The sequence below is a fragment of the Clytia hemisphaerica genome, unplaced genomic scaffold (assembly GCF_902728285.1).
Source record: "Clytia hemisphaerica strain Z4C2 unplaced genomic scaffold, Clytia hemisphaerica genome assembly, whole genome shotgun sequence".
Taxonomy (NCBI): domain Eukaryota; kingdom Metazoa; phylum Cnidaria; class Hydrozoa; order Leptothecata; family Clytiidae; genus Clytia; species Clytia hemisphaerica.
In genome coordinates, this window is record NW_027103890.1 from 463,433 (window position 1) to 692,333 (window position 228,901).

Sequence of the window (228,901 nt, forward strand, 5' to 3'; positions counted from 1 at the left end):
AATTATAAATACGCCCCTGTCTCACAGCCCCTGGGAACCCTTTTCCCACAGTAGGGATAAAATTTTTTATTGAAATCTCAATGGGGATAAGAATTCTCTTGTTTCAAGGTTTACAAATCCAGTGGGGTTAGTTTTGGTGTGATTTTTTATATTGAATTTCGAATGGGGATGAAATGAAAGTCAATTTCTTAGTGGGGCTGAAATTCAAGGGTGTTTTTTCCACCGGGGAGGAAATTCTTGGAAAATTTTCCAGTGGTACTAGGGCTCCAGTGGATCTGTGACACACGGGTGTGTAAATATTTCGAGTGAGAATGAAAACTTCAGTTTTGGTTAGTTCGAAAAAGTTTCTCTTCCAATTCACGCAGTGTTACAACTTTGATTTCTGTCTACGGTCTCCACTTGCGCGCACTTTTTCGAACAAAGTATCCACGCTATTGGTCAAAAATGAAGCAGCTCCATTGGTGCGATCTGACGTAACGGTTGTAACTCCCCTAGTCTTCTCCACGAATGGAGCAATGGGAAAAGAATGCATGGTATTCTACAAACGTTTAGCGGGATTAATCGCAGACAAACGGGACTGTAATGTTAACGAGATTACACGTGCAATTCGCACAAAACTTTGTTTTTCGCTCCTTCGCGCAACAATACGGTGCGTGCGAGGCTCGCGATCGCGAAAGGTTATCTTAGATAACCTTGAGAGTTTGAAATTGTGCGAGCAGAATCTGTGATTGTAAATATTTTATATAAGGGAAAAAAAATATAACAATATATATAAGTAGAAAATTACAGTACGGGTAACGACCCAGGAAATTCTAATTGTACATATAAAACCCTTTTGTGTTTACGTTTTATTTTTATTATAATGTAGTGTAGTTTTTGTTAATAATATTCAGTTGCTAAAGGTTAAAAAAAAAAATATCTAATACAAAAAAAAAAAAAAAAAAAAAAACGGTTGAAAAAGTTGAAATGTGTTCAACTTTACTTTTGAGCGCGCGCTACGTTTTTATGACGTAATCTTTTTTTCGAGCAAAAAGGATTGAAGCCAAAAGGTGCAAACGCAGCGCGCCCAAGTGGAGATCGGCCTTTAAGGAAAAGTTGGTCGGCTCTTCTAGAACGAAACACCTGCTAATGCATGGAGAATGATATAAGATCCAAGGGGAAATTCGTCAACATGTCCATGGGTCTATGTATCCAGGGTTTGATGTTATTGGGTGTTAGCTGAGAAAATTTACGTTCCCCTTCTCCAATTTATTCTCTTCCGTGATTGCAACACTGTATGTCAGAATCTGTGATTTTGATTTTGTTGTTGATTTCAATTGCCAGATTATCAATTTGAGTATTTCTGAAATATGCGGTAGAAAATTAGTTTGCAAGTTTATTGACTATTGTCTTTGATTGGGCTGACCTTTCTTGTTCCTTGGTTGAAATTGTCATAAACTTTGATATTTTGGGCTCCATTTTGGTAGAAGGCGTGTCCACGACCGTTGTTGAAATATGTTGAATCTGTCTTTCCTTCATCATTACTATTTTTGTACGCAAAAGCACCGTCGTCGTATATGACGTAGTGGTTGCCTTGTTTGTTGGTTCCCTTTGTAACGACTTCTCTTGGCATCCTCGATTATGGTTTGTGGGTCCTAGAATATAAAAAACAACAACTGATTCAAATTTCGTCTCAAAAATCTTGCTCGATGAGAGCTTGATGAGAGAAAACCCAATATCCAAAAAGCCACTACTCTAAGGGTCTAAGTATAATTACACTTACTGTCAAGCCAATACACATTTTTTTTAAGAAACTAGTTTTACCAAGCAAGAAATCAGCCTTTTGAGCCTTTAAATGTTTCTTACATGTTAAACTTTGTGAAGAGCTTAAAGGACACATGTCGATAATACAATAGTCCCAATAGTCTAATAGACTAATCTACGGTACTTTCCTATCTTGTATATTGATTTTCTGACTTTCTCAAGTGTTTCCACAGATATTTGTGAGTGTTTCTAAGTCTTCTAACTGTTATGATGTAAGTATTTTTCTGGAACTTTGTCTTGATTCTCAAAAAAAAAAAATCGAATTAAAAAATGCTATTTTCTCATTCTCAGCCTGTTTCCTTCAATACCCCTTCAATATTGTAATGGGCGTGACCATGGCTCCTTCAGACAGAAGTGTTATGATATTTTCGCTTACCTTTTGTAGAATTTTCTCTTCTTTCAACTTATTCAGTGAGCTTCTTCAACTTATAACTGATACAGTTTAACAACATTTTATTACACTCTGCTTTTTATAGAGAATTTTCGTGTCTCTGGGTATTCCCTACAGGTATTTCCTTTAAAGGGAATTTTTACATATACCGTGATAGGGAATTCCCCTGTCCATTAAAAACATACACACATATAAACGAAATTTTTAAGTCTAAATTATTTTTTCATACCATACCATTTTTTGGTGTTTGAAGAGAAACGAAAAAAAATAAATAAAAAAGATAAACAAAACAAGCCAATTGCACAAACAAAGGTTTTCGATGTCAAAATTATTATTTTCTTATCTTCGAAACGAAAATAACTTTATTTATTTCCTTATTCTCCAAAATAAAAGACTGATAAGGCCTTAAAGGAATAAAAGGGAGTAAAAAACAAGAGACACAATGTGTATAACGCGAGACAGGTTCCACATTTTATTATGATAGTAATGGGTCGAACCGAAAGGCTGGCTCTCTCTAAAATAATACAATTATTTTCTAGGTACAACAATTAAAGAAAAACCTTTCCTTAAACTAAATAAAATAATCAAAAACTACTTCGACTCCGTCTTATTACTTTACCTCTGCTGAAAAAACCACGAGAAAAGGATTTATCCGATCCTGACGCAAATTTTTATCTATCTTTTATCTAACCAAAACTCGAAAATCCGATATCCCCCGGACAAAAACTTTCAAACCCCGGTGGTCAAAATTGGGTGCCCAGACTGTCTCTGAAAACTGAGCTGTTTGAAAGAAACCGTAAGGACTGAAAAATTCGAGAGAAGGTAAAGGATACCCACATCCTTCAATCACATGTATATTCAATAGAATATATCTGAAAATCGATGCACCCTGGCATATGTAAAATGCACCCAGGCATGTATAGACACAATCAATATGTACGTAAATAAACATCTTTTCACAAAAATTCCACATAATTATTTTGAGATTAAATTTGTGCTAAAATTCTGGATGGAAATCATGAACTCAGAGGGTTGCTAATTAGAGAAGCTACTAGTTAGAGAGAGTTTCGATCGACTTGTGAATAACTGTAATCTGTTAACCCTTTTGAATACCACGCGCCAGTCCAAAAAGATTTAATTTACGGAACGCAAATTAACCGAATACGATATTTTTCCGAAAGCGTAAATAAATTCATTTATTCCCTCTGCATCTGCTTTAGGAGGGAATTTCCCTTTAATCAGTCCATAAAGAATTGCTGATAACAATGATGTAATGGTATGTTCTGGAACGTTCTTCCAGATAATTTTCTCTCTTCTTGTGACTATGGAATATTGGACATGGTTTTCTGTTTGTTTTTCTCAAAAAAGGGACTGGATCTAGTCGGATCTAGTGGCATGTATTTGCTACCATTTCAAGCAAAGTATGGTTTTCATATACTTTATGCAGGCGAATAAATCACTTTTGATTGATTGGTGGTCTCCTTTTGGCACTTCCACTTCCTCTGAATTTAAACTTTGAGGCAGAAATGTAATTTTAGTTCCAAATGTTCATTCAAAAGTCCAAAACTCTCAAATTGATCATTTCTCATGTTTGTAAAAACGTTAAGTCTAAAAAAGTAAGAATATGTTAAGAATATTTCACTCTCAATTTTGGCAATTTCTTAAGAATACTTGAACCTCATCCAATACACTATTCTTATAAGATAACGCGTTAAATAACGCGTGTATTAATTATGGCAATGTTACTTCAATGGAATCGAAATAATAGACAAATCTTTTTGTTATGATTCTCTATCACTGACTAATTTTAAAAAGCGTTGATGACATTTCTGAGTTGTGTTTTCAACGACGGGAAAAAAATCAATTTTGAACTTATTCCAAGATCTTGGATTGTCGTCATGGTTACTTTTCTCTGCGTTGATGCGCTGAATAGAATCTGGATTGGTCGGCACAGGTCGATATATGATTTCGGCCTGTGCTTTTCACGGTACCAATCTGGCATTTGTGTAAAAATCAGGCGGGCTGCGCTAGGCTGCGCAACTTTGGTAGGATTTGTTGGCTTCAAATTCTACCAAGGAGATTTGCCTCTAGCTCTTCGGACTTATACTTCATTGACTATACACGTCTGCTGGAACGTATGCTGGACTTGTATACACGTCTGCCGGGCTTAAAAGGTTAAAGCTTCAATTTTTCTTGTTTTCGGGGCTTTAAACCTAATAGTTTTTGACCCAACAAGCTATTGTCTATTTCATGATGATAAAATGTTTATCAAAATCATAATGCATTCCTTAAATATGATATCAATAAAGACCAAATCATAAAAAACAAGACGACTTAAAGTCGAAAATTTCGCCTAAAGTTTAAACTGCATGAGAAAAAACAAGAAGTAGAGATGAAAGCTAATCTGAAGTCTACTTTACATCGACCCTTGATGAAACTATTTGATATGAGCAACGAGGCTCAAGATCTCTAAAAAGATAAGATCAATTTACGAAATGGTTGTTTAATTCTTAAGAACTAATAACTGAAGGGCATATCACCATCTATAAAGAGTTATTAATTTGATTCTTTATAGAAAAAAAAACCTTACCAGGGAAAATTTCGTCGGGGAAAAGTGAAGAAATTTTGGCCAAGTGACGAATATTTTTCCCCGACGAGAATTTAGCCCGGCCTTAACGCCTTTACCAACTACCAGCAAGTGACGAATATTTTTCCCCGACGAAGTTTTCCCCGATAATGTAAATATGTTCATATGTGCGCCATCCCTTGATTACTTTGTAAGAACTAATTACCGAAAGGTATATCACCTTCTATCAAGAGTTATTGATTTGATTCTTATAAAGTATATGCTTATAAGAAAAATAAATATGCTCATATTGTGTGCCATCCCTTGTTTACCTTGTAAGAACTAATTACCGAAGGGTATATCACCATCTATCAAGAGTTATTGATTTGATTCTTATAAAGTATATGCTTATAAGAAAAATAAATATGCTCATATTGCCTGCCATCTCTTGTTTACTTTGTAAGAACTAATTACCGAAAGGTATACCACCGTTTATCAAGAGTTATTGATTTGATTCTTATAAAGTATATGCTTATAAGAAAAATAAATATGTTTATATTGTGCGCCATCCCTTGTTTACTTTGTAAGAACTAATTACCGAAGGGTATATCACCGTCTATCAAGAGTTATTGATTTGATTCTTATAAAGTATATGCTTATAAAAAATAAATATGCTTATATTGTGCGCCATCCCTTGTTTACTTTACTTTGTAAGAACTAATTACCGAAGGGTATATCACCGTCTATCAAGAGTTGTTGATTTGATTCTTATAAAGTATATATGCTTTAAGAAAAATAAATATGATCATATTGTGCGCCATCCCTTATTTACTTTGTAAGAACTAATTACCGAAAGGTATATCACAGTCTATCAAGAGTTGTTGATTTGATTCTTATAAAGTATATGCTTATAAGAAAAATAAATATGATCATATTGTGTGTCATCCCTTGTTTACTTTGTAAGAACTAATTACCGAAAGGTATATCACAGTCTATCAAGAGTTGTTGATTTGATTCTTATAAAGTATATGCTTATAAGAAAAATAAATGTGCTCATATTGCCTGCCATCTCTTGTTTACTTTGTAAGAACTAATTACCGAAGGGTATATCACCGTTTATCAAGAGTTATTGATTTGATTCTTATAAAGTATATGCTTATAAGAAAAATAAATATGCTCATATTGTGCGCCATCCCTTATTTACTTAGTAAGAACTAATTACCGAAAGGTATATCACAGTCTATCAAGAGTTATTGATTTGATTCTTATAAAGTATATGCTTATAAGAAAAATAAATATGATCATATTGTGTGCCATCCCTTGTTTACTTTGTAAGAACTAATTACCGAAAGGTATATCACAGTCTATCAAAAGTTGTTGATTTGGTTCTTATAAAGTATATGCTTATAAGAAAAATAAATATGCTCATATTTCCTGCCATCTCTTGTTTACTTTGTAAGAACTAATTACCGAAAGGTATATCACCATCTATCAAGAGTTATTGACTTGATTCTTATAAAGTATATGCTTATAAGAAAAATAAATATGCTCATATTGTGCAAGAGTTATTGATTTGATTCTTATAATATAAAGTATATGCTTATAAGAAAATAAAGAAAAAATCCAAACTGTGAAGCTATAAGATATATGACGTAATCCAAAGAAAACCCGCGAAAATCGTCCGTGGTTATACGAGCGTATAATTTGTAAATTAGATTTAGTGAGTTCGTCCACCGTATCGAGTACTTTCGTTTTCTAATTTTTTTTCCGATGACACCGCCGCGAAAGACGATTGTAATACTTTCGCTAAGCGAAATTAATAAATGCATCGTCATTGTTTTGTTAGTAATAAATAGGGAATTCCCCTGTCCATTTCTAAAAACATACACACGTAAACAAAACAAGGCCAGTAACCTGCTCAAACAAAGCTTTTCAATGTCAAAATGGGAATTCCCCCATAACCAGTGCATAAAAAGTTGCTGATAACAATGATGTTCTGGAACGTTTTTCCAGATAGTTCTTTAAACAATAACTTTGTTTATTTTCCCGGCCAAGGAGATGGAGGGAGGGGAGGTCTTAGTTAAAGCGCCCTCCCCCGTTGCTTGCATAAATTAGATAAAAAGTACTGCCGATGTAACAAATTCTGGAACTTTCTCGAGCAGATAATTGTTTCAATAAAGATTTTGTTGTTATAAGCAGCGAGATTTTGAACCTTGCTCCATAATTTCCTGAACTCGAACAAATTTTGGTGTCCCTATGCACGTGTTCGAGTTATAGAGAGTATTTTGAAGAGGCAAATGCTCAATGATTTAGGAGGTGCAAACGCGTTACGCGTACAACATCAAAAATGCAACACTTTCAGTCAGTATTATTAGCTCCTGAAGCTTTTGTAATGTATCGGTTACCGTGAAACTAGGCGACAGTTGCAATGTTTAAAAACCAGAAGCCTTTTGAGGCTCATTGCTATCAAACCTGGTCTATTTTGCCAAAAGTGATTCTAAATATCATCATAACAATATATAATGGCTGTCATGTGGTTCCTGCCATTATTTTGATGCATATAAGATGTAATCAAGACGTTGTTATAAGGCAAGAATTACGGGACCGATCGACCGTTGTCGGTAGCGTAGAAGAAGCGATGCAATTCAACATAAACCCAGACTTTTCCTATTCTTTAGTGTTCCTTTGAGGTATATGAGGTGTAGAAAACACTCTTGTATTGAAATTATTCATTTTCCATGCTCCAACCTGAAGAAAAAGTAAAAAATACTGTCAGTTCGGGTCGAGTCCGATGGTTTGTTGAGGTAAGTGGACAAAATGATAAATAAATGGAATTTTTTATGCTAAAAACAAAACAAAATATATGAGATTTACTTATATATTTGGCTATTATAAAAACAATGTATTCATGGAGAAAAGTAGCCTGGGAATCCAAGCTCATAATCTTAGAAAAAAACAAAAAATACCTAACCTCACAAAGTTCTAAGATTATAGAGCTTGGTGCAGGCATAGTCCGTATAAAAAAACCTGGTCTGAAGCTTATTGTTTTAACTTTTTGTTAGCTTTTTCTTTTGTTAATATCAAAAGATAAAAGTCGATTTGCTCAGTTTTTGATCACGTTACCAAGTATTCCTCTTGGGATTGGTTTAAGATTTAATCACATGATCAAAAAGCGAGCAAAACAAACTAATTTTTCAAACGCAAGTTCAAGTCAGAAAAAATGAAAAGAAACAAAAAGCTTCCAGACTGGGTTTTTTTATACGGACTATGATATGATGTTAGTAATAAAAGCGGGTATAAATTTGAGGCTTGGGACGCGTTGGTGCAATGCAACATGCATCATCAAAATATGGCTGAAGTCGTGGAAGCGTTTTGCTACGGTATAAATGCATGCTTTTATATACACGCTTTTTTTATAAGAATGGTGTAAATCCATTTCATCATGGATATTTTTAACTTTTTATGGAAAATCATCCTAAAATATTCCGAGGGGCAAATCACTAAAATAAATCTCGTACACAATTTTATAAATCAAAAATAAATCAAAAATAAATCATAAATCAAAAATAAATCAAAAATAAATCATAAATCAAAAATAAATCATAAATCATAAATAAATCATAAATAAATCAAGAGTGATTTGCCCCTCGAAATATTCTTACAGCATTCTTATGTTAGGATCCTAATTCAGACTAGATTTAATATTTAGTACATACGTCTCAAGCATAAAATTGCATTTTTGTGAAAGGAGTGAGCCTTACTTGGGGGTAATTAAAACAATTTATAATTGAAAATGCTCTAAAAATGGCATTCTTAGCTTTAGTATCCAAATTCCATGATGGTGATATTCTTAGCATATTCTTAATTTTTTGGCCATTTTCATCATGGACGACATTCTTATAAAGTGTATTCTTATAAAAAAAGCGTGTAGGACATTGTGCAAATATGCCGTAATTATTTCACTTTTTACACACCCATGTATCGGTGACTGGTGAGATCCACCTTGATGGATAACCCGGTAACAAAAATATTCAGAAATTGCCTAATTTTAAGGTAGGATAATAAGTTAACCGGGTTAAAATTAATTGAAATTCAAAGTTTTATGGCCTCCCCCGGCCTATAATCGCAGTAATTAGGACAGCCCGGTCTAAATTGAAAGAATAAACATTTTAATGAATTCTAGGAAAACCAGACTCCCTAGTGCTTGAAAGGGAATTTTTTCTCTACCTGTTGAAAAGAGTTTAAAAAATTTCGCCCCAGAGTGAGATCTCACCGGGTCACTGAGACAGGGGTGTGTTTACTTTTGGGACTCTTGGGTCAGACCAGAGAATCAACCAACTCCTGCGGTTATTGCTGGGAGAAACAATAATGATGAAAGCCAATACTGAATAATAAGGCGCTCTCTGGTTGAAAAATCGGCAAAGAGCTAAATCACTCGAGAAATGGGGTACGACTCTTTTGGTCTTTTTTACCTTTTTTTTGAGAGGGTGTATAAGAGTTTTTGAGAGATTTACCCCTTATACTCGACATTGATGCGTAAGGATTTGATGCTTGTTAAATTGCTTGTTAAATACATCCTCTGTCTTTGTCACCAGGAGGTGGGAATCCCTTATAGAGTAGTGCATATCTGCGCGTGGTAAAGGTACATTTACACCTTGAAAATCGACCACACGGAAAGGGATCTCTGTTTTGAGCTGTATCATTAAATGATGTCTTTCAAGTCAACTTTTAATCACAAAGATTAATTCAAATCGAATTTTGATAAAAAATGTGTTTATAATTTGTGTAGGACTAATATAACGTTGGAGCTTGTTTTGTTTTGAAAGGATCTTATCTTTTACTTCCCACCATGTTGAAAACGAATTAATAATCATCCTGAATAGAGAGTTATATCAGCCTACACGTTTTTTTTATAAGGATGGAGAAATTTCGGCTAAATTTCAAAATGGTCTAAATCCGTTTGTGATATGATTTAGTTTTCTCACTAAAGTAAAGAAGTACTCATAAGGGAATCCAACCCAAGATGTCGTTATTTCCCAAAATTAAATTTCCCTTTTTTCTTGGAAATTTATAAAAAAGGCTCAATTTGTTCTTAAATTGTTCGCTCTAAACTTCAGGTTCGTGTTCTTATGAAATTGTTCACTTAATAAAAGAAAGCATTAATTTGTTGGTTCTTAGAAAAAATTGATTTGGAAACCTTTAAGAAAGACTTTTTATCAATTTATTCTATTAACTCATGACTTTAAAATGAGGTATGACTTATATAAAAAAAGAGATAAATTTAAAGTAATAGACCTATTTGCACTGTGTGTAAGGTATTAAGATTTATATTGTTGGATAACAGACAACGTTCTTGGAAACTTGTAATATAAAAATCAGTAGCTGGAGACTCGGGCACATTTTCATTCAAAATATTTTGATTGGATTCTTCAAAAGGATTGGGAACGAAACTTACGTTGTGATTGTTTATAAAAGATATTTTTCAGGTTAGTACACGTTTTTTTTATAAGAACGTCCAAAAATTTTGAAGTCTTAGGATGTTCTTAACTTTTTGAATTTTAAGCCTAAAAATTTTCTCAACATGTTCTTTTTTTTACCATTTTACCATTTTGTGAGCATTTCTGTCCATTATTTTCTGTAACCTAAGATAGGGCCTTATGAATGTTTTCTGCACACCACGCTGAAGCTCTAAAGGGATGTGTGAAAACATAACAATCTGACGAATATGCTTTCTTTGAAATTTTGCCATTCCAAAAGTAAATTTAAAGAAAAACAACAATGTTTTTAAAATTGAGCAAAAGCTTTTGCTCAATTTTAAAAACATTGTTGTTTTTCTTTAAATTGACGAATATGCAATCTTGAAATCGTAAGGACCACGTTTGTCTAAAAGGACTAGGAACAACAACAAAGTTGCGTGATTGTGTTTTTTATGAATAGGGCGCCGTATCAGTTTTTGACCTTCCGGCGCACAACAAGATTCTTCTTGTAGATTTTTCCGCGGGAGGACTATTTTCCTCGGGAGGTTTACCGTGCGCGTAAGAAAATTATGAACAGCTGTTATCAGGTTAATTTACTAAAGATATTGGTGATTGCCAAAGTTTGCAAAGCCTTAAATTGTTTTTAACTTTGTTCTTAACATGTTTGCCATCGTAATTTCGAAATGTTTATGTCATGTTTCTTAGCATTACATTATAGACTTTATAAAAGCACTTGTTTCAAAATAACTGAATTGTTTCTCTTGCTTGTAAAAGCACCAATAGTACAAATGCACCGAATCTAAAAATAGTAACAAATCTGCAGAAATTTATTCGTTTGTATGACTTGCGATCCCAACGTGTGAGATGCGGAGCACTATTGTATCAAAAGACAGAAAATACAAAGAAGAATCATACTTGAAGAACGAAATCAAGAAATGCCAAATCTGCCGTAGGGTTGAGCAATTTGCCGAAGGCTACGGCAAATTGAACGGTGTTAATGATCATTTTTGAGTAATTCATTTTTTGCTTGTACTGTACTTTGTGACTTCTCACTTCTTGAAAAATTTTAATCTAACATGGGATTGATTGTACAGGGTGATATATATGGTGGCCGAGGAAGGCAGTAACGAATTTCTTTTTTTCAGTTTACTAATTTCTTTTTTCGTTTCATTTTATTTTTATTTTTGTTTTTATTTTTTTTATATAATATTTTTTTTATTTTCAATCTTTTTTTTTTATTGTTAGACTTTTATTTTTCTCATAATGATTGATATTTTCGCTGACATTTCGAAAAATGTGTTACTGCCTTCCTCGGCCACCATAGATATATGGGTATTTCCACTGTATTTTGCCTATCGAAAATACAAGAATATTCGAGTTATAGAGGTTTGTGTTTTGCACTATACAAATATTTAGACCATTTCTTTCATGTTTCCAGGAAGGTTTGTTCCATACCCTCAACACAATCTCCAAAATGTTTTCGAATGAGGCCGATGATGAATTCTTATATTGGTTCAGTCGGATTGTTTACCCGTTTTTCTCGATCGGGATAATCGGAAATCTCTTGATCATCATTTATCACATGCATCAGAATTGGGGAGATTTACGGAAAATGAGCTCGTATAATTTCTTTATCATGCAGCTAGCGTTCGCCGATCTCGTTGTTTGTGTAACCACCCCAGCTATGAGGTATGAAGAGCAAAAGCCTGTTTTCCAGGCTGGTCATTTTACGTGTAAATACATCAGACCGAGTACCCTGCTTGTGGCCCCAATGGCGTCGTGTTGGATTTTGGTCGGCCTGTCTTATTTCCGATATTTGGTCCTGCGTCATAATTTTAATGGAAAGATCTCGAAAATTCACATTACGATTGTTTGTTTTGCGTTTTGGTTCTTATCAGCTGTTTATTATTACATGGCTTTCGACTCGAATGGTATAAATGAAAATGACCAGTGTGATTATGGTAAAATTTACAAAAACATGGATGCCATGCTGGTATTCGTGTTTGTCTTCGAGAGATTCTTGGATTGTTTCTTACCGACCATACTAATGACCATCTGTTTCCGCTCGATTCGTAATCATATAATGGAACATGCCGCTGTGGCGATTATCCCCGTCCAAATGAGAATGCGACGTTTACGGGCCGTGCAGACCTTAAAATGGTTGATTATTTGTTACGTGTTTTTTGTGTTCCCTGGCCGTACGCTTGTCACGATTTTCCGATTGATGAATCATTTCAAAGTGGGTTTCCATGGTGAAAAAGATGAGTTGATTTTGGATGTTGTTTATCACTGTATGTTATTTTGCATCAATCTCAACAACATGGTCAATGTGTTCATCTTTCTCCGAATGGATAACCAGTTCCGTCAATTCTTATCAACGCCTTTTGTTCGGTTTGGTCTCTTCCTCCGCTGCAACGTCGCCGTGCCGGTTGGTAACGCTTTCAATTGTTGTGTTGGTGGCGCACAACCTGAAGAACCGGAAGCTCCATTGGATGTCATTGTCAATCAGAATCATGAGTAAAAAACTCGAACTCGTGCTTAAGTATTTAAAAAAGATGGAAAGATATTCCAACTCTTATTTTAAAACTTGAATTTTGATTCGGTGAAGGGATATTTAACCGAGATTCATAGACTGGAGTCGCGGTTTGAATTATGTGTTTTATGATAATGCAATGACTGTTATGTCGTAAATGTAGGCTGCTTAACCCTTTAAGTGCCGATGTCGTATATATACGACATGGGCTATATAGGAGGGCGAAGCCCTCCTGTAATGCCCAGTTTGAGTTAGGAATCGTTATTTTTGGTCGAACTCGTAGGAATTAGATTGTCCTTTATGGTCAAGCAAAAAAAAATTCAAAAATGAGTCTTTCCAGCGAGATTTTAAGCAAAAAAGTCAAAAAAATGCAAAAAATTGACAAAAATTCACTTTTTTGAGATTCTGACCGTTTTTTGACTATTTTTGGTCAACGAGTGATCCAAGAACCTCCAAATTTGGCCCTGTTTTACTTTATTCTGTCTTCTAGTGAATTGATTTGAAGTTTTACCACTGGGCACCTTTCCATCAGTTCAGTCAGGTCCACGCAGCGGGCCTGACTGCTTTAATTCCCCTAACGTATCCCCCCCCTTGGCCGCCGCCCACCACGCCCTTCCTCAATCGGGCGGCGCCGAAGGCGCCCAAAAGAAAGAGGAGACTCTAAGCTATCCAACGAGCTATATACGAGCTTCTAATTCTTTCTAGATCAGGAGATATAAGCCCTTAAAGTTTGAACTAGCGATTTTAAAAAAAAAACTTAGAAAAAAAGACCCTGGCACTCAAAGGGTTAAACTACCTACGGTTTTGTAAAGGTCTGTGATTAATGTTAGTTTCAATAGCGGCCTTACTATACCCTACTTTTTCTTAAATTAAGATGCTAGATTCGCATATTGGATTCTTTTCTAGGTAAAATATTGCTATGTTGAAAAATTTATAATAAACAGAAAAAGAACTGCAGCCTCGGTTTAATTTCTCGACGCCTGTCGACACCCATTTTAGGAATCCCAAAACGTTAAATATTGGCAGAATTTATTTAGGCTTATGATGCATAGTCAAAGAAACAAAAGTACACGCTTTTTTTTATAAGAATAATGTACTTGACTGAGGGTTAAGTATTCTTAACGTATCCTTATTATTTCAGAGAAGAATTTCCTTTCTAGGCAGCTTATGTGAGTAATATACGTATACATACACAAACGAAAGTACACTATATCTCTCTAGATTTTATTCATATTGACTGATTAAAAATCATCCTAGAGGATATTCTTGCGATTTGGCCAATTTTCACCCTGATATTCTTATAAAAAAAGCGTGGTATGTCAAATATAATAATAGAGGTTTACGAGAAACCCTCGAATAAGACTGGGTTCCAATTAGGATTTCATTTCACGAAAAAGAAGACGATCTTTTAGGCAGTAAAGCACAATAAGGACTGAGAATTCAAACGTGTACCTAGTGCCTTAGTTTTTTTCTGATGCTGCTCACGAGTTGACGAGCTGTACCACGTCTATAGAATAGGTAGGCTGTAGAGGGGATGCCTCTGATATGTTTTAATATAGGGAATGTATATCGTGTAAAAAATCCGAGAAAAAAAGTCCGAGAGTTACCCCAATTTTGGGGTAATCTGTTTTAATGTTCTTTAAAAGCTTCAGAAATCCAATGATTGTATTAACCTCTAATCAAGCTAATCAAAACTCAAAAACACAAAGACGGGTGTAACTCTCGAACGGGAATTTCATACACGATACGCATCCCCTATATCAAACCATATAAGAGGGGATGCGTAAGTCGCTCTGATGCGTACTATAGCTGGGAAACAAAATCTAACAAAACTTTTGTGTATATGTAGGATATTTATGTTTGAAAAATGTTCAAAATTAAATGCTGATGATAAAAAGGATGCTGGTAAATTCTAGCACCTAAAAACGCCACTTTCTTATTGTAAAAATCAACTGAAAATGCATAAACTATCTATAATATATTCTCTAATAAAAATCTAAATGATAGAATGAAAATTGATTTGTTTAAAAATTGACATTGATTTTAATTTCGCTAAGGTCTCGTAATCTGAAAATTGTCAAGGCCTTGTCCATGAAATGTTTTTTTACCAAAATTCGAACATAAACCGCCCGGGCGGTGAGATGATTTGCTACCATGAAAAATGTATTTACAAAATAATTCTATCGATAAAATGTGTCTAACTACCATATACTTTTAATCAAAGATAAAAATTCAAAAAAAATAAAGTTTTTTTCCAATAAATGCGAATAGCAACGATAAAAATAACACAAATGTATCCATTGAGATTGTGCTTCATAAAATCCAAAAAGTTCCAACACCACAAGCGTTTGAGCGCCGCGTTCAGTTGTTTCTGATAAAAAGTTACCAATTCTCTAAAAAGTTCATCTGAAATTTCTGCGTCATATAAATACTCTTCTTCTAAAAACGTCCCATAAAAATTATTCACGTCAAAAAATCCATACGTTTCATACTAAAAGTGTAATCCGTCTTCATCGTAGAAAAGTTCCGTCATGCCGTTAAATTACGTTTGACAGATGTCGATATTTTACGGTATTGACCGAACTAGTAGTAGTATGTAGATTAAAAATCATAGCAAATCCCATCCCCTTCTTCAAGAAAACTTTTTGTTTTTTTACCTTCCCTAATGAAGGATGTCTTGACTCAAATAAATCTCTAGACCATAAAAATATAAGTCGATGTTTTCGTCACATCGAGGCTTTTTCCAATTTAGATCATTTTCATCATCGATTCTTCGAAGCCTGGAGGTGGAGAATCAGTGGGTAGACTACCTGACTTCAAACCTGATTCTATTCGACATCCGAGGCGGACTTCTTTCAACCGCTGTAAAACGTCAGCGTAAAATGGGATATCTCGTTTGCGTATAAACTCCAGATACTCACATTCCCGCATGGTCAATCGGCCGTAGATACGTCTCGCCATGTTGCCGTGCTTCACCATGAAAGCGAAAGTGATCAAATGATCGATGAGAAGAATAACAAACCCACCGATCGATACAACAATACCAATGATAAGCGTGAACCATAAGATGATGAGAGCGTACTGTGTCAACACATTCTGTGACATTTCGCACACAAATTTATGTTTGTTGGCGTGGTCGCGGAGGACGTCAGACGACGAGGAGTAGACTTCACAATACCCAAATGGAGGCAGAACTTCGTGTCCAGGCCTCGGGTGATCACGCATACCCATGTAATCATACTGGATATGGTTTTCAAGACGGTTCCATTCGATCCACTTGTTACCTACACCATTGATTGAAAAAGTGAATCATCAAAATTAAAAGATCTTTTAAAGAAATTGATACAAACTCTATAGTTTGTTCTTATAAAAAAACGTGAAGTAGTGACGTAGGAGATGAAGATCTACACACAAAACTGAGAAAGCAATTTCAAATAAAGGTTGTTAACCATACATACCATATGATGTGAATTTGCCATACAACAAAGCATTGGTTCCATAAAAAGCCACAAGATTGACCACCATGTAGAGGACCTTGATCAAGTAATTAAACAACACTCGGAACCAATGGTAACGCACCGGGTTCGTTTTCCGGTCGAAATACGTCCGAACGATGGTTTCCGGTGTCGCTTCTCCCTTTTTGACGGATTTCTTTAAACTGATGATGTCACTGTTTCCGTACATGTGCAAGACATAAGGGAGGTAATAGACGATGGCCAAGGCAGCAAGGTAGAACGGGAACCATTGATACTAAGGAGATAAAAAATGTTCGGGATGTGGAGATTTTTAAAGGATGGCGGACCGAACAATTTTTCCCCAAGGGAAATTTTTCCCAGTAAATTTCAACAATTTAGGATTTAAAAACTCAAAACATCCAAATTAAAGCCATGCAACTGTTTTTATGATTCTAATAACACTCACGAAATTATCACTGATATTCAGCCTGGATTCACAAGAATAAAATTACTCGGTATACAATTTTTTTCTTATTCAGGCTTTAACAGAGACATGGGTAACTTGTAGTAACGAGGGTGGGTGAGAGGGTGGTATAATAGAGAGAAGCTCGAATTGGGACAGGCGTGACTCTGTTAATGAAGGAAATAAAAATATGGAGTTAAAATGGAGACAGGGATGACTTCTTTCACGAGGGAGTACGAATGTGGTGTGTAAGATCCTGAAAATGCAACAATATGGCGGAAATCAACGAAAATTCTAACAAGGAAATTCAACAAAATTATGGATATTGCACACCCAATAACTGTTTAACAAACACCATCATAGCAGATAATGACACCTTACAATGTAGGAGATGTGATAGACTTGTCCATTATGCCTGCTCTGAGCTACCGGCTTATCAGATTCAGATTTGTCTGCAATATAAAAGCCGGCGCTTCGAATGTGTAAATTGTGTTAAAATAACGCCACTCTTACATGAGAGGATTAAAACAAGCAGACAAAAAGCTCGCAGTCACATCACAACAAAAGAAGCAGATAAAGATGAACATCAAGGATCGAAATTAGGTTTCAACGAGAGAATAACCTCTTTAGAAAGGAAAGTCGAGAAGCTAATGGATGAAAAAGACGTCAACAAAGAACGGAACAACAAACGATCTGAAGCACAGCTCAACAATACAGAAACAAAAAAACAATCATATGCAGAAGTCACCAAAGAAGATCTACAAAAACAAGAGGTGACCATAAAAAGTTTCATTTCATAAAATCAGTGAACGAAGAGGAGCGTTGGCTCAAATCAACCAAGTGCAACATCATGGTGCATGATTTAGGTGAAAACAAGCACGAAAACGAAGAACAGCAACAAGTTGGCGACAAAGATTTTATAGAAAGAATACTGAAAGCACAAATGGGTTTCGATGTGACGATAATCAAGGTAGAACGCATAGGTGCTCGTAAAGATGAAATGTATACAAATGAACGATGGAGACCATTAAAAGTTACTCTCGAGAGTGAAGAAGAAAGGATTAGAATACTTGCATCAGCCCACAAACTAGATAAAGATGATTTTAGAGTGTCAGACGATTTTTCAAGGAAAGAACGCGAGATAATAAAGCAATGGCATCATAAAGCAAAAGAAAAAACATCGAAAGAAAAAGACAAGAGTCATATATGGAAAGTGAGAGGTAGTCCTAGGACTAAACTCTATTTAAAGAAATTTACGACGGAAATAATATCATGATTGTAAGAAGAGTGGGTCAGAGGCCCAGTAGCTGTAAAACTCTATAATAGAATTGACAAACTAATGGAATGATAAGATCCATAAATTGTAAAGATGTAAGATTGTTTCATAGAGGTCAATAGACCTGAGAAATACACTTCTATAAATTAAATTAAGAAGGGGGGTCTACCGGGTAAAATTTGCGTTGGATTTCATTAATATTTGCGGATGAAAAGGTCTTAAATTAGAATTTTATTTGATTACGAAGAAATCAATATATAAGTGTTAATTTCTTCCAACATATTTTATAAGTATAAAAACAGAAAATAAAGTTTTAGGAAACTGAAAAGCTTTTGGCACCTGGCTTGCATAGCTTCAAAGGGAGTACAACAAAAGGCCACGTCTTGATTTTAGTCCCAATATTTATAATGTTTTATGATAATACAAAAATTTTCGTGGTTTAAAAAACATAAATTTTTGATAAAATAAAATCTCTTTCTTTTATGTAACAGTTATAAATCTTTTAATTCGTAGTTGTGATAAAATTCATGAAACAAGACAGTGTTTTAAAACAAAGATAGTTTTCGTTTTTGAAGGCGTTAGTTATATCGCTCATCGAGTTTCTGTTTAGGGCATCTGTTTTGAAAAAGGGGTCTTTTTAGCAGGTACAAGTTTTGATAATCCTCCAAAAATTTGTAAATTTCTCACTCATTGCCCATCCCTTATGAAGAAGGTTAAACAGTCCATCATCTAAGAGAATGGTCCAAGCGTCAAAACAACGTCTTTCTAGCTCACTTAACACCCAAATAACGTTAGACGATTAATCCAATATGGTACCATCCATATAATATTTACACCGTGAAGGGCGGAGAGAGGGTTAAGCAAAAGCCTACGTACCATCCATATAATATTTACACCGTGAAGGGCGGAGAGAGGGTTAAGCAAAAGCCTACGTCAAGGGGGAGGGGATGTCCAATATTTTTACTACATGCAGGATGACCGCCATTGAATATAATCTTACCTGTAAAAAAAAAGTCTTTGTTAGAGGTTTACATTTTGAATCCCGTTCCTTTTTACCATAAACACCTTTTCGTTCAGTAGGACATAACTCGCCGTTTTTGAGCATACCATCGTGCGACATGTCCTTGGGAATTCCTAAGGTATGAAAATGATATCAGAAATGATGTAACGATTAAGAAAATGGATGATGGAGTTTCTGGGACTTGCCAACTACCGATTTTTTTACGTTTTCCAAAATCTCACTTACGGTGGTAAAAAAAGGTTTTCTGTCTAGTAGGCTTCTGCTTATCATCTAACGAAAAAAGTTTCTCGGAAATTCCTGTGTACAAATAACAACATAAAGTTAAAACTATATCGTATGAATGACGTGATTGAAAGACCTTACTAACAAACTGAATTAAAGAAAGATTCGAATAGTAGAGGTTCGAATTAGAGAGAGCTTTGTTGTGTTTCTCATTTAGTAACAAAATCCACCACTGATATCCCACAGTTAAGGCTGGATATGGATATATCTTATAAATCCGGCAAAACTGACACGTAAAATCTAATCTTACCATAATATGCAACATCATCGACGCGTTCCTTCAACTCTTCGTAAATGTAAACACCTTGAATCCAACACGTTTGTGAAACAAAATTTCCATCTAAGCCACCGTCGTTGATACAATTAATCGTATCCTAAGGTTGACATGGAAAGAGAATTCATTAGAATCCGAATTCAAGATTCAATATGATGCCATCGTTGATTGAACTCCGTTATTTTTCCCCAGGCCTGAAATATTTGTTTGATCGGCAATGAAAAAAGATCTACTTTATCGGCCCTTATTGGCCTTATTTTTGGGCTCGTGGCGTAAAATTAGGGTTGGCGTAAAAAGGGCCGATAAGGTAACCCATTTTCCAGGGACATGAGACCTCCCTAACATGATATTTCTTAGATAGTGATTTGTGTGGTGGTATGTGGTATTTAAAATGAATAAAAACTCACCTTGAACCAATTGACACTCATAATCACCGAACATACCATTAAAATTTTAACGACCAGAATTCGATTGTATTGATCAGAGTAATTATCGGTGCGACTTTTTATATTGATCGACAACAAGGAGATCAAGTCTTTGGCAAACATCTTGATATCTTTTGTTGGTTTTGTTGGTTAGCAACCAGTGCTACCTTGCCGATAATATCAAAAGTATACTTTACCTAAAGAGAAGAGGAATAAGGTTACTTTAACGAATGAAGGAGTCGGCTTATTTTAACGAATGAATAAGTCGGCTTATTTATAGAATATTCTAAGGTTATTTTTATTGATTTTAAAGCCTCGAAGAAGTTAGAAAGGGTTTTCACATAAAATTCCGAAAAATATACCGCGTGAAAAGAAAGAGGGCGCTAGATTCAATCCACCGATCCTTTGAGGCTTCACATTTTCTGAGATGCAGAGAACTTTGACAGAGCAGTGAAACTAAAACTCCGATATATTTTGTAAACTTAACGACCTGTCATTGATACAAATGATTTATACCTCGTTCAGCCAAAGGCTCCAAATTCCTGAAAATTTCACAAGCAGGACAAAAAAACTCACAGAACTGCAACTGAAAAACCGCAGATTTTGCAGACCGTTACTTTCGAGGCCCGGAAAATCCGAGTTACAAAAACTCGAGTTACAAAAACCCGAGTTACAAAAACCCGAGTTACGACGAATGTGACGTCATAAGTCTCAAATTATGACGTCATAAGGGAACTTCTTAACTCGAAAAAGTTTTTTACTGTTGTTTTGTAACTCGAAATATTTTTTAAAAATTTTGTTTTAGAGTTACATAACTCGAAAATAAATTTTAAATTTCATTTTTCGAGTTACGTAACTCTAAAACGAAATTTTTAAAAAATATTTCGAGTTATGTTGAAGCGCAACCAAGTTGGCCAAAAATTCTAAAAAGCGCTCTTTTTCTTTTAGTTTACGAATGGGGTTTTTGATCTATAAAACTAAAAGAAGAGAGGAAGGTAATAAAACTGAAAGGGGACAGTAAACAATCTTCTATTTTGATGGGAATTTCTGAAGGTTTTGTTGGGTGAAGTAGGCTTAAAATCTTACAATCTATATTTCAAATTCATTGTCATTTCGCTAAAAACTAAAAACTTCGGTAGAACTTGTAGTTTCTTTAGGTTTTTCACACATTTTTTAAGAACAACCCATACGAGGGGCTCCCCCAGGGGCTGGCGTGACGCGTGAATGACACTTTTTTCTGTCGTGAATACGTGAATTGGACTTTTTCAACGCGTGAATACGTGAATTGAGATATCCGCGTGAACGTGAAAATAAGATTTTACCAGCGTGAATTCGTGAATCGAGATTTTGAGCGTGAACGTGAAAAGCAAATTATTGTCTAAAATAAAACTCAATAAACCTAAATATGTAAAATTTTCTTGCTCGCTTCGCTCGCATAATCCTTCATATCATATTGACCTATTGTCATTGTAAAGTTATTCAAAATAATCAAAAATTGAAACACAAACAAATATTTTTCCTTATTTTTCTAAGGGCGCATTTTGTGATGCAAATATTGCATCCAGCGAGAGTGTTTTGAGCCAAAACAAAATTTTCTTCGTCGGCGCTAATGATGGTCGTCTTTCTGTAATCGCTTACATTGTTACTAAATACAGTACACAAAATGATACCGCATGAACTTGGAGACAGTGAAGGGTATTTGATTCTTCAATAATTTACAAAAGTAGGTAGATAGTTCTAAAAAATTTTATATGATTGCATCATCGAACATTCAGAAAAAAACTCTTGTGACGCTGCACCGTGTAAGGCAGGTACGTCACTCGCCGTACCAGATTTGTACCAGTAAATGGTCAGTGTTGAAAATAATCAAAGATTCTGAATGAATTGTTTGACCAAACAAGGCATATTAGGGTAACATTAGTGTGTTAAGGCCGTTTTCTCAGCAATGAAAGAGTGAAAATTGTCAAAAAATTTTCGCGCTCGCTTCGCTCGCTTTTTCCTTTCCACAGCTTTTCTTCAATGAGACAGGGGGTCAAACTTTGGAATTTCCGTCCTCTGGTTGTACCACCTCTTTGAAGCTCGCGACTTTCCAGACCATGAATTTGGGCCAAACCTCGATTTGAATTTATTCTCAAAATAAAATATATTTAGGGCCTGCGACGAAGAAAATTCGGCGGGAAACCTTAAAGCTAAGGCTTAACTTTGCACTTACCTCCCTTAAAAAGCAAATTCAGGCAGGGTTTATACCACCGTACGCCAGAGAGGTAGTTTTTTGTAACTTTGGCGTGATAGACGTGATAGACAGACCTTAAACATTGCCCTATGAAAGCTCCAATAATTGTAAGAGGTCTTAGGTCGACGCTGTCGAGAATAAGGTCAAAAAACTGCAGAAAACTTTATGTTGGCCATAAAAAGGTCAAATTTAGCCCAATAAGGTCACAATCGTTTAACAAAAGAATTAAAAGCAAAATCAGCGCGTGAACGTGAAAATAGTTTTTTTCGCGCGTGAATACGTGAATTGGCAAAAAATTTTGCGTGAATACGTGAATTGAGGGTCGACTGGGGGGGCCTCATACGAGAACAGAAGGTTTCGAGGGCTAAAATTATAACAATAAGCTAAGAACATTTCTTGACATTCTAAGGCCTAAAGGCCGGTCTCCACTTGCGCGCGCTTCGATCGCGCTTTTTCGAGCAAAGCTTCCGCGCTATTGGTCAAAAGAAAAATGAAGCAACTCCATTGGCGCGAACTGACGTAACGGTTGAAAAAAGTTGAAATGTGTTCAACTTTTTTTTCAAGCGTGCGCTACATTTTTATGACGTAATCTTTTTTCCAAGCAAAAAGGATTGAAGCCCAATAGTGCGATCGTAGCGCGCGCAAGTGGAAACCGGCCTTTATGGACTCGAAAACACCTAATTTCTTAGAAAATTACAGAAAATACTCACCTAATGCTAATAGTAAAATAGGAACATTTTAAGAAAATTTTAAGGCTCAACTAAAAAAGCTAAAGACCCGAAGGCTTCGAATTTTTAGATGTTCTTATAAAAAAACACAACACATATTTCGTTGAAAAGATTCTCGATTGCACAATGTACAAAATAATATAATGAATTGTAATCGTTAAAATAATTGCTTAAAATATTCTTCTGATTGTTCAAAATCATGTTTATGACGTCTGTACTTTTATTTTATTATAATTATTGTTTTATAAATTAGATCTTTTTTTATTGACGCTGTTTCTATCATTTCCGCTTTAAAATAAGTTTCTATTCTAATCGGATCTATTGATTCTTCTCGAAAGAAATGGTGTATATTTATTAATAATATGAATTCTAGAATTTTTGGCCGACTTGGTTTCACCTGAAGATAACTCGAAAGTTAAAATAATGTACTACAATTTCAAGTTACGTAACTCGAAAAATGAAATTTAAAATTTATTTTCGAGTTACGTAACTCTAAAACAAAATTTAGAAAAAATATTTCGAGTTACAAAACAACAGTAAAAAACTTTTTCGAGTTAAGAAGTTCCCTTATGACGTCACATTCGTCGTAACTCGGGTTTTTGTAACTCGGGTTTTTGTAACTCGAGTTTTTGTAACTCGGGTTTTCCGGGCCTCGTTACTTTCTGCTTCTTTAAATCAGGCAAACCGTTAGAAAATTCATAATTTATATTTTACTATTGAAATGATTCGACTGAAATCTGAAAAGATGCCTTGCCTTTTTGAATTGAGGTATTTCGCTCAATGAACAAAGAGATTTTGCAATTTTTTGAAATACACCTTTTCGAAGAACATTATAAAAAACCACGAAAGCAAAAGTAGACGATTTTTTATTAGAACATCCTAATTTGTGCTGAGCCTGAATATGTGCTTATTTTTTGACAATTTTGAGCCTGAATAAAATGTTCTTGTTGGTGTTGGTGTTCTTGAAATTGAATCACTCAAATATACAGATCTTACAGAATGATCTTGGGTTGCACCTTTTTTATAAGAACAAACTACACGCTTTTTTATAAGAATGGTGTTTTATTATAACTTTTTTGGGAAAATCATCCTAAAATATTCTTGGGGTACTTTCTTAGTCTTTGGTCAGGGTCAATTTCAACCAAAATTTAAAAAGAAATACACACCTTAAGGAGAAGATGGCATTTTTATGAACATTTTGAGCCTTACTGAGGAAAACTGGCAATTTACAGTTAGAATTAGTCTGAAATTGGCATTCTTAGATTTTGTTGCTTAATTCCATGATGGTGATATTCTTACGATATTCCTAATTTTTTTCGGCTATTTTCATCATGGACATTCTTATAAAGTGTATTCTTATTAAAAAAGCGTATATATAAGAACATCAGGCGATGGTCAAAATGTTATGAGCAAGTAAAGAACATTTAAGGCTTTGCTGACTCTAAAACAAAAATACTCACAAAATGGTGAAAATAAGAACATGTTAAGAGCATTTTCAGGCTTCCAAAATTTGGATGTTCTTATGAAAAAAACGTGTACCATAAAGATTGTCCCTCAAGTCGAACAAATCTTCAAATTTAATTACTGCAATCACAAAAGTTTCAAACGGAATTCAAGGCTGGCCATGTTTCTATAATTTTCTTATTCTTCCCCCAAATTTTTTCACCCTAAACGTTCTTATAAACTGTGTTCTAATGAAAAAGTTGATTGATTGATTCTTATATGATCTTACCCACTTCAACAAGATGTTAAATACTTTAATTGTTTAAAATTATTTGAAAAACAGCAGTTTCTATATGCTAATAAATAGCTCCGTAGATGCACACATAAGGATTTTGGCGGGAAAATAAGACAACAATTTGTTGCCAATGTTTTGCTATTGCAGATTTCAAGTCTTTTTTATAAGAACAAACACTTCAGACTTCAAAAACACGAAAATTGTATAAAAAACTACAGTATCCAAACCTAAAACAAATTTAAGTAAGGTTTGAGGCGTTGCTCAAGGAATAAACAAAGATCAAAAAGCCAAAAAAGGCTCCAAAATTCGCAAAATTAATTTGAGACTCAAAGTGTTGAAAAGTAATTCTTATAAAGTGACGAAAACGAAGAAATCAAACCCATGGTGGGTCAAAGTCAAAGCTCAATTCCCCCGTGGATTGTCAAAAAAGATCTTTTCGCTATGTAACTGCTAAGAGAAAAGCGTAAAATTTTAGCAAGATTTTGCACATAGTTTTGTTTCAAGCGTTTCAAGAAATTATAGAAAAAAACAGACAAAGAATTGAAAATCTCAAACTAAGCCAAATATCCACCATCATAATAAGTCCCAGGAGTAAAGCAAAAACTAAAGTTCCAACATCAAACAAATTTCAACCATTTCACCCACAGACACACTCAACTCTCATGTGCTTGTAAAAATTTGCCAATGGAAGCAAATAGAAACTAAAAATTTTGGACGCACACAGGAAAAACTCCAAAAGGAATTATAACAAAAAGGGTTTTATTTTCCCAAAAGGATTTCCCTTTTCGCTGTAATATCAATAGATCTTTTTGTTATTCCACATGTGCTCTCATAAAATTTTATCAATACAGCTTTTATACTTTTTATCAACACAACCGGCCAATAAACCCTCGTATAATTTCATTTTACGAGTTTCTCTCTTTCGTTCATTCATAATGAAAGTAAATTTCATGCCTCACTAATTTCGAACAAAACAAAAAGAACATTTTTTAATCAGTTTTCGCGCGCCAATTTCATTTTCATTTTATAAATGGTGCGCTTTCTCTCTCATCGGCGCTCTCTCATTAAAGTTTTATTGCATCAGAATGAATGAATGAGGCCAGTGAAGTGTCAACAAAAGCCTTTTTAATTGATTTCAACAATAGGAACAATAGAATCTTTTATGTCTGGGATTGTGGGAAAATATTCGATGAATTTGTTTGAAATTTTTTTTCTTTTTCTTCTTTTTCTTCCTTTCTACCTTTGAGTATGATAGACAGAAAGAAGAGCAGAAACTGCGGTAATTCTTGCATCAGACTCGACTGAAAGCTGAAGGTTGTCAGAACACAGATTTCTGTAAAGTTTAAAGGGCTAGATGTCGTGCTTTAAGCTTTTTCAAGCAAAAAAAAGTGAATATCGCAAAAAATATTGCTGCTATTGTTTTCGAAAACCCGCGAAGCTTCTTATTGGTCAAGCGCTGAAATTCTATTGTAATGTCACGTGACTCAGGACCTCGGAACACTTTTCAGCCAGAGCACGACATCTAGCTTTTGGGCTTTATAAATCCATGTTCTGAATGCAGACCTCTACAAAACCGCTGGTAATATAAGAAGCACGAGTTCGTTAGAGGATGCAAGCAGCTTAGGCTGAAGGTAAAGGGTCGAGAGGGTTTGGCACTAATCCATGGCGGTTACTTTGCTGCTGAGAAAAAATTTAGGAACTATATCTTTCAGTTCATCGAAAATGATTCACCAATTCGCGATTTTGCGCTTTTTTTATGAGAATGATTTTAAAAACAATTTTATAAAAGCTAATAAAACTCAAAAATACAATAAGCATGAACCGTTTAAGAGCAAAGTTGAGCCTGGAATGGCTTGGCCAAAAAAATATAAGAACAACTCAGTCAGACAGCAAAGAACATTCCAAGAATATTCAAAGGCCGTTCTAAGGCGTTTGATTATAATCTTCTCTAATCTATCTACTTCAAGTGAATGTTTAATTTTTTTATCGCCGCGATAAAACTGACCTAAAATAACCCAAAAACAGGCAATATAGATCCCATTAGGGGAGGGGGCTGTATTTTTTGGTTCAATCAGAAGATATGAAAAACCTAACCTACCTAGGGCCTAAATAGATAATAAAGTCTAAAACTAAATAGATAGTAAAATCAGCGAAGTTCATCCAAAAATCATCCACTTAAGATTATCTTTCCTTCGAGATAATCCTTTTCCCTTCGAAAAAATATTTAGAATTATTCTGACTGATAAAACTGTGACAGAATTAATTCAAAGCAAATCGATACTAAATATTGAAAACCTTTAAAACACCGGTAACGTATTTCCTGTAATTTCGAGGTTGGTTGACTAGATCCATCCGAGCGCCGAAGGGGCTAGATTCGAAATTCTTGGATGGGAAACAAAGCCACTTATTTCCAATCCAAAACACGTGATCTGCGGGGTCTTCGTACAAACGGAAGGTTGAAAATAAAACCAATCGCCAGATTTCGAAAATTATACCACTTGCACTTAAAAATAAAGAAAGACCTATATTCAATCTAGGCTTCTGCTCATCCTCTAGCAAAAATAGTTGTTATAGGAAGTATATCTAGGTCTGCGATTCAATCCGTTATTCTAAATGTGGCGCAAATCTTAAAAGGCTTCACATTTACTTACTTCGGAAAGGTTGGAGATTCCTCTCTAGTCCTTTTGGGGCCTTTAAACTCAACGGGTCCATTTCCCAAATTTACAAAAATATAACACAGCCGACTCTATGTATGTATTAAAACCTAAAATACTGAAAATTTGCCAAGGAATCGAGATGAATGCTTTCCTCTCTGATGCAACCAACCAAATATAAATTGAGTAATGCCAATTTCTTCTTCAAACCTCTCTCATCTTCAATTTGCAATTCGCAAACAGTACGTGAAAACAATAATGGTTTCCACGAGTTCTAATTTACTTGACACCATGGAGATTTTTCATGCTGATAATTTCTTATTTAATCAAACGGCTTGACGACCAATCTTGTACAGACTACGGTACTGTATTACTAAGTAGAAAGTCCATGTTTATTCAGGGTTTAGCCCCTATTATCAAATAAGGAAGCCACAGGCCGTCCTCGAGGCTGTCAATATTTCAAAAATCAAAATACAAGAACAAAAAATGCTCAAAGTAAGTGAAAATTAGTTTCTGATCCAGGCTCATGACAAACATTTCTCCATTCACCAAAGGAACTAGTCTGCGAAGTTTAAAAGAAGCTTAAATTTTCAGTTTTTATTAGGAAAGTCATATTTTTTTTAACGAAGGTATTTGATTTTACTACATACTACAAATACGAATTTATATACATTATTTTTGTTTATAATAAAGTTGAAATAAAATCTATATACATTTCTTTTAGAAGAACTATTAAAGATAAGTAGATAATTAGGCCAACTGTGACTAAACCTTACATAGTGCTTGCCTGTCTTCTTAAAAGCCTAAAAATGTATGGGTTACGTTTAAGCGTAAACCCACCCGCTCAAACTTTACAATCAATCTGATTGGTCAAATTAAAAAAAACAAACCAATCAGCGCTCAAGGGAAGCGAGAGAAGTTTTAGAAAATATTCGAATTAAAAGGACAAATTTGATTGGGGCTTAAACTTTGTAACGTTTAAAAGCACTTTTTTTAGTCCAAGGGTTGTGTGCGAAAAAGCACAATGATATGAAATAAATTATCTCTGTTATAATATCTATAAGTAATGCAATCTATTAATTATAAAGTCAATTTATTGTTAAAGTGTCCGGCATTTTCTGAATGTCTTATTTTCGGACGCTTTAAGTAAAATCCATTTGCTTTAAGTGTGCAATCTTTTTTTTCTGTCATGACTGTGGAAACCAAGTCAGTTTAACAAGAGAGAATCTCTTGAGGTTGGTTTCCACCTGCTAGCTAAAATAAGTGCACACTTAAAGCGAATCGACTACAAAATAAAACCTCGTCCCCAGTGTATTTTCAACCCTGGAAGGCGTGTTCGTGTTTGTGTTAGACACTACTCTAATCTCCATCAAAAAGCACTATTAAAGCCTTTTATACACCAGCAAGAAGCGAAGGGTAAAACACTAAAAAATTTTGTTTCGAACTATCCCAAACATCCGATTGACCGGCTTCTTTCAAGATTGATTTTTCAGTTTACGTTTGAAACGTTTATTCATAATTCAGCATTGCTTGCTCTCTATGTAAAACAATAGCGGCAAACAAAAAAAAGAAAGATTTTAAAATTTCGCAATAATTTTCATTTTTGATCACGTGATAATGAGCATGATACACGCTATGCAGCAAATGAAAAAAACGCTTTTTCGGACAAAAAAACTTCGGACACCCATGAATATAAAATTGTCCGTAAAATTATCTAGTATTTAAAAAAATAATTTCACGGTGGCAAAAAAATCTTTCATATACGTAAAAGGTTAGAAAATATCATTTTTCAAAAAACAAATTTGAGCTTTCTGCAATAAAAATATAAACAAAAAGTTCTTCTGTTAGGGGCAACAAATTTTTAAATTTCTCTATAACTATTCACAATATACAAATCCACAAAAATATTAACGAGAAAAAGAAAAGGAAATTATACGAGAAAACTCGAAAGGAAGGTTTCCGAATTCTTGGAAAGACACCCGTAACTACGGTAAACTATAAAGCTAGTGGCAACGCCTATTACCACCCCTTTTACGCCCGGTGTTTTTCGAGTGTTTCTGTATAAGAAAGTAAGTCATGAATACATGTTTTTACGTAAGAACATAAGGCTTCGAGGTCAGCAAATTAAGAACATTTTGTAGACTCGACACATGCATTAGATAACAATTCTGACTCATAAAATGCTGAAAAAATCAGCTCTTTAAGAAGCCTTGACGCTGTAAAAAAACATGTAACATGAGTTTAAAAAACTTTTAAAAAAGCAACGAAGGATAAATGAAGGAAGGAAGATTAAATTTGAACGAGAGAAAAGAATAAAATATAAAAAGGTCATTATCCAAAACCACCCAATACTACCTCGTTCCACCAGATACAAGATATGACGTCACAAGCGTTGATAGCCAACAAAGAATTACTAAACTCAACAAGTGTTTTGTACCCATCTTCAACATATTGGCTGAAGAAGGTGAATGAAATTCGACAGTCTGTAAATCTGACGCTTTCAACAACGACAGATAGTAATTAGTCTGTGTAATAGGACTACTGTTGTTTATATATTTGTGAAAACGCTGCGCTTCCGTTCGACACGCTGTTATTTGGTCACGTGTTGGCTTTTGTGAATCGACCAATAGCATGACGAGGAGATCGTTCTCTACAGTAAGGTGACCGTGTACTTGACACTCCGCCTGTAATGAAAGAAAAAAAGTGTTGAAAGTCAGGTTAGGATACAAGCTTCAAAGAAACCCAAGACCAAAGGAGTCACTTTTGAGAGAAATATATACTATTTATACCACTATTAGGATAATTTTAAACCATATTAGCCTCACGCCGCGGTTGGTTATATTGCGTCAACTGACTATAACTTCTTATAAATCCAGACACACAATCTTATTCAGAACCTTCCTGAAAGGGCTGCAGTTAACTGCATCACCGAACAATTTTGTTCTGACATTGTTTGCGATTCATTGGAAAGGTAAACATCTCACTTACCACTTTAAGTTGTTCTCTTAGCCGCTTCACCAATTCTTTAACTGTAATAGGTTCCAGGCTAATGTATTGCTTATGTTTCTCTAGATCTTGTTTGCTGTACAACAGTCGCAACATCGAACCACATTTCGGACAGCATGAACCGGGCGGTGTAAACAAATCACAATTATCACCAATAATTGGTTCACACTGGACGTTCCTACAACGTTCTTTGGACGAAGTGGTTGCTGATGTCCGGATGTTTTCCGGTATACATGAACCACGGTAATCGACACCTGTTCCGGACTCGAAAGCCTCACATTCGTTTTGGTATGTAACACTATCAAAACCACACACTTTTCCCTGCACAAAGAAAATAGAATAATAATCATTTTGATAGATTTTCCTTAGAAAGTACATCAAATCTAAGATCTTCGCATGCCTGTTTTCAACTAGACTAGAGTCTACTCCTGGCTGAACTTTAATTTTTTATGACGCTGAGTTCAGTGAAGTAGACTAGAAGCATTAGGTCGCCATTTTGGAAAAAAAATATTTGAAATCCAAATAACAAAAAAGCTACTCGAAGTTGAAAAATATAATTAAGAATGAGAAACAAATATCAATAACAGATTTTGAATCACTTATTTTCAAATAAAAACATTGCTTCGTTCTTTTTTTACCTGGCAAAAACAACGAAAATCTGGCGGACTGTTTTACTGTCTCTTAATATTTTACAGGCTCTTAACATTTACTTCTCTTCTTGGGAAATACATGAAACTATTCCTTTAAACGTACTTTGAAATCCATCAAATCATTTTCCTTTGAAAATACATAAAAGTACTCCTTTTGATATTTTGATATCATCTGTCAAAGGGATTTTCCTTCAAAAATACATAAAAGTACTCCTTTTGATATTTTGATATCATCTGTCGAAGGGCTAATCTAATTTTCCCTGGGGGAAATATGAAATTTAACTTCAAAATTAAAAAAAGACAAATGATAGATAACACCGTACCTTATTTGAGAATTTTCCGCAAGTAGGATTGGAATTCATGTATCTCAGAACTGTAGTGCTTGGTGAAGAACATTCATATTGTTGACAACTGGTCCATGGCGCCAGACACACGCGTCGAAAGGGGACACAAACTTTGCCAGGATCACAAGAATTCAAATCACAAGGATGAATAGACCGGCAATCCCCAACGCTGAGATTGATATCGCTGATATTTGAACATTTTGCCAGACAAGCGTTCGGGTAGGTCATAACATTTAAAGCACAGACCGGTTTGTAAACATCGTGGCAGTTGCAAGGTGACGAATCTGTAAATAGATCGAAAACAGATTGAGGCTTTTCATATTTTGTTGAGTTACGTAATTTAACTATGGAAGCAAACATTCGAATCTGTAGAGGCGACTCCTTACGCAAATCGAACGTTTGTTTGATTCTATAACGGTGGAAACTATATAACTTATAACCTTCATCTAAAGAGTATACTCTCGGGTACCTAATAGCCGCCCCCCGCTAATTAATTTTTCGAAAATTTTCCACCCAGGACATTCTTATTCCAACCCCCCCCCCCCGCTTGATAATTTTTGGGAAAATGTTTTTGAAAGTTCCCTCTTTTGTCCTAATTCTGTTGTATTAGCCCCCTTTTCAAAAATTTCTACCCAGGACATTTTTATTCCAGCACTCCCGCTTATTAATTTTTGAGATTTTTTCCAACCCCCACCCCGCTTATTCCAATCCCCCCGGCCGGCTATTAGGTACCCGAGAGTAGATATCTAACTTGCAAGAAACGTCAAAAAACGTCTATTTAAAACATTGTATGAACGTTAAAAAACATCGTTTGCCTGTTGGATAAAATCACCGTATCTATCACTTGGAGTAAAAGGACATGTTAGTGAAGAAGTGATGGGTAACTAGCACATACTTTGTACGAAGAAACTTGAACCGTGATGTCTGCGATGACGACCTGAAAGAAGAGTATTGAAAAGATTATATTAACGACACCAAGAAAGGGTTTCGTTTGAGACATAACTACATCTATCCATTACCCTTAAGACCTCTAATGTCAAGAAAAAAGCACCAAAGATGTCAAAATTTGCTTTTACTCCCTTTGACAAGACATTGAAACGTCAAGATAAAGAAAATTTAATTTTCACAAAAACAATACAGTTGACGATCCTTGATTCGACGTTCTACTATTCTACACACTCTATTATTCGATGAAAATCCAATCCGCCTTGAAAGTCAAATTAGAGAGCATCAACTGTATCTAGAGATTTCGGAGACAACATTTAGACGTAGTCAGCTGGCAAACAACGTTGTTTCGACGTTCATCCAACGTTATATGGACGTTGTGAACATTAGATAAACGTTGAAACAACGTTGAATGTCAGCTGGGAGAACACACACAGTTTCTTACCCGTGGCAGTACTTTCTTCTACGAATTCCAGTCCACAATTTTTCTTGGTGCATTCGAACGTGCCATCAATACACGTGCACGTATTGCATTGTTCATGGAATGTGTCTCCGTCTCCTATGAGTAAAATCGGGAAAACTGTGATTACTATTTGAGAAAAATGATCGAAAATCGTGAAACCAAACCAAAGTCATTATCGGGGAAGATGAAAGAAGAATAGGGTAAACTGGAATCATTATCCGGAAAAATAAAAGATCACGAATGTCCAAATCGTTGTCGGGGAAATGTGATATATCACCCGAGAAAATGAGACAATTATCGGGATAACTTTATGAGATGTTCAAAGTTCTAATCAAACCACTCTTTATGAAGCATTTGAAATAATTGTACTTACTGTATGTCATTTTACCACGCGTACAACTTCGTTTCTGATTACAAAGGAATTTCTTGCAATTTTTGAAAACTGTGTTTGTTGACTTCTCGTTATGTTCATTTGCATACTGACATTCGCAAACTTGGTAACAATCACTTTCTCCATCTCGCAGTTTGGCCATCTCACCAAGCGGTATGATCAACTTACTGTTCACATTGACTGGACAACCTAAAAATGAACAAGTCCAATTTAAAGTAGCATGCTAGACGGTTAGTTCATACATAGGAAAAGTAAAGGGACAAATTTTAGTTGATATCCCGTAATAATTACCATACTATCATATAACACCCATATTACTGTATTCCATGTATCATAAATGCACTTATTATTAACGATTCCAGTTAAAATATAAAGATAGATGTCCAAGTCTGTAACTAAAAGTTTGTGTAGAGTTTTCAAAGTCAAAGCTACTCTTGTTATTAAGCTTAAGTTTACATGGTTAAAAAAAAGGATTTTTACCTTTGACGCATTTATATTTTGGGCATGGATAGATAGAGTTTTCATCTTCTTTCAAACATTCTTGATTAATTAAACAAACTTCATCTTCGCCGCACGGGTCGTTACGGCACGGTAACGTCACATCTTCTCTCGGCTTAACGCGCCTTAATAGAGCCGTTGACGGGGTCTGTCTTACGGCGTATTTACGTAACGGGATGCAATTTGATTGGTTATTATTTGGTAAGATGTTGGCGCAAATATCTTGAACTGTGTTCGGAGCGTAATCGGAAATATCGTGATTCAAACATTCCGTCAGTAGGATTTCACAGTCATGTCTGAAATTGGATTGAAAATGAGGTTATCATTTTACAAGTAAGATTTTCTGATTATTTAAGAATTTTCAAAGATTTTAATCATGGTGAAAGAGATTATGTTATTTGGGCAAAATCAAAATTTGACACCTATTTTGCTGCTTTTCTTTGATTTTCTTAATTGTATTATGCTCCTACATTAAGCATTCTTAAATTGATTTTCTACTGTAAAGTTTATAGCACTACTTTAATGCTGTTTTAATATTAATAATAAAGTTGTATTATTACCCCATCAGAAAATTAGCCAGAAGTCAAACACTAATGAGGATGGAAATTTCTACTAGTTAATTACCACATTGTTAACACGTCTATGTAAAGTTAAAAACCTTTTTTTGTCAAAATCTCACCTGCACACTTGTATCTGAGAATGTCTGTGATCGCATGGTTTGGTTGCCAGGAGACAAGCCATTGCTTTAAACATCTCTGGTTGACAGGTCGAAATATCTTTGAACACAAGCTTGTAACCAAAGACTTTCACAACTCCGTCTGACCAGAATTTATGCAACTTCCGGGCGGTCAAATCACCGGACTGGTCTCCACGCCGGAACAAAGACATAGGATGTTCGTTCAGGTTAGTGCAAAAGGTCATTGGCTCTTTAACGCCGATTTCGCATGGCTCGAAAACTATGTATTAAATGAGAAGAGTAAATTTAGTTTAAGGATCCTGAATTATTTAGAACTACAGATTAGAAAATTGATAGAAGAATTTAAGAATTTAGTTGAGAACAACCTATATTTAGTTTGATAATTCGAACAAATTCTTTACTTTTGTGTCAACAATAGCTTAAATCTCTGGGTAAAATCCGAACATGATTTCATATCAAATGAAAAGTATTTCGAATATAATCTTACCATCAGTCATACAGTTGGACAACGCTACTTCTTTTGGACTTTGTATACAAGAAAGATACATGGTGCCCCATAACGACAACATGAGTTTAGGATCAGCCATCGTTTCTTGGCACCACTTACGACAATCGGGAGACACAGCACGATCGCAACATTGTTGTTTGAACGATTGGTAAGCTGAATGAACAAGAAAAAATCACCGATATTAGTATTTATAAAACTAATTCTACGAAGTAGTTCAGTGCAGTACCGTAAGGAATATTTTGATATTAGGGGAATGATTTTTCCTGTTTAATTAATTTATTAACTCTTTTACTTTTGAAGTGGCCCTGCGGGAGACAATAGACTGAGTTGTCTAGAAAACCTCAGTCGTTAATCATGGCCAGCCATACAAAATATTAGTCTTTATTATTGTTAGTTATTTTCACCTGGTTTACGGATTGTTGTTCGTCCACGGTTTGGTACATCTTCGATCCTCTGTGTTTGTGTGTTAGCATCCAATAAACACCTGTACAATGGTGACTACGAGAAAAGAGAATATTGAAATATCTTAGCCATCAATTTTCTTCGAGAAACCTGTCAACTATGAGAAAAGAGAATATTGAAATATCTTAGCCATTAATTTTCTTCGAGAAACCTGTCAACTATGAGAAAAGAGAATATTGAAATATCTTAGCCATTAATTTTCTTCGAGAAACCTGTCAACTATGAGAAAAGAGAATATTGAAATATCTTATCATTTCTACCGGTCAAATACAGTCGAATCCCAATAAGTAATATTTTAACCAAAGGGACCAATGAAAGGTACTAATTATCTGTAGTATCGAGATTCAACTGAAATACGATACGATGCAGTTTAAACTTTTTGAAACTTCGGGGTATTCGTTTAGCAAGGTAATTGAAAAAACAGGGCTGGGGTTGTTCTGGATATGAATCTTACGTTAACGTGTAGTTCACCACAATCATCTGTTAGTTGTTTGAATGCTGTTTTGAAATCTTTGTCCAAATTACCTAATACCTAAAGATGACGAAAAATAAGCATTTTCATAAATTATCCGATCATTCTTCAACTCAACATAAATATATAATTATGAATGTTTCATTTAGCTAAGGATTCAACAGGTCTTCTTTGGGAGTCCTAGAGGCACCCGGCCTGGGAACCTTTAACTAAATATAGCATTCCCATTTATATCTGGAGGGTTTCGTGTTTGGACTCATACAATCAAAAGTTCATTTCTTTATCCCGTCAATTTTGAGATAAGACCTTACCAAAATATGTTCCACTACATCCCTCACTCCGCCCCGATAATGTGATGAAGATATTGAGCTTTATGTAAACCCAGGAGGCAGAAAATTCCGATCAAAGATGGCGGATATAGCTTAGTTTATTAAGGTCAGCGGTGGGAAAACAAAATACTCACCCTATTACACGAATTATGGCATCGTTTATTATGGCTATGATTGCAACAGTTGTTAACATTCTGAATGGCACGATCAAAGTTGGAGTTGGTTAAAGCGCATTTGAACTGTTTTGATCGACGTCCACATTTCTTTTGAAAAATCTGTTTCAACTGAAGGACATTGTTCGAACGTACGTTCTTGAAATACTATAGATAAAAAAACGAGTTGAAATTAATTAATGATGTTAGTTTTCGTTCACAGATTCTAACCTTTGCGGGTTCTGGCAGGATACATAGTTTCGATAACGCCAACTCTCGCAATATTTTTCGAATTATTAGAGACTTGCTCGGCAATGTTTATTGAAAAGCCCAGACTTATCTGATATTCTGATGGCGTATTGGCGGCCGCCCACGCTAAAGCTCTGAAGGAGCGGACCAATATACCATCGGCGACCTATAGTCATCGTTTGATGTACCGCATCACACTCGTGTCTAACTGTCCTTACACTTTTTGCTGCACCCGACTGAATTTAGCATGAAAATCTCTGCTGCCTGAGAAACCTTACAGAAAAAAAGAAAAATGGTAACCCAAAGGTTCCAGACGTTAAAATTTTCCCGACCTTCAGAGCTTTAGCGTGTCGGAAGAAAATTTCTACATCGAGTACCAGACAGCATGTTCGAATTAAGGAGACATTCGATTTAAGGAGGTTCCACTGTTAGGTGATATTTGAAATTAAGGTTTTGGAATATAACTAGAGTCTAAAAGAAATTCATGTGACTATACAGATGCGGTAAAGAGTATTATTTGTTTGTATGACAGTTTTTTATGTCAAAATTTGGGAGAAAATTACGGCTTATTTTCCCTGATACATAATCTCCCTACATTACAGAGGCATTACTCAATTACTCAAAATATTCTGAGGGGCCACCATGGTTGGCCCCGAAGGGAGAAAATTTTGAAGATCAGGTACTCGAGACCCTAAAATACAAGTTATTCTGTTGTTAAAAGGTGTCTGAAAAATAAAATTCTCTGAGTTTGAAATTTCCCTATAAACCTATATTTTCAGGTTTTCCAGGGTCTGTCAAAGCTCTGTGTATATAATTTATAAGATATTAGTAGAGACTAAGGAGGCACAACCATGGTTTGCGCCGACGGGAGAAAATGTCGATGTTTTTCACCACCATTTAGCTAAAAGACACTTTGTTTTGAGTTTGACAAATTTCTTTCTAAAAAGTACTTTTTCAAACCACTCTGATGAGCTGTGAAAGCCACTAATCTACTTCCCTCATTTAGCTCAATGCTACAAACCAAAAGGGCAAGGCAATGATGCCCAAATAATGTTAGTATGACATGTACATATATCAAATAAAATAAATTCTGAGTTGTCGGCCGTCAGGCCGAAAAATTTTTGAAATCTTGAAACGTAAAACTATGAAATTAGACTTCCTACATTTTCTCTTGAGTTGCCCAAAAGATTTGGAACCCCCCCTAAACCCTCAAAAAAAATTTGAACCCCCTTCCTAAACCCTCGAAAAAATTTTGGAACCCCCCCCCCTAGAATCCTCCACCCCCCCTAGTAGATACTTTCTGACCACTCCCTTATTCAACATAGAAATTCTAGAAGATTATTCTCAGGGGTATGCACAAGGAAGGGGAAAAGAGTTTCATCAATATCCAGTGACATACCTGCATACACGAGTGTTTACATTCTTTTGTAGACCCGCTACAGCATTTCCGTGCAGCTATTAAAAAAGCAACAGAATCAATGGGTTATAAATGATTGTCAATTAGATTCAGATTTTCTTCAAGTGTCCGAACCATAAGATGAAACGATTCTATTTTCGAAAAAGATGAAAATTTTGCTTCGGGGAGAATTTTTCAAATATTCTAACACGGTATGGACACGGTATGGACAGCGCCTGAAATAACGATGGGTCGGAATAAATGTCCGACCGTTATTTCGAGCCCCGTAACGGAAATATAATTTCAAAAATCCACTAAAATCAAAAGTTATACCAACAAATGGCAGACAACGGCGTTTCAACACATTCGCTGAGCTGAGCTTTATATGGGCGTTGTTTTGACAATACATGGGCGTTGTATAGGCAGGCAGCTGAGAAAGAGGAAGAACATACCGTGAACTTTTTTGATACAGCTTGTGAATTTCGGTTCTCTGTTCGCATTACATCTTTCATTTTTCAACAATTTGGAGATCTTCTTAGTCGTCAAACACTCCACTTCGCATGAAGTATGTATGGCTTCTTTGCAACATGTTCCATGGTATTTCCGCTTCTTTTTCCGGAAATCTAAAACGAGAACGGAACGGAAATTTATACATTTGATCCATGACAACGCATATCGAGTTACCTCAATTAATGGATCCAACACATTTTTCCGGTTAGAGTTTTACACGCACAGAAAAGAAAATTATTTGTGTCATACAGTATTTTGCCTAAACTATCACTTCAAATAATCTGGCTAAAAAACGGAGTCTTGTTTTCGGCTATATTCCACGACAAAAGTTTTTCCAATTTTCGTTACATTCGAAGAGATTATCTACTACTTTTGGCTACTTTGTACTGTTACGACCTTATGAAAAATAAGTTGCGTGATCTGTAGGGTATACCTTTTCAACAATACCTGTTGTTAAATTAATCCCATAGCATGATGGGTAATCAAAACATATCACAACACAGTAAAAACAACACACTAAAACCATAATTAACCTGAATTAAGTCTAATTCAAGAGAAGATGATATAGTTTACCCCTTTCAGATTTTAAAATCAGTTTACCCCTATCGGATTATAGAGAGTAAGCCAATTAGATTTGGGAGATGATTGATTGCGAGGTACTTATAATCAATGCGAAAATTTTGCAGCCCCTATTGCAATTATATCTGCACTTGAGTTTTCTTTATTTGAAAGCAGTTAAGCAAAACCCCTGACTCTTGACGTCAATTCAGAATTTAATAAGATTGGTAGGATGAGTATAATTGTATGTACAATGACAAAAATAATGATTTTCAAAATTATAATTTAATGTTCTACCCATTTCCTGTACGCCAGCTGACTGGTCGCAGCGTGGAGACTTTTTGTAGGAATAATCACGGATCTTCTTCAGACAGAGCTTACAGATGAGTTGCTAGCGAGCAAAATCAGTATTTATCTTTCGACCCCATGATCTTGATCGGGATTAAAAAGAAGTTTTTTAATAAGAACAAAAGTTATAAGAACACAAGGCTTCGATGTCCAAAATATTAAGAGCAAGTTAAGAACTAAGATTTAAGGCTTCATGAACTCTAAACGACCAAATTTCATAGAAATTGCAGAAAGATTCCCACAAAATGGGGATTATTTTTGGGTGTTCTTATAAAAAACGTGTATCCACTTTATATTTAAAGAATATTTAGCTGTACCCAATAAAAGGACTGGCATATAACATCATAACAACGTCCTTTTGACGTCTCTAACGAACGTTAGACGAACGTTGAAAGAACGTTGCGTGCCAGTTGGGACTAGGCACACACTCAACTTTAACGGCACTAAATCCATTAAAAGTCAAATGTCGCTTTGAGAAAATAAATTGTATTTCGAGCCCCGATCAATCTTTAAATTTGGATACTTTAAATCGTTGCTATGTAAAATAGTCGAACGTGCGCAACGCACTGGGCTCAACTTCAGTGGCTTCAAATCATTCATAGGCCCAATTGTAGAACCCCAGATATTCACCCAAGGAACAAGTGTGCAAAATTTCAGCCAAATCGAACAATTTTTGAAGTCTCCAGGCTGCCCCAAAGATTTAGCCTCGTTTTGGCGAAAAACTCGTGCCTAGGCCCCAAAAATCAAAATTTTCAAAAAAAGAAAAAACTCCCCCAGATATTCACCCAAGGAACAAGTGTGCAAAATTTCAGCCAAAGCCAAGCATTTTTGAAGTCTCCAGGCTGCCCTAAAGTTTTAGCCTCGTTTTGGCGAAAAACTCGTCCCTAGACCCCAAAAATCAAAATTTTCAAAAAAAGAAAAAAACACCCCCAGATATTCACCCAAGGAACAAGTGTGCAAAATTTCAGCCAAATCCAAGCATTTTTGAAGTCTACAGGCTGCCCTAAAGTTTTTGTGACAGACAGACAGACAGACAGACAGACAGACAGACACACACACACAGACAGACATTGTCAGATTGTAGCTCAACTGAAGTTGAGAAAAGCACGAAAACTTGAAACGAGATTTCTTCACTTAAATCAACCAATCGAGACATTTAATTGAGGCCAATCATCGGAAAGTAGATTGATTTGTTTTGACCATCATGCAGTAATGAAACCACATTTGTTTAATAGTTAGTTGTGGTTTATTGTGAATTATCATTTATTTCCACACGACACTAAATGATGGTTTTACTAATTGAATTCTTTTAGAGTTGGGGAAAATATAGATGAATACAATTTTCCTCAAAAATGACGAATGCAAGGCAAATCTTATTTCAAATTGTAGCCTTTTTTTTAAACGTTGACGAAAATATTTCCAAATTTCATAATTCTTGAAAAATCAAAAAGCAAGTTTGCTTTTTTCCAAAATATGATTCAACATTCTAATATTTCTGAACATATAATTTTTTTAACGTAAGTTAGTTGTCAGCTTTATACTGATGAGGTGACAAAGTTAAAATGGAAACTAATTCAAGCGAATTAACGTCACTCATATTACTAAAAAGACAGTTGAGTGAGAACTAGAGAAGCATTCGGTCAAGGCGCCAAAATAAAGAACCCGATAAGATAAAACTACTGACCACTGAGAGGGAGGGAGTTGAGTGGTAGCAGTATCCGTGGGTACTACAGTTGAAGAATGCCGGTAATGTGTGGACCGGCCAACATTAGGGAGACTAAATTTTGGTGAAACGGTAACGACACTTAAGAAAGGTGACATAAACTTAACCGGACCGTTCGTCATACTAGGTACCGGTTTTTGGCTACCCCCCTCCTCCCGGAGTACCGACCTTCAAACTGATATATACAATGTATTATAATTTGATTTTGGAAATTTTGATTGAAAAGCCCAACGCAGTATGCAAGATATTTTGAAATATGAATACCAATGGAATTGATGAACAAAATTGAATAAATCGATTAAGGACACCCATCACATAAATCATTAACATGATGATAACGTTCCGTTTTGCACTTCATCAAGCGAACAGATAGATAGAATTCTCCCTCTCTCTCTTTCATGGAATTCTAATTCTTGTCATGCAATCACTTTTTAAGAGAAGGGGTCAAGGATGAGAGGTGTTGTGCTAATATTAAACAATTAACCCACAATTTCGGCACCACTTTTGGACTTTTAAGTGCTCAGGTGAATTGAAAGGGTTAACTGAATTTGTAAGAAAATAATGGATAAATTTTGCCGGCCGATCTTTTTAAGATTTTCCACCGGCAAAATCTCTATAATACAATAATTTCGCCAATTTTATTTTGACCCGTTTTTTTATTTGTATAATCGTGTTTCAAGATATTGTGTCGGCCTACGAAATTGTCCTTTCCAAAGCTTTCTTCTACTTTTAGAAAAAGTATGTTTCACAAATTCTATAAGATGTTATGCTATAAGGCGAGATCAGCACCGGAAATTCAGGTTTCTAATTGGAGAATTCTCTACAAAAACGTTCCTATGGAAAATTGAGCGAACCTATATACAGAAAGTTTAGTGAACCTTTTTTAAGCAGAAAGTTATGTATTATGAGATTCGTGTAGACAGATCACGAAAGGAAAAAGGGGGAGTGGTGTAAAGTATACACGAAAATGATCATGCAGATGATTAGAGAAGTGTTTTGTTACCATTTTGGTCGAGAGACACTTATCAAAAGTGGTGACAGATCCGATATGAGTTGTCTGCCTAGCTGACACCTAAAACGTTCATCTGGCGTTACATGGACGTTGTGAATGTTTGATGGACGTTGACACAACCTCATGTACCATATATATCTGAGGTAATGGAATTTCTTTCGAAAATAGACTTCACTAAAGAATAGTAACACCAAAGGCTTGACGTATTTGGATCAAAACGATCAGCTCCTTTTTTATAAGAAGCAGAAAATATTCACTCGACAGTTCTTATTAACCATATTGTTACTTTTCTTACTTTTTGGTTGATTTAAGGGAGATGGTTTAAATCAGCATTTCTTAGGTTTTCCAAAATGGTAAAGTTTTAAGATTGGTTAAAGTTGAGCATCGTGTTCTTTAACAGCTTCCTATACCAAAAAAGTGTATCTTAACCCCCTCGTGCATTTTGTAAGAAAAATTAGAAAAATTTATTTTTCAAAAGGTTCAATTTTGCTCAAAGGAATGACTATTGACTGGAGTACTACATAACTTCTCGACGTATATTTTCTAATATTTTTCATGGGTGCACGTTAGAGGAGTAAACCTTGCAAATAAAAATCTGTAAATTCCAACCCCTTTATTCATCCATAAAACTTATGATTGATTGATAAGAGAAAGAATTTTCAACTTCTTAAGTTGATGGTCGAAAAAAGATTTCTCGTTGTGAGCCCTCCCATATTGTAAAGATTAATTTGCCCCAATGGACACTCCTCTTTTTAAATATTTGATATCAAATTTTTGTCTCTATTGACGATCTTTTTTTGCCTTTTTCGCCTTTTCGAGAATATTTTAGGGTCGGAACATCATTAGTATCAAAATTGTGAATATAAATATGTTTTTAATTACCTTCTTGTTTAGACTGGTCTAGAGGGAAATTCCGGAAAAATATCAAATGACCCTGCTATATGTAGTGTCTTATCCGGAGAAAAATTTTCATTTAAATAAATTGAGATTTCCCGCATTTATAATTTTACGGTATCGGGTTCAAAAATAGTTCCCGTTTCAAAAATTCCGGATTTGGCACTTCAAAAACTTAAGCAGATGTAAACAGATAAACAAACACAAAACATGAAGGTTGATTCTACACTCAAACATACGAAGAGAAAAGAGGATTTCAAGGCTATACGTTGAAACAACATCTTTAAGATGTTTAGCCGGTGAACTTCAAAGAGACCAAAAATAACAAGAAAGGTATGTCAAGTTTTAAAACCACACTTTTGGAGATGGATAAGGACTTCTTTATAGAAGGTGAGTATTATTAACCTTCAATGGAGTGACGCATAAACCTGAAGAAACCTCAAAGGAGGAGTCTCAAGTGTAAGAATTCATATACTTGATAGCTTATCTCAGACGCTTCTCCGTAGAGACACTTATCAAAGGTGACACACAATCTGTAAGGAAAGATACGGAGAAAAATTAGGAAAGCGAACATTCTTTTTTATATTGAATTCTTATCTATTCGACCACAACGAAGTGAGAAAACCACCGACATAGTATAGCTACTTGACATACTTGAAAAACTTAAAAACACTCCGTTCAAAGTGTATATCCACCTTTAAAGAAAGCCTTGAATCATAGTATACACTCTTAGCATTTTCAAGTGCGTCATTAGGGTTGGGATACACTGGCACAAAACAAGATTGCAAAATAGCAAATGATTTCGTTGTATAGTGAAAAAACTCCTCTATTCTATCATATAAGAATCTTTCTTTTTATCTCTCTTCACTTTCGACCTATGTACATCATTACAATTTATACGTGACATTTTCTTATCTCCAAAACATATTTTCTGATTTCGTAATAACCACTTATAGGCAACACTTAGGTCTTATAGAAGGTAGTTTCCAAGCCCCCCTAACAAGACGTTAAGTTTGATATGAAAAACTTAGACCTACATTGATGAATTATCCGATCTTAATTAAACTCATTCAGAAACGTAAGAGCCACGATTATTATAAAGTACAGAATTTGCACTTACCTTTCATGAGAGCGGATTTATCCAAGCATTTCCAAAATTCAGCCTAAAAATTTAGCAAAGTAAAAAACAAACCCAATGATATTAAAATTATTTTTTCAAAAAACTAACGTCAACGAAATCAAGTTCAATCTCCCATTTTCCCGAGAGAAATCCGTAACGGGCGCCTTCCTTCCCTATTGCATAATTTCTTTGTACTTCTTTGGATTTTTTAATACAGTACCGCCTAATTATATATAGATCCCATAGTTAAGAATCGCCCTTGAAGTTTATTTTGTTGAAAAAATTACTTCATTTTTGGAGAATTGGACAATAGTTGCGACCACACCCATGGACAACAACAATACTTAAAAGACAGCTTCTAGATTCTTTTTGATTTGAAAACATACCTCTGGTTGAGTACATTGTTGAGCAATTTCCATTAATTGATTCTTGACATATTGTTGAGTGAATTTCTCCTTGCTTTCTCGGTTATTTGGAACGGTCAGCTGTGTTGAAAAAAAACAACGAAAAATCAGCATGATTATTGCCAGGACCCTCTGAATTGTACCTCCTCGAAAGTAGAACTATTTGAATTATAAGTGACCCTGTATAACATTCTTGTTGTTATACCTTCTAATAAATGAGCTGGCAGTTTTTAGGTCAAGATCGTCAATAAATATAATTCTGTATACAAACTCATGTACTCCTCAACTCTAAGAGAAACTTTGAGTTTGGCGATGTGGTACGGTTTCGAATTATGTTATGACCAACATAAGTTCTTTGATAAACTGTTCGATGAAAATGAAAAACTCAAATTTCGAGGAGTAGAGAATGTCATTAAAATCCAAGGTCATCAAAATAATTAAGTCTCATTAAAATTTAAAATCTGTTGGTCAAATAGTGATTAATAATATACTAAATAAAGGGGATGTAAAAGGGTATCAGACTACTTCAAAGATGAAAGCTAATATTTACATAAAGTGCAGTAAAAAAGTATTATTTTTCATCATTTAAAAAGTAAAATGAGGCGACAAACTGGCAACAGGTTTTGATACAGTGAGGCTAAATATTGATAGAATCAACATTGACATATCAACTCATTTTTTTTTGAATGTTGATAGAGATCGCGAAACAGAAAAGTGGTATAGTCACAGTTAAGACGCAGTTGATTACGTAGGATGAGGTCTCTTTCTCATACCTATGTCTACCATTTTTAGGCACGAGATTTCAAAGGGATATTTCTTCTACTGCATATCCAACGTTAGAGGTTTTAGTTTTACACAAGTGTTCCTGTTTCATATCAGACACATACACGCTTTTTTTTTATAAGAATGGTGTAAATCCATTTCATCATGGATATTCTTAACTTTTTTGGGAAAATCATCCTAAAATATTCTTACAGCATATTCTTAGGTTAGGGTCCTAATTCAGACTATATTTAACATTTAGTACATACTTCTCAAGCATAAGATGGCATTTTTGTGAAAGGAGTGAGCCTTACTTGGGGGTAATTGAATATTTATAATTGAAAATGCTCTAAAAATGATATTCTTAGCTTGAGTAGCCAAATTCCATGATGGTGATATTCTTAGCATATTCTTAATTTTTTGGCCATTTTCATCATGAACATTCTTATAAAGTGTATTCTTATAAAAAAAAAGCGTGTATTTCATATCACGACAGTGTCTTCTCATTGTTATATTACGCTGATATAAGCAAAATAATGTTATTTTTTTTCCTTTTCCGACCAATCTTGCTCCACACACGTGTCAATTCAAAGTGAAAAGCTTGTAAATTAAAATTGATGAGTAAGCAAACGTTATCACTCTTATTTAAACACAAAATCTTTAATTACGAACCTTTCTTATTTAGCAGTAGAAGTTACAAAAAATAATCTTTCAAAAAAAAATTTCATTCCCCTCAAAACGTCTTGCAACCAAGGACTCGATCTTAGAGAGCATGTATAAGCTTTCTCGAAAGATTGGCACTAGGTTGTTACTACAAACAAGGCTCTCATAAAATTGACATTAAAATTTCGTACCTAGGATCTAAGGAGCAAAAATACAAATATGAATGAGGAAGACGTATTTGTTGGAACGCTCTTAGTGGCTTAGGACGTTTCACAAACCTCCAGTTGGCCTAAGCTTACTCATTCTTAAATACACTTTTTATAACAACAAACTATATAAAAACATAAGGCTTCGATGGCGAAAATGTTAAGAACAAGTTAAAACCATTTTAAGGCTTTGCGGACCTTAAAACACCCGATTTTAAAAGGAAAATGGACAAAAATATTTAAAATAAGAACATGCTAAGAACATTTTTTAGACTTAAAACCCAAAAAGTTAAAAACATGTCAAGGCTTCAAAAGTTTTGGATGTTCTTATAAAAAAACGTGCAAAAACAAAGGCCATAATACTTCCAGGGTTACACATTTTTTTATAAAAACATCCGAAAATTTTTGAAGCCTTCGGATGTTCTTAACTTTTTGAGTTTTAAGCCTGATAATTCGTTATATGGACGTTGAAAAGAAATTTTATACCTTTCTACAAGCTCGGCGACATCCATCTGACTTTATCACGTGATAGCATTGATTCAATCCTAAAGTTAAAAGAAAGAAGAAAATGAAGAATCTTTCAGTACTGAAGAACCAGGAAACAGAAATACTGTAAACAACGTCGGAAAGTCCATGAGTTCTCTTTCAGCCCTTATAAACTTACTTTCATGGTAATAATTCTTTTGACTCGCATTTAACAAAATTTAAGGTTAAATACTCTCTCACATTGAGGCATCAGTAACATCAAAACAAAATGCCAACTATATCATTTATAGCCATAATGACTGAATTTGACGTACAGCTTAGTATAGTGCAGACACATCATTCATTATAAAGCATAATATACGAAAGCAATCACTGTACATAGACTTCAGAATTTTCAATTCACAGGCATATTACAATACCCTACAGACAGAAACATAAATCAAAATTCACACATATAGATTATACCCTAACTAACAAATGAGGTCATAACAAAATGCTCATTTACACCGAGTTGTTAAATAAAGTGAGTTGTAACACAGCCTCTCTCTATGATCATACCTGATTTATGAGGTATCTACTTAATATGTGTGTGACTACTTTTAGTAAAAGGTATCTTATGATTCTCTTTTTTAATTCTTAATCCTTTAGTTTATTAGTTTGTAATGTATATGTAGAAAGAACATCCCGTTTGAAAAATGAAGTATAGAGAGATCTAGGAAGAGGAGTAGGACTCACGCTGAGGTGCTATTTATTAAGACTAAATCCTATAAAAATTGAACTAAAAGTATAACTAACTTTGTTTCAATTTAGGGGCTTATATGATTACACCCCCCTCTCACAGACCCGGTAGGATTTAGCAGCGAGGATTTGCTTATCTGGTTATTTTCAGCAGGGACAAAAATTAGAGAATAAATTTCCACTGGGGACGATATTTTTACCAATTTTTCCAGTGGGTTTGTGAGAAGCGGGTGTATGATTGTTAAAAGTATAGTAATAGGATAATAACTGTGTGGAGACTTACCTAGTTGGTTTGCTTGAACCAGCAACATCAAACTTGTCACCAATAACACAAGTTCTAACATTTTCATTATCTAGTGCGAAATAAAAACAATATTTCTCTCAAAATAATATGTTTGAAGGAAAACAGTCTAAAAAATCAAATACAATGCTCAAGTAATAAATAATGATGAGCAAAAATCTCAATCCCAAATACTTTTTAAAAAAATCTAAAAATCAAATTTCTCCCACCATCAAAAAAAGTTTAAAAAAAAACACACAGAATATTTCTCGTCGTGTTACAGTATACCCCTCACAAACTACAAAAGAGCAGAAAAAAAAATTGAAACAAAAAAACACTGTAAAATAAACGATGTAGATAAAAGACAAGAGAAAAGATAGAAAGTTTGACGAGTGAAATTTGTTAAACAAACCAACCAGGCTGTATAAAGTACACACTGCAAATACTGGAAAAAAATCCTCTCAGCTTACAGAGACCATATACTGCGATCAGAATACACACACCAAGCAAAAAGTGAGATAGAGAGTGAAAAAAGTTTGGTGTATTTACTATCGTTGAGTTTTTCTTGTATGTACAGGTTACTTAACTATATGTTTAGCATACATAAATCTTCTTCAGAAGAATACTATGGAAACTCATACATTTCGTAAGTGCCAACTCGACTAACCTTTAAAAAACAGATAGAAACAGTACATAGCCTAAGGACTACAAAAAAGCTGAGCTGAATACGTATTAAAACTTCGTAAATTTTGATATAGGTCAATATAGGCGGATAGCGTATGTATACTTTTGAAGATTCATTCACCAAAGTGATTAACAACTTCAAAGATTACTCTTTTACGTAAAGAAGCCGGGGGTGAAAGGAATCTCGGAAATATTTCTTGAGCTACTATGAGGTAAAATATTAGTTTTATTTTAGTTAAAATTTTAAGAAAACAAGTTTAGGTTGCACTATATATACCAACACAGATTAATTTACTTGCCGAGCAGAACACACCACAAAAACGTTTTCGACGTAAATAAAAAAACAAACTACATGACGAGAAAAACAACAGTTAAATATTAAAACAGAAATTTGGTTCTCCCCTTTTCATATACTTTCAACAAAACACATAATGCCAAACCACTTAACTTATTTTGTTGACATTTCAATCGCAAAGAAGTTACAGAAGTCACCTCTCCCCTGTTCATTGTAGGAAAGAGTGTCATGCGAGAATCCTAAGTGAAGGGAGAGGGAAATTTTTTAATAGATGACATTTTAGATAGTATCACTTTTCCTGACTATTTTGTATTATATAAAACATCAAGTCACACAAAACCAATTTTTCGATTTCGATAACATTTACCTTTTAGATGGTAATATCAGATAAAAATGCGAAAAAAATCAGCATTTTGAGATTAATTAAAACGAATCAAATAAAAAAAAACTGATTTCTACCCGTTTTCTGATATTGATATAGTTGAAGAATACCCAGCGGGGTTTGATGGGTAATTAAAACTGAAACAAATTGTTCAAATTATTTGAAATTCTTGAAACAACCTTATGTTGAGTTTATTCAAAGTTACTCGCCGAGAGAGGATCAAAATATTTCGAACTATATAATTCGATCTGCTCAATTTTTCAAAGTGACGAAAAAGCAAACGAAAAAAAAAAGCTTGCAGGCCACATCGGACACATGTTACTTCGACGTTTTTCTTCAAATCTATGATTAGGGGACACAAACAAACACTACAAAGACCCCCGGGGGGTACTAAGGTAAAATGGGTTACGGTGATGCGCCGCTGGTCCGGGTACCTTTTTTAACCTCCAGGTAGGTCGTCCCAGGTAGGGTCGCAAAAACACCAAAATAGAAAAATCAGTCCCTCGTAGGGTGCCTTTTTCGGAAGATTTGGGGAAAAAGTAGAAAATTTGAGAAAATTTTGAAATTTCAATCTCATTCAGGGTCACTTTCTTCGCAAATTTCGGTAAAATTTTTGATAGAACGAGCCCAACGTAGGGTCCATTTTTCGAACCTCAGCGGAGCACCCCCGTCGGTCGGCAAGGGTAGCACCCCCCAGGAGGAAGGGACCAAAAGTTCGACGTCCACGTCGTTATGTTCGTTTAACGTTACGTGAACATTATGAACGTTAGGTGGCTGTTGTGAGGCAATACACCGCCATTTATCCCTTCGAACCATTCTCAATTAATCGAGCTCTCCATAGCTCAATTTGCGAATTTGCGCAACCTACATTCATATCCGCGGAGTGCTCAATTTAAAAAAGAAACGTGTACAAACATCAGAACCTCTTAAACTCGAACACGCTTCTCAACTGGAACCAATTTCCTAATATAATCCTCATAACACAAAACTCCAAAAATCGAACAACCTTTGTATTAACGCACATAGCTCAGTCACAGAAATTTCTGACTAGAGCAAAAGAAACGAAGCTAAAATGATTGATGGGCTAAGCATAGTCACACACAAAAAAGAACACACACTCAAAAATGTATAAGCCCCTATTAAAGACAATACCTTATAACTTTTATAGCCATATGATCCGTCATAAAAAGACAAAAGAAATAAAATGTTACGAATTTTATAATATCACAATATTATAATATAAAAGCTATTATGACATAAAACCAGCGTAGAAAAGTATAATTTGAAAACCAAAACTTAGCGTAATATAGCGTCATGTAGTATTTCTTGAAACACACGAAACAGTGAGAATTATGTTTCGCATTTTTTTTTACTTTTCAGTTTCACCAAACAACAGACCATATGATGACAAAACAACCAACACGCAAATTACAACTCAATTAAATCAATATCATACACACACAATGTTGAAAACAATGAAAAACTCTGATTTCGAGAAGATTGCTTTTTTAGATTGCGAATTTTGACGAAGGAAAGTAGAGACTGCTCGTATCACTTTAATAAGCCTCATATTAAAAACAATAGATATTTAATAGCGATATATTATCAAAAATACCGATTCATTTCGATCTCGGGTAAATTAATGCGTGTCCAAATTTTCGTTAATTTTTCGGACCCATCATCACCCCTCCTAGCATAATAAATTATACCTTTAAAGAAGCACACTACGATGTAGAACATGAAAATCGGTGTTACTTAAATTTAGGTTTTGCCAATTTTGCGAAAAACCGCAAAAACCAAAAAATGCTGACGTCAGCAAAACTTGTTTTTTAAATAACTCCAGTTTGGCTAATGGTATAAATATGAAATTTGGACCAAAGTTGCATATCAGTAATAAAAACATTTTTAGATAATCATTTTTTTCAAATTTTGCTGACGTCAGCAGAAATCAGCAAAATACGAAAATTCGCAATAAAGTGCAGACATCAGCAAAAATTCAAAAACTTTTTTTTTCAAAATGATCTTTTTAATAATGTGCAACTTTGGTCCAAATTTCATGTTTATACCATTAGCCAAACTGAAGTTATTTAAAAAACAAGTTTTGCTGACGTCAGCATTTTTTGGTTTTTGCGGTTTTTCGCAAAATTGGCAAAACCTAAATTTAAGTAACACCGATTTTCATGTTCTACATCGTAATGCGCTTCTTTAAAGGTATAATTTATTATGCTAGGAGGGGTGATGATGGGTCCGAAGAATTAACGAAAATTTGGACACGCATTAATTTACCCGAGATTAGCCTTCTGTTTGTGAGTGAATTGTTCAACAAATAGTATCGCTTATCGCTTCATTTTGATCTGAGATATCATTCCTGAGTATCATTTAATCCAAACGAAGCAATTTTTGGCTAGCATGACTACATCAACTGAACCAAACGTCACTAATTCATGTCCATGAGATTGGGTTCGTTTTCCGTCAAAATCTACACGTTTTTTCTTTTATTAGAACCCAGTTTATAAGAACATTGAGGCTGAAATTCGTCGACAAATTAAGAACATCGTAAGAAAGTGCCCAGCCTCAGTTTGGAAACAAATGACAAGAAACTACAATTTTTTCCTCTTTTCAAGCAGTTTTAAACAAACTTAAAGTCTATTCACGATAAGTGTGCACTCTTTTTTCATTTACCTATAACTTTTGAAGGAATTCTTTAATCTTTATAAATTTGGTATCATTGGAAAGATATTAGTGAGTGGAACAATTTGAAATAGAAAAAACTTTAAAAAGATTATAAAAATGAAGATGAAAATGAAGAAGAAAAAAATGAAGATCTTGTAGAAAAGTGCTATAACTATCATTTTCACTGAAATGAATCCTTAATCATCGAACGTCATTACTGTGAAAAAAATTCTCAAAAATAATCATTCAGTCAAAAGATATCAAACAAAGTTATAAACTGATTGACGTCTAAAAACGCTGTTTTCTGCACTTTTTTGCTGTTTTTTGGGGTCAATCACTTACTAACTTTGTATCATAACTTTATATTGAATAAATATTTTAATGAAATTTCTTCACAGTGATGATCTCCTAAGATCAAAGAATCTCTCCAGTGAAAATGAATGTTATAGCACTTTTCTACAAGATCTTCATTTTTTTCTTCTTCATTTTCATCTTCATTTTTAGAATTTTTTAAAGATTTTTTTATTTAAAATTGTTCCACTTACTAATATCTTTCCAATGATACCAAATTTATAAAGATTAAAGAATTCCTTCAAAAGTTATAGGTAAAAGAAAAAAGAGTGCACACTTATCGTGAATAGACTTTAGGAATGGATTTTCTAAATCGGGAGTCAAATATTGTCCAAATTTTACCAATTTTATATGCTCTTTATTTTGCATGATATTGTCGATTTAGAGTAGTCTGAAAATTTAAGAACGCATCTAAGAACAAAATTGCTCAAAAAATAAGCACATCCAGGCTCAGCCAAATTTTAGGTGTTCTAATAAAAAAAAACGTGTATAATAAAAACAACACATTTTGCCAAATTTCACCAGGCATATCCTTAAATATCTACAATATAGTAAATATCTTGGAAGGAAGATCTACTGAGTATATCTACTAACCTTCTCTAAACTATATAGTCCACACTTCTCGTAAGTATACCATCTTTCTTCTGACGTATTTCACATACCAAAACGAAACTCCCCACAAAAACCATCTCCCTCCCTCAACTCGACTCGATCAACCACGACTGTTGTAATCTCTCTCACATGAGCAAATAAATCTTATAAAAGTTTTATTATTATTTTTCGATCCATCAGAGAGGGACTTTTTGAGGTAGAAAAAATATAAGGAAGAAAATCTTAAACTTATTTGCTTGATTTTTAAAAGAATTTTTTGTATTGATTTTTTACCAAAAGGCACATGTATACAGTCCATCAGGAGATGTTGGTCTTTACTATATAATCAGAGAAAACGCCAAATAACAAAAGCCAAATTGAAATTTAAACACTGCAAATCATACAAAAAAAGATATCCAAAAGAAAGAGAAAGAGAGAGGGGGGAAAGATCGCCAACAAAGGAGAATATTATAAACTCCAAGGCCATCTGTGATGTTTATACAATACAAATCCCTAGCCTATATTTGTTGGAAATCTATAAACTATATTGGATAAATAAGCTTCACGTTAACTATTGAAATCTGACCATATTTAATTTCCTGGCTTTTGAAACCAAAACTTGTCTCTGTACTTTACATGCAGTATATTGATGATGGATGGATAGTACGAAAGGTTGCACCAGCTTGGCGTGGAGCAGCAGTGAAGTACCATTTAAAGCTTATTACTCATAACCGAGTATTTTGTAAACAAGTTTGAAAATAGTGAAAATATTTATATATTTTCAGGTCGAGACAAATAACCTTTCATATGATTACTAAGGGGATACACGGATGAATGGATGGTTTCACAATATCATGTATAACACCCCTGTGTCACAGACCCACTGAGACCCCAGCTATACCGGAAAATTTGGCCAAAATTTCGTCCCCGGTACTAAAAATACCCCAAAATTTCAGCTCCACTGGGAAATTGACTTTGATTACATCCCCCCATCCAAATTTCATTGTAAAAATTTGCACTCCAAAACCATCCCCACTGGATTTTTTAACCTTGGAACAATAAAATTTCTATCCCCATTGGTATTTCAATAGGGATTAATTAATATCCCCACTGAAGAAAAAGGTTCCACCGGGGCTGCGAGACAGGGGTGTTTTATACGACGTACAGTGAGCTCTAATATCTGTTACGAACACATTGGAAGAGTTTCGAAAGCTTTCAGGAATGTCAAAGGCCTCAAAGATACCACTACATTGCTGTACACTCAATAAAAATCTCTCTTTCTAGTTTGAAGGGTTAATGTTTTGAGATATTTGGTAAAGATGGCAAACTTTTGCAAAGAGAACCGCTTTCAACGAAACTATACTGAAGAGGGGTTGGTCTATTGTACTCTTTGAAAATGTAAACAAACGCGGTCAGGTCAGGACGAGTGGTGAACGAGAAAGAGATGCTCCACCAAACAAAGCTTTATGATGGGTATACCCTGATCACACCCAAGTGTAAAACTGTAAAGAATACCAGGTCTTTTAAAAATGAAAATAGAAGATCAAATGCTATACATTTAATTAAAGCCAAAGTTAAAAACCTAAGCTAGAAAACTGCAATAAAGAAAATCTACTTTCACTACAGTATTATACATTTAACATTGAAGTCATAGAGAACAGATCATCAGAGAACGTCACGTCAGATCGAGTGTAATTGATGACAGGGGTGCCCGAGTTAGTAGTTGAGAGATTCTGCAATTTTTTACAGAAAAAGATCGTCCCGTTAATGAAATAACTTGACGGCTTACGCTCTCACTGTCCCTGTAACCTGTAAAAGAATAAATAATGAAAATTCGGTTCGGTCGCTGCCTTTTAACCCCCCCCCCGGTGGGAAGTGAAGGCCCTGAAGGCCCAACTAAGACAGGGTGTATCTTTCAAAAAAAGTATATAAAAACTTCATTTTCCACATTTCCACCTTTCATCCTTTCAATTAAAGAACTCAATTCAACTATGATGGAAGAAGGGAGAAAACAGAAACAACTAAAAACACACACACAAAAATACGATATTTTTTCTTGATCACCTCCAACGAGGCGGTGCTTAGCTAGATTAACGAACGTTCATGCATGTTTTTTCAATCACCAACTCTGGGAACAATTTTGATGTACTCTTTCCGTTCACTCAATAGAAAATTTTGTGTTAAACAAAAAAAAATTGGAGAGAAATTATTTTTATGAATGTATAACGAATCATTCATAAAAATGTTAAAATCTACACCAAACTTGGCTCCAAGGACCATGGAAAATTTCAAAAATATCCATGAAATTATACTAAAAAATCCCAACAGTCTAAATAAACTCTTTCCACCCTTCTCATTCTTGAGTAATAAATTTATAAGAAGAATTATAATGAATGAAACTGGATCATCCGGAATTTAAGAGGTTTAAAAGTAAAATCACAAAAGTTAAATGAGAGATGAGAAACAGTGATAAACTTGATTACTACATGCTTTTCAAACGAAACTGTATTACAACAATTCAGTCTCTTCAATCTTTGACAGGTGTAGCTCAAACAAGACCCTCCCACTTTGTAGGACATCTCTCGTAAAATTGATTAACATTTTGTTAAATTTGATTAAAACTTTGTTGAACTTTCTACACTTCCAAACTGATGACAACCCTGTCTCGCAGCCTCAGTGGGGCGTGAGCTACACCAAAATGCAATAGTTTTAAAAGAAAACTTGAAAATAGTATACTTTAATGGGATTAATTTTCGCGGGGATTAAGTTTCGCGGATTTGGTTGTCATCCGTGAACATTTTTTGAATTAAATGTAAAAGGACCACTTTTAACTCGTTTACCGCCATCAAAGAAGCGCTAATAATATGTATTTCACAACCAACATGCTTGGTTTGGCAGTAAAATAGCAAAAGTGGCACAAATCCGTGAAAATATTTTCTTACGATAGAATCATCTGCGAAATAAAATCCCCGCGAAATCTTAAAATTTTGCAGACGAGCTCAACCGCGAAAAATTAATCCCATTTGATGCGATGCAATAGATGCCTGGTCTGGTAGAAAAGAAAAGAAATTCTTTCGTTTGAAAAGACTCGTTCCCAGGCACCAAAAAAGAAAAAAACACACGAAATATTCCACCAAGGATGAAGTGTGGACTCAAATTAAAACAAGAAGCCCGTTGGGCGTGAAGGCCCAGCGAAAAGCAACGTGTTGAAAACGAGCGTGTGAAATAGCAAATGTATGACCCTGTTGACATGGATCAAAGTGAGGACAGGAAAAATCTTTTCAAAATCACCGCGGTACTTCTCATTGGTTAGACGCTTGAAATTTTATTGAATGGTCTCCTAACCAACCGGGTCTACAGGCGCAGGTTCAACCAGTTGAATACTCTCTGGTACCTAATAGCTAGGGGGTTTGGAATAAGCGGGGGGAGGTTGGAAAAAATCTCAAAACTTAATAAGCGGGGGGTTGGAATAAAAATGTCCTAGGTGGAAAATTTCCATAAATTATGCGCGCCCATAGAAAAATATCTAAAAAAACCGCAAAAATATAGTGAGTGGGCGCTTTTTAACCAATTAGGTGCACTCACATGCAGGGAGAAATATCCCTGTAGGCATGTTAGTTGGATCAGACCGTAAACCAGAAAAATGATCTTTAAAAAACTAAACGGTGAAAGAGTTTGAAAAATCAAGCGACCGACCGTTTAATGCGACAGATCCAGAAATGTATTTAATATGCGTAGAATCATGAAAAAAGTCCCAATCTTGTTCAAATTTACACACAAGCTGCATTTTAGTCTCCATTAACATAATTTCAAAATCAGCTTACTTGAAATAATTTTGTATCGAGTTTGAAAAATCAAGCCACCAATCGTCAAACGAGACAGATCCAGAAATAACCATTTTCACCCGCCGTAGCATCATGGAAAAAGTTCCAATCTTGTTCCAATTTAAACATGAGCTCCATTTTAGTGTCCATTACCAAATTCCAAAATCAGTTTACTTTAAACAATTATGTGCTGAGTTTGAAAATCATACCGTGAAGTCGGTTAACTTTGCATCAGTGGAGGCAAACATGCATAACCCTCAAATGAATGACCAATAAAAGACAATAAAAGCAGCTCTATTCTACCATTTTTGTTTTGATTTAACTTTGTATTTTAATGACCAGACAGGTCATTCATTTGAGGGTATGCATGTTTGCCTCCACTGATGCAAGTTACCCGACTTCATGGTACCACGTCCCATTGTCACTGACCGTTGTTTTGTTAACAGCGACAGATCCAGAAGTGACTGTTTTCTTGTGTGGCATCAAGAAAAATGTTCCAATCTTATTCAATTTTACACATCAGCTGCATTTCAGTTTATTTTTTTCTATATCAGAAGCCATTAATAGCTATTTCCTAAAAATAAAGTCTTTTTGAAAACAAGTCAAGAAACTAAAAATGAAAGTGATTTTAAGGTAGAATTTTCACTCAAAAAACTTTATGAAAACTTGAGCAAAGACTATAAGATATGGCAGAATGTTGAAAAAGGTTTATAAAGAAAAATCAATACAAAATTTCTTTGGTTTGAAAGTCTCTTGACCACTACATAAAGCAAAGAAAATGTTCAAGAAAGTATGAATCAACCTCCTCGCTTCGACCGCCATCTTGTTTCGTTTAGAAAATTGCTTTGAAGGAGCGCGGAATCAGAAAATATATCTTTTATAGCCAGTATCCGACTTTAGCAAGCTTTTCCCTCTCCAGACGGCAAAATTAAAAAGTGTGGTACTGGTTTTAAGCGCCGTTTCTACCAAAACGGACGGACAGACACACGTACACACGAACAGAACGTTGCAAATGAAAGGCCCACTCGCTTAGCGCTGGGCCAATAACCCTGATATAATACATCCCCTTCTCACAAACCCGGTGGAACCCCTCCCACTGGAAAATTTCGTAGGGTAGTTCCAAGATTTCTGCATCTAACCGACCATCTAAGATAACCTCTAGTACCTTCGTTTTAAATTGACGTCAAAATCAGGTACTGGCTAAGTAAAAGTTTACATTTTAGTATAGAAGGGGGTAGGAGTGAGCTGTCAATCAAAAATTGTTTATTAATAACAGATTTATAAAATCAATTTAAGAGCTAGAGAGTAGGAAGTCCAACTTGTATTTTTAAAGCTCATCAATTTATTCATAAGTGTTCGTTTTTCTCGCAAATTCATAAATTTCCAATCAGATTGTTTTTGGAGTGTAGGGAGTATGAGCGCTTTCTATTTGATAGAGTAGAGTATAGGTGGAGAGCAAAACCGGCTCAAGTCAAGGATCATTTTAAAAAGCTTCAAGGGCACTTGAGCTGAGGTTTGTTATTTTGAAGCCAAAAATATACTTAGACAAAAACCATGAGGTACTATTGTTCATACCTCAAAAGTCCCTCAAAGAGGTATAAATCCATAGGTTTGTCTCCTAAAGGTTCTTAAAATCACTAATCGAGAATCTTAAAAGATCTCCTTCCTCAGTTACCTCCTATCATACGAGGCCCTGTGGCCTAATGGATAAGGCGCCAGCCTCCGGAGCTGGAGATTGTGGGTTCAAGTCCCATCAGGGTCGTTTGAAAAATTCTCCTTTTTCTTTTTTCCAAGTTTTCGTCACAACACCATAGTGAACTCAGAAATAGAAAAGAAAAAGGTTTTGCCACATAATTAGGACATGGTCTGTCACGGAAATAGAAGAATGTTTGTTATGGAGCGATCTGAGGATTTAACATTGGTAATTCATGGTCTATATCTAGTTCAATATAACGGTCCTACAAGCACCACCAACTCAGGTTTTCGAAATCTACATACCTTGTTTACATAGCATAGGAAAAAGTGCGACAATATACTGAAAATTACTGCAAGAGTAGAAAAAACACATTAAATCCTTAGATTGCTCCACACGAAATGATATTTTCCCGGGGGGTGGGGGGTACTTAGGCAAATGGAAGGTTATGTGCCGCCCTCAAGGGTACCTTTTTTGGACTTCCAAAGTCCCGCTAAGGGTCGGAAAAATAGAAAAAATTCAACTTTTTACCCCCTGAAAGATCGAAATTTGGTCAAAATTGGTCAAATTTGTCCCGCTAAGGGTCGTAAAATTCCCAAAATTTTCCTTTGTTTTCTCCTTTTTAGTCCCGGTAAGGGTCCAAAGTTCGAAAGTCGGGCGGCACCCCCCGTCAACAGGCTACTTAAAGAACGTAAATTTAGGTATTTTAGGATTCGTATGTAAAGAATATCAAAATTTCAACAAATGTCCCTTTACCTTCATCTGTGCCGATAAGGCGATTGTTTCTTCTCCCCATCGATCAAGATTTCTCAGGTTCATCTCAAGTTGTTTTTTTTGTTACATTATGTGTCAATATTCTGAAACAAGATGAAAATGTAGAATGGAAGGTCCTTATTATCTGACCTCTGACAAATCAAGACAAATTAAAAGATACCTGAATTCGCAAATTCAAGCGAGGGTCATAAGTCATAAACTACATCTCAACTTTCTGATCTAAAGCTTATAGCCTAGCCCATAAAACTGTGTCACAAACAGTAGGTTTAATCCCAAGAAAGGATAACGACACTGCTTTTCGCAAGGCAGTTGAACAAAATATAAGCTAAGCTAAAATAGGTTATGGTGATAAAAGCATGAAATTTGGAACAGATGATCCTTAGAGGGTCTAAAACTAAATTTTAACCAGTAACACTTAATTATGTCAGTCATCTGGCCACCTCTCAGGTGACGTCATCAGGTGGCTGGGCAAAATATTATTTTTTTGAAAATATTCAAAATCTGATGATTCCAGCGGAAAGAGCATGAAATGCTGACGAAAATCGAGGTATAAAACATGCCTTGAAAATCTTCCTATCAAAAGTTATGGAGGCTGAAAGTTTTTTGATGACGTCATCACAAGCCTTTCTATGCAAAACTTAAATTCAATTCCTCAATTTTCATCAGCATTTCATGCTCTTTCCGCTGGAACCATCAGATTTTGAATATTTTCAAAAAAATAATCTTTTGCCCAGCCACCTGAGAGGTGGCCAGATGACTGACATAATTAAGTGTTACTGTTTAAAATTAAGTTTTAAACCCTCTAATGATCATCTGTGCCAAATTTCATGCTTATATCACCATCTGAAGCATTCTTACCCTTTTATGTGCTAACAGACCTCACCTGCTTCTAGTTTAGCAAAGAAAGTCCTAAAAGCAAACTTTTGAAAGCAGTCTTGTTCTGTACCTAACCATAACTTCTACACATCCATAAAAATATACCACCCTGTGAAAACCGCATTTAAATACTCTGGAATCGATTAAATCGAGTAACTCCGGGGCCTTTTTCTCACACCTACATTATTACTCTTAGAAAAGCCTAATATCTAATTACGTCAATACACATAGATGGTTTCAGTATAAATTTGGGATAACTATTTTTAAAGTCTAAAAAACCGTAAAAACCTTGTAAAAGTATTTAAAATTGTCATTAATAACAAAACAAGGCAAAAATGTTTGGCGGAGATTAGGGTCATATAGCACATAATCTCAAACCATCTTAGCATTCTAAAATTCGTAGTTCTAAAATTCGTAGTTTGACAAGGTAATTAAAATACTCAAAAAGGGAAAAAATAGAAATTATTGCAAATTTTCTTTTTTGTTATTTTTATTTAGTGACACCTTTTTAAATCATGCTGTGCGAGCACAACAACCAGGCGCCCTTGACGACACATAAACCTGTAAATTTCAGAAAGTAATAAGTTTAAAAAATTGAAAATCCAGTGGTAAAATTTATAATTTCCTTATAATATTTTATTTAAATAGTAGCTGGCTTGGACATGGAGAGATCTTCAGACTAGCTTATAACGCGAAATGAAAACTGAACAACGAGAAATGACTTACGCTATACAATTTGAAACCAATGAAGGGAAAGCAAAATGGAAATTCTAAAAATGTTTTTTAGAGGGATTGATAGGCATTAGTTTAGAGCCATAAAGTGTCTATTACTTTAAACAATAAATAAATTTAATTTCACGAGACTTAGCAATTCAGCAGACAGGCCGAGCCATTTCTTTGCCAACAGCATAATAACATTGAACCAAAAGCTGAGCGAAACTGCAAACCCGATGAAAATATACTCCAGTGCCATCATCTGCATCAACCATGTAGAAGACTTTGGAGAACCATCCATCGTTGTAAACATCTTTGGGAATCCTCTGGACTTGCTTTGTTCAACCTCTGATCTCCACACAATGACATCTGAACCACCATCATCACAGCAATGAGTGTTGCACTTATTGCAATAAGGTCATTTCTTCTTGAGATCAGCTTTGACTTTTTCTTTCAACGTCTTCTTATAACTGAAGATGTCACCTTTCCATTTTTTGACAGTTCCTTTCTCACAAACCCAAATCTCTTTTGCAACCTACAAAGTTAGATTAAGACACGATTACGATATCTAAGTAAAAAGATTCCGTTGAGAACGGACCGAGTCCGAAACATGTCGGGAAAAATCAAAATATAATATCCGCTTTCTTTTTCACCTTTCAACATAAGTAAAAAGTTCTATAATCAACTAAACAAAAAATCAAAACAAACAAAATTAAGAAAATTACAGTGACGAAGACAAAATGGACATTAAGACTGTAGAAAAGCCTGCTCAAAATCATTTCATGGTGGTAGAGACTTCGTACTTATACTTCGTACAAAATGGTATTTGATGCCACTACTTGATGGTCAGTAATACATAGAAGGGTCAAGGGTAAGTGTCGAGCAATCCAGAGAGAACGAGAGGCGCCCTCTACTACCTTCGGGTGGATAGCTATCGAAAGAGGAAGCTTTAGGTCAACTCCGACTGCGATCGCAGATTTACTCACCAATCTAGAGTCGGGAAAATTACGGAAACATTTCATCTCAAACTCAAGAAAATACGGTAGGTGCACCTTCCTTCTCCAGGTTTTATGAGAAATAAAATATCATACTGAACTTACTTGCATAATGAGTCGGAAGTCGTGGCTCACTTGAACCATGCCGCCGTCAAATTCGTTGATCGCTTCGGCAAGGGCGTCGATGGTTTCGATATCCAAATGATTGGTAGGTTCGTCAAGTAACAGCATATGTGGGTTTTGGAAGGATAACCATGCGAAAATGACACGACTTCTTTGTCCGTCTGATAGTTGGCCGATAGGACAAGTCTATATTTTTAAGTAAAACAAAGGTGTTTTAAATTAAAACAAAAACTGCAACATCCTCCGAGAATACACAAGGAAAAGCTTCCCTGCAGAACATTTTCCTTCCAAAATACACAGAAATCTTTAAAGACTGACAACATTTTCCTTCAAAAATACAAGGGATAGGAGATTTTAACATAAGGTCTTTATACTGTACCTGTTGTTTTCCAGTCAGTCCATAACGACCAAGAAATTTTCTCATCTTTTCTACGTCTTTTTCTTTAGGGAAAGTTTTCAACATCCAGTCCAGACTTGAGCAGTCCATTTCCAAAATTTCGTGGAGATGCTAACATAGAATGACAGAGAGAGAGAGAGGGCAATGTAAGAGTAATAGATCATTGTTCAATATAGAATATTCTTTTGGGAAGAAAAACTCATTCCCATTTTCAAAATGTAACTGATATGTAGAGATGAACATAATATTTTAGGGACCTTATGTAGACGAAAATTCGTTTAGACGGAAGAAAACAAATAATACCAGGAAAAACAAAATCTAAAGTCTACCTGGTGGAATCGACCAAATTTCAGATGTTGATGTGTTCTAACAATCCCATCGGTAGGGGTGAGCTCACCGCACAACAATTTCAATAAAGTACTTTTTCCAGCTCCATTAGGGCCAACTAACGCAATACGAGTATCCAAGTCCATACCGAAATCCAAGTCTTTGTAAATCAATGGCTAAAAGAACAATTACATTAGTAAGACTACATAAACTACTGAGATGAAATTCTAAAGACATTCTAAAATAAAGTCTAAAGACATAATGGTTGTAATACAGTGCTCGTAATCATATTAAAAGTGTTTAAGAGCAATATATTGTTTTCTTGCTTTATAGAATTCAAAAAGATTTTTGGGTTTTAAAGTTTACGGAAAGGAAATTCCTTTTCTATTTGGAATGTTGTCGGCCAAGTTAGTTAGTTAGAATTGTGATCGGAATTCACCATGCATACTACAAAAACAATTCAACAGAAAAACTTACCCTGTCTTCTCGGTAACCGAAACTGATATGATTGACCGCAAGCACTGGAGGTGGTAATTTTCCACAATCAGGGAAGTAGAAATTGATACTCTAGCAGGAGAAAAAAATTATTCCCGTAAAAATACACGAGTAGAACAACATGGTTTTACATAAATACGTTGAAAAGCTATTTTCTTTAGAAATAGTAAACTTTCCAAGTACAGGATGCAAACTTTCCTTCATATGCTTGGTGGTGTTAATAGACAATGAACGAGCCGGATTTATTTTATGTAAATAGTTATCTCTGCCTTCCAAATTTTGCCTTAAAAAATTCATAGTGAGTGAAACAGGGGGGGGGGGCAGCCCCTTAGAAAACAAGAACTATTTCTTACAAAAGACTTTTACCTTACAAATACACAAAAGATTTTCGTCAAAAAAATACTTTACGAAACTAAAGTTCCTACCTACGTAAAATAACATTATTTCCTTCAAAAATACAGAAAAACTTTCCTCAGAAAAAAACAAAGGAAAATTTTTCCCGCAATAGCATTTCCGTTTGAAAACAAACAGAAATCTCTCTAAAAAACAGTTTTTTCCTTTCAATACAAATAATAAAACATACCCTTTCGGTTTCGACTTTCTGAGTGAGTCCACCTTCAACCATCTTTGCCAGTGTTTTTTCTTTACTTTGAGCTTGTCGAGCCAATTTGGCACTTCCGTGACCGAAACGGGCAATGTAGTCCTGAAAAAACCAAAAGACTATTGGATGGCTGCAACTTTTGTTTGTTATGCAGTTAGCAAGAGAGCGCACGTCTCAAAAATCAAACCTCCTTTCTCTTTTTGGGTAATATCCGGTATTATTATCCGACGCGCGTAAATAGCGACATTTGATTGGCTTCTTTACTGTCCAATATTTTCGAATATCTAGCTTCTATGGGGGCTACATATTTCAAAAATTGACGTCACACAACGAGTTCAATAACAATTCAGCATCTTCTTTTTGACGTTACGTCACAAAATAAAAATAAAACTTATGAATAAAATACTACCAAGAAATCAGATTTACGAGCATATAAATTGGAATTATGTTAGAAAACGAGAAATATTTTAGCAATGAACGGATAATAAACCATTTATTTGGACGCAGTCTCATCCAATGTGAAAAATATTGGGCTACGAGAAAAGATACCGAACTCGGCGAAGCCTCGTCCAATATCTATTCTCGCACGCCCAAAATTTTTGCATATTGGATTCGACTTTGTCCAACAACTGCTTAATATAAAGAATTCCCAAAAGTTATTACGCGCAAAATACCCAATCAAAATACAGAAAACTGTCCTGACGACCAAACGTGTCGTTGAAGCCATCGTCATCTTAAAAATCAGATTCAGCAAACGGAAGCACGCTAAGTTTAGAAACTATTTTAATGAAAGGGGCAAAGTAGAGAGTTGTTCAATATTTTAATGAAAGGGTTTTAATATAATACCTTCATGTGAGCAATTTCATCTTGTTCCCTCTTGTATGCTTTCATTTGATTCTCTTCCAATTCAGATTTGGTGATGCAGTATTGGTCAAAGTTACCCTATGGAAAGTAAAAACACATCATTTAATTTAGATCTTAGATCTTCCAACGGTGAAAGAAATTCAAAATCAACACTGACAACCATCCTTAAAAATACCACACCTCCCTTGTTATACATATTCTGGTCATCATGAAGTTGGCCAAAAATACGAAAGAAGTTATTACACGCAAAATAAATGATTTCCTAGAATCCTAAAAAAATCAAAATATAGAAAACTCTGCAAGGTCTGTCCAGACGACAAGTTTATTTTATATTGAAATTTGAAAATATTTCCTTCTTGTCAGTATGTAAGTGGATGATGGGAGAGATATTTCCTGTTCTTATATACCAGTAGTGTTTTTTACTTACTGTATAGGTGATAAGTTTCTTTTGTGCCATAGTGATAATATTTGAGCAAACACCGTTCAAGAAATCTTGAGAGTGTGAAACAAGAACCAAAATACGTTTGTATGTTTTCAATTCCTCTTCAAGCCACACACAGGCCTCCAAATCTAAATGGTTAGTCGGTTCGTCGAGCAATAAGATAGATGGTTTCACAAACAGTGCACGAGCAAGGGACACCCTCATTCTCGTACCACCAGAAAAATCCCTGGTTTTGGTTGCTTGCATGATAGGTGTGAACCCAAGACCGTGTAAAAGTCGACATGCAGTAGCCTCAGCAGTGCCAGCTTCCAATTCGTCCAATCTCTCGTAAATGTCCATCAATCTGGGAAAGAAAGAAATTTGATATCATTGCTATTACTGATAAGGAAGAGAAGCAATGGATTTGTGATGCAGATCAATGTTGTCGATCAGCTATGATGATCTACATACCAAACACAATTCTAACCTAAGTTCGTGAGGTCATTCAAAACCCTAAAATTTTTAAACTTTTGTAATTTGAATAAATCTTATGGTCCTTTGGACAACACAATTACAGTTAAACTGTAACAAAAGATTAGAAGATCATAAAGTTGAAAATACCTGTCATGAGCCATTTCGTCATCAGAACGACTTGCCAGTTCGTCAGCTTCTTCTTCCAACAATTTACGTTCCTCGTCCACTTCCATGACACATTCCAAAGCTGTCTTGTCCGATGGTTCCACTTCGTTTTGTAAATGGAAGATGTCAAAATGTCTTGGAATCGGTAACTCTCTGCTTGCTAGAGCTTCCATCAAAGTAGATTTACCTTGAAAAACGAAGTAATGAAGAGGAAATTCAAAGAAAAACTGCTCTGACAGTGAGACACTTTTTAAAACCTAATATCTGTTCACAATTAGCGTGCAATAGTTTCTAAATAATAGACTAAACAGATTGACCACTTTTTCTTAAAATTTTAAAAAAGTGCCATTTACTAAAATTTAATTTTTACAGGATGCAAGGATTGAGAAAAAAACAAAATGCAAAAATTGTCTGAAATACAAGAACCACAGATCAAGATGCACAAAAATTGGAAAGTAAAAAATGATTGAATGAAGACATACCACATCCATTAGGTCCAAGTAAACCATATCTTCGGCCAGAGTTCAATTCACATGATGCATCAGTCAATAATTCAGCACCATGATAACGTAATGAGATGGTTGACAAATGAAGATCTCTTGACTCAGGGTGGGAAGCCAAAACACCAGAAACAGATAAATTGGATAGTTTGATTTTGGCAAACTTGTTATCTAGGGATCCATTGGGAGCATTTCCATTGGGAGCATTTCCATTGGTTTGTTCGGTACCGTTGGTCTTGGCTGCTGGTTTAGCTTTGCCTTGGTTCTTTTTCTTTTCTTTGCGTTTCTTTGCTGCTTCTGAGGGCATTGTTGACACTGTCTAGTTCTTAAATCGTAAGAAAAAATTCAAAATCAGATTGATATTTAATATTTTACCCTAAATTGACTTGAGATTTTCACCACTGATAGATGTTGACCATCCCAGACTGGGTGTAAAATTTCGTTTTGGTCACATGTGTGAGTATTATTTAGACCAGACTGTAAAAAAAGGCTGAATTTTTCAGCCAAGTCAATAACATTGACATTAACATTGTAAACCTGATGAAGACCTCAACTAAGGAGGTCGAAATATTGTTTAAAATAAAATTTACATGAAGAATGACCATTTGAACATACATAAATGAAAGTCAATAACATCTTTCGATCCTGAGATAAAGAAATCTAGAGATGATTTAAGAAAAAAGTGCAATTCTTTGTTTCAATCAGTTGGCAAAAAATTGACCGTGTGCCCTAAAAATAAAGGAGTTACAAGATTTCACAAGTGAAAAAAATCAAGCTGGTCCCATTTTCTGGAATTTTCAATGAACGATGACGTCATGTTGTTGATGCCTAAATTTTGATCCAAGATGGCAACTCAAGTTTTTTTGGAAGTGGTACCCGCAAAAAAAGCCATTGCAGTGTTAAAAATTAACATCTCACCGCGCATCAATCATCATCACCTTTTTAGTTCAGTGCCTTTTTTATCATTTTTGGCATCCCCTCACATTTTTCACAGTTTTTCAGTTTTTCTCACGTTTTCTGCATTTTTCAGTGTTTTTCTGTGTTCACCATTTTGGATTCTATTTTGTTTATTTATGTTAATTTATTCAAAATATGAATTTTTCCAATTTTTTGTTTTCGTCAGTAATTTATACATTTTTATCATTTATCCACTTTGCTATGACCTAGAATTTATATCATTCTGTAAATTACACATTTTCTAGAATTTGCTACTTAAGCAAGGACTTTCATTTTCACATCAGTTCAACAAGAGATTTCATGAAATAAACTTCAAGACTTAGTCAACTTATAAACTTTTCTCTTATCAACATGAGTTTTGTTTATTAATCTTGTCACACCACTGCCTGGATTATTTCAGCCATTTAGTTTTTCTTTTCTTTCTTGATGCTTTTGCATCATGAGGCATTAAGATTAGGCTAGGACTACGTAGCTTCAGCCAGGTTTCTAGCTCCCCCAACAAAGCAAGGTCCCTCAACAAAGTAAGGTCCCCCCAACAAAGTAAGGTCCCCCCAACAAAGTAAGGTCCCCCCAACAATTTAGCTGTCATGATATAAAAAGCGCTTAGTCAACAAGATGAGCTAAAAACAAAAACATTAATCTACCACCCCCGTAGAAAGAAGTCAATAAAAAATATATGCGAGTACAGTACTGATAAATGAAAGCTAAATTTTACTTGTATTAATATTTATGTTTACAAATCTTTTGCTTTTTATATTTGATTTAATAGTAAGATAAGATATCTTTTGAAATTAGCTGGACAGCTCCCAGAGTCTCAGTCAGATCATCTAGGTCCCCCCAAATATTTTGCCTCCAGGCTCTTTAAAGGCCAAAATTTTTCTTAGCCCCCCCCCCAAAGCAAAAGTAAGGTAGGGGTTGAAGCTATGGACTAGTTTAGTTTATTTCAAGTACTACTATTCAATCAATTAATCTACTAATATTCAAATTTATATATTCAAGCAGGCTTATATTTTAGACTTTAGTTTATACTTTAGACCAGGGGGGGGGGTCGGTAGTAAAATCTCAGTCACATAATGACTAGTAGTAAACGTCTACGGTAGTGGTGTGACGAAAAATCGAAAGAATATTTTACTACCCAGGGTAGTTAAATACTAAAATCTATGTGTTAAATGTGGAAAAAAATTTACTACCTGCGTAGTTAAAAAACTGGTAAAATTAGCAAATTTTAGCTATTTTTGTAATTCTTTTAATTTTTTGGATGACTTTTCTGAAAAAATCTGGAAATTTTTATAATTTGAAAAAATTTTCTGTTGGAAAGTTGTTTGCTGCAAACAAAAAATTCTCGAAATTTTTTGTCAATATAAAAAAGACTTTAATTCTAAGGGCAAAACATTAATTTTTGTGCTAAGTGAAAAATGTGTCACAGAAATAATCATTTTTTAGCCGAAAAGCAACCAAAAAATAGGTGGTCTCCATGAAAAATTGTCCCAAAAAATTTTACTACCAGGGTAGTAAAATACCTATTCCAAGAGTCTGGGTGGTGGTATGTAAAAATTCGTAAAAATCGTTTTACTACTCATATATATGTCTGAGATTTTACTACCGACCCCCCCCCTGTTTAGACTTTTGACCGATATCTTAGTATTTTTCAATCTCAATTTTCAGTTTGAACATCATCATTTCACCACATGTTACAAACACTTGTGACTGCGCCTCCAATTTATTCATCTCCACTCCTAAATCCTTACAGAGTGCAGCAACCCGGGCTAATAACCACTATACCATAGCACCCACTTCCAAATCTATCAATATAACATTGAAATAGAAAGCTTGAAACAAAATTTGTTATTTTTTAATTACCAAGCGGTTTGATTTTTTGCTCTTGATTACACACTTGAGTAAATTGCTGTGATTGGTCAAAAATGTATAATGTGTAAAATGGATCATATGACATGAGGTCCTGCATGTTCTGGCAATATTATCTGGAAAAAGCTAATCTGGTAGATGTCTTCTCATCTGTAGATCCTTTTCGATTTCTTGTTTTCAAGGTTGGCATGGATCAAATTTGTTCATCTTTGGTTCAAATTTTAGGAAATCTCTCAATGTTTTCTCACTGGTAAATTTCATAAAGAGCATCAGGTTATTTTTCATAAATCCCTTAGGGATTTTTACCACAATGCTTACAAGTTAAGTAAATGATGAAACACTTTCTTAGCATTAATCTTTCATATTCAGTGGGACAATAATGTGTCAACAAAGGGTTCATTATCCACAGACCGTAACAAACAATACAGGGCTAAAAACATTTAAGGAGCCTTGTTTTCTTGTCAGGGGTTTCAAGTGATACGTAAATACTTGCAATTTTTCCTCAAAATAACATAAATTCCAGGCAAAATAAACTCAAAAAACTGTCACAGTCAACCTTAAGGCATTTTTAGACCTGATTCCTGCGATATAACCTAATTTTATGTCAAAATAAGTACTTGGTGTCATAGAGGGTCTTTTCACAGCAACAATAGTACGAAATTTCTCTCATACAAAATTTGGTTATTTTTGAGTATAGAGTTTTGAAGTACCATCAATTGCGGTTACTTTCATAAGCCAGGGGTAACAATCATCAACTCCAAATCACAGACCATCCAAAGCTGCAAAAATTGTTAACTGAGTGACGCAAGTAGTTGCAATTAACGCTACCATTTTAGAATTACTTTTTTTGCAAGCGAGTATTTTTGTAGGGTGGTCAGGCCAAAATTTTCCCCTCAAATTTTGAAAACCAAACTAATTTTATTTGAAAGTCCTTACCTTTGTGAGAAAAATGAGGGGTCATTTGTTAAAATTGGTTAAGTAGTTCAAAGTCCTATTTAAAACCACAAAAAACCACCTTTTCAAAGAATCGCCTCCTTACACCACGCCAGCAAGAAATAATTTTCGGAAGCACCAAAATCACGCCAAAAATGGCGGATGAAATCTAGTCTTCCGTGTGGCAGGGAGTGAGGAGTTTTGCTGGCGCGGTCTGAAAATCGGCCCAATGACTTTAGCCTATTACTAATGAGCTGGAAATGATAGCTAAAAACAAATTTTACCAATGAAAAGCTGAAACCCTTAGCTTTCCAACGATATATGGTAGTCCTGATAAAAATTTCAGGAAAGTGCCGAAAAATCAAAATTTCTTCTTTTTTCTCGATTTAAAGACGGCCCGTAGATTATCGAAAAGGCTACCACGTGACAAACTTAAGTACTATCTTTCCCGTGTTTTATAAAAAAAACCGCGAGTCTATAACTAATCCAGCTCAATAGCGATAGCCATTTGAAAAATGGTGGTCAAGGTAGACGGGGGTGCCACAAATTCCAAGTCGCCATTTTTTCACCTTGATGTCTAATAAATGGTATATCTTTTTATTGAAGGTAGGTAATGGGATGGGTTTTTTTCTTTGTTTTCTCTGATAAATTCTGAGTATTTCAAAAAAAGAATGAACAAGTTTGGAGTTGTTAAGGATAAGTTATGATGGATGGAATGTTCTAATTTTGATTTTCGACTTGTTCCACGCAAAAAATCCTGACGAGTGCGCACCCTAATTTTTGGCAAGAAACTTGTCCAAACCAACTTGCACGAGAATAAAGTCACATTGTTGATCAAAATAAATCATCCTGGATGTAGTAATTCAAATAATCTATACGTGGCACAAATTTAGATGCTACTGGTTGGTTTGCAGACATGTAATCTCAAATTTATTATCAATATGGGATTTAATAAAACATATACAATCCAAATGAAGTTTGTTTTGATGACCAGAAAATGTTGTGGTTTGCAAGTCATGAAAGTTGCCCTTCACTTACAGTATAAAAATAACCTTGTTGACAGTAATATATATACAAATAATTCACCGTAGCATATTAAGACCTTGCCGTAACTTCCAGTATGGATTCCACGAAATCTTGCGCCGAAGATATTTTTCCGTGCAGCAAGCCTCACGCCAAGCAAATTTCTTTTGTACCAACATTCAATTTTTCAATAAGGGTGCAAGATGGGAAAAGAGGCGCATGCGCCAATATAATTAATAAATTGACGTGAGCGCAAGCGAGCAAAAGCAAATTTAGCCAAATGGAAGCTAAAAATCGATGGATTATGGAGTCATTCACGCCGAGCTGGAATTATTACTATACGCCAACTGAAAATCAAACAATCTTTGTAAGTACCCTTACGCCAATGCGCCAAAAACGTTTCAGTTGTACGCCGAAGAACTTCGGCGTTAGTTACACGAAATCCATACTGGCGTAACTTCCTAACTGAAGTGCACTTTATAGTTTTGATTCCCATTGAAGAATCATATTCTGGTTTTCATGTTATAAGATGCTGTTTTAGAACTTTAGAGCTAGCCTGATTGATTTTTAGAAAGATTTCTACCAGTGGGATTCATACCCACTAAATGTTCCGATGACCAGAGACCCAAAGCTCTAACACTGATTCCATGCCAAGTCAAGAGAGTGCTTTTGATGGCTATTTATACTGTACAGCTGAAAGCTTGCCTAAATACCAAACAATCTTCAGTGAATCAGTGAAAAAATAATGTACCATTTTTTCTGAATACTAGACAGAAAAAATGACAAAGTACTGAAGTACTCTGTCATCAAAAAAACTTGACCCCCCCCTCAGGCTTATCATGTTTATATAACCTTCTCAAGTTTGGCAGAAAATATACAAAAAGTCGAAATGAAGGCCAGGGTTAACGAGAGAAAATAAACTATAAATAGGCAAAACTTCTTACATTTAGATGAGTTTGAAGTTGGGTTTTCTTCTCCCAATAGATCCCTTGACCACTCCGGCAAAATGAAGGAAGCGTGTTTTCGATAAAAATTTTACGGCAGCGCAATATTCTTTTTTACCATTAAATTTACGGACTCATCAAATATGATTTATTGTCAAGGCAAAAGAGCAAAATATGGCACTATATCTGGTCTGTAAATTTAAAATCGAATACCGAAGCTGGCGCTTCAAATCAAAATTCAAGATGGCGGGTGAGTTTCTGTCAAAATTTCAGGGTACTTACTTTTTCGTGATACTTCGTTTTTGATTTTGATTGTACTTTACGGTACTCATCCAATTCGTGGAATCCGATGATTGACCATTACTGATATACTGTTGGAATCAGCTCTCCTGAAGTTGAAATAATTAGGAAGCAGTGGTTCGTCTGGCAGTAGCCATTCCAGGTTTGTGCTTGTTTTTTATTTGACACTCATGAAAATCTTCAATTTTAGGTCCCACTTTGACAAGCAATTGTTCTTTTTGTAGTTGAGCTATAAGATTAATTATTTTTGAGTAATTTAGAGCTTTCTTTTAGCTTTCCAACCATATATAATATGCAGGTGTAATATTCTTCTACGCTACAAATTTGAGGGCACGTAGGCAGTTGGGCACGTAAAATTTTGGATGGCACATAGGCACGTAAGCACGTCAAGGCAAGATAGCGCGTAGACACGTCAGGCACGTAGGGCACGAAGGCTTGTCAAAAAGATGAGGGCACGTGGGTGCGTAGGGCACGTCATTTAGCAGACTCACAAACAAGATACAAGTTTTGATTTTTTATTGTTTGAAGTTAGTTTTTGAAGGAAAAAAAATCATCTTTAAAATGGCAATAAAATTTATTGGGTCGGCAGGTTTCGAGGTAGGGTCGGTCGAGTGACGGCAAACCAACAATTTTTTAAGTCGACAGCCTAAGCTAACCTGATAACAGATGTTCGTAATTTTCTTACGCGCACGGTAAACCTCTGAAGGCGTTTGAAAATTATACATCTGAGGAAAATAGTCCTCCCGCGGAAATTGTACAACAAGAATCTTGTTGTGCGCCGGAAAGTTAATAACTGATACAACGCCCTATTCATAAACACAATCACGCAACTTTGTTGTCATTCCTAGTCCTTTTAGACGAACGCGGTTCTTACGATTTCGAGATTGCATATTCGTCAGATTGTTATGTTTTCACCCATCCCTTTAGAGCTTCAGCGTGGTGGGCAGAAAACAACCACAATCTGATCTCAGGTTAGCCTAAGCGGTTCCGGAGATATTGAGATTTTGGTTCCGCTAAAATAGCACCTTTTTAGACATTTGAGGTTGAAAATTTAGCCCCGAAATGGCATATAAAATGGCACCGAAATATACAATTTTGGATGGTTTTCCAATTTCAAAATCCAATAAAACAAATCCAGATATCTTCATTTTGACTGCAGACTTAAATTCTTTTTGTAATGGCTTGCTAACACTTCAAGGGAGAAATGAAAAGACATTTTTTTGAAAAAGAAGACATTGCATTGCAAAAAACAATAAAAACGTTATAAAGCGGAAGTTAAAATTGCTGAACCTATCTTTGTAATCAAAGCGCTGTGGAGGAAAAATTCCCCATGGCATATAAATAACTGGTTTTAGGCTAAAGAACACAGTCAGAAATAAAAGGGGGGGGGTTGTGACATTTCTACCTTCTGTCATATCTGATACCATATCTGGGGTAAAGACTTGGTGTAAGAAGTTACATATAGCTAGAAGTTACATACATTCCACCTCAATCTGGTGGAATACCATATCATATCAAAACTTTGAAGAACTCATATGATAGAAATTTCTCGTTGTTTTAGAAGAAACGCGAATTTAAGAGATTACTTCAATCCTGAGTAATACTCAGGATCAGGATATATGATGTGGTTAAATTGAGGTTACCCAAATGAGGTTACCTCATTCTAATGCTTATGCTCAAAATTTAAATATGCCTCAAGTAGGCCTCATTCTAAGCAAAAACTAATTTGGATTTCTTATAAGCTGTATTTTTGGGGCTAAATTGAGGTTACCAATTCACAGTTTTCATAAACCCCCTTATCATCTAATTGGCTTAAAAAAAAGTGGATATTTTGTTGGCAATTGGTTTGATAAAGGTAATAGAAGCTAAATTCATCATGAAAATTATGACTGATAAACAAAAAGGTTGTATATTTAAGGTTACCCTTGTAGAAAAGCACCATTTTCACTGTAATCCTGTGTTAAGCTAAAGCTTATAAGGCTATTAATCAAAGATCAATATTATTTTTTTGCATGACTATTAACATCAAATTGTAAACTAAATCACATCTCAAGATAGATTATTAGAAGTAAAAGAAATCAGAACCTTTAAAATTCAAATTTTGATGGGTTTTTGAGGTTACTACAATCCACTGAAAAGTAACCTCAAAAATCACACCAAATCTTCAATATTTTTCACCTTTTTTTTACCAAGTGTTGCCATGTCAGTATAGAGTATGCTCTCAAGTTTTTAGAGGTTAAAATAGTTTTTACTAAAAGGTGTGGTGTTTCAAAGGTTACCCTATAAAATCTTCCGAAAAATTTATGACAATACCGTGCTAAGACATTGACCCTGGGTGTAAAATTTCAAAGATAATATGTTCAAGAAAAAAATATAAGGGCACGTCAAATTCGAGGGTACGGCATTATTTGAGGGCACGGCATTATTTGAGGGCACGTCGAATTCATGGGCACGTCAAAATTTGAGGGCACATCAAAATTTGAGAGCATGTCAAAATTTGAGGGAACGTCAAAATTTGGGAGCACGTCTTAATTTGAGGGCATGTCAAGCACGCAAGCACGTCAGGCACCTCAAATTTCGGAGGGCACGTAGACACGTTAGCACGTAAGACGCACGAGCACGAAGGCACGTTAGGCACGTAGGGCACGAAGGCACGTCAAAAAAATGAGGGCACGTGGGCACGTAGGTCACGTCATTTAGCAGACTCCTTGTTTGTCTCAAGCATAAGAATCGTAAATTCCCTGCTAGCACTTCTGTTTTTTATTCAAAATTACCTAAATGTAAACAAACAGTTAACCCTTCCATGGACGAAAATTTCATAAATCGGCAAAATAAAAAAAATTCCAACCGACCGACCCACCTCCAAAATCTAGGGTCGGGTGATGGCAAACCAACAATTTTGTAAGCCCAGCCTTATCTATCATTAGGAGGTGTACTGTATGACCCCTCGTTTTTTTTCTTTTTTGAAGCTCTACAAGATGAACTAGGTTTGATTGCCACCAGAATAGTTTCAATTTGACCCTGGAATGGCTATCTGGAAGTGTATTCAGGAATTGGTCAAAATGTTGTACGTGATGTTGTTTAAGAGTTTGTTTGGTACATTTTGTAAGGTTTCGAAGGGATTTTGGCAGAGCGTTAAAAAGTCTTGGTCCTTCCTGTGAGAGACAATCCCTCCAAATATTTTTATGTTTGACATTAACAGCTCTTTTAAATTACATTTTCTACACAGTCTCTGGTTTGTCATTTGTGTAGGAATGCACGCCGCCTGCATCATCGCTGTAATTGAAGTTTGGAGTGATCTTCTAGTATGCACCATGTGTAGATTATTCTGTACCTTTCTCTTCTTCTTTCAAGACTGTATATTTTCAGTTGACTCAATTTTTCCCAATAATTCAACTGGTTCAACAAGGAAATCCCGTTCAAAAATGATTTTTGCAGCAGCTCCAATTGTTGGATGAGGCATCGCTTTTAGTTGGGAGCAATAGTCAAGGTGTGGAATAGCAAGTGACTTCCAAAGGGTTAGTATTACATCAGTGTCCCGTGATTTGAAGGTTCGGAATATCCATGAGCTGATGGCTTTGACTTTGCTGATTTGATTTTGGATGTGTTGACTGTAGCTCATATCCACATCCAAAGTGACTCCAAGGTCTTTGACTTGGTTTTTGGTTTCAATTTGGTCCTGGGTATCAGAATAATAAACTAAATTTGGTTTCAGCTCTTCATTTTTCCCATAACACATTATGTTCGAGTTTCAGTCCATTGAGTTGCATGTTATTGATCTCTGACCATTTGTATACTCTATCGAGGTCACTTTGAAGAAGCTGAACATCATCTTGACTGGACACTTCTTTTAGCAGTCTTGTATCGTCCGCAAATGAGGACAGCACTGTATAATAAATATCTTCATCAATATCCTGAATCATCACAAGAAACAGGAGCGGACCCAATACGGAGCCTTGGGGCACGGCACCCCAGATAAAACATCTGCACTTTTGGAAAGCCTTGTGTTGACTGAGACTCTCTGTGTTCTCTTAGTCATGGCTCGCCCTCCCCCCACTTATTTGGGGGGGGTGTAAATCTAAAATTGGCCTAAAAGTGGGTGGGAGCTGTCTCATTTTTTAAATTCAGGGGGGCCTAAAAAGTGGGGGGACCTGAAGGGCTGCACTAAAGTTCTGGGGGCTAACTACACTAATTAAGAAATTATAAAACGATTTTATTGTTTGGTTTTAATGTTCTGTTTTTAAATATTCTACCGTTTTATTTTTATCTGCCTGCGAGAGGGGGTGGTACACAGAATTCAACTAGGACCTGAAGATTACTGAAAAGTGGGGGGACCTAAAACTTAGGGGGGACCTAAATTTGTTGGGGGGACCTAGAACCCCATTCGGAGCCATGTTAGTTAATCCAACAGATAAGTTTTCCACAAATGCCATTTCTTTCAAGTTTATGCAGAAGTATTGAGTGGTCAACCCGATCGAATGCTTTACTGAAGTCAAGGTAGATAACATCTACGTTGTCGCCATTTTCGATATGATGAATCAATCGTTCAGTGTGGGCAAGTAATTGGCTAAGGCAGGATCTTCCTGACCTAAATCCGTGTTGGTTAGTATTATATAGGTTGTTTATTTCCAGGTGGTCTTGCATGTTTTTTCTTACAATTTTTTCAAAAACTTTGGTTACATGTGATGTAAGAGCAACAGGGCGGTAGTTTTCTGGTAATCCTTGATTTCCTTTTTTAAATATTGGGGTGATGTAACTTGTTTTAAGTATCTTTAGGGTGAATCCTTTATCGAGGATATTCTGCCATATCAGCTTGAGTGGTTTTACAAGCTGTGACTTGCTTTTAAGGAGAAACATAGCTGGAAAGCCATCTGGACCAGCAGCTGAGTTAGGAGAGAGGGTTTGTATTTCTCTAATGAAATCTTCCTCTGTGAAGTCAACATAATCAAGTTTCTCGGTCACTTGTGAAGGGCTGAGATTGGGGTTGTTATATTGGGGTTTTGGTGGTGTGAATACAGATGTATATTGGTCTTGAAGTATATTGGCCATCTGAAGATTGTTGTCTGTTAGCTTATTTGTAGTAGGATCCAATAACGGTCCAACTTTAGGTTTGGTTTGAGAAAATCTTTTTGCATAAGAGTAGAAGAACTTGGGGTTCACTTTGATTTTTGAGATTGCATCTAGCTATTGATTGTGCCTTTCGTTTGTATAGCTGGTTTGCAATTTTAGCTCAATATCGATCCGTTTTGACTTTGTGTCCTTGTTGGGCTTTCTTTTCTTCAGTTTCTTTCTTTTTCGCATAAGAATACGACGATTGCGTGGAACAATCTTTTTCTTTAATGGCTTTCGAAGTGGAATGCTGTTTGTGGTGATAACGCCAATGCATTTCTTGATGAATACATTATATTGCTCATCAGGGTTAGAGTCAGAAGTTTTTAAAATATTGTCCCAATCAATATCATCCAAAGTTTTATTGAATTTTTCCCAATCTATTTTTTCACTGTAAAAGTTGAATTTGTCAAAATCATTAAGAGTGATCTATTACAGCTCACTGTAGGTATATACTGTTGATTTGATAGTGTATGTGGAATATTAAAATCATCGCAAATGTAAAGGGCAGGACAGCAACCATTGATTGTTTCAATCTTTGATAATATTGATGTTATCAGCTATTGATATTATCTGTGAATTCTGGTGCGTCTGATTTGTGGTTTGGGTTTGTTGGCTGTCTGTACAAAATGCCAATTATAATGTTGAGATCTTTTGAGTAAAGAAGAAGTCCTTCATTAACACCATTTGAAAATTCAAGTAGGGGCTTGAACAAAGGAGAGATGTCATCCCTCAGGTAGAAGGCAACACCACCACTGTATCGACCTTGTTTGGCTTTTACAAGATCACGGTCCTTTCTATGTAGAGTTTAGCCTTCGATTTCCAGTTCTCCAGCTTTGTGGTTAGATGATAGGCAAGTTTCTGTAAATCCGATAAAAAGGTGATTTTCAATTGTGAAAATATCTATTATATAAGGAACACAAGATGGTGCAGTTTGAGGACATAGACCTTGTATGATTGTTCAAGAAAGCAAAGTTCGTCAGTGCAGGTGAGCTGCTGGTTGGTGTATTGGGGGAAGGTTTTCCTGTATAGATGTTTGTTGTGTAGCCTGGACATTTCTTGTGTTTGGTGGAACGTTTTGGAGAGAAGGATGTGTTGTGGTGGTTTGAGACTTTCGTTGATGAACGAGATCATTTGTAGACAAAAGTTGTGCAGGACTTTGAGAAAATCCAAGGAATCATTTGTTTCACCTTGTTTCTTTGTTTGAGGTTCTGGTCTTTTTTGCGTTCCTTTGAGTTTGACATGAGAAAAAGTGCAATGGGTGTTGAAGCATGTACCGCTTTTGATTGAAGAGGAGCACATTCTTTGGTGGAATTCGGAGCAATTAGTTCCAGCATTACACCCCCTTGGGCCCTTGTTTCCATATTTCATGAGTTTGGTGCAAGCTTTTGGGTGGTTGTTTTTACCTCGAATACGGTGCTTGCATTTACCTTTAACATAAAATCGGCAGGTTGAGGGTGTTTTCAGTGTCTGGTTTGGATCTTTAGATTTGTCAGAGGCTTGAGGGGCCCCTGCAGATTCTGATGTGAGCTTTGTATTGTTCTCAAGTTCTCTAAGAAATATTTTTTTCATGAAATCTGTTCTTCCTAGATCAGCATCATCAAGGTCTCTGATTGATTTTGGATCGTTGTTGAGAATTGAGCAGTCCCTTGGAATTGCAAGGAGGGACCTTCGCCGTTGCCGTTGAGAGGGTAATGAAGTGGCTGAAGAGAGGTCAGCAATACTTTTGGTAGGTGAGGGTGCATGTGTTTGTTTAGGAGAGATCATGACAATTGTGGTGTCAGGTGTGATTGTTTGCGAAAGTGTTTTGGAGTTGCTTTTGACATTAGGGATCTTCTCAAAAATAAATTCGCTTAAATAATCGAATTTAAGCGAAAAATTCGCTTAAATAATCGAAGTACTTCGATTATTTAACAATCGAAATTCGATTATTTAGTCACCTCAGTTCGATTATTTAGTCCCCTCAGTTCGATTATTTAATCCCCTCGGTTCGACTATTTGATCTTATGATTCGATTAATTAATCCTTTTGATTCCAAAATATAATCGAATTTTTTCCAAAAGATAGTCGAATATCGGTTATTTTTTCTTACGTAGATCGAAAACAGCGCAAACAAGCCTTTGTCTACTGTGGATTTGAAAGACAGAAGAAAAAATATTTTCAAAAAGCCGTAGTCAAATCAACCAATGACTGCATAATTCTTCTTACCTTTAAGGATTTTTGATCTACCAAGGGGCATCATAAATTATGAAATGATGGAATAATCCTTTTGTGAATAACATTATCGCATCATCTTTAAGTTTCTTAATGTTTGGATAACAATTACACGATCTCTCCACGATAAAGTACTTCTATCTTTTTCTATCTTTTTAATTTCCACACACTTTCCTCTGTGATCAACCTCTCAACACAGTTGCTTCTTATGTCTTTGTTATTGTTTTCGATTCGAAAATAGCACTCCATCGCTGTGTTCATGTTCAAATCAAAAAGGGCAAAACAAAAAAAAGATAAAAGGATAAAAGGGAGAGCACTCACAAGATCAAGAATACGTCATTACGTCATATAAAAGCAGGAAGAAAACAATCTTTTGCTCTTTTGTTCTGTTCGCAAACGTCAATCATGGCATTTTGATTGGTCAATGCAACATTTTTTTCTTACAAGTTACGTCATGCTCTATTATTCTGTTTGCAAAAATGGATTCGAATTTTACATCCAGGTTTTTTTTAATGGCTAGATAAGAGATCGAATCATCGCGCAGAATTATTGATGTTGTTGCACTTTTTCTCATCTAAAAAATGAAGTCGTTGCATTGTTTTTCGCGCGAGTTCTATTTTTTGCCAATCAAATTGCGTCACGCATTCGAAAGATTCGAAAATGTTGCAATCAAAACATTGAATTCATTTGTGAGTTTGGTTTTGAGAAGAAAACATTTTCTAAAAATTAAACCTAAAATATTGTGATTTTATTCATTTTTTGTATTTTTGAAAAGACTTTTAAACAGAAAGTTATAAAATTTATTACATTGAGATATGGTTGTAAGAGGTATGTATGTATGGAAATGGAATGCTTTGTTTGCTTCAGTTTTCACTACAGACTTTCCTCCCTTCGAAATTCAGTTTTCGATGGGATCCTTTATTTATCTAAACTTTGTTTTTATTAATGGTGATTCATTTTTGGATATCAAAAACTCCCAAGGATAACCAGTAAGTTTTATTTATTTTGGAGGTGAAAAATGCTAAAGAGAATGAGTAGATATGTGTCGGTGATTTGTAAAATAAAGGGATTTCTTTTTCGAAATTGCGCTTCCATTGAAACGTGAAGTTAAAATTGACGTTGAAAAAAGATATAACTTCAAGGCAAAAATATCGATGAAAATTGGATTACAACCTGTACTTTTTTATATATCATTTTTTAGCATTTTTTATCCTCTTCACTTGCGATGGGTGGGAAAATTGTCCAAAACAAACAGCCGAGTTTAACCGAAAACCATTTTACCGAAATTCGGTATTTTTGAGAGGATCCCTAAGATATAAGCGAAAAAGGATTAATTAATCGAATACAAGGATTAAATAATCGAATAAAGGAGATTAAATAATCGAATATAGGAGATTAAATAGTCGAACCTATTCGACTAAACGACGGCAGCTATTCGATTAAATAGTCGAATCATTAATCAAACTTAATAATCGAAAATCGATTATATTTTTGAGAAGATCCCTTATTGACGCTGGTTTTTGAAGCTTTGGTTCTTTTGTGTGGAAAGTGGATTGTATTTTCCTGACACTGTTGACAAAGGTAAATCATACCAGGTATTTGATATATCATATCTCTCATTACTTCATCTGAATCAATCAAGTTCATGCTCTTTAATAATTTTAGATATCATGGTTGGTGGACTCCTTGTCCGCAAGAGCCGCATTTTAGGAGTGAGCTCTCATGTATTTTAATTCTGTATGACTGGTTGCATAATTGTTTGGCATATATCTGGAAAATAGCTCTGTATAACCACACATAATTTTTCAATTGCTTTGTCTTTGTTCATAATATTGATGGTTTTCGAGAGGAAATTCAATGTTTCCATAATGGGATCCTTTCGGCATGATTTCAATAACTTACTAACTTCAGCAGAAGTTGCCAACGGGGTACTAGTTGAACGATTAGTTGGAAGACAAAAACAGATAAATTCAAGATAAATGATACCTGATCAGCTGCACATGGGAAACCATTCACTGTCATGTGCAGCTGCTCCTTAGGATTTAGCAAAATGCCTGGGTGACCAGCCACAGGACCCTTTGGATATGATAACGGAAAGGTTGGACGTGGTAGAAGTATATAAAAAACAAAGTTATACCTCAATTGTCCAGGGCTAACCTGGTGTGTGAAAGCTTGTGGTCTTCAGTCTTTAAAACAAGCATAAGTTGGTTGCGTTATCAGTTATATCCAATGATAATCAAGGTGATATCTCGTTTTATTAATTGTTTTGTTTTTTCTTCTTGTTCTTTTTTTTTTTTTTTCCTTAGACTCAAATTCGGAGTTATTGGTGTTTCTTTTTATTTGTATTTAGATTGTTTCCTCTGCTCTTTTAGTCTCATCACCTTACTTTATAAAGAAATCAAAGTTTCTTGAATCAGATTCTTCACTTAGTCAACCTTTCTTTGCCAACACTCAACAGCACCAGGGGTATAGACTCTTTTGTAAAAAGAAATATTAAAGTCAGCGAACCATTTACATTTCACTAGCCTGGGAATCTAAGCTCATAATCTTAGAAAAAACAAAAAATACCTCACCTCACAAAGTTCTAAGATTATAGAGCTTGGTGCAGTTAGATTAGTCTGACACAGAATGTTATAAACAGTCTGTGTGCGAACCCTTGTCGACAGACCTTTTAAACTTTGGAAACCCAGGTAAACACATAATCAACTTACCATAAAAACTCTTTCACAAGCTCTAAAGACTTTCAAAACTACTAAAAAGCACATCAAAACATCAGCCACGTGTATTTAGACTTCCAGCCAACAGCCATTTTGTTTGGAACAGGGCTCAAAATAATGATATTTAGCTGGTCGGACACATTTCCAATCAAAAATTGATATTTGGGTCGGACATGTCCAAAGGCTTTTAAAGTAAAATGGGTTGGACATTCGTCTTTTAACTTAAAAGCAAGTTTCTGTACGTAGCTAGTAGCTAGTAGTGGAATGTTTGGTTTGTTTTGAGGACTTTGATCTTGTTTGAGCAGATTCTGAAGCTTTAATTTAAAGAAGCAGAGATGGTCCTTTGTACCTTGAGTGGTCCTAAATCCGACAGCCCTGCCTAAATTCGACCCCCCAAATAACTGCTATGAAAAAAAATTCTATGTTTACAAACATTCCCTCTCCAAGTTGAACAATAAACTATGTAAGAACTCTCGAAACAAAACATCTAACAAGATTACTATAATGTCAAGATGTCAATTAATTTGATCGAAAAAGTGTGAGTTGTAAAAATAATTACGTCTATTATTCTGAATTTGTCGCTCGTGTTTAAAACGTTAACAATTTTGTAACAAAAAATTATGTTTTGTATAAGACGCAATAATTGTTATTTGGTTTAGCTGGTTCAGTGTATCAAATCTCTCAGTTTAGTTGACACTTTGGTATCTTCATTGCGTCACAGCGAATGATTTTGTTTTTATTTTAGTTTGTATCTTTGAAAGACCCCATCGGATTTAGGCAGGGCTGTCGGATTTAGGACTACTCACGGTATCTTCTTCGCTGGTTTTACTGTTTTGGCTTTGGTGATTGAGCAATCAGGAGGCTCTGACTGAAAATCAATATCGTTTTTATTGGACTGTTTCTGGTTTTCCATGATCAGATTTATTGCGTATATTTGCTAGATTTTTCTGTGAATGATAAAGGTAAAGCATGAACCTGAATGAGTTAGTAAGTAAAATGAGTGAAAAATGTTCCACCGGGGCACTGAGACAGGGGTGTAAATGATAAATTTCCTTACAAGGAAAATCAAACAAATGATCGCAATTTATTTGAGTGAAAAGGAAATTAAAGCAGGTGCCTATTTTGTTTTTGTGAGCTTACATAAGAATAAACCAAAAGTGTGTGGAGTCACTTCAATTTTTTTCTTTCTAAACAATTTTCTTTTAAACCAGACGTGATCAATCGAACTTGTTAGTTGATTAATTTTTTTAATCAAACTTTAATCGTTCGATGGAGTTCGATTAGTTTGATTGTTCGATTGGTTCGACAAGTTCGATTGATTGGGTCTGGTTTAAAAGGTGTTATCCTGTTAAATGGTAATTCAGTTTTGTGTTTACCGACTTTTTTCATCTTTCCGCATTTTTCTATTAACAATTATGAGTAATCTTTACTTGACAGACTGCACTTACTTCCAAATCTATATACTTCAAGTCTAATACAAGCTTCTGATAGAATTTCACATTGATCACGAAAAAGCTAAACAAATGCCAATTAATGGTCACAAGCCCATGCCTTTTACTTGAAGCATGCTTTCATTTGTTGAGAAAAAGCATCACACAACAGGCCTGGCCATGAATGGCGTGCAAAAGCACGCGCACGCGCTGGCACACGCGTAAAATGATTTACGAGTGCGAAAATAACACGCCTAAAAAGGTTAAAAAAACTCCAAGGCGTGCGATTTAAGCACGCCTAAAACACTCTTTGAAAATAATAGCATGCGCTTAATAAAAATTATTTCAACAAAGCAAGTAAACTATAAATAGCTTATATTTGCTTCTCTCTTGTGATCCCCTTTTTCGGGCCCCAGACTTTCCACAAATCTCTCTTCTCTTTTATAGTTTTTCTTTCACTTTTGACGTCATAGGTTTTTATCATACAGATTCGTGAAAGGCTTCTCTTTTCTCTTTTATTTGATGGTTTTTCTTTTACTTTTGACGTCATAGCCTTTTATACAGATTATGTCTGATCTTTCTTTGTGTATACAAGAAAGAAAAATATTTTACTTTGTGTTTACACAAGCTTTGCATAATAAATTAGTTAAAGAGTGGTTGGAGACTAGAGTATTTTTACATGAACTCGTTATTATATTTATAACATCCCTGTCTCAGTGATTCGGTCCCAGCGTTGTTTTAACGTTCATCTACAGTAATGTTCTATGGACGTTATGAACATTAGATGGACGTTGATACAACGTTGTGTGCCAGCTGAAAATTGTTCAATCGTTATAATAAAGAGAATAAGTTGTTAGTTAGCATTAGCCTGAGAGACTCCATACCATGAGTAGACCCCTTCTGAGATATAGATCTGATCAATTTCTTATCCTAATTAGTAAATATTAATAGCACGCCATAAAAGTTTTAGGCGTGCTATTATTGCACGCCATAATATAAGTTAAGATTTTAGGCGTGCGATCTTAGCACATTTATCTCATGGCCAGGCCTGACACAAAATGAACATCTAACACTAATGATTGCAACTTTGAGAGTTTTTGTGTGTAAATAAAGAAGTTACTAATTCTATGTAATTTAGAATTTCTTTTGGAAATTTCACAACGCATCTGACAAATTTTTTGAAGGCACCGAAAGTAATTGGGTCGGACATGATGTCCGACTGGAATCGATTTGGGTTGGACATTTCAGCAATTGGATCGGACAATGTCCGATGTCCGACCGTTATTTCGAGACCTGTTCGAAATGAAGCTATGTTTATCAAATTATCAAAATACTGCTAAGTAATACGCCGAAAGTTGGCCAATCAGGCCGAACCTGCATTGTTCTCACTGTTTATTGTTTTAAAGCATTTTAAAAGTACATATAATTTGAAGAAGTAATTAACAATTTACTCACACATACACGCTGCTCATATCTTGACACCCTTTTTTGTTTTATGTTGTTTTTCTTTTTTTTCCAGCATGTGCAATTGATTGACATGTCAAAGTTACCAAGTGTCGATAACAGATCTCACAATTTTCCGCGGAAGAACGGACATTTTTTATATCTGTATTCACATGCTTGTGCAAATGCGCAAAGATTTGTTCCTTTTGTTGCGATGTGAAAGACTACCTGGTGAGAGTAGCGTATTTACATCATTTGCCATCTATGATTTGCGGTTATGTTAATTAAATGACTTTGGAGGTTTGGTGAAATGGTGGCCAAATTGCTGTCCCATGTTTTGTCAGATAGTCCCAAGTTAGAGCTGTTGACTGTAAGACACCTTAAAGTATAATGTCAGGTACTCCAAATGCAAAAAATTAGGCTCCCTAAATGCAAAAAATCAGATGCTCTGAATGTAAAAAATCAGGCCTTATGGGCATAATACCAGGTGCCCTAAATTTTATAAACCAGGCACCCTTCCTCAGGCCAAAAAAAAAAAGTCTTGTTTCCGGAAATGCGGGTGAGGAAAAAAAAACTCACCCGGTCGCCTGCAAAATTTTTTTTATTTTACATTTTTTTGATTTTGGAGGGGGGGAGAGAAATTAAGAAAGAACAAGAATGTGTGATTTGTTTTATTTCCTTTCCTTTCCTTTCCTTTTCATTTCTCTTGTTGTTTTTAATAACAACTACGTTAATAACAATTCCCTACTGACACATTATTTATACTTTTTAATCTTGCTAAAATATTAAAAAATATAGTATGAGAACTGTAAATTTTGCGAACATACATAACACGTATAATAAGAACATCAATCAAAGAGACAGTACCCCCAACAAGAGTACTTTGCTAAAGTTTTCAACTCTTTTTCCAAATACAGTAACCTAAATCAAATGCGAGGAGTTTTAACCTTCACTCCTTCATGCTTTCACTCTCTTCCTCTTTTATCAAAATATCTGCGATCAAACGTCTTTGTGAAATATAAACAAAAAGTATTTTTTTAAACACAAAGAAAATAAAATAAAAAATAAAAATCTATTGACGTCACAAAAATTAAAAAAAAATCTACTTTTGTCTTTTCTTTATATACATGTTGTTTTACTCTTTTACAGAAAAGAGGTCTTTCATTGATGAACAGGAACTTCCGTTTTCGTTTAGTTGTTTGAAATCTTTAGTTAAAAAAATTTTTTTCATCAACTCCAACCCAAAAAAATTTTTTTTTTAGCGGCCGGGTGACTCTAAAAAAATAGTTCACCCGGTCGATTTCCGGAAACAAAACTTTTTCTTTTTTGGCCTCAATTCCAGAAGGAGTGCACGATAATATATAATTCAAATCATTTTATGATTGCTTGGAAAACTTTGAAATGATTAGCCAGAAATTGAAAAAATACTATCTTCATATAGTACAATCTTACAATTGGGAACACAACCTTAGAGTTCGCAGTTTTTAGCCAAAACAAAGAATGAATACCCAGCAACTTTTGTGTTCGCTTTTCTGCTGTAAATCTAACCTTAAAAATATTTTTCGTTTCTGGTCAACCAGGTGACGAAAAAAGGATCACCCGGTTGGTCGCAAAAAAAATTTATTTGCTAAATTTTGAAACTCGAATTTAGGGAGCACTTGGGAAGGACTCAGAGTTTCTTAAAGTTACAAGAAAGCTGGTGGGTCAACCATAAAATTAGAGCAGACAAGAGATGCAACTTTAAAGTTTGGATTTTGGTGCCCCTAAAAGTAAAAATATCAGCCCAGGTTGAACAGCACCACCTTCAGAATACAAAATGTCAAAGAAATTTTGCATGCAAATTCTCCATAAATTTAAGAGGGGTCAAAACTTTCCCCACAGCATAGATTTTTAACATAATTTAAGATATTTGTAACCTATCAACTCTGCCCCAGTTCTATTACCCAACACTCAGCTCCCCTACCTAGCTAGCCCCCAGTATTTAAAAAGAAATACAGCCCCAGAACAAGCATAAATCATTTAGCCCCCCAGGGAGGGGGGGTGCATTCTATGATTTTAAAGACAAGACCCTGCAATGGGGAAGTAATGTAACACCTTTTCAAATTTAAAGGAAATATTTCTTCAGTTTTTTAAGATGATTGGACACTTTGGAATAAGTTATTAACTGTATTTAAAAATGGATTTTCACAGTTATAACTTGCAGCAGGGACAAAAAAGGTTGTAACATTTTCGAAAAATTTGAATTAAATAGCAGTTTTGTGCTTTAGAAAATAAAGATGGAAAATGAAGGAGATAAAAATCAACTGAAGAACTGTGTTATAGTTACCATTTTCATGACTGTAATTCTTTGATCTTAGAATATCACATCTGTGAAAAATTATTCAAAAGTTCCAGGGGTCCCAGAAAAAAGTCTTCAAAGTGAACAGGCATCTAAATAAGGGATAGAAAGTGCATCGCATTTTTTTGATTAGCATGATTTTGTATCCTAAAATGGATCAATTCTCAATTTTTAGCTTGTAAGTAATCTAAAAACGCATCGCAAATTGTGAAATGCGATACGCTAATTCGATCACTGGTGAACTTTCTCGAGTTCTATCAACTGTTAAAGAATCAAGGCTATTAAATCATCATAAAGATCTTAATTTATCTATTTCTTAACAATCAAAGTTTCTTCATTCTCTCCATGGCTGATAATATTCAATTCAAAGAGAAGGACTTTTTTCTGGGACACCCGGTATTTATTCTATCGAGTTTATCACTGATTGACTTTACGAGCCATAAAAAACAACAAAAAGGAGCTAATTTTATAAAGTCAACCAGAAGTTTTTAAATTGTATTTTTTGAATAAATGAATATTTTTTGAATTTTTTTTCACAGTGATAACCCTCTAAGATTGAAGATTTTTTAATTTGAAAATTAAGATGAAATTCTACTTTTTTTTGGGATCTACCTTGATCTCATTAATTTCTTGATCTCCAAAAGTATATTGGTTCTTCTTACAAGAAATTTTAATATTTTATGTATAATGTATATAAAATTCTACGATTCAAACTGATATGATACGAAGTGGACAGCTAAGTCAGTAATGGAAGCTTAGTGGGTTGGTTTGGTTTGCTACATAGTATTGAAATAGTAAATCAATAGGCAACCTAATATAGAAGACGCTGAAAGATAGGTTCGTCGGATAAGATGATATAGATAAAAAAAATCACATAGGTCGAATTGTGTAGGTTGTCAAAGTCTTAGTTTTGCAATGAAATAGTAAATATTAAATATTGGGGAGAAAAACTACTAATATAAGAATATTTTAATATATTCTTAGGAGATCAAACTGAGAAGAAAAATCGGATGTAGAATAGACTAGACGTAATAGCTCAACATCGAATTAACATCAAAACTAAAATCATTCAGTTAAATTTGTAGATATTGTGATGGCAAAATTGTAGAGAATGGCTGCGGTCAAATTGAATAAAGGTTTTGTTCCATTTTGGAATATAAAATGCTAGAACAATGTTTTGGATAAAATAAATAAATCTTAACATAAATTAACATGGCTGGAACCCCCCCCCCCTGGCCTGGGGGGGGGCTAAAAAGTCAAGCAGCAATTGGTACCTGATTTTAGCCTGTGGCTAGGGGCGGGGACTAACCATGTTAGGGGTCACCTGAACTTTTTCAGATGGACCTGGGGTCTAGATTCTATGTTTGGTGATTGAATTATAAGCAGCCTACCAGACGATAGGTTGGCGCTTTCTCATCTTATATTTTAATCTAAGCAATGCTCAAAAACTGACAATTTGGTATCTAATATATATTATCTGCAGTGCCGTAGCAACTGGGGGGGGGGCAAGGGGGGCTATGCCCCCAATAATTTTTTAAAAAATGGTTATTTTGCAAAATGCAAAGTTTTTCCTTTTTAATTTGTCATAATTGTCATATAAGTGCATGTTTTGAGTGCATTTTCAAGCAATCTAGAGCTGAAATTTTCAAAATTTCCCCCCTCCGGACAAACCCGTCGGCCCTTGTGGTGTCACTAAACTTCAGCCCCCCTAATATAAAAATGCTTCCTACGGCACTGATCTGTAAAAATTCTTTAATCCTGTTGCCTTTACTTTAAAGATAAAAAATCTGTCTGGCAAGGGATTTGCACCCTGAATTACAAAACCTTAATAATCTGGCATGAACCTTCAGTACTTAGCTTATCTCTTATTTCTTAGGGCATTTTATTCTATATAGCAATAAGCTAAAGTTGCTGCTGTATTTGTTTGATTGTTTGAAAAGGATTTTCGAAAAGATTTGATGTGTCATTGGCTTAGGGGTCACCTAAAATATTTGGCAACCAGGGGTTACCTAAATCTTAGGGGTCAACTGAATTCTTAGGGGGCACCTAAAACCTGCTGCCAAGCCATGATTAAATATATACGCTAGAATCGCTGGTGGGCTAGAAAACACAGGAAGAGTGAGTCCAAATATAAAGCAAGTGGTTGAAAATAAATGACCTTAGAAAATAGACTAGGCTGCAAATGCTAAAGACTACACGTAAGTATCAGATACTAAATCGCCTGTGTTGGTTAAGTTTGTGACTCAAGGTTTGTGAATTGAATTAGCTTAGAGATTTGGCTAACGCCCTATCAAAATAAAAATTCCAGCATTTATCAGCAAAGCTTTCCTCTTTGTCAATTCGTTTGATACTTTGGCAAGTTGTTGAAGGATTTTGCGGCCCCTCATGTGCAAGGTGCCAGTTAGACGAGATGTTTCCTCAATATGTCATGTGCGACCAAATTACCATTACCTTTAATTTTAACCTTTTTACGTTTGTCCGTTTGTCTGTTACCATTTTTTCTCAGGGCTGGCCCATTATATTTTTCTGATTTTTTGCATAGTGATGCAAAATGACAGTACCCAAAAAGTGACCAAGTCTGGTTTTTGGAAAAAAAATGTTGGGCAAAGTTGCAAAAACTGCCTAAAAATGGGGTTTTTTGGACTGAAATTGCTTCTTTTGTTTTTTCTGATTTTTTACATAAAGATAAAGGGCAAGGTTCTCTAAAAAGTGGCTGAAACCGTGTTTTCTGGAATTTTTTTTTGACTGTAAAAATCGGATTTTCCTATTTGGGGAAATTCCCTTTCGTCATTTTTAGGGAAAATGAGAATTTCTCCGATTGACTTGGTATTTTTTTTTCTGATGTTTTGCACAATGATGTAAATGGTATGTATTGTTTAAAATCTGATGGAGCCTGATTTTTGAAATAAAAGATTTTTGGGCAAATTTGGGACAAAAACTGCCTACAAAAGTGTTTTTTTGCTTTGTTTGATTTTTTACACAGTAATGCGAAATTTTGTAATCCTTGAAAATGTAAGACTTCAAGATTTTCAAAAGGAAAAGGGCCAAATTTTGGATTTGTGGAAGATTTATCTTTAAAGAGCTATAGTTATCTTTACATCAGTGTTGCAACTTTTTCGTCTGTAGACGGATATCCGTCCAGTTGAGATACAAATATATCATTTCTGTCTTGCCGGTAAGAGGGTTTTTGGTTCAAATGACCATCTAATCCTAAGGCTTCCGTCCATATTCACAAAACCTAGTTGCAACATGTTACATACATGAAAGAAAGGATTGTTTTTGTTTGTGCCCAAAACTTAGCCTTTAAAACATTTGAAAGCCAGTGTGAAACAAGCTTCATCTTGTTTTTCAAGCCTATGTATCTTTATGCTATGATGTTATTATTTCTTTTTCGTTTCGTTTCATTTTCATCTTCATTCAGAATGTTTCCGACTATCTTCCTCAGGTATTGCTTGCTTCTTCTTCATTGCTTGTTTCTTCTTCATTGTTTATCATCATTTTTTATTTTTAAATATCCTATTCCACTCATTTCATTTTTTATTCTTAAAGATCTTATTCCACTCCTTATTATCTTTTTAACATAAGTGCAAAATCAACAACATTTCATTTGAATTATATATACCCTTTTTTGTCTGCGCTGCAGAATACATTGAGACAGGCTATAAGATTTTTTTCTCTTTTTGGATGCCTCACATGTTTTTTCCACCTCTTTTTCTTCATCAAAACATTCTAAAGTATTCTTATGGGGAGCAGAATTTTGTAAGACTGAGAAATTATTTTGCTAGCACCCCCTGAAAAGGGGAGGGGTTGAGAAATTTACTGAATTCAAAAGAAAGGGGGGGGGCTTGTAAAAAAATTTCAAATAAAAGGGGTGGCTTGGGCAATTAGAATTTTTTAGGGAGGCTTGGAAGGTTTGGGAATTGGAAAAACCCACTCATTCTGTTTCTACAATTATTGATGGAGTTGTTTTTATTTTACATATTTTCAATAGGATCAGTTACACATATTCGACTTTTCATATTTATTGTATCTGTTGTGTTAAAAAGTTATTCCTGCAATCAGATTCATTCTTAATTTTGATAACCTTTTGAATATACTTAGAGATTGTAAGAGTTTTTGTGTAAAATATCAAAAAAGAGGGGCTGGCACAGGGGGTCGAATTAAAGAAGTGGGTTGAGGAATTTTCATTCTCAAGAGAGGTAAAAGATGGGGTGCCATTTTTAAGGGGGACTTGATACCCCTCTGTCTACTATGTTTGCATCGTAAGATCTAGCTCATTCATGGGAAAGGTTTTAAAACTATAGAAACACATTTTGAGTTGTTATCTTTTTTTAAGAAGAGCTCTTTTCAGACATCGTAAGATCAAGAATATGAAGGTGTGTTTGTAAAATGGATTTCAACATAATGATATCAATTAGATCACTTTAATGAGAAATTGCCTGCCTCTCTTTCACATGGATAATAATTATTTTTTTGTCCTCTGTGTACCTCTTGAGTTGGCAATGATCAAAACAAATAGATTTCTATTTAAAATGTAACCATGGCTTTTATCATTTACGTTTGATTGGGTCACTTTAAAAAATCATAGTATGATTGCAGGCTTTATGCAGCATTAGTCTGCTAAATCTGAAATGTTTTCTAAGATGATTCTTTAATTTGTTTTTGTTACTTTCTCTTGAGTTGGATTATCCCAGTCCTATTTGTTTAATGGAATTTCAGAAGTGTTATAGTAAATCCACTAAAGATTGGTATATATCTGTAGTTCACTTTTAACGCAACACATGTTTGTAGTAGGTTGTATGTAGTGAGTTCTTTGTGGTAAAGCTACTACATACATTCATTCTGGTCTATGTTTTTAAAAAAATTACATTACGTAGTAACTACGTCATTAAAGATTACATTTATTCAGCATAATTTTATGACGTAGCTTCAAAATCATGTGGTATTACTAACTACAATTTTTTATAATATTTTGATAACATTTATTACGAATCAATGGAAAACCCATAACTTTTTTTAAAGGAGTTTTCCTTGTGTTGTCTGTCGTGTATCCTTTCTTTTATGATTGACTTTTGTCATTTATCTTGACTTTTTTTATTGCAGATGGTAGAAGATAAATCTGCTAGAGTTTAATTTTAAATCTCTCTGCTTGACATTGGATATCAACTACTTTTTATCTATTTCATAAAATACCTTCAACTTTTTCTCTCTCTAAATTAGATTGCTTCTCAATGAGGAAATTACTCGATAATTTGTCTTTTAATTGCATATGTACAGTAGCAGACAAGATTGCTCAAGTTTGCATATTATAACAGATAGAGGTAGGGTAGATAGATCATTTAAAAAAGACACTTCACTTGAAATTTGTGTTATAAATAATTGAACGATTTATTTTATTCTTTTTTAACACTTTCAGGAGCTTTTTGGTCTGTTATTGTAATTAGATTTTTATTGTTTTATCACATACTTGTTTTTTTGTTTTCTTTCACCTGCAAAGGCTGGAACTTGGGGCTAGCTGTTTTTATAAGGCTCTTTCTGATTTGCATGTCAGTAATTTCTCATTATGCATGTTTTTCTTTCAGGAAATTATATACCTTGAAAAAGACTTCAAAAAACTTATTTTGAGTTATTTGACAGTTATTTGGAAATCTTGTTGAGTATTTTTTTCCAATTAGATCTAGAATGTCCTTCACATGAGAAGGACAGCCCAAATGTTACCAAGAAGTATAATGAACTTTCACTGTACGAAGGAATGTACTGCTTTAGTTAGATATAATTAGTGGATAAAAAGAATTCATCTTTGGTTTTCTCTTGAAAACACTCAAACCTAAATGGAAAGATTTCGTTTCTCGTGATATTGAAGAACACCATTTTCAAGTGCAGGATCCGTCGATTCGTTACCATTTTCAATGTTTTTACATAAAATTATATTCCTGTTGACCTCAAATAATTTTTTTATTATCTGGAAAATTAACCAAGTTTATACAAATACATGAGAAATTTGAATGTCCCAGGCAACATTTGCATTCAAATGTGATTTTTATTTGAAATTCATGTCTAAAACCAACATCAAAATAAATTCTTAATCAAATGTTGAAATACAGATTGAACCATTGAATATGAATTTTTCAAAGAATCAGAAAGAATACATACATTGGATCATGAATCTGAGTTTGCAAATCTAATTCATTTCTATTGATTGAAGGCTTTATTTTCATACAACTTGTACCTTGAATATTGAACCGTCTGCCTGCTTTTGGGATATGTTTGACAGTTTTGAAGAAACATCTTATGCATAAAATGTAATTTTTGCAAAGCATATTATGGTTTACATAAGTCTACAGTCTATCCTAGGTTGATCAAAGGGGACAGTTTATTAAAATTCTTATTTACTAAAAACAGTGAAAATGAAGATTCTGTGTTTGATAACTCAACTAATATTAATCATAATGGAAGAGTTTTGTTTTCGTTTCATATTTTTTTCATCTTGTCTGCCTGTCTGAAAACTGTGAAATTATTTCACTTTGTCTTATACTGTGAAATGAAAACTTTTTATTGAAGAACAGAAAAGAGAAATTTGTTGAATTCTTTATTATTTTTAAAACACTGACACACTGTCCAGCTCCAGATGAGGGTTTTTTATATACAAACTTTTTAAGGGAAGATTATATTATATGTGTAGAGTTTTATAGACTTGTTATAGTTCATCTTCAGTTTTGAATTGTAATCTTGTTTGTCCTCTCTCTTTCTTTTCTTGGGCCCTTCTGATCTTACATTTCAATTTCGTTCTATTGCTCACAAGGCTTCACAGATGTTATTATTTTCTTTTGGAATTTTTTCATTCTGGATAAAGTTACTGTTATCTGTTTTGTTGTTAATATTATTTCTAGCTTCAAGTGTAGAAAGGTCATTCAGCTTTTGATATTATAAGGTCTAGTGGAGAACTCTTTTCAGTTGGTCTACTCCTGCAATACTGACTCGAAGTTGGAGAGAACCAAAACATTGATTTTCAAGTGATGAAACTTTTCATTTTTGAATCTTTTACAATTGGGCTATATTGTCAGAATGTCTATCTGTCCGTGAGTCTGATTTATTTACAAAACTCTGGGGCAACCTGGAAAATGGTATAGTATGGGTTTGATGATCTGAGAATTACTTCTGCACGTAATTTGTCCGAAAGAAAAGCACAAAAGAAACTGCTATACATTCGGTCTGTCTCTGTGTACCATAATTATAACGTTTGTTGCTGTTTTCCATGTTTTTCAGTGAAAGTAAAAGAAGGATAACCATCCATGTCTGTTGCAAGTGAATATTAAAGATTGAACGATAAAAAAAAGAAATAAAAATGGGAGCAGATGATCCGTTAGAACCCTTTGTTGATATTATTCGAACACAAGATACGCAGAAGCGGATCAAGTTAGCAGCACAGATCAAACCAGTTTTAACATCTTTACACAATTATAAAGGTATTGCAGGAAACTACATTATTGATGGTTTGGTGGCTTGGATCAGTTCTGGAAACTTCAAGGTATATTTATTTTTCTCTTTAAAGCCTTATTAAGAGTCAAAAGCAACTAAGTATGATTTTGAATTATGATACAAATATAGCTTTTCTTTAAATCTACTTGTGTGAAAGGGACGCATACCCATTCGCATTGCAATCGAAATTCTATCAGATTTGACTTTCTTATCATTATCATCTGTCATTTCATAGGTTTCACAAATGGGTTTGGAGCTTGTTGGTATTTTAGCATACAACATGAACGTTAATTTTAAACCACAAGTACCCTCAGGTAATATTTTTGAACATTTTTTGTAGATTCGATTTTCTTTAACTTTGAATGTAGGTTTTGCGTTCGAAGAACAATGAAAAACTTTTTCTTGTGTGATTTTGCAACAAATTGCAAGTGTACTGCGATTGAATGGCCAAGCTCTTCAATTTTTTACTGCTTTTCTTTCATTGAAATTACTTTTGAATTTCAGTCATACCTCCAGTAGTCGATCGTCTTGGTGATGCCAAAAAGATTGTAAGTTTTTTATTGGATGTCAACCTTTATAATTTCTCAGATCTTCCTCATCCTAATAAACTAATAAAGCTTTAGACCACGTTCATCACACGCTACAGTTCTATTTTCATTCTATTGGTTAAATTCAATTTTTACGTCACTTCTAACCAATAGAATGGTTTCATTTCGTTTCGGAGCAAAAAAGAATTGTTATGTGCGAGCATGGTCTTAAAATATACACATTTTAGTTTAATTTTAAATTTGGCATATAATTATGATGATCATGATTGACTTGTTTTTTTGTAGGTTCGTGAGCAAGCCCTTGAATTATTGAGTATTTTGATGGACCCTGTCTCAAGCCCTCAGGTATCAACTTTATTTTCGTTAATACATTAAAGTAGGGTGTAAACTGGAACCATGAAAAAATACTTTTTTTGGATTTTCAAAATTGTCACAATTTTTTATCAAAATTTATCATATTGTTAGACTTCTTGCGCAATTTTTAGGTCCATACGTCAAAAATCCACTGTTTGCCCCAGGGGTATCTGATTCGCGGTAGTAGCAAAAAACGGCAAAAATGGCATTTTTTGTCCATTTTAAGACTATAAAAGGCCAGGAAATGGTCAAAATGGTTTCTAAATGGTGTCTTGTACTAATATTCAACACAAAAAGACAAAATAACCCCAGCGAGATCGCTCAATGTTTCAATTTCAGGCTAAAAAGGCCGATTTTCTCGGATTCTGGGTAGCAAAATGTATGAAAGCAGCATTTTTGAGGACCCACAACTTTTAAACTTTTTAAGGTACACACTTGAAATTTTCAGCAATGAAACACTTCAGAGAAAGCTCCAAGAAAAATCAAACTTGAGTTTTCAAATATTTCCTATAAATCCATAATGGCGCCCTAGAAATTGAGTTTTCATGCTAAATGCCAATATTTCAAGCTAAAACTTGGTTTTCTTGGGCTAAAATCTAAAAAATGATTTGAAATGGTGTTCTGAAATCTTTGAATCTTGGAAGTATTCTGAAAATACTCTGGGAGAACCAAAATGGTTTGGGTCAGAAATTTGCCTAAGTCTGCCATTATTGTATTGCATTTCCCACTAAAATGCGATTTTTAGAGTTAAAGTCTCATTTTCTCAGGCTAGAATCTCAAAAATGGTTTCAGATAGGGTCCTGAAATCTTTTGGTGTTGAAAGTATTCTGGAAATACTATGGGAAAACCAAAATGGTTTTGGTCAGAAATTTGCCAAAGTCTGCCATTATGGAATCGCATTTCCCACTAAAACGCAATATTTAGAGCTAAACTCTAATTTTCTCAGGCTAAAATCTCAAAAGTGGTTTCAAATAGGGTCCTGAAATCTTTTGGTGTTGAAAGTATTCTGGAAATACTCTGGGAAAACCAAAATGGTTTTGGTCAGAAATTTGCCAAAGTCTGCCATTATTGAATTGTATTTCATTCTAAACACAATGTTTTGAGTAAGCTTGAGTGTTCTTCCTAAAGAAATGAAATTCATAATGGCAGACTTTGGCATATATATGACCATTGTGAACCACTATGATTTTCCTTGAGTGTTCCCAGAATACTTTCAACACCAAAAGATTTCAGGACCCTATTTGAAACCATTTTTGAGATTTTAGCCTGAGAAAATTAGACTTTAACTCTTAAATATCACGTTTTAGTACGAAATGCAATACCATATTGGCAGACTTCGGCAAATTTCAAACCCAAACCATTTTGGCTCTCCCAGAGTATATCCAGAATACTTTCAACACCAAAAGATTTCAGGACCCTATTTGAAACCATTTTTGAGATTTTAGCCTGAGAAAATCAGACTTTAACTCTAAATATTGCGTTTTAGTGGGAAATGCAATACCATAATGGCAGACTTGGGCAAATTTCAAACCCAAACCATTTTGGTTCTCCCAGAGTATATCCAGAATACTTTCAACACCAAAAGATTTCAGGACCCTATTTGAAACCATTTTTGAGATTTTAGCCTGAGAAAATCAGACTTTAACTCTAAATATTGCGTTTTAGTGGGAAATGCAATACCATAATGGCAGACTTTGGCAAATTTCTGACCCAAACCATTTTAATTCTCGCAGAGTTTTTCCTGAATACTTTCAACACCCAAAGATTTCAGGACACCATTTGAAACCATTTTTGAGATTTTAGCCAGAGAAAACCAAGTTTTAGCTTGAAATGTTGGCATTTAGCATGAAAACTCAATTTCTAGGGCGCCATTATGGATTTATAGGAAATATTTGAAAACTCAAGTTTGATTTTTCCTGGAGCTTTCTCTGAAGTGTTTCATTGCTGAAAATTTCAAGTGTGTACCTTAAAAAGTTTAAAAGTTGTGGGTCCTCAAAAATGCTGCTTTCATGCATTTTGCTACCCAGAATCCGAGAAAATCGGCCTTTTTAGCCTAAAATTGAAACATTGAGCGATCTCGCTGGGGTTATTTTGTCTTTTTGTGTTGAATATTAGTACAAGACACCTTTTAGAAACCATTTTGACCATTTCCTGACCTTTAATAGTCTTAAAATGGACAAAAAATGCCATTTTTGCCGTTTTTTGCTACTACCGCGAATCAGATACCCCTGGGGCAAACAGTGGATTTTTGACTTATTGACCTCAGAATTGCGCAAAAAGTCTTACAATATAATAAATTTTGATAAATAATTGTGACAATTTTGAAACTCTAAAATTCAAAATTCAGTTTACACCCTACAAAGGTCGTTCATTCTTTGACCTTCCATGGTTTTCAATGTAATTAAATAGTCTGCAATTATGTGCAACTAGTTCCCAATTACTTTTTAAAAGACTTTTTTTAGGCAGACTACCATCTAACTACGATCTTTAGTGTATTCACATTATTAATCTTTTCATATTTTGTTTCAGTTTGTGTTTGACAATTTGAATCAATATTACAACCACAAAAATTGGAGAGTACGAGAAGTGCTCATGATCTGTTTAGCATCCACCATTCAAAGGTACACAGAACCAGATGAAATTAATCGACTCATAATAAATACTGATGATTTAGCAGTCAAGCTTTAAAGGGGAATGGTAATATCTGAAAATCCAAGGAGAAGGGTCAGAAATATTCCTCAAAAAGGAACCCTGTTTAGTTTAAGAATGTATACTTATCCATTTTTTTGTACTTTCAAAAGGAAAATTTGCCTGCTATGTAACCCATTCCTATTTTTGAGGCAGTTTAGCGCAGTATGTTTAATTACATTATTCTATAATCTTTACATTCCACTCGCCTTAACTTTGCCACCATTGCATTAGTAATGAAATACTGAATTCTGCAACGCAATATTTCATGTCACTCACTCCAGTAACTCGAATCTCCTTTCTTTAGATTCAGTGCAACAAGTCTACAGATCAGCAAAATCACACCTGAGCTAGTGAAATTATTACAGGATCCAACGGGTCAGGTTCGAGATACAGCCTTTACAACGGTCATCGAGATTTACAAACATGTGGGTGATCGATTTCGTCACGATCTTGCAAGAAGGAACATTCCCGAATCGAAGTAAGCTTGGTTCTTTATTTTGATAACTTTATGCACAGGAATTTCTACTGATTTTTATACTCAGCGATTGAGTATAATAAGTATATTATAAGGCGACTGCAATCTCAGCGGTAAGTAACTAGCTGAGCGTAGTGTGGAAACATCCTCCACATCGCCCGATGATGGGAGAAGAATCTCTCGAAACGTAGCCAAACGTAAATCTCGTGATCCAAGCCACGATAAACTTCCAATATGAATATCTCTGGGTCGATAAACGTAAACTTGTTTAGATTAGCTGAGCGTAGGCGCTCCACTTCAGCATTCGACCTCCTAGGTCTAGCCCGAATAGAAAAAGGGGATAGACTCCTTCAACCTAAGCTTCACTGGCAACTACCAGATGAAAACACTCACTATCATGGCTGATTCGCTTAATAGCACGACAAACAATAGTTGTAACAGTTTATGTTTCGACTTTAAGGCAGAATGGAAAATTTTTAAAAGTTGCACACTTTCAAAGTTTTCAGGATGTCATGTCCACAAATTTGGATGTTAAAAAGAAAAAATAATTAAAGTTTGTTTGAAATGCAATACCCTTTCCAAGTTTGTGCCAAAGCCATTAATAACACAGTAATGTTTGACATAGGTTAACCTATAATTTTTGGAAAGAATTGATTTTAATTTCAAATTGAATGTGGAAATCTCTTCGCTATATCGCAATCAAATAATTATTATTGAGAAAAAAGGAGGTCACATTTTTTTGCAGATTTAATGATACATTGATTAATAACAGGTCTCATTGTTTGAAAAAGGTACACACCCAACAGCTGTAAAGCAGGTCAGGAGATAAAATCATCGAGCTATTCAAAATTTGTCAAGGTCCACATGCTTGGTCTAAGTGTCTTTATGGATGTGATTTGACTTTTGAAGAATATTATTGTCAACAAATCTTTTCGTCAAGAGGTAGTTATCTGTATCAAGAGGCATATTATCAAGAGTTCCTGTTTTAATATCCTGCTTATTTGCCCTTTTGACTTAGAAGTGATATGAATGAGCTCGTGGATCAAATTACCCTCATGTTGTTAGAGACTGAAAGAGTTTATTTTGAGAAAGACAGTTACATTGATTTTCCTCATCATTGAGTTTTTGTCTCATTTTTTGATGGTCGTGACCGTGCTTCATCTTTCAGTTTAAAGGCCATTTGATTTTCCTCTTTATGTAGGAAAGAAATTCAATTTTTTATTTTGTATTAAGTCCTTAAAACTGTTTGCTACAGTCAGGTGAAAGTCTTGTTCTGCAATATATATAGTTAGTTGGTTGACCTGTTCCTAAAAATCTTGCTTTGGTGGCTCTTCTTTGTATCATTAAATCTTTTTTGTTTATATTCGTATATTTAAACCTTTATCGTGCACGAAGCTGAGACCTATTTGAAGTGCAGTTAATCTTTAAAAGACTTTACGAAAGCTTAACACCATCTGAGTAAGTCTTGGAGTGGCTATACGTTACCATAGAGTTTCTAAGGCATTTCGAAATCAAATAAAAGAAAAAAGACTAGACAAATAGATTCTAGATGTATGTCTGTATTTCAATTCTGATTTGTGAATACAATAATTGACCTCTATGGCTTAAACATTAAACATGTAAAACTGGTGTGGTTGTTTGGTATCTAAGGGATGGAGTGAATGGAGATGAATGCTGATCTCTGCTCTAAAAGGAAATATAATGATTACTTTATGTAACATTATCAGGTCCTTCTTGTCTATTCAACCCGTCAAATAATGAATTGAACTATAAGGACGACTTGATGTTTATTTGCGATGAGCAAATGTTTGGGTAGTACGAACACAACTTCCCATCACCCCTTTCGTTTCACAAAGCAAAAAAGAAACTCCTTGTCTCCTATATCCCGTTCTATGTGTTTCATTATTATCAAATGTCATGTTTGTTTTTTTTCATTTGGATGAGTGGTTAGTTTAGTTGGGTAGTTGTTAAGTTTATTTGGCGTACAGCTCGACAAAAAGTTCAGAGGGATTATGTTTTATGGTTTATTTTGTCTGCTTATGTGCTTGTGATACTCGCCTTTAGTACGATTAAACTTGGTGTATTTTGTTTTTGATGGATGATAAATTTGGAGTTGATGAGTTTTTTGCTTTTGAATAATTGTGACTCCTCAAGCGATTTCAAGTTATACCGTGTGAGACCAGTCCGATTTCCAAGTACTTTAAATCACTTGGGGAGTCGCAATTTTGATTCGGCTATCACTATTTCATTTTAAAATTTCATAACTATGTAATTCGGAGTTTCACGCAATAGTTATCCAGTCATCGAAAGTGAGCTCTAGTTTAGACGGCCGACTTTCTTCCCTGCCTATTCTAATTGTTAGAGTAGTCAGAAAGAGGGCATAAAGTTGGTAGTTAAAATCTTTGCTTGGAAAAGACTGAAAGAAGTCATTGTATTGACGTCAAAAGAGGGCAATGCATTGACTTTAGCCAGCCCACTTTAATTCACAATTAGAATAGGCAGGGCAAAAAGTGGGCCGTCTAAACTAGAGCTGAGCTACGTTTGAAAAATCGTTCAATTGAAGCATGGTCCTGCGTTGAAAAGTAAGATTGTCTTGTTTGTTATTCTATTTGAGTGTCAGTAATGGTATTACAAGGTACTGAAGATTTATTTGTGTACGAAGTTGATAAATGGAACTGATATAATATGGATAATCGTTTGTTTTTGTACGGTTTTATGAGGAGGATTTATACGCGATGTTGTTGGATTACTGCCAAAGCTCATTGCAAAAATGTAACAGTTATCGTAAATAGTTGGTTATTTGTTGCTGTATAAAGATGGTTGATGGTTCAGTTTTGCATAAATTGATTTCAGCATTGGGAATGAAATGTTTATTTCGGTTTTGCTTTGCATTGATGTAGCTTTTGATTAATGGCAGACTTCTATTATTCGAATCTTTCCATCATTTATAGAAATTCTCAGTTATGCTTTCATTATAAAAGAATCCACATAGAGTACGCTCTTTGTTTCGAATCTCTGACATTTACTCGAGTGATTCGTTTACAGTTGAAAAGATATTTGCAAGTGGAACACATATCTCATTTTCTTGAGAGCTTTGATTTCACCATCAAATAAAACTTTAAAACGGGCAAGCCTTTAAGATAAACCGTCAATCAGAAGTTTTCAAAAATGAATCTGAAAACAGCAGCTGTCAATAACTAAATTGAGTTTCCAACATCCAAAAGTCAGAAATGCAGACGACTTTCTTCAAGTGTCAACCATCGAATAGAAATGTTTTGATGTTTTATTATGACACGAAGTGTATATTATCACCTGCTTAAATTTCGTGTGCTGAACTCTAGTTACTCGTCACCTATTCGAGACTTTTTAAGAACTATGATTGTCTTAAGAATATTCATGTTACTGTCAATTGTTTTGTAGACTCTTTTTGGCTCCAGTCTTAGAAAACAAGGCCCGGTTTTGATTTAAGGGAGATATATGTTTGAGGGGCATAAATATCTATCTTCTTCTGTTCAGTTGGTTGTCTTTATTAAAGACCGTGAATCCCTAACTTTGACCACCGCCTCTTTGCTTATGACAAAAGATTCATAGTGTTATAAATCGTCTCTTTAATATTTCACAATAAAAGTGTAGAAAAAACGAAAGGGGTTTTAAATTTAAAAGCGTTTAGTGATACTACTATTTTCTTCGTTTGGTGAATTTATGATTTTGAAACCTTTTCGTCCACCACTTTAGTTAATGCTGCAATTTCTTTTACTTTCGCAGAGGCATTGATTTGAAAGTGTGATTTTGACTTTCGTCCAATATTGTTTATTTTGGAGAAGTACATGAACAAGTCTTCGCGTTGTGATTTACGTTATACTTCTTACGAATCTTCTTCCTCGTTTAATTTCAATTTTTCGAATTATAAGGGTTACTTATAGGATTTTTCTTTTCGTTTGCAGCTGAAAGTCGTTACAATTTTAATACGACAACATGTACTTGATGCGTGATAGTTATTGAGTGAAAGTCTTTGTATACTTTGTCTTTTATCGTGACAGTTCAAGCATTTTTCTGTTTACGTTGGAGTGGTTTCACTGTATAACTTGGCTCGCGTTTCCCTTGGATGTCGCTAAGCTTTTTTTCTTCCTAGTTCTATACGCGGCTATATCGAATCAAGAGTTTGAAATCTGATTAAGATTTTATTAGATTTCTCTGATGGCTTTTTCTTACTTGCTTTAACTTTCTCTTTTAATAGCCAATTAAATGGAAAGTCGAGAAATTTTGTTAGAAGCCATGTGTACAGGTTAAAGATGATGTCAAGTTTTATTATTGCGATGAAGGTTTCATTCAGAAAGTCAATTTGAATTTTATGGTCGTTTGGATTGAGATGTTGTCATTAAAACTTTTGGAATCGTTGTTTAGCACAATTTAATATTATCAGCCATTGGCGATACATAGCTGATTAAAGATTCTTACATTGGGTGACCACCCTCCTCCGTCTGGACAGAGAAGCAAAAAATATTGGAAAGCTATTCTGTTTAGTTAAACGGAAGAATATACTTAAGTGTATCTTGCTAGATCCTTTTGTGTTTTTCTTTTCAGTGTAATGCAGGTTATAGATAATTGATAATATTAAATAACAATATAGTAAATTTTATTGGTTTGGCTTGCTATAAAGATGATGTGCCATGATATATACGATTACTTGGAGCCTGAACCCACATGGCCCGAAGGCTTTACCGATGTATCAAACATGTAATACCTTTTATTCACTTTGTATTCCTTTCTTGTTAGGTTTTTTTGTGTGCCGTTCGTCTCGTGGCCTACTACGCTATTTCGATGAATTTTGTCCATTTAACATTTTAAGCTCGGACAAGAGCCCAAAGAAAGTATCATTTTGACAGACTCAGTTTGTAGCTTATACGAGTAAAATGTTTTCCTTGGTCTTAAAGTTGAATGCACTAGTACATCGCGTAACCGTACGGAATTGTCAATCTGAGGATAATTATATTTGACACTAGATTTTTCTTTTCTGACCTGAGTTAATGAACAGGATCGATAATAATGCTCTCTCGCTCAATCAGCTCAGCATTTTGAATGTAATTAGATTGATGACCTATCACTCTGCTAGCAACACACCTCGTGATTAGAGGTTACCAAGCAAAGTCGTTCGAAAAAAAAAAGAATTAATTTCCCTGAACGGTATAAAAATCTCTTATTAAAAACAAAAACCAAAACCAATTTTGTTTCATCGGAAAAATTCTTGACATGTATTTGCTGAAAAATGTAATGATTTCGAGAAATGTGTTCTGGTAAATGACTGTGTCGTGTTAATGGCGCTCTTGTATTGAGAACTTTATTATTATCTATCGGATTAGCACGACCATGCCAGAAACAGGATAATCTTTGCTTTAAAGATAATTAGTGAAAACTACTATATTATATTATGCATCGAAGTGATCATTCATGGCCAAGGTTTTTAACAATATAAGATTTTTATACGATAGGGCTAGAATGAGATTACTAAGCATGTTGTAATAGCAATGGTTTGCTTCTTGCTCTAGTATCACTCACTAGATTCACTATTTTAGCTTTTTCAGACTATGTTCGATTGAAGCAGGCTGGATCGGCCAGCGAACAAAAAGTCACGTGATTTTTTCAACAATCTGATTTGTCAATTAGCCCCCTTCATATGGAAAAGCGTGAAAGCTGATCCCGGGCCACTAATACCTCATACTTCAATGACTTATTTTCTTTCCCATCTTTCTACAGATTGAACAATATCTTCGACAAGTTTGACCAACTACAGCGTTCTGGGAATATGGTGGCACAAGACAGTAAGTGAAAACATTTCATTTCTCCAGATTTTTGTATCATCCATATTAAAAGCTTTTGAATCGTCCTACAGTTTTGTTTTGATTTCACCAAAATTGGTATGATGGTTCTCAGAAAAGGATTTTCGAGGTTTATGCTTTCGAAAATGGTTTAGATTTTCGGAAAAAGTACTATCAACGGTTTAAAACATCAATCATGGTGTATCAAGGCATAAACAAAAGAGATGAACTAAGAATCTCCTCAGTTAGGGACGTGTGCCAACTCTTAAATTTACCTATTGAAACTTTTCCATAGCAGGATGATCGTTTTTCTTACTACGGGAATAATGTAGTAAAGTCTAGAATACAACCAAGAGCGCGAGTTATATGGAGAGTGCAAAAACTAACTAAATGTTTAAAGTCGTGGCCGGGTTTGATAATAATATTATTGCTAACAAACGAACAAACAAATTTTAGTATACATCGATTCCTTCAACGTCTGCCAGTAGTCTCCATATTCAGCTTCGATGACGAAAAATTAAAGTGGTATTTGGGTACTTTTCAATAAGGTTTTGACTTCCTATGACAGGAAGTTAAATATCGCATGTCAAAAGCTCACCAGTATAGCTATTGGCTTGAAAAGCTGTGAGGTATTTTTAGCCCCTTGTACAGACGTAGGTTTATTTTGGTTATAAATATAGGATTTCGTTTTATATTAAGTTCTTTTGGTTTATTTTTAATCGCCTTTTCTTGTCTTGAATGCATATCTGTAATCTTTGAGAGAACGATTTTGTAGGTCGTATTTTGGCTTTTGTGATGAAACGTAGTCTCCGTAGGTTGGTTGTGGATAGTTGTTAGGTTGTCTGGAAATCAAGGTCTTTAATTTTTAATTGTTTTAACTGTTCTTTTTTCAACAGGATCAGCTTTTATAGTAAAAATCTAATCAAAGGGTTCCAGTTCTTTTAAGGCTTTTTTTAAAGAAAGTATTGCGCTACTGAACGTAACGTTTATTGAACGTTCATTAGACGTTCGGGATTTGGTAGCCAGGAACAGACGGGAGATTGAATGCACTTTTTTTTTGCTGCAATTCTGTTAACCTAGGAAAAAGTAGTTTGACTTTATCAATAGATATTATTTGGCTAGGATGTCATATTGGTAAAATACTGGATTCGAATGCCTTCAACTTATTTGCATTCGCATGATATTTCGGTTTTTGTTAAGCTTTAAAAAATGCCCCTTCTCCCACTGTGTAGTCCTTGCTAAAATAAATACTTTGTCAATGTGCAACTTGTAAGGTCGAAGTACGATTAAGAAAGCTTAAAAGATTGGACAGCCCGGTTCAAAACCCGATTATAATTCACAATCTGTCTCCTCAATGGTTCAATCCTGATCTTTAATGCTATTCTGTTTTCTAAGAGGATTTTCGTACAAAATTCAGAAAAATCTGAATTTCTTTTACATCATTGTATGTGAGAAGTGATGGTATGGTATTGCATTATGCGACAAGTTGTTCTTTTTTACAGAATGCTGTACACAGTTCAGTATGTAACTGATTGTTTTTGGTTTGTCACCAATTACCTACTGTGATGATGTTTGATTTATTATTTATGTGCCTGTAATAGTGTGTTTTGATTTTTCAATGATGCTTCCCTCTCTGCAGCTTTTGGATGTTGTTGTTTCTTTTTGTATGTTTGTAATGTCTGGACATCCATTTTACTGATTTTAGAATGTTTGGTTTTAACATGAATGCTGGAAATTTTTTCTTTGATTTTGGTCATCTTACGTTTTGCCGTGATTCAAGAATGGTAGATTTTGCTGGTGCGGGGTGATGTCTTGAAATCTTGGATTTTACATTTTGATAAAGATTTTGTTGTGGTATTTGTATCTATGTTTATCATCAGCTTTTGATTTTAATACTAAGCATCAGTATTTAACTTGCGATCACTTTTATTTTGTTCAACTGCTGATCAGAAAAGTCAACTTCGTGCTCGTGTAAAGTCAACATAAAAGTGTTACATCAAAACAACTTATAGCGCCCCCTCTTTATGTTTCTCTCCTCACATCTTACTTGAAGGCATTATAAAGTTTTTGATTTAGAGAAAGCTGAACTGAAAAACAAGTAATTGACTGACAGAACTGGCTGACTATTTAATGGGTACACTATAACTATGGGTTTCTATGTAATAGTAAACTCTTTCTAATTCGAACCTCTACTACTATTCGAATCTTTCTGTAATTCGAATCGAACTCAAGTATTGATGCTGCAGCTGGAAAGACGTATATAAATTACTCTCTGTAATCCGAATCTTTCTATAATTTGAAGAAATTTAGTCTCGTTGAAGATTGAATTAGAGAGAGAGAGTCAACGAAGCTTATAATCCTTATATGCGCGTAATGGTTAGTGACCTGTATGGGGTTTGTTTTTAAAATCTCCAGACTCAAAATAAACTTTGGTTACCATTCCCCATTTAGTGAATGGCTGCCATAGTTCCGTTTGTCTCGTTAGCTTGTTACAGCTTGTTACCATGGCGATGGTTAATCTCGTTTATTCAAGCTATTATTATTTTACATCGTTTATCGTGGAGATCGAGATTATGTGACCTTGGAATTATTTATAATTTTTATAATACAATAATGACCGGTTTGTGAGGGCTGTACTGAGAAATATTGCCCGAGGTCAAGTAACGACCGAGCTTGCGAGGTTGTTGCGTTGACCGAGGGAATGCAATATATAAATTGCTTAAAATACTTAGAGCTAGGAAATAGAATTCAAAGTTTTATATGGGCAACTCTGTGCAGTGTAGGCCCGTTGTCATGCGTTGTCAGAACCATTTGCATTGCGCAAAAACTCGTGTAGCTCGCTTCGAAAAAGTAACTTGCTGCTTGCTTAGCTTTAGCTAACTACTTTTTATGACAAATTCCAGGGGTTTTGCTTCGTTTTTTTATGCGCTGGCGAAAATTAGCTTCGACGAATCCTAGATTTCAGGCCGGCGAGTTCGATGCTTTATATCATATTGCTTTCACTTGAGCCCCTTATTTGTCTGACATTGCATTATCCCAGTACCCGCGTGATCTAGTGTGATCTTAGTAAGTTTTATACGAGAGATCTTTAAATTCCATTAAATTTGAATTAAAATTGAATTACTAGAGGTTATGCAATTCATTAGATTTACAAACCTAAAGAGAAATGAAACAGGCTACCCCAAATTTGGGGTAACTCTGGAGAATTTTATACACGATTAAACATCCCCTATGCGTGCAGGGTTACTTTTTGTTTGACGGGTTATTGGATCCATCTCATACAAAACAAACACGAGATAAAATGTCTATCATGTTTGATTCTCCACCAAATGTATGTTTATCATCAGGCTCAATATTATTTGTTTTGTCTTCAGAATATGTTTCACTGAGTTTAGGATTGAATGTTTTTCAAACTGTTTATTGATGAGAGGATAAACAGTTTTTAAAGCCAAGGAGGTTTGGGAACAAGTAAAATAGAAAGTCAACCTTGTTGTAGGCCATTGTAGCTAGTGGTTTTTACTTCCACTTCTCTCAAGAAGTTGGAGCATTTCCGCATTCGAATAGTTGAGAATTGCACCTTTAAAGCACTTTTAGAGCATTGAAAAATATTTTTATTGAAACTTTGTATCATAATTTCCATTGCTTTTTGATGTTGACGGCGAAAAATGAAGCCAGTTTCAAGGATACCTCGATTGATGGTGTACGACCATTATGATAGTAAGTTGCACTAGATCTTTTTGTTTTGGTGTCGATTTCTAACCTCTCCTACCAGCTATCTCCCAATTTATATCTGAGACACTTCACATGGCCCCCTTCCCACTGTCAGCGTTATTGGCTATTTCCGGGCTCCGGAGGACGGATTTATATCTTGCAAGAATGTTTAAAATTCTTCTGTCTAAGGATGCATTTGTTGGAATTGAGGTTGAGGCTTTCCCTTTTTCCAAAAGGGGTTGCGCGCGTTTCAGAACTCTTCCGTCCCTCCACTCTGTTTGCATAGCAAAGACATGCGGGAGGCAGGAGTGACAAAAACAAGCCGTAAATGTCAAAAAAGTTGCAAAGAGATTACTTACTCGGTGATTTGGACTGTAGCAAAAGTATATTTCTGTTGTGCGTTGTGCTTTTTTTCTCAAAAAATCTCCATCGGGAAGTTTTTCTCCACAACAAAAGAAAAGGAGGAGGAATAAACAAACATCAAAATATTTTTCTCTTCAAGAGAGAATCCTACATCATTAAATTTTCACACATCTTTTTATGATTTATATCCTGACCACCTGGGGTTCAGGAAATATTGCCATCATTACGGCACCCTCCTTTATTTTACTGACTTTATGAGTACATATCAAGTTACTCAATACTCATCTCTTAGTTCTGGCCTCCTGGTAGGTCACCCTTTTTAATCATCATCTATTATTCATTACCTTACGCCATTATTTACGCGCTTAATAAGATACCCCCTACGTGTACATTAAAGGTATCAGAAAGATTTAATGATTCTTTGCTTGCTTTTAATGATATGCAATTAATTGGTACACATATTTTTTCTCTCTCGTTAATTATTCTCATCTCTGCTGCTGTTGCTGTTTGTTCTGATGTTGTGTTGCGTACAGAGGGTTGGTTTTTTGTTTTTGATAGCTAATCGTCTGAACAGCACAGATGGCTCACAAATTTCTTTTCGTACATTATGTTGTTGATGGTGTTGTCGAATGATTTTGTATAGTTTTTATGGCATTTCCTTTAAATCATTTTTAGACCATACCCCGTGTCCGAAAATTGATCATTTAGTCCAAGCTGTCCGGAATATGTTTCCATTGCGTGCCTTATTTTTTATGAAATTGTTTGGTCGATCTCTTGCCAGACTCTCAGCTGGTCACAGTGATTTCTATCATTCAATCGTTTTGAAGTTATCTAGTTATCGTGAGCTTTCGGAAAGAATATTCGTCCAAATTAGAAAGAGCTGACCCTTCTCCTTCGTATTGTGTTTTTTGATGAAACGGGAGGAGAATCTTCTACGTACAGGGTGACTTGAATAAGCCAAGAAACGAAGTTGAGTTAGACAAAACATGATTTCTCACGGAGATCTCGTATCCGTTTCCGTTTTCTTTCCGTTGATCACGTTGTTACGTCGTTTCTCCTTATCGTAAACAACTTAACGCATCGCAGGTGCTACGTCACAAGAAAATCTTGTATATAAATTTCCTCATCTCCGAGGAGCCTATTGACATTTCACATCAAGCTTTAAAGTAAGTCTGTTATCCATCTTGTTCCCTTTACAACGCGACTCGGTCATGCAGGGTTGTATTTTTATTTTTCGAGTACAGTAGTTACTTTATGTTTTATGTCGTGTGTCGTATTCGGTATAATACATGCACGTTTGGTGTATGCACCTTTTTATGTTGTATAGAAAACCTTGGTGGTGTATATGTTATCTTTCTAGTTTTTGATGAGATGTTAATGATATTAAACGTGTTTTTTGATTTGGTGGGTTTGATTTTTATGGTGGTCAACTTCTATCATTTAATGCGGAACACGAGAGTTTCTTTGCCTCTCATGATTGACAATTTCATCAATTAAATCACAACAAACGTGACTTTGATAAAATCTAAGTTGTTTAAAAGTATGGTGGGTGAGATTTTTATGGATAAGAAAATTGATACAGTGTGTAACTGAACCACTTTACTTTGCGCCTTCTTTTTTCGTAGCATTCTCAGCACGGATCATTTTTGTTTATTTCCGTCTCCGATGACACTAGTTCATGCTTGCTCCCTTGGTCATCTCCCAGTGTCTTGGTGAAATCACAGTTTCTGTTTGATCACTGTGGTGGTTCTTGTTTAAAAATGAAATGATCATTAAATCGAGTTTGTTTATCTCGTACACAATAGAGTGGATAGAATTAGGTACATTTCTGATAAACCCTTTAGAGCAGACCGTGGTATGTGTAGAATGGATGATTTTTTGTGAGATTAGCGATGAACGGGACAATGTTTAAGTAGTAGAAAGATGGGTTTGCATTCTACACTCTTCAAAACAACAACATTATGGCTCGTTCATGTTGTTCTATTTGTTATTTCAACGGAACAGGAGGGACCACTTCACTTCACTTCACTTCAAACAAATTCTACTTTGACATATTGCTTGTCACATAAAAGTGGTTCTCTTTAAGAGATATGTTTATTTTCGACACAGACCGTGCTTGATTTAAATGCGGTATTCGTCCTCTTTTTACATCCGGTTTGTCATAATCGGCAAACAACGTTCAAACAAATCTACGCCCTTGACGTTCAAACCTAAGCTGCCTCGTGATTTTTAAAGCACTATACTACCAGTGGCTTTTTAGAGGTCTTCGATTCAGACTACACGTTTTTTTAACTGTATCTAATGTCATTCAAATAACATTAAACGAACTTTAGAATAATGTGTGTGGTCTGTCATTTTGGGATAAATGAAATTTCATTTTCCCACTGGTTTCTTTAAGATTTAACTCAACAATTTCTTCAATATTGAAGAGTTGGCTGAGGGCCGATGATCAAAAGATTAACATATCCACCATGAAAGATCTCTGTTGCAATAACAATTCAAATGTGTTATATGTTACAAAATTCCACATCTTCTAGTCATGATGCATAATAATTTCATGTTATGATTGACTTAGAAAACGGGGCAAAAGGTATTAATCCCCCGGATTTTCATTACTCCTTTTATCGTAGAGGTATTTTGATAGTCATGTTACTATACTAAAAATATGATTTAAAACAAAATGCAATTTTAAAGTGTTCAGACAATGCAAGAAAGAGATTGTTTCGGAAACCCTTGACCATAAGTAATATGGTGTTTTGATGAAGGCATTAAATGAATTCTTTTTGAGCCGATAACTTTTTCTTTAACTTTCGCATATTGGATGGAATTTTGATCAGAAAATTGTATTAAATGTGTGATTGTTTTTAACGCTGCTGTTGATGTTGATGAATATTGGTGTTTTCTTAATCTTGATTGATTTTTTTTACTCTTTGCTACTTTCGTGTAGTACGGCGTATGTGGTTGTCTGTTTAGAGTAGGCTTGAAAAGTACGTAGGTTTTAGGTTGGGTTCGTGTAAGTTATATACACGGATAGAGAGGCAAGATTTTGGTACTGGCATGGGGCTTTGTTACTGTATTACTGCTTAAGGGATAGCAATTAACTTCAGCAGAAAATTGTTTTATGCAGCGCATCCAATCCTTTTCTATCTTTTTCTCATCCCTAACGAAAAATGTCGTTTGGATAAAAAGGCGGTTTTCGACATTAGCCCGACTTAAACGGCATTATTTGTTCTTTGAAACCCATGAGCATTTAGATTTCGTTTTAGTTAGAAATCCTAAAATTTGCCAAATCAATTGCTGCAAGTCAAATGGGCCTTTGAATACTATAATCGAGCAGGGGGGGTTGTTTGTTGTCAATTTTGAAATATGGGGCTGATATGACGATAATTCTTCATTTTAAGACCTCTCGCCCCCTCATTATCGACTTTGTTCAGAAGAATTTATGGTTAAATAATTTTTGCTAAATGTCTAAATTAGGTGTATTCATGGCCTTCGGTAGCTTTATTTAAAGTCTTTATTAGGTATTAGTCCATACGTCTTTGAAGATATTATACTCAACTAATGTTTTTGATATGAACTTGTTTGTGGTCGAAATTATGGTTGAATATAGATATCTCATTAGCTTGGATGATAATTATATTTAATGATAGTGCTCACATGAATATAATCGCTGGTTTGGTGTGTACAATATTTTGTGTATTGATCGATGATGCAAGCTTCCAATTTGCTGGTGCTTCTGGCTTGCGGAGTATTCCTTTGACTGTGTGTTTTCTCGGTGGCTCCTGGCTTCTATGTCTCCTGCAGTATTGTTGTTGGTGTGTTGGCTGGTCTAGACTGTTCAATTTTTTCAACTCGTTTTATCTTTTGACAATGTAATATTAACGTATCCATGAGTTATGCATTCTGTGTTTTTAACAGTAGGGTTCGCCGTCCAAAATCCTAACTGACTGACTTTTTCGTCGGTGCGTTCAGAAATGCTTCAGCCGCCCACTGCCCTCTTCGCCGAATATATTTGCAGACTGGCTTTAGGGTGTTTTAGATACCCTAATTTTGATATAATAGTATTACGATAGACTCCTCATAAAGTTAGGTCTTTGTTGAAGTAATATTGTTCCGACCTTTTTCCTCTATTCTTCCATACCAAAATTACTTTTAAAAAAGGGGGAAAATTTGTACGTCAGGTAGATAGTCATGACGTGATGATTGAACCTTAATACACATAATTGATGTTATGTTGTGCGCGAATTAAGGACTGGATTAATCTGAACCTCTAATCACCCTTTTGTGTGAAGATATTTAATGATTCTCTTCCACTGTACATCAAAAATAAAAGGAGACTTTAATTTCATTTCGTAGAACAGTAATTAGTATTCAGTTTTTCTCGCATAATCTTTTGAAGCGGTTCTGTCTCGCCTTTAGTATTTTGTTGTGTTGATTATAAAGTGTGCAAGGTTTCGATTCACAAGTAACAAGGATCTGGGTACGAAAATGGTTTTGAAAACACTTCGGAGAGTGAATCTGCTGAGCCTTTTCAGCATCAAGGAGGAAGAAGGTACCTTTCATCTTTCGTTATTTTGTTTCAAGCTTTTAAAAGACCAGTCTCCACAAGCAATTGCACTTTTCAAACCTTCTATCGAACTAGGTTCTACCAAAAAAGGTTTTTGTAATGTCTAGCACATATCTCCTACCATTTGTTTAAACACACGAGCACAAATTTTGAGAAATTCTTTCGTTGATTCTGCTCTGTCAGCAATCTTTATCATGAAATGAATATTTTTCGTTTTAAACGTTTAAAGAAAGAAGAAATCTCATGAGCGGATACTCGATTTAGAAACACGGATATTCCACTCCAGCATTCCACTGTAATTATCGACCGCATGCATATTTCCGGCCTCTCTTGTTGCAAACTAGTAAGAAGATTGGTTTTGATATATTTTGTTTTACCTATGCATGTAATGCATGTAATTATAAATTGAACAGAGAAAGAAAAAGTAATGTTGATGAAATCAAACTAATTTTCCTGCATGTTTACGTTGGTATAATTTTGTAAAAAAGGTCCTTTGGGGTGAAGCGGTGAAATTACATGTTGCAATTTATGGCATCTTGTGAGATCGGGAGCGAGTTTTCGTTTGCCGAATTCTCTTTTTGTTTGCGTGACCAGTTTTTTGGAGTAGAAATGAAATTGTTGAGAACGATATTTTGACAGCATTTGCTCAATCATTGTATATCTCGTAACTGAGGTTGGACTTCTAACTTTACTAAGTACTTACTGTGTAAATTCTTCGGACATAACTAACTTCTTTTTTCTCCGTTTCCATGTAACTTTGGATGAATTCAGGGCGTAACCAATTTGCAGTCTCACACTTTATAGATCTTGTTTAGGTTGCTAACGGAATCGATTTATTAGTAAAAACAGGTCACATAACTTTTTCTTTTCTTGATAAGAAGCTAATGAAATTTTCTATTTATATGTTAATCCCATCTAGAAACAAAACGTTAAGCTATTTTGTTTTGATTCGCACCTTGTGTTCTCTGTTCTTGGCTAATCTCTTCCGAGGTCACGCTAGACACAATAGTTTTGTGTATCCTAACTTTTGACCTTTGTCTGACAACTATTTTGTACCCTTCGACTATGCACTTGAACACCCACAATTTTAAAAGCCTTGGGCTGTTCTTATTTTTTTGAGTTTTAAACCTAAAAATGTTCTTAACATGTTCTTATTTTTGCAATTTTTTTGAGTATTTTTGTTAATTTTCTTAAGAAATTAGGTGTTCTAGAGTCTGCAAAGCCTTAAAATGTTGTTAACTTGTTCTTAACATTTTGGCCATCAAAGCCTCATGTTCTTATATAGTTTGTTCTTATAAAAAACGTGTACAGGGAGTTTGTTTCTATTTTATGTGGTTTTCACATGCACGTTGTTTTGACGTTGTGTGCCATTTATTTCTAAATTTAGAACTTTAAAGACTTTTAAAGCCTTCGGATGTTCTTAACTTTTTGAGTTTTAGGGCTGAAAATGTCCTTAACATGCTCTTATTTGCAAAGCATGAAAATGTTGAAAATTTTCTTCCCTCGGCTCTATTTTAATGTCTTTATGTCTCGAATTCATATTGTATGCAGATAAAATTGACATTTTATCTGGGTTATAGGGTCCACTGACCTATAGCAATTTTGATTTTTTTTCATGGATACTAACTGAACAGCAAGAAGCTCTTCTTTGCTTCAAAATGGGCGTTTTGCTTCATTTGACCTAGAAAAATTATTCATAAATAATACGTATTTTCTACCTTGTCATATCAGGTAGTTGTTAATTTTCGCTAACATCATATCTACATTGTTTGTTTCATATTTGGCCCATGTTAGATTTTGCTTTTTCGTGTTTTTCACATTTAATAACTCATTCTTTCCCCTTTTCCTACATACTAAAAGCTTATAGAAAATTTGAAACTTAATTCAAGAACATTTAACAGAAGAAAAAGAAGATATAAAATTATAACAAGGGAACACTATACAAGACACTGGAGACGAAAATGCGGTCAGAAACACTGCATCGAAAAACTTATTTAAACAATAACAACGGACTATCACAGTCTAAACGTAGCACTAGCCTGTCATCTGCTGATTTTCTAAACAACAATGTTGCACCGTGTTCACAGGCTACAAAGCGTAGCTCTAGCCTGTCTTCGGATACACTTGATACATTGATACCAGTCCACTTACTGGCTAATGGTACAGAGCCTGATGTGAAGAGGAGCTCTAGCCTGACTTCCCTTTGCGCAATGTTTACAGAGTGGGACGGGGAAGAATTTTTAGAGAAATTCTATTCACAATTACTCGAAATTGAAGGTAGAGTTTGTTCTGTTCTTTTTGTATAGATAGACAGAAATTATGAAAGTGAACTGGGTTCGAGTTTGACTGAGGACGAACGACTCAAAAGGCGCCTGGAATCTAGTCCTCTTTCAGCATTTAGGGTTGATAAGCATTCATCGTCAAATGCGTATTATTAGGGTTTCGTTGACTTTACGATCATCCTTTCAATACAAATCGAATTTTTCATCAAAATGTAAACCATCACGAAAGCATACTAACCTCATTGGAACAATCACCTGAGAACCTCATCCTTTTTTATGTTGCTGTAACCAAATTGTTCGAAAGCATAAATTGCCATTTTTCATCATAAACTGTGATAACGAGTCACTAAATGATTCCTATTTCAGTCCCAGCATGACCTAAGTTTGTCCAAGCTGTGATGCGTATATAAAATCCCCTTAAAAATCTTTTCTTTTTTTCAAAGTTTTAATCGATAATCGATTTTTTTCCTTTTCATTTCTAGCTGAGGCTGATGGCGCAGTCCCTACCCCAATCAGGAAAAAGGTACATTTTTATATTATATCCCTCTTTTATAAAGCTCAAATACTTTGAAGCCTATTTTTTTCATACATTGAACTCAAAAATCAAAAACTGGAATGGTAAATAAGTTAAAGTATTTGATCTCACACGAATTTTTCTCCTACTATACTTCACAATTTTGAGTGACAGAAAAATCTGCAACTATGTCTCAAAAGCTTGCAAAAACATATAAAGATCTGTATAAAAAATCCATTCCAGTCTAGAAGTTTTGAGTTCCGTGATACTTATTTAGTCATGATTTATTTATAGTCTTTCGTTTATCAGTTTTTACCCCCTCCTTATAATTTGATCCTCGTGTTATGATGTTTTTCAACTGGGACCCAATTTCTATCCAGCTTGGGAGAGTTGTCCTAAACAAGAACTTATTGAGAAAAAAAAGTAATGAAAAGCTTTTTTAAAAGCTCTTGTCATATGCAGAAACAGATTGTAAAATGTATTTTGACTCCTAAACTTAGAGTTGGAGACTTTCTTTAGAGGAGAATTTTCCGGCTGTTTGAATCTCTCTTTCTCACGACGGCTCAGAAACTCTGGTCTCACGATGAAATTACACGATGAAAAACAGACGTTCGTTCCCATGCTAATCTTGGAAGGGAACTCTAACGGGCGAGATTCTTTTCATTTTATCTCCAGACCAGCGAACAGACTCTCCTATGAGATGAAAAAATAAAGAATTATTGAAAAGATAAATTATAGAAATGTCCAACCAATCTTTTCAACCAGTTTTTCGGATGAGCACAAATAAAAAAGAGGAAAATTTTGGACCAAAAAATAGTAATTACGTTGGTTTTTTCTATTAGATAAGGCTTGAAGCTTTTGAATAATATATTTTTGAAGATTGTTTTTTTTTTTACGATTCGTAATGTGCAGGGGATTGATCAACTTCTATGTGTACGAATTAAAAAATTACGTTCTTGTCTAGGTTTCCCCAATTTGTATAATTTAGATTGCGTCTAGTATGAAGTCATATTTTTATATCACCAGGCTATGTTTTTGTTTTTGTTTGGGATTTAGAATTCGAGCATACTATCTCTAAGAATAGGCGATGATTGATCAGTACCATGGAGTTCTCTTTTACGCTTAAAAATCGACGGCTATTAATTTTTGAGCGTCTTCTGGCAGTTTGGTTGAACTTTCGATAAAGTTTTGTTTTAGACGAAGAGTTTTTCAACACCATCTTTATTGTCTGAGTAGTCAGTTTTCACATAAATGTGAATAGAAGCTTGAACATCTCAAGTAAAAATCTGGTCTGACATTGGACTTGAAGGCAGATAAATCTCTCAAAGGTATAAAAAGTTCAGCCATTTGCTTAAGTCTAGTCACGAGTATGATTTTGACTCTCTGTCTCGCACGAAACAATACATGATGTCAGATGACAGTTTGATGAAATGACAGTAAGCCGATAGATTTCTTATTATGAGGATATGAGTAGACATACTTAATGGGGTTTTTAAACAGACACGAATTTCGACGAAAGAAAGTTTTCTGTTATTTGCTGCTTAATGAGTGTGCTTTTTTTACTTGTAAACAAATTTACAGTCTACTGTATATAATAAAATTCGATTTTGGTCGCATTATAGCAGATAGTTATCGAATTTTGGGTAATTCGATTAATAGATAAGAGGTTCGAACCTGTTTATCGGAAAGCAAACTCGGACCCAAACCCTATGTTGTTTTTGGTCGATAAGGGTTTCTTATAATTTGTCATGATTAGGTAAACAAAGAGTAAACAGGAAGTTTTGTTAAGGTTGTGGTACAATAGAGAAAGAACAGGATTACATTGTCAATTGTATAAAAACACGGAAATTTATCAAACAAGGGTTGTTACAACCAGGCACAATTTCATGTTTTGAGAGAGTACACTCTTTTTTATAAGAACAATTTTCTAAATCGTCAAGAAATTCATGGACAATACTGAGTCTGGAATCTCTGAATTTCAAGCGATTCAAGGGTAAAAGTTGTGAAGATCAGGTTTTAAAGGCGAAAATACCTGAATTTTGTCGCAATACACGTTTTTTTTTATAAGGAACCTTAACTTTGCTCTGAGCCTGGACTTCCTTATTTTTACAGAGAATTTCAGTCTCAAAAGTTCCTTATCGAGTTCCTTACTACATAGGAAATTTTTAACTTTTTGCCCCTTGAAAGATGAAAATTTGGTCAAGTAAGTCCCAAATAAGGTACATTATTTTCAAATTCACTTATTCTCAGCCTGAGCAGTTCCTTAACAATTCCTTATTTTTTGAACCATTTTCAGCCTCGAGTTCCTTATAAACATGTTCCTTATAAAAAAAAACGTGTACAACAGAGACTCAAAGTATCAAAAAATAAGAACAGCCGACATGTTCTTATAAAAAAACGAATTATAGAAGAGGTTAAATGAAGTCCAAGTTCTAGTTTGTTTGCAATGACATCAAATATTATGTTTCAAAATACTGAAGCTAGATCATCAAGTTTTATAAAAGTGTTTTATTATCAGGACTTTAAACTCTTCAGGATTTTAAATATTGTTAATGTCATGTTCTTTGGGGTTGTAAAAGCATAGCAGGAGGGTTTTCCACATTTGTGGGAATAATTTTGCACGTTCGTTATATTTTGATAAAATTGACGAAAATTTGTGAACTAATTAAAGAAGTATAACTTGCGAATGAAAAGTCAAAGTATCTCGAAGTGTTTTATTTAAATCTACTGCTACTTTCGTTCAGTTAACTAGTTAAGCTCTCGTTACATTGCATTGGTTTAGATTTGATTATTATGCTAGAAAGTTTTATGAAGGTCGAACTAATATTGTATATACATACAAAAAAAAGTTTCAACCTTTAGAACATGCAAAGTCATGTACACACATTTGTTATGAAATTTTATGTTATTTGCAAACCTATGTATTTAATATGGTAACAACATCATTATTGTGATGAGGGGTAGAAAAGAAAAACTTTGAATTTATATTATTTAATGAATACACGGATGATTTTGTAGTATAGTTCTATTTACGTGCTAGGTATTTTTGTAACAATCTGTTGGACTGAAGGGGGCTATACCAGGAGAAAGAGAGATTCAAAGTTTCAAAAACAAAGCCGATCGGATACTGAATGAAAACCCTACATCAATTTTTCAAAATTGAAAAATAAATGCTTTAGAAAAATTAAATTGTAAAAAAATTCTTCTTGATAAATTGTGGTTGACAAATTGACCATGACAAAAAGCAAACCTCCCAAGCCAAAGAAAAGTAAGTATAACGTTTTTTGTTTGATTATTTCATTTTTACAGTCTGCTAAAGGTGGCGCGAATGTCCGTCGGAGTACCAGCTTTTCTGCTGGCGATAAGAAGAAACGACAGCTCTCCGTTGAAAGGAGTCTCAGCTCCTCAGGTATTTTGTGTTTGGTTTATTGTTGGTGTGAAAAGAGGATAAAATAAAATGGCTGAAAATTTTTGAATTAGTATCATCTAACATTACAAAAATGATTTTTTCACAATTTGCTACACTGTTCTGTACTTACCACACCACTAAGCACTTATACTTATTTCGAGCACCCTGTAGTTTGGGTTTCGTTTTTTTAATGTTTGATTTGAAAACTATCGAACATTAGAATGTCTTTCGCTTTTTCCTTACTTTCCTGGCTCCGAAAACCCATTTGGGTTTTGAGCTTCCCCGGAAGTTGTTAAAGGCCTTAGAAACCTCTCACGCTAATTATTTGCTTATTCCAATAAACAATTTTTTTATTTTCTCTTTGTTACAGGTGGTTCATCAGCTGCAGCTTCAGGAGCAGTGGACGAAACGGATTTCACTTCCTTATGGGAAGAGGTCACCGACGCCAGGGTAAGATTTGGAATGCTTGGTTCGTTTAGAGCTTTTCGGCGCATGCTCATAGTGATAGTAAGAGGTCACCGACGCCAGGGTAAGATTTGGAATGCTTGGTTTTTTAAAGCTTTTCGGCGCATGCTCATAGTGGTAGTAAAATTCATACATAGCGACCATTGCTATCTCTAAGGTATCGGGCACACTTGCCCCGGAATTTCGAACCATAATGCATTTTGCTAATTGCGTCACGTTTTCATAAACGTTTATAATACTTTTCCAACTGAACCGAATCGGTTTATTCGGTATTCGGTTCGAATCGAGAAGTAGACATTTAAACGTTACACGGGGCAGCGATGGAATTTCCTAAGTACTTTTTACAGTAAAGATTTTTAGTTCTGTTCCCCTTTAACCATACTTTCTCCTGCTTTTCATTTTCAGGTTTTCTCTCCGAAAGAGTACATGACTGAATTTGACAGAATTCGACTGATTCTTGAAAACGGAAATAACGACTGGGAGAAACGGGTGGAGGCTGTAAGTTAGGGTCTCTTCATCAGATCAAAATGTTTTCATTTTGTCGAAACCATTCTTGGAAATTTTCTAATACTCCTTTGACTAGACTATGAATTAATTATCTGGTCCGCTCGTCGTAATACTTGACACTATGTAATTTTGACTATTATGTCTATTTTAAGGTATTTACCAACCACAAGTTTTTCCCATTTGTCTCAATTATAATCATCCAAGTCCAAAAAGAGGCTTTCAAGATATACCTTTTCATAACCTTTTTCTTTCCTTCAGTTAAAAGAACTTCGTACCTACGTGAAAATCCACACAACCATCGATAACTCTATCAAAGTTTTGAAAAATCTTGAGGATGCTCTCAAAACATCGGTGAGTTATATGGCCTTATAGGGAAGAAATATTTTCTCCGAGACAACAACACATCCAAGATTTTAAAAATAAGTTTTGAAAAATGTCACAAAGAAATAAATGAAATAATTATTGGGTATGGTATTTCTGGGTGTATATTATGTTTCATTGTGATGATAATATAAAAGACCAGACCTTTTATTGTAAACGACTAACAAATTGACTCAAAAAATCATATAAAGCAGTCAGCCAAACCTTATTGTCACTTGATTTGTCATTCTTCTTGTCAGTAAAATGTCATATCAGTCGGTCAGTAGTACGATTGTCTAATAATATTTCTTTATTTTATTTTCAGGTCAAAGACTTACGTTCTGCTGTTGTTCGTGAAGTCTGTGTTACAATCAGGTACTTTTTATTCAATTATGAATTCCGAGGGGGGAATATTGTTATATACTGGTTGCAATATTCCGGAACACCAGATCCCAAAACATGTCAAAATTACTTGATCTGAAAGGACATAATTTTCTATAGAAAGATAATTTATGCGTATTGACCGATACGCATAAATTATCCGGTAAATACACCAAAGTTTTATAAGGAGAAATAATTGTTCTGTTTTTCTTTTTCTTTATAGTTACATGTCATCAATCCTGCGAAACAAATTCGATTATCTGGCGGAAAATTTGTTCCCACAATTAATTATATTGATCCCGAACAGCGTAAAAGTCATGTCCAGTTCTGCTCATGCTACTATTCGTCTGATCATTAAGGTATACTTCTTGTCTTAAGATAACTCCATAATTTTGTAAAATTTAAAAGGATCTATCACGTTTTGTAAAAAAAGCCATTGGTTGTAAACAACGGCAGTTAATGAATTGGTCAACAGAGAGAAGATAAAATGAAATCCTTTTCCACATAGACATCTTTTTCGTGGTTTCTTACCTCTACGTTTGGGATGTCTGTTTCAATAGCATTTTGGATTTAGACAGGGTTTACACATAACTCATCTACAGCTCCCAAACCAGATTTCGAATTTGACTAATTCATGATATGCACCACTGCAATGTCTTCTGACATTACATCATGGAACCAATAGCTCATTGGTTGTAAGTGACGTAAAACCAGTCAATACGTCACTTTGAACTAATCAGCTATTGGGTGGAATGGAAGACATTGCAATGGTGCATATCACGAATCCAGGGTTGAGCTTGCTCTAAATTACTTTTTTTCATATTATTCTAGCATACACATTCACCACGCCTAGTACCAATTATCATCTCCAACTTATTGACATCCAAGTCCCGCGATATTCGAAGGTACCCATTTGTTTTGTTTCTTTGACATGTTTTTAAAAATATTTATTTTTATGATATAGAAATGAGGCGCACCTTTTATGCTGACAATACAGAATCAAGAATAGACTTTCTCAAAACGGTAGATGCGTTAAACGGTGTCCTATAAAAGCTCATTTCCTTATAGCATTTGCGATTTGAAAACCTGGCGATAGCACTGTTCAACAACCTATCTCAATCTACATGAATTTTTGGTTTTCTTATTATAGGACAGTTTTGTCAATTTTTCGACTATTTTACTTTTTAGAAAATGTGGCGAGTACCTTGCTTTATTCTTGGAGACTTGGGATACATCAGCGCTCAAAAAGTAAGTTTATGTGTTAACATTGTTTCGTTTACGAATAAATTGCAGTTAAGGTCAAGTTTTTGATCATTTGTTTACGAATAATTGAAGAAGTTTTTGATTATTTGTTTGCAAAATTGAAGAATTTTTTGAATTTTTCCAAAGTTCTCATTTTCTTTATCTTCTTTTTCTTTATCTTCATTTATTTTATCTTCTTTTATTCATTTCAGTCATGTCAGTTTGATCGAAGAAGGTTTACGCAAAGGTATTTCGGACGCTGATTCCGAAGCACGTGCAGCTGTCCGAAGGGCGTTCTGGAATTTTGCCGACCATTACAAATCACGAGCGGACAGGTCAGTACTGATGTATATATTCTTACTTGTAAAAAAAACTTTTGAGTCTCGTTGAGAAAGAAATCCTTTTCCATCAGTTTCATCTTAAACTCATCGAATAGCATTGGGTCCTATTAGCTGGTGACTAAATCATTGACAAGCTTTAAAGCTCACAAAACTTAACTAAACAATTTTGTTATGAGTCTCCTTCTGGTAGATCAATTCGTTACTTAGGTAGTTAACTTTACTTAGGTAGTTAAATATATTAAATCTATGTAGAAGTAGAGCTTACATTCTCTCAAAATATCTTTCCTATATTTTATAGTTTGATGCAAACGTTCGACTCCAGCAAACAGAAATTGTTGAACAGCGATCGTAACCTGTTGACAGCGGGCGGAGGTGGAGGCGGTGGTGGTGGAAGCACCAAAAATGGAGGATTTGCACGCCCAACAATGCCTGGTAGAAGCAAATCAAACCTTGCCAAACGATCTGGAAGCTCAAGTTCCTCCAATGGGTAAGTTGTGTTTGTATCTTGTATATTTCACGTACTTAGGTGTTTAGGTGTTTTATGCAGGTTGAAGGTATTCAACTTTAAGGGATACTAATTTTGGTGAGGTAGAATGATTTCTTTAATTTGTTTTGACGAATTTGACAATTGTCGCCTAATTCTAAGAGGGTAAGTGTTTCTCATCAGCGAGTTTTATTTTTTGAAAGCTTCATTTTCAACACAGAGGACAAAGGTTACTTCATTGTATAATACAATAAATAATTGAACCACAGACTTTGTTTATTTCAAAATATTAGATTAGATATACTTAAGCTTGTATAATTTATCTTTAGCTTAAATTCTGGTGGCCATTTTTGTTACTTTTCGGATATCCTGAATTAAAAGGGGAATTCTAATATCAAAAAAGGCTATTTTATTGAGACATGTTTTAAGATCGACATTCTCTTTGACAAGTAGGAAAAAATATAGATCCCGAGGAAAGTTGATTTTCAAAATATTTTTGTTACTGAATCGAACGAAACAAAATAAACGGTCGCCATTATTAATAATCCCCCATTAACTATGTCTCATTTGATCTTTCGATTTTAGTACAGTTTACCTTCTCTCTTCAAAGTGTTGTTTTTTACTCTCTCGTGAAAAAATAAGACCTTAGGATAAGAAGAGGTGTTTCAGTTATTCTGATATTTTCATCTTGTGACTCGTGTTTTGTTTCTCCTTTTTTTAGACTCAAAGGACCTTCAAGGGGAGGTAAGATTATATTTCATTCTTTGAAGATTTATAACATTATCATGGAGTGGGTTGTTGGTTTTTAATTGGTCAACGGGCTTTGATTAAAATTTTGATCATTTTGAACACCCCTGTCTCTTCGAGCCGATGGCCAGTAGGGTTTAAATTCATTGAGAATTATGGAAATCAGTGAAAATCGTTGTATCGTTGAACTTAAATTAACGTTGAGCATGTCCGCTGAGTAGGGAGCCCCATCGGGGGTGGATCATCGGTCAATGAAGCGTAAAGATTTGGTAAGCTGTCAGTTTTTTGCATCCCCTAATCACATTGCTCACTAGAAAATCCTTTCCAATTTTCAGACGTTTTCTCGACACCTTCAATCGGGCAACGATCAGCCAGTCAGCTGGAAGCACGACGTCCCACACCGTCTATGACACCACGTCAAAAATCGTACGACGACCTCAAAAGACATCAAGTGAAATCACGCACGTTACCACGGGAACGCGTATCCAGAACGCCGCAAAGATCTGCCGCCTCACAACGTAAGAGTCTAATCTTAAGTTTTAAGTGTTTCTGTGGATGGGCAAAGACTTTAAAAAGAGAGTAACTCCCTCAACTCCAACATCACATTCATCAAGTGTTTCTGTGATGTGATTTCTTCCCAATCCATGATATGCACCATTGCAATGTCTTCCACGGACCCAACAGCTGATTGGTTGTAAGTGACGTAAAATCAGTCAATACGTCACTTCCAACCAATCAGCTGTTGGGTCCGTAGAAGACATTGCAATGGTGCATATTATGAATTGTCATAATAACATATGCAACAAAGGTCATAGAGGCTGGTTGTTGGTGGTTGGTTCCCTTAGTGTCGATAATTTGAAGATCAGAATTAAAATTATTTTTTTAAACTTTTAGTTGTACTCTCTGTACCCAGGAGCAAGTTTAATTCATCAGCCATTGTCTTGGTTATGGAAAAAGCTTCTTCTCCAGATCTTAAGTGAACATGATTTGCAATCCAAAGTGTTCGGGATGATAAATGACTCTAAATTTCTCCCGTTTTAAAGAAGTTTTACAAAGTGTTGCAATCCTTTGAACTTCTTCACATATTATATTCGGGTTTTGATTGAGTAGGTTTGTGGAATTCAACGATTCGAGATTTTAATTGAATGAATGAATCGGGCTATTCATAGAATTCAACTTTCGGCACCTTTAGCTCTTCTACCCCGTATAGTGACAAAACTATTTGCGCCACATCTTTCGACGATTTGACCTTCTCTTTTGGATGGTCTTTCCACTCTCTGAGTTAATTTGTTTTCGAAATTTTGTTATGAAAACACGTGTTTAATTCAACATGCTTTGAGCTCTTGGCTTATCTCCAGAAATAAAAACCGTTTACATTTTTCTCTCGACTTTTGTTGTAATTATCTGACAGACTTATCTTATCGCCTTTATATACAGTGTTATACAGTCTAATTTCTTGCGTAAAAATTGCTCTCCAAACATTCATTAAATGAGAGAGAATTGTGTATATGATTATTTGATGTCTGAACTACAACAACATTGATTCTGGTCATATAACATGTCGGTTTAGGTCCAGTTTACACTCAAGAGAATGATGAATTCTCTCCCAAACCAATGTTGATTTGTTGACATTTTCCTGGAGGTTGGAGAGAATCATAATAAAACAGCAGTTTAATTTTACTCGAACATTCTCTTTTCACCGAGCTCCAAGTTGATGAGCAGTGATGTCTTGTATGAGAAATTGTGGTGAAAATGAAGGAGACATTCTGTCTATGGTCTCATCTGAAAAATATGAAAAATTCAAAAAGATGTTGTTTTGTACGAGTGAGAAAGGTCTGTTCCGTTCCAAATGGAAAATAATATCTTTCTCTTTAGCAGGAAAGCAATCTTTTAATCACTTGTTGATTTTCACTGAAAATGAGATGTTGCTGGTTTTCGCGAAAGGAGGCTTTCAAGCTTCACAGGCTTTAGTGGAGCTCTCATATTAGCACTTATTTGTGTCTTTATAAATATATAGAATGAGGAAAACTTTGAATGATTTCTAAATATTTTAAAGAATTTCATTGCATGTAATCTTGTAGGAAAGTCAATGAAAGTTATAACAGCACCCTACGGTTTTGATGTCTTTAAATTATAAGTTTCTTGTTTTGATGTAGTAGAAAACCTAAAAGTCTGATCATTATGGAATCTTATATGACCATCTGTCATGGAATTCTGTAACTCTCCTAGCGAATACGCCACTGTTTATACATTAACCTCTATATCTATTCTTTTCTTCTACGTAGCATCCAGTCGAACGTCGTCACCCAAACGTATGGTCGGTATGCCTACGTACTCACGTGAACGTTCGGAAGATTACATGAAGACGTACAGCGTCAACAAAACACGTATCCCTACGCCGCAATCTGCGTAAGTGTGAAATAGCGTTATAAGTGTTTTTCGAAATTTGCTGATTCTAAAATCTTATTTTCTCTTCCCCGTCAATAAGAAAATCTAGCGATGCTTTCGAAATTTCAAAGAAAGTAGATAATTTTCGACCTCGACTTTGCGGAAAATAGTACGCTCGTTTTCTTGCTTATTTTACTGCATTTATGTAAAAGAATCTTCAAATAATGTGAGGTGGGCAAAACCTTCTAATCGCAGTTCCCAAATCTTTCTAATTAAAAATGTTCTTTTCTTCATTTCTGTAGACGTACATCATCTCGTCACGGCTCAAGGTCAGCATCGCGTTCCAACTCGAGACAATCAAGTCGTGACCCGTCTCCAACGCGCCCCGAAATACCTGGACAGAACAGTACTCGATCAAGGAACGGTCAAGACTTCACGGAAGACGCCATTTGGGATGCACTTGTAAGTTCATTCTTGCGATATAAGTTTGGGTGTCCACTCAATTCCGAGTTTTCCCCTCCAATTCTGTCTTACCATTCAAACAAAAACCGAAATTCAACGCTTTAGCTAACTTATTTTTGACCTTTTTATAAACATAACCATGAGCCGATATCAAGTAACGCGATTAATAGCGACTTGACTAGACTTTAGTGGTTGATTCCAACAATTTTGAGGTTTTTCGACCTTTTCTTGTACCAATTCTTCCTTTTTGGATAAAAATGATCAAATTTTCGTTCTGCTGGAACAAATTGCAGTGATTGCTAATTGACTTAACATTCCACATTCTTCCACCACCATTTCATGCAGAAAAAGACGAAGCCACAAGGACGAGACCGATACAATTCACACGGTTCCATCAACGGTATCGGAAGTGATGAAAGCGACAATTCAAGCATCTCTTCACGTGAATCAAACAAACATAGACATATCTCACACGTAAGTTGGTTTCAGAATTGTTTTCTTTTTTCCTGATTTAACTCTTTAATTGAAAAACCTGGTTTCTACTGAGCACACTGTACGCTATATTTCTGCTTACTTCTACTGGATATGTTGTGAGGGATCTGGATTGGAATACAAGCATTGGATGAATTACAATTGGAATTCACACCACCTATATAGTACTCTTGAAATTCTCCTTTTTTGTCGCGAAACTGGATCCATTGTTAGTGGTTTTATCGACATGTATTTACTACGTCGAATTGGATTCAAAAAACATCATATCAAATGAAATGAGAATTTGTTTTTTGACATCGCAACGACAAACTTTATTGGGCTTACAAACAAGATAACAATTGCAATACCAAACTTGAAATCTTATTTTCTGGAATAAAATATTCCTAAACCACCAGGACCTTTGTATTGGTCGTATTGTCTTGAATCGATGAAGTTGTATAAATCACAGATTCAATGAGCTGTCTTCTCTACCAGCCCTCATCTGATTTTGATTTACGAGTTCCAATTTTTCCAAACATGATGTTCAGTAGTAAAGCATAGACAGTGCTATCGTTCGCCCATTGATTTTTATCTCAGATTCCAATCAGACTTCCTTCAAAACACTGTGGGTTGTCTCTTTTTTTGCTGTCTCTATACATAAATTGCTTTATAACCTTTATTCTTGAGACTGCTTAGAGAGGAGAACTTAGAAAAAATGTTGCCGTCATGTTCAGAATTAGATTATATATTATTAGCACTTCAATGTTGATAAAGGAGGCGCTATGTGGCTACAAATTGAAAATAATATCGAATCCTAGTTTAAAGAGACGAGAGAAAAACTATCGTATTTTGACTTAGTTTTCAGTTTCAATTTTTTTAGAAGGAAGATTTGATTGATTATATTGTAGAAGATTAACGATTTTTTGAAAGAGATTTCTTGAAGGGATTATGATGAATTGAGATACTATATATTGTTGTGTCGCCTACAGAGAATATTTTTTGTGAAATCTCAGTACTTTTTGCTTGGGTTGGTTTGTATTTAGCAGACCTTTGCTTGAGAGGAGTTCATTGGTAGTGTTAAGTTGGATTATTCCTTAAAATTTGTGTAATTTTAAGCTACGCATGTCTCTATTATATCTAATATTTGGAAATTTGGTGGCTTTGTTCTCCATAATTATCTTGGAAGCATGTTCATCAATCTGCAAAGAGTAAAAAGAAATAATTAAATGTGAAATAATTACCAAGATGGCTAAATTTTGTAAAATTAATTTTCATTCCACTTTTCTTTTTACATTTTCTTAATTGGAAAACATTTGCAGTCCCACGAGAGTTTAAAATTTAATTGGAGTCGAAATAATTGGGAGATTTCATTTCGCTGAAATTGTTTGAACAATTTCATTCAATATAATGAATACTGTACTTAGTTGAGAGTAGTTGTGATATTTATCAAGCTTGCGAGTAAATGGCAAGAAAAACTATAGTGGAGATTTTTCGTGAGAATTTTTCATTTCTCGCTCTTGTCATGTCTTTTAACACTTGGGTTCTATGTTGTTAGAAATTGTGTTGGTTTTGCTTTTTAAATTTGTACTGCCTTCTACTCTTCATATCATGCTTATATACAGTATCTCGAGTTGATGATTTTCTTATCTTGCCTTGTTGTGTTGTTTTTTGTACGCTTCAGTGTTAAATTGAACTAGGTTAGTTTTATTTCGTCATGACACAGATATCTAAATTCATTAATCTTATCAAATAAACTTTTCATTGTTACGGGAATCTTTTACTTTTCGGAAGAAAACCTTTTCAAGCGCTCAAGTCGTTAACAATCCCCCCTTCCTGCCATCAAGCTTTTTTTCTTTTAAATTATATCCTTCTGACCTTTCCATTGCTTCTTAGTATGAAATTCAACCTTAATCCTACAGGGTTTCTTAAATTTTACTTTCAATAAGAAAATTGATTTTGAGCTCATCTTACGTTCTTTCATGCTGTCCCTAATTGAAAAATCCTCGAAAAACGTTCTCCCTTTTCTATACACGCTACTGTTATTTTTTTGAGCCTCTTTTATAGGATCTTCTTTTAGCCTGGGGTCCTTTTTTTCTATTTTATGTGAATTAATCCAGTCTAGAGGTTTATTTTAGGTTTGGCTCTACACTAAGATTTCAAATTTATGAGGTTCTCCTGGGTTCTCAACTGTTGGTGTTATCCAGTATTTATAAGAAAACTTAAGCATAGTAAGTAATAACATGAGAAAGTCAGACGTAGATTTTGAAATTTACGCCAGCTTCGCGGTAATATTCTCCCTGAAAATGAAGTTAGGAACCGAAAGGTTAGTAGTACCGATCCATGTAGGATTTCGGCATGTTGAAAAAAAGTTGAGATTACAATTTAGAAGATTTTTGATCAAAAGTGTTCTTAAAAGAAATGTTCAAGAGACCGAGGTTGCACTAACGAGCTCATAAATAATATATTAGAATTATCAGAGTTGTAGAGAGAAAAGAAGAAAAACTAAGATAAGAATAACAGAAGAAGAATATTTTTTCTTGAAATAAAACATGAATATGAAGCAAGGGAAAGGGAAGAGGTTTGAAGAAACCGAAAAGTAGAGTTCTACGTAAATATTCGACAGATTATATCATCAGAAAACTTCGGTAGAGAGAATCGATCTGTAGCTTGAGAGAGAGAGCATAACAAATTTATTTGGGCTCGCTCCTTTTCATATGCATAAATTTTTGAAGTTTTTCTATATTTAGTTCTGCTGACTGAACTTTTTAAGTACATTACATTCGTAATTTTCACACATCGCGTATCTTCTATATCTTTCAACGACTTTGAAATCTCACATTATTTCAGTGCTAAAATAAATTTATGAAGAAGAACTCCTCTCTTGACCATTAGCTGGAGATGTTTTGAGAAACTTGATATTTAACCTGGTTATATCTAAAAAAATCCTCGTTGTTTGTTTTGCTTGATATACTACAGTTCTCTGGCTTTCAAAGAATACTGACTGTCTGAATTTGATAATTTAATATGAAATGTATCCTGTAATTTATCAAGACGTAGAAGGAAAATCGCAGCCAAAACCAAATAAAATTGATTGAGATTTAAAAGTAGATGTTGTGGCTTTGAAACCACCGAGAATTGCCATCATGTTGTATTACTTAGACATGGTACCTGTCCCTGCTAACATTCAAGCATACATTCAGACTGGAAACTCGCCAAATCTGTCTTACTCTGCTAGCCATGATTCTAGTCACAAAGGAGCTCCTAAAGAGCGATGCTCCTCAGCTACTTTCACGCGAGAACACAAATATCAAACGAGATCGCCCGACCATAAAGACAAATACAATACTCCGAACACTGAAGTGAAAAGTAGGCGAAGCAAAACTATAAGTCATTTAAAGACTAAAATTCCAAAAATCCTGAAATCAAAACATAAAAGTGAAAGTTGGGAGCATGACGGGAATAATAACAACAATTTTGAGAGTTACTATGACGATTTTGGGTCACGTGACTGCAAAACGTTTCAAAACAACCATTCTCGCTATTCATCGCTCGACTCTGAAACGTCTTCAAATTTTTCCGAACTTTCATTCGACTATTCGTCCTCTCTGAACTCATCAATGAACTCGAGTCACTATCTCTCACCAAGAAGCGATACCAACAATCACACTACCAGCACCGCAAAACAAGAAAGGCGTTGTCGTTCCGCCATTTCGTTCACAAGCCGATTACACCCTGACACGCGCCCATCAGAAACTACCGAACGCCCTACGATACGTCGTGAGAAGTCTGGTATACCAGTTGCTAACAAATATCGATCCAAATCTCTCGAACGTCGCCCTCACAAAACAGTAGAAAGGGAGCGTCCAAAATCGACGATAGAGCACCAGCGCTCGCGGTCGCCTGGTATACCGATACGAACTAATGGTAACCGGGGGAGACGCCCTCGTAACCATAGTGACTTGAACGATGACGTATTTGTGTCATCGTCTTGTCCGAAAACGAGTTATGGTCGCATGTCACGTTTGCACGATTCTAACACGTTTCGTGTCACAAACTCGAATGAGTGTTTTGAAAGGACTACTTCTTCTTCATCACCTTCTACGAGAAACTGTTACAGTGCTAATGGCTATACTTCAAAACGACCTCATTCGTCATGCTCGGGTTCTTCGGGTGGATTTAATAGGTCGTTTGAAAAAGAAACTCACACACAGGTAGAGAGGATGTTTTGGTCGAAAGTTTATACAATTTTCTTGGTTTCTTCTTGTTTTCTAACCTTTTTTATGAAATTGAGAACACATTACTCTGCCTACCCTAACGCCACAAGGGCGTATGGCTCGAGTTTAGCGTCGAGTGAAGTTAAATGTCTTCATATTAAACTGTCTTAGACATTCTAACCCAGTGACTAGAAATTGACCATGTGAAAGTCAAACCTGATCCTTATTCACGCAATTCATTAGGGTCAAAGGTAAATGCCTTCTCAACTGTTCTTTTAAGAAAAATGAAACAAAAACTCAATTTTCACATTCCCTTTTTCTTCATTAAACAGGACTTTCACGAGATTTTACACATGCTGCAACAAGACGCTTCAAACACCAAACGAGACGGGCTCACCTCGTTTCAAGGCCTCTTACAATCAAGCATGAGGTACCTTAACACCGAAGAAGCTGTTCGCGTCAAAGAAACATTCAACAGATATTTTGCTGAACCAAACTCCAAAGTAAATGACCTTTTTCAGAGTTTTCGAAATTTTCTTTACTCGTACTTTCTATGATTCCAATTTCAAAATTTGGAACAAAACATAGTCATGTATATGCCATGCTTGATGAAACAAAAAAATTATCATCTTCTTAAGGAATCTCTGAGTTTGAGGTATGAATTCTGCATTATAGGTAGATCAAACTTAAACTCGCTCCTAAATCCTGAACTACTATTAAGACTGAAACATTATCAGTATTATAACAAACATTTTTGTCTCTTGTGTTTTTTAGATCTACAGTTCATTCCTGGACGTCTTGAGTGAGTTTCTGGTGCAATACAAAAACGACTTGCAAGACTGGTTGTTCATCCTCTTGACTCGATTACTTCAGCGTCTGTCTACTGATATCCTACAGTCATCACAAACGAAAATTGCACGCGTCCTCGATGTCGTTAGGTTTGTAGTTTTTCAAATCTCCTTCTCATTTCTGTCTTCTTTTTTTGTCTTGAATCTCATTTTGATGATAATCATTTCACTCTTCTCTAGAAAATCTCTTTTTTCAGGTTCGATTACAAGGCCCAAGCATATTTTGCTCCCCCGACTTCTTATATTATCTGAACTAATGGAACCTGTCCATGTATAATTTTCAATCCTTTTAATAACCCAAGCAAAATGTTGTAGAACTTCCTGCAATGATGTAAACACAATTTTAATCAAAACTTGGCATCCATTCTTTCTCAACAGGGACAGCTATCCGTACGACCATCAATTCCAGATCATCACCAAATACATCACAGACAAGACACAAACACCATCGCTCAATATGAAACTCTCCTTACTCCAATACACGCGCGGTCTCATCGCGCTTATGGATGCAAACGATTTCACAAACTCAGCGGTTACGCGGCTAGCCATCACTCGCGTCATAACGTGGATGTCGGAACCAAAGAGCGCGGACGTCCGTAAAGAATCGGCGAACGTGATTGTAGCACTGTTTCAATTGAACCCCTCAGAGTTTAGCATGGTTTTATCAAGCCTTCCCAACTCTATTCAGGTACGATTTGACAGAATCAATGATATTGTTTAAGAAGTCAATTATTCCAATCTCCTATGATTAAAATGGTTTATGATATATACTTGAACAATTATTGATAGTTTTACCTGTTCTATTCATGAACTTTAACAGTAGAGCTCCCTATTCAAACGAGATAAATAACAAAAGTATTTGATTGTTCGTTTTAACAGGAAGGGGCTACACGTGCTATCAATATTGAAATCAAAAATCCGAACGGTACTGGTTCAGTCAGTACTCCACCCTACGCCTCAACCAATCACATGAGAGCTCAAAGCCAAACGGTCCCATCTAAACAAGAACACATGGAAAAACCTATTTACCGTACTGCTTCTCCCGCCAAGCACGCGTCGAGGATACAAATGCGCGACGAGTACGCCACCGGCTCACCTGTGACTCGAACTCCACTTTCCACAAACAGTCGCCAAGATACGTACGGCGAATCGGCGTCAACGCACGAGCGTTTGCCGATCGCTAATAAACTCTCGTACTCCAGTCCTCAAGAGTCGGCCGTACCGAACCACGTTAAAGCGACACCGGAAACCCCGTACGCATACAACACGCACTACAACTCTGAGAATTCGCCGATGTGGCTTTCCACGACGAAAGATATGTCGCAATACAACCCGAAATCGTACGAAGACAGTTTGATCGAGTCAACGAGGAACTTATCGTTTACTTCGCCCGTTAATCGGATAGCGGACGGTGCGGAACAACCCGATGAAACAGGTATAGTTTTTACCACAGATATCACATTTCTTTACACACTAGATATGCTATCTGTATCCCGGTGGTTCTAAAACTGGAAGTTTTTCAGTCAAGTAGTTAGGGATTAGTACTTTATCTGTGTTAAACTCCTAGCTGACTGTGTGAAATTGTTTTCAAAAGAGCTAACTAGTTTGCTTGAGAAAAATCAAGTTTGATTACTTTTTTAACAAAACGATAAATGAAACCATTCAATATTATTTCTTCTCCATAGATGACGGTTTAAACAGCTCCATGAACCTGTTAAACGAGATCTCCACCATTCTGTCACAACACCACCGAGGTATCGATTCTGAAGACATCAAAAGTGCACTGATTGAACTGTTGAAAACCATGCGATCGGCCACCAATAACCCAATGCTTGGACAAAAATTACAAGGACTGTTACCTTCAGTTATGGTCATGTTGAAACACAGCGAGGTTAGATAGATAACAATGTTCAATCTCAGTCATAATGTATTGTTTGTATCCCCGATCATCTTTTAGATATGGCTAAAAACTTGAATATATTGAATACTATACTTCAATCTCGGTGATGTAGTGGAAATGTAGAACATTCGTCTACAGTCACCGTGCCCATTTTCGTGGGTTCGAACCTGACCGGTTCTTTCCAAGGACATCGACTACTAGATTTGGTATCTTACTAAAATTTCCAAGTTTTTGGCCCAATAATAGTCCTTTGCTCCAAACTCTAAAATCACCAGTTTTATTATTAAATTTTCTATACCTTTCGAATTTCAGGCTACTGTACGTTGCTTAGCAATCCGATGTTTGCGTGAGATTTGCCAATCACACCCTAACATTTATCGAAGTGATTTACAATCGTTCTTGATGCCCCTCCTAGAAACTGAATCCGATAACACAAAAGAGGTAACCCGATTTTCCCCGATTTCGATAAGAGTTCTTTTACATTTGCTTACCATTTTAATTTTTGATTCGAATTACGGAGAGACTTTTATAGTTTAAAGATTTGAATCACTAAGATTCGTGCAGATAGTGTAGTCATAAACAATCATCTCGACGTTAGATATCTTTCTTTGCACCATGGTCACAAGTAATGAAAACTCAAAATCAAGTTTCAACAAAACATAAAGAATTCTTGTTTTTCAATGCAGCTCTCTGCAAGAAATTGTAAAAAAAAAATCTGACTAACTTCTTTCATTTTCCACGTAGGTGTCAAAGACTGCAGAGGAGTGTTGCAATTTGATCAGTCAAACGATCCCAGCTGATGAACTGTTGCCTATCATTGCTCCTGTCTGTGGAAGTTCCAATTTCCCTACGAATTCATCTGCTATCAAAATGCTCAATATGGTTAGTGTGCTCTCATCTGTTTGTCCTCCTAAGTTTTATTTGAAGTGGATGTTGTCAATAGAGGGTTGTTCGTTAACTTCTTTGGTTGGTTGTTATATCGTGTTTATACTTTTGGTATAAGGTTTTTTTTATTTGACCTTTATAATGTGCTTATATGTTCTGATATGATTGTTTTGTTTGAAACTGTACTTTGCTGGCTAGGTCGGCCATTCAAAGATGCTAGCTTCCAGACTTTTCAATATTTCAACAGGGATTTTACGTTTATTTATATAACCCTTTCTGTCTTTTTGCTTTTCTCAGGTGTCAGACAGCTGTGAGAGTTCAGTAATGAAGAAACACATTGAAACTGTTGTTCCCAATCTTCTAAAGGTAAGCCCTCAATATTTCAAGTCCGATAACACGATGACACAACAACGGAAAAGACTATGTGCGGTTTCTTTCCTCCTAGTTGATGACGAGAGTATCTCTTCGGTGCGGTCGGCTCTTGCTTTTTCGAACTTGAACGAGAATGATAGAGATATTCGAAATACAGAAAGTTTAGTTCGAATTTTCAGAAATTTTAAATAACGAATTACTGAGAGTCCGCTACCTGGGTCACAGTATCTACCATTTAATCCATCACACTATCTGTCTTTGTCACAACCTAACCTCTCAATTTTATTTTTCATCAAGTCAATTTCTTCTTTACCAGGCATACGACCACACAGAGAGTATGGTTCGAAAAGCAGCATGTTTCTGTCTCGTCTCTGTGCACAACGTGGCTGGACCTGACCTCGTGCAACCTTATTTCCAGAATCTTGCTGGTTCCAAGGTATTAATTCTACCATTTGTTTTCAAGTCGTTCATTTGTGCTTCCCCTTCGCGGATATCTTTTAACTGATGACATTATTTTCAGAATTTCCAAGAATGTTTATAGAAACTAAACAAGTTTCGAGTTTTCACTCTGATTATATTTTAGATCTAAGATGGTTTTCTCTCGTGTTTTGGAAATATCCAAGACAATTCAGGGTGTTCTTAAGAATAAAGGGTTTTCCTAGGGCACCACGTTTTGATGTGATTCAGTGTATTTTAAAGCGTGGTTATGTGATTTACAATATTTTGTCAGTGTGCCAATTATGAGGAATATCATCGGTTTTAGTTGTCTTTTATTTAATTTAGTTTTTCTAATTCTCCTTTCTCTTCCTATTTAGATCAAACTCTTGAACTTGTACATCCGTCGGTCGCAAACGAGCAACGTGTGAATGGTGCCCTAAGTGAGGAGAAAATGTGGATGGTACCTTAAAGAATGGGAAGAGGTCGTGACGTCATAGGGGTTCATAGAATCTCCCTAAAAACAGATCGACCTTGAGGTCTTTCAGATGCACTCGAAAATGGCCATGGTTCGTTGGTTGGTCTTTGATTCCCAATTATGATAAAGTTTTATCGTTTAAAACGTATTTTGAATACAAATATAAACGAGTCATCCCGTGATGCAACAGTAAACAAAGAGACTACGTTTCGACTAATTGCATTATGGGTATTGAGTGTACAAAACTCAAAACAATGAACTCCAATAAGAATTTTTGACCGACATTATGGTCACTTAATTCATCAAGAATAAATGAAACTAGAAAAGTGAAAGTTAAGAAGATGATATATATTTTCTAAAATTTTTCCTTTCTTTAATATAGATATTTTACCTTCAAAATAATTGTTTTCTTTTTCCTCTTTATTCCCTCTCAAATTACTTTAACAATGTATAGATACTCACTTTTAAATTATTTATTGATAGTGAAAATTTTTTCTCTTGATTTTATTAAATTTTTTTGCTTTTTTTGTCATATAGTACGAAACTAACTTTGTTTATTTTTTAACCCTGTTGTTGATATTCTGGCTCCTTTTTTCATCTTAGTTCTGATCTACTTGCTAGAGAACTCCTCTCTGTATATTCCTAATCTAATGTCTAAACCCTTTTAAAATATGGGATGATCGGGGTAAAATTGTGTACACACCCTTTTTTCAATAGGTCTTACCATGTTTGCGTCCTTTGTTTTTGACCTGAAGTGGTGATGAAATATGAATGCGAGTTTTAGACCATCTTCCACTACATGATGTTTAGCTCTTAGATATAAGCTTCCATAGCTTTAGATCAATAAATTGAACATTGTTAGGGTGTAGTGTTCTTTTAGTGCTAGTAGCAAGTGTAATTTTTGAATAAATGCTTAAAAAGTATTTCAAAATTTAGATTTTAACAATTTATTCTTTTATTATCATAATAATTAAATTTCATTTCTTTTGTTTTTATTTAAAAGCAAAATCTTCTGTAAAAAGGACAGTGTGTCAATTTTTTTTGTTCATAAAATAAAAAAGATGACGAAATAAGAACGATGTAATAAATTTGCGTTCCATATATGCATAGTTTGCACCCCCCCCTTTTTAATAGGGGGGGATGCCAACTTTCTGGAGGGCCTTTGTAGGGGGGGTACCGAGATCTGCCGAAAAAACTAGGGGGGATGGGAATGTAGGGGGGGATCAAATAAAAAAGGGGGGGTTTGGAAATTTTGGTCAATTTTCTAATCAAATACAAATTGTCACAGTTTGTGTTTTAAAGTTGGCTCGTGACTTTAATACTTCATACTCTTTCTTGTTGATAATTTTGCTGGTAGGTGGGAAAGCGAGTTTCCTTCGAAACGGATTTTCTGTAAAAAAAAAGGGGGGGATAAGATTTCATTACAAAAGGGGGGGATGGGTATATAGGGGGGGATGAAATAAACCTAGGGGGGTTCATACCCCTCTGCAAACTATGATATGTATGTAGCTTTGAGCCTTGTCCATGTTTGACGCTTATAACGTTCTTAATTGATACTTTAAACTTAAACAATCATTAAATGTGCACTAAATTAGCCCATACAGAGCCTTGTCATATATTCGAACTAATAAAATTGTGTCCGTGAATGTCGGAAAGACTAACCACCACTAACTTTTGATCTAATTTGTCGTCATAAAATGAATCTTTCATACTTCAGTTCAGATTTCGTATTTTACTGTGTAAAGTGTAGTCTGATTGCCGCTCTTTAGATATGCTTGATAAGAAACTTTTTCGTTGGAGGTCGAGGATGAGAAGAGGCCTAGTTTTGGTTGGGCCGTGTAGCTTTAATCTCAGAGCATTCTCCATAAGAGAATCCGTCACTTTCGCCACGCCTCTTTTATAGCAGAAAGGTACCGTGAAAAATCACATGCCGAAATCATATTCCGACATGTGACGACTAATCTTGATTCTATTCAACGCAGAGAAAAGTAACCATGACGACAATATCCAAATTAATAGTTTAGTAATTACTGTTACACATTTCGGAATTGTCGAAGATTTCTTTTAAAAGAGACTCATTTCAATTACACTTGGAGGTTTCTGGGAAATTCGTCAATAGTAAACATGCATTATGATATGATACAAGATTGACACATGTGCAAAAAATTTTCTCCGTATGGTCGTCAGAGATTGATATGTTTTTTGAAAACTCGGCCTTTGATACTCAGGGTAGCAGAATAGATGATTACACGCTTTTTCTTTTATAAGAATACACTTTATAAGAAGAATGTCCATGATGAAAATAGCCAAAAAATTAAGAATATCACCATCATGGAATTTTGCTACTCAAGCTAATAATGCCATTTTTAGAGCATTTTCGATTATAAATTGTCAATTACCCCTTAAGTAAGGCTCACTCCTTTCACAAAAATGTCATTCTATGCTTGAGACGTATGTACTAAATGTTAAATCTAGTCTGAATCAGGATCCTAACCTAGGAATGTGCTGTAAGAATATTTTAGGATGATTTTCCCAAAAAAGTTAAGAATATCCATAATGAAATGGATTTACACCATTCTTTGATTCTTATAAAAAAAAGCGTGTAGTAGAGGGTGGCGGTATCGTAGTACGGGGGATTCAAGCCCCGGGGGGGGGGGGGGGTACTTAGGCAAAAATAGATGATGGGTATGTGCGGACGGTAACGGTCGGTTTTTTCACCTTTCAAAGTCTCTCTAAGGGTCGGAAAATTCAGGATTTTTAGGAAATTTTTTGATTTCCAGAGAGAAAATTGTAATAAAGTCTCTCTAAGGGTATGACTTTTTTTTCAAAAATCGAAAAAAAAATTGTAATAAAATCTCTCTAAAGGTCACCTTTTTCAGCAAAAATCAGTCTCTCTAAGGGTCGGTTTTCGGAGGTCCCGTCCGCACATACCCCTCATTCGCCCTCTGTATGCGACTCAGACTATAAAACCCCAGGTTTTTCTGGGTAAAAACTTTTGAGCGCTCGCTGCGTTGAATAAGTGATCGACATAATTTGCAGAACGGAGCGAAAAAAAATGGTTAGTTTTTCAAAATTTAGCGACATCGACAAAAACATCAACTTGACTGTCATGGCTGTGGCTGTCTTGCTGTCTTGGCTGTCTTGAAAAGAAAAACCTTGGTGGTGATGTAATTTTGGGCTTTGATTTTGATAATTATTAGTTCTGAATCATTTTCCAAGCATTTTTCTTCTTTTCTTGAAGGCTGACAGGAGATAGACCGTCACGTTCTTTTCTCAATCAATTAAAACGACTTTAAATACATTCGATATATGTTTTGGCGAATGCGACAGCCTTTTGAATAACTAATTACTCCACATACATTACTTTCCCTCAGCCAATAAAAACATGTTAAATTATCTTGTCTCTAGGTAACTGCTGTGGAGTAATTAGTTATTTAAAAGACTGTCGCGATCGCCAAAACAACTATAAGGTAGGCCATCACTAAAAGCTAGAATTTAATAGCTATGCCATCATTTGGAGTTACCTTCATCAGACTAGTAGGGGGAGTTAAAGACATGATTTACACAGGTCCTGTGTTTAGATTGTCCAGTAAGTAAAACCCAGACTATCTTAATCAAACCGGAACTCAACTGTCAACTGAGGATGGAACCAGTCAAACCAAAGCTGTTGGAGGAGAAGGGTGTTTGGGTGTACCAGGGGTGTACTGAAGACTGAGCTGTACGGTGCTGAATATAGGTTAACTTGAAATCCGCCGTACATCCGCCGTACACCACTATACAATACCAACTTTATGTATCGGAGGATATCGAAGGCGACGGTAAGTGAAATGATACAAAACAAAGTCGATAGTTGATGTACGGCTCTATATCGCCTTTGCTCACCTAAACAGACGACGGTATTTTGGTATTTTTACTGTTGTCGAGCAAAGTGGACGGTGATTTTGGCGATATGTCAACTATGATTTATACCGTCCCCATCGATTTATCTCGAATACATAAACTCGCTAATGTCCAGGCTCATGCCTGATTTTGCAAGGAATAAATGCGAGTAGTCTCCTGTGCCAAGCTTTAAACAAGCAGCAAATATATAAAAGAAACTAGACCGTGAACAAAGCTTAACCCTTGGATTTCCAGACTACGCAATTTTCAGATTTAAGATTTAATTGACAAATTTCAGTAGGGCACACATAATTGTATTTTTGTGTCCATGAACTAACTCGGCATTTAACAACACAAATGAGCCAACATTTCTGTAACAGAGACCATGGCGAATGAATTTTCACTGCTAGTGCTACAGTAGCGCAGCCTTTTAAATTTACCGTCAACTGCTCCAACTTGGGACGAGTGTACGCAACATGGGACTTGTTGATATCTGGCCTGTATTTTCACTTACTGTTAAATCTCTTTGACAACAAATTTGTTTTGATAACTCCACCAAGTTTATCAATCATACTTTCTGTCATAACATGTCACGATAACTTTCACTGATAGCGCGCCCTTTTTAACTTTTGTTTTCATTCTAAATGGCCGAATGGAGAATTAGAGAACGCCGAACCGCCTACCGCCCAATGGGATTAACAAATAGCGAGTGTGTAACTTGCCGCACAAGTGACGTCAAAGGCTCCATCGTTTTGCCACTAATTTGGTCTTCTTCGTTCCGGACACTCGCGCGTGTTCCACTGCGGATTTTTTTCATATTTAGATTTAAAAGCCTACTCAGTGTGAAAGAGAAATCGTGTATTTTTTAATATGCGGTTCATTCTAATTTGGCATCGTTTGCTGACGACAACCGTTTGATGAAAGAAATATCCAAACTGGAGGAGGTTTATCATCCACAAAATGATCTAGACACTGTCTATAAGTGGACAGAAGACAACAACATGCAGCTGAATGGTCTTAAATTTGAGCACCTTGCCTACGGGAAAAACGACGCTCTGAAGCAAAGTTCTCGCTATTTTTCTGACACAGCTCAACGTTGATCGAAAATAAAGACGAAGTTAAAGACCTTGGAGTCACCCTAGACACTCAGTTGACTTATGAGAAACATATCCAAGAACAAATCAAAAAAGTAAAAAATATAAGCAGTCCGTCACAAACAGCGATATTTCGATCGCACGGAATCGCTTCAAAACACCAGCTTTTTTGGAGTTTTGTTTCAATCTCGCGTAGTCTTAGGGGTCAAAACTAGAACCCCCAATACCAAAAAAAAATCATCATCATCAATTTTGTTAATTGTCAGAATTGTTACTCACTGGAAATACGCAACTTTTTGAAGTTTCATTTTTTTTCGGTTGTGCTTCATTTAAAAAAAAACGAAGATGAAAAGTTACCATCAATCCTGCGAGTAAAAGAAAGTATTCCGACTAGTCTACCAAAAATGCGCTCGCGCGACGAATAGAATATCTCGCAAATTAATATATGCATAAACCTGACGGAATCCTTTCTTTTTAATGCTTAGGTGACGTCACCATCGATCCTGTCTTGACAATGGAGAACCAAATTTGGCAATGCATAATTATTACGAGCGGCCGAGAAAGTTTGTGTGACGCAAAAATTGCGCGATAAACGAAGCCCTAGAAAAACGCCCACTGAAAATTGAAACTAGGAATTTATTGAATATTTCACTAATGAAGTATCAAACTTTTTGTTTTTTGTAATTATTATAAATTCATAATTTTTAAATACTATTTTTTGAAAGTCAAAGGACAATTAAAGTGAATTTAAGCTGATTAGGTAGATATTGGGCGGACGGGCGTTTTTCACGTTCCGAGATCGGAAATTAGACCAGAGCAACAGACGGGGCGTCTTGGTATGTAATATTAATTCATTATTATTATTTTCTTTTTTCGCGAATGAATGCAAAATGAATTTTTGATTTTTGAATTAAAGGAAATACAATGTAATATATTATATTTGATTGTCAATGCCAAAAGATATTTCTTTACTTTACGATTAATCTGCTGTGTTGCCTCACCATTTACCCCCGGATTGTTTTAGTAGGCACTTCGGTAACGTGAATAAAAACACGCGTATATGTTGAACCCGACTGTGGACTGACCGAAATTGCAATTACATAAATTGTTGTGAAAGTGAACGCTTACGACCAAATTTGGGAAATCAAAAAGACAACCTTTGTGAGAATGCTGAGTTTTGTTTATATGGCAGTTTGTGATGGACTGATAAGTGCTTGGATATACCGCACATTCAAATCAAGGGAAATTGAAACCATGTCAACTTTATGGAAAGCACTAGCCATCCCTCATTTGGACTACTGCTCTCAACTCTGGTCTCCCTGGAAGCGTGGTCTTGTCCAGCAACTGGAAGAAGTTCAGAAATCATTTTTACATGGAATTCCATCCCTCAGACATCTCAATTATTGGGAAAAACTCAAATCATTAAAACTGTATAGCCTTGAAAGACGGAGAGAGCGGTATCAAATAATTTACACCTGGAACATCATTGAAGGCAACATCCCGAATTTTGATTATGACGAATGTAAAGGAGGCATTTCCTGCCATATAAATCAGAGATTGGGGAGAATTTGCAATCTAAAAGCTGTCAATATCAAACACAAAAATATCTGGAGGGGAAGTCTTTCCCAAGAAGGCCCTCGATTATTCAACACCCTTCCCAGACCAATAAGAGATTTGACAAACTGCCCCAAAGAAGTATTCAAAAAACACTTAGACACCTTCCTCACAACTGTTCCGGACGAACCTCTGCTTGCCCACTATTTTAACCTTAGGCAAGCTGACTCCAACAGCCTCAAGGAAATGCCGAAGCATTGGACTCAACGAGTTGGATGAGCTGTTCAAGCAAAAGCCAAAAAAAAGAGGTAGGTTAAACTCAAATTAGATGACTTTGGAGGTTCGGTGAAATGGTGGTGGAATGGCCGTCCCATGTTGCGTAAGATAGTCCCAAGTTGGAGCAGTTGACGGTATTTGGGGGGTTCTCCTTCAAAATGACGGACGCCAATTAAAGAATTAGAGAGCAAATTACAAGGAATGTTGAAAATTGTACCAAGATTTAGCTCGTGAAAGCCGCCATCCATATTTACAAACTTTAAAAGCCCCCGCAACTTGCTATCAATTGCAATGGAAGTTAACAGAAAATTTTTGACTACTGTATTTTCTTTTGTTCCATACATAAATTTTTTTACAAAAAATCTAGCTCAAAATCACTGTTGATCAGGATCAAGATAAATAAGAAGCTAACTGTCTCTCTGTTGCAGAAAACACACATTACATATTCTTGTGATGGGTAAGTCAAAAGGATGTTTTTGACCACAATGTTTCTATTTTCAGGTGTTTCCATTAGAAAAATGACTTACAAATATCATCAAATACAGTCAATCGACAACCAAGGAAATCGAATATTATACCTAGAATTTTTTGGATTGAGGTTCGATTGCATTCGACAATCAAATTCCAATCATTCAACTGCGTTCATTTTTGTTTGATTGGTTTGATTGTCCAATTCTGTTCTGTTTAGATTGTCTGGTAAAACATTGACATTTTTATAGCAGCCTGTGGTTAAAAGACCTTGGACGCCGAAAAGTAGGGTTTTTGTTAAAAATATTCAACAAAAATTTTTCACCGAAATCAACTGTCGATCGAATTTATAAACAATACATAAAGTTTAGAACCAGAAGCTTGCTTATTGTTTTAAAGCAAAAGGCAATGCTGTTTCGAATATTTTGGCTGAACAATCAGGTCAGATTGTCACATTTACCATACGGGCAATATGTAAGTTATCGGACAGTTGCGAGTACAATATGAGAAATATTCTGAATTTCTGAGATTAGTCGCCTAAAGGCTCAGAAAATATTGTACGGAAAATCCGGAACAAGTGAAATATTTCCATATTGTACGAGTGTCTGATAATTGGTTTAGTGGTGACCCAAAAAATGCACTTTTTGTGTTGGAAAAAAGCGCAGGGCACTTTTGTAGCAAAGTAACGTTAGATTGCTGCTACCGCTACAATGCAACAACATCTTTTCGTCAATTTATATATATTTTTATATGTAAAATACAAGATATATTGTACTGTTTTTAACCAATCAGATTGCAGATATTTTTTGGATCCCCAATAAATATTTTAGAAAGGCAGGGCAGCATCCGGTGGGTGGTCAAAAAAGAGCACTTTTTCCAGGGTTTTTTCACCAAAAAGGCTGTTTTTACCAAAATGTTAGTGAATTCCGGAAGGGTAGCGTTGGATCAAATCTCGCAACCTCTTTACCTTAAGGTAGATCGAAATTAGAGTTTTTCAGCGTTCCGAAAAAACGCATAGCAGAAATTTTTTCATCTTCACAGGATCAATTGTCAACTTAACAAAATACATCTTTTGGACTTTGGGTTTGTTTCTGACGTTTTTCCTTCAAAGAATATCACTTTCCTTTTCCCCTTGAGCATGCAAGAAAAAAATGATAAGCTTGCGTTCTCGCGCGGGCGAATAAAGATAAGGCGGCAATCTTGCACTGAGGGTGCTACTTAGTTTCCGCCCTATTTTGCGCCCACGATAGAATGGTCCAAATACAGGGGTATTCCAAATGATAAACTATGTCGTTCTGTAAGTGTTGATTTTCTGAGAGATACAAATAGTATTATTAATACAATAATGACCGGTTAGTGAGGGCTTTACTGAGAAATATTGCCCGAGGTCAAGTAACGACCGAGCTTGCGAGGTTGTTGCGTTGACCGAGGGCAATATTTTCAGTACAGCCCGAAAAAAACCGGTCATTATTGTATTTGTTAACCGTTTCCTTCAGCTTCGATTGATTTTTAGCGCTTTATCCAGGAAAAATAGCGAAATAAAGCAGAAAAAACAAGCGAAAAGAGATAAAAAATTGCTATAATTTCTGACGTCAGAAATAAAAAATGAGAGAAATGATGTCAACGCATTGTTCATTTTCCTTTGAAAAAGTGACGTCACAATGAATTTTCCTAACGACGGGCAACTCTGGACAATGTAGGCCTGTCGTCATGCGAAAAGAACCAATTGCATTGCGCAAAAAGTCGTGTAGCCCGCTTCGAAAAAGTAACCGGTTAACAATGAATATTATTAACTTATTAATTTAAGTATTTTTAAGCGGAAATTTTAATATATGGTTACATAAAAAACAAATGATAGCAGTTCTGTTTTTACCTCGAACCCCCAGGAAAAGTTTTTTTGCCGACTTAGCTATTTTACAAATCTCAGAAAAGAACTCCCATAGGAATTCCAATACATAACCCGATTGGTTAATTTCGGAACAGCTTCAAGAAAGTCATAATGGCAGATAATTTTAAAAGTTTCGGAGGAAATGTGTGTAATTTATCGATGTTGATGGCTTGTTGATTCTTTAAAGAAGAAAGATAACAGGTATAGCTTTTTCTAATCCTGGAATATTGAGGTTCCAGCTACACTGTCGATAACCGGACGCTAAAAGGGCATAAAAAATGGCCTGCCATAATCCTTGATGAGAGCAGAGCGTGGTTTGCATAGAATGGATCTGTTAAGAGATAACATTTTTGTTGAATTCACATCAAAAGTGTCAAAAGATAGTCCGCGAAAGAGGAGCAAAGCAGTCAGTAGATCTCCATAAACTTCTCATGGGAATACCTTTGTCAAAGTGTTGTGTCAAGCAATATCAGCATTGTATTGTCCTAAGGCAAATCCAGTAATCTTGATATATTAATCAGTAAAGTATAGACCTTTCTTAAAACATGATGCCCCATTTTGACTAAGTCTTAGCAACCAATAAGTGAAAAATAAACACTAAGAAATTGGTATGCTAAGGTTAGGTGATGTATTTGGAGTCATTACATAATGTTTCTGATGCTAATGTTTGACCTCCTGCCTCACATGGCATGGATTCTTGATCTTGGCAAAGGGTAATTTACTTTCTGGGTCAACTGCAGTGAGCGGGAATTTAATCCATGTACTATTCGACTGCTCTTTGATTGGTGTTCTAATGCTTTCAGTTGTTCTTTGAATCGTGTTTTATTTAACAAAATAAGCTTTGTCATGAAAAAAACAGTTTATCCAACAACAAGTTTTGTTTGAAGGCCAGTGGTTTTTAAATAAAGTCTCTTACTTCTCAGGAAAAATAATATGAGCTTGGGAAGTTAAAAGACCCAATAAGTTAGATAATTGAAAAAAAAACCTCAATCGAATACAATTGAGTATTATGAATTGCTCAAATAATTTATTTTTTATCCACAGGGCTTTTGATTATCAACTGACTTTATTGACATCTTTCCTTTATCTCACTTTTTTTATAGGGAACCTTATAACTTGGTTCCAAGCCAAGTGATCAAGTTTTCAGTGAATTCCTGCCTCAAAGTTCCTTATCAAGTTCCTTAAAATTACTTAGCTGCAAAGTTTAGACTGATTTGATGCTTTGTTAAACAATTGACTACAACACATAAAAAAGATGTTCATTGAACCTGTTTCGTCAATATGTATCAACTTTTTGTTTAGGTTTTTGTAAATCTGTGCAAGTTTAAGTTTAACTTTTACTGTTTCTTAATCTCACCCTGACGAGCCTTTTCAGCCTCAAGTTCCTTATAAACGTGTTCCTTCAATCACAACTAAGCTGCTGCAATCTGATTTTGACATATACATTGATCTATGAGGCATGGGGGAGGGGGTCAACCAGAAACATGATTTTGTGGGGCTTCAAAATCATTATTAATCATATTTTTATTGAATTTTTAACCCATTTTGAATAAATCATTTTTTTGTTTAGCTGAATTTCACCCTTGTTTCTGTTCAGTAGTGTCTGATAATATCTAGGTAACCATATTTACGTGATATACTCATTTTGTCATTTTCAGTGACAAATCAAAACAAAATATATTATGTTGCATGAACTTACTACAATGACTTGAACATCAAAATAATATACGTCAACATTGATTCTACGACAATGTCTCTTACTGGGGCATCCAGCAGCGCCCGCTCCTCAAAGTCAACCAATTTGGAGCAAATATGGGATGACTTGAAAGAAGGGATTCAACAAATTTATTTAAAACAAAACATGCCGAAGAAACGTTACATGCAACTTTACACGTATCTTTTCAAATATGTTTTACATTTATTTAAAGGTCCTCTTTATATTGATTGCAAAAATTTATGTATATTGTTGTTGGACATCATCATTTGAGCGAGTGTTCCATATTGTAGTAGAGCCAAAATTTCCAGTCAAAATTCATTTCCAAATTTCCAGTCAAAATTAATTTTCAAATTTGAAGTTAAAAATAGTATATTAGGCGAGACCAATTAAATTTGTTGTTTTACGGGCAGATCGTTAGCAAAATATGAGTCGGTCGGTCGGTTAAATAAAAATAAGATTTTCATTAATCAAAGACTTTAAGTAATATTTTCAAATAATCTTGATCGAAAATTCATCATTCATCTTTGATGGAGTTTGTAATAAAATCTTTCGTGCATAGATTTCATGATTCTAGATTCTTTTTTCAAGTGTAAATTTTTACAATGACTAACTTATTATTGGAAATTTGTGGCACAGGAAATTCAATATTATTATTTTTTCGTTTGCAGCAAATACTGGGTCGGTCGCGCCCGTAGAACAACAAATTAAATTGGTCTCGCCTTACTGGTCAAAATTTAGTTGATAGATAATTAATTGAGTCATCAATCATTGAACATGAATTTGAAATCGTCAAGAATAAATGCCAAGAACTTTTAAGAATTCCTTAACATAACTGTTCTGGTTTTAGTCATGTTTATAACTACTGCACCAGTGTGCAAAATCAAACTCAAAATCAGAGGATTTCAAAACGAAAGTCTGCCAACCAAGGAGGTAAGATATCAGTCATGATTTACATAGTTGGAAATGTCGACTTGTTAAAGCTACCGGGTGTGTCAAAAAAAACGGGCCTATTTTTCGATTTTTTGCGTACAAATTTCTATTGAACAAAGACAAATGAAATTTTTAGGGAAGATTTAAAATTTAATTTTTTACCCTTGGTGAAAATTATACATTTTGTATGTTCATTTAAAATGACTTTATGATAATTCCGCTGACTTAGGTCAATTTTTCATTGTTCACGGATTTTCATAGTTAAATTTTCCCATATGGAACAAGGAACTAAACTACGCTTCGTTTTTACGCTCTTATTTTGTCTCGCTACTTTTAAAACATTAAAATGGCATCATTTTTTCATTTCATGGGTTAAGTTTTGTTCCAAGGTCAATATTTGATAGATTCTAGCTAGTTCCAAGCAAGCCATTTTTTAACGTCAATTGCGATGACAAAAAAATACTTTCAAATCGTCAATGGTGCAGAAATGAACCGATGTTATTACCGTTTGTACATCAAAATCCTTAGGTTTTCAGTTCAACTGTTTTGCAAAATGTTAAAGAAGCAGAACAGAGCTTGTATAATATATTATGATCGATTAAATAATGGAAATGAAACGAATTGACGAAAATTAGTTTTGCTAAGAAATGCTTTACATTGCCTTTAAAACCTTGAGAAGTTACGATAACACTGCGAAAAGATTCCCAAAACCCCTTTAATTTGAAAACAAGATAAGTTTGACATTAAAAAATTTTGATTTAACAGGAATATTCCCTTTTACGTCTAGCTTAAACTTCAATTTCACTTTAAAACGGTTTTTACAGCTGATAGGAAAGCTAGAATGTAAAGGTTTGACGTCTTCTTTGACGTCAATTAATTGCTACTGTAAACAACACAAAAAGTAGTGATCTTGCGAGAATATTCATAACTTTAAATTCATTTGAGGTAACTTTGCCAAACTTTTAGAAATGTTTGGAAATAAAACGTACAATACTCACAAAAAAATTCAAGCCGTTCAGCTGAATAGAAAAATGTACGTCATAGATTGTAAAATAGGGGCGTTTTTTTTGACACACCTAAGTAGCCTGGAATCACTGGTATCAGAAGATTATTCTTGAAGTCAATTGTGTTTTTGTTTTTCAGGTGCTCAATTTGTGGGTGCTGAACTTTATAAAAGATTGAAAGACTTCTTAAAAACATACTTGACAAATTTACTACGTGTAAGTCTAAATCAATTTATAGTCTCTAGGTTTCATCCAGGTATCAACCGTTAAAATTACTTTGATCATTGTTTGTGATAATGAAGCACAACAACATCAATATAAAAAGAAATGTCTTTTCATTTCATCGGACAATTGAAAACAACCAATGCTTCAAAAAGGCTGGGTTGGGCAGATTTTAAATCTGGTTTATCTTGATTTATTTGTTTTTCATGTTTAATTCTTGAAATGTTCGCTGGAGATTTAAAAATTGCCAACAAACTGCCAGCCAAAAAAACCTTACCAAATCAACTGACTTTTCAAGGGATAGCTACTATGGCTAGTGTTGACCTGGTACTTAGAAGAGTATTGTACCCCTCAGCCTCAGAATTTATAAATATTTTCTTTTTCTTTTGACACCATTTTAGCAAGGTATTGACTTGATGGATGAGTCAGTTTTAACATTTTACACGCAACAATGGGAAGGGTACAAATTCTCGAGTAAGGTTCTTCATGGTATTTGTGCCTACCTCAACAGACATTGGGTTCGAAGGGAGTGTGATGAAGGACACAAAAACACATATGAAATTTATAATGTAAGTTTGTTTATCAATACAAATGGATCATTACATATAGTAAAAGTTAAACTTTTATTTTTTATGAAATATTTCTTTCTTTTCTTCTTTTAAATCATATTTTATTTTGTATATTTCTTCTTTAGCTGGCATTGGTTACTTGGAAAGACGTGCTGTTTAAAGCTCTCGACATCAAAGTAAGAATTGACTGGTTTGAGAACATATTTCAATTTAAAATAAAATCAAAATCATTCTACAAAATATTTTAAGTTTTTCCTTGAAAAGAGAAGGTAATTTCGTAAATTAATAAACTGGATTAAGTTTTAATTTTTAGGCTTATTTAGCAATATTGCAATATTATTAAACCTTTAAAGTGCCAATGTCGAGTATATTGGACATGGGCTATATAGGAAGGCGAAGCCCTTCTGTAATGCCCAGCTTGAGTTAGAAATAGTCATTTTTGGTCTAACTCTTAGGAATTGGATTGTGCTTCATGGTCAAGCAAAAAGAAATTGAAAAGTCTTTCCAGTGAGAATTTTAGCCAAAAAGTCAAAAAAATGTAAAAATGAGTGATCCAAGAGCCTCCAAATTTGGCCCTGTTTTATTCTGATTTGAAGTTTTACCACTGGCACCTTTCTGGCAAGCGGGCCTGACTGCTTTAATTCCCCTAGCCTACCCCCCCCCCCCAAAAAAAAAGCAAAAAAGAAAGAGGAGACTCCAAGTTATCCAACGAGCTATGAATGAGCTTCTACCTTATTGGAACTAATTTTTGCGGGAATTAATTTTAACGTTTTTCACGGTTTTTTGAACCCGCGAAATACAACTTTTTTCAAATTTTATCAAAAAATTAGAAAAATTCCTAGGAAAATGAACGAAATTTGTCCAAAAAAGCGGGCAAAACCGGGAAAATTTAAACCCGCGAAATGCAATTTTTCTGATTTTTTTTCGACCGCAAATATTAGTTCCCGTGAAAATTAGTTCCAATAAGGTAACTCCTTCTAGATCTTCTAGAATAAAAGGACCGAAGCACTTAACCTTTCCGCCCCGAAAGACGTATCTGATACGTTCGCCATACGTTCCGAAAGACGTATCTGATACGTTTTTAAGGTGACCTTTATATTTGGTCGGATTACGCCCCAACTGTCAGAGGTACGGTAAAACCGATTAAAAAATCGGAATCAGCGTGAAATTTCCGATAAGAAACAATCGGGGTTTGTTTTGGTATGACGCAACATTTTTCAAAAATAGAAATGGTAGACCAAGCTATGTTGCGTGATTTTGTGAAACTGGAGGAGGCAGAAAGTTAGCAATGAAAGTAAGGGTTTATAAAAGTGTTTTAGAGTTTTATTTGGCTTTTCAAAAGTATGGAATTGTATTACCTAACTATAAAGGAACCTTCTAAAGAAAAAAGTAAGTGTTTTTATCAATTTTTCAGTTCTCTATAATTTTTTGAAGTTTTGCACCAAAAAATGACTTTTTCGCGACATTGTTTTTTCATATACCTTTTGTCTGGCTTCATAATTTCTGTCCAAAATTGTTTGAAGTATTCAGTTAAACATATTTAGAAAGGGGAAAGGTAGGGCTTTCCAAAAATATTAGGGTTTTTTTCTGAAGTTAATTTTTCAAAAAGTTATAACGGTTATCGTGAAAATTGCATTTTCATCAAAAAACGTTGCGCGCAGACGGGCTGAAGATATAAAAATGTTGCGCGCTGGAAAGGTTAAAGGGTCAAGTATATTTTTTTAATTAACTGGCGACTGACGCTGAAAACTTTGTTCGTTTTTCGAAGCTGATTCCAAAAAAATACATATTCTATACTTAAAGCTTGAGTTATCACCTAAGAAATTTCACCCTCTCCAGTCGAAAAGTGTGAAAACACAGTAAATTCTGACTTAAAATGTTTTTGAATAGGGGACTTTTAGATCAAACTCAAAAAGTGAAAGGATATTCACTTTATAAATATTAAAACGCTTATCACATTTCGTACGATCTCAAGGACGTCAAAAAACGTCCAAAATTTTAAATAACAGTCTGTTTGTATTTCTGCTCTCAGGTGACCAATGCAGTCCTGGAACTCATAAAACGTGAACGGAATGGTGAAACTGTAAATACGAGTCTCATTTCTGGTGTCATTGACAGTTACGGTATGTGTCTTACTGTGTGTGTTTATATTTTCCTTTATACTGTACACATAATAAAGCTAGGTATGGCTAATGCTAAATTCCTTAAAGACACTAAATAATCCTAAAAAGCTATAATGGTCAAACTCCCTAATTGCATTTGTTGAAATTGAAAAAATACTTATGCTATCTCAATTATACCGTGACAGAGAGTATTTCCCTACTAATATTTTTCTTTGCTAGGGTTCTGGACCAGCTCTTCCTTGAGTCAATAATCTTTACTGAGAGATACTGTACTTTTTTGTTCTCACAGTGCACTTGGGAATAAATGAAGAAGAATCACGTTCCAATGGACCCACATTGAGTGTTTATAGGTTGCACTTTGAAGCTAATTTCCTAACAGACACCGAACAATATTATACAGCAGAAAGCAATGCTTTCTTAGCAGAAAACCCAGTCACAGAATATATGAAAAGGGTAGGGTTTTTTAAATCACAGTTGAATTCTGCTTTCTAGCATTTTTCAAACCTGTCAATATTTTGCCCATAATAAGTTTCAATTAGGAAATCGAACTAACCACGTACAGTTGTACCCCATGAAAGGGATCCTAAGAGTTGATCTCCCTACTAAAGAGGGACCTTTAATAATCATTTCGATCTTTTCTCAGGCGGAGGCCAGGCTGAAGGAAGAGCAGAGGAGAGTGCAAGTATATTTACACGAAAGCACGCAAATCGAATTGGCCAAGAAGTGTGAACAAGTACTGATAGAGAAACACTTGGATACTTTTTATACCGAATTTAAAAACCTTCTAACAGACGATAAGAATGAAGGTAATAATACTGATAATAGGTATTCGTTCCAGCAAATCATAATAAAGTTATTTGGTAAATAGTTTGTACATCCAATGTTTTAGAGAGACTTAGGCGGTGGTTACACGTAGCCGGGGTGAAATTCACTCCGGTCTATAAAGAAAACACTGTTTCTGTATACACGTATTTAGGCGGGGTGAAGTCGTTTTTAAGTGGGTTGAACTCACCCCGGGGTTGATGTCACCCCGGTCCTGAGGACCTGAGTGAAAATTTTTTTTAAGATTTTTTTTGCAAATTTTTGCACATTTTTACATGTATACACAATTTCTTTTCACCCCGGGTTGAATCTAAAAGTTATGCATGATTAAAGTCTGTTCACGATAAGTGTGCACTCTTTTTTCTTTTGCCTATATAGTTTTTGAAGGAATTCTTCAATCTTTACAAATTTGGTATCATTGGAAAGATATTAGTGAGTGGAAAATTTGGAATTAAAAAATCTTTAAAAAAATTCTAAAAATTAAGATGAAAATGAAGAAGAAAAAAATGAAGATCTTGTAGAAAAGTGCTATAACTATCATTTTCACTGAAGTGAATCCTTGATCATCGAACGTCATCACTGAAAAATTTTCTCAAAAATAATCATTCAGTCAAAAGATATCAAAAAAAGTTATAAGCTGGTTGACGTCTAAAAACGTTGTTTTCTGCTGTTTTTTGAGGTCAATCACTTATTAACTTTGCATCATAACTTTATATTGAATAAATATTTTAGTGAAATTTCTTCACAGTGATGACCTCATAAGATCAAAGAATCTCTCCAGTGAATATGAAAGTTATAGCAATTTTCTACAAGATCTTCATTTTTTTCTTCTTTATTTTCACCTTCATTTTTAGAACTTTTTTAAAGATTTTTTATTTCAAATTGTTCCACTCACAAATATCTCTCTAACGGTACCAAATTTATAAAGATTGAAGAATTCCTTCAAAAGATATAGGTAAAAGAAAAAAAGAGTGCACACTTATCGTGGACAGACTTTACGTTTCACGCCGGGGTGAAAATAAGTTAAAATTTTCACCCCGGACTGAAAAAAAGGGTTTTCACCCCGCCTTTCGCCGACGTGTATCCCAAAATGATTTTCACCCCGGGGTGAATTATTTTTCCATTTCACCCCGGCTACGTGTAACCACCGCCTTACTTTGGAGGTTTTTCTGTATTTATAAGGATCAAGGAAAGGTCTAAGGGATTTTTCTATGATAAAAAGGCTTTGTTTACATTTGCTATTTTTGTAAAAGTACAGTATCACATCAAAATCAAAATAATATATTATTAAAAATTTACTCTCAAAGAACTGAACCCCTGCTTATAGCAATACACTTACCATTTCCATGAGGTATTATTAAAGACTATTGTTGTGTTTTGTAGACCTTGGCAGAATGTATAGCCTAACAGCACGCGTACCAGACGCCCTTGGAACGTTGAAACAACTACTGGAAGAACATATTTATTCACAAGGATTGGATACCATCGAAAAATGTGGAGAATCCGCCCTCAATGTATGTAATATCTTATCTTTAATATACACATTTATTGGCTCTTTATTTGACGATCGCATATAACAGGGGCCCTGAAAAGGTATAAGTGGAATCGTGGGAGTCCGAAATTTGTCTGTTTGTTTTCGCATATCTGATAGATCATAAATTGAATATGATCACAGCAAATTCCAGGACATCTACGATTGCGTTTAAGATCACAGATCCCTCCTGATACAATTTCTCTCAAATAAACGTAACACGAACTAAAACTTAAAAGAGACAGTGTATATACCTAAACCATACCCCTTGTGATGGCTCCGGCTAATCAGGCTTCTGTTGCCCTTGAGGTTTATCTATAAAATATTCTATCATCGTCATCGGAGAATTGGAAGAAGATAAGACGATCCTATAATGCCTTTCAAAATAATTTATTGTGTTGCAGGATCCGCGACTTTATGTGACAACCATGCTCGGTGTTCACGGAAAATATCACGGGCTGGTTTCTTCATCCTTCAATAACGACAGTGGCTTTGTTGCCGCACTCGATAAGGTGATAAATTAATAACAAAAATAACAAGAGTTGTTTTTTCTTTTTTTCATCGTTATTTCACCTCTTTTTTTAGGTTGGGTTTCTTTTTTCAATTTGCTATTTTCACACCTTTTGCTAAAAAAAGACCATACCCATGCATTATTTAACGCTCTATTTTCATTTTAAATTTTCATCCAGGCTTGCGGGCGTTTTGTTAACGCGAATGCGGTGACGAAGCAAGCCAGCAGCTCGTCAAAATCACCCGAATTACTTGCACGCTACTGTGATTCCCTTCTCAAAAAGAGGTAATGATTTGTTGAAGTATATATTTTTAATTCCGCCCAGCTTACGTACAATTTCAACGAGCAGCAACAAAATAGCGTAAAATTAACAGACCAATGAGTTCGTAGCTAATGGCTAGAGCCGAATATTCTACGTAGGATTTGAAACGACTTGAAAACTACCCTAATAAGATTGAAATAAATAATTACCACCATTTTAGTCTAAATTGTACCACAGGAAAAAAAAAGCTATTTTTAATCCATAATCAAAGATGCGGCACATTCTTAAGGCATCATTTTAGCTTGCTTGAGAAACGTTTTTGATTGGCATCTACAATCAGTGCCATAATATATTGGCACTTTTGGCTAATTTAAAAATTCTCGAAAATTGAAGTTCGAGCGAGAATGTCAATTTCAGGTCTTCAACTTGATTTCATCGATTATTTCGATCTGGGAGGGATTTATTGCTTTCTAGGCTATATTTCAAGCCCTACTGGACCATTTTTGAACTTTTAGATCCTCAGATCCTAAGCTCCTCCAAAGTCTTAAGTCTAGCGTTAAAACTCTACCCTTCGAACCTACTTTAGAGCACTTACAAATCGATTGTGGTTTCAAAACACCCCGGTGAATTTTCCTTTTGTGCCAAGTATTTTGTCACTGATTGTAGATGTCGGATGTTCCTCATTGGTTAAAACAACATTGAAGCTGGAGGCACATTAAAAATGGCTCAGTTTTTAGAACATCAGATAGAAACGGAAACAATATTTTATCTTTTTCACTGTTCTTGTAATTATATCTTTGTGAGTGGTGTTTTCCAGATCGTCTTTGTTTATCTCGATTCTCTTTTCACAGTGTGAAAAATCCAGAAGAAGCTGAACTTGAAGATATTCTGAATTCCGTCGTAAGTTTGAACTTTTAGTATACTCTTTTAATGACGCACATGTAGTTATGAAAAGATGTAATGTTTCACCATCGTCTAATGCAACTAGGGAATGTCTTAAGTTTACGGTTTTCGGACTAATTGTTTGAACTAGTAGTATGCATTACCAATAGATCCCTCAAGGGTAGTAATAGCTCTTTGCTAAGCCACCATACTTAGTAAAGTAGAGTCTTGTCATGGGCCCCGTCAACGGGGGGCTAGGGGTCCATGCCCCCACCTCCCCCCGCCACTTTTTGGTAGACCATGTCATACGTTTTTACGAGTTACCATTTTAAATTGGTTTGAGACCAAATCAAACCACAAAAACTATTATTCTCCCCAATTAGATATCGTTTTAAGGTGTTTTGAGGGTGTAAAAAGTGAAAAAAATTTTCCAAAATGTTGGCCCCCTCACTCAAAATGGCTCACCGGGGCCCATGCTTGTAAGTGGAACGCCATGTATTGGTTCTCTTTCAGGAGATTTCAGACAATACCGTACTTTACCTATAACAATCCAAAAGTTCCCTTAACAAACAAAAAGGCAAAAATCGCAAAAGAAATGTTGCAATATTGCAGCACTATCCGAGTGTTCGCGATTTTGGCCTTTTTGTTGTTAAGGGTTGTTATAGGTAAGCACCGTAGAGATTAAATAGTCGAAGATTCTCGCCAGAAAAATGGATCGAATTATGGAAAGTAGATTATATGACATTTTCTTCTTTAGATGGTCATTTTCAAGTATGTCGAGGACAAAGATGTTTTCCAGAAGTTTTATTCTAAGATGTTAGCCAAGCGGCTTGTTCAACAAAATTCTGCGTCCGATGATGCTGAGGCGACCGTCATCACCAAACTAAGGGTCAGTCTTCTTTTTCTCTTATACAGTTGACGATATTTAATTCGCTCCATTATTCGATAATATTAGAACTCATCGTCAACAAGAAACTCTAATGAACGACGCTCTTTAATTCGCTCCATTATTCGATAATATTAGAACTCATCGTCAACAAGAAACTCTAATGAACGACGCTCTTTAATTCGCTCCATTATTCGATAATATTAGAACTCATCGTCAACAAGAAACTCTAATGAACGACGCTCTTTAATTCGCTCCATTATTCGATAATATTAGAACTCATCGTCAACAAGAAACTCTAATGAACGACGCTCTTTAATTCGCTCCATTATTCGATAATATTAGAACTCATCGTCAACAAGAAACTCTAATGAACGACGCTCTATCATTCGATACGCTTTCTTATTCGATAAAATACAATTGCCCATGAACGTCGAATTAGTTAGGTGTTTCACATGGAAGCATGGAAGGAGGCAAAATACAAAGGTCTTGTTAGACGGTAACATTTTTGTGTAACATTTGCTAACATTTCTAAAAATAGAAGATTTCAAAAATGTGCTCAAGAAATGTTAACATATGTTACACGCAAACATTTTGTGTGTAACATTTGATTTTTTTTATTAAAAAAGAGAGAAAAAGAGAGAAAAATCGGCGAAAAAACACGTGCGCACTTGAAGTATCCTTTTAAATTCCCTTTAAATGGCGACATCCTTTGATTCAAAATGTTAACCGTGGAGAGCAAATCATTTTTTTTTGATTTGCTATCTGCGCGTAACATTCGTTAACATTTGAATGTTTCTGAATGTTAATCGATGTTACACAGTAACATTTTGTACAACATTTGCTATTTTAAGAAAATGTTACACAAAAATGTTACCGAATGTTATCGTCTAACAAGACCTTCGCCACTCTATTTAAGGGTCGGGTCGCTTTTTATGCTAAAATTTTATTATTTACGTACCATGGCTCAGAGTTCCTGTCTGCACAGCTGACATTCCAACCGCAATACCCATTACTCTAATCTTATCGATATGATCATCGTTTTTGTTTTTCAGAGTATGTGTGGATACGAGTACACGAACAAACTACAACGCATGTTTCTTGACGTTAACGTCAGTAAAGACCTGAACGAGAAATTCAAATCACACATCCAAAGAAGCGAAACCGATAGTCTAAACCGTAAGTTCTTGTGTAATTTCCGGAGGTCCTTTAAATTAACCTGTGTCCTTCCGTTCGTCCGTCCGTCCGTCCGTCTGTTTGATGCAAACTTTTCTCAGGATTGGCTCGTTCGATTTTTCTGATTTTCTGCACAATGATGCAAAATGGTAATGCCCAAAAAAAAAATTTCCGTTCGAAAATTCCGGAAATATGCCGCAAAAACCGTTTTTTTGGCATTTTCTCGAGATTTCATCATTAGTTTTTTCTGATTTTCTGCACAAAGATGCAATGTCCAAAACATGGAGAAAAAAATTTCCGGCCGAAAATGCCCAAAACATGGGAAAAACATTTTAAATATGCCGGAAATAGCCGTTTTTGCAGATTTTCATTGGATTTTTTCCTTATATTTCGTTGTTTTTTCACGCAAAAACATTAGTAATAACAATACCCACCGTCAAGCATGTTTCAATTGTCACAAAAACTGACTTTAGAAGCCGGAACTTTCTAAAGATCGCCGGAACAGCCCATTATCGCCGGAAAAGCAGGTTTTCTTGAATTTTTTGAGCTGTGCTTATTTTTTCATGAAATTTGGTATATTGATGCAAAATGGTAATACCTAAATTGTGACAGAACCCGATTTTCAATAAACATACTTGTCCGGCAAATTTTTGGGCAAATTTGGGGCAAAAAACGCCTAAAAAACGGGTTTTTAGGACTTTGTGAAAAATTGGATCATTAATTTTTTTTGATTTTTTGCATGAAAGTAGGTAAAAAATGGCTCAAGCAGAATTTTGCAAAAAAATTTTGTTGGCTCAAAAAACGCATGTTTATCTATAAGAATTACTATTAATAAGCATACATCAATGTTCCTAGTCAAATTACTCAATTTTTTTATGAGATAGCTGTTTTTTTTTTGCTCATGAGGGCTTACTTTTGAAGAATATGTATGTTTAAGACAGGAAATTTTAGTTGCTTACCGTGTTCTTATAGAAAAACTGGCCAAATTTGATATTTTTTATAAGCACATTATCAATTACTTAGGTATTAGATTTTCTCGAGATTGGCTTTTTCATTCTTTATGATATTTTGCACAAAGATGCATAACTATAAACCTTCGAATGTGACGGACTCCGATTTTCAAATAAAAATGTTATTGGGCAAATTTGGGCCAAAAAACGGCTAAAAAACGGGTTTTTGGACTTCGTGAAATATTGGATCATTGTTTTTTTCTGATTTTTTGCATGAAAGTAGGTAAAAGATGGCTCAAGCAGATTTTTGTAAAAAAAAGAATTTTTCGGCTCAAAAAACGCATCTTTATCTATAAGAATCACTATTAATAAGCATACATCAATGTTCTTAGTTGAATTAATCAATTTTTTGATGAGATAGATGTTTTTTTTGCTCACGAAGTCTTGAATATGAAAGAATATTTCAAGAGCATGAAATTTTGGTTTCTAAACGTTTTTTTTATAAGAAACAAACGACTAATTTAAATAGATCGTCACTAATTGTGTTCTGGATGATTGTTTAATGGTCACGTCACGTAGGTATCAATTATAAATGTGTTAAATGCATAACCAGGTAGGTCCATAAAAGTATCACTTGTTTCTGTTTTTTTTTGCAGAAAAGATGCGTATTAGCAATGTCCAAAACATGGCCGAGTTCGATTTTGCGAAAGATTTTTTTCCGGTCGAAAATGCCGGAAATATGTTTCCTATTTTACTTTCTTTTCTATTTCCATTCTTTATTGCCGACCCAAAAAAATATCAGCGTTTTGATTGGTCGAGAGCATCGAGATATTTGCGATATTTCATGTTTCTCTAGTATGAAAATATGACCGCGTTGACTTTTGGGGGACTGGGTAAGCGGCGGGAGAAAAATCAAAACAAAACAGCCGAAAAGAACTGACTTTCGGAGAAACTGACTTGGGTGTCAAGGAGAAGGGAAAAATGTAACAAAAATATTTACTGTTACTTTGGGGTTCTTCCATAAAGGACACTAAAATCAAATCTGATGAACTAAGAAATTATTATAAAACTACTTGACACCACCCAAATATTTTCAGTTTTTGGTAAATTCGTCCGTAGTAGTGATAACCAAACAGTTCTTTATCAATGCATACAAAAAAAACTTGAGATTCTTGAATGTTTGCCAATAAGATTTCTCATAACATAAAAAGGAAAATGTAATGTGTTGTATTAAACCAAATGACGAGCGATTTTTATAAAAGTTCTCTCCTAATTCTCGTTCTCGACGAAGGTACGTCCTTGACTTTATAAGCATCTCAATAATCATTCTTCTTCCTTCTAAAATTCGAAACATTTAGAGCTTGACGATAATCAAAAAAGTATCCAAATTGCTGTTGAAAAAATGTTGTTCTTTAACCATCATTATCACAAGCATACATTTCCATCATGGGACTCCTTCCCTCTGCTTTCTTTTGCATCGAAACAAAAACATAGAAAAAGACTGAATGTTATCAATCTGATTAATCCAATGATGAAGGGTTTCTTCTCTATCGAAACAATACTGTACATCATCTGCATTTTGAATTATCAATCTAGAAACTTTCAAATACATCTCTGAAAAATCTGCAACTCTTCAAAACAAAACTTCTGGATCGAAAATGATCGAAAATGCTTCTCTGTTTTGTTTTTGTGTGAATATTTTCGGCGGGAACATATCGAATGTTTTTGTTCGAATCTAACGTTGGAATTAGATTTTCGAATAAAAACATTCGAAACTACACAGAAAAAAGCAAAGGCGGAAGTAAATTTGAAAACAAAAACAAAAAGAAATTTATATCAGGAAAATTTTTTTGAGTCGACAATAAATTAGTTATCACATGACTTCTCGTGCAATACTCATATTTTACTCGTTCCGAGATTTTACCGATATTTTTTAATATTACGGAAAAAGCTCGGAACTCATAAAATATTTCTCGTATTGCACTCGAAGTCATGCGATAACTAGTACATTAGGTAGGTCCAATATGCATTGTGCTTGTTGTTTTTGTTGTAGCCTTTTTTTATCTGCCTGGGAAAAATGCCACATGTTTATTAGAGTAGCAAATTAAGTCGACATAATGGCGTTTTAGTTAAGGTGTTAAGTGTAGGTTTGAATTGTTCCGCCCGTACCATAATTTTCATATTAACAAATTTGATGAATAGCGTTTCTACGAGTTTGAAAATAAATCTGTTATTCGTACTAAAAATAATTTTATTTCCCAGCAACCAAAATAAACAACACTCTAACCTTTTAAAATTTCAGTCCGTATTTTCAAGTATTATTCTTCCAAAATTCATAGAAAGTTATATTGGGCTTTTCCATAGAAAACGCAAAGCCTGTTTAGAGGGCGGGATGGGGCGGGAAAATGACCCCTTCCACTTTGATGGAATTCCATCACAAACTCGGAAAGGAAAAGGACATTCTCAACATATGGCGCACAATTTTTCCCTGCAAAAGCCCATGAAAAAGCTTTTTTTTTACGGCGAATTCGATAAAATTTGGAAGTGGTACTTTTCGAGGTAACATATAGACCAATAACTACATTTGTTTTTCTATAGTCGACTTCAGTGTGCAAGTGTTGGCCTCCAATGCGTGGCCGTTTCAACAATCAGCGACGTTCGCTCTCCCTACTGAGGTACGTATCTCGATATATAAAGAAATTATTTAAGACCATTAATTTTTTACATTTTTTTTTTATAAACACTATCCAAAAAATTTGAATCATTCGGATGTTTTTAACTTTTTGAGTTTTAAGCCTAAAAATGCTCTTAAAATGTTCCTATATTATACATTTTCCGATCATTTTTATTAATAATGTTGGTGTCTGCAAAGTCAACGAAGACATGCTCTCGTAGTTTGTTCTTATAAAAAATGTGTACTCTTTATTCTTACGACACCTTCTACATTCTTTTCATTACAGCTTGAGAAATGTTTGCAGCGGTTCACCACGTTTTACAGCGCCCAACACAGCGGAAGAAAACTTCATTGGTTGTACACGTTATCGAAAGGAGAACTCGTCACAAACTGTTTCAAAAATAAATACACTTTACAGGTGAATGGAATTTCTTACTGTTTCAACTGCTTATCAAACCAGAAGACGCATGTATGTTCCCCATCGCGTTCAATTACCAGGTTCCAAACTCTTGCATGTAAGCGGCATCAAAGATTGCCTTAACCTTTCCAGCGCGCAACTTTTTAAATTTTCACGCTGTCAGCGCGCAACATTTTTTCAGAAAATAGACATGTTCAGTTATTTGATCATAACTCAAGAACTAGGAATCTTTAGAAAAAAAGTAAGGTATCCCTGAAAAGCTACTTAAATTCTACAACTTTTAGACCAAGTACCAATCCAAATAAAATATTCCAACAAAAATGGTAGCATCACGTAAACCACAGTTTTTTTTCACGTTTTGCGGTAATGTCACTTTTTTTGCATTTTTCACTTCTAGAGCAAAAAAAAAGTGGGGGGAAGTTAATTAAAAAATCTGTCTTTGGCTATTTATCAATCTATACATCATTTGAAGTAATATACCAAAAAATCAGCCTCCAGAAAAATCTGTATGTGTCACACCAGCCTCCCAAATATCGGTCACTTTTGCCAAAAATCACGATTTCGGCTAAAAAAATCCAATATATACAATTTTGAAGTATTTTGATGATAATGTGTTTCCAGAAGCAGCTACAACATCAAAAATGGTGTAAAAGTATTCCCTAACTATCTAAACAACACTTTCAGTCAGTATTCTTAGCTCCTGAAGCTTTTGAAGGGTATCGGCTACCGTGAAACTAGATGGCATAGTCGGCGACAGTTGCAAAGTTTCCAAAAACCGTAAGCCTTTTGAAGCAAACTCATTGCTATCAAATCTGGTCTCTTTTGCCCATAAGGAATGCTAAATGTCATCATAATAATTCCATGTGGCTGTTATGTGGTTCCTGCCATCATTTTGATCCATATAAGCTGTAATCAGGACATCGTTATGAGCCAAGAATTTTGGGGATCGATCGACCGTTGCTGGTGGGTGGAGCGGAAGAAGTAGTGCAATTCAACATAAATCCAGGCTTTTCAAATTCTTTGGTGCTCCTTTGAAATAAATAAGGTGTAGAAAACACTTTTGCATTGAATTTGTCCACTTTCCATGCTCCAACCTGAATAAAAAGTAAAAAGTACTGTAAGTTTGGGTCGACACCGATGGTTTGTCGAGAAAAGTGGTCAAAATGACAAATAAATGGAATTTTTATGCTAAAAACAAAACACAAAATATAAGACATACTTACTGGATGTTTTGCCATTATAAAAACAATGTTTCCATGAAGAAAAGTGGCCTAAACCAGTCAAAAAATCCAAGAACTTTAGCAGTAAGTTTGAAAAACCCATTTCTTGGTCGCCATCTTGATTCAGTGTTTTTCTCTACCTTTTCTCCGAAATCTGCTGCCTCACCACGTGATCAAAACATTACATCACCATATATCAAAAGAAAGCTTAGAACCTCTACTTTTCGTTTCTCTTTACTTCTACGGCTAGCAAAGAAGCCAATGGGAGAAATATAGCTTAGAAGATCACTATGTCAAAAAAACGTATATACTCGTCCGCCGGAACGTATGCTCGACGACTATACTCGTCCGCCGGGCTGAAAAGGTTAAAAAGAGTATGACATCAGCCCATAAGTTCAATTTTCTTATAATTGTTTCGATGTTTTTATCCAAAGTGAAAGTAAGTGTTGACAAAATTTAAGTTAATCTTTCTTCTTTCAAATGCAGATTCTAATTTTTCCAGTCATCAAATTCTTTCGATTCGTAATTTTTAATTATGGATGATTAAATTGATAAAGTATTAAAAGGATATTCGAAAATGATAGATCTGATGGTGATATAGTGGTGAACAGACTCCGCGTCAGAGGGTAGTGGATTCAAGTCTCACGCAATAGCACACCGCGGTGAATCTTAAAATAGTGACAAATCTGCAGAAATTTATTCCGTCATACGACTTGCAATCCCATCATCCTTTGCGTTAAATGCTCTTTCACGTTAAATACTTACAATATTATAAGAAAGATAATAACTGTCACAGTTTTCCAATCATTTCGAAATGAACTGTGGGATTGGAACTCGTACAAATTTCTAGTTGAAATGATTACCGTACTTACTCTGTCTCAAAATAATTTGCAGCTGGAGATCTTTTTCTTCTTCGTTTTTCATTTTCATTTTCCTTTTTTTTCTCAAAATTTTTACTTGATAATATTCCACTCACGAATATCTTTTTAACGAGCACAAAATCGCCACTTGATTCAAATTTTATCAAAAGTTACAGCTATTTTTTTCTCCAGCTGCAAATTATTTTGAGAAAGACTTTATTTAACAATCCAAAAGCCCCAAATCCGTAAGTACGTAGGTATATACGGTATGACGTGTGCGACGCGAAGCACTATACTATTCGACATCACGCATAACAACTAATTTAATCGTTGACAAAAATAATAAATTTCATCCCTAAACAAAGAAGATTACCTCGATTACCGGTTTCATCAACATTTTTTGGACCTACCCCGGTAGGTTAACCTTGTCCGTTCGTTCGTCTGTTCGTTCGTCTGTTCGTTATTAGCTTTCCTCATGATTGGCTCGTTAGTTTTTTCTGATTTTTTGCACAAAGATGCATAACTATAAACCCTCGAATGTGACGGAGCCCGATTTTCAAAAAAAAAAAATTTGGGGGCAAATTTGGGCCAAAAAACGGCTAAAAAACAACGGGTTTTTTGGACTTTGTGAAAAATTAGGTCGTTAATTTTTTCTGATTTTTTGCATGAAAGTAGGGTACCATCGTAGGTCCCGCCAAATTAAACATTTTGAAAATATGATCTCTTTTAAGGTGTTTTTGCTATTTTTTCGCTGTTTTGACGCCATCTTAAGGTTAAATTTTTAAGCAACCGCCAAATTAAATTCCCGCCAAATTTAGTTTTTTCGTCCATCCGCCAAATTAAATTCCCTCTGAAAAAACTTTTTTGGCCATCCGCCAAATTAACTTCCCGCCAAAATTTCTTCCTTTAAGGTATCAATTACTTAGGTATTAGCGTTTCTCGAGATTGGCTCTTTCATTCTTTATGATTTTTTGCACAAAGATGCATAACTATAAACCCTCGAATGTGACGGAGCTAGATTTTTGGAGAAAAAAATTTTGGGGTAAATTTCAGCTAAAAAACGGATAAAAAAGGGTTTTTCGGACTTGTTATTTTCTGACTTTTTGCCTGAAAGTAGGTAAAAGATGGCTTCAGCAGATTTTCGTAAAAAAAGAATTTTTCAGCTCAAAAAACGCATATTTATCTATAAGAATCACTGTAAGCATACATCAATGTTCTTAAAATTACTGAATTTTTTGATGAGATGTTTTTTTGCACTCGAAGTCTTGAATATGAAAGATTTCTTCAAGAGTATGAAATTTTGGTTTCTAAACGTGTTTTTTATAAGAAACAAACGACTAATTTTAATAGATCGTCACTATTTGTGTTCTGAATGATTGTTTAATGGTCACGCTTATGTAGATATCAATTATATATGTGTTAAATGTGTAACCAGGTAGGTCCATAAAAGTATCACTTGTTTCATTTTTTTCAGGCTTCGACGTATCAAATGTCCGTCTTGCTGATGTATAACGACCAAGACAGCTACACTGTAGAGCAAATACACGAACACACTCAAATTAAAATGGTAAATTTAAAGATTTTGTTTTTACATAAATTGAAACTGTTTGCTTACTCATTAATCTGGATTACAAGCTCTTATGTTGCATTGACATGTAATATCGAGCAAGATTGTTTAGAAAATAATTTAAATTTTTTGTTTGATACACGGTTTTCGAATTTTAAAGGTTTTGTTTTTGAATAAGAGTGATATCGTTTGCTTACTCATCAATTTTGATTTACAAGCATTTTCATATTGGATTGACACGAATGTGAAGCAAGATTGGTCAAAAAGAAGGAAGGAAGAAACATTTTTTGCTTATATTAGCACAATATGACAATACGAAAGCAGCCGGCGAGGCGACCTTTTTTTTCGATGTGTTCTGAGAGCATATTACAGCTAGAAATTTTGATCTGTTCTGATCAGACCTTCGAAAATTAATCAGCCAGAAATGTCTAGAAATGATGATGCGTTCTGACGAGACAGGGGTATAATCAAGGTCATCTAACGGGTTCTTGTTGTCTAGGTAACCCTAGAAAGCTTCAGAACACATATTTTAAGGAGACAGGGGTATAATCAAGCAAAAATTGATGTAATCTTGTTGCCTAGTAACCATGGAAATTTTTAGAACACATCTTTCGAGGAGAAAAACAAATATCTTACAAGTTTGTCTTGGCGAACTGTTTTTCCTAGATTTTAGAACACATCAAATCATAAAGAAGTGATAAGTTTAGGGAGACAAATAGTGCGATAAAGTTTTCCTAGAAATCAGAACACATCATTTGTATGAAAAATTTAAAGGTCATAACAATTGGTCTCCTAGAAAATAAGAACACATATTTCTAAAAAATCCCTTCGCCGGCTGCTTCTGACAATAGGCAGACACTGTCCTGATATGAAATATGTGTCTGATATGAAACGGGAACACTTGTGTAAAAACAAGTCCTTTAAACCTTGCACGCGAGAAAATATCGATTAAAAAAATACTCTTGTGACCAATCGCGTGAATACTAAAATTACACAATGGTAGAAAAGGAAACGATTCCTTCTTTAACCGGTCGGCATTAATAATTGAAAAGTCTTTTCTTTTTCCTTTTCCCGTAGTACTGTAAAATATTTTGGTATATAATCGCCAAAAGGATTTTCTCCTTTCACACGTTTGGCATTGGTTTTAAACTAAGCAATCTGAAAGGGAATCTCATTTTCAACGTTCTCGAACTTGAGCCATTCTGGATTAGGTAGCAGTGGATTTTGACCGCTATTCAGTTGGAAAATAACCATGAATAACAGTTACGTCACCTTCATTGCTGGTCATGCGCACATAAGCTTTATACGAACAGAACTTGCACAACTATCGATCGTTCTACAGTTAGTCTCTCTATTTTTTCACGTTTTCCTGCAGTGTTGCATACGGAAAGCCAGATTGAAAGATAACCAACACTACCTCATCCAACTTTTATCTTTGGCCGATTCTCTGACCATGCTTTTTACCATCGCTATACATTCTCTTAAAGTTTCCAATCGGCTCTTAACAAACGCGAACTCCTCAATCACCATGTTATCATGCTGCGTTTATGTTTTCCGTCTTTCATCATTGGTCGCTCTCATGTTTATCGTTACTGATCGTTGGGTGGCTGTCAAGTATCCGCTTAGGTACTACTTGCTTGTCACTAAGCGTAAAATCAATATCGCCTTCTTAATAGCTTTTGTTATCGTAGTTGTGTTGGTTTGTTTTTGTATGTTCATGCCGGGCTACGATGCGAAATTGGACAACCTGTATATCACTAAGAATCCTGCTATTATTGTGTTGCTGACGATTTACAGGGCGGTCGCTTGTATCTTTATAATTACCATGGGGAAACTAACACTGGTAACGAGAGACCGCAGTGAACGAAATATTCCCCGTATCCAGGGCCTAAAAGCAGAGAGACTTGATACCATTCAAAGACTTCGGAGGAGTATCAAAGACGTCGTGAAATTGAACATTCCTACTTGTTTCTTTCTGATCCCAATGATCTTGATCGCACTGATCGCTCTCGTCACTGGCAGGAAGTTCTTCAAGATAAACGCCTTTTTTACATGGATGTACCTGCTGAGCAACCCTCTACTCTACTTAACCTTTTTCACAAAAATTCGACGTTCTTGGTACGACCGCTTATTTGGTATTCGTAGGGTCGATCCAAATATGTTCCTCGATAATATCCAGAGGAGGATTGCTGTAATAAGTCCTAAAAGAAAGCCAAACCACCATAATCACATTTCTCCACCGGATGCGTTGAATTTACGCTTTGCGTCAGAAGTTCAATTGAATAGTGAGCTTGCTACGAAAGATGCAGCTGCTCAATTGAATATTAAGATAACTCAAGTCGTGCAATTAAATGTCAAGATCACTTCAGAAGAGCCTGACCTGAATAATCAGAATACTGAGATTGCTCAAAATCATAATTTGAATAATGAGATTGTTTCAGAACATGAATTAAATGATGAGATCGCTCAAAAGGAGTTGAATGATGAGATAACTCAAGTCGTGCAATTCGTGATAGATGATGTAAATACTCCAGACAAACACGAATTAAATGATGAGATCCTTCAGAAAGAGGATTTGAGTAGAGAAAGTACAATGTAGATAATGATGAACTTTAGATTATTATAAATAAAGGAGATATATCCTAGGGATTTTTTTGGAAAATTTTAGCCGAAGTAATCTGCTTTTATTTATTAAACTTTACTTCAATTTCTAACTGAAATTTTGTCTAATTCATAAAAAAATTGAAGAAAACACTGATTGCTCACTATCTATCATAGAAAATTTTATCCAAAAATATACCGTCGCCTCCTTTGCAACCGACCCAACCGCTTGGGTTTATGGGCTGAAATTCCGTTTAGTAAATTCAAAGATCGCAAGTCACCATAGCCAGTTAGACGAAAACCGCTTTTTTATCGCGTTTTAACGTCTGCTACTTTTTGCCGCGGAATCGAAAGTTTTTGGATGGGAAAGTCCGTCCAAGATTTGCTTTTCGGTATGGCGCATCTTGCCGTGACTTTGGGCAATCTGCACTCCATCGCTTGTGTCTTTTTTGTTTTAAAATGTAACTGACCATAAAGCAAAGACAAAATTTGGGTTTTTGGGAAGGCACTGGCTAAGGTAGCGCAGTTATTACAAGGATAATCGAAAGTAAGAGTTATTGCTTAAATTTGAATTTTTGCACTTCTTTTTTTAGGATTTGTTACCGCAAGTTTTGGCAATCCTCTTAAAAATACGAATTCTGGTAAGTTTTAGATCCTATATTTTCCAAAATTTTCTTTGATCCATAAAATGTCGTGCCAGACTGAAAAAGAATCTAAAATCGATTTCTGATGGCCAAATGACGTCACAAAGTCAAAAATCAAAACATGTTTTTCGGTTTCACTAATGAACTGTTATCAGATAGAATAATATCTCACTTTGGCTACTTCATCATCTATTCAGATTCCCTTTGTTAAAAGTGATTATTGGTCGTGAAAACAGTTTCTCAAAATCTGATGCGTGGATAGAAATCTCTTCATAAGGGTATTTTTTCTCAGTTACGAAATTTTTAGCTTTGGAAAACGATTGATATTTACAAATCTATTTTAGCTTACAATCTGGAATTTTAGGAGCTGAAATTTAGTGATTCCATCGATTTTAACTCCTAAAATTAAAAAATCAATTTTAGTCTATACTACTCTAGGGGCTGAGTTAGGTCCCGTATGCGCATCGGCGTATAGTCATTTTTTCTTTTGATCATGAAAGTATAGTCCTTGAAGAGTCAGAAAACGTGTGTGGCGTTATTTGGATCAGGCTCAAATTTCCATAATGGCGGATTTTAGATTTTCAACCCTTTTTAGCCCTCTTGCTTGAAAAAAAATTTTCTTTGACTTTAAACATAGACATATTATATACCAATCGATCACAAATTTTATGCTGATTGAGAAAAAGGTCAGAATCACGGTCTGAAAATTTCGTTGTCTGGAGATATGAAGCGCTTTCGATTTCGATTTTTTGAAATGACTACTTTTGGTTCCAGATTTACGTGGCTGTAACATTTGATTGGCTTACTTAATTTACTTGAAATTTTCGGAGGGTCTTGCCTGCCGTTCAAATAATAAAATTCAGAAAAATTTATTTTCTACATGAATTTCGAAATCCATAATGGCGGATTCAAAACTTTCTTTCGTCACATTGGCTATTAGGCTCTGCTAGCCTAAGAAAAATATTTTTTTGAGCTTAAAACCCTGCATATTATATACCAATCGATCAGAAATTTTATGCTGATTAAGAAAAAGGTCAGAACCATGGTCTGAAAATTTCTTTATCAAGAGATACGAAGCACTTACGTTTTCTAAGTTTTGAAAACGAAAGTACTTCATAGCTCGACATAGCAAAATTTTCAGACCATGGTTGTGACCTTTTTCTTAATCAGCATAAAATTTCTGATCGATTGGTATATAATATGCAGGGTTTTAAGCTCAAAAAATATTTTTCTTAGCTTAGCAGAGCCTAAGAGCCCATGTGACGAAAGAAAATTTTGAATCCGCCATTATGGATTTCGAAATTCATGTAGAAAATAAATTTTTCTGAATTTTATTATTTGAACGGCAGGCAAGACCCTCCGAAAATTTCAAGTAAATCAAGTAAGCCAATCAAATGTTACAGCCACGCAAATCTGGAACCAAAAGTAGTAATTTCAAAAAAATCGAAATCGAAAGTGCTTCATATCTCCAGATAACGAAATTTTCAGACCATGATTCTGACCTTTTTCTCAATCAGCATAAAATTTGTGATCGATTGGTATATAATATGTCTATGTTTAAAGTCAAAGAAAAATTTTTTCAAGCAAGAGGGCTAAAAAGGGTTGAAAATCTAAAATCCGCCATTATGGAAATTTGAGCCTGATCCAAATAACGCCACACACCTTTTCTGACTCTTCAAGGACTATACTTTCATGATCAAAAGAAAAAATGACTATACGCCGATGCGCATACGGGACCTAGCTCAGCCCCTAGAGTATACGGAAAGAATAACTAATTTAGGTGAAAACTTGACACCCAAATTTCTTTTCTTGGAAGTGCGTTTTCAAATAGTTTTCAACACTGGTGAATCAATAAAATAAGCTGATTTCAAATATTGAGGGGACCGAAGTGCCCGAAATTTCCAGTTGAAAATAATCAAATTATGTGCATAATTCAAAAGAATCGAATCAAGCATGAGAAAATATACAATTAAAAACGATAAGAACAAAGAAATGACATTATCATTGCACACGTGCAATTGAATTCCCATTGCAACTATGGGACCCCTTACAGACACGCTTCATTTTGAGGAAAAAAGCATGAATTCATTCCATCTGATAATAATTCTATGGTTTCGCCAAAGGTTCTTTTTATTAAACTTTTTTTTCACGTTATTTATAGTCGGCAAAAGAAGAAGACTTTAAATTATTTGAACATTTTAACGGAGAAATTTAACCTTTCTCGCTAGAACTAAATGTTATTGTTTATAATTCGTAATTTTTAAGTGAAAATTACAAAAAAAACTAATTGTAACATATAATTAAGTATAATTAACCCAGTTAACCAGGGTCCTATGAAATAAATAGTTATCAGAATTTACAGTATAACATAAAAGTTCCTTTTGTCTGCCATTTGATCTATCCCACGCCTGTCAAATTTTCTTTGATATTGTCTGTAATTTTGAAAGCACCTTTCTTCCAAAGTTTGAGTTTATAAGTGTATTTCGAGTAATACTCTGTTTACTTTTGTTATCTCACAATATTTTTATGATTTTGTTTTGTATTCTCTATCCTGACAAATTATAAGTCATCATTTTCTTTTTCAGATAAGCGATAAACCCATGGGTGATGGTCAAATCGATTTAAACGCAAACATTCGACTGTATAAAGATTATAAAAAGTAAGTTCTATCAAGTCTCCAAAGATGCATACTTCCTTTTCTAATTCAATACTCAATTTTCGAAGCTTTCTGTAATTCAAACTGAAACGAAATTCTCCAGAACTGTAGCAATACCAATACAAATCTTTCTGCTAGTCTTACATAATTATTGGGCTCCTTGAAGACCGAAGTAAAAAGAACTATTTAGCTCATGAAGACAGAAGCGATGGGGTATAATGTAGATTTAACCCCCCCCCCTACCCCCCTAACACTCGATCGTAATTTATGAATTTTTTTGCCCCAGACAATATAATAAACTTCCATCGGGAGGATGGTAGATTATTGTATTGTCTGGAAGTAGAAAAATGAGGGTTTTGTTTGTACGAAAATTATTTCAGTCAGATGATAAATTTGAAATACCTTCGTATCTTCACAGCAAAAAACTCCGCGTCAACATTAATGTGCCCATGAAAACTGAACAAAAACAAGAACAAGAACAAACGCACAAATTCATCGAGGAAGACCGAAAACTTCTTATTCAGGTTTGTATGGCGTGTTTTCTTTTTTTCTTTTGTGAAAATATAGGAGCTTCTAGTGGTCTCTTCTAGAAATGTTTGAACACCTCTGAAGTTGGGTAGATTATTATACCCAGGGATAAAACCTGTTGAAAAGGGGAGTTGAAAATCTCACTGTCTTGGTAAGGGGCACTGATACTGTTATATTTCCATCCCTGATTCACGATTCTGAAAGACAATTGAAGCAATTTCTATTTTTACTTCCAAGTTGAGCTGAGAAAAGCATGTTCAAGACACCTAAAACTCCCAAAAGAAGCCTGATTTTTTGGTAATATAAAATTTGAAATATGTGAAAAAATCACGTACCTTACAGTGAAGATGGACGAACTAAAATCAGTCTTTTACCAGTCATGACCTTAAGTGGTAATACGTGCCATGTGGAGAGTATCAGAGTCTGCTCGGAAATAATTGTTCTTAATTGCTCTTATAACACAGATATAAGTAACGTCTTTTTCTTCTTACTTACACACACAGGCGTGTATTGTACGGATCATGAAAATGCGTAAAGTGATGAAACATCAACATTTATTGACGGAAGTGTTAACGCAACTCTCATCACGTTTCAAACCTGGTATCCCCGTCATAAAGGTAAGAAGATCTTTCTGTCTGTGTCGGGATAAATCTTTTGGGCGTTTCTGAATGCATGAAACAACTTCTTCCCCGTGTATCCAGTGTATTTACGTTATTGCTAGACGCCAGAGAATTATCTGTTGTCATCTGTAAGCATCAAAAAGCCGATAATACACCGGGAACGAGGTTGTCAATGAAAGACTTTTTGGTGGTTTTATTGGGGAGTCGTCAAAATTAGCCTGTGGAGGCCTGTGTATTTTTTTAACGTAATCAAATTTTAAAATGACAGTTTTCATTGGACCCTAGGCATTCTTTAGCAGAGTAGCACACAATGTCCCAAAGGGTTTACTGTTCGGTTGGGAATGACCCTGTTATTGACGAATACATATTTTGAGAATTAGTGATTTCAAGTCAGAGGCCTGCCTCCGTCATCCATTTGACCTGAGCCCCCCCCCCCTCCTTTAGGATTAAAACACATGAAATGTTTTTTCATATTTTTTCAGAAATGTATCGACATCCTGATAGAGAAAGAATATCTGGAGCGCGTTGAAAAAGAAAAAGACACTTATAGCTATTTAGCTTGAGAGTAGAGTTTTTATCATCTAAATAAACTGTTCAAACCTTGTTATTTTGTTTGGTCAAACTCTCTGTGATAAAAAGCGTTGACATACTTTTGTTGTGATGCGTGGTATTTTGATGACTTGATGGAACCAGTTTTTGATTTGATTCTTTTTATTGTATGATATGATGTTACTATGAGCCAACCCCATTTTTTGCATTCCGTATTTGGTTTATTTAAACTAAGTATTTACTACGATGAAACTTTTCACGACATTTTTTAGAGAGCAAAAAAAATTTCTCCGGCACAATAATGGTTTTGAGGTTCTTCCACTGGCCTTAATATATCATGGACAACGTTTCTCGATCCCGATCAAGCAAAACCTTTGATATAAATTTTTTAAGTGGTACCCTAAATCGTACTCAATCTGGGTCAAAAATTAGGGTACCACTTTTCAAAAAAACTTCAATAAAGATGGCGGATAAAGCTTGGTAAAATCCCCCCGACTATTAGGTACCCGAGAGTAAAGATACAATCTATTCTTTTGTTATTTGACGCTTTCAGTAATATCCAGATTGTACACTGTCTTCATTGTGACATCCATATAGAGTTCTTTTAACGTCTTCCATGGACAACACCCAATCTGTTTTTCTTGGTCCAGTTCTCTTATGTTTTTTAAATCCTTGTGCGAAAAACACAAAGATTTAAAACATGTTTTTCTCATCATTTTTCCCTTCTTTCCTGTCTCATAATCTTCCGAGGTTCAAGAAGGAGGCGAAAGATTAGTAATATCGTGCGGCTTTAAATGTGCAATCGACCTTTCTATATGGGAATGTAGCTTTCACTCTTAGACACTGAAAATAAAACCTCGTTAACGATTGACCTGATCGTACTGGTTTAACAGGATGTAGGTAGTCTCCTATTTTCCTTGGAAATTTATTCACCCTGTAAAAGATACTCTTGTGTGCTTAATTGTATGTAAGGAGGTCATTTTGCAATGTTTGGAACCCCCCCCCCCCCCCATATCACTTTATAATGACCAATATGCTATGAATTGCCAAAATTGGCCAAAAACATTCATCTTCCTAGGGACTTTTAGCGAAATGAGGTCAAAAGCACTTAATTATGACCCCCCCCCCATTTTGTTGATTTTTATCTGGAGTACCCACCCCCTGCTTATTCCACCACCCCCCTACATTAAGCATACAAGAGTACTGAATTTCATACATCCTTAGAGAGAAGACTCTTTTTTTAACCCTACCTTTAATGTGGCCCAAATATCAACTTTTTGAAAAATTGACTTTTCAGTAAAGAACTTAAACAAGGAGTAATTTTCCACTTGAGACTACGTGCTTCACCTCGACCTAAGATGGCGTCATTTTTTGAAGACATCGTACCTCTATATCGTATGTTTATACTATTAGGTCCATTTAAAGTTAATTTTCCCTGCCATAGTTCTTATTTTTGGTCAAACATTTTGTTTTTAAAAAAAATTGAAGGAAGCAAACGAAATCTTCTGTCAGTTTATTATTATACCACGTTTTTTGTATTTGTTTCTAGAGCATTCTATGACAAGAAGAGAGTTTGATATATTGTAATTTTTGAAATGTTTCTCGTCATTATCTTCCCTTTGACATTCATCCTTTTTTACCCTTTTTGACTTGAGGGTCAAGATTTCGCCAACGTCTTTTGGCCATAAAAGATTTTGTCAGGCTTACCGTTGTGTTGCATAGGATTTCATTCCTGCACTAAGATTTCTCTACCACTTTTCTAGTGGAAAAAGACCAGGACTCCGGGTAATTGAAAAATGAGTTTCAGAAAGTTAGGCAGTTTTGTAAATAAATATGAGATTTTCCGTAAAAACCCCTTTCCAATCATTTATCATTTATCCCGTGAAAAAAACGGAGAAGTCAGGAGAATTTCAGTGCGTGAACGGGAATTATGCAAAACGACAGTAATCCGCTCAAAAATAAAATTATATGGTCCCACTAAAGATGCCATAGACCTTGAGGGTAGCCTCCCCACTATTGGGCTTTTGGGCTACCTTTGTAGCGTAGTAAGATTGTTTTGTTTCAGTCCTTTTTATTACTTTTCAGCGGATTTACCGATGTGATAAAAAATATCATGTAAATTGAGAAATAATATTTCATTGTATGACTCTTTACCAACGCTACTCGCTTCTCAAAACAGAGCTGAAATTGTCCTTTTAAATTTCGCAGTATGGATTTAATTTAATGGATCTTATTTTTTTAGAAAAATAAAAACTCCGATAAGATTTATTTACAAATAACCTTCATTCATGTCAACACGTGTTGTGATTTTAGTTTTTAGTTTAAACTTCCTTCGACCAAATGCGCAACAACAACAATTTCGAATGCAAATCACTGAAAGAATGTTTGTATTTGTTGGGCAGATTTGATAGACAAACTACAATCCACCAATTCTTCTTTCGATGCTTTTGCAATGTTCGATAAACATTTACAACCGTCCTGCACAACCATCGCATCTGAAAGTGAAAACAACATGCTTCAAAACTAGAGGATGCCCGGGGGAGTGTACTAGGGTTGGCGGATAAGGGGTATGTGCGGACGGGACATCCGAAAACCGACCCTAGAGAGACCAAAATTTTAGTGAAAATATCTCTCTAAGGTGCACTATGCACCTTAGAGAGACTTTTTTACAGACCTACCTGGAGGTCCTATAAATTAACCAGTGTTCGTCCGTTCGTCCGTTCGTCTGTTACCAACTTTTCTCGGAATTGAATCAGGAAGTTTGTGATTTTTGGTACAATGGTGATTACAAAAATGTGACGGAGCCCGATTTTCGTATGGAAATTTTTTTTGAGCTAATTTGGACCCAAAAAATGTCCAAAAAATAGGGTTTCTTGGACTTTGTGAGAAATCTGTTCTTTATTTTTTCCTAATTATTTGTACAAAGACGTAGAATTACAATGTGCTAAATATGAAAAATCTAATTTTTCGAAAAATAATTTTTGGCACCAACTTGCAAAATTTTGAATTATTCAGTTTTTGTTTCTACATTGCCTTCATTAAGTTTTTATTATTCGTTTTATAAACAGGTAGGTCCATAAAAATATCACTTGTTTTACTCGAAATCAAAAATTTCCTAAAAATCGTGAAAGTTTTTAAAGCAAATTTAGTGATTTTTATCAGATTTAGGGTCAGTGTAAAAAGAGCCGATAAGGTAGGGTGCGAGTAATGCAGATTGTTGAGTTCTTGTATGTCCCCACTTTTAACCCTTAAGCTGTGTTTCAGCTGACAAATTGTCCAAAATGATATCGAACACAAAGAGTCGAATTGAAAGTTTACAAACCATGGTCAGTAATTGGTATATTTCGCATCAAGGTTTGAGTGATCGTTTCTTCGTTCAGTTTACCTTGCTTCAATGCCTTCAGCTCCATATTAATCGAGTCACGATCAATCTATGAAAGAAAAAGGGTGGAACTTAAAATCTTTCACTTAATTTGATCTATCTCAAGGGGGGGTGCCCAGTTACTACAAGACATGATGTGTAGTAAGTGCTTTTTCAACACTTTTTTTCAGGACCACCAGCCTTTGCAGTTACTACACCTTGGTAGTAACTGTTTTCAGAAAAGATTTCCAGGTACCACCCCTGTTTTTGAGTGATATCATCAAAAACATGCTCGAAATTACCCTAAATTGCATTTATTTTTCAACCATTCAACGATTATTTTTCCAGCCATTTTTGTGCTAGATTTTCTTTTAATTTACTTGGTTAACAGCTGTTGAGAACATTTTAATGATAATTAGGAAAAGTATAATTTCAAAGTTGGGTCTGAGAAAAATTTCCAATTTTTTTTTCGTCCATTTATAACAAAAATATTTTTTTTAACAAAGAATTTTTTCACAAAAAAAATCATTTTTTGTGAAAAAATTTTGAAAGTTCTTTAAAAAGAATTTAAATATAAGCACTTACTACACAAAAAGTGCTAGTTTTAGTGTTTGGCACCTACCCCAAACAGCAGTTACTACACTGTGTAGTAACTGTTTTCATAACTTCTGAATACCACCACGGTAGTAAGTGTCATACTGTCTTGTAGTAACTGCGTGCCCCCTGTCTATCTGATAAATCCGACTAATGGCCTTCACATTTCCGTAGTTCTTCACCAAAAAGTTTTACTCTTCCGTTTCAAAAAGTGGGCATTAATTTCACCATTCCGTCCCAATTATTACCAAATAGCACATCGAAGCCTCCTTTCTCGTTACTCATTGGCTCACATAGCCATCATTTAGACAGATCAAGTACAGATGACGCTCTCTAATTCGATTTTCAAGGGGAATTGGATTTTCATCGAATAGTAGAATTTCGAATAGTAGAACATCGATTCAAACAGCGAAAGTTTTCTTACACTGGGTTTGATAATATCATTAATGATGGCAACACATTTTGGATGGTTTGAAACTGGATAGAATATCACATTCTCGTTGACATCAAATCTGAAAAATATTCAAAAAATCTTACTAAAGTAGATAAATTCTGGTTTGAGACGGACCTCTTTTCGTCCTGTCTTTTCTGATTGCAAATTAAAGTGGGCAGAAAGTTGGCTGTATAAAGCCAATGCATTGCCCTCTTTTAACTTCAATGGCCTATGCATTCCCTTTGCTGACGTCAATGTAATGACTTCTTTCAATCTTTTTCAAGCAAAGATGCCAAAGATTTTAACTGCTCACTTTTTTCCACTTTAATTCACCGTTAGAACAGACAGGGTAGAAAGTCAACCGTCTATACTAGAGCTGACTTTCCAGTCCAAAAATTATTATTTTCAATCCATTATTTTTAAAGGAATAGTGACTCGGTAACTTTAAACGCTGGAAAGATAATTTTGAGTAAAAAATTTTAAGGCTCGCAAATGTTCAAAAACTTGACTCCAAATTATTTCAACATACTGTTCTTGAATTTTATTGTAAACCATAACCTCGTGAGCAGACATTTGATTGGTCAATAGAAAGATGAACGGGTAACGATGGATACGCACAAATTTCTTCAACCTGGAAGAAAATTAAACACAAAAATTTGACTTTTCAGTCAGAACAAGAATTTGAAACAGTGAAATTGTACTTTAAATACCGTCTTATTCAAACAATCTAGTTGAAATAAAATCTTAGAAAAACTAGAATTCTGCTTTTCATACAAAAAATTGCCATTGCAGAATTTTCGTCAAAAATTGACGAGAGTTAGTCCATGACGTCATGAAGTTTCAAGCGTCCCCGCCTTAGTGTCTAGAAAGGGTTAGCCCAAATGTGATTGGAGACTAAGATTGTCGCTATCCAAGTAGTCTGAGGTTTTTAGACATTCTTTCGAATCTTTTCATGCTTGGCTTTCTATGTGCTGAATGGAATATAAAAGAGCGCGGAGATTCGAAAAAAAAACGGGGACCTCTAGAGTGCGGAACCCAGCTGGCGTGAATTTCGCTTTTTACACTGATTGAATGAAATCTATGGCATTTCATTTTCATATCTTTTAAGCTTGGTACTCACTTGTGCAAAAAATTGTACCTAAGTGCGTTTAAGTCCGCCTAAGTGCGTTTATCACTTAAACGCCATTTATGTACTCACTCTCTCTTCAAATTTCAAAAGACCTAAATAGTGCTTACACGCGGTATCTTTGACGATCTCGTCGAGTTTAAGTGCGCCTAGCAAAATCAAGGCATTTATGTGCGTATATCATATGTGCGCCTAAGTGCGCTTAAGTGCGTTTAGCGAACGTACTCACTAGAAAGCAAAGATGTGTTCGACACACTTAAATGTACTTAGATGCACTTAAACGCGATTTTTTGTGAGTTTTAAGTGAGTACCAAGCTTTAAGGTTTATAGAGAAGAATTTGGAAATAGAAAGCCACCATAGCAGTTAGGGTACACAAAAAATTGGAATTTTCGCAATAGTTTCATTTTTTCTTCTTTTTATTTAATCGCCTTATGTTAAGAAAAAAGAAGATCTTTCCTCGCAGAAAATTAGTCCATGAATTCTTCTAATGTAGCAATTAAAAAAGTTTCATTGCAAAAGCTTTAACCGTTTAGAGGACATAGTGGACAATATAAGGGTACCGAGAATACCATTTAAATCTTATCACGAAAAGTGGGTGCGAGTAGGGCCAACTGGGTAAAATGAAAGTGATTTCTAAACCGTTATATAGTAAAAAACTAAATCAAACTGAATAAATCAAATAAATGTTTTGTACACCCTTCGGTAGGGATTATCTGACTGCGAAAAAAGTCCCAGCAAAATATACTGCCGATATTAATAAACGCGGGGATCTTCATAAACTCACACCAACTGGGTACCCCACCCTAAATTGTTAAGAATGTTACATTCTTGGACCACATTCAACCTATCATTCTTTACAAATAATATCTTACCCATTGATGGCATCTTGATCAAGGAAATGTTGACCTCTTGGCGGCCAAGCAATGGAAAATTCACATAAAGGTTTGATGAGAAATGCTCTTGAACTCTTTGGAAAAATTATTGAATTTCGATCCGTTTTTTCTGCAACTAGAAAAGAAAAGGTCTCAGTTTCGTCACAATTTGATTCTCTTGGTGTTGAAATTGTTTGAATATGGTTGATCATAACCAATTGGAATTTTGATGGCAAAAATTCATCGAGTACTAAGCAGACATAAAATACAAAATATTGGAAAATCGGGGAAATTAAAAAAAAAAACCTTCGAGAAAATCGAAACTGCGTGAGGAATCAAATTGTTCAAAAGCTGCGTGAAACCAAGGAAGTTTTTGGTGAAACATGTCGGAATTGCGTGTTGGCGAGTTTATACCCCTTTGAGACAGGAGACTACAGCGAAACTACTCGTCGTAACTGGTCGTAATATTTGAGAATAAAGGGAAATTCCTACGAAATCTTATAACCGCAAACGATTTGGAAGCGCTCTAAATTAGGTTGAAAGGGTAGAGTTTTAACTCTGAGTTTTAACGCTAGACGTAAGACTTAGGACCTTAGAATCTAATGATCCAAAAGTTCAGGATATAGCCTGGAAGTCTATAAGCCCCTCCCGAATCGAATAATAAAGTTATCAATTAGCCCAAAGGCGACTTTCTCACCCAACTCCAAATTTTGACAAAACAAGGAAATAAGCTAAATTCTCAATAGATTTTGACCATGATTGTGGATGGGGAGAATAATATCAAAGCGTTCACTACTACCTCTAGCTTTATAGAATTTGCTCAATAATCTGTTGATTTCGTTTCTTTCAAAAGACTGGTTGATGATGACTGGCTCCATGCTCTCTATGTTATCTCTTCTCTCTCTTCAGTCAAAAACACTGAAAAAAAAAATTAAACACAAAAATTTACTCTCCTACTGGTCTATTCTTAAATCAGTCCCCAAACATTTCAAGTCGTTTGTTATGAGAAATATAAAGAAAACCAACAATTTTTATCCCAAAAAATACACTGAAATCGTACCTCCACTGGAAAAGACAAAATATTTTTGAGGATCCCCACTGACTACCCCTCTGGCGCACAACACTTTATGAAAACACATTTTTTATAAGCAGCCAGGTCGTTAAGGCTCGAGCCCTCGAATTAGCCTATTTCTTTTTAATATCTGGGACATCTGGGGAATGAGTCCATTCGCCAATTTTAGTGCAATTTGGCGGGATTTATTTTGACAATTTCTAAATTTGGCGAACGACCATATTTTAGCTGAAAAAAAGAGGGAAAAAGGGTTTTTAGGAGAAATAGAGACTAAATTGAAAGAAAATTAATTTTGGCAAATGACCTAAAAATTCAAATTTCTCCCCGCCAAAATTTCTTAAGGTATAAAAAATGCTGGATGAACATGGACAATCAGGTGATTATTAATTATCATTGGAATTTAGCTCTCAATCTATTCCCATTGGCTAAATTAACTTCTCGATAGACGGTCACTGAGACAGGGGTGGTTGAACTTCTGGCTACGAATTAAGTACTTGGATATGCTTTTATGATCGGAGATGGATGTGGAAAGTTTCAAAAACTATGAATTTTCATCCTTTTTAAATATCTTTGATATTGTTAACCCTTTAAGTGCCAATGTCGAGTAGATTTGACATAGCTTTGCCCTCCTGTAATGTCCAGTTTGAGGTTTTAGTTAGAAATCGTCATTTTTGGTCTAACTCGTAAAAATCGGATTGTGCTTCATGGTCAAGCAAAAAAAAAATTCAAAAGTGGGTTTTTCCAGCGAGATTTTAAGCCAAAAAGTAATCAAATGCAAAAATTTGACAAAAATCCACTTTCTTTGAGATTTTGACCGTTTTTGACCATTTTTGATCAGCGAATGACCCAAGAACCTCCAAATTTGGCCCTGTTTTACTTTGTTCTGTATGTCTTCTAGCGAACAGTTTTCCCACTGGGCACCTCTCCATTATTCAGTCAGGTCCTCGCAGCACATGTGGCAGAAGAAAAGTACATTGAAAGGTTCTGTAATCCTGTAAGGACCATATTTCTGCGAGGTGCTAACATATTTTTTGCGCACATGTTTCCAAAATCTCGGTATTTTTTACGATCTGCAATAAAATGCATAACAAATGCTTTTACAATTTTTACATACATGTTGTTTTATAAGCATTACATTTCCCTTATTTGTGCTTATTTAGGCTCAGATATGGTAAAATTTTAAGCATATATGCATTACCTTTACTTTAGCCTATGAAAAATGTATTTTCCTAATTTTGGCTTAGAATTTCCCTGAAGTTTTTCTTGGGATTCAAGCATCCTGCTCTTAAGCATTGTTGAGCCTCGTCAAGCCATCGACCTAAGCTAGCATCTTCGATCCTATTTTCAAATTTTTGTATGGTTATAAAAAGCAAAATGTACTGTAATTTCGAGAGAAAAAAACGTTAGAGTTATATTTAAAAACAATGATATTCCTTGCATATGTTTTACAGAGATACACGCTTTTTTTATAAGAATACACTTTATAAGAATGTCCATGATGAAAATGGCCAAAAAATTAAAAATAATGCTAAGAATATCACCATCATGGAATTTGGCTACTCAAGCTAAGAATGCCATTTTTAGAGCATTTTCAATTATAAATTGCCAATTACCCCCAAGTAAGGATCACTCCTTCACAAATATGCCATTTTATGCTTGAGACGTATATACTAAATGTTAAATCTAATCTGAATTAGGGTCAATTAGGATCCTAGCTGTAAGAATATTTTAGGATGATTTCCCCCAAAAAAGTAAAGAATATCCATGATGAAATGGATTTACACCATTCTTATAAAAAAAAACGTGTATTCGTGTGCAAAGCTCTTTAGCTGAAATGAGGGATGGATTGCGGGAAAATAATTACATTTGTTGGAGTTATGTAACACGTTTGTCACACTAATAAACAACAATACCTTGGGAAATGTAACACTGCTTTTTGACAGAAGGTATCATTCCGGCAACCAATATCTGGATAACTTTATTTCATAAGAAATTTCTGCATTGATTAAAGCTTGCATGTAGTGAAGAAAGAGAATGTAAAGAATCGTTGAAATCCCCAAATATTTCATTTACTTCTTGAAGATTGTTATTTCTCCTTTGGAGCTAAATTTAAAGTTTTCAGAATTGACAAAGGCTACAGAAAGCTCTCACTTTTGAACAATCAAATTTCTTATAAGGTTTGAGCTGGTACTACTTTCAGAAAAACAACTTATTGTAGTTATTTTGTAACATGTCATTATAATCCGGAGAAATGTCCGGTTCGAGATAATTTGTTTGTCTCTAAAATCATAGACAACGAAAAGAACAAGAGTTTTATTTTTAGCTCTCAAAGCTTTCTCGAAGCTGCAAAAGAAAAATTCATAATCTTAAGTAAAGGTGTTTAAAGAATGCGGTGAAAATGCCGGTTTCTTGCTTTTAATCTTCGCATTAGTGTCAACGAAATTGCTTCCTGGTATAAATTAAGTTGAGTATAAGTTTCTTGTTGAAATGAAACTGAATGTTCTCGACGAAGAGCAGGATAAGTGTGCTACACGCTTTTTTAAAAGAACAATTTTATAAGAACACTAGGCTGAAAATTAGCAAAGACCTAAGAACAAATTTCTGGGCCTTAAATTTCAGAAATTAGTAAGAAAGTATTGATTTTAACAGATTTTAAACATATTTTTAGTTTTTAAGTAAATAAACTGAGCGTATTTTTAAGAACATGGTAAGAACAATTAAGCCTAAAAATTTCAAAAAATTAAGAATGCCCAGCCTGAAACCAAAGATTTACTGATTCATATAAAAAAGCGTGTACCTATTGCTATTATCGAGGTCTTCAATACTGACTACACGTAGACGACCCTATTTGTGCAAATGCTTGGAAAAGCTTGATACAAGGGCTGTAGATGTCAAGTTTGTGGCTGCATATACCGACTTTTAGACATACAGTGCTTCGGGCTATTTGTAAATATTGCTACTTCTTTTGTAAGCATGGGTCGTCCAAAAGGTATTAAAGAGTCAAAGTAAGGTTTAATCAGAAGACATGTTTTCCATCAGCAGCTGAGTGAAAGAAATACTCTCTTCAGTTATTTTAATTTAATGAGAAATTGATTATTCACAAGGAAGCAATTTGATCAAATGAACGAGCTCTTTAAAAGCAGGGTAGGAACGAAGAGAGGTAATAATAACTACTTCATTATATTCGAGACGAGTTTTATGGTCTGGGAAGTTACTTTTGATCAAAACGAATTAATCTCTACATTAAATTCTTGACAGTTCCTATATTTTCGTGTATCGCAGGTTTAAATGTCCTAAATATGTTATCGTTATTCACTGGTTAGCTTTTAACCATATCCGAAGTCAGACTGCGACTACTCTTAAATTTGTTCTTTCTTTTGGTCTAATTTGAGCATTTTACTCTTGAAAAATTTACTTTTAGGAAAGTGTGTGCCACAAAAATGAAAAAAAAAGTTACCGGTGTGCAAGAATTGGGTATGGGAGAGTTTTATTGGTCACAATAGAGTATTCCTAGAACCGCTATAGAAAATGCTAACTAAACAATGTATGCATAAGACATGTAAAGTGAAAGTTGGGGGAAATCCCTCAAAATACTGAATCAACATTACCTTTTTGAATTCTAAAAATTTCAAGATTTCGTGGAAATGACAAGAAATGGTAAATAACCTCCTCTAGCAACCTACTTGCAGTGGTTTTTGATGGTTTCGAAAATTGTTTACATAAAGTTTATTCAAACTTTATTGCTTAAAAGAATGAGGGTGTCTTTCTTTTCATCATTGTTGTACCAAAACCTACGCTATTTTGTCAAAGCTTGTGGTACTTGAAAGATTGACATTGCGTCAAAGTTTATCGTAGATTTTGGAAGACCCAGAGGAACTAAACGGTTCTGTAATCGCCGCAATATTTAATCAAACATGTCAAGGTTACATGAAGATTTTATTTTATTTTAGCAGATAGCAAAGATTTAAGTAACATCAGCTGGGAGAATCTATTAGCCAATTCTAACAAATTATCCTCATCTAATACGCCATAATCTTATAATGAATCTTATAATTTGACAAAATTCACAGTAAATTGCCAAACCCATAATTAGAATTCATGATGCACTTAGAAATCACGGCGAGGATTGGAAACGCCTAATTACTGTTTTTTAAAAACGTAAATTTGAGAAGTGGATTATGCTCTTTCTGATGTCTACCAGCAAATTATTTTGGCAATAATAAAAAAGACTAGCCAAGTAAAATACCTGTTCTTGAAAACTAATGACAAGTATTATCAAAATGTTTCTAAACACTTTCGTAAGGATTTCATTCTACGATACTGCCCTTAAAATAGAAGCTGGTTATAAGGAGCTTCTAAAGTAACTAAAGAATAAGTAGAAAACTGAGTTACCTTGGAAACGATGTCAATTACTTCTATTATCTTTTTCCTGACTGTCTCTCAATGGATAGATTTCTATAATAAAAGGGACATTGAAAATTTTGATGACACTCGATGCCGTCCAAACATTGATCAATATTGTGTTGTTTCATAAGGAATTAGGGAATTAGTTAGTATTCCTGTACAGAAATTCACACGTAGTCTAACATGTACATTACAGTCGACTTATAATTTCTAGGAGTGACCCCATTGTCATAGCCGTGTCGGTTATATTTTAATGGTGCAGGTTATTTGACCACTTGCTCGCTGCTAGATAAATCGGCGTGGGCATATGAAAGTAATGCTTTTGGTAGAGCCACTGATTGCCTTTATATACTCTATATAAAAGTCAGTGGGTAGAACATGTTTTATTATCATCCTTCCGAAAGAATGATCTACTTGATGGCTAATTATATCGTTTTTGAGAATTAACTTTAAGATATCTTATCGTTGAGGTGAAGTTGGATAAAAGCTTTTTTTTTAGATTCTGCTTAACTTTCGCTATGGAGATATTCCAAAGCTGGCTTAGATCTCCTATCATGACGAGCCAGTCTGACTCAATTATTTGATATCACGCTATCAAAAACAATAATTTAATCATAATAGATCAACTAGAGCTGCCTTCTACACACCAGAGTATGACTCATCCCATTTAAAATGTCAAACATGGAAAGTACAATAAAGCTATAAACTTGTTGCCATGCTTTCTCGCATCACTAAGGAACATTTACAAGAAAGTGGACAGATAAAAGATTTCCTTAAGATAATACTGATGCAGAAAATATTTACAAAGAGCATTACAACCTACGCTTAACTTAATCTGCTCTCTGTTATTCATAGAGAAAGTAGATTCTACAAGAACAGAACGAAAGAATAGTTCAAGCATATCATAGAACTGCTAAAGAAAATAATGCTCTTGTCCGAGCAGATTAATTTTGATACAATCTTAAATCCACTTGGCCTGACCCTTTGAGGTTTCTTTCTTTTTTAGCTCGTAGCTAAAGTACTTTTGGGAGCTTAATTTGCCGTTTTATATTGGTTGAGGCGAAAGTTTTGCAACATTTTGTATCGTCTGGTTGATCAAATTTCAACATCAAAAAGACAAAATACATCTAGGTAGATTAAAAACCTTTTTATATCCAAAAACTGAAAACATCCGTAAATTCAAAAATTTTGGACATTATTCTTATAAACAAATTTGTGTCTTAAAAATCAAATCCTCGCCGTAATGTGGAATATGCCTAGTAGTAAAGGTACAAAATTAAAAATAAGTAAAAGAAATATCGCCCTCGTCAAAGTGAAAGCACTTATAGACGGCCAAATTGTTTTCCATTTGCTATCTTGACTAGTCTGGCTGTGTAGTTTAACTGAGATCACGACGTTGCGGAAATGAGAAAATATTTAGTAATCAGATTATTTTTATTGCAATAGCGTAGGCAAAACTAACAGTGAGACGATCTTTAGATTTGACTGAACATTCTGAGGGCGGAAATGTTTAACCGTCAAAACATGAAAGAAAAGACTAATGTCATTTCACTTTTTACTCTCCGAGAGAGATTTCAAAATAACTATTTTCGAAACACGAAAGACGATACTTTTGAAATCGCATGAAAATAACATATTCGTAAGTTGTGAAACTTTAAAAAGAAACAAAGTAACTATTTTCTGGTTTTCAACTTAATTTTCTCTCTTGCGTGGGGGAATGGGGTCAAAAGATATATCAATTCGTGGTATAAAAACACCTTGCGTTTAAAAAATTTCCTTCTGAAAAAACTTAGGGAAGTACTTTCTCTGAAATCGAGAAAAAGGTAAAAGAGGGAACGTCAGGGAGATATTTCTCTGTCTCTGCTTAATTAGCACTTTCGAACTTTCTAACGACCCTTAATTTGATAATTAACAATTGTTTTTTGAATGCCGAAATAAAAACAAAGAGTGAATGTAGAAAAGACATCATTAGTGTAAACTTTTTTCTTTGATGTGGGGTAATTCTAAATTTTAATGTTATCTCATAAAAAAAGACGTATGTCGTAAAAAATGCGGTCATTAAATCACGTCTGTTGCCATGGTAATATAAAGTATTTGAAAGAATATTTCCGTTCTCACGAGTGGGTTTTCCGTCATTTCAATACGTCATTGATCTTTTGACAAAAAACAAATTCGATCATGAAATATTTTTCACGGTTTCGTCATTGGTTTCTTGAGAAGGTGTTATGTTTAGTTTAAGAAAGGGGTTTTTAGGGGATGTCCAACACTCAACATTATGAATATGTAATTCTCGCAAGAAATCGAATGAAAAAAAAAACTTGAAAGTAAAAAGTAGATAGTTCGTATTTTAGAGATTACAATGAGATAGAAAAAAAGTAAATCGGTTTTCGACCAAGAATGTGAAATAATATGTAGTTTCAGAACGGTTTTTGTTGTGAAATTCTCTCTAAGGGAGAAAGAATGAAAAAAAATTTGATTTCTCAAAATTTATAACGTTTTGTACTAAAAGCCTAAAAGGTAAAAAGTTATTTTTGCAATCCAATTTTTTTCCATTGTGAGAACAAGAGGGGTATGAATTATTCATAAAACAACCAAGGAGTAGAAAATAAACAAAGAACTAACGGTAAAACTTTTGCTGAGATTCTCTGACTTTCAGATAACTTTCCAATTCACTTTCAAAACCACAAAGTTTAAAGATTTATACCCCAACAGGAAGAAAAATAATTTCTAAGTTTATATAAAGGGTATTGGAGGTTACACACTCAATATAACATATTGTTATCGATTCACGTAATAAGAGTAGTAAGGAAATGTTGATTTTGAAAAAGGACCACACTCAAGAGGCTATGAAATCCGACTCCATCTTGATTGTAACATTGGGTTTTGTGAAAACAATCCAGTATTTTTAGAAAAAAAGAAATATCTTTAAAAAATCCTTACAAAGGAACTAACTATAAAATAAACATTTTAGTAAAAATAAAATTAATTTAAATGAAAAAATATTAAGTTTATGTATTATGTGATTGAGACACACTTACAAATTTTGTGTACAATATTCAAAGAGTTTGATTATGAGATCAAATGACAGTCATTATTAATTGTTGAATTGCGTAAGCAAACAAATGATGTCAGAAAACAAAAATTGTGTAACGACAATCAAAGAAAACATTCAGAAACTTAAATGACAAATTATTATCATAGTAAAAGTTGATAACAAACTAGAAGTTGAAACCGTTTTAAAATTTTGTTAACAAAAAAATGAAAACTATTTGAAATTTGTTAATGCCGGATCAAGAGAAGGATTGTAATGATAACATAATTGAGTTTTTCTAATTACAAAAATAAATGTAATTATATAAGAACCTTTGATTGATTGTAGAGTAATTAAATGACAATCAACCCACAGGAGGACAGGAGGGTGGCAAAGGTGAAAAGCATGGGATTTGTATAAAGAATAAACAATGTAAACACATTGTTTGATTTTGTTCTAAATGACAATTTTAGTCAAAAAAACCCCATGAAAATAGAGAAATAAAGATGATATGGAAATATTTTCAGAAAAAAAGAGTTTACCAAAAATGAATTTCCTGAAAAAAAACAAATGCTTTTGAAATGAGATCCCAAAATGTCTTTTTTCTTTTGAATATTTACAAAAATCCATCAAACAAAAATGATTGTTCAATCTCTCAAAGAGCTATAAAAAGTATCACAACAATAACCATCATAAAAATCAGCGTTACCAAAACATAAGTCTGTTTACGATCATCTGCTAAACGCAACATTTTTTCAACTCGCACCAAAACAGTTTGTAACCTTGAATCAGTTTGTTCAACTTCATGCGTCAATTCATCAATAATAATAGCTTGTTCTTCAAGTTCATTATTAATTTGACCACCCATCGATTTCAAAACTCCAACACTACGATGTACATGTTCAAGTTGATTTTCTTGTTGATTTATTAACATTTGTTGTTGTGCTTGTGTATCTTCTATATATCGCTGATTTGACTGAACCATTTCATTATCAAGTTTTTCATATTTATTTACATGTCCATTCCTTATCAAGGAGCTACGCTGACTTTTTTCCAATTTGAATAAAACTTGCGGATCATCAAAACGCTTTTTCATAGATTTTACACGGTTTTTCGTATCATTTATAAAGTCTCTTCTTTCAATTATATCATTTGGTGTGAGATTGAACTTCATTGGGTTTGACTCTACAATATTTACAGTTTCTGTAAGGTCTTCTAAATCCCATTCAATACTTCGTATTCCATTTTTAATCTCACTGACTGTTGAATTATATTCCTCTTTTCCTAGACTGTTTTCATCATGTAACAGTTTTTCCCACTTTTTGTATTGTTCATTGACATTTCCCAAAGCCTTATTTACTTCTCCCCTCACAATAAAAAATGGATCCTCCATATCAGTATAGTATTAGCCAAAAACCAAATGATCTAGTACATTACCTTGTAAAAAATTGTTTCTTCTCTGTGCTTTTTGCTTGTACTCATCTGTCTGAATGAACTTCGAACAAAAAATTTTTTGTTTTTGTTTTGTTTAAGAATTTACACTCCAAGCTAGCAATTATAGCAAAAATTTCGCAAGATATAGTATGATGGCCACGCGGGCATGAATGAGCCCAGCTAAGCAGCCAACTTTTCTCTTATCCTGACAAACCAAAACATAGTTCTAGGTTCTAGGCTATAACTTCGAATCCATCATGGCCGCTGGAAGTACTCCTCAAAGAAGTCTCCAACCTGGTGATGTTATACGATGTACCACTCGTCTTGGGGAAACTTACGAAGGAGAAGTCATGGGATACGATGAACAAACACAAGCTGTTGTTATTAGTATCTTTTTCTGTATTTTTTATCCTTAATTCACTCGATTTTAGAAGATTCTCCAAATTTCATTGCGTGAAATGCGCGCTAGCGTGAGTGAATTTGGGAAAATTTTTTGCGCCATTGCATGAAATGTAGGTTTGTTGGGGGGGGGGGGGGGGGCTCAAATTTAGCTTCAAGGATTTCATCCTTTGATGAAATCTTTTTTTCATGTAGATGCCAGTTCTGTATACATGCAGCCATGTATTAAGTTTTAAGCTCCAGCAGCTTGTCAGTCTACGTAGACGTAGCTACGACCCTTGACATGGCCCGAGAATTCTCGGGCCAAAACTTTTATTGGATTTTGCTTAAAGCCCGAGTATGGCCCGAGCTGGCCCGAGAATTTGTGCCGTGTTCGGGCCACACGCAGGCCAAGCACCACAGGCCACACGCAGGCCAAGCACAGGCTACACACAGGCCACGCACGGGCCAGCCACACCCTGGAGCCACACTCAGGCCAATTTTTGAAAACATGATTTAAACAGGCGTGTAATTTCAGGACTGAATTTTTTTTACATTTTCTTTGAGGAAAACTTGGTTTCTCTTAATTATATAAATATATGAATGTTGTAAATTCATATAAATATTTTAAATGTCTTATTTGGTATGAAAACATAGTTATAAATATACTTAGGGTGGAAATATTTGCTAGTAAACTGGTCCTGGTTTTAAACTGAAGCGTGTCCACGGGAAGCTTGTAAAGTTTTTTTGAGCAATATAAACAAAACAGACAAATCTTATTTTGTACTATTTTGTTTGACTGGACATGCTGAATCAATTTAACATTTAACATGGCCCGAACATGGCCCGAATGACTCGAGAATTCTCGGGCCATCTTGAGGGTCGTGTCAGGCTTGTGTCCTTGTTTGACAATCAAGCAGTTAGTCACACTAGGAAATCAAGCTTTCAAAAAAACAAAACCAGTCATCTACAGAATGTAATAGACCTTTTCATTTCTAGAATACAATGCTCCCATTTCTAACCAGCAAAAATTAAATTAATTACCGTAACTTGGTCTAATGTCGACATCCCTCCTCTAATTCCGACACCCTTTTTATCCCAGTCTGGAGTTCATGCACAGTACGCCGAATATATTCGGCGTGAGAATGTCCTCAATTGGGTGTAACCTTCTTGATCCTCAAAATATCTTCGGCATGGCTTTTGCATGGATTCTACACTGGTTTTTATCAGCTGAAATTGATAGAAATGTTGAAACTGTTTTTCTTGGCTTAGTGGTCACAGAGGAATAATCTTTTTTCAATCAGTGATTTAAGCTTTCATATTATTTTTGTCGCTAAAGAAGGGTGTCGGAATTAGACGAGGGATGGCGATATTAGACCAACTTATGGTAGGTTTTAAGAGTTTGGCACTAGGTTTTCAGTTTGGTGTTAGATATTCAAATTTGATTAAATTTTTTGAAAAGGAAACTCGTGGTATTGAGATAAAATAGACCTTAGCTTTCTCTAGACGTAATTTTATTTTCAGAGTTATATTTTATAGGGGTCACTCACAAATCGATTTTAGGTTAGAAAAATGTCAATTGATGTTTTAAAGGCTGACCTGTCCACCCACACCTCAAAACATCAAACACATGAAATCCCCTAAATTTGATGATACAGAGTGAATAATAAGCTGATTATGGGATGGTGAAAGTTTGATTGATAAACTTGGTTTAACTATCAAATCAAACTTGTTGTCAAAAAGATTTAAACATTAAGTGAAAAGAAATCAACGATCCCAAGATTTGACCAATCATTCCAAGTTAGAGCCGTTGTCGGTACAATTCGACCCAGCTTTTAAGTGATTAGCCTCCCTAACCCAAATCCAGAAATTGGAGTTTTTCAGCGTTTCAAATTGCTGAAGTTATTTCATCTTCATAAGATTGATTCTTAACCACAAAATAATACATTTTATTTTTCTGGCGTTCTACCCTCAAAGAATATCCATCACTTGCAAAAAAAAATGACTAGCTCGTGTTCTCGTGAGGGTGAATAAGAATGAGGCAGCAATCTTTTGCTGCAGAGGGTGCTTATTGTTTCAGACTTAATTTGTGCCCATGATAGAATGATCCTAGTATATCTCATTTTGTAAGTGTTTATTTTCTGAAAGATACAAATGGAAAAAACTCTTGTCTATAGCTCATTCCGACATTGACTTTTCATTTCTACCTATCTTCTCTGAGTCTTTTTTCTGACCCCCTGGTGACTTTTCTAACTTATTTACTGTGTTTTCTGACTATTTTAAAGTGTTTTATCTTACCTTGAAATTTTGACCCAGATGGGATTCGAACCCACCACATGTCAAGAATCAGTGATTACTAAGCTAGAGCGCTATCGACTGCGTTAGAAGCATGCCGTAAACTCGTTATTCAAAACTGTTGATAGAGTGTATTTTACGGACCCATATATATATTACTGATTGACACCAACAAATCCTTTGGTCCAGATGAAATTCATCCCAAAATGTTGGTAGAATTGGTCGACCACGTAGCCGAGCCTTTGGCGATCATAATGAATAAAACCTTGTCGTGTGGAATCATACCGAAAGAATGGAAGATGGCTTACGTTTCGCCAATTTACAAGAACAAGGGTGCTCAAAATCTAGTAATAAACCATAGACCAGTCAGCCTGACATCAGTTGTTTGTAAATTGATGGAATCATTTCTAAGGAGGCATATCATGAATCATCTACAAGATCAAAAACTATTGTCAAATAAACAATACGGCTTCATCAGTCACCGATCAACAGTTACTCAACTCCTGAACTACTTGGATAAGTGTTGCGAAAGCATTGCTAATGGTAAAGTAGTTGATACGATATATTTCGATTTGCTAAAGCCTCCGATACTGTTCCCTACCGTCGCTTACTGAAGAAACTTGAAGGATATGGAATATCAAGTAACTGTCTACGATGGATAGAGTCTTTCTTGACAGACAGAAAGCAACTCGTAAAGGTTGATCAAGGTCGATCAAGTACAAACTCCGTTGTAAGTGGTATTCCTCAAGGAAGTGTCCTTGGACCACTTCTCTTTGTTTATATCAATGACCTCCCGGACAAGGTCATCTCATCTATTTTCCTATTTGCCAATGATACGAAGATAGTCAAAGAGATCAACTCAATCGAGGATTCTTTGACAATCCAACAGGACATCAATGAACTGGAAAATTGGTCGAGAAAATGGCTTTTAAAATTCCATCCAGATAAATGCCATGTACTAACTCTCGGGAAATTCGAGAACATCATCCATGCACACCCATACTCGTTAGATGGAAACCAACTTGAACACGTTTCCCTTGAAAAGGATCTAGGTGTGCTGATCGACTCTGATATTACCTTTGAAGAGCACATCTCAAAACAGGTCAAGAAAGCAAACTCAATTCTCGGTGTGATCAGAAGAGGCTTCGAGGAATTATGTCCCAGGACACTTTACACACTGTATACCACCTTTGTTCGACCTCATTTGGAATATGCTCAATCTGTATGGTAAGCACGTCAACCTACTTGAAGGGGTTCAACGGCGTGCAACAAGAATGGTACGTCGTCTACGAAATTTAACATACGAGCAGCGCCTGCGAAAACTGGACTTACCATCTCTTGAATTTAGGAGACAATTTGGCGACATGGTTCAAATATACCAACACCTTCACTTCTATGACAAAAATACCATCGTCAAAAAGTTTTCTCGCCGAGCTCGTCCCCATCGTAAACATGATTACGAATTGATCCCTAATTTCTCAGATGATGGATTAAGGTGTGTGCAAACAAAATCATTTTATTATAGATGCATATCGGCGTGGAACCAGCTCCCAAAAAATGTTGTTAATGCTAAGTCAATCAAAGCATTTAAAGAAGAACTGACTCAGGCATGGATAAAGCACCCGTTACGTTACGATTCAAGATCACTTTTGTAATCATTATGTAGATAGACCGCTTTAGAGGTCCTAGTGTGCCTGGACTGTAAATCCTTTAATAAATAAATAAATTACCCTACCAGCGTGCCCCCTTCTACTGGTGCCCCTAAGAAACCATTTGGTCTTATGTTTCCCTACCAGTGTTTGTCCCAACCCAACTGGTGCCCCTAAGAAGGCCCCTTCAACTGTGTGTTATTATGGACTCTCAAGCTTCAGGGCCAGGAAAACCTGAGTTACAAAAACTCAAGTTATAAAAACCCGAGTTACAACAAATATGACATCATAAGTCTCAAATTATGACGTATATCATTTTGTAACTCGAAAAAGTTAATTTTGTTTATCCATCAAAGAATATCTTTTGAGCAAAAACATAGAGAAACTGCAAGGTCTAGCGAACAAAGATTATAAACACCATTTGTAAAATGAAAAACCCTGCTCTGGAGTTTTTGGCCAACTTGGTCGCTCTTTAAGATAACAACTACGAGACCGTAGTACAGTGGTAGAGCATCCGGAGCTACGGTTCTTAAGGTTGTGGGTTCAACCCCCAGCCGGGTCATACCAAAGATAACTCGGAAAAAGATGTTGTAACTTAATTTTTCGAGTTAGATAAACTTGAACATTTATTTTACAATTCTCTTTTTGAGTTTACCTAACTCAAAAACAAAATCAAAAAAAAAAATTCAAGTAATATAACGACGTGAAATAACTTTTTTGAGTTAAGAAGTCTCCTTAAATGACGTCATAATTTGAGACTTATGACGTCACATTCGTCGTAAATCGGGTTTTTGTAACTCGGGTTTTCCAGTCCTCCCAACCCTCACCCTAGCTGAAAATGCTCCTCAAACCCCCAGAAAATTTAAAATGCTGGAATGAGTTAGACAAGAGTTTTTCCGATACAAATAGTATATTTATGAGATGAATTTTGTAAGTATATTGTATCATAGGTTTTTAGACTTTTAAGGTTAGGTTTGTGTTTGTATATAGTTCTAAACTAGTTTTGTGTTTTGTATATGTAATCACATGATAACCAGTGCAATTCGAATATAATTGCAGGAGTGATTTTTTTGTTATTAATTTCAGACGAGAAAATTCGAAACAAAAAAATCGTGAGTGCAATTTTCGAATTGTACAAGGTATTATGTGATTACGAGCTAATCGCATATTGGCTTTCACTACTTTTTCCCAGTTAGGAAAGTAAATTACAGAAATTACACTGAAAGTTTTATATTTTTCTCTTCTCTCTGTGTCTTTCTTTTATTGTTGTTTATTGATTTTATTTCTCACAAAATAAATTTCGAATGCAATTAAAACGTTTGATGCAAAAAAAATGTAAGAAAAAAGATTAAAATCAATTTGGTGAACATTGGCGCGGCAGTGAAGAGTGTGATTAACTATTAATTGCTCTCTACAGGATTAATTAATACAATTAATGATTAATTGCTCTCTTTGAGGGAATGCCAAATAAGAAAAATGACCCATCGTGCGATTATGCTTCTTAGCTTTAAATATATGTGTCAACCCCGGCTAGTTCGAAACGCAGGTCACAGGTCACAGGTTTTCTTTCATCAGATTTTATGATTATGTTAATATTTTTGTAAGTAAGTGTCACTAGGTTGTTATTTTATTCAATTGTCATTTTATAATATCTAAATAACATGTATTACTTTTTTGTAATTTAATGCGTTATGTATTGATGTTATGTTATGTATATGTTATGATCTTATTTTCTTTTTTCCGGTCTGCACTTTGTTGACCTGTGAATTGTGACCTGTGACCTGTGACCTGCGTTTCGAACTAGCCGTGTCAACCCTGACCGATATTGTATGAACCCATCCCCTCGCCAAAACAAAATTTAAATACCTTAAGGAAGGGAACTTATTTTGGCGGGAAGCTTTTTTGTGAACTCAATTCCCCCCAAAATAAGTTCCCTTAACCCTATTAGCCCCAAGCTTTTTTGGCTTTTGTATCCCCAGGGGGGGGTAGAATCTACCACCCTCGATTATTTTCGATCTAGAAGAGCTATGGCCATGAAATTTGGTACGGATGTTCTCCATCATGATACAATTTTCCAGGAAGAAAAAAAAATTTGATGACGTCATTCAAAAACTGATGACGTCATCACAAAATTTCCACCTGTCGGAAAAAATCCCAAAGATATGGTTTACAAAAATGTCTATTACAATCGAACCAATAAAGATATTTCAATTCTGTTTGAAGATTCTGAAAGGTAAAAGACTGTTTTTTAACATAATTGCCGGTTTTGCAATTTCTATGAAGAGTTTTTATTAAAATCTATGCTGAAGATGAGTAAAATTCTCAAAATTTGATGACGTCATAAATGATGACGTCATCATTTTCAAAAATTTTCTTTTGATTTTTTAAATTTATATAATCAATGCCTATCACGTGTCAAAATTTGAAAATGATTGAATAAATAGTTTAGAAGTTATCAGCACTTTAAAATTTTGAGTTTTAAGCGATTTTAGCTGGGTTTTATGTCATGTTTCACAATAAAGTCATAAAACCTGATCTGGACAACCTATGACCCTAAAATTTTGCAAAAGTACTCTTAAGAAGATTTTATTAAAAGTCAGAAAGTTTCAAGTCGTTTAAAAAATTGTTCTCCGAGATATAAACAAAAGAACTCCAGCGTGGTAGATTCTACCCCCCCCTGGGGCTAATAGGGTTAAGGTAATCGTATCGCATCTTGATTTATTGGTTTATCGAAATTTACTGTGAGTTTATCGAATCCTACCTTAATTGTGATTTATTGAATCTTAGTCGTAATCCGAGATCTCTTGTTGATCAACAAGTATCTCAGTCGCTTAGATCATCTTCTGGGATCCTGGGCTACTTGTGAAGAAAACCTAAAGACCGGAAGACAGTTGAGTGATGCTTTTAGAAAATTTGCAATTCAGGAGGAGCTATTAATTGAGGCAGGGGCTAATGATGAGACATTACTGAAAGAATACCAGGCTAGAGTCAAACAAAGGCTAGAAGAAATGGCCACCCACATTACTCAAAGAAATAGGGCCAATAGACGAGAAACTTTGTCATTACCAGATCTATCAGACACCCAATTTGCACTTCCAGATGCCTTTTCAGCCACACCCTCCTTGAGTTGATTCGTAACAGCCCCTCTTTTAGCGATATTGAGCTTTACCAAATGCCTCCTTCTATCCCAACACAGTTAGAAACACCTTCTCTTCACCAAGCAACATCTGTTAAACCACCCTCTGCTTCAAAACTTAAAACAAAGCCAAGCCCATCTAAGCTTCTCGCCCAATATGAAACCTATTTTCGGGATATACCCATGGAGCCAGCATCAAACTAGAACCAAAGTTATGTCAGTTCTTCAGGAAAGACTTCTTCTACTAAATCAGACAAGCTGAGAGCCAAGGCCAGTGAGATCGCCAAATTGAAACAACAATTTTTGGAGGACAAGTTTAAACTAGATCTCCAAATAATCAAGTCAAAAGCTAAATTGGAGAGAGAACTGAGAATAAGATAAGTTGTCGATTGTTTCTTATTTTTTTCAATAAACCATCAACATTATCAAATGGGATCATTACTCATCATAGACGAAACTCAAGCATCATGTCGCATGGCTGCTGAAGATCAAGGGCACCTTTCGAACATCAGCCACTCAATTCAACTGGAACTTCCTAACGTCCAAAGAAATCGAGGAAGCTGAGAAGATCATCATCAAAATCGCACAGAGGGAATCATTTGGAAACAAAACACAGAAGAACCAGAAGCTTTGAAACTCAATCCATTCTACGACAATTTTGGTTTGTTTGGTGTTGGTGGTCGCATCAGACACGCAAACATTGGATTCGAACGTAAGCACCAAACAACAGCAAACTGCTTAACACTATGTCTAATTGGTCCATGGAATGGACACTGAATCCACCGGCCGACCCGTGGATGGGTGGCATTTATGAATCTATGGTGAAAATTAACAAGAAATGTCTGCGCACCATAGTTACCAACAAGTTATTCGCGGAAGAATCTCTGGGAACGTTTTTGACAGAGATTGAAAGCTTTATCAATACTCTTCTGTTAACATCCATCAGCGACGACCCACTCAACATCGAAGTCCTCACTCCCAATCACTTTCTCACTGGACAAATTTCCACTCCTGAAGAAACAGTACCAGAATTGGAAATCAACGCAAAGAACAAGTGGTGCAAAGTTCAAGCTGCTACGTTGAAATTCTGGCAGCTTTGGTTAAGCCCCTACCAACCAACACTGACGAAACGTCTAAAATGGTTTGATGAAACTTGTTCACTGTGCGTTAATGATATTGTTGTTTGTATTGATGATACAGTTGAGAGACAGAAAAGGCCAATCGGTAGAATTATTGAAATCTTGCCCAAAAGTGACGGAATTGTCCGCAAAGTAATTTTGAAAACCAAGAACAATATTTTTACACGCCCCGCTGCCAAAGCAAATGCTATTTATTTGAAGGGGCTGAGGGAAGCACTTTTGCCAAATCTGCCGGGAAGTGTTTTGGGTAAAGTTAATTGTAATGGTAATAAAAGACGATGTTGCGTTTGGATGATTAGTATTTTTATGTTCTGTGTTGTGCGTGTATTGTTATGTGTATTGCCAACGCGCATCTTTTGACTTAATTAGATTTTTCAGAGTATAGCATTTTACATTCGCCCATTTTTTCACACATTCAAGTTTGAAACTTGTAAGAGACAAGAGGTTGGTTTTGCATACTGTTGCACATTGTTTTGTGAGATCTATTCGCTACCTCATTTTAAACCTAATTAAGGAAATATTATGCTAATAGTAGTACTAATTTAGAAATATAGTTTCCTAATAATTTTGCAGTTGACGTCAAATACAAAACTGGACGGTTGTCGTCTGAAAAATGCACAAAGATGGCGGAAAAAATTCAAGAAAATAATAAAAAATCACCATCAATAAACGACTTTTGCAGCCCGTCAAAGTGCATCATAAATGAAGAAAACGCACTAAAAGATACCCTACAATGCAGGAAGTGCCACCGTTTAGTCCATTATCTTTGTACAGAACTGCCACTTCCACCAGATCCAGATATGCTTGTCATACAAATCAAGAAGTTTCCAGTGTCAAAACTGTACCAAAATCGCACCACAGGTAATGGAAAGGTATAATTCAAAGCTTGTGAGAATATAATGAAAAGGCCAATTGAAAGCACAATATGTCAATGTTATGGTCAACGAAATGAAAGAAACTATCGACACCAGAATAACCACGCTTGAAAAGAAGATTGAAAGCATCATAGAAAAGAAAGAAGAGAAAAGACCACCAATGAGCTACGCTAAAATCACATCCAAACACATCGAGAAAAACATTGGAGATGCGATTCGAAAAGAAAAACAGGAGGAGCAGCTGATTCGATCTACAGCACGCATCCTAATTTTTCATGGGATTGATGAATCGACAGATGAAACTGAACAAGAAACAAAAATCCAGGACGAAGAATTTATCCATGACAAAATTATTGGACAGCGGCTCCATCTGAGGAATATAAAGATTACCGAGACGCAGCAGATCGGGAAATTTACGAAAGAAAGAGAAGATAAAGCAAGATACCGACCAATTAAAGTCACATTTACGAACAAAGAGGACAAGAACACAGTGTTGCAAGCAATAACAAAAGAAAAAGGCTTTCCTTACCGAGTGACAGAGGATTTGACCAAAAATGTAAGACAGATAATTAAAGAATGGTGTAAGGAAGCCGAAAAAATGAATGCTAAAATCAAGGAAGACAACACAAAATGGAAAGTCCGGGGGAGCCCGCGAAAAAAACTCTATTTCAAAAAGATCATTGTAAAAAGTACGAGCGGTTTATAGAGGCCCATGCGTCTTCACGGTGGCCTGCAAACCTGTAAAGCTTTATTATTATTATTATAATAATAGATTATCATTTATTATGAAATCTCTTAGAATGGGCAAACATAAATGGTTAGAGGGGAAAAACAAATTCCTTACTCATGGCTCACACCCCCCAGGAGCTACACCTAAAATTTGCCATATAAGAGGTGGGAGCTGCTTGTTTTTCCTGACAGGCGGGGGAGCTCTATCTTGGGGGGGGGAGCTCTATCTGGGGGGGGCTGTATTAGTTTATGTAACTCTGGGGGCTAAATAACACTTCCCAAATATTTTTCTTTACTTTTGGTTTTTAATTTCTCTTAACCTTTATGTTTTCATGCAAAGTGTCATCTGATCCTTAAGATGCAAAAATGAAGACATTCTATTGCATTCTCTAAAAGTGCACACACATGTAAATAGAGCTTTTTGAATGCCATAAAATCTTTCCCCTATACTGGGACCTAAAATTTTATCAGGCTGGGGGGGCCTTTTTCTCAGGGGGGACCTAAATTTGGCGGGGGACCTAGAACCCCAGTCGGAGCCATGTTACTTCCCATATTTCTTTTTTAATAAACAAAGAAGTTTGAAAGAAACTTCAGCTATAGAACCTGGCTGAAAAGATATTTGTTTTTTCTTTAGAGAAAAGCAAAAAGAATTTTTAAGATGGCTACATTGAACCTGTTCATTTAGATAAAACCTATATTTCAATCCTATAAGTCAGATCAGATTGCTAGTGATACACAGTATAGATTTAGACTTTCATTGTTCATCAATCGGTAAAACTTTAAGAAGAGAAATTTTCCACGCTGCCACTTACTTCAGCGGTATTGTAATTGTGTCAAAGATGAATCCTTAACTCAAAATAATTACTAAAAATTTAGAATCACCTTCTAAGTCCAAATCAGTATGTGATGTATCAATTATCAATTTAAAATGTGTATCCAGTGATGGCGGCTTTAAATTGATTGAAAAATCAAAAGGCGATCCACCACTTCCAGAATTAGATAAAGAAAAGACTGACCAACGATTAAGAACTGCAAAAGAACGTATTGGGATTGGAGTTTCACCGGAAGGCCAACAGCTTTTTGATTTCATTCGTAAAACGTAAGTCCATAATTTCTAAACCAGCTTATCTCCCCAGTAAAAGTTTTCATATTCTTCTGTTTCTTATATATCCACAATTTTATGAAAAGGGATTATCAGGACTCAAATAATTTGGGCTTATTGTCTGTGTAAGTTTCAATCCTTGTCTGAGATTAAAAACTTTATATGTGTCATCAGGGTGTCATTTGTTTAGGAGATAGGGAATAAAAATATACTTTAGATAAGGTCATTTTTGTGAAATTTAGTGTCAATTGTCAAAAGTCAAACATGAAAATACCAAGAAAAGATGTTTTCCTTCGAATTTGAGAAAGAACTGCTATTTTTTGAAACCACATTTGAAAATACTGAGAAATTACGTTGCTATGGGGAACTTAAAGAGGAAACTACTTATAAAAGGCATGCCTTCAGGGCATGCTTGTCAAATTGAAATGTTGACACTATAAAAACCAAACAAGAAAACTGTAGAATCATTTCGAGGAAACTTTTTTAAAGAAATTAATGTGTTGTTGCTTTTTTCAAATAATAACATTACTTTTACTGATAATAAATTGGATTTAACAAAGTCTAAACTATTAACTTAAAACTGAACAAACTTTTTCTGAAGGTATGAAATATAGTATCATATAAAGATGTCTCGTAAAGTAAATTTTACTTTTTTCAACAGCATGCAATATGTTTTGTAACAAAAAAAGCATCATTGTTTCTCAATAATATAATTTTTTTTTGTCATGAAACACAACAAAGTCAATTTTCTCTCAACAATAACGTATAATCTTTCTTGCTCAACAAGAATTTCAGTTGCAAAAGTCATTTTTCTTTGCTATCCATGCTCTGAGTTGTCAGTCATCATATCTTCATTTACCCATTGGTCAAAAGAAGAATCAATATTTCTTTGTGAATGTAAGACGTTTGAGCGCCAAGGTGCCAAGCCATCAGTAGAAGAATGCACAAGTGTCAACAATGTATCGTCACCAGGGTCATAAGTCATATCTTGAATCATTTCGCTCTGCCGGCTATGTTGAACATCCTCGTTAATCATTTCATCTGGTTGTTGTGGGGGTATGTCAAAATTTGGATTGTTTTGAATTGGTCGACAACCGATTAAAATGCGCCATTTTGTTTTGATTCGCCTTCTCAATTGTCTAAAGTAACCGCTCTCCAATGCAGGCTGTAGAACGTTCTGTTGCAGGTTTAGTGTAGGCTCTACAGTATCAATCCCCTCAGTCTCCATGATAATGTCCCCATTTGGATCTTTGTAGATTCTTTCAGTTTTATCATTTCTTGTCAATACTGCACTTTGTCTAAACAAAGTTTTCATCTCTTGGTTCAATGCCATTATAAACAATAATGAGTTTAACCCAACACTTGTTAATTATTTACAGCACTGTCTTAAGGTGACTGAGTAAATGATGATGAGAAATATTCTGTAATTTGTTTTATAGAAATAAATGCTTCTTAGATTTTCCCTCTTTTTATCACTCTTCTTTGCAGAGATTTTTTCCAAAATTTTATATAAGCATTTTTATTAGGATATATAAAAAATAGCAAAAAGTCAATAAGATGTTTGAAGTTTTTTGAATCACATTTCATTTTTTTCCAACCACTTTTCTATGGGCATTGTGATTTTGCTATTCTTTTAGGAACAGTCTTAGCTATTTGTAGAGTGCATATTTTTTTAAACAAAAGCATGCGAAGCTCTGAATGCAAAAGTAGAAAAAAAATCATTACAAAAACATGACACAATTCAAAATTCTATCTTAATTTTTAGAAATTAAGCATCTTTTTCAATATTCTTTGCATTGTTTTCTTATAAAAAGTCCTTTTTTGAAAGCTATAATGATGGAGAGTCATTTAAACGAAAGGGGAATACCCTTTAAACAATTTCTAGAATTTTTTGTCATAAAAGTTGTCTCAAATAAAATTAGAAAACTGAAAGAGTGAATTTGTAGAGTAAAACTAATTTTTTTCGTAGTTAGTGAAAGATTTAATGATATTTTTTAAAAGTTTTAAGAAAACCTTAAAATTATTTTTTAGTTGTAAAATTTTGCCAAAATTCATAACTGTTTATTTAAGTTAACATAAACACCAATTAATTTCCTTGACAACCGACTACCAATTTTATACTAGTTAGCGTCAAAATGAGTCAAAATATATCTAATTATTTTTTTACTTTAAATACTTTCAGTTTGTTCTTCTGATAAAACAACAAAAATATTTAATAGTTTTTGGTATTTCTATATTCATTAATTCACTCCTTGACTAATTGTTTATGGCTAAGCAATTAAAAAGAAAATATGTTTTCCTTTAAAGAATTCTATAACAATTTTTTTTAAGAAATACCCTGTGGGTTTGACGTCATAAAGTTCCATCACCATTTATTCGTTGTCCTCCAACAAAGAATGTGAGACCCATTAACCTTTTTAACAGGTAGTTTTCTACCAATTCAACATCGAGGGGAGCCATAGAAAATTGGGAATTTTTTTAGAATTTTTGAGATATTGTTGATACCAGTTGAAAGAGCTCAAAATTCTGATGAATATTTTGGTATATAAAACCATATATCTCGGTGATAATTAGCCCCGGGGGGGGGGTACTACCCTTGTCGACCGACGGGGGTGCTCCTCTGAGGTTCGAAAAATGGACCCTACGTGGGACTCGAAATTTGCTAAAAAAGTGACCCTGGATGGGACTGAAATACCAAAATTTTCTCAAATTTTCTACTTTTTCTCCAAATTTTCCAAAAATAGGCACCCTACGAGGGACTGATTTTTCTATTTTGGAGTTTTTGCAACCCTACCTGGGACTCGTGGAGGCTAAAAAAGGTACCCTGACAAGCGGAGCATCCCCGTAACCCATCTTGCCCTAGTACCCCCCGGGTAATTAGCTTTATCTTGGAAGGGCCTAGCGATGACGTCATAAAAATCTTCAATCAACTATAACTTTAACTGTTGCTATGGGCAACTAAGGGCTAATATTGTTTGCCTCTCTCAACCAAAAGTTTTTAACTTAAGAACAATTTTGCAATCTTTGAGAACTTTTCATTCAAAAATCTAAAAATCCATTGCTATGGAAACAGTTTTTTTTGTGGATAGTCAAAACCAAGGGCTTTTAAATGTCTATCCCTATTTATTTTTGGAAAACAATTTGCCGAAGTGTCTATTTTTCAGGAAAAAATTTCATCAAAATAACCATATTCAGGAAAATATCACCGAAATAACCATTTTTAGGAAAAATCTCAGCGAATTAGCCATTTTGAGGAAAAATTTCACCGAAATAACCATTTTGAGGAAAAATTTCATCATAATAACCATTTTCAGAAAAATTTCACCGAAATAACCATTTTCAGGAAAAATTTCATCGAAATAACCATTGTCAGGTAAAATTTCACCGAAATAGCCATTTTGAGGAAAAATTTCATCGAAATAACCATTTTCAGGAAAAATTTCATCGAAATAACCATTGTCAGGTAAAATTTCACCAAAATAACCATTGTCAGGTAAAATTTCACCAAAATAGCCATTTTGAGGAAAAATTTCACCGAAATAACTATTTCAGGAAAAATTTCATCCAAATAACCATTTTCAGAAAAATTTCACCGAAATAACCATTTTTAGGAAAAATTTCATCGAAATAACCATTTTCAGGAAAAATTTCACCGAAATAACCATTACTAGGAAAAATTTAACCAAATAACCATTTTTAGGTAAAATTTCACTGAAATAACCATTTTAAAGGGACATTAAAGTAGTAAAATGTAAACATTGCGCGAACCACGTGTCATTAAAGAGAACAATTAAAATCACGTGTCCAAAACAAACTTGTAAAACAATTGAACAATCAAAATTAGCCATATTTGGTTTCCTTTTTTATTTTGACATGTGACATTTGTTTTGATTTTGTATCCGCTGCATACAGTTTGTTTACAAATTTTGCAAGTACTGTTATGTCCCTTTAAGGAAAAATTTCATCGAAATAACCATTTTTAGGAAAAATTTCACCGAAATACCAAATTCAGAAGAAAACTTATCGAAATATCCATTCTTGGAAAGAAATAACTGAGGCACCTATTTTTAGGAAAAATTCATCGAAATACCCCATTTTAGGAAACTTTCATCGAATACCCATTTTTAGCAAAAATTACTTTAAAAAACCCACTTTTTTAAAAGTGCTAGAGTGCTTAAGCAAAAATAAGTGCTAAAGCCAAAAAAAGTGCTAAAGCAAAAAATCTCTGAAATATTACTGGATTATTATTTTTACTGGAATTCTTTAAAAACTAACCAATCATCTCAAATAATTGAATTTTTGAATTAGAACCAAAAATTTTATTTTGAAAGTAGAAATAACAAACTAAATAGAAGCAATAAATAATTAGGAAAAAATAATAGTGAACTTATCATTAAATGACAGATTATAAGTATAAACCTAAGAAAGATTTTACCAAGTTTGATATTTACAAAATATACAATTACAAAAATAATTTTATATTTACACCGACCATCAATTAGAACTTCTAAATTAATGAATTTGGTACACTCTATGGAGTGTTTTTGCTTTCTTTTTCTGTTTGCTTCGTTCTTCATCAAAACAACAACAATCAATCTCTCAGTCTCAAGAGATAGTAAAAATTCTCTTTCATTGATGCACTGTTTATTGTCCATGGTTTTGTGTGTCCATATCCTGCTTCATTGAGTTGTCTAATTCATTTCACCTTATAAATAGTATATAACATTCTATCTGGTATAATGTCATAGTTCTTTCCATAAAAAACCCATATTTATTGCTTTTCATGAGATTTTGTCATTTAATGTCCATCTCTATTCTCATTATTGTCCTTATTACGATGTTGTATGTCTTCATTTTCATATTCTGTCGCTGAAGAGCCTCTTTGTGAATGTAAGACTGATGTTCGGGGTCGATACAATGCCAAATTTGTCAGATCTGAAGGAAAAGCTGTTTCAACATTGTCTCCAGGATTGAAAGTTGCCTGTTCCATTGGTCTATAATGTTCTTGAATACTCGCATTCTCAAACTGATCAATTGCTTGTTGGTTGTTGTTTTGTTCTTGTAATGAAATGTCATTGGATGGCTGACACTTGACGAAAATCTTCTTAAACCGTTGTACAAGTTTACATTTTCGTTTTCTTGTATTATTTTGGAGGAGGGGTTTATTCTCATCTAAATCGCCATCCTCATCTTCGTAAATGTATGTAATAACTCGACCATCTGGTTCTCTGTTTAAATTTTGAAGCACTGTTTTTGGTGTGAGTTCATATGTGTCAGCCATTTTGTTGTTTATTATTTTCATATGAAATCTCCTTCAAACTAGTTTGACCTACTCTCGAGCACTACCAAACCAGAATACTGTAGCGCGAAAAAATCACATTTTGAAGAAATATTTTGCTTATATCTGCATTTTTAACATCATTACGTCATTAAGAGAGAAAGGTACGGCACCGAAGACTTGTCCTATTATTTCCAGAATACCACGTGACGTATGTTTTAATCATAGTTCGTGATGTATAATGCGTCATCCATTTCGTAGTATTCCTCTCCATTTCTTATCTCGTGATACTTTTATGTGTCCTTCTACAATTTTCATTTTATTTGTAAACAATATTTCAACCAAAATTTCTTGAAACTTTAAGTAATTTCTAAAAAAGCAAAAACAAGTTTCAACATTTTTTTAACATCAAAGTCCCTCATAAAAGTACAAGAATCATAACATCAACACAACAGATCAAAAATGATAATCAAAAATTGTGTGGTATTTTCTCTCTTCTCCTCTATTGTTTTCATAGCTTAGATAAATAACGCTTTCAATTGAAATGTCTATCGACCTTTTGTTCATTATAACAGCATCATAATGTTGTATTTGTTCAAAAGTTCAAATTCAAGAGAATTATTCTAGCTATCATTTTTTGGTCAGAGTTTTTGTGCTTTTTTATAAGAAACTTCTGTTCAAAGTTAGTTTTCTTTCCTCTCAACTTGTTCTGAAACAGCGTTATTCAATATAAAAGAAAGTGAGCTTGTTTTTATTTTCGATTTATTTTTTTTTAGTTTCTTGGAAATTTGCCAAAATAAAGATGAGTAAAAATAAAATGAGTAATATAGTAAAAAATGATGAAAAAATAGAGTCTGAGTAACCATAAAACGTGCATGCGAAAAAATGCCAGTTTTTTCTACCAAAAAAAAAGAAATGAATTTCTGGTTATACGTTTTTTGCAACAAAAAAATCAATAACCTGTCGACCTTAGTAGTGTTGCACCAGTGGATAAGGGATGATAAAGGATCAATAATTTGGGTTTTTAAAAAATATCCTTAAAATGCTCTTGTGAGTATCTTGCTGTAATTTCCTAAGATAACTCAGAGTGTACGAAGCCTTAGATTGTTTTCAGAATGTTCTTAAAATCTTTAGCCTGGAAGCCTTATGTTTTTGTTTGTTTACCTATACAGGATATCCGAATGTTATTGGAACGGTCAAAATATCGAAGTGTTAAACGAAGTGGAAATTAAACCACCCTATGAACCAACCAATTGTACTGGTGAAGAAAGATCGGTCACCTATCTAAAGTCCATTGTAAGTCGACAAATTATTATTTGCTTTTTTCATAATAAACTTCCAAAATTTTTGAATACTTAGGATATTCTTAACTTTTTGAGTTTTAAGCCCAAAAATGTTCTCAACGTGTTTTATTTTTTAACATTTTGTGAGTATTCTTGTACAATTGCTCAAAAAATTCTCAAGTCTTGTATTTCAACTTCCAATAAAATATGTTCTTATGAAACACGTAAGATATTTTGATATTGGAATATTCAGCTTTTTTAAAACTCATTGAGAAACTTTTCTCTAGTAAGCTTGTTGAGTCTATTTTGATTTACAGCTCATGCTAACCCTAACCCTAACCCTAACCCTAACACTGCTGTACAGTAAACCTTTCCCTAACCTACAGAAATGTTTGTTTTATATACGTGATCATTTTTTCTCATTGAATGTCTTGATTCATATTTTTGTGATTTACTTTCGAGTTACTGCACCTCTATTAATAGCCTCTATATTGCAAGATAATGATGGTGATATTCTTGTTTATGCTTGATAAATGAATAACATCTTAGCATCGTAGACACGTGTCTTTGTTTGCATAGTTTGCATACATCCTTATATATTTTCATCTCACGGCGTAGATAAATGTAGTTTACAAGTGACGTCAATGTTGTCATGGGTACATCCTCATACCTAGAATATTCTTTCGAATGGCCTCTCGATCATACTATTTTGTTGTAGTTTGTCGTGTGGCATTTGAATTTTACTTAATTACCTTACCAGTAGCCCATTTTACGCTAAAATAGCAATTCACAAACAATATTCCTTCAGTCTAGCAAGGATTCAGTAATACACGTTTTTTTTTGTATAAACATTCAAGCCTTGGGATGTTCTTAACCTTTTGAGTTTAAGCCTAAAAATGTTCTTAACATGTTCTTATTTTCCCCATTTTGTGGATATTTTTGTAAATTTTCCAAAGAAGTCGGGTGTTTTAGAGTCCCAAAGCCTTAAAATATTTTTAACTTGTTCTTAACGTTTCGTCCATCGAAGCCCTGTTCTTATACAGTTTGTTTTTATAAAAAAACACTGTTTTTATAAAAAACACTTTTAGTGCATTCTCTCGATGTTTGGATGACTCAAATTTGTTATCAGATACAATACTCAAAAAATACTTATGTGATGTTTTTTGAATACCCAATCAACAAGATAATCATTTAATATAAACTTGAAAATGCTAGCCTCCTTTTTATCTTATGTTTTACAAAGTAAGCGATTTGAGGTAGTTGGCTTCCCCTTCTGTTCGCTTCTCGTTGATCTTCTCGCTACCAATCTTTCGGTGCTAAGATCATTGGTCGATCTGTAAAATGGTGTTCTAGTTGTCGGGAAAAAATATCGCCCTAGACCCAGAACCTTCTTTATTTTTTTTAATCTTTTGTGCTCAGCTGTATTTAAAGGGCAGTAGCGTAGACAGGAGGGCCGCAAAAATTGTGTAGGAGAGTATATTTTTATGACACTGTAATTATCTATACATAATGTAAAAAGATAATTAGAGTGTCATAAAAATGTTCTCTCCTACACAAGTTTTACGCCCCTCCTGTCTACGCTACTGAAGGGTGTGAGGGGTTTTAAAACAGGTTTTTTTTTTACTTTGGAGGAGAAATTTTCAAATCTAGAGAGGGCTATAATGAAGTTTTACTGTTGTTGCTTTCACACTTTTAGAAAAAGAATGGGCCTAGGTCTTGCCAGGATCTGAGAAGTCCTAAGGTCAGAAAAAGCTTAGGATTCTTATGAAGAATGAGTAGAATTTTATTACTGATTTGTGAAAGTATTTGAGTACTTTTGAAAGATGTTTGCGCGCATGCGCATGAGCTAGACTTTTCGGCTGCAGTTGAGGCTAAAACGTGAGTAGAAATTGCACGTTTTTGAGTTGATTGTTGTGAGCTTAGATCAAGTTGCAAATCAAAACTGTTCATTACCACTTTCATGTCAAATTCTCTTTCGCCCCATAATCTCGTTGGAATGTAATACTAACATTAGTGATGACGTGGCACCATTTCTAGTGTGACGTGGCATGCTGCTGGTTTCTCTTTTGATTTCCTTTTTATTTTCTCTTTTCCCTCTAAATGGCACTCTGTCTTAAAAGTGACGTGTCATTTTGTGGCCTTACATCTTTATTTCTACTTTGATATACGTAACTACTTTGTGCTGTACTTTGGTTGTACCAACAACGTTTTGTCATTGTCCACGCGACAGTGGAACCAGAGCCCTCTAACTTAGTGGGTGTTTTTATCTGGGAAAAAGGAATTTTTAAGATCTCCTTTAATCTCCTATGATCTCAACGTCGACTTTATCCTCTGATGCAAAGCTATGTGCAGCTCTGATTAAAATAGAAAAATCACATTTAGGACTTTCAAATCCGTTAGAAAGTATCATTCAGTCCTACCGCTAATTGTCTTTTGTCGTATAATTTACATAATGACTGACAGAATGTGTTTGGAGTAATGCTATTTTTTCTTTTTTTTACAATTGATTTTTTGACGTGTTAATTTTTTTCAACAGAGGGATTCGACTATTCGTATTTTGAATAAATCAGGCAGAAATCTGTTGGTTTTGAATGAAACCATACCCCTAGTCAAAGTCCCGCGAGAGTCAAAATCGCTAGTGAAAAATTTAAACGCTGCAGAGAAAGGCTTCACTCACATACGGCTATTATTATATAGATATATCCTATCTTTCAATAATTGCTGAATCAATGCTGAATATACGACTATGAAATAATACTTAGCGAAGGTGTGTCATACGAAAGGGAATATTCAATGAAGAAACAAAGGCTTTAGAAAGATATACGTGGTAGCATTCTATATAAGGTACTGCCAGCATTACTTGACAAAATATGCAAAGTCATTTTGATGATTGCGAAATAGCTTAACAGGGGATTTTTTTCAATGATCTAAAAATATATTTTTTTCTTTTCTTGAGAGTGACTTGACTTATAAAGATAAACAATTTGCCATGTTTGAAAATAGTAATTGAATTAGTCTACAGTTGGGTCATTAGATGGGTGAAATTACTTGACGCCCACGTTCCTACTGATTTTCTATTTGAAAAATCGATCGATTTCGGTCAGTAAAATTTCTAGTACATACGCTTTTTTATTTGTTCACTCCCACACTGAATTGTGATTCATTGGCTGGTTAATTTAGAGGCTTACTATCAAAGATCCTAACACATACCTGATGGCCTGAAAGTATTATTAAAGGATTGCTTTGTAACGTGTTTATTACTTTTGACAATGCTAAATCTTTCGATATACGTGTTCGTGCCGGAAAAAATATTGCTGACTAAACACTTTTCGTACGTATATTTCAAGCAAGGCGCATCATACAAAAGAAAGGGAATATTCGTCAAAAAATTTTCCTTGAACTACCATTTTATGCATATTGCCAGCATTACTTCAAAAAATCATTTAAAGTCATTTTGCAGATAAAGAAAAACCTTGTGCCTGTACTAGTAAAGATTGACACAATATGCCATGTTGAAGTAAAAATTTCATTAGGGGTCTTTAGTGTCAATAATAAAAATTGGCATTAGGGAGGCATCAACGACATGTTTTTATGAGAAGGTCTCGCTTTCGGATCCTTTAAATGTCTGTCTTACAATCACGTCAATTGAACTACGTTACTAAAATATACCTTACATTCCAGTGCACCGTTAGTTATTCTTTGAACTATTTTCGTCCTTACCCTTGCAAGTCAAAACAAAAGAAATTCCTTAGTTCAGTATGGTTCCACTACCAATTACGTCGATCTATTCATGCCGCACGCTTTAACATTTTTTTAGATGGCCAGAGCAGACATATTATCAATTCGTCATCGATACTTTTGCTTCATAAATCGGAAAAGACTTGATTTAAAAATACCCTAAAAATCTCTTTCGACAGTTTAATAATCTATTTGACCTTTCTATCTTGAAAAAAATTTTAGAATCTAGCTAGAATCTCAGAATGTTTGTTTCTTTGTTTTGCTTGTCTATATTTTTTGGGGAAGCCTAAGGGAGGTGAAAAATTTGTCTACGGAGCTGAAATTTGGCACACGACTTCCTTAGGTTAAACTTAGGGTTATTTTTTTTATTTTTTTGAGTTTCGCTTTTCCTCGTCAGTTATTGCTCCGGCCTAGGAGCCTTTAATTCTCTCTTCCGACAACGGTCAAGACATATTTTGTTTGTTTATCTAATCCGATGATCTATTCCGATTTAACAAAAACGGATCACTGATTCCGATAATACTGTGATTTGATTGGCCCAAAGTATTTAGAAAAAGATGGCTGCCGAAAGTGGACTAGCTGACTGTGTAGCAAATGGTTAGCAAATACTGGCAAATCTCAGTGAAAAATTGATCATTTTCATCATTATTCATGATGTTTTTTTGGATATGATTTATGAGAAGTTTGATGCATACTGGCTCTCTGACAAATGTTGAAAGACTTTGGAGAAATTTTGGCCATGAATCTTCAGCTGATCGAGTGTTTATAATGCATATAACTATGGCTAACTTCTCTTCTAGACGCACAAAACCAAAAAACTCTGTTTTTTCAAGTCTGATGGAAACTTTTTGAGAGCAAACTATTAATATATTTGAATTCAGTATACTACTTGTGTGTAAATTTGAGTAAGATTGGTGCATTCTCATGATTTTATGCTGTAAAAATGATCATATTTTGGACTTAGTCATTTTTCATGATGATATAATTGGTGGTCGTTCCTTTTGGATTTTTAAACTTGACAATGAAACTTTCAAACACACAGCCATTGAAATTCAAAAGAGAATACTAAATTACAATTACAGTGTAAATTTGAAAACGATCTCAGTAGTTTTTGTAGTGTTATGTATGGCTGAAAATGATCATGTTTTGGACTTTGTTATTGTCGTATTCATCACCGTTCCTTTTGATTTTTCAAACCCGACACAGATTTTTTACAAACATATCACTATGAGAATTCAATAAAGGATACTGAAACACAGTTCCTGTGTAAATTATAACAAGATTGGAGAAATTTTCACAGTCAGACAGTGTTATGGCTGAAAATTATCATTTTTGGACTTTGTTGTAATTTCATCGCGGCTGGTGACCGTTCCTTTTGATTTTTCAAGCCCGACACAGATTCTTTCCAAACATACCACTGTAGGAATTCAATAAAGGATACTAAAACACAATTCCTGTGTAAATTTGAACAAGATCGGAGAAATTTTCACAGTATTGTGGCTGAAAATGATCATTTTTTGGACTTTGTCGTACCGTCAACTGCCCTAACTTGGGACTATCTGACAAAACATGGGACGGCAATTCGGCCACCATTTCACCGAACCTCCAAAGTCATTTGATTTGAATTAAGGAACGGCGTATTTAAAAATACACAATTTCTCTTTCGATTTTACGGTAAGTGAAAATACAGACCAGATATGCAACAGTCCCATGTTTCGACCAATCGTCCCAAGTTAGAGCAGTTGACGGTAATTTCAAAAGCTTGGGCGACCGTTCCTTTTGAAGATTTTTTAAACCGGACACAGGTTTTTTCCAAACATACTGCTATTACATACACAATTTATTTGATTTATCCTAGTCTCCTCCAAGTATTACCCAACAGAAAAATGCTTAGCTAAAAGCCGTGGCCTCTAATTTAGGTTATTTTTCTCCCGGTCCGGACAATCAAATCAACGGGCGCATCATGGCTTGGCCATTTGCTAGTTTAGAAAAATATAAATTTACTAGCCGTCCCGGCGTCGTCCGAGACGACTCTTTAACATGATTATTACGCTCGCTTCGCTCGCTTTCACTTTAGAAATTACACATATTTTGTTTACTTATGCGAAATATGTTTTAGTAATGTAAAAGGAAAATTTCTACGAACAGTTAGTTATGTTTTCCAAGGAAACATAGTTAAGACATATTTCTTGTATTTTCCAAGGAAAATCACCGAGTACGATTTATTGTATTTTCCAAGGAAAATACATCTTATATACAGTTTTTTGTATTTCCCAAGGAAAATACCCTGTTACGATTTCTTGTATTTCCCAAGGAAAATCATCTTATGTACAGTTTTCTTGTATTTTTCAAGGAAACATTACCTAAAAAAATATGTTGAATTTTCCAAGGAAAACTAATTTGAAGTAATTTCTTGTACTTTGCAAGGAAAAGGAAAACATCTTTTGTCAAATCACTTAATATAATTTCTTGTATTTTCGGAGGAGAATTACATCAGACATTTTTTTTTATGTTCAAAGAAAATTAAAACTATTTTGATACTACTTTCATCAAGTTGGTTTTTGAAAAGAAAACTTTAAAATGATAGAGTAAATTGAATGCAAATTAAATGAAAACTGCCTGGGAAGAAATGAAGATCTTGCATTGCTAGAAATTACCACAATGAAAAATATCTTGTAAATATATTCTTTCGTTTAAGTCCTTTAGCCATCGTGGCTAGCCATCGTGGGTAGACATTCGAGGGTAGACATTCGAGGGTGACTTTGAAAGACTTTGAATAGTTTTGAAAATTTGAAACTTAAATATTTCAAAATGAAAAAGAAAAAGAAGAGTCTTCAATTTCAAAGTGCTCCTGAAAATATTCAAAAAAGAAGATAAGAAAAAGAGAGAAAAGATTAAATGTTTTTCACGGCTTTCATTTTAAAGCTGAAATTTTACTAATGTAAAAACCAACACAGAAAAGGCGCGAAAAAGAATTGCCGTCTGCTTAAAAATCGCTAGCGAAAAAGCTTCATGCGAGAATTGGAGAGTTCCGATTTTAGCGTATTATAATATAGATAAGAACTTGGAAATATTGACTTCTAAACGTTTATCTCCTTTAGATCCAATTTTATACTTTTTAGTAGAGGGATGAGTGGGGAGGGGGGGGGGTTGGGTTGGCACTTTAGGCAAGAAATTGTATGTGTTATCACTTAGAAGAGCTAAACTTCCAGCTGGTTTATTTATTCATTAAGATTATTTCCCATACTCGCTCTACAATAAAATTATTACTTTGCTTTCTGATTATTAGTTTGTGGGCAACGTTCTAACACAACTCAACAAACTCATTCTTCACATCTTTTTATCTCTTAAGCCGGAGCTTCCAGCGCAGCTGCTTTATTCATCGTTAATAAAGAACCACGTCCGAATATACATTTGACGCTCTCTAAATCGATGTTCTACTGTTCGATACGCTCCATTATTCGATGAATTGAATGTCACCGTCAACAAAAAACTTTCAAAGTTGACGCATTACTATTCAATATGCTCCCTTATTCGACAAAAACCTAATTCCCTTAAAAATCGAATAAGAGGGCGCAAGCTATATGCAACGCCTTTTATAGGTGACGTGACATGATGTTTTTGCTGCATATAGAGGAGTAAGCTAGACCTTAAAGTAAATGTTTTCAGTGTAGAAGCAACGTTTTTGTTATCTTAACGGATCACTGACTCATCTCTGTTGAATTTTCAAATTTGTTGTTGTTGTCCCACTCAAGCAAGATTGCGAAACCACAAAAAATATTGGCTGCGGTCGTCTGATTTATTGCTTCGAAAGAAAGTGGATTAATTGGCAAAGTACTAAGAACCAATTAAGGAATCATGTGATTTTGATATGATGATAATTTGGAGGAGAGGAAAGTTTTGAAAGGATTACGTCATGACGGAAAACTTACTCTCTTGATCATGTGATATTCTTGTACTCTATTAATGAATGATTAAGAATATAACTTCATGGTCATGATTTTACTTTGGCCCTGTGAGCGGCAAATGCTACATTTCGTCGACTTTGGACCCCAAGAGACAGAAAGATTTCCTGGCCTTATATTATCCTAACTTTAATCGGATTTGATTTTGCGAAATCTTATTATTGCGAGATATAAATTTACTGGATTTTTTTTTTCGCGGGTCGCCGCTTTGAAAAATTTCACGTGGATTTCATCTATAAAATAAGTCTGAAATCACCAGTTTTTGCCAATGATCAGAACTTTTAAAATCGTTGGTTTTGCATTGAAAAAGTGATTTCAAAGATTTTGGGTGAATTCAGCAAAATCACACTTTTTCGAGAGTTTTATTTTCGCAAAAAAAATTAAAGATTGTCGAAATTTTATCTTATGAAAATCCAACTAACTAACGTAACTGGTTCAACTATATTTTGATCGACACATTTGCAAAGTCCGCCTTAGTTGGTTCAGTCATTCACTGCCCATGAGTTTAAACACCAAACACCCTGCAATGCACTTGGGAAGTTTTGGTTCAACAGAAAAAAAACCTTTTAAATCTAGATTAGGTTTTCATAAATTGAAGCTTTAGACAAAATGAGTAATTTGTAATGGAGTAAGGTGTGCTCTGCGAAATGGAATGCAATACCTTCGAAAAAACATGATACCCTCTTGCAGCTAGCAGGGCCGGCGAATCAATTTTGAAAGTGGAGGGGCCAAATAGTAAGTGTCTAAGGAGGCGCCACCATGGTTGGTTGGTTTTTTTTTTCTTAGCAAAAAAGTGGGGGGCCATGGCCCCCCCGGCCCCCCCAGTTTCGCCGGCCCTGTAGATAGAATGTCAAACAAAGAAAATAAAAATAACTGAGCAGGTTACGAAATAACTTAACGGGAAACGTTTTTTCCCTGAATTAGTAATTTTGAAGTTTTGCGTCAGTAACTCAAAATAGCTTTTCTTCTCGAGGACAATTTTACTAAGTAAAGGATGGAATAATGCGCCATATAGGCCAAAAACATATTTTCCTTCTATTCAGTATATTGTTCGTGGGCGGGATTGCAAGATAATTTCAATTATTGACGTTTATTCGTTTGTAACATCCAGTAATTTTTTATAACTTTTTTCTCGCCTACGCCAACTCTTGGTTTCGTGATGATTTGATTAGACAAATAGGATTATGACGAGGTCAATATTTTTCAATATGATATATTCGATGTTCGAAAGGATTAGAATTGATCTACATATTGGTGGCAATCTACTGTAAAGTGTTGTTGGACCTACCTCCGGGTGCCCCGGTGGAGGTTCTATAAATTAACCCATGTCCGTTCGTTCGTTCGTTCGTCCGTCTGTTACCAGCTTTTCTCAGGATTGGCTCATTAGTTTTTTCTGATTTTTTGCACAATGATGCAAAATGGCAATGCCCAGAACGTGACGGAGCCCGATTTTTGAGAAAAAATTTATTTGGGCAAATTTGGGCCAAAAACTACCTAAAAATAGGGTTTTTTGGACTTTGTGCAAAATCCTGTCATTACTTTTTTCTGATTTTTTGTACAAAGATGGAGGGCAAGATTCTCTAAAGAATGGCTGAAGTGGTTTTTCCCGGAAAATTCATATTCGCCTTAAAAAACGGATTTTCGTATTTTGGGGGAAATTCCCTTTAACCAAATAAGAAAATATAGCTTTTCTCAATGTTGACTCATTATTTTTTTCTGATTTTTTGCAAAATGATGCAAAATGGCAATGCCTAAAATGTGTCGGAGCTCGATTTTCGAAAAAAAATATATTTGGGCCAAAAACTGCCTAAAAATAGGGTTTTTTGGACTTTGCAAAATCCTGGCATTACTTTTTTCTGATTTTTTGTACAAAGATGGAGGATAAGATTCTCTAAAGAATGGCTGAAGTGGTTTTTCCCGGAAAATTCTTATTCGCCTTAAAAAACGTATTTTCGTATTTTGAATGGTTTAAGTGATTTTCGTATTTGGGGAAATTCCTTTTTACCATTTTACATTATTCAACACACAAGCTTTATTTTTCCATTCTGAATTTTTGTACAATTATTGTCACTTTTTTGTTATTTTCATCTGATGTTAATCATTAGGTAGGTCCATTCAGCATGTTGCTTGTTTTTTTTGTTTTTTTTTTTGTAAAAAGCGTCGACTTATCATCTATGATAATATAATCTTCATGATCTTATTTCTACCAAATACAGAGTCCTGAAGAAACGTTGCAAATTTTGTTGAGTCACTGTGATTACTTTACAAATCATAACTTCCCCTTTCGTAGAGATTCTTGTATGATGACTTTTACAGATGTGCCTCTATTTTATTTGTCAAGACATAATCAATCAAGCGTTTGTTTATATACTATAAACTGTCATCCGATATCTAGCCTAAACCATTCTACACTTTTTCTAAGCAATGTTCTAATGAATTTGGCCATATAATTAAGAATATTGTGAGAATATCATCATCATAGACTTTGGCAACTGGACCTTGGAGACATCATTTTTAGAGCACTTTTTAACTGTAAAATTCCAACAATTGCCAGTAATGCTTAAAGCTTTCACGAAATGCCATATTTTCGCTTGGTGTAGTATATTGTGTACATGTTAAATTTAGGTTGAATTTGGATCCTAGACTTAGGTTATCTAATCACGTTAAGAATACTTTAGGACGATTTTCCCTAAAAAAAAAGACTATTCGTAATAAAATGGAAAAATACTTTTTTAATAAAAAAAGCTTAACCCACCTAATCTCTTCTCTGAGAATGCCTAGTAATACAAATGTAAAAAACAACACTGCATCATAAATTGCGCAAGGACCTGGTTAAAACTTCTAAATAAGGTATGTTTGGATGAAACATAATGTTGGAATAGAATTCACATGTTTTACTAATCTTTTAGTCCATTTGTCATTGATACGTAAGCTTGTTATTGTTTTGGGACCTTCTTTTGGTGTCATGACTGTTGTCTTGTAAAAGACCTGAGATATCACATGTTATGTTGTCAACTGTTTTTTGCAAAGTTGCATTTTTTTGAAATGTGATTGAATTAGTCGTATTGTTGTCGTCACTATTCATTACAAGACTAATCGCCAGCCTAATATAATCACACGAACCTGATTGGTCGAGAAGGATTTTTATATTGTCCAAGAGCAGAGTACTATAAACAAATATAAAATGTAGACCCGAAAATTTGAGGCACGTTCTACGAACTCATACAAATTACAATCCTCTCCTTGTTAATCGTCAATTGTACTCCAAAATGTGTGTTTACAAATACTGGGTTTATATTTCTTTCACGTTCACGTCATATACACGCAAAAAATCATCATTCCAATGGACTCCATTTCCATTAATTTCAAAGCGCGGAAGGGGCTGGATCCGAAACTCCTGGATGAGAAATGAAGCCAGTTAATTCCCATTCAGAATACTTGACCCGTGCGTTTTTCAAACAAAATTTCAAAATGCAGGTTAAACTTAAGGCTTCACTTTTTCTTGCTTGAAAAAGGTTGAAGATTCCCCTCTAGCTCCATTCTGAATTAGCCTAATGTTTTGTTGTTTTATTTTTTGACAGTTTGTTTTATCTCCTTATAAAACTTTTCAAAATCGGGGACTTTTTAAGAAGACCACTTTCATCCTTATCCGATTGGTTCGAACTTATACAATTGTTCGAATTGACTGACTTTTTTAGTTTAGGAGCTTATGGACGAGTTCCTTTTTCCAAAAGGAGAGAAAGGGCTACAATCGCCTTTTAAAATAATTTGTAGCCCTACGGAAGCTAGTCTAGTGCGGTACACACCATTGAGTTTAAGGCCCGAAGGGCTAGAGTAGAATCTCTAACCTTTCCCAGGCAAGAAAAAGTGAAGCCACTTGTTTCCCATCCAGAACGCGCCTAGAACGCGCCGCAATCATGACGACGGATTGTATTTAGTGGTTCCTTTGTTTTTGGGGACTGCATTTTTTGAAATCTAGCGATAGACTTTATTTTCAATCCGGCGTTTGTTTAAAAACCACACGTAAATTAACTAACAATTACCGACTCCCTTGCGAATTCGAGGTAGAAGCAGTCTACAATATTTGGAAATCACTGAACTTGGGTTTTTTCTTTCATCATCAGGTAGGTCCATTCAGCATCTAGCTGGTTTCTTTACACATGGATATTGCTGTTTCTTCCTTATATTTTCAGATAAAGAAGTTTTACGACGAAAACAAAACCGCAGTGACCACCTGATGCCCAGGCTCTTTTCAACACTAGTTTTATTTTCTAAATTGTCAAGAAACGACCCGTTGTAGCGGCCATGTTGTCCGAAAATCAATTGACGACGGCCCGTGGATGTGTTTTGTTATGATCATGGGATCCAAAGCTCAGAATGTGAATATGGTTCTAAGAAGTTCGATTTATATTGGAATGGTGTATCTTTTTTCAGAAAATGAAAAGTGACATTTGTTCTATTATTTCGTAATACCTGGTTTCCCATAATTTTTAACCAATTTGAAAACTCTTGTTTTAGTAGGCCCGATTTGTAACAAATTCCATAGAAATCGTGCAAATTTGGATCAAAGCACCAAATTTGGACTAGACATGCCTGATACCCTTCGTTCCAAATTTGCATGATAATTACACCAATCAGGCCTACTATTTATATAAGATCGGTTTTTACTTAGGGACAGAGAGTTTATTCTTTCTTGTTTACATAATGTGGTAGAGCTTCAAAAAAGCCTGGAAACCCATTTAAAATGAGATAATTTTTAGAAACTTCAAGATATAGAAAGATATACTAAATTTACGAGAATGAATCTAAACTAAAGCAGACTATTGTACAAAAAATTTCCATTTTCCCAAAATGCCCATTAGACCGTATGTTGTAAACTATTTTTCTCTGTTTTGATACTTTGAGGTTCCCCTGTATAGGGCTCTTCCAAAAAACACGGGCATGTGAAATTTATGACATTTTTTGCCACAGTCATGTCCGAAAATTTTCTGGAAGAGTTTTGAAATTGTTTTGAAAGAAAAAAGTTTTAAAAATCTAGAAAAAAATAGTTAAAATTTTTTATTTTTGTAAAAAAAGATATTTGTTTTTTTTTGTGTCACAAAAGTTCGAACTGAAAGTTTTTGCATAGACCTTTTCATAAATTACGTCACTTGCCTCGTATTCAAACAATTACCATCGTCCCTTGAGAATGATTTTTTTATGAATAGGAAGAATAAAATCCGCTGGGAGTTAAGGCTTGGGGACACGAGAAGTTTTTTTCGCGTTGGTGCAATGCAACATGCTCCATCCCACAAAATTTTCTTTTCAAAAATTCGAATTCCCATCACTGGCTTGTGGATTCATTGAACCCGGTCAGAAACGAAAAGAATTTTTTTAGGTATCATATTTAAAAGTATTTTTTTCATTTGAAATTGTTTTTCAAAAGATAGAAATTAATTGAAGTATTTGAGATATTGTTTTAAAAAAGGAAGTTATTTTCGCTTCTAATTTATTGAAGAGTTTGATGATTCAATAGATTTTGATGAAAAATGAAATTCCTTTTGTTTTCTTCTGTCTTGGTAACATCACTGGATAAATTTCAAGCAAAGCCTTCGAAATATTATTCAAGAAATGCATTTTTGCAACTTTTGCTAACGTCAGCAAAAAAAATTTCCTTGAATCGCTTTTCTTAATTGATTTTCTACGGATATAAGTCGAGACAATATAGTCAAATGCAAAATGGAATGCAAAATGGCCACAAAGTCCGACGCATTTAAATAAAATGGGCTTTATACTCCAATGAAGTTAAAGCCCGAAGCGCTAGAAGCTGCAAATCTTAAACCTTTCTCAGGCAAGAAAAAGAGAAGTATTAGAATATACGCCGTATTTTTGACGACGGATTGAATTTAGCGGTTTCTTTGTTTTCCGGTAGTATATTTTTTGAATTCTAACGGAAAATTTTATTTCAATCTGAAATTTGTATAAAAACCAGGTGGGCTGCTCAAGGCCGTGCAAGTCAGATAAGATTTAGCGGTTTCAAATCGTACGTGGGAGATTCACTTTAGGGTTTTTACTTCATTAGCTTACTCCAAATTTCGATTTCCAGACCAAAACAGAGCTGAAGTGGACCTAGATTCCGCGATTCTGTCCAGATTTTCGGTATTCTGCCATTTTGAGCAAAAATAGATTCCACCCCACCAAATACGGTGATTTGTGAGTGCTTTTGAATCTTGAGTATTGTACTTTGAGAAAACTGAAAAAGCTAACCTAAGATATGCACTGCACGCCTCACATGTGTTCCCTGCCTGAAATTTAATGCTTCAAATTCAACCGGACAAAACTGAAAAAGAATACGTGATGAAAAAACAATACAAAAACACTAAAACTAAAATTAAAATTTCATATGTGTTTTATGGGCAAATGTGTGAAAATAAGTGAATAAATCATCCCTATTGATGACGTCACAAATTATGACGTCAAATATATTCATCTTAATTTTACGGAAGACGAACATTTCATTCCCGCCATTCAGAAAAAAACACACAAATCTAATTCAGTTCAAAAAACCATATCAATTATGTAGTTTATATTTTTTAATACAAAACCCCCTGAATAGAACAGTAATTTACATTGATTTGATATTCGATTCAGGGGGTATTGATTTCCGTTTGAAATGCCCTAAAAAGTTTTTTTAGCCTATTCAAATATGTTACAAACCCCCGTTTTTACAACTTTGTTCATGCTTCACAACAAGGGTGTACCAAGGAAAAACACTAATTTAAACGAAAGAAAATTTCAAATGCGCATTCAATATCATCGTGTGCGAACAGTAAACGGGACAAATCACCGAAATTGAGAACTGACAAACTTTGACATGGCGTGCCAAACATTACAAACACTTTCTGTTTTGGAAAGGCGTGGCTTCACTCTCCCTGAGATATCAATCTCATCAGAAGATTTTAATGGTAATCTGTGTGAGACAAAGGATATGAAACAGCTAGATGAAATACTATGCTATTTGACTTCACCGCTTGCAATTACAAAATCAATGGTCAAACTCACCAAAGAAGATGCTAGTGAACCGTCATTGGCCACACCGAAAATTCTAACCGAAGATAAATTTGAGAAATATCTAACAGACATTACAATGGAATCTCCAACAATTAAACGTAAGCAAAACAATACAGTTTTGTCTCCATTGCCCAGATTTTCAAACCAGAAACCACGCGAGCAAATGAACTCCCAACAAGAAACAAACATTCCTTTGTTTCCTTCAAAATCTGCAGACTCGATAACCCCGAACACTTCTTTTGTTGTTGGAAGGCTGACAGAAGATAATGGAGACGAATTTAACATTTATTTTCCGGACTCATCTATTACAAACACTCAAACACGCATAGGACAATACAACAGTATTTTTCAGTTCCCGGACTCACCGAATCTTGCATTTGAAAATAAAGAAAATGGCGGGAAAAAGAATGACTTCCGTAGTAAAGACTCACCGGATTCAGAATTCAAAATCCGGAAATCTAAGAAGAATCAAAACATAATTGAAAGACGTCGTCGAGTCGAGCAACATCAAAGATTTCAGAAACTGGCTTCTTCCATCCCTTACATCACAAACAAGAAGACACTGCCAAAGATCATGATATTGAGAGCTGCTAAGCAGTTTTTAGAAATCTTACATCGCGAGGAACAAGATTTATTGGACATAAAATCAGGCGAGAAACAGAAGAACCAATTCTTGTTAAATAGGTTAGCTTCCTTATCGTCGTTATGAGGGACTTAAAGGATGATTTTATATTTTCTATATTTTTTGTTTACCGTAAATAACAATATAGATTATGCGCAAAAATGATGTCTCTTCATTTTTTCCGAGTGAAATGGCTCAAATGGCGCTTCTGTCAACTTGAATCAGAGAAATGAAAAGGAATAGAAATAGCGCTTCTCTGATTACACAAAGTGTTCTGATCCTTTCTATCGAAAACTCCTTTGTTTTAGCTTTAATTAGGTAGTTAAAAAAAGTTCAGAAAAAACGGCTCATCATGCGAAGAGTGCTAGTTTCTATATGGCTACGTTTATGAAAGTAGATTGGTATTTTTTGTTAGTCCACTACTCTTAAACTTTCAGTATCGAGTAACAAATTTTACACTAACTTGTGGTCGGACAAATTCTCATCACGATGATATCCAGTTATTTCGAGAAAATTTGCAAGAAATTCATCAAAAACAGATTTAATTTCTTGTTTTCTCGCAATTTAGCTTTTTATCTAATTATGCCGTCGTGCTGTGCCGTTATGTCATTAGAATCGCTAGAATATTCAGGGCAGAAAATGTAGGTATATTTTAGTTTGAGAGATGTGTTCCCATAATATAAGTTTACTAAAGTTTACGCATAATTAGACTCAAAACAAAAGAATCTCGTCATATCGCACTAATTATGCAGATTTTTTTTGATCAACAAGCAAAAAGCTGTTTTTCTATCTCTTTACACTTCTCTGCTTGACTGGTCAGTAACCAAACTCTACAATTCTTCCTCATATATCCTCTTCATAATTGGCCCTTTATCGGAGCAAACAATTTCCCATTTTCAAGAAGCTAGTATAAATTGCGAACCTATCGGCGATCCCTGAAAGCAATTGTCCCAAACCAAAAGATCTAAGTCAGAATTAATGCATATAGGAGCAGTGGTCGCCAGATAAAAAAGGGAAGGATTGAGAGTTTCTTAGAAGTTGCCAGCAAGCAACCTTGACAAAAGTGCACTAAAATTCAATGTCAAAACAGAAAATTGTAGAATTAAATATATACTGCCCGAGAATTTCATCAAGGTTGACTTTTTCAAATCTCACAGGTTTCTAAAGATATAATTTTAACGCGCTAACTTAAGTTCAATAAAATTGGCGTTTTTCTCTGGCAATGCGGATCTATGTTAGCGATTCAACGCTAAAAATTTTGTTTACTATCAACCTTGCATCAACAATTACACCCCAAAACAAGTCACTAATCATCCAATTAATAGTGGCACGCTTATTATAAACATGATTCATCTAAATGAAATAATTTGTATGAAGCGTGCCATAATACACAAGGGGGAAAGAAAATATTACCACTTACATTTTGAGGTATTTTTTTCATTCAAAAATGACATTTTACAATGTTATTGTTGATTTACTATACTAAAATATTTTGGCGGTAAAACTACAGCAAGATACATAACATGGTGGTAGATCCACATGCTACCCCAACCTCTCTATTTATGCAACCCCCAAAATTTCTCGGTGGAAAGCAGAAGACTAATGGTGTCTGCACTGTTCAAATGGTTTTTTCATCACTCAGGTCCGCGCGCTTTGAAATTAGATTTTGATTGCTCGTAGCAAGGCTATATCAAAGTCTACATTTAATAAAAATTGAATAAAAACCGAGAAAATTTTTACGTGACAAAATGGGGAAAATCTTTCTCATAGCGGAAAACTTTTTCCAATCGGAAATCAAAACTTACAAACACTGACATTAAATAAAATTACCAGATAAATGCCGACTTCGAGACGCTAAAAGTGTCCGTTTATAAGTTGGCTTCTGCTTTCGGACATTATTGTTCGGTTCGGGCGGAAAAAGGAACTGACTGTCTTGTGAGCCGTCGGTACTATTCTGCAGAAACACGTTATCGCTATCCGGCGTTAACGGCAAAACGGCGAGAATAACGGCACTTTTCGTCGTTAGAGAGTCCATACTTTCCGTTCTTGTACTACGGAACGTCGCACGGAAGGACGCCGTGAAATGTTTTCCTTTACGTATGCACGAAAACAAATGTCTCATAAAGCTACGGTTCATTTGTGAATATATAATGAAATTTGTGGAACTATTTGCGATTTGTAAGATCAGTAAGAATGTATTCCCTTTCAGTATGTCTTCATAAGTTCCGACACTAATCTTGACTTTCATCTTCACCAATGAGTAAACAATGACTTGAAATAAATCCAGTGGAATGACACAGAAACTGAACACGCATGCTACAACAATAAGCATTTTCCGCGCCTTATTGGCGTTTTCTTGTCGTTTCTTAAACGCCTTAACACCGCCCAAAAGAGCGCCCACTTTTAATGATTTATTGGTCATCACCCCAAGAATCACTAACGCGATCGTTGCAACGAAATCACGCACGATATTTCCAACTGAATAAATGAAAACTTGTTTGAATTTGTACGGTGTAGGGATACACGTGTCAATGCCATACTCAGGAGATCTAACCAACTCGAGTGCGTAATAGTAAGGAGACACAAGGGCGCAGGCGATTAGGATGGAAGCTACAATCCAGGAACCAATAAAGGTTCTTGAGATACGCTGACCAAATGGGCTGCTCATTGAGCGGTACCGGTCATATGAAATCAAAATCAAAATCCCTTGTGATAAAGTGACGGAAGCCGGGAATAAACTCGAAATGAATTTACAACCAAAATGTCCGAAATCCCACCGTTTGAATTGCGTTAAAGTTCCGTATAAGAATAAAGAAGGAACAGTAATCGACGAGAATAGATCAGTCACTGCTAACCCAGATAACAACAACTCGAACCGTTTTCGATTTCGTTTCTTTTTCACTAGGAAAACCCACAGGGTTAATAAATTTCCCACGGTGCCAATGACGAACAACATAACAAGCATTGTTGCGGTGAAAAGTTCGATCGGACTTAAATGTATTTCAAGTTCCATGACTGATGTTTTAGGGAAATTTGAATTTCCTCTGGAAGAAAATGAGCCATTCCTAGTTGTATTTGGAGCGTCAGCTAGGGATTTGACTGTTGATATTGTATTTTCCACAGTGGATTTTAACATCCTATCAGATAATGTTGAACTGGGTCCCATGGTTGTATATAAAATTCCAGTAGTTGAAATTGTTTCATTTGCAATTTTGTTCATCGTTTCCTTAGCTCGGGAATTAGCGGTGGAAATAGTTGATTGCAACGGTGGTAATTTTTCCAACGTGGTAGTTATTGTTGAATGTAGCGAGGAAAGCAGAGAAAGAATTGTCGAATCTTTGACAGAATTATCAACGAGATTTGAATCTAAGGCTGGCGGTACCACAGTTGTGGAATTCACTTTTCTCAAGTTGAATAGCAAATCACTAGTTGTATTCGACATTTTCCACTGGTTTTCTTCAAATTCCTATATGAAAGTTTTTTCTCATGAATATACCTTCTGATTGATTCTCTGAAACAGAAAAAAAGAAGCCTTTGAAATAAAAAATGTTATACATGAAAATTTGGACCCCCTGAAAACCACACAATATCGGTTCTAACTTTCTTCCAAAGAGTTTATAATAACAACCCCCGTCTTGAAATCTGAAAATATAGTGTTTCGGACCAGGAAAATTTGACACGACGGGGGGTTTTAGATGTGGAAAAGAAAGGTGCTAAGGTGAATGGAGACTATTTAATTATTCTTATTTGTTAAAAGCGAGCCCTCGAAAAATCTTTCTCGACAAATGAAAGCAAACAATTTTTGATTGTATAGCAAAACATTTTTATTGAAGTTCAAACAATAATTAGTACCCTCATCAAACGTTACGTCATGATTACCCCATGGCGCGCTTATCATTTCTGTTTTAGAAATCCTACACTGATTTTTTATGGAAATTTTGTAAACTTGAGTTTGAAAACTATGAAAAATCATAAATTAGGTATTATATGTCCAATAATTATTATTAAGGCAAACATACACCTACGAATGCAAAAACTGACATCTCCTCAGAGGGAGAAACGATTCTAATATTTTGAGAATCGTACGATGATTTTGAAATCATAGAAAACAATTGGCAAAATTTACAGCACACCACTATTCAAGACCAGATTTCGAGTTTACTTTCAACGGTCAATGATGCTTCTATAACTGACTGATACAGGCTTAACAAAATTCACTGGAGTCAGTGAGAAAGTGGTGTCTGGTAAAGTTGAGCACTTTACAAGTTCATAATGTTCTTCGAGAACTTAATTTTTATATACTCAGGACCGAGCTCTATTCGCCATCTTTTATCGGAGTTTTTTTAGAAAAGTGATAGCTCGATGTGGGTCAATTTGTAACTCAATGACGTTTCCCATTAAGATCTTTTTTTCACCAACATTGAGTAGTGTTACCATTAGGATACCGCTTTAAAAAAACTCTGATCTGTGGCCGGGATCGAGAAGCTCTGTCCAGGGTATATAAAGGTCAGTAGAGAAAATGACGAAAGTTGAAGGGCGATAGAGGAAATTTAAAAAACTGAAAAAAATAACGAAGAGTCGAAGTGAAAAAGAACATAAAAGAGAAAGAAAAATTAACAAATTTATGATTTTGTATGAATGAACTAATTGATGTAAACTTGATTTAATCATTTGATTGGACCGTTTTTTGAAGGGGTTAAAAATATCACTTTACAATGAAAAAGGCTTCGTTTAATGTATCGGGTATGAATCGATTTTGTTTCTCCATTAACTTTGCAATGGAAATGTTTGTAATCAAGCTCTTGTAATCAAAAACCTAAAAATAAAATAGAATTGATCATAAACAACACAGTTTCATACAGAAAAGTTCATTCCCCCATTGGTTCGTATACGATCTCGCTCGTACCCAGAGCAGCTTTGAATACTTTTCCAATTTTCCTGGTAAGCGTATTACAACCACGGGACTAACGCCGTGAGTGCTATCGGAAGGATAAAAAGTGTAACTATTTACACTGATATATACAGGACAAGTATTTAAAATCTTAAAATTAAGATAACACGACAAGATATTGACATTGCTTGTTTTATGCTTTGTGCATTGACCCAAGGCATGTTGAAATCAAGGTCTTATTAACGTCAAATATTCGAATATTCGTGTATAAGGAAAGCAGCTGGGACTGAGTTTAACCAAGTGAATACCTGACTTCCATATAAGGACATTGTTCAAGTAACTCTTACCCATTCCTCATTCCAGTATTCTGATTTTCGTCCTCTATTTTCTCATTTGCGAGTCAAATTACTTCAATCTTTCAAGAAAAAATGAAATGGCAAATCTTTATAAGAAATACAAAAACTTAGTTCAAAAAAAAAAATAGTTAACTTAAAGGTTTTGTTTTCAAATAAGAGTGATATCGTTTGCTTACTCATCAATTTTGATTCACAAGATTGGTAAAAAAAAAGGAAAAGAAAAACATTTTTTTGCTTATATCAGCATAATATAACAATAGGCAGACACTGTCCTGATATGAAACATGTGTCTGATGTGAAAGGGGAACACTTAGCTAAAAATAAAATCTTTAATGTGGCCTTGGTTATTGGTTTCACAAGGAAGCCAAGACAAGCACATTAGTACTATCTGTAAAGGATGGCTGATATGAAAGATCCTTTAAAAAAGCCACAGAAATCAAGGAAGTACTGGAACAATCTGGCGAAAGGAGAGAGTTCGCCTCAATATCCACTGATTTCTATTGCGGTAAAGAAAGATAAAAAACATTTCTTGAACGAATTCCGAATAAGTTTTCAACTCTTTCTTTATCATGCCTTTGTTATATATTAGTCCGGGAGCTGGGGGAGGTCAACTATGACAGTCGTAGAGGCACGTGCAAACATATATCATCATGCAGCACTATGCCTGAAGTTTCCGAATTTACTTGTTTGCCGTCCGAAATTTTCTTGTAGATGTCTATTTTACGGACCGGAATGCAAA

The 228,901-nt window shown here is 34.9% G+C and overlaps 11 protein-coding genes, 1 long non-coding RNA gene and 1 other non-coding gene across 17 annotated transcripts; 6 read left to right on the forward strand and 7 right to left on the reverse strand.

Annotated features, from left to right (window-relative positions):
* Positions 1–1,445: 1,445 nt before the first annotated feature.
* Positions 1,446–2,247, reverse strand: LOC136808580 (uncharacterized). Its single transcript, XR_010846905.1, has 2 exons — positions 2,180–2,247; positions 1,446–1,634 (listed from the first exon to the last, which is right to left on the reverse strand). It is a non-coding gene; the product is annotated as an uncharacterized lncRNA (long non-coding RNA).
* Positions 2,248–10,056: 7,809 nt separating this feature from the next.
* On the forward strand, positions 10,057–12,815 carry LOC136808581 (apelin receptor-like). The gene is made up of 2 exons (XM_067065111.1): positions 10,057–10,246; positions 11,676–12,815. The coding sequence occupies exon 2, from the start codon at positions 11,712–11,714 to the stop codon at positions 12,756–12,758; it is 1,047 nt and encodes a 348-aa protein (XP_066921212.1). The 5' UTR covers positions 10,057–10,246; positions 11,676–11,711; the 3' UTR covers positions 12,759–12,815.
* A 1,840-nt stretch (positions 12,816–14,655) lies between these two features.
* LOC136808582 (innexin inx3-like) lies at positions 14,656–20,529 on the reverse strand. Its single transcript, XM_067065112.1, has 6 exons — positions 20,483–20,529; positions 19,949–20,163; positions 19,518–19,641; positions 18,965–19,098; positions 16,229–16,520; positions 14,656–16,054 (listed from the first exon to the last, which is right to left on the reverse strand). The coding sequence occupies exons 2-6, from the start codon at positions 20,087–20,089 to the stop codon at positions 15,519–15,521; spliced, it is 1,227 nt and encodes a 408-aa protein (XP_066921213.1). The 5' UTR covers positions 20,090–20,163; positions 20,483–20,529; the 3' UTR covers positions 14,656–15,518.
* Positions 20,530–29,084: 8,555 nt separating this feature from the next.
* On the reverse strand, positions 29,085–47,654 carry LOC136808583 (reversion-inducing cysteine-rich protein with Kazal motifs-like). The gene is made up of 18 exons (XM_067065113.1): positions 47,589–47,654; positions 46,568–46,626; positions 44,433–44,531; positions 44,047–44,089; positions 38,334–38,504; positions 37,885–37,940; positions 36,219–36,404; positions 35,738–35,815; positions 35,226–35,319; positions 34,801–34,974; positions 34,296–34,572; positions 33,599–33,912; positions 33,101–33,307; positions 32,710–32,823; positions 32,215–32,256; positions 31,299–31,603; positions 30,308–30,646; positions 29,085–30,003 (listed from the first exon to the last, which is right to left on the reverse strand). The coding sequence occupies exons 1-18, from the start codon at positions 47,647–47,649 to the stop codon at positions 29,671–29,673; spliced, it is 2,952 nt and encodes a 983-aa protein (XP_066921214.1). The 5' UTR covers positions 47,650–47,654; the 3' UTR covers positions 29,085–29,670.
* Positions 47,655–58,074: 10,420 nt separating this feature from the next.
* Trnar-ccg (transfer RNA arginine (anticodon CCG)) lies at positions 58,075–58,147 on the forward strand. Its single transcript has one exon. It is a non-coding gene; the product is annotated as a tRNA-Arg (tRNA).
* Positions 58,148–60,200: 2,053 nt separating this feature from the next.
* LOC136808587 (ATP-binding cassette sub-family F member 2-like) lies at positions 60,201–71,672 on the reverse strand. Its single transcript, XM_067065121.1, has 11 exons — positions 71,528–71,672; positions 65,787–66,129; positions 65,287–65,491; positions 64,672–65,029; positions 64,227–64,322; positions 63,363–63,482; positions 62,762–62,851; positions 62,287–62,460; positions 61,940–62,068; positions 61,543–61,746; positions 60,201–60,977 (listed from the first exon to the last, which is right to left on the reverse strand). Exons 2-11 carry the CDS (start codon positions 66,109–66,111, stop codon positions 60,861–60,863), a joined length of 1,818 nt encoding a protein of 605 aa, XP_066921222.1. The 5' UTR covers positions 66,112–66,129; positions 71,528–71,672; the 3' UTR covers positions 60,201–60,860.
* A 22,670-nt stretch (positions 71,673–94,342) lies between these two features.
* Positions 94,343–137,372, forward strand: LOC136808584 (CLIP-associating protein 1-like). 5 transcript variants are annotated; one of them, XM_067065114.1, is made up of 33 exons: positions 94,343–94,606; positions 94,793–94,871; positions 95,062–95,105; positions 95,391–95,450; positions 97,989–98,080; positions 98,455–98,628; positions 104,380–104,444; positions 115,847–115,887; positions 119,188–119,287; positions 119,658–119,737; positions 120,158–120,250; positions 120,518–120,610; positions 120,945–120,994; positions 121,224–121,359; positions 121,832–121,905; positions 122,189–122,248; positions 122,455–122,577; positions 122,882–123,070; positions 123,789–123,811; positions 124,150–124,332; positions 126,100–126,223; positions 126,505–126,664; positions 127,010–127,138; positions 131,682–131,852; positions 132,124–132,287; positions 132,576–132,885; positions 133,077–133,632; positions 133,883–134,088; positions 134,410–134,538; positions 134,842–134,979; positions 135,280–135,348; positions 135,671–135,790; positions 136,170–137,372. In XM_067065114.1, exons 1-33 carry the CDS (start codon positions 94,424–94,426, stop codon positions 136,218–136,220), a joined length of 4,269 nt encoding a protein of 1,422 aa, XP_066921215.1. In that variant the 5' UTR covers positions 94,343–94,423; the 3' UTR covers positions 136,221–137,372. The 5 variants fall into 5 exon arrangements, with proteins under 5 accessions (XP_066921215.1, XP_066921217.1, XP_066921219.1 ...); XM_067065116.1 differs by lacking the exons at positions 94,343–94,606; positions 94,793–94,871; positions 95,062–95,105; ... (1 more) ...; positions 97,989–98,080; positions 98,455–98,628 and adding an exon at positions 103,208–103,362; XM_067065118.1 differs by lacking the exons at positions 94,343–94,606; positions 94,793–94,871; positions 95,062–95,105; ... (2 more) ...; positions 98,455–98,628; positions 104,380–104,444 and adding an exon at positions 107,953–108,158.
* Positions 137,373–147,067: 9,695 nt separating this feature from the next.
* On the forward strand, positions 147,068–174,935 carry LOC136808586 (cullin-1-like). The gene is made up of 22 exons (XM_067065120.1): positions 147,068–147,319; positions 147,991–148,073; positions 149,217–149,293; positions 149,701–149,868; positions 149,994–150,044; positions 151,901–151,991; positions 152,281–152,444; positions 152,635–152,797; positions 154,197–154,327; positions 154,749–154,856; positions 155,034–155,140; positions 155,969–156,017; positions 156,757–156,888; positions 157,941–158,064; positions 161,610–161,686; positions 161,972–162,103; positions 165,658–165,750; positions 168,945–168,992; positions 171,581–171,654; positions 172,070–172,175; positions 172,683–172,796; positions 173,282–174,935. Exons 1-22 carry the CDS (start codon positions 147,177–147,179, stop codon positions 173,360–173,362), a joined length of 2,316 nt encoding a protein of 771 aa, XP_066921221.1. The 5' UTR covers positions 147,068–147,176; the 3' UTR covers positions 173,363–174,935.
* A 481-nt stretch (positions 174,936–175,416) lies between these two features.
* On the reverse strand, positions 175,417–189,778 carry LOC136808589 (uncharacterized). Its single transcript, XM_067065123.1, has 8 exons — positions 189,680–189,778; positions 185,200–185,262; positions 180,535–180,653; positions 179,736–179,871; positions 178,266–178,367; positions 177,728–177,815; positions 176,671–176,779; positions 175,417–175,843 (listed from the first exon to the last, which is right to left on the reverse strand). The coding sequence occupies exons 3-8, from the start codon at positions 180,611–180,613 to the stop codon at positions 175,719–175,721; spliced, it is 639 nt and encodes a 212-aa protein (XP_066921224.1). The 5' UTR covers positions 180,614–180,653; positions 185,200–185,262; positions 189,680–189,778; the 3' UTR covers positions 175,417–175,718.
* Positions 188,817–189,682, reverse strand: LOC136808588 (syntaxin-6-like). Its single transcript, XM_067065122.1, has one exon. It carries the CDS (start codon positions 189,633–189,635, stop codon positions 188,898–188,900), a length of 738 nt encoding a protein of 245 aa, XP_066921223.1. The 5' UTR covers positions 189,636–189,682; the 3' UTR covers positions 188,817–188,897.
* A 115-nt stretch (positions 189,779–189,893) lies between the features above and the next one.
* Positions 189,894–220,777, forward strand: LOC136808590 (protein LSM12 homolog A-like). The gene is made up of 4 exons (XM_067065124.1): positions 189,894–190,063; positions 200,754–200,976; positions 207,430–207,553; positions 219,437–220,777. Exons 1-4 carry the CDS (start codon positions 189,934–189,936, stop codon positions 219,479–219,481), a joined length of 522 nt encoding a protein of 173 aa, XP_066921225.1. The 5' UTR covers positions 189,894–189,933; the 3' UTR covers positions 219,482–220,777.
* A 1,319-nt stretch (positions 220,778–222,096) lies between these two features.
* On the forward strand, positions 222,097–223,002 carry LOC136808647 (uncharacterized). The gene has a single exon (XM_067065196.1). The coding sequence runs from the start codon at positions 222,097–222,099 to the stop codon at positions 223,000–223,002; it is 906 nt and encodes a 301-aa protein (XP_066921297.1).
* A 1,342-nt stretch (positions 223,003–224,344) lies between these two features.
* LOC136808592 (12-(S)-hydroxy-5,8,10,14-eicosatetraenoic acid receptor-like) lies at positions 224,345–226,427 on the reverse strand. The gene has a single exon (XM_067065126.1). The coding sequence runs from the start codon at positions 226,355–226,357 to the stop codon at positions 224,732–224,734; it is 1,626 nt and encodes a 541-aa protein (XP_066921227.1). The 5' UTR covers positions 226,358–226,427; the 3' UTR covers positions 224,345–224,731.
* Positions 226,428–228,901: the final 2,474 nt, after the last annotated feature.

Excerpts from the sequence above, each read along its gene's own strand:
- LOC136808589 (XM_067065123.1), bottom strand. The coding sequence starts at position 180,613 with ATGGAGCCAGTCATCATCAACCAGTCTTTTGAAAGAAACGAAATCAAC. Across the intron at positions 178,368-179,735 it reads GATCAAGATGCCATCAATGG|GTTGAAGAAATTTGTGCGTA; the intron begins GTAAGATATTAT and ends ATTTTCTTCCAG. Across the intron at positions 176,780-177,727 it reads ATGATATTATCAAACCCAGT|ATTGATCGTGACTCGATTAA; the intron begins GTAAGAAAACTT and ends TTTCTTTCATAG.
- LOC136808647 (XM_067065196.1), top strand. The coding sequence starts at position 222,097 with ATGGCGTGCCAAACATTACAAACACTTTCTGTTTTGGAAAGGCGTGGC.
- LOC136808582 (XM_067065112.1), bottom strand. The coding sequence starts at position 20,089 with ATGTTTGCCAAAGACTTGATCTCCTTGTTGTCGATCAATATAAAAAGT. Across the intron at positions 19,642-19,948 it reads TGAGTGTCAATTGGTTCAAG|GATACGATTAATTGTATCAA; the intron begins GTGAGTTTTTAT and ends TGTCAACCTTAG. Across the intron at positions 16,055-16,228 it reads TGGCAAATTCACATCATATG|GTAACAAGTGGATCGAATGG; the intron begins GTATGTATGGTT and ends TCAATGGTGTAG.
- LOC136808586 (XM_067065120.1), top strand. The coding sequence starts at position 147,177 with ATGTCTCTTACTGGGGCATCCAGCAGCGCCCGCTCCTCAAAGTCAACC. Across the intron at positions 150,045-151,900 it reads TTAAAGCTCTCGACATCAAA|GTGACCAATGCAGTCCTGGA; the intron begins GTAAGAATTGAC and ends TTCTGCTCTCAG. Across the intron at positions 165,751-168,944 it reads AACACACTCAAATTAAAATG|GATTTGTTACCGCAAGTTTT; the intron begins GTAAATTTAAAG and ends TTCTTTTTTTAG.
- LOC136808587 (XM_067065121.1), bottom strand. The coding sequence starts at position 66,111 with ATGCCCTCAGAAGCAGCAAAGAAACGCAAAGAAAAGAAAAAGAACCAA. Across the intron at positions 65,492-65,786 it reads ACTTGGACCTAATGGATGTG|GTAAATCTACTTTGATGGAA; the intron begins GTATGTCTTCAT and ends TCGTTTTTCAAG. Across the intron at positions 61,747-61,939 it reads GACTGACTGGAAAACAACAG|ACTTGTCCTATCGGCCAACT; the intron begins GTACAGTATAAA and ends TTAAAAATATAG.
- LOC136808583 (XM_067065113.1), bottom strand. The coding sequence starts at position 47,649 with ATGTTAGAACTTGTGTTATTGGTGACAAGTTTGATGTTGCTGGTTCAA. Across the intron at positions 46,627-47,588 it reads GGTTCAAGCAAACCAACTAG|GATTGAATCAATGCTATCAC; the intron begins GTAAGTCTCCAC and ends TTTTAACTTTAG. Across the intron at positions 34,573-34,800 it reads GTCCAACTGTATGACTGATG|TTTTCGAGCCATGCGAAATC; the intron begins GTAAGATTATAT and ends TTTAATACATAG.
- LOC136808588 (XM_067065122.1), bottom strand. The coding sequence starts at position 189,635 with ATGGAGGATCCATTTTTTATTGTGAGGGGAGAAGTAAATAAGGCTTTG.
- LOC136808581 (XM_067065111.1), top strand. The coding sequence starts at position 11,712 with ATGTTTTCGAATGAGGCCGATGATGAATTCTTATATTGGTTCAGTCGG.
- LOC136808584 (XM_067065114.1), top strand. The coding sequence starts at position 94,424 with ATGGGAGCAGATGATCCGTTAGAACCCTTTGTTGATATTATTCGAACA. Across the intron at positions 126,224-126,504 it reads ATCCCTACGCCGCAATCTGC|ACGTACATCATCTCGTCACG; the intron begins GTAAGTGTGAAA and ends TCATTTCTGTAG. Across the intron at positions 134,089-134,409 it reads TCATGTTGAAACACAGCGAG|GCTACTGTACGTTGCTTAGC; the intron begins GTTAGATAGATA and ends TTCGAATTTCAG.
- LOC136808592 (XM_067065126.1), bottom strand. The coding sequence starts at position 226,357 with ATGTCGAATACAACTAGTGATTTGCTATTCAACTTGAGAAAAGTGAAT.
- LOC136808590 (XM_067065124.1), top strand. The coding sequence starts at position 189,934 with ATGGCCGCTGGAAGTACTCCTCAAAGAAGTCTCCAACCTGGTGATGTT. Across the intron at positions 190,064-200,753 it reads AACACAAGCTGTTGTTATTA|AATCACCTTCTAAGTCCAAA; the intron begins GTATCTTTTTCT and ends CTAAAAATTTAG. Across the intron at positions 207,554-219,436 it reads TCACCTATCTAAAGTCCATT|ATAAAGAAGTTTTACGACGA; the intron begins GTAAGTCGACAA and ends TTATATTTTCAG.